Consider the following 288,358-nt stretch of genomic DNA (forward strand, 5'->3'; position numbering starts at 1 on the left):
CGCTGGATCATCATGACTGCAGTACCAAAGACTCGAAGTATTGTACTACAGAAAGTTTAGTACCGTCGTTACGGATGGAGCGCATTTTTTCCCGTTTCTTCCCATCTGGCTCCTGTGAACTGGGCAAAGAGGCACCTTTTAACGTGGTGATTCTCTTTTTTTAGCAGCAGGGGGAGAATAATCCACCCGAGCGCAGCATCCCTCCAGTGACTGTTGCTGGTGTCTATCTTATGTTTATTTTTGGGATGTGAGCCCTCTGGAAACAGGGAGCCATCTTATTTTTTTATTTAATATTGCTCTATGTAGACCGCTTGGACCCTTTTGTGTCCAAAACCTTTGGACACTTTTGTGTTCAAAACTTGTGTGTTTTCAACTTTTGTTGAAAAGTGGTATATAAATATTTGTTCTTGTATGACCTGCAGAAACTCAGTGCTAACATGGAGATGCAATGATGGGAAGTATTTTAAAAGTAAAGTGTGCCATTGAATCAGTGTTGACTCCACAGAGCCCTGAGGTTGTCTTTGGTAGAATACAGGAGGTGTTTACCATTGCCATCTCCTGTGCAGTATGAGATGATGCCTTGCAGCATCTTCCTATATCGCTGATGCCCAATATAGATGGGAAACACACCAGCAGGGATTCAAACCGGCAACCTCTGGCTTGCTAGTCAAATAATTTCCCTGCTGCACCATTAGGTGGAGTTTTACCCATTGAGGATTTATGTCTGTTATGCAACTTTTAAAACCACTGCTGTACCTCCAAGGGGAAGGAAAGGGCTGGCAACTCTAGTCATGACCTGTGGTGTAGTGCATTCGACTTCAGCTCATGGACAACACATGAATTGCACCCAACTAAGGTGGGTTTCATCAGTAATACCATCACTATATTGTTTTGCTCAGTTATGGTTTGTTTGTCTAAGACAGGCATCCCCAAACTGCGGCCCTCCAGATGTTGCTGAACTACAACTTCCAGCATACCCAGCCACAAAAAAATTGTGTCTAGGGATGCTGGGAGTTGTAGTTCAGCAACATCTGGAGGGCCACAGTTTGGGGATGCCTGGTCTAAGATAAGCAGATGGGGGAGGGACAAGGATTAAATCAGTGTGAGAAAGGTGACCAGATGCAAAACATCAGAGAGCTTCTTTACTTTTAATGGCTGTGGAGGCGGAGGAGAAATTCTACCAGGTGTAGTTTTTCTTTTTTCCCCCCACCTCCATCTGAAAAACTGTGCTTGCCAAAATTTCCTCTGCTCTTCAAGACCTCCGTCTGACTCTGCATCAGGTCATCCTACACAACAGTTCAACAATTATTGGATTTGGAAAGAGCAGGTTTGCAATGGCATCCAGGAACCGAATGGCAGAAATGAGGGATGTGTAAATTTCCCTTCACACACATTTTAACAATCCTTGGATTCCTGGGGGATTTCCAGTGGCAGTCAGGAACGCAACTATGTTTGCAGTGGTATTTACTAGTCTATATATAAAATCATTGGGGTCTTTCTGACCCAATAACTGGCTGCACATATACAACTGTTAAAAGTACTTCAACAACAGATAGAAATCTAACATTTTAATAGGCTAAAAAGAGTCCTGCAGCACTCCTCTGGTGTTCTGCCTGAGGAATGTAAGGATTGCCCACATTGGGTTGGAACTGGTGATATATTGAAATACATAGGGTTTGACCTTAATTTGTTGTGGTCCTGGGCAGGCCTTGACAAATCCCAAGCACCAGAAAGCCATGGCACCTAAAAATAATTATTTAAGGAAATATTTATTTGTGCCAGACAGCCATGTTTCTCTTCTGTTTCTTCTAAAAGGATATAAAGAGAAGCCCATTTATTTATTTATTTATTTTTACATTTTCTATCCCGCCCTTCCTCCAAGGAGCCCAGAGCGGTGTAATACATATTTAGGTTTCTCCTCACAACAACCCTGTGAAGTAGGTTAGGCTGAGAGAGAGGTGACTGGCCCAGAGTCACCCAGCAAGTGTCATGGCTGAATGGGGATTTGAACTCAGGTCTCCCCGGTCCTAGTCCAGCACTCTAACCACTAAACCATGCTGGCTACCTTCCCCCTCCACAATGTCCACCACCATCTAGTAATTTTGTAAAGTGTCCATTGTCTGACTTCTAAATTTTTGGACTGGCTCCTAGATCTAAATAAAATTTGTCAAGGCCTGGTCCTGGGAATGAGAAGAGGCAGAGAGAAACCTCCAGGATTAAATCCAGCTACCCCAGATGTGGAATTTGCTGTATGTTACCTGTTTGGGAGCTCTCAGGAGCACCCCTATACCTGGTTTGGGGCTACAGGCTTGCCAGTCTGTGAAGACAATGCTGAGCTAGATAGACCAATGGTCTGACTCAGTATATGGCTGATCATAGGATCCTATGATCCTAGTTCCCACATTTTGCTGTTCAGATCCAATGGGACCATGAAATTTCTAATAGGTTTGCATGCGCTAACATGGGGATGTTACTTGGGAAATGGTGGCTCTCAGGTCAAGTTTAATTGGGACTGCAGGAGAACCTCCCTGCACTTGCCCCCTTGATTGCTTTCTGTGGGGAAAGCCAGAGTAGATGTGAGTTAATCAAGCACTATTCTTTTCAAAAATTAGCCAAGTATTCTCCCACATCTGAGCAGGTCAAGTTATAATCTCATCAGTAAGGAGTGATAAGAGGTAACAGGTCATTTTATCTGCTAACAAATGTGTTAAAGGCTGGCTTAGGGCATGGGAAGCAAGCTTGTTAGCATTCCTAGTCACTCCCAAGGTATTCTAAAAGACAAGAGATAAGACATGATGCACCCATTACATTTCACTCTGCACAGGTCTTTCAGAGACCTGTACCTGAAAGGAAGTACCCTCAGCTAACTGGAATAGAACAAAGATGTGTCCTGTGCTTTGTCCCTTTTGTCCACCTTTTCAGAAAGGTGTGATCAGCATAATACCCCTGGGCAAGATTTTGACTATTAGTAGTTGAGAAACAATCCCTCAGTGTGCGTCTTCCTTGGATTCACCAGCTGCCTGTTGTAATATTTTGGCATTGGAACCTCCATCTTGCCTTGCCTAGACCTTTGATCCTGTCCTGCTTGTCACCTCCAGACCAGCCCTTTTCCCTAGCCCTGTCTGCGCAGCGCTCTTGGCTGCGAGATTCTGGTTTCCCGAGATCAGATCTCCTTTGGATTTTGCTTGCTTCCCAGACCCCTGCCTGGTCCCTGGGTTCCCACTCCTGCCTTTTGCCTTCTTGTGTGTCCTGGAGGAGAGAGGTCACTCAGTATCGACCGAGCTACAAGGGTCCAAACACCCCACCAGACAGACTTAGGTAGTATCTAACCTCTGCTCTCAAGCCTCTCTCCCCCCTCCTTTCTTGCTTCTTCTAAAATTCAAAGCTGTTCTCTCCAAAGACCATTTCTCTGGTCAGCCTTGAGTGAACTTAATTCAGAACTCAAGCCAAACTGCCTCTTAATGAGCCGTAACAGCCTTATTGATTTGTTAGTCTTGTTAAGTTTTGCTAGTTAATGTTGTGTTGCCTCTAAACCATTATTTCTTTTCCTGCACCCCTAAACCCTCAAATAAACCTCATTCATTCATTCAAACATATTTCTATACCGCCCAAAACATGCGTCTCTGGGCGGTTTACAATTAAAATCATTAACATTAAAATCATTTAAAACCCAACATTAAAAATATTAAAACTATAAATCTAATTAAAAGCCTGGGTGAATAAATGTGTCTTGAGCGCCTTTTTAAAAGTTGCAAGAAATGGGGAGGCTCTTATTTCAATAAGGAGCGTATTCCAAAGTCCAGGGGCAGCAATGGAGAAGGCTCATTCCCAAGTAGCTGCCAGACAAGTTGGCAGCACCCGCAGATGAACCTCTCCAGACAGGGGCGTAGCAAGGTTGGAATGGGCCCAGAGACAAGATTTTAAAATGGGCCCCCCGCTGATATACACACACAAACACGCTTCACATTATATAGTGCACTCACACTCACATCTCCATTATTAATACGGTGAATACTTAGTTCACATTGAATTTAGTTACTTTTACTCTCTCTCTGCTCCTGCCGATCTCCAAGAGACGCAACATAATTCATAGGGGGTGCAACACGGGTAGCTGGGGAGTCATGTGATGTGCCTCTGTGGGGCCCCTCGAGGCAGTGGGGCCCCAAGACGACTGCCTCCCCTTGCCTAATGGTAGTTACACCCCTGTCTCCAGATGATCTTAACAGGCGATGGGGCTCATGGTGAAGAAGATGCTCTCTGAAATACCCAGGGCCTAAGCTGTTTAGGGCTGTATAGGTAATAACCAGCACCTTGTATTTTGCCCGGAAACGTATTGGCAACCAGTGTAGTTCTTTCAACGCAGGAGTTTGAAGTTTTGAACTTCAAACCCTCTATCAGTTCTTTGCAAGACTGAAGTTTTGAACAAATTTATTCTGAGGTGGAGTGCTCCATTCCAGCTCGCTAGTTCCCCGCTCAAGCCATAGCCGATTCCCCAGGAGCAGTCTCTTCACAGATTGGAGTGTGGGATATAGTAGGCTAGAGCAAGGAAGCTTGGACAAGAGTTGGGATTCTTAGGTTTGGTTGGCATTGCAGTTGCAAGTGAAGCGTAGCATGTATATTGCAACAGATTCTGCATGATGAAGCATAAATACATTCCTTACTGCTACTGGAAATTCCCCTCCCCCATCCAAGGACTGCTAATGGGGAACTTATGTCCTATGTTCAGAATTGTTTTGTTGTTTTACTTTGTGAGCCACCCAATTTGCTACAGGGCAGCCAACAAATAAAGTTGTTGTTATTCGGAACTGTGTGTCCCTAGCTACCACGGCCAAAGAAGCCTCCCCCACTTTTAGGTGATTTCAAGGGAGGAATTCCCACAATCCAGTATTTGGTCCTTATTTCTGTCTCTGCTTTGACCTTGCTTTGTACTGCAGTGCTTGCCACTGTGATGCAGGAGCAAACCATGTCCCAGGTTTTCTGGGAGAGAAATAAACATGTCTGGTTTTCAGGTCTTTGAAAAAGTAGAATATGTTCAGCTCTGTCTGTATCTTAGATGTTTCTGTTGTTTTGACATAGCAGGGGCCGGGTCCCTGGCTAGCACAGAGTGAGACCCAAACTGTGCTTCTGCTCCTTCTGTGCCTCAAGGCCTGGCATAGCATTAGATATGTTGGCAAACACAATAGGGAGGAGAGAAAGGACAAAAAATGGACCCAAAGCCAAGTGTTTATATCTCCATCAGTTAAGCCAAGCCAGGGAAGGAAGCTATAAATAGAGTTTGCAAGCTAGCTAGTCAGATGTTACTGTTTGGCAGTCTTCAGGCAGAGAACTATGTGCTTTTGCTGTCAAAGGAACATTAGACCCCACAGCACTTCGGTGTTTCTCCAGCCTGATAAGTTTATACATCAGATATGCATACATTCCAGGAATTCAAGGTATGTATCAGTGGGAAGGGATTCAAACTCTTGGATCTTGGTGAACATCAGGAAACCCCTAAATCCTTGCATTCATTTGCACTTTTTGAGTTGTGTTGGTAGCACTGACAGCAGCCCTAAAGCTGTAGTGTGTAAATCATTGCTTTGTACCATTAGTGTGAGTAGCATTGGTCCTGCCATCCTGATACTGCTCTGCCTAGCCTGACCCCACCAGAAGTGTAGATGGCTGATGAGGAGGCAGTGCACCAGGAGCAAGGTGTGACTCTCTAATCACGTGGCCCTTCAGAACAGACATGGATTGGGGAATGAGGGTGGCAAAGCAAAAGTGGGGCCCAGAGGCAGCAGCAACCAAAGAAGCCTCTCCCTCGCTGGAGGAACAACGCTGAGGCAAGCCATGAGAGGAGAGCTGGTCTTGTGGTAGCAAGCATGACTTGTCCCCTTAGGTAAGCAGGGTCTGCCCTGGTTGCACATGAATGGGAGACTTGGTGTGTGAGCACTGCAAGATATTCCCCTCAGGGGATGAAACCACTCTGGGAAGAGCAGAAGGTTCCAAGTTCCCTCCCTGGCTTCTCCAAGACAGGACTGAGAGAGACTCCTGCCTGCAACCTTGGAGAAGCCGCTGCCAGTCTGTGTTTAGACAATACTGAGCTAGATAGACCAGTGGTCTGACTCCGTGTATGGCAGCTTTCTATGTTCCACCCACTTCTGCACACAGCAGCCATCTCTGGTGGCAGTGGTGCTCACAGAAGTGGTACCCACAATCATTGTACCTGCCAAACTGGTACCCACAACTAGGGATGTGCATGAACAGGTTTGGTGCTCCTTTTCTGGAGTGCTGAACCTGTTCAAACACCAGCATTTGAGCCGGTGGGGGGAGCACTCCTTACAGGTAAGACACTCCTTACTTGTTCCCCCCTCCCCGGCACTTTCCCCCCCACCGGCTCTCAATTTTGAAAGACGTACAAGGCTGCAATGTTCCTTCCTGCAGCCCTGATCAGAGTAGTCCGCATACCACGCACATGGCCGGCATGCCGGCACTCATCGGGGCTGCAGGAAGGAACAGCTCTGCATGTCTCTAAATACTGGCGAGGAGAAAATGGCATGGAGGGGCAGAACAGGTAAGGAGTGCCCTTACCTGTTTGCTTAAAGGCACACACACCCCGCGCTGCCCCACAAAGTACGTGAACTGTTTGTGCACATCTCTCCCCACAGTGGTGGTACTCATAGGAACATAGGAAACTGCCATATACTGAGTCAGACCATTGGTCTATCTAGCTCAGTATTGTCTTCACAGACTGGCAGTGGCTTCTCCAAGGTTGCAGGCAGGAATCTCTCTCTGTATGCTTTGGTAGTTTGTTGGTTCAATAAAAAAATCTTGTCCTATTTTTTTAAAAAAAAAATAAAATCTTGTCCTATCTTGGAGAAGCCAGGGAGGGAACTTGAAACCTTCTGCTCTTCCCAGAGCAGCTTCATCCCCTGAGGGGAATATCTTGCAGTGCTCACACATCAAGTCTCCCATTCATATGCAACCAGGGCAGACTCTGCTTAGCTATGGGGACAAGTCATGCTTGCTACCACAAGACCTGCTCTCCTCTCCACTCGCAAAAGTGGATTTTGCAACAGCAACAAAAAGTTGGACACTTACCCATTAAAGGCAGAAGAGGGCCATTGGCTCATATAATTGGAGTATATCTGCATGGGAACTCCCTGTGCTCCTAGTTCAGCATTTCAGTACTTGAACAGGGAGTGCAAGAAATTGCCCATTGCAGACTGTTCCCCTCTGCTTGCCCTTTCCACATCTCTCACATGCAGTAGAGGTGGGGTTGCCAAGTCTTTGGCGCCTCAAGGCCAAACTCGATGTCCTGCTCTTCCTCCAAGGTGTTCAGGGCCGATCTCTCTCTCCCTCTTACTCTACCCGCACAACCACCCTGTGAGGCAGATTAGGCTGAGAGAGAATGGCTGGCCCACAGTCAGTAGAGCACCATGCAGGGCAAGGATTTGAACTCAGGCCTTGTGCATCTAAGTTCAACGCTCTGCCTTTTTTAGCATATCTGGCTCTCAACGTTTTTCCATAGACTTGTGAAAAGGAAGTGAATATCCTAGCACTTTCAAGTCAAACCCTGGCAGCCCTAACTTACAGATGGGCTGTGGACATGCATGATCTGATAGAGTGTGTGATCCACAGAAAGACTGCCCACGCCTTTAGTCCACCAAGGCTTTGTTGCTTAGGCAGGGCTGTGCTTTAATATGGAAAACTCAAGGTGTCAGGATTCTGCTAAGTTAGAAATCATGCACTTTGAGCAGACATGTTGTTCCCTGATTAGATGCTTAGGGACTGGATGTGACAATGAAAGACAATCAAAATTAGAAGACTCAGAGCTTGCTTTTGAAAGACAATTCTGGGTCCTGACCCAAACTGGAACTAGATGCGTTACTGCTCTGTGGCAAAGCACATACATGGGGGGAGATGGCAGCTGTATTCTGTCCAGTAGAGTAAAAGAAGTGTCTACAAAGGTGCTAGATGGGAAATGTCTTTCTTTAACAGGACATTGCCATGCAAATATGCAATCAAGCCATGTATGTGTTTTGGGGCTGAGCCTCAGCATTGAGAAGAGCTTGTGGGGCTCAGCCCTGGTTCAAATTAAGCCTTACACGTGGCTGATTCTGGACACATTTTTGGCCGAGCAAAACTGAGGCCCTAACAGTGGTTTCACAGCATTCCTCTATTTCATATGTAACTCAATAACTTTTGGGAAATTACAAGTGATAAGTTCCAGAATCTACAGGAATATTCCTGGCACCAGCTGCTAAAGCTGTATACATTTGCATGACAATCAGAAAAACCAGAACCACCTGCTCTTATTTATAGCCTGCACTGGCTCATTACATAATTCAGAGGATCCCAGAATGGGGTGCCTGATTCCTAGGGGATGTGGGAAGCCCAAAGGGACAAGGAGCGAGAATGTTTAGAATAAAACTGCAGCTGCTTAGTATGACTGCAGCACCATAAATCTGCCTAGAGTTCGTATATTCTATCTGGAGGCAGAATCCAAGTGGCTTGAATAGCTGTTGCTTCTGTTGTGATACTGTAGAGCTGGGGGGAAGCTGCACCTGCCAAAATTCTCTCTGTCATCTGTGAAAGGCACCGAACAAGAAGTATCCCAAAGGAACATAAGAAAAGTCTTGCAGTATCAGAGCAATAGTCTATTTAGTCCAGCAACCTTTCTCCTCCTGTGGCCAGCCAACAAGCAACTGGAATTCAGAGCTGCAGTACCTGTGGAAATGGAATTTCCATCTACTTTCATGGTGTATAGTCAGTTATAGACCTCTGCCCCTCCCTGGATTTGTCTAATCCCCTTAAAAAGGCCAGTGGCCATCACCAAAATCTCATGGAGGCAAATTCCATCATACGATGAGGGAGGAAGCTTTACTAAGTTGTTTTCATCAGTCTGAGCTGAAATAAAAGACTGCAATAAACTGAACTGAACTGTATTACGTGAAGAAACTCTTTTGACAGCCCTGAATGTCCTTCCCTTCACTTTCTTGGAGTCCTTGTGAAAGAGGAAGAAGTGTGTCTGTGCCTCTGTTCTCCTTGCTATTCAACAACAACCTGTTTTTATTTTAGTTGCAGCTGTCCTGATTTCTAAGGGCCAGGTTTCCATCCTCAATGACCCAGGTCAAGTTCCTGATATGTAAGACTCTCAAGACACTTTGCAGCCTTTTAGACTAGCTGGGGCAGGGCAAGAACTGAAACCAAGCCATTTCTCTCCCTCTCTGCATATGCCCCATTGAAGTTCGTTATCATCTGACCATCTTTCCCCTCTTTATTTCTACAGCAGTCCCTGTGGGAAAGAAAGAGGGTGTTTTGTGGTTGGACAGAGAACTGAAAGTAGCATGCCCCAGTTCTTAGACTAAGTGAGCCCCAGGGCAGGGGCAGCCCTGCCAGTCTCAGAGAAAGCATGAGGGATGGTTTCTCCTCTGAAGGCAAAGAGGGGTCCAGGGAAGCTGGTGCCAGCTGGGCTGGCTGGATGACAAATTCCATTCCCAGTAATTGGCTGCTTCTGGTGGGGTCTACAATTCCAATATATATTTCCAGAGAGATTTTTGAAGAGTGCTTGGAGGTGGCATGTAATTAAAAAAACAACACCACCGTTTGAGGAGCAGATGCTTGTAGATTAAAACTTGATCGGCCATGTTTATTCCATTGACCTTGTTAGTACCTGTATTGACTCTTAGCGTTTTGACAACAGCAGGCGCCGGGACTTGAATCTGTGTGTTCCATTGCGTCACTTTGTATGTATGGGCAAATACAAGAAACCTATTGCTCGGTGGTGCCTGCCGCAAGAACACTCTGCGCACGTTCAGAGGCACTCGGTTCTTCCTGATTCATGCAGGCGCTGGGCCTTCGAGGCAGAGTGGGCTCCGAGTGCTGATGAATGAGTCTTCCTGCTGCTGCGGGGTTAACTGGATAAGTCTGAAAAGGGGCGCAACGTCCCAGAGAGGAGGGGTAGGGGCACGGCAGAGACTACAGCTGTAGGAACAGAGGAAAGGCGTGTGTTGTGTGTCTATCCGGAGGAGGTGATGCTCGAGATAGGGGGGGGCGTGTCTTGGAGGCTGTGCGAATGCGCTGAAGAAAGATTGGGGGTGGGTGGGGACCGGGAGACTTTCCCACCACCACGCCGGGGAAAGCAAACAGCAGCCGGCGAAGCGCTGCTGTTGATCTCCCCCTGGCTGGCATCCCCCCAGCCTTCCTCGGCGGAGGGAGCATTATGCAATCACACCCCCTCCCCTCCTTCCCGGCTTTGATGGGATGGAAAACAAGGAGCGAAGGAGACATAACATTTCTCTCCTCCTCCCCGCCCTCGTTCCCCCGCAGAAGTAGCCGCCGCCGCCGCCGCCGCAGCAGCAGGTCCTCCCGTCCCGGTTGCCTTGGGGGAAGAAAGGGGGAGGGCTCCTCTCGTGTGCTCTTTGGGCACCTCCGTGAGCTCTGCTGTCCCACGGCAAGAGAGGTTGGTTTCAGCAGGAAAAGGAAGGCGATCGAGCAGGGACCGGGCGGGGAAGGGGGGCCGCCCCGCGTGGGTCTGGATCCCATTAGCGATCCGTGACATCCTCCCGCGGAGAGGCAACGCCAGGCCAGCAGGGCGATGGTGAGCAAGATTACGGGGCCGGGCGGCTTCTTCCCGCGTGGCGCACGGTAGCGCAGCAGCGGCTAGCGAGCTGCTGGACAGAGACGCCTGTAGGGGGCGGAGCGGGAGTCGGACCCCGCCGGGAACCTTCAGGGGTGGCCGGCGCGGCGTGGATTCCGCTCCACGGGACGAGTGAGGTCTGCAGTCGGGCTTGAATAGGACGGGCGGCAGAGCTAATTCGGGTGCACCGCTGGGCGTAACGCCCTCTAACCTCCTTGTCGGGGTTTTAAAGGATGGCTTCCTTCCCACCTCTAGATCCATAGAATAGATCTGGAACTTGGGATCGCGGAGGTCTCCTATTTAAGTCCAGCCCCCAGCTGCTCTCTGCAGCAAACGGCGACAGCATCTGACAGCTGTCCGTCCAGCCTCTTCTCCCGTGCGTGTTGATTTCTAAAGTGTTGGGGGTTATTATAGTCCACATTGGTGCTAGTTAAATTTGAAACCAGAAGTGATTCGGGATTAGTTAATAGAGAGTTTCCAGGCACGATCGTGTGAATATGGTGCGGGTGGGTGGGAGATCGTTTCCAACTTGTGTCTGGCTAGGAGCAGCCACCAGTCTCCCTTGCAAATATGGGCCTATGTCTTTAACAGCTGTATGGCAGGAAGATATTCTGCAGGTACAGCCTTTCTGGCAAGGAGATACGGTGATGGAGGAAGGTTCACTAGGGAAAACTCAGCCTGGCATGAAGATGTTAAAGGCGTAGAGACTGCTTTAGGGGGGAAACAAATGGTACAACGTGCTGCCAAAGGGGTTTCTTATTTTTTCTAAATACATATAAAAGCTAAAACCAAACAAAGAAAGGTAGGAATTCCAGATAGCTCAGCCCGCAGCCAGTGCTTCATCTGGAAGAGTGGCATTTAGTGCTATGAAGCAGGGCCACAGAGAGGCAGTCTTGGGGCCATTCTCCTGCACAGTAGTGCAGATCACCCCTAAGCATTGGAAGAGTTCCCCCCTCATTTTACTGAACTCCGCAATGCCAACTCTAATAACTCATATCTTCACTCTACAACACATATTTGTCTCTTCCGCAAGTATCTTTCTCCTCCCACCCAAAGATTTAAGGGATGAGTTGCTCCTCCACCTTTTCCTCTGCTTGCTCCTGCCTGCACCCTGCAAATGCTGTCAATAGATAACAATAGCAAGTTGGTCCCCCACCCACATAAGAAGGCAAAGTCTCAGCAGGTTTTTGTCGTCTCCGGGGTCTATTTAAGTGTACACTGGAATGGACAATTCCTAATGGAGTTCTTAACTGACCCAAACATGTCTTGACAAGGGCAGAATCCTACTAACATTCTTGGAGAAAAAATGGCCTCTCCCGACAGGTTCTCACAAACTTGCTCTTTAAAGGGCCACAAGAATTACTCTACGTTGGCTTTTTCCTCCTTTTTCTTTTAATGGACTCACACAATTACCTACAATTTTCATGCATTTATTATATTTATATCTCACATATACTTCCATCATGGAACTCAAGCCAGTGTACATAGGGTTCCCAGGCCGTCTCCCATCCAAGTAGCAACCCAACCTTTGACCTGCTTAACTTCAGCAAGGTGACAGTATCATGTACCCTGAGACTTGGAACCAAAGCATTTCCATAGCCAGGAAGGGCAATACTCTTCTGCTGGGCCATTTGGGGATGGTCCAGAAGGATAGATATGCGCAGCCATCCTGCCTGGTCTAATGCATTCCAGTGTCCAACTGGAAATACAAAACCAAAGGGTCTTGTGGCACCTTAAAGACTAATGCATTGATTGAAGCATTAATATATATTTTTATTTTTAGGAAATCAGATAAAATATTAAAAGCAGATAAATGCTTCTCTGTATTTCTTCTATACAGATGAGGCATTATCTGCATAACTGAAACACAAATTTAGTGAAGCGATAAGATTCTTGGCTGTTTTTGTTGCAAGAGACCAACATGGCTCAGCTACTCCTCAGCAATGCAGTGTATTCCTGTGAAGATGCTGATGGAAGAACCAGTGCATTCCAAGGATGATTTGGTATCATTCTTTTTAGCTGGCATAATCAGTCTGGAGGAGAGTGGAGATCGTCAAGGACAAGTTGCTGCTTTCAGCAGCAACACTACTGAAACTCAGAATCCCTTATAGTGAACTAGAGGCTCCTGGGATGCATGCACTGGTCAGATCATGCACGTCTGCACTGGTGCTGTTGAAAATAGTCTGCCCATGTGACTGCTGGAAGGGTTGCTTGCTGTAGCTAACGCAGCAGACATGAAGGTATTGCTATGTACCCTCATTCAGTAAGCTGCCTTGCACCCACTTTGGCCTCACCATGCTCAGCTTCCCTGTCATTTGGATGGGGCTTGCACAGGAGTATTTGTCTCCCATGTTACTCAGTGGGCAGGTGTGCTGTTTAGGTTTTTCCACTTCCAGCACTGAAATGTTTTGGGCTGGCCCTGAATGGACCACACCAGGACGGGGTGGGGAGAAGCAGCAAAAGGATCCCAAGAGGAGAAGTTCAGGCCAGAGGGCTCCATCCATCTTCTGCTTCACTCCCTCTCCATAGACACAATGCCACTGCCCTCCTCTCCATTTTCCTGCTTTTCCTTTTTGCCTGAAGCACAGCCTAGTGAGGCTCTAAATATGTGCATTCTCTTCCTCCCAGGTATCAGCCAGGCCAATAAAGGTATCAGCTAATTATACTAATCAGCAACCCTTGAGCGGCCTGCACAGGCTTCTGACACCCTTCCACAGACAGAGAGCTCTGCACAAACATTTGCACACAGGCAGCCCTCTGTCCTGGGTTGTTGGGGTGGGGTTATTTTTATTTTATTTTTTTGTTTTTGCTGCACCACATGTTGCTTCCCCAATCTTTGCATCCAACAGTCCTCATTTGCTTAGTACCCCCTGGAAGAGAGACAAACATCCCCTTGTGCCTTTCAGCTCCCCCCTGCAATCAATGAGGCATTTCAATCCTTTTGAGAGGCTCTGTTTACATTTCCAGTGGAACTGGCTTGGGGTGGGGGGGGGGAGCTTCCTGCCAGGCCTTACCCAAGAAGCAGACAGGGGAAGCATTGAGAGAAAAGCACATGATGGTGGTTGTATAGAGCCCCCATTGATTAGCCCTGACCTCTGCCCCCAGCAGCCAAGCAGTGGCCATCTTCTACTACTACTACTCCTGCTGGTGAACATCCCTGATGGCTTCCTGCTTGAGAACCACGATGAAGAGGAGGATGACAATGAGGACGACCTGCCACTGGCAACGTCCCAGCCCAGGGGGGGCATTCCTGCCCAGAATGTGCCTGGCTGCCCAGCCAACTGCATCTGCCCAGCAGAGGAGACCGTGGATTGTGGAGGCCTTGACCTGCATGTTTTCCCCAGCAACGTCTCCAGGGTCATCCAGCATCTCTCACTGCAGGTGATGGCAGCCTGAGGCTGGGGCAGCAGGCGATAGGCCTGGCCCTCTTGGGTGGGGAAGCCAGGGTGGAGACGCTGCAGCAAGGCCAAAGGCCTCCAGGCAAGAGGCCGCGGGAGGCTCCCTTGGCTGCCCATCTTATCCTGTGTTGCTGGCTTTCCTTCCACAGAATAACCAGCTGCAGGAGCTGCCGTACAACGAGCTGTCTCGGCTGACTGACCTGAGGACCCTGAATCTCCACAACAACCACATCACCTCTGTGGGTGAGCAGAACCGAGGGAGCAGGGGACTCCCCTGGCATTCCAGGCAGAGGTGCTCTTCCCCCTGGATTCCTGGGCTGACGTCCAGCGCCGCCACGCCCCCCCCGGGGACCCCCAAATCCTCTTTAGTCTGTCCCTGGTGGTGTCTTCACATTAAAAATGTGTTTTAAAAACTGTAAGTGTGGGTGCGGGGGGCCTCCAAAACCCTTTAAGTCCAGGCTCCAAAATTACCTAGGTGCAACTCTGATTCCAGGGGATTCCTCCAAGGGTTATCACCAAGGGTTATCAATTGGTCCAGGATACCTTCACCTTTTTATACATAGATGGAAGGGAACACTTGGGGTGGAGCGGTTGGGGGTGGGATCCAAGGCAAAAGACAAGATTAACACACACACACACACACACACACACACACACACACTGCAGTTCAGTGATCTCTCCCAGGCAATGCTGCAGAGGCCGGAGTGGCAGCACACGGGCACTTTCAGACAATGTCACCAAGCCCAGCAGTGGCTACAGGCAGTGCTCCCTGTAACAGGGGTCCCAGATGGGGTTGACTGCAACTCCCAGCATCCCCAGCTGCAGTGGCCTTTGACTGGGGATGATAGGAGTTGTAGTCAACAACATCTGGGGATCCCTCTTAGAGGGAGCACTGCTGGGAGGATTCCTAGCTCAAATCGAGGGGGAATGAAGATATTTGCCCCAGTGGGTGAGGAGGAGCCAATGAACAGCATGCCCCAGTGGGTGAGAAGGGCAGGGGCAGTAGGGAGGGTTGTGGAGTGGTGCTTGCTGCCTCCTACACCTAAGGTGACTGCCTCGCCCTGCCTCATGGAAGGGCCACCCTTGGGACCAACCAGAATCTAACCTTCAGCCGTCCTGCCTTCTGAACATGGGCATTCAAAGGGGGTTCAGGAAGGGGCTGTTGCCCCCCCCCCCGGAGCCAGTTCCCATTGAATTCAGTGGGGCATATTCCCCAGGAGTGGGGTGTTGGATTGCTGGCTTTGCCCCCACACCCCGGAAAAGGTCCTCTGGATGCCCTTGCTTCTAAATAAAGAGGTTGGGATCCTCCGGCTTTAGTCTTTAGGCTGCCATTGCAATTTTGCTGGCAGAAGTGTGCTGCAAGCGAAGGGGCTGTTCATTCGCAACCCTGCTGCAGCCCAGAGGTGGTTGCATCTGCCTGTAAAAGACTGCAGACTAAAATTTGCCGCTGCTTGGTCATGAGACCTAGTGGGGAGAGGAAAAGAGTCGCGTCTTGCACTTTGCAGAAAGAGGGATGCTCATATGGGGCAAGCATGGTAGGTCAGCACAGCAGCTTAGCAAGAATCCCAAATCCATGCCTTTTTCTAGTGTGTCCCATTTTAAAGGTCTCCCAGATGAAGCCTTCGAATCCCTGCAGTTGCTTCAGTACATCTACCTGGCCAACAATAAGGTGAGTGCGTTTTGAGTTGGGGAAAGGAAGGAGGGCTGGCTTCTGACTGATATTCGCAGGCTTTGCAATGCAAACTGCTGATTTGCACAATATACCACTGCAGGATGTCAGGGATAGGATTCCGGAGGGGATGTTCTATCCACAATCACTGCTCCCTCCCCTTCACTTGTACAGACAGTGGGAGCTCATGCTTCAGGCAAGTTAGCTGGTTACCTCTTGGCGTCATGTAGTCACCCCGTTTATATCCACAATCCATAGGCTAAAAGCAGGGCAGCACATCTTCAGCCCACCAGCTCTTTTAGAACGGCAAGTACCATAATCCCTGAGCCATTTTTGGAAGGGCGGGATATAGATCAAGTATAAATAAAGAAATAATCCACAGCCTCAGTGGTCAGTAGTCAGGTATGATGGGAGCTGTAGGCCAACATCTGCCTGAGAGCCAGATGTTGTGCAGCCTTGGGTTTAAGAGGTAGATTTCTCCACCATTCCAATCCATCCTTAAAGGTGAAGTAAGGACTGCAATTCACATGAGTTATTTGTGGTACAGAACTAGGGGCTGTGTGCCACACTCATGTAATCAGCAGAGTAAAAACGATGTCTTTTAGGGTCTACACGCTAAGAGGTACAGGGGTATAACCAGAAGACAGGTGTCTTCTTCCCCAGAATAACTCCAGGCTCTCAGTGAGAAGCCAGCCATGTCCCCACAGCTGTGAGACTTACCCCTGACAAAATTAATGTGGTTCAGCAGTTTCCTGACACATTGTAGGTATTATGTAATTTACTGTATTCGGAAGATGTCATCACCAGTTGCTGCTTCTGCTGTAAATGGCTACTTGCTTTTTTTACATACATTTAAGTTTGACATGGAGTTGTTACGGACAAGTGTCGCCTTCTATATTTCCTGACTGTTTGGCCTCACTACTACTGTTGTTGTTCTATACCAGGCCTGCTCAACTTAGGCCCCCCAGCTGTTTTTGAACTACAACTCCCACAATTCCCAGCCACAGTGGCCAATAGCCAGGGATTATGGGAATTGTAGGCCAACATCTGCAGGAGGGCCGAAGTTGAACAGCCCTGTTCTATACCCATGTATAGGATACATGGTACCTATACCTGATGAAGTAAACTGTAGTCCACAAAAGCTTATGTTACATGGCTGCTCCAACAGACCAAATGTATGGATTTAGATATGGCTAACCCTGCAAAGGATGCAGCCGTCCATTGCATGGGGGTGGGCCAAGTTGCGTGGTCTGCTTTTCTTTTTGCTAAAATGCCTGTGGTCACCAATGGGTGTTAAATTTACAAAGCAAAAGGGCATGCTTAGGCCCTCAATGGTTAAGTGATGCGGAGATGCTTGGGATGCTTAGCTAGTTGTCCATCAGTGCACTGGGGTCTAGTTATCCCAATAAGCTTTCAAAGGGTGCTCTTACCTTTGGTGGACATGTAGATGAAATGCCCCAAAATATCTCTAGGGGGAGCCATGCTGTTGCCAGCAAGAAGGTTGGATGCTTGCGAGCTAGTATTCTGCTCACACCAGTGCACACTGAGCCCTAGGTGTGGCCTCCAATCTCAGTCAAGCCATAGAATGGAGACGATACCCCCACCCCCAGCAAATGTTATGTTCAACATTCATACAGTGTGTATACACTGTAAGCAGGTACAGTTGTTCATACGTTGTGCTGAACGCAGGCACAGCAGTACACTTCTTATCTGTAGCCTGTATTTCAGGGGGCCTGTGCCAATTTTTAAAATGAGTGCAGGTACTCACTCACAAAAACATGTATGTGTGCACAGTCTTCTAAATGCAGGTGCACTGTAACAGGGCACATGAATCCAGAGCCCCAATATGTTTTAAATCCTGTTTCTGACAACAATGCAAAAAGAAGAAGAAGAAGAAGAAAGGAAAAATAAATACAGATAACGTAAATAATTGTTTACATCATGAAGTCTCTTTTCAATAGATTGTGCTATGGAGAGTTTTAATTGTGTTACTATGGTTTGTTATGCTCTTTTGCCTGCAAGTAGTTAGCTATCTTGGAGGTCATATTACTGAAAGCTGATACACAAATAAAGTAATTAATAATTTTACCCATCACTTCTATAGCTTTAACACAAGCCTTCCTAGAGTTGTTACTCCTGCCAAATGTGTTATTGTGGAATCCAAATATTAACAACCCCTCTACATCAAGGATGGAACTCATATCTGCTTCCAAAATTTAGCAATCAAAAGCTTCAGCTTTGACCTCTGGGCCAGTGGCCCCTCCTACAGTTAAGATTATTAACTCGTCTAACACTCAGAATCATCCACTGATGCAGGAAACAATGTCTTGGAAAAATGGTCCAGGCAGGGGGGAGTGTGAACCCCCCTCCATGTGCCAAAATTTAAATCCAGATTAGGGCTTCTACAGCTGCTTTTTTGTGAGTGGGGCAGGGGAGACACACACACACACACACACACACACTCTGCCTATCTCTTCAAGACAGATTTATCAAATTGTGTGATTTTATTTTATTTATTTATTTATTTATTTATTTTTACATTTTTATACCGCCTTTCGTTAAAAGAAAACCCCAAGGCGGTTTACAAAAATTAAAAACATACAGTAAAAAGCAGTAAAAACATCAAGCTAAAAACAGGCATAAAAACAAGACAACAGATAAAAACACACAAGAACAGCAGTAAAAGACGATTATGTAAAAGCCTGGGTAAAAAGCCAAGTCTTTAAAAACTTTCTAAAAGCTGTGATGGAGTCTGAGGAACGAATGGCCACCGGGAGAGCATTCCAGAGTCTAGGGGCAGCAACAGAGAAGGCCCTGTCCCGAGTGCACAACAGCCGGGCCTCCCTCATTGTCGGCACCTGGAGCAGGGCCCCCCCCAGATGTCCTAGTCAAGCGGGCAGCAACCCTTGGGAGCAGGCGGTCCCTCAAAATACCCCGGGCCCAAACCGTTTAGGGCTTTAAAGGTCAAAACCAGCACCTTGAATTGGACCCGGAAACAAACCGGCAGCCAGTGCAGCTCTTTCAAAATGGGGGTGATATGTTCCCAACGGGCAGCTCCGGATAAAACCCTCACTGCCGCGTTTTGCACTAGCTGTAGTTTCCAGATATTCTTCAAGGGCAGCCCCACGTAGAGCGTGTTACAGTAATCCAGCCGCGACGTGACTAAGGCGTGGGTAACCGTGGCCAGATCTGCCTTCTCGAGAAAGGGACGCAACTGGCGCACCAGCTGAAGCCGTGCAAAGGCACCCCTGGGCACCGCCTCCACCTGAGTCTCCAAAAGCAGAGCCGGGTCCAGTAGTACCCCCAAGCTGCGTACTTGCTCCTTCAAGGGGAGTGCAACCCCATCCAGAACTGGTAAAATCTCCTCATCCCGATTGGCTCTCCTACTGACCAACAGTACCTCCGTCTTATCCGGATTCAATTTCAGTTTGTTAGCCCACATCCAACCCATCACGGCCTCCAGCCCCCGATTCAGGACATCCACCGCCTCCCTAGGATCAGATGACAAGGAGAGATAGAGCTGAGTGTCATCCGCATATTGCTGACAACTCAGTCCAAATCCCCGGATGACCTCTCCCAGCGGCTTCATGTAGATGTTAAACAGCATGGGGGACAAGACCGATCCCTGTGGGACCCCACAGGCCAACGGCCACGGGGCTGAGCAGTAGTCCCCCAGCACCACCTTCTGGACCCTCTCCTCAAGAAAGGACCAGAACCACTGCAACGCAGTGCCTCCGATTCCCATACTCAAGAGGCGGCCCAGAAGGATACCATGGTCGATGGTATCGAACGCCGCCGAGAGGTCCAGCAGAACCAACAGGGACGCACTCCCCCTGTCTAGTTCCCGCCGTAGGTCATCCACTAGAGCGACCAAGGCAGTCTCAGTCCCATACCCGGGGCGGAAGCCAGATTGAAAAGGGTCCAGATAATCCATATCATCCAAGACCCTCTGCAGCCGGGACGGCACCACACGCTCCATCACCTTGCCCAAGAAGGGAAGGTTTGACACAGGTCTATAATTGTCCAGGTTGGAGGGATCAAGGGAGGGCTTTTTAAATAGAGGTCTTACCACTGCCTCCTTAAGGCACGATGGCATCCTGCCCTCCCTTAACGAAGCATTAACGATCACCTCCAGCCATCTGCCTGTCCCCTCCCTGGCAGCTTTTATTAGCCATGAAGGGCAAGGGTCAAGAGCGCACGAAGTCGCCCGCACACTGCCCAGGATCTTGTCCACATCCTCAGGCCGCACCAACTGAAAAGAATCCAACACAACGGGACCAGATGGTACCAGAGGCACGTCTGCCGGAACTGCCAAAACTCTGGAGTCCAGGTCAGCACAAATGCAAGCGACTTTATCTGCAAAGCAACAGGCAAACCGATCACAAAGAGCCGTAGATGACTCCTCCCCCATTGTCCGGGGGGATGTGTGGAGCAATGTTTTCACCACACGAAACAGCTCTGTTTGCCTGCACTGAACAGACGCAATGGAGGCGGAGAAAAAACGTTTCTTCGCCGCCCCCACCGCCACGGCATAGTCCCTAAAATGGGCTCTAGCCCGTGTTCGATCGGATTCGTGACGACTCTTCCTCCAGCGTCGCTCCAGCCGTCGTCCGAGTTGCTTCATCGCCCTAAACTCCGAGGAAAACCAAGGAGCCGGGCTCCACCAAGCCGGAGAGGGCGCTTGGGGGCAACCGTGTCAACAGCCCGGGCCATCTCTCCATTCCAGAGATCAACCAAGGCCTCGACAGGGTCACCAGCTCTGGACACTGGAAACTCCCCGAGGGCCGTCTGAAATCCAAGCGGATCCATAAGCCTCCGGGGGCGGACCATCTTAATCGGCCCACCACCCCTGCAGAGGGCAGACGGAGCAGTCAAACTAAACCCCACCAGGTGATGATCTGTCCATGGCAAGGGAATGGTCTCAAATTCCCCCACCTCCAGATCATTTATTTCCCGGTCGGCAAAAACCAGATCCAGAGTGTGTCCCGCCACGTGGGTAGGGCCCGATACCAATTGAGACAGGCCCATGGTTGCCATGGAGGCCATGAAATCCTGAGCCGCACCCACTAGGGGGGCCTCGGCGTGGACATTGAAATCCCCCAAAACAATAAGCCTGGGGGAACCCAAAGCCACCTCCGAGACCACCCCTGCCAGCTCAGGTAGGGAGACTGAAGTGCAGCGGGGTGGTCGGTACACCAACAGAATCCCCAGCCTATCTCGGAGGCCCACCCTCAAGGACAAACACTCGAAATTCTGAGATTGCCTGACCGGGCACCTGACCCTAAGTCATTGAGGCCTGAGCATCTCTGCATCTATCCAGAGATACAACTAGCAAAATCCTCATCATTGTGGGGGCAGGGGTGGGAGGGTGGAATGGGTGTGAAGGCAAGGGCCCCGGAGAGGGGGATATTGCCTGATGCAATAGATTGTAGACTCTTCACCCTTCCTCACAGAATCCAACCCTGTTAGTGGAGTTCAGATCACCTGGTGTCAGAGGTAGGGAGCAAGTGTGCTGCTGTTACTGAAACAATGGCTGACATGTTGCACAATACAACACCATCAATTCTGAATTGCCCCCACTGCTGAGAGTGTCTCTAGCAGTGCCCATGGAGCTGCACAACAGGATTTGTCTGCTACCACTTAAAATTGTGCAATCTCACTTCCGTGGTGCTACAGCCACTGGAAATAATGGCTGTTGTGCCAAAGTGCAATTGTACAATTTTAAGTGGTAGCAGAAGAGCACTGTTCGGCAATGCCACAGACTCTGCTGTAGACTCCTGCAGCAGCATGGGCAGTTCAGTTTTGAACCAGCTGTGCTGCATATGTCAGCCAGTGTTTGTTTTCTCCCTAGGTTTGAATGGCACCACCATTCACTAGTATGGGATAATAGAAAGGGATGCTCTCAAGACCAGCACTGGGCAGGGAATAATATTGCTCCCCAGCCTCTGAAAAAGAAGCCTGCTTCTCTTGGTCACAGCAAAATGTGACACTCTCTAACATTTCACCTATGAAAATAGGAGTATGCCTGTGACTGTGTAGGGGGTGGGTGGGTGACCAACCAACCTGGGGGGTATAATGTACAATGTCTTGGGGGTGCAGCATATAGTTCTGACTAGAAGCATGCCACAAGTGCAAAGCAAGTAATAACGTGCATGCAGAGCACATGATTTCAGATCACCCAAGCAGATGAGCCATACCCTCCAATGTTCTTCAGAGGACAAGAGGGATCCTGTTACTGCTCAAGCTTCCCACCCACAATTACACATTGCTGAAGGTGGAATTCCACCCACACTAGGCTAAGCCACCAAATGGCGCAGTGGGGAAATGACTTGACTAGCAAGCCAGAGGTTGCTGTTTCGAATCCCCGCTGGTATGTTCCCCAGACTATGGGCAGCACCTATATGGGGCAGCAGCGAAACTGGAAGATGCTGAAAGGCATCATCTCACACTGCGCGGGAGGCGGCAATGGTAAACTCCTCCTGTATTCTACCAAAGACAACCACAGGGCTCTGTGGGCGCCAGGAGTCGACACCGACTCGTTGGCACAACTTTACCTTTACCTGGGTAGTGCCTTAGTGGGTATTGTATACTCACTGACATGCTGATGCACTAGAGACGTGATATATTCACACCCAGCTACTTGGAGATTTAATTTCTAGAGACTCTGGGGATGGAGCCTGAAGAATGACAACTTTAGCAAGTCATGTGAAAAAGACCGAGTAAGCAAGGCATCCCCAAGAATTATTTTTTTTTTAAAGGACAAAAGAGGGACAGTGAGTTACCAGGGACAGATTCCAGAAAACATGGATAAAGACCATTGATTGAAGCCTATGTACACTGCTTTCCATTTTATCTTTGTACGTATCTCAGTACAGACAAGCACATCTGGTTTCTCTACCACTGCCTTGAAATCGATGCAGCACGTGGTGGGCCTGAACCCAGTCTGGCAGTTTGTATGCTCTTATGTTTTTAGCTGCTTTGCCTTTCCACAGGCCAGAGGTGTGTGGGGTGCAGATGCTGAGAAGCTGCTGGGGCCAGTTTGACACTTTCTACCTGGCTTTCCTTTGCAGCTGTCAGTAGCACCGCACCTCCTGCCCAGCACGCTGCGCATTGTGGACCTTGCTGCCAACCGCCTGACACGCATCTACCCACTCACCTTTGGGCATAAACCTGGTCTCCGGTAAGGCTGGCAACACTCAAAAGATGGCCCAGGTGCAGGGGGGGGGGGAGATAACGGATGGACTTAAATAAAATCCCACACACTTCATTCCTGACCTCCTCCAGTTTTAGCCAAATAATTTTTATTTATTTATTTTACATTGTCTATCCCGCTCTTCCTCCAAGCAGCCCAGAGCGGTGTACTACATACTTGAGTTTCTCCTCACAACAACCCTGTGAAGTAGGTTAGGCTGAGAGAGAAGTGACTGGCCCAGAGTCACCCAGCAAGTGTCATGGCTGAATGGGGATTTGAACTCGGGTCTCCCCGGTCCTAGTCCAGCCACTATACCACGTTGGCTCTCAATAATGCCCTCATTGCCCTCTAAAAACAATAACTGAGTGGGCCCGCACAAAATGTAAGTAGGGGCAGGTCCTTTCTGCCCCCCTTATAATCTGAGCACTGAAGAGACTCAGCCCAGCTGGAGTCTGTACAAGGACAGCCCCAGAGGTGTTGACTGACTTCCTTCAATCACAAATTGTTTCAGTCAGAGGGAGTTTCATTTCTGAACCTCAGAGGTACCTGGAAATGACACCTGAGAGGTACACTCACATGCTTGAGGAGCACACCTTTAATCCGAGGTGCGCAGAGACTTGCTGAGGTTCCAAAAGGAATGACTTGGGCCCAGCCAGGGTCTTGAAGACACTGCCTTTTTCTTAATGAATCCAACCGCCTAATAAGATCATCGGGTGAGGTCCACCGCCTGTTTGCTTGTCGGTGACCCCAAACTGGGCTTTTTCTAGGCTTGGCCCAGGGCTCTGGAACACGCTCTCAAAAGAAACCAGAAACTCCCCATCTCCAGCTGTTTTTAAGCAACTCTTGAAAATGCACCTATTTTATCAGGCTTTTAGTTTATCATGTTTTTAAGTTTTATTGATGGTTATTTTAATTTGTTTTACATGATATAAAGTTTTTTAATTGTTGTGTTTAAATTTTTAAACCTCCTAAAGGTTTTATATGGGGTGGTATATACAGGTGAAACTCGGAAAATTAGAATATCGTGCAAAAGTCCATTAATTTCAGTAATGCAAATTAAAAGGTGAAACTGATATATGAGACAGACGCATTACATGCAAAGCGAGATAAGTCAAGCCTTAATTTGTTATAATTGTGATGATCATGGCGTACAGCTCATGAAAACCCCAAATCCACAATCTCAGAAAATTAGAATATTACATGGAACCAAGAAGACAAGGATTGAAGAATAGAACAATATCGGACCTCTGAAAAGTATAAGCATGCATATGTATTCAGCACTTGGTTTGGGCCCCTTTTGCAGCAATTACTGCCTCAATGCGGCGTGGCATGGATGCTATCAGCCTGTGGCACTGATGAGGTGTTATGGAAGACCAGGATGCTTCATTAGTGGCCTTCAGCTATTCTGCATTGTTTGGTCTCATGTCTCTCATCCTTCTCTTGGCAATGCCCCATAGATTCTCTATGGCAGGCATCCCCAAACTGCAGCCCTCCAGATGTTGCTGAACTACAACTCCCAGCATACCCAGCCACAAAAAATTGTGTCTAGGGATGCTGGGAGTTGTAGTTCAGCAACATCTGGAGGGCCGCAGTTTGGGGATGCCTGCTCTATGGGGTCAGGTCAGGTGAGTTTGCTGGCCAATCAAGCACAGTACACTGTATACTTTTCAGAGGTCCGATATTGTTCTATTCTTCAATCCTTGTCTTCTTGGTTCCATGTAATATTCTAATTTTCTGGGATTGTGGATTTGGGGTTTTCATGAGCTGTACGCCATGATCATCACAATTATAACAAATTAAGGCTTAACTTATCTCGCTTTGCATGTAATGCGTCTGTCTCATATATCAGTTTCACCTTTTAATTTGCATTACTGAAATTAATAGACTTTTGCACAATATTCTAATTTTCTGAGTTTCACCTGTAAATGAAATGTAATTAAGTAATTAAAGGGTGAAGAAAAGTATTCTGCATCTGCTCAGAGGCACCCTTTTCTGTCTCCCTTATTATCTGTTCATATCAGATTTTTTCACATCAGGTCTGTAGCCAAAATGTTGTGAGAGAAGTGGGGTGGACAGAGGGTAGATTAGACTGTGGGGCATTCTTGGTCAATGGGAAACAACAAACATCTAAAAACAAGTAGTGTGATATATTTATACGAACATTAATGAAATGAGTAAGGCTGCAATCCTGTGCACACCTTCGGGGATTAAGTCCTATTGAAAACAATGGAACTTCCTCCTCAGTAGCTTGTGCTGTAAGTTCCGCTGAGATCTAAGTAGATATGCACAGGATTGTGCCGTACAACACACACACACACACAGACATACATACATACATTTCTGGTACAGTTGCACTCATTGGTCAAAACAATGGAAGTCAGGGAGGCTGTTCTCACGAACAGCCAACCCAGGCTTGGCTACCCATGAGAACCACTGGGGTCCTAGTAATACTGCAGTGTCAAACCCAGTGCCAAAGCTCTGCTCGTTGCTGAGGTTAAGGGCACAAAGGAGCCCTTAACCCAGCTCTCAGGATAGGCCTAGATGAGCTCCCGTCCCCTGGGGGAATCCCCCAGTGTCTTACGTCTGGTGCACCGCACTCACTGTGGGATGCTCAGAGGCTGAGATAACAAGTCCCGGCCTCAGAGCGATCCGCCCTGCTCCACACTGCATGGAGCAGGGCTGGTCAGGTGGGAGCACACTCCACACTCCCTCCAAGGGCAGGTTGATTGTCTGCGTTGGGGGTGGGTAGGTGGGGGAGGCAAGGTTTGCAAAGAAATGTGCTAGTCTGTGTGTGTAGCAGAGGCCAGGACAATGAGGGTAAAGATTGTATGTGAACCTGGAGCTGCCCATTTGGGATCCCTGTTTTAAAAGAGAACTGGATGTTCAGAGAGGGTACCTGCTGCAATGTCTGAGGAGAGGGGGCAGTAGGGCCCTGCAAGCCATCCCTGTGACTATGGACCAGCTTCAAGAGCTGGCTCTCCACACAAGGAACCAAATCCCGGGCAAAGTCTGGGTTGAAATGAAATCCTGGATCCCAGTCATACAGAGATACAGAGAATTGAGTGGCTGAGCTTCCTCACTACCTTGAAAAGGGGGAAATATTATTTCCACCCCCCTCAAACATTACAAATACTGTACTCACCATACAGCATCGCAAACACTTTTGGCTCCCTAATGGATGCATGTGTGCACTACACAAGGGGTACACCGATCCATTTTTTGTTTTTCATGATATACTGCCTTGGGCTGCCTTTGGACAGGAAAGATGGGAATCATCCTGCTATGTAAACTACTTTAAGAATTTGTTTTTGATGAAAAGTTATGTGTACATTCACACCCACCCCCCCAAGTGTTTAAAAATAAATACATGTTTACCCTAGTTCTTTTTTCTCACATCAGATTTCCAAGCGCAATCTTAAAATATCTTAAAATCAAACTATATGTAGCATGTGATTCTAAGTGTCTCCCCCGCCCCACTTGATTTTTAAAATGCAAAGCACTGCAGTTGCAGGGGGCTTCTGTTGGGGGTGGGGTGTCTTTAACCCTTTTCTTGCCAGCCATTTGTCTGCCCAACTTGCTCCCCCTCCACCCCCACCCCACGCACAAGCTGTTTTCTCATTTAAGGAGGAAAAGTCACAGGGTTTCCACAGGGAGAAAGGCAACTGTGGGGTGGGTGCGGGGAGTGCATTGTGAGCAGACAAATCACTGGCAGGCAAGGGGCTCATGTGTCCGCCCAATCCTCCATTCAACCTCCACCCAAGTTCAACCTCCAACCAAACCAACCTCAAATTCGAGAGCCCCCCCAGTTCTTTTCTCCCCCTACAGGTCTGTTTATCTGCATAACAACCAGCTGAACAACACTGGCCTGCCCTTTAATGCTTTCAACGGCTCTGACTCAGTCAGCACCCTAATCCTCTCCAGCAACCGGCTCACCTACATGCCCCAGAACCTGCCCGCCGCCATCGTTCGCCTCCATTTACAGGTGAGCAACTGAGATCCCCCGTCTGGATGGTAGAGAAACAGAGGTGCTGCCAGCAGCCATGCTGCTCCCCAAATAGAGAAGAGCCCAGCAGTGAACCGAGGGGACCCAGAGCCCCTGTTTTTAAAAACCGGAATCCCTAAGAAAGCAGAGAGGAGCTGAAAACAAGGAAGCTAGAATTTGGGAGCTGTGTGCTAAAAGCCGTCTCCCAATTCTATCGCCCTCAGTCCCCACAGTAGTGCAACTGGAATCTAGGATGCCAATTTAGTCAGTTTGCAAACACACATGCAGCCCAATCCATATTGACTCAAATGTCAGTCCTACTTAAGTTCCGTTGAATTTATTCCCATGTAAATGCGAATAGGGTTCTAGTTGTAGTTTGCATGCTGTATTCTGCTGCATATTTGTTTTTTCTAATTTTGCAAAACCTAGAATCTTATAATCAACTGTTGGTGGGGTGGAGGGGTGTCAGGAAGCCTGACACAGAATGGAGGAGGATTGGGAAAACGAAGAAAATGAAAACGGTGGAGCAATAGATATAGAGGAGATATGAGAGAGCAGGGGGGCCATATTCTTCACAACCACCACTTTTCTCCAGTACTAAATGTTTGCCAGAAACCATGTCGTTTAGGATTATCTTTAGCACTTCTAAGAAAAAGCTACTGAAGGCTGGTTTATACACTCGGAGGAATCATGCTAAAGGCCTTTCTGGACTGCATCACTCCAAGCTGCAGTAGGTTTGACCACATCCTATGAGGGGGAAATTCCCTGCACACGTTAGTGTTTCTTAAACCACCAGCTTTTTTTCTGCATTAATTTCCCCATTGTGGGGAAATGTTCAAACTTGCAACCTCCCTGCTAACAGCCTGAAGCAGTCCAGTCCAGGAAAAGCATTACTGCTTGATTCTCCTATTCAGATTGGCCCTGAGAAGCTTAGACTCTCCTAAGGAAGCTGCCAGATTTGAGGGGAGATGCCACATTCTCCATCCTTCAACAGGATTACAGTCATGGGTATGCTGCCTGGTCAAATCCTGGAGAGCTGGTCTTGTGGTAGCAAGCATGACTTGTCCCCTTAGCTAAGCAGGGTCTGCCCTGGTTGCATATGAATGGGAGACTAGAAGTGTGAGCACTGGGAGATATTCCCCTTAGGGGATGGAGCCGCCACTCTGGGAAGAGCATCTAGGTTCCAAGTTCCCTCCCTGGCAGCATCTCCAAGATAGGGCCGAGAGAGATTCCTGCCTGCAGCCTTGGAGAAGCCGCTGCCAGTCTGTGAAGTCAGACCAATGGTCTGACTCAGTATATGGCAGCTTCCTATGTTCCTATGACCAATATTTCCCCTGCAATATATCTTTGTCTAGTGTTTGTTCCCTGCACCATAGCAGAGCCTGGGGGCAAGACTGAAGCCCCCTCCTTCGGGGACTTTCTCCTGGTGTAGACTGTGGGGGAGGGGCAGTGGAAGGGCTCCTCCTTGACCACAAGACTCCAATTTGCAGAATAACCACATCTCCAGCATCCCTAAAGGGGCCTTGAGCAACCAGTGGCGCCTCCGGGAGCTCTACCTGCAGAACAATAACCTGTCGAATGAGGGCCTTGACCCCTCCACATTCAGGTAACTGTGGTGGAAAATGGGGCTACCTTGTGGGTGTGACTGGTGGAAGCTGGGAGCCAGGGCTCCTGGATTCCCTATGGTCAGCTCTGGGCCTGAGGGAGCTAAAAGGCCCCAGAAGAGCAAGAAGGTAGAGGCTGGAGGCCACTGTGGGGGCCCTGATGTCCAGTTCTTGCCTCCCTACAGCAAGCTGAAGAGCCTGGAATACCTGGACCTTTCCAGCAACAGCTTGACTGAGGTGCCTGCTGGCCTCCCGGCAAACATGGTCATCCTGCACCTGGGCCGGAACCACTTGAGCACGCTGCCGCCTGGCCGCCTGAGCCGTGTGCGGGGCCTGCAGTACCTCCTGCTCCAGAGCAATGTCTTGACAGCATCGGGGGTGCACCCAGAGGCCTTCTCCCACCTGCGCTCCCTACACACGCTCCACATGTACAACAACCGGCTGGAATGCGTCCCGCCTGGACTCCCGCGGCGCGTCCGCTCCCTTATGCTCCTGCACAACCAGATCACGCACATTGGGCTGCACGACTTTGCCGCCACCTACACCTTGACTGAGCTCAACCTCAGCTACAACCGGCTTTACAGTGCTCGCATCCACCGCCTGGCTTTCCGCAAGCTGAGGCGCTTGGAGACCCTGGACATCTCAGGCAACCAGCTCACGCTTTTGCCAGCCGGGCTGCCCTCCAGCCTCCAGGTCCTCAATCTCCAAAAGAACCAGCTCAACTCCCTTTCTCCAGAGCTGCTAACCAACCTCACCGTGCTCAAGGAGCTACACCTGGCACACAACCGCCTGCAGATCAGCAGCATCTCCCCAGGCACTTGGCAGGAACTGCACGGGCTCAAGGTAAGGTGGTGAAATCATTTTCCTGAATTGGCATGATGGTAGCTGAGAAGCTGATGTTAGGACAGTCACGTGGCAGAGATCTCCCTGGTACGCTTTCGTTGTGTGGGTGGGGTTTCAGTTCAAAGAACAAGGTCCTATCTGAAGATAGGAAAATATACAATGGAAGCCAGGAATCATCTTAGGTAGAGCCAAATGTAGACAGACAAATTCAAGTCTGAGTTCTTCATAGGAAGACGGAAACGTTTCTCCCTCTCTCATCACATTTAGAATTTGAGGTTATTCTGTTAAATCAACATGCAGTAGGTTCACGGCAGAAAGAAGGAAGGATTTCTTCCCATAAATCATTGTGATAAACTTAAAAGGGAATTAGGCAGTAGCACAGGCATGAGAGGAGAAGTCTATCAGCTGCTATGAGTCATGATAACTACATGTACTTGTCATGTACCGAGACAGAATTTCTCTGAATGTCATCTGTTGGCAATCAAACCAGTGTGGGGAAGGTAATCCCCTTCATGCCTTACTTGTGAGCACCACTGGCTGGTGCCGGGCAGCTGGTGGTGGGAGAAACAGAAACAGAAAGAGAAAGCTGCCTTCTGTGGAGCCAACAAAGACATTCTTATGTTCATAGACAAGATTTGACAACCTTTTGCATACTAGTTTTCTGCTGTGAATTATGAGTTTTGCCGCCACCATGCACACATTTTATGAGAGACCTTGGGTTCCCTTGTGGTTTTTACTTGGTGAAACATGAGTTTTATAACCTCAGCTTGGGCCCTGGATTCTTGGCTGTTCCATCCTTGCTTGTGTTGTTAGGCCTTGGACCCCTGCTTGTTAATACTCAAAATTTAGAGTTCCACCCTCTCTCCTTCAGCTGCTCTTTTATTCCTGCTGCCACAGCACATGCAAGGCTGTGTGGCTCCAACAAGGATGATCCAAAACATGCTGGTGCTCGAAACACAAAGCCTAGCTAGTACCATTCATAGAGCTAACCCTGTGTTTTGATTAGGCACAATCCACTGAGACGTCTTCCTGCCTCAGCCTCATTTAGCTCTTGTGCAACCCCAGTTTGTATCAGTGGGTCTTGCAAAAGAGAACTTCCTGGTAGATTCTGGCAATACCTTTTATTCGGACCAACCGAAATGACACAAAACCTTAAGCAAGTTTTCAAGAAGTTTGCTTACGATTGTGTGCCATTGATGTTGGGTTTAATACAAGGTATGACCAAATTTTGGAGTTATTTTTAAATGGACCAACACAGCTATCTATGATTCCCCCCATCACCCCCAGCAGTAACTTGTGTCTCCCCTTCCAAGTCATATCTATCTGCCCCACTATCCTTAATGATGCTCAGAATTGGCCATTTGAGGCAGCTGCTTCGGAGTTCCCAACATTTCCCATTTTTCTTCCCAGCTCCTGGATCTGAGCTACAACGAACTGTCCTATGTCCCCCCTGACCTTCCAGAATCACTAGAATATCTATACCTGCAGCACAACAGGATTGCCATCCTTAGGCCTGAGGCCTTCCTCACAACACCCAACATCCGTGTCATCACTCTCAGGTAAAGCAAGTGACAATGGGCTGCTGTGACAATGGGCTTGGTAATTGCGTATGGAGATCACATGCATGCCCGTCATCAGGTATGAAGGGTAGGTTCATGTCTGGGCACGTGCCCTCCTTTAAAAGACACCTGAGCAAGTGATCAGATTGCTGCTTGTGTGAGTCTTAAAAGTGAGATGAAGTGGGGGGGGGACATCCCCAGACTCACCTGTGTTCTTTGTACTCAGAATGTGGGTCTGTGTGCTCTGCAGCATTTAAAGTAATTATACATCTGCACTTATCAGCAATGCAAATTCTGCACCAAGAAAGGCTAAGTTATACGATTATGCAAATTCAAGCAGCTTTACAGCTCTTTGAGGCTAAAACCCTAGGCCAAATTCTACACAGGGCACATTGGTCAGCCTGATGGATGATCTCCAGCCGGGAGGTGATAGAGGAAGTGTAACTCTCTTGGTCCTTTTGGACCTCTCGGCAGCTTTTGATACTATCGACCATAGTATCCTTCTGGAGCGTCTTTTCTATGGTGTCCCTCAGGGCTCAGTATTGTTTCCAACGTTGTTTTAACATCTACATGAAACTGCTGGGAGAGATCATCAGGAGAATTGGTGCAGGGTGCTATCAGTGTGCTGAGATACTACGGAGCGAACTTGGAACACATTCCCCCCACCTTAGGGGATGGGGCCAGTCTGGGTTGGGGCTGGGAAGAGCACCTGCACACTTGCATGCAGAAGTTTCCAAGTTCCCTCACTAGTATCTCCAAGACTCCTCCTTGCAAGCATGGAGAAGTCCCTGCCAGTTTGTGTAGCAGACAGTACTGAGTTAGATGGACCAATAGTCTGACTTGGAATAAGGCAGCTTCCGATGTTCCTAGATCCTTAAGGACCATCCTCCCTGCCCCTAGATGCATGTCTAATACAACACTCAGATTAGAGACTGTGATACCCAAAACAGAGATGAGGCCTTGGAGATATATATTCAGCTTTTGGCTCAAGGTTCAGTTTTCCCCAACAGGATTAAGTTTTGTTAGTCCTGTTACTTTCATATGGCCTTTCAATAGAGCTCCTTACTTCTCTAGGATACAATCAGGCCAAACAAGTATTTCTTCAGAAGCTGAATGAAATGGAATTTCAAAATGAAGTTAATAGTATATAGCAGAATACGAAAGTCTGGGCTGTAAATTTTGCCTGGGAACCTGCGAATTATTTACCACTGCTCACTTCTCCCAGGTTGCAAAAGGAGTTATTTAGGGCTAGACACAATGTTCTGCCTTCTGCACTTTTGCAGGGCAGATATTCTAAAGTGCTATTAACAGAACGAACTTGTCTGTGTGGGTCAGAGGAGATCAAAACGATACTGCATGTTTTGTTGTATGATCCCTTTTATAAAGGATCCCACATGAAGTATATCACCCCACTATTGTTGAAATATCTGGGTAGACTGGATGGGTTTTATATCACGTTACTTCTTTCTGGTACAAACCAGTTTATAACTTGCAAGGTAGCTAGGTTTTGTGTGGCAGCAGTGAAAACACAACAAATGACTCAGTTATGATCCAGTTGGTTTTGAAATTTTTTTGTTTGGTTAAACTTTTGTAGATCTTTGATCATAAATAAAGATTGTTGTTGACGACAATCAAAGTTAGGTGCCTGTCAGTATTCATGGATTTATCTCTGCATTTTGGACCATTCACATTATGTCAGTATTTACCACATTTTAGACATTCACTTTAAGATGAGATCAGGCACACAGACATACTATATGCAGAAACTGCGACTGGAAGTACAAGCAATTTTAAGAGTTCAAAGAGTCAGACTTTATAATCATATAACCACACTGATATATATTTGATACATCTGATTTTTTTGGTATGTCTATACACAGACAATATGGGGGGGAGCAGGAAACTGATAATATAGTAACTATTTTTATTTTAACAGCTTGTCAGAATTTAAGTTTACTATAGCAGGAAGGTCAAGTAATGTAAAACTGGCGGCGTTTCAAAATACTGTTTTGATAAGGCTGAAGATCAGCTTTAAGGCTGCAATTCTGTGCACACTTACTTCAACTCCTGTTGAACTCAGTGAGACTGACTTTCTAGTAAATAGGAGTAGAATTGTGATGTAAGAAAATCAAGTTCCCGACATTTTTCCACCATCTGGACTCATATAAAAGTTTCAGCAACTATAAAAATAGTAGTAAGTAAGCTTCTTTAACTCATCTGTCTGCAAATCAGAAGCTGCCCCATTTTATACACAAATCCTCTCTGTTTTCTAGATCCAATCGTTTGTTGGCAGCCAATGTGTCTGAAGAGGCATTTGCTGATCTGAAACTGCTGGAGGTAGTAGATACAACAGGAAACCCAGAGCCCATCACCATCTCTCTGTTGCAAACTGGACAATGGATCCAACCTCAGATGGGCACCTAGGAAAGTGACCCAGAGCAGGTTAGCCCTTGAATCCACTAAGGGGTAAACTTTGGGGAAGCTTGAATCACAAGTGAAATCACCCAGCTTTTGCTGGGATCATGGGCTTCCAGTGAAGTATCAGGGAGCCTACAAAACATTGTGTTTACATGAGTAATACCGGAGTGGTGCGCAACATGGGGCCTATTTTGAATTAAGCAAGGGCTGATAGGCCAGTTACATTGACTTGGTTCATGTGAAATGAAGCAGTGAGTAGAGACAGAGGCCTAACTCTCACCGAGGCAATAAACTTGTGTCTAGGCTTATTATTTATTAAGAAGAGGGGTTTCCAACCTTTTTAAACAAATGTACCCCTTCTGTTACAAACCTTCAGCTCCGATACCCCATAGAGATATTGAGTGAGTGAATGTGTGAGTGTGTGTGTGTGTGTGTTACTCTAAATATAATATAAATATATTTATAAGACAGGCTGTTCTAGTCACTGGCTTATGTCCAGACTAAATTTCTCATGAGTACTCCCACACTGAAATTAATGGGATTAGTAAAATTATTAACAAATGTACCCATTAATTCACCCATTAATTTCAGAGAGTGTACTCAGTGCTAATTTTTAAAAACCTGTCAGTCAGGCTGAGGGAAGGGATGTGCTGAGATTGAGCGTATAAGCCAGCCAATCGGAAGCAGAAGGGTCTTCACCCTCCTCCGCCCCCTTCTGCAGCAGGCACATTGCAGAGGACATGCTGGCTTCAAGCCAACGCCTCAGGTTGGGAACAAATAGCATGGCTGCAGTATAGGGAGGCTCTAAGTACCCCTTGGGCATCCTTCAAGTACCCCAGGGGTACTGGTACCCCCTTCGGAACCCCTGATTTAGAACATGTTCTCTCTCACTGTACTTTTAAAAACAAACACACCCTCAAAAGTGACCAACATTTGTGCAGGAAACGCAATAAAACCAGAAGCAACAAAAAGATAAAAGTGAAACAATAGCAAATGCAACGTATCAAAGAAGCAGATAATAAAACATATAATCAATTTAAGCAGAGATCTTAGGCCACAAGAGCCGCAGCTTTACCACTTCAGGGAAAACTGGGCCACAGACACCTCAATTCTATCACTACCAATCCCAATTCATAGTAGATGGCAACACTCAGCAAGATTAAGCAGCTATCTTAGATTTCCAGATGTTTGGAGGGCACAATCCATAACTGCCTACCTTCATCACTGCTTTCCCAGCACTCAACTGAGATTAGAGACTGAATGATGTTTCTCATCAGGGAGGGGCCCACTGCAGGTCTCTTGTTAGTGTTTCCCAAAATCTGGAGTCAGCTCTACCACCACTGACCCCCTTTCCTAAGCCTCAGGAGCTATCTAGCCACCTGCCTCCCACAACGCAGCCAAGTCCACCATTCTTGGACCTGTTATGCTTGGGGCCCACCAGTACACTGCCACCAATGTCTGCTCTTGTGGTCTTTATCATTGCCATGGGAAGGGGGTATATATTGGTGTGGCCCAACGGAACAAGCACACAAGGGCCCCACTGAAGCAAATAAGGGCTTGCCCACTGGGTCTCTCCACAGCTGTACTTCCCCCTGCCCCTTGCTAGCTGCAAGCACGACCAGGCTTCTGACTGATAGGCCCAGCTGACTCAATCTTTTTCTTCTACAGCTCACCACCCTAAGTTCCCTTTGCATCACACTGCTTCCTTAGGCCTCTCGGGCCAAGATCGTCTCAGCATCTTGTCCCCATCAGGGGCAAACTTCAAGAGGGATTTGCATTGCCAGTGCTTGCTCTTCTAGTCTCAGCCAGCTGCACAGAGACAAACCACTACAGTATGCTCTGTCGGCCTTCCCAGGGAACAGGGCTCAGCTACAGCCATCCAGTTCAAGAGACAAAGAGATGGAGAAAAAGAGGGAGGCTGCATGATACCAGAGCACTAACTACAGCTGCTAGTGGATCCTGATTTCCAATGGATTTGTGCTTACTCTAGGGTAGGCAACTGTACTCATGAAGAAGTTGAGAAGTCTCCACAGAACAGGGAAGAAGTGACAGGCAAGGCCAGCTGAAGGTACCTGTGTGCCCCTCTGCTCACCTATAGCTTGTTGGATGCAGAGCTGCGTAGGACTTAAAAGAGCACTTGCTGTCCATTCCTCCTCCTGCATCACTCCTTCAACAGATGAGCCCAAACAGTTTGGAAATGGAGTTTCTACCTAATCTAGATGACAAGGAAGTTAACTAGTAACTACTATCCCTTGGAACAAAACAAAAAAAAGCTGTTTCCTGTGTGTCACACTCAAGTGCGATCTCTCTTGGGGGAGATGGACTGAATGAAATCCATGTTGCTTAGCATCATACAGAACCACTGGGTAGCTTATGGACGTCCCATCTGGACAAAAGATTTCAGATAACAGTGGGTAGGAGAGGGGTGCCATCATTTAGGGATTAGGAGGTGACAAGCTCAGCTTCAGCACAAACCTCGGCTTTCCCTGCAGCTATCAGTTGAGATGATGAAAGTCACAGCTGGAACAAGGCAGAGCAAACAGAATATGTTGAAAGCAAGAGGAACCCAGGGTAAAAAACAAGTTTACTCAATAGCCAGCACCCACATTCCTCTTCCTGGCCACCCCATGCTCTCCTCCATACCACCTCATTCTGCTTAAGAAGAAGCTTAGTTTCGTAGTACCAGACTGAGTCCGTGCCTTTTGGCAGTTGGTACTTCATCTGCAATTACTGGAAAGATAAATATGTTTTAGTGAAAGACGATAAGGTAAGAAGGATTACGTGCAAGATTCCATCAGGATGAGGTCTTTGCTGCTGAACTGACCCATCAAAACACCACTGAAGAAAAGGAGGTTTCAACAAGGTTTTATTATTGGTGCAAGATTCCAGTTTGGGTATTACATACAGAGGGTTTTGTTTTTTTAATTCCTCCCCCTAAAAACTTTATATTTATGTCAACTCTAAGCATAAAATAAAGTCATAACTGATTCACGGCCTCTGCTTTTAACATTGGCTTTTAGGGCCTCTGGCTGAGAGGCAGGCACTTGTATAAAAATTAGATTTCCATAATACCCAAGCGGGGATTGTGTGAATGAGGTCAGGAAATCAAGGGAAGAAAGGCTGCATATAGAACATGTGTTTCCCTTTATCACCTCACTACCCAGAGACAAAAGGAGTGAAATTTTGGTTTTAAAAAGGAGTGTAGGTGGGGGCAGGGAAGATACAGTCCAGGACCTAATCTACAGTTTATCACCTAATCCATCCTGAGCAACGGTGCCAGCAACCCTGAGTAAATGTCCTACACTTTAAAATCCCTTTAACCTAATGCAGGAAGCAGAACACTTCCATGAAAGCTTATACCATGAAAGCTGCCAAAGGGGAAGCAGTGCCCACAAGGCCATGCCGATGTGCCCCAGTGCAAAAACCATGGCCCCACTCACATACCTCCCTCATCTTCAAAAGTGTGGGGAGTATTGGATGGGCCATGGGCTTCTCCATCTGACATGTCAAGAAATGGACAATTCTGAAACACCATCCCCCCATTAAACAGGACCTGTTTAGTGCAGGATGAGCACAAGCACTACTCCCACCTGATTCTATCCCACAAGTAATCTGGGCACCATAACTGAGCTGATGTTCAACCAATCTGGGTGTCAACAGCCATTAGCCATGGAGGGAAACCTGCTCTGTGCTCCTTAGTAGGGATGTGCACGGAACCGGTTTGACGGCAGGGGGTGTCTAACTTGAAGAGCGGGGGGAGGGTGCACTTACCCCTCCCGCCACTTTCCCCTCACCTGCGCCCGTTTTTGTCAAAGCCCATCGGGGCAGCATTGTAATTCCCTGTCGCCCCGTTGCCCAGATATGACCAGAAGTATCTGATGTGCACACACCCAACGTGAGTATATGTGGGCGAAATGTGCCCGTGCACGTGCATCAGATACTTCCGGTCATATCCGGACAACAGCGGCAATGGGGCGGCAGGGAAGTACAATGCTGCCCTGATGGGCTTTGACAAAAACGGATGCTGGTGGGGGAAAGCGGCGGGAGGAGTAAGTGCACCCTCCCCCCACTCTTAAAGCTGCACCCCACCCCGCTGCCTTCGAACCTCCCCCGCGTGGTTCCGTGCACATCCCTACTCCTCAGAAGTCAAAAGCAAAGCAAGACTCTCCCTTAGCAATCCTTCATGGGGGAGAGAGTCCAACATTTCTTCCTTTGGCAGCACCAAGGCAAGAGAGGCTGCCCCTGAAAGACAAGCTGAGCCATGAGCCTCCTTTATTGACCTTGTACATTCTGCTCCTCCAAATGGGCTGGGGAGCCAGGAGTCAGCACAGAAGGATGTGGCCCATGCAGGCCCTTCCCATCGCCCATCAGGATCTCTGAATGAGCTCGAGGCAGGTTAGCAAGCGGACAAGCAAGATTTCACACAGAGCCTCCAAGTGGGCTTCTTGGCCACCCAGAAGTGATCAGCTCAGTCGGGAGCAGTGAGCAAATTGCTTCTTTGGAGGCTGTGGAGTGCTGCTAATAAGGGTGAGGTGAGAACCTGCACAAAAAAAGGTGAACAAGCAGAGCACAGGGAGGAGTGTGCAAAGTGCCTAGTGCAAGGGAGAAGGTGCGGGGGGGGGGAGTACAAGGAGGAGAACTGTGGATTAAATGTAGACGACAGGGAGTAGGGATGTGCTAGGATAATTTTAGTGTTCAAAAGGTGCCAAATTCCTCCCTAAATTAGTCAACTCAGTACATGTTGTGTACCGTGGAGACTTCCCTTCCCTGGGACTGAGAAGGCAAGACCCAGTAGGTACATCTACACTAAATGTTTGAAATAGTTTCAAGCCTGTTTAAATGTCTCCTCTTTCTTGGGAACTTCCATTCTGTCAAGGGCCTCGGGAACTCTTGGCATCCTCACAAAATTATAATTCCCAGGATGCTTTGGGGGAAAACCACTGGAGAGAAAGCAGTTTCAAACTAGTAGTGGGATGTACCCTGCAGCTACAAGCTAGAACAGCTGAGATAACTTAGAGTGGAATCCTTTTCCTTCTCTGCCGGCTCAGCTGAGGAATGACTTGAGTGACTCACTAATATCCTGGGGAGACTGGGCTGAGCTATCAGTGCTCAGAGGGTAGTGCCAAAGTCATTGTCACACAGATTGTCTCTTCTCCTAGCAGTATGACATGACAGGGGGGAATTAGGGGAGTCTTTGCTTGCTCACTTAGTGAAAACTAGGAAGAGGCCCCTGCCAGAGCATGGTGAGCCACGATTCACCTTGCAGCATTACTGCTCCATCAGCAAACAGCTCCCCTTGCCCGCCCCGCCTCTCACCCCGCCCCCCAACAACAATGGGGAGAAGACCATGCGTGAGAATGCAGTTGCTTGGTGGGGCAAATTCAAGGCCTTTCACATTTCCGCCACTTCTTTCTTTCCTTCATCTGTGAAACTTCTGCAGCTGCAAGACAAACGTGCAGGCCGATCAGTGCCTCCATCACCACTGCCTCTCTCCAGGTGAAGGGAAAGCACAGGAGCAGTACTAGCCACAAGTGCCTTCCCTTCCCAACGAGACGGGCCGAGCAATCTCAATCTCAATTTTACTATTACAGCCTTAAGCCAACCAGGAAGAAAAACGATAGGAAGAACATACAGAGGTGCAATGAATATCAAAAAGAATATCAAAAATATAAAAACAAGCATACAAATAAAGCTAAAAATACAGTATAGAAAACCATGGCGGGATGTCTGTCTCATAGCCCCATAAATGAATTTAGCTACTATTTTGGTGACTTCATCATTAGAGTCAGCCAGGCAGTAGTTAAGATAAAAGGAGCCAGAGAACTGCTCTAGAATTGGAGATAATAATTTTCTCCTAGAATCACGATATAGGGGAAGAAGGGCCAAGCAACAATCAGTAGCTACACCTGTGGAAATATAGATGTAGATGCCATAGGGGGGAAAACAGAGCACCCCAGAACGCAACACGACAAGGACAACTTGGGAAGTGGTCAACATCGTGAGGCCAAGCAGCCATATGTAAACAGCTGAGAAGTTGCCATTTTTGTGCCACAGTCATTTAGTATACCACTTTAACGTCTGTCCAGAAACCTGCCAATCAGCCCCTAAAAGACTGAGCAGGGACCAAGTAACCTGGGCCAGGCTCCCTGGGTGGCCGTGCTGAGCTCCGTCACTCTGCCTTGACCGTGCCTGGGGTGGGGAGCAAGAGCAGCAGCCTGTCCTAGGGGAAGCACTCACCTCACTCTCCACTAGATTGCGCTTGTAAAGGGCATCCTTGGCTGCCTCCTGCCAAATCAAAGAGACAGCAGAGGCCAGTTAGTAGTCACCTAGGTCCCGATTGCACCGACCAAGGTGTAATTCTCCCCCCACCCCCACTTTAGGAAGCTATCACATTTGTGATCTCTTTCCCCTCTCTGCAAAGTAAGGGTGATCAGATGGGGGGAAATTGGTGGCACCATACCCGCTTGCCTTCATTGCCAAGGCGCCGGGCTGCCTCTGTGTATAACTGCTGGTACTGCTCCAACTGCACCAGGTATTCTGTGGGGTGAAGATCAGACATGGTTGGGTAACAGCCAGGGTATCATCTACACACCCCTCCAGCACATTAATCAGCAACTCCTGCTTGGGCAGTCTAGGTCTGGTCTACATATGCAGGAGAATGAGGTGGCAGAATGGGCCATACCATTTCAGACTGCAGGAGAGCCAGCGTGGTGTAGTGGTTAGAGTGCTGGACTAGGACCGGGGAGACCTGAGTTCAAATCCCCATTCAGCCATGAAACTAGCTGGGTGACTCTGGGCCAGTCACTTCTCTCTCAGCCTAACCTACTTCACAGGGTTGTTGTGAAAGAGAAACTCAAGTATGTAGTACATCGCTCTGGGCTCCTTGGAGGAAGAGCGGGTTATAAATGTAAAAAAGAAAGAAAAAAGAAGAAAGGTGGAAAAAACTAATCAGAATACCCTTCCACATAAAGAAAAAGAACCTCTCTGAAAATTAAACAAACACTAAGGATAGCAAAGAAGAAAGGCTCCAGGCCTTTGCTAGCTGCACTGTTTTTCTATTTGCAGGGAGTTTTGCACAGAAGTGCACATTCCAAAAGGTGACCCCGCAGCTGCAGCCTGAAGTGGTACAGTCCATTTGATCACCTCAGCATCTTGCCATATCATTTTGCTGTGTGCATAGGCCAGGTCCTCATATACATGAATGGAAGGAGAAAACAGTCAGTCCAGACACTGGGAATGGGGTCCTCCTGGAGTGGGGGCTTCATGGCTGGGATTTCTTGTCGACATACCTTTCCTGACTGCAGGGCCTCCATGCTGAAGCTGGGACTTTTGCCACTGGATCATCCGTAGGACTTCCTGGTGTTGCTCCACCAACTCATTGGGGATGCGTTGACCAGCTTGCTTGTACACTACCATCTGCCACCCAAAGTAGGAGGTTAATAGGTTCCCAAGGCAAGGAGAGGAAAGCATACAATCCCACAAGGGTCATAAACAGGCATTCTGGGGCCAACTTTGATCTGGCTTGCAAGCAAATGTCTATTTCCTTGGACCAGAACACTTGTAACCAATTCATCTGAACAGGGAGCTGAGAAAGACACTCTGACCACCTGAGCACTCTTGCATTAATTCAGAAGGAAGACATCCTTAATCCAGACCTGAAGACATGCACTTAGCTCTTTCCTTCCATTTTAGACTGGCATGGAGTCTGCAAGCCTCAAGAAGGGCAGGCAGGCTTCCACTACAGAATGAATCTAAGCCCAGAGAAACATTTCTCCTTATTAAAATATAGTTTATTACAGAGAATTGGACTTAGCTCAAAGAGCGAGTAGAAAATACAAGGTTTGACAGATTGCCTTTCTTCACTATTTGGCTGAGAACAGAATATCAAGACTTATATACAAGGAATGAGAGTCCTTTGTTTCATGTCGTTTCAAAATGGCCTCACCCACATGTTCCAAAGAAATAATTTGATCCAAAGTTTGGAGGTTTTACTTCTGTCATTGACTTAGCTGAGACTCAGTTCCTGGGTATTCAGCAGTATCTGCCCAAAACTGCTTGGGCTGCTGCTGCTCACCCAAGAAATTTGCCCTAAAGCCTTCAACTGACTAGTACATCACTAACAAACTTGCTTTAAACACTGTCTTTTCCAAGGAACTGTAGAACTATAGAGACTTCAGTTTGAAATTCCTGGCTCCTTCATGACCATTAACCTGGCTTCAGCATTATAACATGAAAAGCCGAGCATCCTTGCAGAGAACCATAGCTCTAAGCCAGTTTGTGTGCATGCACACTGAATCGGAGCCATGATTCATGGCTTGTTTGCTGTCTCACTCCTGAAGACACCATCATTACTCTGTTTTTTCTTTCTAAGGACAAGGAAAATAACTGCTCAAAACAAACACCCCAGAATTTTACCCAAAGCCCCCCTTGTCAGTCTTGCCTCTTCCATTTCCTTCCACCCTTCTGTTGCTTTCTGTACTATCAAGGTTTAGGTTACAAGCAAGCTCCTTGGGCCAGTGACCCATTTCTTTGGCTTAATGATAGATACACTGATGGTGCTGCAGCAACCACATCACCACCTGGATCTTCAACACTGACCTTCTTCTCCAGCCTCTCCTTATCAAAGGCAAGAACGTTGAAGCTGCGCAGAGTGTAGACAGGCTTGCTGCAGGGAGAGAAACATGCAGCATGATTAGCCTCATCAGAGGCCAGCAACAGGCATACAGTGCAAACGGTGAAACGGAGTCAGAAGGTAACCACCACCACTTCTGGAGAGACATGTGCTGACTCAAGAAAGGGCAAGCCGCCCAGGACAGCACCCTGGCCCATGGCATCCTTAAACATAAGGCTAGTGCTTTCCTGCTTCACACCCAAGCAACTAGCAGACCCAGCTCCTGCCAAAGCAGGGGGCAGGAGCCTAGGAGTGAGGCAAGGCTGGCCACATGGCAGTGAAGCAAAGACCAAGAAAACAAGCAGAGCGCAGAGTCCCCCTGCTATGTATTTCTAGCACACAGGTTGGATCAGTGCCCCAAATCCCCTCAGGTTCCAGACCCAGGACCCACTGTGTCTGGAAAAGGGGTACTCTGGGAACCCACTTGGAGGAAAGGGGCAAGCAGACACCCATGTGTCTGGACACGGAGTGAATGTGTGGCTTCTCCCATCGCTCTTGCTGAGTCCTGTTGGCATGCAACGGGTTGGTTAATTGCTCCCTAGCGTGCCACATCATAGGTTTGAATGAGCCACAACTAGGGTAAGTGGGTAGACCCAGGATGAACTAGCCAGAGGAGCGGCGCTCAGGAGCTGGCCATGGAGTTCTGTGCTCAGTTCTGCTGCTTGCGTGGCTCTGGAGGCTGGGACAGAGAAGTCTGCTGCCAACATGTCCCCTTTGCCCAGTTTGGTAAGGGGCCATATGGCAGATCTTGGGCAAGAGAGAGACGATGGAGTTGTTCAGGGGAACTCCTGAAGCGGAACGCCGAAGGGCAATTCACACAAGAGAACTTGCACAGGCCTCCCAAACAAGCATTCCATGCTGCACCCTAGTTCCTGCTCCCCATTTTCCTTCCAGAGTGCCTCCTATCGTGCACATGCTGGCTTCTTGTAGCCTCCTAATGGGCAGTCAGGGATCCAAATCAGCCCTTCCCTCTCAGCCTGCGACCCCCAACTTCTCTTACAGTTTTAGCCTTAGCCCTGGTAACAAGGACATTGCCCCTGTGAAAAGCCTACCCAGTACCCTATCCACAGCACTTGTTTCTCAGCCCGACAAGAAATGCTATGTTGTGGCAGACCAACAATCCATCCAGGTCAACTTCCTGCCTTTCTGGGTGAAGTCCTCCAGATTGCCTTGCAATTCACAAGCAAGGCATGATGGATGGCACTAGCAGTCCTCCTGGTAGTCCCCAGTATCTGGTAGTCCAAAGTCTCTCTCCCCACCACCCACCCTGCAATCACAAAGAGGCTTTGGTTCTGGCTCTCATAGCACCCTCTAATCCTGGCTTTCCTGGGGAACCAATAGCTAGCTAGGAGGAGGTCTTAGCAGGAAGAAAAGCTGCCCGAGTCAGCTGATTTTAGGCATCACTAATGGCAGCAGAGTGGGAGACCCTTTGGGTTTCCCCCCCACAAGCATAAGAATATCTTGGGCTGGCTCTGGGTTAATTAAGCACTTTGTGAAGTGCTATTTCCTCTCTTGGGACCTTAAGTCCTTTGCCTCCCTGCCATTCACCACTAAACCTTTGTTCCAACAGAGCCATCCAGAACTCCCTGCCCTCCCTGGATGCCCTACATTTTATCTCGTCCAGGGCCAGCAGGAGCAAAGCATTCTGTGCAAGAGTGTGTCCAGGGCCCCAAGAGAAGCGAGTCCAATCAGAGCTGGCTTGGCTACAGCAGTGAGCAGATGGACGGTCTGGAAGGAAATTAGAAGAGACTATCAACAGCTACTGCAGTGTATAAGGCGCTAGTCTGGACACCTGCCGACATGCATCCAACCCAACTTTCACCTTGCTCCTTTACAGGTGTCAAGAAGACAGACTTCTCCAGTCCCCAGGTGAAGCAGAGCCAACCAAAGGTGGCTAAAGTGTTGCTACTGAATCTGGGAGACTCCAGTTCAAATCCTGCCTGTGCCACTGGCTAATTCTGTAGCCATGGGCACATCTCTGTCTCTCAGTCTCCATTCCCAAAGCTGGAGAGAAATCATTCTGATGATTCAGAAGGGAGCCGAGGTTCAGATTTGTGAAAACACAAGGCTTTCCCCGACCCTGCAGGCCAACTCTAGAACCTTCACAAGATTTGCTTGCTACCCTTTGTAATCAGGCATCTCAATGGCATCCAAAGTGCCATTTACAAAACCTCTACAGGGACCTACATTGTCACCTCTGAGAGCAGTTCCCAACCTAAGATGTTTAAACCCTGTTTCATATCTGTGCACAGATACACAGCTTCAACAGGCAAGAATGTTGTGCTGCACTGTCTCTGAAGCTGGTCTGAATCTCAGCAGGCCTGCATGAGCAGCTAGGAGGTCACAAAATGGGAAACAGGCAGGTCTGACCCACAGGGCCCAATCCATGCAGGTCTTCTGCATAAGCCCCATGGAAACCAAGTCCTGGGCTCTTGCAAAGCTCCCTTCCTTGTCAGTGGAGCACATATTGGAGAGGTTTTTGGCAGACTGCACCCCCAAATCAGATCAACCTGTTAATCTCCCACTCTATTGCCCATATTAATGACACTCAAAAGCTACCACCTGGGACAGCCGCCCTCATGAAAAGGCCACCTCTGCCCTACTGCCCCCTTTGCAGAGCCTTCAGGCCTTGCATTCAGCTGCTTGTGCCAAGATGAGCAACAGAAGTGTGAGAGCAGAACAAATGCAGAGAATCTACAAGAATGCCAAGAAGAGGAAATAGGAAGTCTCCAGTTCCCCAAGTCTCCATTTCCCCACAGTTCTGCTGGATGTGCAGAACCCAAACCCAGAAAAGCTCATCAAGTCGCAAGGAGATACGTACCTACCGCCCATGTCCTTTACAGGAGCTATTGCTGGTCTGGGTTTGGGAAGTGCAACCTATGGGAGGAAAGCAGAGTTTCTGAAGTCCCTGCATATCTAGCATAGGATTGTTCACTTTCATTCACAAAGATGCAAAACAGCCCAAGGTCATCCATTTCTAGAAAGGAACAGAACTGATAGCAGAAAAGCTACTGAATGTGGGTGCTGCTCACAGAATTCAGCTTTCTAAGAAACTCAAGTTTCATTTTCAGAACTAAGCCCTCAAGTTTTCAGCTCTTGGGGTTGTAAACGGGTACCTGAAAATGTGAGGACATCAGCCTGGTGAAATCTCAGTGGTCAGAGGGCAAGGCTTTGGTGCTCTGTAGAGCTCTTTGCCCCACTCCACTGACAGCAAACTCAGGAAAAACATGCTAATTAGGAACAGTTGCAACCTAAATAATGTGAAGCAGATCGTGTCAATTTGCTCAGTTTGCATGATTTATACAGGCTGCACAATAAGGGTTATCTTAGTGCAGATTTTTTTTTAAGGTGAACAGCATACACAGACCTAAGCAAAGGAAACCAGCCTCATTTTGCTGGAGGCTTTGGAGGGACATAGAAGGAGGGATGCTTGTCCTCAGCCAAGCTTTCAGTCTACCTCCATTTCTGAAGAAACCAGCACAAATTTGATCCTTGGCTACACAGTGGGAATGTACTTGGGAGACAATGGAGCTAAAGCTATGTAGTGACTGAAGGGACCCAAGCAGACCGGATACCCTCTAGACAACCACTAAGCACAGATTTCACATGGTTGGCTTTCTTCCCAGCCCCAGCCACCCAAGGGCTCAGGGAGGGGCCAGCATTCTGCACAAAGTCAAACTCGGAAACATTGTAGGATGCTTAACTTTCTCCAGAACAGCTTTGCTCTCAGGAGAGAGCCCCTGATACACACAGAACTGCCTGGCTCTTACCGGTGGCATGGTTAGGGGATCTACGACCAGCCATTTCTCTGTTGTTGTCTCCAGCTGCTGAGAAGATAGCGGCTCTCTGAGGCGGATGATTACTTCTAACTTGCCTCCTGTGGGCCGCCGACCATCCAAGAGCTAGGGAGGGGGAAAGAGCAGCAAGAGGAAGGAGCAATGTATAAACATGAGAAACCCAGTGAGACACCCAATCAGAGTGAAACCACACAGCTCTAAGCTGAATCTCATCCCTTACATACTGACTCAGTCTCTCTGTTAACAGGCACAACAGACCAGACCCGTCTGCCCTCCCAGGATAGTCAAGGGTGAGCAGGGTAGATCCCTCATTTTATTACCCTATGGATGTCAAACTAAAGCCTGGATAATCTACTGTCTCAAGTCATATAGGGAGGATGACTGAGCAGGAAGCTGGAGCTAGGTTAAGTCCTAGCCTGGGCCCATTACTTTATTTACTTATTCATTTATAGGTCCACTTTTCCAATAAATTGAGGTGGTGTATAGAATTATAGAACTATCATCAACCGTGTTTGAGACCACAAAGACTCATTAAATATGGTAATCTTCTAAGGTCCCACAAAACTCTAAACCTCTGAAATTTGAACTCATGCAACTAAAACAAATATAAAGACAAAACAAGAGCGGCAGTGGAAAGCTGATAATCAGTTCAGCTTTTAAAAACCGTGGTTAACAAAAATATCTTGACCTACGGAAAGCAGCCAATGAAGGACTTGGTAGGCTTCACTGGGGAGACTGCTCCATAGGACAGGTGCCACAACCGAAAAGACCCTGTTTTGTGTCGTGGCAGATTTAATTTCACAAAGAGAAGGAAGCTAAAACAGAGCCTCTCCTGATGACTTGTTGTGACAGGGAAGCTCCAGTGGAAGTGAACTAAGATGTGCTGAGCCCAAGCTCTAAAATGCCTTAAAGGAGATAACTAATACTGCAGAGAGCTTCACAAAGCCACTCACTCAGCATAAAAGCAAACACAACTTACCCGCTTTCACCCTAACTTTTCAGGTACTTTCTTATCTTAGCTAGCTGGAGGAGGTGCCTGGAAATAAGGGAAAGGGTTAGGCTTACCTCCAAGATTTCCCGAAGCTCGCAAGCTGTCTCCAGGGCTTCCAGTTTCAGCTGTGCAGTTCCCACCACACGGTCAGTTTTGAACAGCCCCCTAGGAAGAAACGGCAGAAATGGCCACATTCCTCACTTTGCTCCTCACCAGTCCTACTTGTCCCTTTCAGTAAAGCTTCCACTTGGTCTTTTAAAATCAACCCCACCAAGGTTCCAACAGAGCCACACTGGCATCCCTGGAGAAAAACCACTCAGGGTTTGGGGGCCTCCTTCCTACCTCAGCTATGCTTCAGCCCAACACAGCACATGTGGATGGGTTACCAGTGGCTAGCAATTGCCATCACGTTGTTTCCATTAGAAGCACTCGCTAATCCGGCATCCAGTGTCCCACCAACTACTGTTTTTTCTGATTATCAAGGTTGACATGAACATTGCATCTTATGTTTCCTGACTCTTTCAGTAACACTTGAAAGTTTAATGCCTTCCTGATTGCTCAATCTCCCTCCATTTGGAAGATGTCGGTGCTCCTGCAACGGCCCTGAAAGAATCTGCAGTCTCATCACCTTCTCTCTCTCTCTCTCTCTCTCTCTCTCTCTCTCTCTCACACACACACACACACACACACACGGCAAGCTTCTAGTGAGTCATTCAGCAATGAATTTTTACACTGAAGTATGTGTCTGGCTCCCACAACAGAGGATCTCAGTCATAACTCAGCAGCCAAACATGTAGTTTCCACAATCTAGAATAAGGTTCATCACCAAGCATCCCTTGTGGCAACTGAGATTGTTGACATACAAGTCAGACAGGAAACATGCCATTCCTTGGTTACTCCTTACACTTCAAATGATATCTAAACAAGTCTGGCAGTGGCAAGGAAACTAAATAATTGTGAGATTGTGTAAGTGGGAAGACTCTGTTAACCACCTCTTAGCGGGAAATTAGGATGCCAGATCAAAGGGATTATCTGGTCTAGAACTCAAATTCCTGGAGAGGCCAGTAGCTAGACGCCCAGGGAAACTCATAAGCAGAACATGAATGTGGTAGCTATCTCCTGCTGTTCGCCTCCAGTACCTGGTTTTCAAAAGGTATATTTCCTCTGAACAGAGATTTAATTTTTAGCTACTTTAGCAAACACGAGATCACCCATCCTCTATACATTGTCTAATGCAGGCATCCCCAAACTGCGGCCCTCCAGATGTTGCTGAACTACAACTTCCAGCATACCCAGCCACAAAAAATTGTGTCTAGGAATGCTGGGAGTTGTAGTTCAGCAACATCTGGAGGGCCACAGTTTGGGGATGCGTGGTCTAATGGTTTATAAAAGCCATCTCTGCTGGTGCATCACAATATCTTGGGGTAGTATGTGCTGTAAGTTCATTGTATGTGGCATGAGTGAAAAAATGCCAAATCAATGTTATGGAATAACTCCACAGCCCAGTTTTTGAGAGAAAGCGCAAGTTTTATTTACCCCTTTCACACCATTTTGTAAACCTTTCTTGTGTCTCCATCTCAGTCTCTTTTCTGAACTAAAAATTCCCAACTCATGAAAAAAGGCTTAAGGAGAAAGATAACTCCTTCCCTACAACCATATTAGCTGTCCTTTTCAATACTTTCCCCAACTGTGATATCCTGTTTAGATGTGGTAATCAGAACTGAAACCACACCCTAAGGATGGCTGCACCGTGTAATGTCATGACGAGATTTGCTGGTTTATTTCCAAATTCCCATCCTCATCATTCTTAAAGAACTTGTTTTCTTTGCCGTTGCTACATACTGTTGGCATTTTCACTACATTTTCCACTGTGACCCAAACTTCTTTCCCAGAAAATCACCAGGAATAACTGTGTGAAGTCAGGAGTTCTTGTCCTCTGTGTATCACTTTGCCCTTACTTCTCTGGGCAGAAGCCATGCCGATTCTTCCTTCATAAGTTGAACAGTCCTAGCCTTCATAATGCTTTGCCCCCAACTCTCCTGGAAGAGGCTAGGCTGATATTTCTTGTTTCCTGGATTCCCCTACTTGGTTTTTGTTTTTTAATTTGATGTTAGATTAGCTACCTTCTGCTTCTCTGGTGAAAAAGGCTGGCTTCAATGATCAATTACATACAAGCCGGGAACTATGACAATTTTTAAGGGAGCCCAATTCCTTTTTTTGTGTCTGTTCCACTGGTGAAGGAACAGAGACCTTTTGCCACCAAAAAGATCCTTTTATGGGGAATGGTGAGTGGGAGGGCCCAAGAGCTCTTGGCGATGGCTTCCCCAGAGGTGTCCTACATGGCATCTCCTTTAATTGACAATGGAAAAGTGCTCAGTTCATGCCCTTGTGGATCCAGGGCTCGTGCCTGTAGCTTAATTTCCACTGCCAAGGATTTTCCTTGGTAGAGCAGTTTGGGAGAGAGAGGTGTGTGTGCGTGTGCATGTGTGTAGTTTATTTCAACTCTCAGATATTCTTCTGCAAGGGTAAGAGTAAATTAAACTAACTCTCTCCTCCCCAGGACTGGCAAACACCTTCTTTAAACATAGATATTACAGATTTAGCTAACCGTTCAAGCAATTTTACATTTGAGTTGAACACTCTCAGGTTAATGTGATCAGATTGCACCCAGTGACATGCTGCATCCCCTTTGAACTGCCAACCTCCAGTCAATAATAATGGAATCAACCATGACGGGAGATCAGAGGCAAGCGAGAGAGAAGGTCCCTGCCAGCAACATTTAAACCTGCCCCACCAGCTCCTGAAGCGCAGCTCACTCACCCTTTATGGACAACCTCAAACTTGATGCCTTTCGTCTGAATAGCCCTCTTGAGCCCACGGTGCCCCCGATTAATGAACAACTTGAACTGCTCTAGGAATTCTGCCAGAGGGAGAGAGCAAACCAGAAGGTGAGCTTGGGAGATGTGAGCCAAGAACAAGCCCCACTGACACATTCCTTGGGGGACCAGGATCAACGGCAGAAATTGTTTCAAGGCTTCTCCCTTCAGAAGTTTGGGAGGCTCGCAACCATCCCTAAATCTTTATGGTGTATCTTCCTGCAACACTGATGCAGTGCCATGTTTGACACTGTTGCACCGGGGCAGCTGTTGGTACTTCTCTCCCCTCCCAAATACCTAAGTGCTCATAAAAGCAATTATGGGCGGTGGGAGGAGGGGTGCTATAAGGTACATGATAGCCCTTTACAGCACACAGACACTTTAGGCTGCAGTGATTCATGAGCAGCAGGGCCAAACACAATATTCTGGACAACCTTCCGGCATTTGCTCCTTTGGGCCGGCAGCTGCACCTATACTGGGACAGCTGAGCATTGGGTACTTCTGATACTACCACTCCTCCTTGGGAACAAGGGCTAGATATCCCAATATGACAGCCAGCCGATTCTCAGGAAGACTAAGACAGAGTCCAGCAGCTATCCTTCTGCTTCATCCAGCTTCCCCCAAACCTTTCGTGCTCGCTGGTTTTTAGTCCCAGCTGTCGAGAAGGAAGGTCCTGTGGCACCTGTGCAGTCCCTTGCTAGTGATCATGCTCCCAGCGCACTGCCGGGATCACTGGGTTGCTGCTGTCTGGTCCAGCACCCTCCTTTGCCCATCACGGGTCCTTGAGAAGAAATAGCTTTCTTCTCTGTATTGCTCACAGCCTCCTGAGTTTTCATATGCAAGCTGCGAATTCTAGGGAAGCACTTTCCACATCAAGAAAAATAATAATTCTCCAGCTGAACACAGAGGAAGGAGCTAGTATTTCTTGAAGCCAGGAGTGGCTTGATGGGGCAAAAGCTCCAATCGTTTTCAAGAGTCTTGTCTGATGATGCAGCCGAGGCTGGCTACAAGAGGTGTCTCCCTGTCTTGCTTGCAGCTTCTGTGCTATCAATATTGTGTTCTTCAATAGCTAGTCTGCAGGTCATATCAGACCTACTAGGCTTCACCCATGCCCTTCTGCTACCCTCTCTCCTACAGAGCTTTCTTTGCAGTTCCTACTGATGTCACATCCCACTCCTGGCCATAATATTGTCTTCTGATTTAGCACAGCCAACTAAGTGCCTGGGACAGGTGATGGACACAAGACAGAGGGGTGGAGAAGGGGGAGTGCACATCCAGGCATATTACTACTCAGGATCTAGATGCTTCATATAAATATCAGAGATTTGACCTACAGCCCTCTATTCCAAGTGAGATTTTTCCTGCAGTTCTGACGAATTTTGGAATGGGGATCTCTATAGCAAACTCACACTCTGCTTCCTAGCATGACCTAAAGCTCACACCCAGAAATTTACCAGGAGAGTTGGAATTTTTGATCACGTTTGTCTTGTCTTTTTGGGCTTCCTCCTGCAGATACAGAATACAAAAGAAACAATGAGGACTAGATCTCCCCAAGAGCAGCTCAAGAATACCTCAAAATAGCCACCACAAAGCAGTTCACACATTATGCTTTTCCTATACATATTAACACAGGTGACAACTGTAAACAGCTCTGTTTCATTGCATATACCAGTGATCTTCACACTATTTTTGAAGTGGGAGCTGCAACCGCTGAGAGGACTTGTTCTGGTGAGGGGAGGGAACGAGAGCAAACAGAGGCAGTGGCTCTGGCCACAGGAGAGGGAGAGAGAGCATGCAACTGCAGTGGCTGTGACTGTGGCCGTGGGACTAGGAACACAGGAAGCTGCCATCTCCTGAGTCAGACCATTGGTCTATCTAACTCAGTATTGTCTTCACAGACTGGCAGCAGCTTCTCCAAGGCTGCAGGCAGGAGTCTCTCTCAGCCCTATCTTGGAAATGCTGCCAAGCAGGGAACTTGGAAGCTTCCAAGTTGAGAAAGAGACAGCACGTGTGGCGGGAGAAGAAGAAGAGGAAGAAAAGGAATGCGGTAGCTGTGGCAGCAGCGGTGGTGGCAGGAGGGAGAGAAAGTGCGTGAGCGAGCATGCAGTGGTGGGACGACGGGAGCAGCGCAGTGGACATGGCAACAGAGAGAGTGTGCATGTGCGGTGGCAGGAGGGGAGCAAGAGAGAGCATGAACGTGGTGGCCAAGAGGACTAGTGGTAGTGATGTGCACGGAACCGTGGAGGTGTGGTTTGATGCCGGGGATGGGTGGCTCTTGGGGGGGCGGGGAGGGTACACTTATCCCTCCCACTGCTTTTCCCCTGCCGGCGCTTCATTTTTGCCAAAAGCCATGGGGCGGCAGCGTACCGCCTTGCCGCCCCTTCCCCTGTTCTTGGCTGGAAGTATTGCCTGCGCGTGCACCCGTCACGCATATGTTGCGCGGGCACAGGCAATACTTGCAGCCAAGAACAGGGGAAGGGGCGGCAGGGAGGTACGCTGCCGCCTCATGGCTTTCAGTGAAAACGGAGCTCCGGTGGGGGGAAAGTGGCGGGAGGAGTAAGTGCAGTCTCCCCCACCCTTAAAGAAACCCCCCCCCTCGGTGTTGAACCTTTAAGCCGGCACCTCCTTCAAACCTGTTCAGAGGCCTTTAGAATGGCCTCCGGACCGGTCCGTGCACATCCTTAACTAGTGGTGGCAGGAGGAGGAGGAGGGGGAGAAGCAAGCCAGGGGCTGCCCCTGGGGTTTGTGCGGGTCATGCAGCGAAGAACAGTGGCATATACAAATGCCTGGAAAGTCCCATTAGTGGTTCTTCATAGAGAGAAACGAAATAGCTGTCCTGACTTACCGCATTGGGGTAGGGGAACTCAAAGCGTACAAAAGCATCCAGGTCATTGGGAGCTATGCCTGAAGAGGAAGAAGAAACCAAAGACTATTTCAGCCAAAAATTAGGTCTCCTTTTTGATTAAAGGCCTACAAGTTAAAAGTATAACCAGAAGCTGCTCTCACAAGCATCTCCAGCATGAGAGCTGCTGCTCACTGTTCGCTTTCAGGCAGATGCCAGAGCTTGTAAAAGCCACAAATCTTCAAGTCACAAATGCTACAGGATGGGACATTCGCATGAAGGGAGATGCCATGCACATGAATTTTCTCGATGGACTCCGTTTGCATGCCACTTTAAAAGTCACTTTAAAAGTCTCTTCCAGGGCCTGAAAAATGAGCTTTCTGCACTTAAACTGGTGTGCAGTGCTGGCCTTCATACATGATGATTTGTGGGACCTTGGAAATCAACATATGCATCAGATAGTGTCCTGGAGATTTGTGGAAAGAAACTGCAAGTGAAGGTATTTTATCTTATGTATGTATATCCCACTTGCATAATCGATTTATTGGATTTAATCCATCTGTTTTGCTCTGGTCTGATGACTAAATGCAAATAAAATCAGTACATAGTGATATATATATATTCCTCTTGTGGTCTGTCAAAGCAGCTAATAGCATATTTTTAAAAAAATTAGTAACACAATAAAACATATGATTAAACAGAGCACGGAAATCTCTTGGCAAACTATTTCCAAACTAGAGCTTGTTTACACTGTAGGAAGAGCAGCTTGTTTACACTGTAGGAAGAGCAAATGGAAGAAAAGTGCAATAACAGAATGGCAAGTGAAATCATACTGAAAACTTAAAATGTATCAATGATTATCTCTCAAACTCAGTCTATTTGTTTCTGAAAGCAAACCACACACAGTAGAGAAGTGTGGGAATTATTCAAAGTGGGTCAAAAGTAGGAGAAGGGATGATAGGAGGAGAGCTGGTCTTGTGGCAGCAAGCATTAATTATCTCCTTTGCTAAGCATGGAAGCCCTGGTTTGCATTTGAATGGGCAACTACATGTGTGAGCACTGTAAGATATTCCCCTTAGGGGATGGGGCCCACTCCGCGAAGAGGTCCTGCAAGCTTGCATGCAGACGGTTCCAAGTTTCCTCCCTGGCAGCATCTCCAAGATAGGGCTGAGAGAGATTCCTGCCTGCAACCTTGGAGAAGCCGCTGCCAGTCTGTGAAGACAATACTGAGCTAGATAGCTCTATGGTGTGACTCGGTATAAGGCAGCTTCCTATGACAGGAGAGAAGAGATGGGAAGGGAGCTTCTTGACACGCCTCCAGGGTGAATACCTATAATATTTTGGGGACTGGAAATGCCCAAGTAATACACCAAATCCCCTCCCCGACTGGCACCTTGAACTTCCAAACAGGATTGCAAAAGTGGTAGGAACTGTGTACTCTCTATAGACAGTCTCCCAGTATTGGCATAGAAGCATCCTAGGTGCATGTCATTTTCCTGGATGACGGTCATACTCCCTAACTCAGCCTGGATCTCATAGATTAACAGGATTACCAACCCTGTCAAGCTCCTTACAGCAGCAGCTGCTGTTCTTTCTATAGATCTTTCTCCTCTTCCCATCTTACAAGCCAGACAGCTTCTTTGCTACTGCAGTGACAGATCTCTCCCATTCATCTATTTCTATATTCCTTTCCAACTGCAAATACATAGTTCAAAGGTTTCTTTAAAAGTTCATCACTTCTCTGTTTGCTGTGGTGCATGCTTGTGAGGGATTTGCTCACACATAATTAACAACAGAGTGCTCTTTACGGCAGTATTTCTAAGAGCTGCTGCAATTCTCAACAGGATGGAAAGCTGAGCCAGCAGCCGCCAATCAATTTTTAGGAGTTTCCCCCCCTATAATTTTATTATTGCTTTGACACTGTTAGCTGGAGTTTCCATTAAGGCAGGTAGGCAGGAGCTGAACGAATAAATAAAAGAAACAATTCAAGTTAGCCACACTAAAGAGGGGTGGCCGGGATAAAACTTCCGTTCTGGCTGCTGCTCTGCCAACCTCCTGGGAACTGCCTCCTGCATGGATAGACCACTATAACAGCCCTTGAGAGCATGAGCTTAATTTCTTCCATTGCCTTGTGCTGTGGTGGTGGGGGTTTGGACATATCACCGCTCCAGAACAAGACAACCTGTTACAGCCGGGCAAGGTGGATGTGTTTGCTTCCAAGGATTGTTTCAGGTATTACACAGGAACAAACCTGGGCTTGCCGCAAAGGAAATGGACACTGACTGAACAGGGAGCGTCATCCATAGCTGTTGTCTCTGACAAGCATACCTGTATGATATACAGGTTTTCAAATGTCTGTGTTGCATTCATACTCCCAGTTTAGGTGTACAAAAGTATGAAAGGGCCTTTAAGTCAAAAAGATGGGCTAAATAGGGATGTGCACGGAACCGGTTCTGCCCGGGAGGCTTTAAGGCACGGGGGGGGAGGGTGTCCTTACCTCCCCCCGCCATGTTTCCCCCTCCGGCAGAGCTTCCAAAACCACTGTCACAGAGCAGCTGTATATCCCCTTGCTGCCCCAGTCAGCATAATATTGGAAGTGTCCAGTGCACATCACACACACAGAGACACGTACGTGTGCCAGCCCCTTCCGGTATTATGCTGACCAGGGCGGCAAGAGGGTATACAGTCACCGCATGACAGCAGTTTTGGAAGCAGCACCAGAAGGGGAAATGCGGTGGGGGAGGTAAAGACACCCTCCCCATGCCTTTGAATCAGCTCAAACACCGATCTTTCGAACTGGTTCAGTGGTCTGTGACTAGACCGCCAAATGGTTTGCGCACATCTCCTAAATCAGGTCATTGCCGCCTACGTCCAACACACAGATATGCGAACATAAACCTCTTTTTTTTGCTGTCTCCCCTGCCCCCCAGTATACCGAGGTCGGGTACCAATTACCTGACCACGGGTATGTGAAACCACAGATGTCGGGTCTGCGATTAATGAGGTTCTCCTGTATTATGCTGGAAATCACATGCAAATTTACTCCAGTGTATGCCACTTGAAACCAGTGGGTTTAGGGCAAAGTAACTCTCCATAATGTTGGACTGCAGGGCATGGTAGTATATCAGTTAGAAAAAGTCAGTTTTTTAACCGATTAACGATGACAATGTATATGAAATACTCTGAAAATTTGGACATGTGATTTATAAGAACTAAGTATTTTTATTCCTGTACTTTCACTGTAATACTAATCTGTGGCAAAATATCATAGTGGAGGCAGCAGGAAAAGAGCTGACATGTGGGAGAGAGGAGCAGAGTTAGGAGAGGAAGGAACTGCATGATGAGGTAGCAGAAATAGAACAGCACTGTATTTTCAACAGAAGTGTATTTTTGTAGGAGAAAAACTAAATTCTGTGACTCATTATTTTGGAAAAAGAAAGTGTGCACAGCACTTTCTGCAGAGATGTACCAGGGCTTAGGCCTGTGTAACAGTATGCCCAGCGTTTAAGGGTATATTCTTAATTGTTAAAGGGAATGTAGAAGGGAAGGATGTATAAGCTGAATTTGTTCAGTGATAAGGAACATGTACTTTCCACATACTGAGAGGGACTTCCCCTCATACTTGAAATTAAAATCACATACTAGGGTGCCCCCCTCCCCCATTTCTGAAGGTTTTGGGTTTTTTTAAGTTGAAAGTGGACACCCATCTATCAGGGATGCTTTAGCTGTGGATATCCTGTACTAAGCAGGGAGTTGGACTTAGATGATCTTCAGTCCCTTACAAACACAGCATTCTATGTGAATAATATCGATCGCTGGTTGGTTCCTTGTAACGTGTAATGCTAGATTAAGTTGCATAGAATCCAAGTGCATTTTCCAGAAAAGAGACAGATGTGGGCTTCACTGCCAGCCATCTATGTCCAAAGTAGCGATGAAAAAGGAATTAGCCACAGGACAGGATATTGTACCATGCAGCATGGAGGTAGAGGCTACTTAACCCATTACTTCTGTGTCATTTTCCTGACAAATTAAATTCCCTGCTATTTAACCTTCATTTGCTACAATAGCACTTTTGGGATTAAGCAGCTGCTTCAAGGGAGATGGAATATTTGGTGGGGAAATGGCATGGGCCAAGGTCCTATGCAGTTGCTACTTGAGAGTAAAGAGATGCCTCTGACTACATTATGACATATTTAATATCATGTGTCGTTTGGTCTGGGGAGTAGGGCGGGAAACAGATACCGTATTTACCCAAATCAAAAATGACTCTGAATTTTAGATGACCCACTTTAAAAAGCAGAGGTTAAGTGCAGGATATGCCTGCAATTACTTGAAAGGAACAGGACTGAATTTAAGACAACCTCCTGATTTTTAGTATCAAAATTTTGTGGGGGGAAACCTAGTCTTGGATTCAGGTAAACACAGTATTCTATCTACAGAATAATACATGGAAATAGGATGTTAGGAGGGACCAAATTTTGTAAGAAGGGCTGAGAGAAAAAGGAATGGAGTATTGTCTTATATATCAGCATTTTCCCATTTCATTGGGACAAATCTTAATTAATTTTGGATATTAGATTGTTTGAACTTCCTTGCTGCCCCTTGAGTCCAATGAGGGCCAGTCAAAAGTTGCCAAGAAACTTGTAAGCAGGGCATGAAGGCAAGGGCCTCTCTCTGTCCCCAGGATCTGGTTAATCAAAGGTATATTGCCTTGAATCGGAGCATTGGTTTCACTTACCGTGAAGTCTTCTTCTGGTTGGTGTTGCCAGGAACACCTCTGGGTTATCCTTCCCTACTAGCTCCTAGGCAGGACAGATTTGATTTGCCAATAAAAATCGGCTACGCCTCCTTGGGGCTAGGGAGATAACCCCGCCCAGTTCTTTCGTCCGAGAGACATATACACACAGTAGGAAGTAACAGGTAAGTCAGAACCATGAAAAAAACCAGATACTATAACAAGAACCCTGAACTAAGTGCTCGGAAGGTCTATGAATACTGGCCTGGGAGCACCAACAATAACTGGTTCGGAAGAGCTTGTGCATAGCTTTAGGGAGCCAGAGGACAAAACACCTCTATCAGGATGAGGCAAGGAGCGCCAAACTGGGTGGGTCGAGGTGTCCCTGGCAACACCAACCAGAAGAAGCCTTCACGGTAAGTGAAACCAATGATCCGTTCTCGGTTGTTCCCAGGGACACCTCTGGGACATACCACAGCTTGGCCAAACAGGGCGGGAGCGCTCCAGCCTATTCCTGAGGGAGAACCCGCTGAAGCACCCTCCTGCTGAACGTGGCCTGAAGGGTAGCGTAGGTCTCGATTTTATAATGCCTGGTGAACGTGGAGGGCGTGGACCAGGTGGCGGCCCTACAGATGCCCTGAGCTGGTGCATTAGAGGAAAAAGCGGCTGCGGTGGCTGCAGCTCTGGTTGAGTGTGCCGAGATGTCTGATGGTGCTCTGACCTGCTGTGCTTCGTACGCTAATACGATGCATGCCTGGATCCAGCGGGCGATTGTGGACGAAGTTACTGGGGAACCCAAGGACCTCGGGTGAAAGGAGACAAACATCTTGTCTGTGGTCCGAAACGATGATGTGCGCTAAATATATTTCTTTAGGCATCTACGGACACCTAGGTTGTGCCACAACTTCTCCCTCTCCTGCACTGGATGGGGGCAGAACGATGGGAGGAAAGCATCCTGAGACTGGTGAAAAACTGAGGCGACCTTTGGTCTTACAAAGGGGTCCGGAATCAGCCTAACAGCTTCCTTGGAGAAAATAGAGAATGATTTGTGAATGGACAGAGCCCTCAGTTCTGAGACCCTCCTTGCCGATGTTATCGCTACTAGAAAGGCCAATTTGAACGACAGCACCTTGAGCGGAATGTCAGCAATCGGTTCGAATGGCGACCCTTGAAGTGCCTTTAGGACAATATGCAGGTCCCATGACGGAAAACGGTGAACAGTTGGGGGGGGGGGCAACAGTGTTGCTCCTCGCAGAAAGTGTTTGAGGTGCAGGTACATTTGCCAAGTGTCCATCCTGTTCCCTGAGATCAAGCCTACTAGGGAGGCTGCTTGGCACTTTAAGGTGTTTGGTCGTAGACCCTTTTCCAGACCTTCTTGTAGAAACAGGAGGAGGTGTTGCAACTTGGCGCTGCCCCTAGGTACCGAGTGATGGACCGACCAACGAAGAAAAGCCCTCCACGTACAGTTAGTAGAGGGTCTACGAGATGCCAACATGGTAGTGATGACTTTGGCTGAGTAACCAAACTGCTTCAGAGTTCGCCGCTCAGTCTCCATGCGGCAAGCCTTAACCATCCCGGATCGGGATGTAGAACTGGACCCTGTGACAGCAGGTCGGGAAGGACTGGGAGTTCCCACGGAGCCTCCGTGGATAGATGAAGGAGCTCTGGGAACCAAGGCCGTCGTGGCCAGAATGGAGCTATGAGTATGGCTTGGGCTTGCAGTAACTGTACCTTCCTCAGGACCCTGGCTAGCAAGGGGGTTGGGGGGTAGGCGTACAGTAGGCCCTCCGGCCATTTGGTCGATAGAGCGTCCGTGGCCATGGCCCTCCTGCATGGGAACCTGGTCATGAACCGAGGCAGTTGGGCGTTCTGCGGAGAGGTGAATAGATCGACCACCGGGGTTCCCATTCTCCTTACGATTTCTCGGAAGATAGATGGGTGTAGTGACCACTCCCCTGGATGAACGTCCTCCCTGCTGAGCCAGTCTGCCAGCACGTTCAGATCTCCCTTTAAATGATGAGCCATCAGTGAATTGAGCTCTTTCTCTGCCCAATAGAGCAGGAGAATCGCTTCCTGATGTAATAATTTTGAGCGGGTCCCCCCTTGAAAGTTTATGTGTGCCTTTGCGGTGGTGTTGTCTGTTTTTATTAAGACATGGCGCTTGCGAACTGTCGACTTGAACGCTAGCAGCACGAGTCGAATGGCATGGAGCTCCCTCCAGTTGATGCTGTGCCGTTTTCCCCCCTCTGTCCACAGGCCCTGGGCCGTTAGGCTGAGGCAGTGGCCACCCCAGCCCCTGTCGCTGGCGTCCGGGGTTACTATGATCTTGGAAGGGTCCAGGAACTCCCTCCCTTGGAGCAGGTTCCCCAGGGACAACCACCAACGAAGTGATCCTCTGAGAGTGGGTGGTAGCCTCAACCTCACCTTCTTCCACCGTGCAACAGACTGCTGGTGAGGGAGCAGGAACCACTGGAGGGGCCTGTAGTGTAGATGGGCCCATAAGACAACCTCTATGGTGGAGACTATCAGACCTAGGAGCCTTCCTAGGGACAACAGCAAGGTCGACAGGGACAGCAGGATCTCTTCCCTGATGGTCTCGAAACAGTCTTGTGGAAGGAAAAGCTGATCTCTCTCTGGGTCGATAACAATGTCCAGGTGACGGAGCTGGTGACTCAGAATGAGTTGGCTCTTTTGCTGGTTGATCATGAAACCGTGGACTTCTAGCTCCGAGACTGTCACTGAGATATCTCGTTGGGCCTCTGAGTAGGTATGCGATTGGACGAGCAAGTCGTCAAGATATGCAAATAACCTGACCCCCTGCAGCTGAAGACGCGCCACCAGAGGGGCCAGGACTTTGGTGAATACTCTGGGAGCGGACGAGAGGCCAAACGGAAGAGCAGCATATTGGAAGTGAAGGCCTGCGTACTTGAAGCGTAACAGCCTTCTGCTCTCCTGGTGGATCGGAATATGCAAATATGCCTCCTTGAGGTCGATAGATACTAAGAGGTCCAGGTGATGCAGGGCCTCTGTGACCGACCTTAAGGTCTCCATGCGGAAGCGCTCCCGCTTTACCCATTTGTTCTCGTATTTTAAGTCCAGTACCGCTCATCTGGACCCATCCCTTTTGGGGACGGTAAACAAAATAGAAGAGACGCCGCCCCCCCTTCCTGGGCGGATGGGACTGGTTCTATTGCTCCAATTTCCAACAGGTGACGAATCGCCTGGGACATGTCTGCATGTTTTTGCAGACATGCAGAACAAGATCTTGAAGTTGGAAGAAACCTCTGGGGAGGGGGGGCATCCAGCTCTATTTTGTAACCGGTCCGAATGATCTGAAGGACCCAATTGTCTATTATGGAGGACTCCCAGACGGGGAGAAAGCCCCCCAGGTGGTCTCCCAGGAATCCTAAGTGAGAGTCAATGACTTGTCTTTTGCTTGGTTGCAGGGGGCTGTGGCTTGAAGTATGGCTGGCCCCTGTAAGAGGAACGTTGGCGTCCCCAGGAACCATGCTGTTGCCTAGTGTCTCTATCCCGGCCCCTGAAGGGCCGAGAGCCTCGAAAGGGCTGTGACTGAGAAAACACCTTCTTAAAAGAACGGTCGGGCTTGCGGCCAGCCGAAGGCATGGTCTTGCGCTTGTTGGAGGATTCCACTAGGACGTCCTTGAAGGTGGCCTCCCCAAAAAATTTGGTTGCGTCATAGGGCATGGCGGTGAGATTACTCTTTGACATATTGTCGACTGACCAGTTCTTCAGCCACAGGTGGCGACGCCCTAGCACTGATGCGGCAGCTACCCTTGAGGAAAACCTGACGGAGTCCAATGTAGCGTCCGCTATGAAGGCCTGTGCCTTCTGCACCTTGACCAGTTGCTGTCTCAGCTTGATTGGGTCAGAGGGCGTATCATTGAGGAGATCGTCTAGCCACAAAAGGGAAGCCCTTGCAGCCATAGAGGCTGCGGTGGCCGCCCGGGTGGACAATGAAGAATTATCATGTGCTCTCTTAAAGGCAAGCTCAGCCCTTTTATCGGCTGGGTCCTTTAACGTTACCTCACCGTCCCGTGGGACCAGGGAATTGGATACCAACTGGGCGATGAGAGCATCTGCGCAGGGCGTCTTGAGTAGGTCGGATGGCTCCTGCTGGTAACAGTAGAAGCGGTTAGTCACCGACATAGGTTTCCTATTGGCTGCTGGGAGCAGCCATTCCTGCTTAACTACCTCTGTGAATAGGCTAGGGAAGGGCAGTAAAATGTCCTTAGGCTTTGCCCTTGGGAAAACTATCTCCCCTTTGTCAGAAGCGGCGGAATCGATGGTTGCGTCCTGATGCAGGCCTATTATCTTAATAATCCAAGACATTAATGGATTGTAATCCTCGGCCACAAATAGCCTTTGCGAGACCAACATGGCCTCATTTCCTCCCCTCCAGACCACTCTCCTTCCTCCCTGTTGGGGGGTTCTGGATCTTGTGGCAAACCTCCTGGGTTGGAGGGACTATCCCCTGCATCAGAATCCGAGGCCTGGGGTGCCCTTGGTTTCGTGGGTCTGGGATTAGATGGGATAGGATCCCCGGAGTTATGCTCAGAGAGCTCAGAGGAGTGAGGGCAGGAGGGTGTGTGCTTTGTAGGCTTTAACACCTTTTTATTTTTAAGGTGTTTTTTCTTTTCTTTTGCCTTTTTAGGTGAGGGGCTCTCTTCCGTACTGGAGGAGGAGTTCTCAGAGGATGAGATGGTCCTTTTCCTTTTCTTATATTTTTTCTTCTCCTTTTTAGCAGGCCTGACCTGGTATACTGTCTCTATGATGGCGTTTTTGAACCACGCCTGCCATTCGGGTGGTACAGCCCTTGGGATGGCTATGGTAGGCTTAGAGACCAAAGGGGCACTAACCCCTGACATGCTAGCTTATCATGAATTTACATTCACAGAATCCCGAGACTCCCCTGGTACCTCCCTGAATGGTGGCTCCGAACATGAGGTCCCTGGTTGGGAGACTTCAAAATGGCCGCCGCTCCCTCCTTTCGCGCCATTTTTGCTCTCTCATGCGCCATTTCGCGCTCCTGTGTCAGCGAGATTTGTCTTATCTCCGCCAATGCAGGTGGCGGATTAGCACAAGAGTCTCAAAAAATGCAGGCAATTTTCTGGGTCTAAGGAGGGAGTTTGCGCCGCGCGTCTGGCTGCCGAAGTGCGCGTCTCACGGCCTGAAGGCAGGAGAGCGGGGGCAAACTGAGAGGCGAGCGGCGCGGGCGGCTCTGAGGCGGCCGTCGCAGGCACCAAGGCCGTCGAATTGGCCGATCTGGCTGAGGAGCCTGAGGGGTAGGCAAGAGACCCTCTCTAGGCAGGAGCAAGCCAAATGGCTTTGAAGTGCCGGGACCAAACGACTCTTGGCGGGGCCCACATGGCACTAAAACGAACCTTCCCCTATGCTCAAACTCCATACAAGATAGAGCGGGGCGGGAGGGTGGGGGGGAGGAGGGAAACGAATGAAGAAGGCCAATAACGTCTTCTTCTTTTTTAAAGGAGAGTGGACAAAGGTGGACGAAGGAGGACGGAACAACGAAAAAACTCACGACAGGATACTAAAATCTAGTGAATAATTGCGGAGCCGAAGAAAACTTCTGCCTGGAGCTGAGCGAGGACAGAAAGAACTGGGCGGGGTTATCTCCTTAGCCCCAAGGAGGCGTAGCCGATTTTTATTGGCAAATCAAATCTGTCCTGCCTAGGAGCTAGTAGGGAAGGATAACCCAGAGGTGTCCCTGGCAACAACAACCGAGAAGTGCAAGTTCTACTTGCATAATATGTTATATAACAACCAAAGCGGGGGGAAAGCACATTCTGGAAAGGATGAATATTGATAAGAAAGGCTGAAAGTAGTCAATGACTTAATTACTGTTCCTTGTTGTAACAGATAGTTAGCATTCCCCTCTCCTCCAATGCTATTCCCAGACCATCCTTTCCTGCTGGATTTATTTTGAGGTGATAGCAACAAAAGGCATGGCTCCTTCTCCCACATTCTCAGAAACAAGAACCATTTCCTGTTTTACCTGGAGGAGCTGGCAGGTTGATTCCTTTGACTATGGAAAGAACCATGTCATTGCTGTTCAGTTCTGGAAAGATCCTGAAAGAAAAGGAAGTTCTATCGAATATCTGCGGTGTTGTTGTTTTCCCACAGGCACCAACTACTGAATTGAGGGCCAGAGAAATTGGAAAGCTCAGTAACACATGTTGGTGTCATTGAAAAGTTACTGCCACTTCTACATATAGAACAACTTCTGGCCATTACACCAAATCACACAGAAGTTAAAGAAGTACTGGCTGCTTTTATCTACAAGGATATCAGGAATGGCCAACTTGTATATTTCTGAGGTGCTACTGTGTTCTCCAGACAGTGGTCTGGAAGACAGAAATGTTTTACCACACAAAGTTATCCCCCACCATTATTGTGTGTGCGTGCACACACACGATGGACTCATTTTTCAGATAAAAAATTGTCAGCAAAACATTTTAGAGCCTCCTGATTAAAGTCTGGTAAGGCTGGCAGACACCACATAAAACTAGATTCAGCCTATCAGTTGGCCATCCTTGGCATATATCCTGTTGGCAAACATGTCAAGCCAGGCAAGCCCCTTACCCACCAGATCAGTCAATATTGCTCAGCATTTTCACCGGCTATCCCACTGACAGTCTCCATCTCCACCCATCATTTTAGAAATAACACTCTTTTTAGAGTTCACAAGTCTAGAGAGTAGATCTGTCTTTGTATAAAAAGGTTGCGCTGAAGAAGAATTGAGGCTCAAAAGCATGTTGGGGTGCACTCAAAAATCTTGGTTTGCCCCATTTTGGATTTTGGTCTCCGCGATTCCAAGAAAAGCCATTCTGCACAGACAAAGACTTAAGTACCATCCTTCTGACTAACTATTAGGAAGGATGACTGAAAGGTGTTTGGTTTTCATATGTGCATCTTGCCCAATGGGACAAACAACAATTTGCTGTGTTGGGGGGCGTCCATTTCTATTTGGAATATGGCACATGGGGGAAAGGGTTAATCTGTCCCCAATCCCCACATTCCCAGAAACTGCTGTTTGCTGTGGAAAACACACACACACTCTCTCTCTCTCACTCACTCCAGTCACAGGTCTCCTGCTATTTTGTCTTGCTTTACCATAACAGGGCAAGCAAGAAAGACCACTGCAAGTAAGTGTTGGACATACTTGACAACACTGAATGTCCGCTGCTCATAATGATATTTTGGCAGTGGGAATCCCTTTGCGTGAGCTTGCTTTAGGATCTCCATGTTCTTTTTGCAGTCTTCAGCCATCTTCTCAAACCTGGAGTGGGAAAGACCAAAACAGATATCTAGTTTATAGGTTGTATTTACGGGCCTTGATCATTTACCCCAGTTATCCTGCACCGTGCTTGCTGAGTGCATTGCATAACAATTGGCTAGCAGATTAACGGCACTGTTTGTGCTAGGTGGGGTGTGGGTTACATCACATACAGTGATAGCTGGATTCAAGGCAAAGCAGTCATCCCATCACCTTTTGTTGAAATGGTCGAGGACAGACGGAACATTTACCCGGAGATAAAATTGCCAAGTGTCAAAAGACCCAAGTACTGATGGATGTGCAAACTGCATGAGGGCATATGAAACTGGGTGTATGGGAATCCCAGTCCCTCCTCTGCAGGAGGACTATGGGGCCATGTGCCCCAGTTGGATAGGTGCCTAACCTTCCCATTGCTGCTCCTCCTCTCCACTAGGACCTTCGCCCGCAGTACAAAAACTTCTGCTATTTTATCCATGAGGAGGTAGGCATGTGGTGGCAGCAGCCAGACAGGGAAGAGAGATTCGGCTTCATTGCCAGGTTGACAAGAGACCCTTGCAAGAGAGAGACGGATGTCTGCTGGAATTCCAGGGAGCTGCAGAGAGTATGTGCAACTTGCCAGGAGCCATTTAAGGATTATGGTGCAGCAGGCCAAGGAGCGTCCACCTTGGCTGTGCCAGTAATTGGGCCTGAACCCTCTTCCCTCCCTGCCCACAAGGACATACCCCCTCAAAGCATGAGGCCATGCCCCAACATACAATCTACACGTGGTGTGGGAAGAAACGTGCCTAAGAACTGCCTTGTGGAATCAGATCACAGTCTGTGTAGTCCAGAACAGTTTCTCACAGTGGCCAGTCAAATTCCTCTCAGAGCTCACAAACAGGGCAGAAAGGTGCTGGCCCTCCAGCCTGTTTATCCCCCAGTATCTGGCACTGAAAGGTATACTGTCTCTGTACATGGATGTTCTGTATAGCTATCATGGTGAATGGCTAAGTGAATTTGTCTAATCCCTTTTCAAAGCTGTCTAAGTGAGTGGCCAACATCACATCTCACGACAGCCAGTCCAACCTTAATCCTACATAATGTGAAAAAGTGCTTCCTTTGGTAGCTCTTGAAGCTACAGCAAATCAACCTCCAACTCTAGTACCCAGGGCCATCCCTAGGAGGGTATGGGGCTGGGGACAAGAGGCCCTCTCTCTCAGCCACACTCGTCCTTTGCCACGGATCCTTGTCCCCTGCTCTTCAGTAGCGCACACAGCACGAAGGAGTTCAATCACCTCCCTCCTCGTTCTAGCAAGGAGAGGGGCAACCCAACTTCCCAGCACCACGTGAGCTGGATACGAAATACTTAATCAGGGCACACGTGGGCCTCTCATTTAGTATCCATGTGGGGCTGAGACGTTCGACCACCTCTCTCTTTGCTCGAATGAGGAGGCAGGCAATGGAACACTTGAGAACTCGTGTTGGATACTGAGAAGGGGAGGCAAGGAGCAGAGGATGGCAGAGAGCGTGGGGGTGGCTGGGCCTGACCGTGGGGCCTGGGAGAGCGCAGGGTTGGGGCCCATCGCCCTGCCTAAGTGACAAGCCTGCCAGTACTAGGGTTTAAAAAAAAAATCCATTGATATGCTCTTAGTCATTATTTTATAAACCTCTAAATTGGCACACTGTAGATGGCTTTGAGTTATAACAGCAGGTTAGGGAGAACTCTGTCAGCTGAAAGAAGCAGCAGGAATAGGCAGGCTATGTTGGGAAGCTGCTGCCAGCGAGAATTTAGAATTTTCTACTTTCGTTCAAACTGGGCTTTTGGCTGAGCAACAACATGAAAACCTTCTGTATAAAAGAGTCAACTTGGACACCAGCAAACAGAAGCAGTATTATTAGAAAACAGCTAGAACTGGAAGATTCCCAGCCATAACAAACTGGCAGATCCTGGGACAGAGTGCAATCTCACACAGATGTCTGGGAACAAGCAAACTGTTTTGAGAACAGGGCTAGACAACAGAATGTTCCACATCAAATAGCAGCTAACAGGCTCTAGCTTAGCGATTGAGCAACAAAGGGAAGTGCAGGAGAAAAACAGCTGCCTGTCACCATCCTTTTAGGCCAAAGTCACTAGGCTTGACTTTAAATCACTGTCTAATTTGCGGCTTATGTTGAAGTAAAAATAGCAGCTGCACTGCCAGGAATCCAGATAGAAACCACGGCATAAATGTAGAGACTGTTTAACCCTTTAACTCTGCACTGTTTTCCCACTGAGAATCCACCCTGAAACTGTGGCTGTTGGCATGGGGGGGGCATAGCAGCATCTGGAGGGGAGGTTTTTGGCAGGAAAATGGTGTGGAATAAAAGGGTTAAACACACTCTTCCTTTGCACTGCTGCCCCTGTCCAAATCAGGCCCCCCCAATGCAACTACTGTTTTTATTTTAAGGAAAACTCCATCCTGGAGAAAGACAAACTAACTTCGTGTCTAGTTTGGAGCTAGGCGATCGGCGATCTTCACACGGATATACCCTCTCTCTAGTTCCCCTGCTTTGACCTTTTTGTACTGGTCATCTCCCACAAGAATGCAAGACTCAGGCCTGGTTCAGACTTAACTGAAGGTTCCAGTTCTTAACTCCAAATCGCACCGCAGACTTTCACCAAGCCACGGCAGGCAAAATGCCAGTTTCAGGAGAGGGTAGCCCTTCCCTGCTATTCCGCTTCCAAGGCCAATCCCAGCCAGCTCCACGGCCAGACTGTGTGGCCGAAGTATCACCACATGAGCAGGGCAGCTGCAATTGGCTACGATCTCCAAGGGGCTGCTGAGAGCTATCGTGCATTTTTCAGAGTGCTCCATCCGTCCCAGGCAGGGCAAGGGCACTGAAAGCCCTTTGAATGTCCTGCAATGCCAGCACTTCTTCTGCCGGTGAGGGCGCCCCCCTGCCCCTGTAGCCCTAATGGCAGGGGGCACAGTTTTGCACATCATATTAGTGATTGGGGTTGGCTGTTCCCTTGGATGGTTCTTCTCATGCATTGTGCAGGAGCGTCCCCAGGACTGAGCACTGTGCCCTGGAGAGGGTGGCTCGTTCCTCACAGCAGTCATACTCTCCCCTGATTTTGAAGACTTTTGAAATTTTTGAATTTTCTTATCAATGCTATTAATTGTGATGGTTTGTTAATCTGGTCTGTGACCGCAATAATCTTACTCCTCCTCCTCCTCTCCCCTGGTACTGGGGCTCTGGTGACTAGAACTGATTGTGAGTAAGCCCAGGGAGCAAGAACCCCAAAAGGAGAAGGGGCTGGGCCACTGGCAGCCCCTCAAACCCGGACAGAAGCACCCCCCCCTCCAATATTTGCTCCCCAGCAAGAGAGGGGATGCCCTGCTCGTGCTGGCTATCCTTGCCGTGAGAGGACCCTTTGCCAGGGCATACTCACTTGTGTGGACGGTGTAGACACAGGGGTGGGGCATGGACCTTTAAACCCATTCAAATCTCCCCGGCTCGGTCCAGCGCGGTGCCGTATGCAGGTCTCCCAGTGCAGGGACTCCCAGGAGAGGAGAACCCCAGTGTCCAGTGGCCCCAAGACAGTGGGCTACCCCTTTGGGGCTGCAGGCAGGGGCGCACATCCCCACATGGACATGCAGGCTTGCAGGTCACAAGATTTGACAGCAGCCTGACAGCAATCACCAAAACCAGGACAGCAGTCACCCACATACCCATCCCCACGACTTCCCTGCATAGAGCATCTTCCCTTGGTCCCCTTAGTCTGCCCCTCTCATGAGTGTGTGCTCCGTGGGAGAATGGGCTAAGCCTACCGCACGGAAAGGACCATTCCCGTACAACGCAAATACCACCTCATACGTGTGAAATGAGTGCCCAGAGATGGTTCTTCTCATGAGCAAGACAAACACTCCAAGGGGCAACATAATGTTGCCACGTGAGAGTGTTTGTGCTTAGGAGCGTACATGACTGTTGCTCTCTTTGGGGGGAGAGAAGAACTGGGTGCCTGTCCTACCACCCCATGCTCTCCCCCTACCGCTTGCCAGGTGAGGGGAGCAAGAGACAGAACAGGAATCGGGGCTGCACCCATGCGGCTGTGCAGCTTGACAGGCTGACAAGTCCGGGATGGGTTGGGGCATGGTGGCGTCCCTGTAGCCTGGCAACTCCATAGCTGCACAGTAGACAGGAGGGGCGGGGCTCATTTTCCGCGAGACTGCCAATGAGAAGTGCCGGAAGCACGGAGCAGCCATGTCCTTGGGCAGGTCTGCACTGCTGCCTTTATGACTGCTGTTTGAAAATCAGCACGAAACCGCAGCTATAGTTGCGCCAGCAGTCGGACTTAATGCTTTGGCGGCAAAACCTCAGTTGTCAGCGGTGAACCTTAGAGATAACCAAAGGTTCAAACTGCAGTTTGGTGAGGCAAACTGGAGATAGCTTTTGGCCCGTAACTGTGGTTTTGCATGTTTGGGCGTAACGGAGTTACAACCTTGGCCACGATTAACTGCTGTTAGTCATTATGTCTGAACGTCTTCAGAGGAGCTTTTCATTCTTCTCTTTGAATCCATTCATTTAGGAATATTTTATTCAGGAACATTTTATCCCCCTCTCCCCACCCCCGCCACTACACTCACACACGAATTGATTCAATAATCGCGTCCTGCCAAGCTGCAGACCAGCAAGCTATATGCAGAAGCGCCAAGGACCACCTGTCCTGAACAGGACTTCTCTGGACAATATGGCAATCACCGATCAGCATTATGACTAATACACAGAAAGAGTGTAGTCAGGAATGGAGGCATGGGCACACTTACTTGGTAGTTTCCGTGATGTTCCCTAAATGGGTGAACTGCTTGGAATAATTCATGCACATCTGGAACAAAGAAAGAAGCCACATGTCAAGCAGACCTGGCTCATTCCCATAGGTCACGTACCTCCCCAGTCAAACTCCTTCAGGCCAAGCTTGCATCCCTCCCCTTAATAAGCCAAACTGTTATATAAGCTTCAGCCCTTATATGGCCAGAGCATCCAGCCTCTTCTCATGGGACCCAGAAACGAACTGCATTTTTCTTGATACGACCCGCCATCTGCTAATCTTTTGACTTTGAGTAGCTGCAAGAACCACTGAGCTGGGTCACCCACGCACCACGTGGCCAGTCTAGTCACACCTGAACTGGACCCTCTAGCTAGGGGGGATTATCCTTCCCCTTTGCCCAGCATCTCCTGAGGCTAGCACACAAAGGAAGGTGGGATGGGATGAGACAGCCAGTGGAGATACCAGAAAAAAGTGGCACGCAAGAGGCAGAGTGCATTCCTCAGGGTGCAGGGAGACAAGATTTGTGGAAGGGAGCCTACTGTCAACAGAGGTTTGCTTGGCTGGCAGGTACCAGACAGGACCTTCTCAGGCAGCACTGCTGTGACTGGTGGGAGACGGATGGAAGAAGGCGGCGGGGGACGGGTGGGGGACAAGAAAACAGCAGCGGCCGGCAGGAGGGGGAAGAAAGCGGCAGCAGGCGGGCGGAACTAGAGGTGCAGGTGCTCTGCACCCAGCCCAGTTAGTTTAAATTTTAGAAGTGAGGGGGTGAATTTTCAAATCACTTTTTAATTTTATTTAAGATAGTGTGGTGATTGGCTGGTAAACACTGTCAATCAAGAGAAATTTAAACTTAAGGATTCTCTCCAAGGAGATTCCTAAGAGAGGGGCTTTGGAATGGAGTGATCAGGTGGCTATAAAATTCACTCGAGTGAACTGACAGATTCAGATCGGGCTGGAGAGAGCCAGAGATCGGGAGAGTTAGGGCTAGAGAGAGGATCTCTGGTTAAATAAATGTGTTTGTGACCCTTTTATTTCCTTTTATACCCTTTATTTATTTCTGCTGCCACCACCACATTTATTGGCTATTGTAACCTCTATACATTGTAAACACTACTCTCCCAGTCCCAACCTCAAGCGAGTCTCTGGCAGATGGATTTAGAGATTGGATGGGTCTTTCAGAGTACTGAAAAACAATTGGCGCACAGAGCAAAATACCTCAGTGTCTATGATACACATCTCAGTTCCTACCAGTTTCTTATATTTGCTACACATGACTTCTGTGTTGGAATGTTCTTGAAGCTGTGTAATGTGCAATACATGCAAGTGGTTCCCCCCTTGTGTATCTGTGCTCTAAGTAGTGGATGCAGTTGTGGCTCAGTGGATGGGCATCTGCCTTGCATGCAGAAAATCCCAGGTTCAAGCCCTGGCAGCATCTCCAGGTAGGGCTGGGAAAGACATCTGCCTGAAACATAGGAGAGCTGCTGCCAGTCAGTGTAGACAGTACTGAACTAGATGGTCCAATGGTTTGAATCTGTATAAGGCAGCTTCCTAAGTAAATACTAGCTGCTTCCAGATCTAGACTTCTTTCTCACTTCAGCCGTCACAGACAGGTAGAGCTGAGCCCATGAGAAACTGCTTTATTTATCACTAATAATAATGAAGACAAGGCACTTTTTTAACATACTCTGAAAGAAAGGTTCTCTCTTCAAGTAACTGCAGTCATCCAGCAATGGGGGACGGCAACAAGCAACCAGTCTGGAGGAGGCACATACCACCCACCCTGTTGCCACCTACAGAAACAGACTTCTTTCCTTCTTGCCATCTCAAACCTCTGCCAAGACCAAGCAACCTGAAGCAATCATCATCATACTATCAACAAGGAACAAAAAAAAAAATCAGGGCAGGAGACGTCAAGGACACCATGAGAAAGTGCAGGGCTTTCAGACTTCAGGATATAAAAGCAGCAAGGAACGGGAGGAGGTTCAGGGCTTGCTGCAACGTTATTCTGGAAAGGCTCAGAGTTGCACGGGAAACCTCCCTTCCTCAAATGTTACCCATGAGCAGGAAAAGTGACCTCAAACACCTCACAAGGAGATCTGAGAAGAGACAGCAAGTCCCAGCTTACTGTGGGAGACCCCAGAACCCACAGAGGTAAACTCCCAAAGTGCTGTAATGAACAGCATGTAGGCAGCCACTGTTGGGTTCAAGGAAGTGATAGTGGAGAGGAAAGCAGTGATGGGAGCAGGGCTCTTGTGTCACCTTTCTATTGACAGGTCTCTATCCAGAAATTCCACTGCCACAGTCAAAGTTCATTCAAGACAATTTAGGGTTAGATCAGTTGGTTCTCACCCACCCACCAGCTAACATCTTATCCATCCCTAGTGCAAGGGCTTAATCAGAGACAATGCTAGCCATGGGTTCATGGGGGCCCTTGACCAAGTGTCTTGCAGGACCCTTAGAGGCAGTGGTGAGGGAGGCAGCCGCCGCACAGGTAGTCCGCTCCCCCAGTCCACCACCCAAACACAACTTTCCCCCCTCAACGCTGGAAGCCAGCAGGGCTGGAAGAAAGTGTCAAGACACATGGGACAACTGTTCTGCCATCACATCTAGGGATTTCTGCAGTTTGGCACTAAGATCTCAGCTGAAACACACCAGCAATCTTAAGATACCTCTCACCACATCTGGCAGGTCTCCCAGGTAGAGATGAGAGAAACCATCTTATTTTAAAATAATAAATAAATATGCATGATATTTTTGTGATATGTATATTTGAAATAAGCTTTAAATACATTTTCCTCTCCCAGATTCCTAGGCAAGGAAGGCTCCCAACAGAAACAACATCTCCACAGCCTGTTCTCCACTACCTCATATTGCTGCCTCATCAGCTTCACAAGCTCCATGTACTGCTGTGCCGTCTCTGGGGAGATATTAATGCCACGACGCTGCACGAGTGCAAAATCCTCCTTATTCACAGGGGCTTGAGGTACCTGAAAGAAGAAAAGAAACATACCACCTTGAACTAATCCACAGAGTTCCTGTGCCATCTCCTCATCTCCTTGCACAAACAGGTAGCAGGAGGGAAGAGGATCCTCTCCACTTAAAAACATGGCGATAACATTCGCTTACCAAACTTCTTGAAAACATTCTCTGAAAACTTTGCTCTGGAGCACACTGGGGTTCCCCACAGAAGGCATAGGCTAACCTGAAGCTGTCATCTGCACGTATGAAGTGCCTCTGTTTGAAATCTTTTGCTGCTCCACAGCAGTTAAGTTCAAGAAGGGGCATGGCCCCAGGCTTTCTTCTGTCAGAGACTAGACAGGTAGCCAAAAGAACATAAGTGCTGAATTAGACCTAGCTAGTCTCGTTTCTAAGAATGCCCAGTCTGGTGCCTTTGGAAAGATCATAAGTAGGGCAGGAGGACAACAGCGGTCTTCCCAGTTCTCTCTGGCAGCTGGTACTCCAAGGTATGCTGCCCCTGAACCTAGAGGCTCCATTTAACTATCATGGCTAATATTTGTCTGCTACAGATCGGTCTAATCATGCTGTGTTCAGGACAGAGATTCAAAGCTTGAAGAGACCAGACAGATTACCAAGGCAACATTTTCTTATCAGCCCTCCACAGATGAACCCAAATTTTAAAAAGGTACCTCCAGACAGTGCTGTCTCAGATCTTAGTGACAGGGAAATTCATGCTTTAAAAATTATTATTAAAAGCAAAGTTTGCTAGCACAGCTCTTGACAGCATTTCAAGGCATTTATCAAACAAAGGGTTTCCTATATCTAGCCTGTCTCTTGCCTCTATAAATCCTAAGAGGGATTTTAACTGAAGTTCAAACTTGTTATCTGATTAGGTGGCAAAATCTACTGAGGAGAAGATCAGGATCAGGCCTGGTTTAAAGCACTTTGGTGCATGAGGCAAAAATCTCGAACAGTTCCCTTCCGCTAACTAGCACCAGTCAATTCAGACATAATGCCAAACCACAGTTTGAGATCAGCACCAAATGAGGATCGGAAACCACAGTTTGAACTTCAATTGCAAATAATGATTTGTGCCAACTATGGGTTGGTGTCATGGATGAATTGTAAGCCATAGTAACTGTGTTTTTCCACCTCTGGGAGCACCGTGGAGTGAATTTATGAAGCTGAGTGGACAGAAAATGAGAACAGATAAGCATTTATCTAAGCTACGGTTTGCTCAAGCTTCCATAGTTTGGCATGATGCATAAGGGTAAAACTAGGTGTGACATTAATCACACCCTAAATAGCATACGTAGGGGCAATTCGGATCAGGGGGACAGTAGGGGAAGGGTTTAAAGCCCCCTAAAATGATCCCAGCCTGGACAGGCTTTCTGGCATGTGCTACAGCAGCATATCCACGCATCAAAACAAGCATGCTAGGCTTTATTAATTTAATAATGATGTATTTAAGTCGCATCTTAGTCTGGCCCAAAGCAGTCTCAATCTGTTGCATAGCTCACATTTATTTTAGCAAGGTTTGTGCAGAGACCTTCCCAAGTGACTCAGGAGACGAGAAATCTTGTTTCACCCCACTCTTAATGATGCCCCCAAAGGGGCATCATGGTAAGGATCCTTCCAAGGACGGTGCTTTGTGAACCCAGATGGTTCTAAGCAACTGGGGCTCTGGTAACTTTCATATAACAAGCGGACCACCACTTGGAGAAAATACAACTCCCCTGTCCCCCCGGGGTACTGCTTGCCTTCGTTATGTCAACCGGGAGACCATTCTGTGACGCCTCAATCATGGGATCCAGACCATGGGCCTGACGCAAACATAGCTTGGCGCCCTCAATGTCATTCTGCTGCTTTGCCCGGAGAGCTGCCTGCATCAGTTGCTTCTTCCGGCTCTCTAGGAAGGTCAACTGCTGTTGAGCTGCAAAGAGAAAGAAAGGACAAGGAGAGGAGACTCATCTTGTTGTCTGTGTCGAAATCTCTCAGTAACAGAGAACAAAGAGATTCCAAACTGGTTCAGGAATGGGCAGCATGTATTTTGATACACCACTTCAATCATGTGTGCACACAGCACTGCTCACCTAAAAGTAGGATGCTAGCAGCTTGAGGGAGCACTTGCTCAGCAGAGATTGCATTTAGTGCTGAACAATCTTAGAACCATGGTAAATGCAAAACAGTCATCATTAGAGAGCCAGGCTGACATGTCACATGGCTTTGGATCGTGACTCCAAGAGTAGACATACTGAGTGTGCATGACAGCCATGAGGAAGCGGCCTCTCCTCTGTTAGGTCGGGTCACAGTTCCAGGGTTACTCTGAGCATCAGGCAATGGGAAAACCAACGAGTCGGGGGCAAAGTTACTTCAGGCTGGAGAACACCAACTGGGGATGGTTTCTGTTGGGGTTGTTGTCACACTGCTAGGGAGGAGAGCCCAAGGATCTTACCCAAAATCAGTTGCAGAGAAACAAAATCTACACCAAAGATTTACCAGGTGTCAGCTTCCCCCCACAACTGGCTTTATGCAGAAGTGTCCAGCCCGCGATGTATATGGCAAGGGAAGGAGGATAACTCAAAAAAGAGGTATTGATTAGGACAGTTTCCTTCATAATTGGCACTGGATGGATGTTTTGCCCCCTACATTGATCCTGCTACTGCACAGCCTGACTGAGCCCCTCTTGTGTGGACTGGACAATGCGGTGTCTGCCAAAGGCACGTAAAGCATTCCATCAATCAAGACCATGCTAAGCACCAAGAACCCCACACAGAGTCCAGGAATGTGCAAAATGGCTAGATGTGCCGTTAACGTATCTAGGTTTCACATGTCTAACATGTCACTATTTTATCCATAAAGCAGGGGGAGGGGAGAGGAGACCTGGTCTTGTGGCAGTGAGCAAGAATGGTCCCCTTTGCTAAGCAGGGTCCACCCTGGTTGTCATTTGGATGGGTGACTACATAGGAGCACTGTGCTATAAGAGATTTCCTTGAGAGGATGAGGCCATAGCTCAAAATATCTGCTTGCTTACAAAAGGTCCTCAGTTCTCTCCCTGGCATCTCTTGGTAGGGCTGGGAGAGACTCCTGCCCGAAACCTTGGAAGCCACTGCCAGTCAGTGGAAACGACGGAGCTAGATGGACTGATGGTCTGACTCCGTATCGAACAGCTTCCTAGATTCCCATTGGTCAGTACCTGTAGTGCTATTTTTCTCTCTATAAAGCGAATGGCATGGGCATACAACACAACAGATATCATGGAAATATTTCCCCACCAGCCCAGAGCCTGAGGCTCAGCCACAGAGTTGCACCACCTTGCAGCACCGCCGGGAGCCCAGAGGCAGCATCTGCAAAGCAGCTTCCCAAGCCCGGAAGTTAGAAGTGCAGCCCAGACTGGCCGCAGGATAAGTGGAGCTGAACCTCCAGCTGACCAATAGGGAACAAGCCAGGGATGCTCCCAGAGGCTGGGCGAACAGGAAGGGCCTCTCCTGGCTGGGACCAACCGCAATGTGGTCCCTCCCTTCCCAAGCCTGTCTCCAACGGTGGTCAATTCCACCTGGTCATTATGAAAGCAAGAAGTAACTTGATGTGAGAGCGGGGTAGCCGAATGTCCCTATTCCCCCCCTTCCCTCCCGATAGCCTTTCCCTTTTGTACCGAGCCCCTTAGAGTGCAAACCATTCTTCCATACTGGAAAACATCCCGAGTGTATTGGCAGATAGGGAGCGTCAGCCATGGGAGCGTCAGCCATGAACACAAACAAATAAAGGCAGGAGTACCTTTTGTGATGACCTTGGAGGCAGCTTTACCAGCCGTAGCTGCCTTCGGTACTGCAGGGGCAGCTCGTGAGCCTGGCTGGGCTGCTGGCTTAGGCTGCAGTGAGCTGGCTGGCTTGGATGGCGCAGGGCAGTCAGGCTGCAAACAGCAAGGAAAGGCATTCAGGAACCTATTCCCTAAGCCCTGCTAACTAGGCCAAAGAGGCACCTCTGAAAGTGACGGCTCTCGTATACTGAGCTGGGGGAGACAGTCACTGCCCCTCTTCAACCAAGCATAGCTGGGGCTCTGGAAATCCACTAATCTACTCGTCTGTGACGAGTGAAACTTGGTGCCCGACAAGTGAAAAAAGTCCTGCCCAGTAATGGACCCACATAGCCCGAGGAACCATGTGACGACTCAGTCAAATATCCATCCATCCACTTTATTACGGCCAACGGCCAAATAAACAGTCAAATATCTTGTCTGGCTGACGAACTGAGCCAGCATTTCTTGACCCCGGAGCATAGCATCCCCCACCCAGTGGCTGTTGCTGGTATCTCCCTTGTGTTTTTCTTTAGACTGGGAGCCCCTTTGGGACAGGGAACCATCTTCTCCCTCCTTTTGCTATGTAAACCAGTTCAAGGACTTGTTCGTTAAAAAGCACTAGACTCTGCAAATATCCTCCATATTGAGGATGAAATAACAAAAAACAGCCATGCATAGTGGATCTCACAGGATCATAAGCAGCAACAGAAGCCCAAGTCCTACTGAAACACAGGATTCAATCCTAAAGTCCTGATTGCAGCCAGCCAGTACAGGTGCTCAACATAAACTGAATAGTACAAGGGAAAACAGTTACGAGCGCTCTCTCTCTCTGCCCCTCCCTCTCCCCCCTCTCTCCCCCTCCCCCATATATAGACATGCAGGTGCATATGCAGCACTGTAGTTTAGAAAAGGTGGACATCTGCTTTGCTTCTGCTTGCCAGACTAGATTAGATCAACATGGCAAACAAACTTGCTCAGCATCCAGCAAGACATAAGAACAGCCCTGCTGGATCAGGCCCAAGGCCTATCTAGTCCAGCATCCCATTTCCCACAATGGCCCACCAAAAGCCTCTGAGAAGCCCACAACCAAGGGGTGAGGGCATTCCCTTTCTCCTGATGTTGCTGCCCTGCAACTGGTTTTTAGAGGCATCTTGCCTCTGAGGCTGGAGATGTCCTATAGACATCAGACTTGTGGCCACTGATAGAGAAGATGTGCCTCCCTCCATATGTTCCCTCTTGCATTTTAAAATCTGCAGATGATGAGGCCACACTCTGTGTGCCTACACTAGTAAACATGGAACAACAGCAATGAGATCCAGGGGCCTTTTCTGTTATGAAGACTCCCTGCCTCTGGAATGGCCTTTCTAGGGATGCCTACCTGTTTGACTCCTGTTCAGGAGTGTCAGCCTCAGAGGCTACCTCCAGCCTCAGAGGCAAGATGCTTCTAAATACCAGTTACAGGGCAGCAACAGCAATAGAGGGCATGCCCTTACCTCTTGCCTGTGGGCTTCTTAGAGGCTTCTGGTGAGCCATAATGGGAAACAGAATGCTGGACTAGTTAGTCCTTAGGCCTGATCCAGAAGGGCTCTTCATATTTTCTTATGTAGTGTCTGAGATCTCTGCAGGATGGCGGCTTTTATTGTACTGCATGTTTGGCTGGTTTTAGAGTTTCCAGTTTTAGGATTCTTTCACCAAGAGTTCCTAAAAACCCACTCACCAGCAGCAAGTGCCCCTCCTCCATTCCTATGCATCCAGGATACCTACTTCTTACTAGGCTTTTGCACAAGAGGGCAGCACAACAGCAGAGAGGTACAGCTGATGCTTCCTACAAAAGCCCAGCATTAGCAAGAGAAACCACCTTCAGAGGAGGAGTCAATGGAGACCACAGATTGTAGCTGGCTAGCCAAGCCCAAACTTTGGGGACTCCAGTGGTGATGCATGTGACAGTTAATTGCTGTAAGCCTGCTTCAGGAGCCTGGTCAGGTCAGTTGAGTGGGCTATACATTTTTAAATACAAATTAAAAATATTGTAAGCAGGCCAATTATCCTACTAAATCTTTCTCTCAGGAGGTGGTTGAAAACAACGCAAAAAGATTCAGTCTGTCTGAAGGAGGAATAGCAGTCCTCGGCTTCTCTTGTATGACATAAAATTCCGCCAAGTACTCTGCAATTCCCCTTCAAGGGAAGAGGGTAGGTTTAGGAGTTTCCATATTCTGACACATGGCCATTCCACACAAGGTTTCCCATAGATCCATTAGCATTTCGACTAGCACACACACACACACACACAACCTTTTTTGCCTCCTCTGAGTCTTCATCCTCCTCATTGGCTAGTTTCATGGCTGTTTCAAGGATCCCCACAAAGCTCTGCTCTCCAGATGATGATTCCATCCCTTGGATAGGAGGGAAACCTGCCAAAGACAATGGCAAATCTAAAGGTGGAACCATGACCATTTAAAGGTGGATAAGGCCATGACTTTTAAAAATCTATCTAAATCCACTGTTATCCAAGACTGGCTCCCAAAGTGCCCTAGAACAAAGTAAGCCCTGCTCAGGCAGGTAAACCCCCTTCACACATATTCCAAATGTCCACTTGAGGCAAAGCACACATAAGATTAACCAGCCTGACCCTAACCATCTCTACTCAGAAATACGTGCCACTGACTTCAATGGGATTTGAAATATGTATTCTTAAGATTGCAGCCCTGGAGAATTGCATGGCCCAGATGGGCCTTTTTAAGGTCACAACTTTTCCTATTTCAAGTGGAGATGGAGACCAAGTGTAACGAAAGTGTAAACTATTTTGATACCAGCTGTATGTCTAGAGAAGACCTAGCACCACTCTCAGAAAAGAATTATTTTGCGTTAACATCACATGGTACTGCCACAGGAGGTCAGCATTTCCCAGATACATCCTCAAATCAAAATAATTTTTATGTAGAGCAGTGTTCTAGGGTGATCCCTTCCCAACAATACATTTCTCTTCTTGTATCCTAGATTGGTGGTGTTCAGAACTCTGTTGTGAGGAACCTTGGGGTTTTCTCCATTACAGAGCAAAAAAGGGCAAAAAAGAAGCTTCCCTGAAGGGCAATTTGCCCATCACTACCAACCTTCGCTTGTAACATGCAGTTCTAGGCTGCACTCTCCATTTGTGTGGAGCAACAGTGAGGCCCAACAAGTCTGACCACAGCCCATGTGAACTGAAGCCTGGTCTACACATGAAACAGAATGAAATGGTTTAATGGGCTGTATCATTTCAGGCTGTACCTGAGGGAAGTCACATTACTATATTCTTGCTTACGTAAAAGAAAAAACCCTGAAAGTAAAACACTGGCACAGTAAGGAACAGGCTGAGCTACAAGCTCTTTCCTCAATGTGCTAGTGCTTCCACTTGCAGGAAGAGTGGGGGGGGGGGAGTTTTCTGCAGCGGCATTGCTCACCTGCCGCTTGAAGTGGTACAGGCCATTCTCCCTCCTCAGAATTCTACCACCACATCTGGCTGCATATGTATGCCAGGCCTGAGTGTATGCTACAGAATACTCAGAGAATCCTCTGTAATACACAGGGCTTCTTCTGTGGCAGAGAAGTCAATACAAAATGCTCCCTGAAGTAGAATGCTTGAAAGCCACCATATGAGACAAAAGGACAGGAGGAAGGGACACCAAACTGCTGTGGACAGGTGGCTTTGTCATGCTGAAGAAGTCAGACAAGCATGACACACACCCTTGCAGAACTTGAACATCTCTCTGTAAGATGTCAGTCTCTCTCTCGCTCACATCTGGCCTTTCCAACAAGAGGAAGAGTCAGCATCCATGGCACTTTTGTATCCAATTCTGTACATGTGTTTTAAGCCATGAGCATAGACAGGTTAGCCTATAACGAGATTCTCTCTCCCATTTCCACCACCATCCCTGTATCCGTGCCTTTTGGTGAGACTCCAGCTGCCAACATAACCTCTCCAACCTCTCTAAAGCAAACTCTCCATCTGCAAAAATAACATTGGGAATGAAATACCTGGGGGAACAGGAAGGTCCACAAACTGAACAGGTTTCCCTGCCTTGTGAGCTCTTATAGCCTCTTGGTATTGCTGGGGAAAGAAAAAGAGAAAAGAAGCTGAAAATCCTAGTTTGCTACTAATTGAAATTAGAGGCTTGTACAGGAAGGAAAGAAGAGAGCATGTGTGTTCCCAAAGCTTGGTGACACTGTGCAAAACAAAACAGCTTTAACCATGGTTCCTCATGTCATCTCAATTGGCCAAGGGTATTCTTATAGAAGTTTGCCTTTTCAGCAAATAAGACCTACTGGAGCATAGGAACATAGGAAGCTGCCATATACTGAGTCAGACCATTGGTCTACCTAGCTCAGTATTGTCTTCACAGACTGGCAGTGGCTTCTCCAAGGTTGCAGGCAAGAGTCTCTCTCAGCCCTATCTTGGAGAAGCCAGGGAGGGAACTTGGAACCTTCTGCTCTTCCCAGAGCAGCTCCATCCCCTCCCCTAAGGGGAGTATCTTACAGTGCTCACACATCAAGTCTCCCATTCATATGCAACCAGGGCAGACCCTGCTTAGCTAAGGGGGCAAGTCATGCTTGCTGCCACAAGCTCTCCTGGAGGTTTCCCTCCTTCCATAAAAAAACAAAAATAGTAGTGGGGGAAGAAAATGAAGCATGATCCATGTGATATGTTTGAAATCAATATTCAGTACTGATCTCAAACACTGAATATTAAGCAGGTAATAGTTGGAAAAATATCTGTTTCCACATAAACCAGCTTCTCTCTGGAAAAATTTGAACCATATAAGATTCCAGCATGTGAACAGTTAACTAATTTAACAATTCTGCCATATTTCCTCCCAAGGAGACAATCAGAACACCTCAGCTTCTGATCCAGTATATCACTTAATTAGAATGAACTCCATTACGGTGGGTCAAGAGAAAAAAACTAGGAGCAAAAAACTCACCCCAAACTTTACCCTGAGATCTGTGCTGTGCAGCATCTTAGCAGAAGAACCAGCAAGCAGCAACATGGATGAAGCAGGGACTTCATCCCCAGCTAACTTAGCAAAGAGGCACCTTTTAAAAGTGGTGGTTCTCTTTATTTAGCAGGGGAAGAGCAACTGGCCCTATCCATCCCCAGCATAGCATCCCTCCAGTGGCTGTTGCTGGTGTCTAGCTTATGTTTATTTTTTAGATTGCGAGCCCTCTGGGGACAGGGAGTACTCTATCCATCCATCCATCCATCCATCCATCCAAACCTCTTTGGGAGCTTTTGTTGAAAAACGGTATATAAATAGCCATCGTATTCATATACAATGCCCTGCTAACTTGGCAAAGAGGCACCTCTTAACGTGGCGATTGTCTTTTATTTAGCAGGGGGAGAATAACTGGCCCTATCCACCCCCAGCACAGGACCTCCAGTGACTGTTGCTGGCGTCTATCTTACGTTTCTTTTTAGATTGTGAGTCCTTTGGGGACAGGGAACCATCTTATTTATTTATTATTTCTCTGTGTAAACCGCCTTGAGCCATTTTTGGAAGGGCAGTATAGAAATTGAATGAATGAATGAATGAATGAATATTCTGGTTACAATAGGCAAGCAACTCACCTTCACAATCCTCTCGTGCATCCTGGCCTTCCTGTCATCTCCTTTGCTCTTGGCCTGTGCTGCTGCTGTCTTGTACCTGTCCATCCTCTGCTGTAGTGCTTCCATCATATCTCGAGGGGGTGGGGGGAGATCTGGGAACAAAGGATGTAAATCTGTGCAACTCGATCCTTGCTTTAAACAAGGCACCCCAAAGAGGACCTGGCAGGAGAGAGACTGGTTCCAGAGGGGACGTGTTAGGAGGTGGCTCCGAACCCACATCCAAGCAAGTGTTTTATCAAACCACTTGTCTCCTACCGTCAGACCAGGGACCACGTCCAGAGTCCTGGACCACACTGGAGGGCGACTCCAAGCAGAGAGAACAAGAGACCCTAAATGGGCCTGAAGACAAGACTAAGGAAGGGGACTCATGGGTTACCTCGCAGGAGCCTAATGCCATGAGACCCACAGCACAATACTCTGCATCTACAGCACTGAAGACAAATGCTTTGCCAAGGCCTTCTTGGCAGGCCTTGGCAAAGCCTTGGCAGTGGAATATCCCAAGCTGCTCGTTCCATCGTCTCACAAGCTAGATCTATCTTCTAGTCATTTAAAATTACTACTGTTCTCAGTTGATGAGGTTTAGAGTTCTTCTCCCCCTCATTATTTATGTTACTTGTCTGTAAATACAAGAAGTACCAACAAGCCAAACTCCTCTCCAATTCTGTCAGGTTTCCTGTAGATTAAAATGGATATGTCGGCGATACAATGTGCATATTAACACTTCAACTCTTTGCAAAAAGACCCTTTATTGTGCAAAAATTAAGTTGGTGTACATGAAAATAAAGCACTACAGCATACACACCATCAGTTAAACAAACAAGCACAGATAAGAGGCCTCTTTTAGTGTCATTAGTTAACAATTGTTAGTTATCTCCAGACTGTATGATAGGAGATGTGATGTACGACTGTGATATTTTTTTGATGGGGGAAGGAAATTATGGAAAGAAAGGTGCAATATATACAATTCAAGGTTTAGGTTGCACTTCATTCTGTTCTGGAGAATCTGGTAGACCACTGAAAGATAGATACAAAGAACATCTAGCAGATACGAGGCATTGTGCACGGAGAACAAAACCCTGGTCAATGCATACGAGGAAAAAGCATGAGGGCAAAGTAGCGCCCACTAAAATATCTATTTTGGGAATTGAAAGGAATTTACAAAAAAAACCTGAAAATAAAGGAAGCATTATTTATAGAGAAATTGAGACCAGACATCAATGCTTGGGAAGGCATTGGCTGATGCTATACGGTTCGTTAGCCTCTGAGAAAAATCAGGTGATTCCCCTTCTCTCTTCCCCCACCCTCCCTCATTATCTCATTTCTCCGACAGTCATGGAATGGGAGCGTTATCTGCTCTAAAGAATTTAAACAGCTGAAAAACAGAACGGAGCATTGGTGTCCACTTACCGTGAAGGCTCCTTCTTGTTCTTGATGCCAGGGACATCTCTGGGTTATCCTTCCCCACCAGCTCCAAGCAGGACAGATACTGTGAATAAACAAAACAGAAAGTGCCCGCCCACTTGGGGCTGCAGAGGATAACCCCGCCCCAGTTCTCTGTTCGAGCGAGGCAGAAGCAACAAATAAACCGGACACGTAACCCGTTAACACAAACAACATTAGGTAGAACTGTAACGAACAAGTACCTTTTAGTAAGGAAAAACATGGATACGAAAGGTTTCCCCTGTCTAACAGGAAGACACCTACCTTCCTTCCAACGGGACCAGGCGGAGTGCACCACTGGGTGGGTCGAGATGTCCCTGGCATCAAGAACAAGAAGGAGCCTTCACGGTAAGTGGACACCAATGCTCCGTTCTCAGTTCTTGATGCCAGGGACATCTCTGGGGACATACCCCAGCTTGGTCCACAGGGAGGGAACCGCTTCCGTCTAGTCCCGTGGGAGGACCTGCTGAAGGATTCTTCTGCCCACGGCTGCCTGGATAGTGGCGTGTGTCTCAATCTTATAGTGCTTTGTGAAGGTTGAGGGCGTAGACCATGTTGCCGCTCTGCAAATATCCTGAACCGGGGCGTGTGCTGAAAAGGCCGCTGAGGCCGCTGCTGATCTAGTGGAATGTGCCGTGATGCCGGGAGGCGGGCTCTTGCGCATAGACTGATAAGCCAGTACTATGCAATCTTTAATCCAGCGAGCGATGGTTTTTGCAGAAACGGCGGACCCCCTTCCCTTTACGCGAACTTCCACGAACATGGAGTTGGTGTTGCGTAGGTGAGCTGTACGTTTGATGTAGGTTTTTAAGCATCTACGCATGTCCAGCTTGTGCCAGAGCTTTTCTCATTCGTGCGCCGGACGGGGACAGAATGAAGGCAGAAAAACGTCCTGAGATTGGTGAAAGACGGAAGGCACCTTCGTGCGTACAAAAGGATCAGGTATCAGCCGTACCGCCTCCTTCTGGAACACACAGAATGTTTTATCAACCGAAAGAGACCTCAACTCTGAAATATGGCGTGCCGAAGTGATAGCCACCAGGAAGGCCAATTTCTTTGACAGCGTTTCCAGTGGAATGGATGATATTGGTTCAAATGGAGGGTGCTGTAAAGCGGAGAGGACCAGATGGAGGTCCCATGATGGGAACCTGTGTATTACTGGAGGCGATAGGAGGGTGGCTCCTCTCAGGAAACGTCGCAAATGCGGATATGAAGACAGAGACTCTTGGGGTCTGCCTGAGATAAGGCCCAGCAACGATGCAGCCTGGCGTTTTAGGGTGTTGGGCTTGAGGCCCTTGTCTAACCCATCTTGAAGGAATTGCAGGAGGTGTTTGATGGAAGCCGACCCCCGAGGGATGGAGTGCAGAGAGGACCATTTGAGGAACGCCCGCCAGGTTGTCTGGTATATCCGATTCGTGGAAGGCCTTCTAGATGCCAAAATCGTGTCCATGACCGCCGTGGAGTATCCGAACTCCTTTAGCAAACTCCGTTCAGTTTCCAGGCGGTCAGCCCTAACCACGCTGGGTCGGGGTGGTAAACTGGACCCTGGGAGAGCAGGTCTTCTCTCACAGGAAGTTGCCATGGATCCTCTTCTGCCATGCGGATGAGCTCCAAAAACCATGGTCTCCTGGGCCAGTAGGGGGCAACTAATATGACTCGGGCCCTCAAGAGGCAAATCCTCCTGATAACCCTGGTCAGTAAAGGAGTTGGGGGTAGGCGAACAGCAGCCCCTCGGGCCACGGGCTGGCAAGGGCGTCCACTGACGTCGCTCCCTGAGCGGGGAATCTGGACATGAACTGGCGCACTTTGGAGTTTATCGGAGACGCAAATAAGTCCATGCAGGGTACGCCCATGCGGAGGGTTAGAAGGTGGAAGACCTCTGGGTGAAGACTCCATTCCCCGGGATGGATGTCCTCCCTGCTTAGCCAATCGGCCTTTGTGTTTAGCTCCCCTTTGAGGTGATGAGCTATTAGGGAACAAACGTTGGCCTCCGCCCAGTTTAGTAGTAACATTGCCTCCAGGTGAAGGGAGTGTGATCGAGTGCCCCCCTGACGATTGACGTGTGCCTTTACTGTTGTGTTGTCCGTTTTTACTAGGACGTGGCGATCCCGAATTGACGTTTGGAAGGCAATGAGTGCTAACCGTATGGCTCTCAGTTCTCTCCAATTGATACTGTGTGCCTTTTCCGCGGAATCCCATCGACCCTGGGCCGAAAGGTGGAGACAGTGAGCCCCCCATCCCCTGTCGCTCGCATCCGTCGTGACCAAAACTCTTGGTGGATCAAGGAATTCCTTTCCTGCAAACAAGTTGAGCAGGCTCAACCACCACCTTAGAGCTTGGCGAACCTGTTTCGGGATCTGTAGGTACAGGAGCTTCTTTCTTTGCGATGGAGTGCTGGTGAGGTAGGAGGAACCATTGCAGCGGTCGAAGATGGAGTCTTGCCCACGGTACGACGTCCAAGGTTGCGACCATGAGACCCAATAGCCTGGAGAGGGACATCAGTCGACTTCTTGATGACATCAGAGCCGACTTGACCTCCCTTGTGATGATCTCGAACCGGTCCCAATGTAGGTACAGGCGGTCTTCCTCTGTTTTCATCACAACCCCGAGATGTTGTAAGTGGTGTGTTGGTTTCAGATGGCTTTTGTGGTAGTTGATAAGGAATCCGTGAGTCTCCAATTCTTGGAGAGTGACCTGCAAGTCCCGCTGAGCCTCCTGGAGGGTGGGGGCTTTTAGAAGCAAATCGTCCAAGTACGCAAACAGTCTGATACCCCTCATGCGCAGAAGGGCAACCACCGGTGCCAGAACCTTCGTAAAAATCCTGGGGGCTGCTGATAGGCCGAACAGTAAGGCCGCGTATTGGAAATGATTGCCTGCGTATTTGAAGCGCAGGAGGTGCCTGCTGTTGGGATGGATGGGCACATGTAGATATGCTTCTTTCAGGTCGATGGAGGCCAGAAATCCATGTGAAGCAGAGTTTCCGATATTGATCTCAACGTTTCCATCCTGAAGTGGTATTTTTTGACGGACTTGTTGAGAAATTTTAGGTCCAGAACTGCTCTTTTTGTTCCATCCTTTTTTGGGACGGTGAACAAGATAGAATAAACACCCCCCCCTCCTGACAGTGAGGGACGGGTTCTATTGCGCCAATCTCCAGAAGATGTTTGATGGCCAGCAACATGTCTGCGTGTTTGAGGGCGCAGCGAGATCGAGGAGTTGGAATGAACCTGGGGGGAAGAGGAGAGTTTAATTCTATCTTGTAGCCCTTTTGAATCACCGACATGACCCAGGAGTCTGTGACTGAAGACTCCCAAGCGTGGGAAAATTCTGCCAGACCCCCCAAAATGATGACTTTGCAGTCATTGTTGTGCTTTTTGCTTGGGCTGTGAGACTTGCTGTCTATACCCGCCCGCGCCCCTGAAAGGGAATCTCTGGCGACCCCAGGTTCCCCTTTGCTGTCTGAAATCTCTGAACTGGCCTCTGAAAGGCCGGGAGGCCCGAAAGGGCTGAAAACTCTGGAAGTGCTGGTAATTCTTTTTAAAAGGTTGGCGATCCGCCTTCCTAGTGGTTGCGGGCATCGTTTTGCGTTTGTCAACTGACTCCACTAAAATATCCTTGAGGGCCTCCTCCCCAAATAACTTAGTGGCATCATAGGGCACGGCGGTCAGGTTGGATCTAGAAGTATTGTCCACTGCCCAGTTTTTCAGCCAAAGATGGCACCTGCCGAGGACTGAGGCTGCAGCCACTCTAGCCGAGTATCTAACAGAACCTAGAGTGGCATCCGCCATAAAGGCTTGTGCCTTCTGAATTTTAACGAGCTGCTGTCTAAGTTTGATGTTATCAGCAGGGGGATTGTTTAAAAGGCCATCAATCCATAGTAGGGAAGCCCTAGTTGCCATGGACGCTGCGGCCGCTGCCCTTGTGACGTGCATTGAATTTTCATGAGTTCGTTTAAATGCTGATTCAGATTTTTTATCTTCTGGGTCCTTGAGGGTGACTTCTCCGTCCCTAGGGACCAAGGAGTTTGACACCAGCTGTACTATCGGGGCATCCGTAGTGGGGGTCTTGAGCAAGTCAGACACCTCAGCCCGAAAAGCATAAAAGCGGCTAGAAATCGCCAAAGGCTTTCTGTTTGCTGCCGGTAACTTCCATTCTTGTTTGACTACATCTGTGAAAAGAGAGGGAAATGGTAATAAAATTTCTTTAGGGGTGGCCCTGGGGAACACCCAATCCATCTTTTCATTAGACGGTTCCTGACTACTTGTCTGCTGAAGACCAATAGTTTTTAAGATCTTAGTCATTAGTGGGTTAAAATCATCAGCTACGAAGAGCCTTTGAGATACTGCAGATGTGTCATTATCATCTCCGCCTGACCACTCTGCCTCCTCTCCATCAGGATCCATGGGGACCTGGGATACAGGCTCTGTGTGATCAGCGTCTTCCCCCCCAGGGAGCGGGCTTTTAGGCCTGTTGCTGATGGGGGCTCTAATAGGCCTGGGATTCCGTGGGTTGGGGTCCCCTGATCCCTGGTCTGATAATTCAGAGGAGTGTGCATCACTGCTCTTGTCCATTGGTTTTTTAGGTTTAAGGTGCTTCGTTTTCTTTTTGGCCTTCCTGGGGGAAGAAGGAGATCCCTCACTCGAGGAGTCTGACTCTGTGGGGGAGGAATCCCGCTTCTTCCGTTTCTTGGATTTTCCCGCCTTACGGGGTGGCCTTATTTGATAAATGGTGTCAACAATCGCGTTCTTAAACCAGGCCTGCCATTCTGGGGGAACCTTTTTGGGAATGGAAATGGTCACGCTATGGCTGGGGCCCACTTCTCCCCCGCCCCCTGCCGATTCGCCCGGTACCTCAACATGTTCCTGTTGTTGCAAGGAGGGCCTTGGAAGGGAATGCTCCGGTGCATTCAAAATGGCCGCCGGCTTGTTTCGCGCCGTTTTTCCGAGCTCAGTCGCCATTTTAATCATCTCCCCACTGCTACTGAGGCGAACAGCCCACTGGCCTGATGCACCTTCCGAGGGGCCACGAGGTTCCAAATTGCAAATGGCACCCTCCGCTGCCCTCTGGGCCACTGAAGCACGAGTCTCGCGGCCCGAGGGCAGGAGACTCGCCGCGGACCCGGGAACGATCGGTGCGGGCAGCTCCAAGGCAGCCGTCACCGTCGTCGCAGCCAAATTAATTATACGGAGCTTCCGTGAGTGTTTGGCGCTTTCCCTTCGCTCCTCTGACCTGATTGTGGCATTAGTTGCTTTGCAGCTGGGGAGTGCAGAATTCTCCCGCCTGCAAGAGTGCCCCGGTTCCGGAGAGCAGAGTGGCAAGCTCGGTCGCGTCGGAGCTGGGGCGCTGAAAGCCCTTGAAAGACCCGGGCCAAAACGGTCCTGAATTTTGCCTCTGGGCACCAAAACAATTCTTGCCCTAAGCGGGCTTGCCCATGAAATGGAAAGAACTGAAGGGGCGGAGGGGGGAAGAGGTAAGGGAACAACTAACTAATGCTCTTTTTTTTTTTTTTAGGGAACACACACAAGGAAAAGGAGAAAAAACTGACAGAAAAACAGACAGTTAAGAAGGTAAAAAGGACAATAAAGGAGAAGAAGACCATGAGAGAAGAAAATCTGCTGCTGGAGCTGAAGCGAGGACAGAAAGAACTGGGGCGGGGTTATCCTCTGCAGCCCCAAGTGGGCGGGCACTTTCTGTTTTGTTTATTCGCAGTATCTGTCCTGCTTGGAGCTGGTGGGGAAGGATAACCCAGAGATGTCCCTGGCATCAAGAACTGAGAAGAGGCCTCTTATCTGCTCGTTTAACTGATGATGGTTTGTATGCTGAAACGTTTTATTTTTATGTATACAAACTTTAATTTGTGCAATAAAGGGTCTTTTTGAAGAGTGTAGATTAAAATATTAATGTTCAGCCTTTGCTTATATGGTTATTAAAATTTCCATGCTGGAGAAAACCAAAAGGTCTGTCTAGGCTTGTATTCAATGCATGGCAATATTTTTGTATCCTGAATTGACCTGATTAGCACTCCTCTGAATCCTCTTCAGTGGCTCAAACACATTCTTAAACTACCCCAAACAAAAGAGTTCTCCCACATTAAAAATCTGTAAGACTGGAAAAGCTGATCTTGGAAGGCTGTTATAAGACAGGGGCATGAAATCAGGCGAGGACAATAATCAGTAGACCTACATCAGAATGGAAGGAGGTTTCCAACAAGCTTTCCATAGGGATGGAATCAAGGAAGGAACCTCAGAAACCTACCTCCTGGACTTGAGAGTCCTGGGGCCGGAGGGGTCACAGCCTGAGCAAGAGGTGTTGCTGTTGCCACAGGTGACTGCTGTGCACCTGGGGTCAATATCTCCTTGGGCAGCTGATCTGTGGAAGACAGACACCTAGCTGAAGCACAACAAGTAGCAGCACTTCACCAGCCTTCTGTGTACTGTTAGCCCCTCCCAGCACTGAAAACAGATCTACTAATCCAATTCTTTCAGCAGGGGATCTTATGCACTACTAGACCTCTACCTTGCCCTTCTGTAGAGATGCTCTACCACGCTGAGCAAACAGATCATCTTTTTATAATGCCTCTGCCCCAGACATCTCTTTATTTTATGTATTTAAAATAGAAATTAAAAGCACCTCATTGCAAAATATATAGATGCGGAAGATAAATGGTAACATCATTCACAGAGCCAGGAGTCACGGTGTATTTGGGAAAGCCTTGAAAAACAGAAAGGTCTTCAACCTGTGCTTAAAGGCATGTGAGGTAAGGTGCCAGATGCCAAAAATGTAGAATGTCGAACAGTACAGATAAGAATAAGGAAGATCATCAGAGGACTTTTGCATTCCAAAAACTGTGGAGCAACCACTGACTGTGTCAACTTCCTCTGCAAACCTGAGAAGAACAGCTACCCAGATCAGGAACAACAGTCATTCAAAGCTCAATCCTTCATTTTGCTAACTGTGTATGTTTCAGCTTTCAAATAGGTAGGTCATAAAAGAAAGGACAAATGCTTTGGGTCAGAGACTTCCTTTGCATCAGGGAATCAATCAATACATTTCTACCTGCTTTTGCCTAGAAATTGGACTGGGGTACAGTGTCTCAACAAGAAGGTTGTGTAGTGAAATACTAAATAGGGACTGGACACTCACTGCCAAGTTTTGCCTTTCTGTGCAAGATTCCAACCTAACTGCCTGCCTTGTGGAACTAAGCAGATTCCCTCCACTTCATTTGCTAGCAAAGCTCATGCAAAAAGGCAAAACTTGGGCAAACTTTGCCAAATCCCCATTCTCACCTGGAGGTGGAGGCAGCCGGCTGAGGTCCACAGACTCTCCTTTAGCCAAGGATTCTAAAATAGGATCAAAGCTCTGAAAAATATTAACACCGAGATTAAGAGCTTGCTCTTCTAACCTTCCAGCTAAAAAGCTTAACATGACCACTTCGAACAACAAAGATCCACAATTTTTCTTCCGCAGGGAAGAAAAACAAGGCAAATAGTGATAAACCTCTCCAAGGACTTCACAAGGAGTTACCAGGGGAGCTGCAAAGAGATAGGATGATGTGACAATTTGCAGTGGAAAAACAGTGGTGGATGATTAATGTCTCCTTGTCCATTACCTTCCCCCACCCCACACCTCCTCCCTCCCGCCACTTTTGCCTATGATGTAGCAAGTGGACAACAGCTCCTGGCTTTCATCTCTGTTCCAAGTAGCGAGTCACTAACCCACTCAGCAATGTCCAACCGTTCTCGAGGGCTACATCAGAAATGGAAGACCCAAAAGCGACATCTTTTTTTTTTAAGAAGAAGATTTCCCACTGAGCTTTTTCTTCACCTCTTGCAAAAAGTACTGTCTCGCTGCAGCAGCACACTTACTTTTGCTATGCGGTAGTATTTGGTAGCCATTTCGATGCTGCCTTCCTGCTTCGCCCGAAGTGCTGCCAGCTTGTACTCTCGCTGCCTGGCTTGCAGGAGTGCTTGGGTACTGGCACTTTGGGGACCTGAAGACAGAAGGAGAAGCAGGTCATGCTGCTAACCATCCCTGTCAAAGAGATCTGACAAACTGGGATCCAGAGAACTACTCTGGCACGTTCAAGGACTTGTGCATGCCTGCAGGATCATCATCACCATCTTCCCCGCCCCCCGCCCCACCCCAAGATTTTTTAACTTTGAGCAGCAACGCTATCACAGCATGGCCTATTACAAACTGCTTTTGAAACTCCCCTCAGTCTTAAAAGCAGCTTGCCACATGGCATGAGGGGCAGTTCTTACAGAAATGCAAACCGAAAGCTGACATGATCTCTGCATGATATCTGGGACGCACAGCACCCAAGAAGGGATTCTATTTTTTTTTGCACATACTTTTTATTGAATTTTGACAACATCAAAAGACAAACACAAACAACACAAGCACTCACAAACACACACTATAAGGACTTCCATCTCATCCTTGGAACAAGTGTTGTTGTCAATAATCAAGATCTTGCCTAAACGTCACCCAAGAAGGGATTCTAGAATGGGGTTTCATATTGGCTTAAGTCATGCCCCTAATTCAAAGCCCTAGAACGGGTAACATCCTAAAATGATGGGTAATCATCCTTACGGGGGGCGGGGCAGTGTTAAGCCAAATTAATTGGGGATCCATACAAGCCACAACACAGTTAATCCAGACAAGAAAGCTCAACAACAACCCGTTTGTGGCAAAGATAGAAAGAAAAGAAAGACTTGTCAATTCAACAATTATCTCCTTTAAAAAAAAGAACTCTCTTCCCATTATAAGTCTTGTTCAATTAACAGGGGCTGTGCTATTGTACCTTGGGAACCATGACTACAACAGAAACAAGCTTAAGAACCCTATACGGAGAATTATCAGAGACAGACATATACTGTCTTGGCCTTTCCCTTAACTTCAGTGAGAGGAAATGGGCAGCTTATACAGAAATAAGTACAAAGTAGAAGCTGGAGTCAAAACCCAGGGATGAATCCTGACACGAAAGGACAGACAAGAGATCTTACTAGAATGGATAAGGCCTTGAATAAAAAGACAGTCTGTGATGTCATTTGATCTTGTGAAGGGAGAGGTCATACATAACTTCAACCAGTTGGCTGAAATATTTGCAAATCTCCCAAGAGGTTTCTAGAGCCAACAGAGTACAGTGGAAAGATCCCATTCTATTATCGTTACTACATATGTATCCCAGTCTCTTCAAAAAGGTTTTTCCTCTCCCCATTTTATCCTCACAACAACTCTGAGAAGTAGTCTGGAGAGTGAGCCCAAATTCACCCGGTTGCTTTCAGGGCTGAGTGGGGATTTGAATCTCCCTAGCTCTACACTGGCTATATGTCTAAAAACAGCCAGCAACCAAGTCAAAGCTAAATAGGGCTTTAACGTATGGTAGAAGAAAGGTGTATTCTCTGTAGCCCACCAAGTCCCCCTTCCTAACTCCCACCCCCAGCCTTTTTGAAATGGGCATTTGTATTCCATACTGACCTGAAAGAGGAGAAGGTGCCAAGGGGGCAGATCTTTCCTGCGATGCTTCTGGGGATTTAAGCTGCACAGTGGGCGCTGGAGAAATCTTTGGCTTTGGAAGTACGAGTGGTGGTAGCTTGGGAGGCAGATCAGACATAGGAAGCGCTTTAGAGGGCGGTTGCTCAGGGGAAGCAGAAACCGGCTCTGGAGGGAGGTGGTTAGATAAAGTGGTGCTGTCATCAGGCGTGGAGGCCTGGGAAGCTGAAGCTGGCACCGAGAGAGAAGCCTGCTGAGTACTCAGACTCTTTCCGGTAGCAACCGGTGGAGGAATTTCATCCTCATCTATCTTTTTGCCTTTCCTCACTGAGGTCAACAGATTTTCTAAAGTCTGGAAAAAGAAAGACAAAACATTGCTATAGCAACAACAGATTTCAGGATCATATACACAAGGTCCAGCCAGGTTCATCTCCAGAGGGATGGTGAGATGGAAAGGAACCATGTCCTTTGCCCAAAACATAAGATTCCTTCTTGTATAAATTCTTCTTATCGCAGGGAGCAGCTATATGTTCCATGCTAGTGTAATAATATGCTGCTTGCCCCTTGGCTTATTTCCCTTGTCTGTTACTGTGAGAGGCACGTCTCTCCATATCTCCTGCCAGCAGCCATCTTTCTTACTAGACTAGTATTTTTTAGCCCGTTAAGATAACGGGCGCTAGTAGGGTTGTGCAGACATGGGCTGATCCCGCCGCCGCCGTTCCTCCTATTCCCTCGCCCAGGCTGGCCCCTTCCCCTTCCCTCTTGCCCTCCCCCCTCCTGCATTTTTTTCCCCTTACGGCCCGCCGCTTCTCCTCCCGTCGGCAAGCAGTTCAGTTTGGAAGTGGCGGCAAAGCAGCAGCAGGAGGCGGCGGCGGTGACTGGGTCCGATGCTGGCCGCGGTGGGCCCGCCACGCCATGCGGCCTGCTGTGGCCGCTGCCGTCGGCCCGCTGCGGTTGCAACCGCTGCCATGGGCCCCACTCGCTGCCGTCATCGCTTCCCCGCCGCCGCCGCCGCCATCGGGCCCTGTCGCCCCACCGCAGCCGGCATTGGCCCCAGTCGCCGCTGCCTCTTGCTGCTGCATCGCCGCCACTTCCAGGTATAGAGGTCCGGACCGGGACCCAACATGGCCGCCCGCGCCTGGGCGGCCGTATCTTTTTCAGCCGTTCCATGCATGCCCAGAATGGCCGAAAAAGACATGGGCGGCACGGCCGCACACACAGGGGTTTTATTATAGAGGATTCCTCCACTGGCTCCTTGTTCTTCAGCAAAATCATAAATGCAAAGAAGCCTTCAAAGTCTCTCTCAAAGCTTTTGATTCCTTTTCCTGAGTTCAACACAAGGCCTCCTCATGCTCCACACTGCTGCCTCTTTCTTCTTCTGATTGATTGACTGATTAAGTGCTGTCAAGTCAGTGTCGACTCTTGGCGACCACACAGATAGATTCTCTCCAGGATTATCTGTCTTCAACTTGGCTTTTAAGGTCTCTCAGTGGTGCATTCATTGCTGTCATAATCAAGTCCATCCACCTTCTACAAAGCCTTAAATTGCTTCCTGGCACCCCAACACTAAGGAATGGTACAGATGCAATGGGTAACCATGGCTTAAAAGCTTAAGAGTGGGCCATGTGATTACTTCCACTTCTCTTACATGGAAATTGGCGAGCAGCCTGCTTCAGTCCCAACACCATGGTTAACTCATTACCTATGATCTACTGAAGCAAGCACACCAACTGCACTCAGCCTTGTCTCCGTTGCATTTTCTCCTACTGTCTTTCTCCCTTGTCTATGAGCCAGAACTCTGATGTGAACCTGGAGCAAAGTATCTTCTTTTTAAAAAGTAGGTCCACATAAGAGTGTCTAGAGTTGCAGAACTAAGGTTTCTTCAATGAGCCCTGTAAGATCAGACCTCTGTTTCTTATTTTATTTTATTAAGCCCTTTAAGCTTGTATAACCATCTTTTAGGAGCCATAACCACAGCAGATGTTAGCCAACATAGCAACCAACCTTTATTAGTGTTAACCAAGCTATGCAACACTATTCTACACCTTTAGTACCAGAACATTCTGCCCCACCCCCACCGCCCAACTCCAAGTCAGCACTCCTAGCAGAGTGGGCTACAAGGGTAATGAAGCATTTAAGTGGAAGAGGGACTAGGACCACATACAGAATTAAAAGGTAGATGTTGAGTGCCTGGCACTGTAACCTGCCCTTTTCAAAAGGAAGACATTTTTAAAGCTCTCCTCTTTCCCATTAATTGTTAATATTTTCCCTGGAAGGCACAATATCCACCAAGTTACAAAAGTATCTCTCAGTGAATAGTTAAGTGGCTTACCTTGAGGCCCCTTTCATAGCGGCGCACTTTTGAGCTTTCCCCGGCTTGCTTGGCATAAGCGATTGCAGCCTTGTACATCTCCAGCCTTTCAAGCAAAATGGGTTCAGTCCTACTGGCATCAGCTGGGATGTCATTGGTCTGGCAAAATCCAAAACAGATCCTTCATTTCAGGAGAGGAAACCAAAATACAATCCCCACCACAGTTGTTTATTATGAATCTTGTAAAGATTGTGTCGAGTCAGTGTCAACTCCTGAAATGCACAACTGAGCCAAATGAGTGATAGTCAGCTGGAATTAGCTCATTTTTAAAGGAAAAGAGAGTCACAGCTTTCATTATCTCCCAGTGTCAGAAGCAGAAGTGACTACCTCAGAGTTAAATCTGAATTCTTTTGCCATCATTAAAAATACTAAGTATTATTACTATTATTAGGGCCTGTCTTACAGGATTATAAGGCTTACAGAGGTAATGTGTGTGAAGCACATTGGAACACTCTATGGCATATAAAAATATAGCAAATTTATTAGTATATAAATACCAATAAATCAGCAGCAGCAGCAACAGCATTTATATCACGATTTAGTGGGCAAAGCATTTCATATACATTATTTTTAGAACAATTCTGTAACACAGGTTACCGTTGTTATCCCCATAGTACAGATGCATGGGGCTGAGGCAGAAAGATAGTGGTGTACCTAAAGCCAGCTACTGAAGAATTAAATCTGAACCGGGGGCTTCCAGAGCACATCTCCCACTCCTAGCCACTACATGGCACCAGCACCTAGCAATCTGGAGAGAGCTGTCTGCTTTATGGGCTGAGCAAGGGCTTGAAGTTCTACTTGCTACTGCTTGTATTTCCTAGGGAATGGACTCCAACAAAAATGGCTCTAGTGCCTTACGTCCGAGATCCTGCAGCACTGGCTGCTTGCTTGTGACATTATCAATCAATGCCGGTACCAAATTTGCAAAGAAAAGCTTGTTATTCTGCAATGTCACTATTCATTGAGTGGCCACCAAGCAAACAAGATAATAAAAACCAAAGCTAGAATGAAGGTTTGCACCTTTGCAGCAACAGGTACCATGACATCCTTGACTTGACTCTCTTCCTCAAGAACTTCATTGAGTTCGGCCTATACAGAAACACACACACACAAAAACATTTTTACATTTCAGAATCTAAATTTTGAAAAACTCCAGTACATAGCTATTATAATATATTATTGCCTAAGAATACATAAAGAATATAAATTCCTCTCCTTCCCCAAGGATGCAATTGACAAGGATGCTAAGTATCTATACTGCACTTAGCTTGTGGCAGAGAAGCCTCTGACACCAACTAGCTAAGCTATTGTGTTCATGTAGTGAAGCATTCAGCAGCAGAATACAGTCCAATGCCTGTGAGGAAAGGAGCAGTTGTCAGATCAGCTGCAACTAAAACTTCACACAGAACCTCAAGTCAGAAACAGCTGCACAGGGCAGGCGAAGGACTGGAGAGCTGTAGGTCCCAGGAGAAAGAGAATCTGATGGGCAAGGATGGAGGTGATCTGAAGCAGTGGCTGATGGTCAAGTGCAGAATGTGAGGCAACTGAAGCAAGAGTGAAGGGTAAGCACAATGAATGAAGAAGCCGATACCTGAGGGAAGGGGAAATAGAGGAGACAAATCTCACAAAGGGAAAAGACAAAAACGCTAGCCAGGCTGGTTGAGAGACAGAGCACTTAAAGGAAGATAGACAGAACAGGCAGTGGATGAAAAGCAGTCGAGGAAACACTGATAGAAGAGGGAGTGAAAGGAGGGCTAAGGAGCCAAACCTCACATAGGGCCTAGGGACAAGAGGGAACTGACTGGGTGCTATTGGCAGGAAGAAAGAGGATAGGCAAAGGAATTTCAGAAGCTCAGGGTGTCAAGATAACAGGGCTACAGGCTCAGACCCTGTGAGGGCTCTTGTACCTTACTTTAAGAAAGGGGTGGGATGAGGAAGGGCAAGAGAGCCAGCATAGCGTAATGGTTAGAGCGTTGGACTAGGACCAGGAAGACCCAAGTTCGAATCCCCATTCAACCATGAAACTCACTGGGTGACTCTGGGCCAGTCATTTATCTCTCAGCCTAACCTACCTCACAGGGTTGTTGTGGGGATAAGAATAAGCCTGTACACCGCTCTGAGCTCCTTGTAGGAAGAGCTAAATAAATATAAATCTAAACAATGAAATGAAAAATGAAATTCTACCAACTGTGGTTTCTACCATCCATTTAAGTATGGTGAGTGAACAAATCAAAGGGGGCAGCAAGGGTCAAGGAGAGTTGCCATCTTTCTACTGGTCCTGGTCCTCTATGCTTTAACAAGAGACACAGGAATTAAACTGGCAACATTTTTCACATTGCTTACCTGCCTGTGAAGAAGAAGAGGAAGGGTTTCACTTGCTAGATTTGCAGGTGTCAGGCTACTGTTAAAAGGGCCAGGGGAAAAGTGGGGAACAGAACGTCCTAAAGCCAAAAGATAGTTACGGGGGACAGAATGTCGTATTGGTTTGAACCAGCCACCAAATTGTTTGGCTGAAAACATTTAGTGCTATCTTTAATCCAACTGTGGCTATCTGGACAACCTCAGCCATCCAAATATTCAAACACTTCTTCCATATTATCTATTGCCCCATTTGTGGCTTTGTTACATCTTACTTCTTTGCCTTTAAGAGGAAAAGAAGTATAATAAACTATTATTATCCTGCCTTCATCCTTAGGGGCACCACTGATTCTTCAGCCTCTGTCACCACCCTTAACTTGATCACTCCCCCTCCACAGCTCACCATTCTGGCTCTATTCCTAAACTCCTCAACTAAACTCCTCAATTCCTAAACTTCAGCCCTTTGTCATCATCTCAGCTCTCTTAATCTCTCTCACTTGCATCCAATCCATTGCCAGGGTCAGCTTGCTGCCTTCTTTCCTCCTCTCCTCTACCCCAGCCATTTGTTGATTCTGCACTACCTTCTTCAATGGCAATCACTCCAAACTACAGCCTTGGCTAACTCCACCATCTGCTTTCTCCATTTCTGCTTTTGGAAGAAATCTAGAGACTAGATTTAGGTTTACTCCCTTCACTGCATTCTCTCCTACTTGGGAATCAGAACTACCACAACCGTTTACTGACTCCTTAACTCTAAAACAGAGATTCTTAACCTTTTTACACCTACAGACCCCCTCAGATCTTCAAGTATTAGCCATGCACCCCCAACTCATTCACAGATTTTCATAAGGCTCTAGTAAAGATGAGAGGAAAAAATAATTCATGATAGCCAATTCTATCTAGCTAATAATTCATGATAGCTAACTCTGTCTCTTGTCAACAGGGGAGGCAAAATTATAATTTGAGAAAAATAAAAGGACCGTATTTGATTATAAATCATGTGATTGAGGAGCTACTTTTAATTATCTATTTAATTTCCATGGACCACCTGGACCTTCCCCATGGACCTTTGGAGGGTCCATGGACCTCAGGTTAAAAACCCTTGCTCAAAACTAAAGCTATGTCTTTTCCACCTTATACAGTATTTGCTCCTCAACTTCTTCCCTTTCACTACCAGGGATCTTGCAATATTTCAGGAAAAACAAGATCTGGAATGAAGTTCTAAGGTAAAGTGTGCCGTCGAGTAGGTGTTGACTTCTGATGACCACAGAGCCCTATGGTTGTCTTTGGTAAAATACAGAAGGGGTTTACCAGTGCCATTTCAGCATCTTCCTATATCATTGCTGCCCAATGAAGGTGTTTCCCATAGTCTGGGAAACATACCAGTGGGGATTCAAGCTGGCAACCTCTGGCTTGCTAGTCAAGTCATTTCCCCACTGCACCATTAGGTGGCTACTAGTCATCCCAAAAGCTATTTTCCTGTCTATTCTGTACCACCCCCCGCCCGCTACTCTCTCAACAACCGCTTACACATCCAATTGGCCTTTTCATTTCCCTTCCAAGTCACAATCCCAACTAAAATGGTTCCTCCCGCTCCAACGAACCACTTTTGTCTCTTTCTTTCATTATTGTTTCCATGGCCTTCCATTATGCTGCTCCCACTACTTTCAGTTCATCAGCTTTCCGTCCTCTCAGACCCACTACTTTAAAGGAGCTTTTTATATCCTTCCTCATCCTTCCTTTTTATATCCTTCCTCCTATGCCAACACTGCTATTTGATATCCCTTTCTCTGCACCACCGCACCACTGTCAGTCTCTGACTTCTTCCCACTTCAGTCTAACATAGACAGTCTCTCCCTTGGGGCAGAGACTACATCACCTCTGTGTTCTGTACAGCACCGAAGCATATAATGGATGCTGAAGAAATAGTGCAACACAACCACCAGACATAACCAGACCCTAAGGCATTTTTACCATCAGTTCATCATCATCTTCCAGATCTTCCTCCCCACCACCATCTTCTTCATCAAGGTCTTTCATGCAGAGTGCAGCCATTCTCTCAATAGCTTCCATTGGCAAAGGAGCTACAGAGAAACATCACATAGCATACTATCACATGTCACAAAATCAACTCCAGGTTGTTCCAAAGAGATTCCAGGGTTGATTTTGGAATATATAAATATACTCAGCAGAGAAAATGAACACGTAAGTGTGTAAACAGAAACATTTTTAAAATCTTGAAAAGATGCTCAAGGCAGTTGTCATCGAAGGAAAGTTTTAAATCATCATCAATAAATATCAGAAAGCCATCAGGAGAGCAGGCTGCAAACTTAAGCCAGGAAAAAATGAGGACTCAAGACTGAAATATCCTATTCGTTTTAAACTTATAACGTTTAAACTGAGTAAGTAAAGCTTACGGACTGTAAGGCTTAAGTAAAGATGCAGGGCTGAGTCCATAAGAACATAAGAACAGCATTGCTGGATCAGACCCAAGAAGGCCCATCTAGTCCAGCATCCTGTTTTGCACAGTGGCTCACCAGATGCCTCTGGAAGCCACAGGCAGGAGATGAGGGCATGCCCTTCCTCCTGCTGTCACTCCCCTGCAACTGGTACTCAGAGGCATCCTGCCTTTGAGGCTGGAGGTGGCCCACAGCCCTCCGACTAGTAGCTGTTGATAGACCTCTCCTCTATGAAGTTATCCAAACCCGTCTTAAAGCCATCCAGGTTGTTGGCTGTCACCACATCTCGTGGCAGAGAATCCCACAAGTTGATTATGCGTTGTGTAAAAAAGTACTTCCGTTTGTTGGTCCTAGATTTACAGGCAATCAATTTCATGGGGTGACCCCTGGTTCTAGTGTTGTGTGAGAGGGAAAAGAATTTCTCTCTCTCCACTTTCTCCACACCATGCATGATTTTATAGATCTCTATCATGTCTACCCACAGTCTTTTTTCTAAACTAAAAAGCCCCAGGTGTTGTAGTCTTGCCTCATAAGAGGGGTGCTCTAGGCCCCTGATCATCTTGGTTGCCCTCTTCTGCACTTTTTCCAGTTCTACAATGTCCTTTTTTAGATGTGATGACCAGAATTGTACGCAGTACTCCAAGTGTTAACGCACCATAGTTTTGTATAAGGGCATTATAATATTAGCTGTTTTATTTTCAATCCTCTCCCTAATGATCCCTAGCATGGAATTGGCCTTTTTCACAGCTGCCGCACATTGAGTTGACACTTTCAACGAGCTGTCCACCATGACCCCAGGATCTCTCTCCTGGTCAGTCACCGACAGCTCAGATCCCATCAGCGTATACTTGTCAAGAGTCAAGAGGTGAATTACTGAGGGAGCAGTAGTAGGAAGTAGCAGATGGCCACTAACAGAGGCTATTCCCAGAGTCACTGGAAAGCAGGCTAAGGGAGCTTAGCCCACTTTCCAGTGATCGTTGGAACCAACGGGCTTGCCTGCGAGCCTGGTGCTTCCATGGCAGCTAGCCCGCCTAGGAACCACTGCCCTTAAATGAAGTTAATGGAGCACTTGCTCCATTAACCACATTTTTGCAGTCGTGAGATGCCGTGGCGCAGTCTTGCGCTGCGACCATTCTCGAGGAGACCCCTGTCAGGAGGCTCCAACAAGCCTCCCAGCCTTGGGGGTCTCTCCATGATGACCCGCACGGGACATCCTGGGATTTCCAGGGGCTGTGTGGCTCCCGATCCCTACCACCCCTGCTGGCTCCATGACAGAGCTAGCAATTGTGTGGGTGGCTCATCCAGCCACCCAGGGACAGCTCCTTGCCTGTGTGCAGGGAGAGCAGGCTAAGCCCACTCTCCCTGCACAAACCCTGACGGTGCTTCACAAGAATCGTGTGAAGTACCTCATAGTCTGCTTAGGAGCATAAAGGTGGGGTTGAACAGGAAATGGATGCAGTTTGAAGTGCTGCCCCAAAGAGTCAAAAGGAGGGAGACACTGAGCAAAAGAACCTTGGGAGATCCTCCAAGCCAGAGGAAGCACAGAGTAGAAGAGGAGGGCAAGCAATAGTCAACCCTGTTCCCTTCTTTTAAGGCCATCTCTTCTTTTGAGGTCAGGACAGAGAGTTGTAGGAACTCTATGGAGTGGGAGCATTGAAAGGCTCCCCTTACATTCACACACATCTCATGCATGCTCTCAAATCACAAGCAATAACACAAAGGACTAGAGTCCACTTACTTTTCCCATTTGATTTCTGTTTTGAATCTGGTTGGCCTCCAACAACAGCCAGGAGCTCAGCCTCAAGTTCTGCATCATCTTCCCCATCACTGGCCATCATGCTTTCAGGAGACAAATCAATCAGCAAACCCATCTACAGGGAGCAAGAAACAAAGTCACATCACAAATGCAACTCTTGCACTTATGGATGCTAGGATGATCCTGGAACTTGAGTGGTAGCTTCAGGAGAACAGATAAGTTCCTTTCCTGTGTCGTTCTTTTTAACCTCCTCATGAAATATCAAAGACTGCCACAACAGGATATGGCCTCTTGCAATGATCTTCACACCTTATATCCTGAAGGAACCCTTGCCTGGTTGATTTTTCTGCCAAGGAACCCCTAGGTATCTATGACAGAACCCTTATACATTGCAGATACACATTCTCAGGTCCCATGGAAGATCAGCAATAGCTGGGCAACATCATCACTCTGGGCATACTGAGAGTGCACCCTAGAACACACTCAACACATTCCCTTAGCTGCAAACTACAGGAAAGACCAGAAATGGTGGACAAGCTGCCTTTCAGAGAACATTGTTCACCTTTATTTATTTATTTGTTGTATTTCTATACTGCCTGATATCGACACCTCTAGGCGGTGTACAAATTAAAATATAACAATATAAAACGGTTAAAATTCATAAAACAGGTAAAATCTCAATAAATAACAACACATTAAAATTACCGATCCCCTCAAAGAACACCTGATAAGATTCCAAAGAACAGTTTGAAAGCACTGGCCAATTGAATGTGGAAATTTGGCGATGACAACTCTTGTACTTGGGGTTAAAACAAAACCTAGAACGCCGAGGTAGGGAGTGCACGAACCTGTTCGGCGTTCTATTCTTAGAATGCTGAACAGGTTCGGAACCCCTGCGTTTGAACTGGTTCAAACACAGGGGTGGCTTCAAGGATGGGGGAGAGTGCACTTACACACACACACACCCACGCTTCCCCCTCTGGCACTCTGTGTAGAAATAGTCCATGTGGCAGAAGCGTACCTCCTTGCTGCCCCATTGTTTCAGTGACCAGAAGTAACCAGAAATGCTGTGTGTGCGTGTGATGTGAGCTTCTGGTGACTTCTGAACACTGAAACAATGGGGCGGCAAGGAGGTACGCTGCCACCCTGCTGGACTATTTCTACACAGAGCACCAGAGGAGGAAGCGCAGTTGAGGGAGGAGGTTAGTGCACCCTCCCCTATCCTTAAAGCCACCCCACCCCACCATCGGCTCGAAGGGAGCCGGTTCTGTGCACATCCCTACTCTGAGGGTATTTACATAGTAAATCCTAATGGTAAGAAAAGAAATAGAAACATAATTCTGAAGTACAGCTGGAAAGGATGCCCTCTACCACCAATTTTTCCACTACTGAAGTAAAAAGCAAAACACTACTATTTGCTGAGTGACTAGAAAGAGAGCCAGCGTGGTGTAGTGCTTAGAGTGCTGGACTAGGACTGGGGAGACCCAAGTTCAACTCCCCATTCAGCCATGAAACTCACTGGGTGACTCTGGGCCAGTCACTTCTCTCTCAGCCTAGCCTACTTCACAGGGTGGTTGTCAGGAGAAACTCAAGTATGTAGTACACCGCTCTGGGCTCCTTGGAGGAAGAGCGGGATATAAATGTAAAATAAATAAAAAATAGAAGAGCATGCATTGTGTCTTCAACATGTGCAAAAAGCAAGTTATATGTTGTAAGCTTCTCACAGCAGCACTGTGCGATATATCATTGTGTGATATGGCTGAGACTCCCATTACAACTTTAACCAGATGTAAAGCAGATTTGAGCCTTACGTGGAAAGGGAAATGCTGGATGTTCAAGCTCGTTTCAGAAAAGGCCGAGGAACAAGAGACATCATTGCTGATGCACACTGGATAATTGAGAAAGCCAAAGAATACCAGAAAGAAGTCAATATGTGCTTTATTAACTACAGAAAAGCCTTTGATTGCATCGACCATGTCAAGTTGTGGAATATCCTTAGGAAAATAGGCATCCCAGAACATCTCATTATTCTCATGAGAAACCTAAACACAGGACAGGAAGCCACAGTCCAGATGGAACATGGTGAAAAAGACTGGTTCCTGATCAGCAGAGGAGTAAGACACAGCTGTGTACTTTCTCCTTCTTTATTCAATTTATATGCTGAACATGTACTGAGAGAAGCTGGATTGGAAGAAGATGAGCGTGGTTTTAAAGTTGGAGGAAGGAACATCGATAACCTTTGCTATGCTGATGACACCACTCTGATAGCTGAGAATGCAGATGCTCTAGTAGTGTAAGTCAAGGAGCACAGTAAAAAAATGGGACTACAACTAAATGTAAAGAAGACTAAACTAATGACAATGGGTACAGCAACCAGCCTCACAATTGACAATGAAATGGTGGATAGCTTCTGCCTTTTAGGATCGACCGACCGTCAACGCTAAACAATCCAGCAGTCAAGAACTATGCCACAGACTAGCACTTGGTAGGGTTGCAATGAAGGCCTTGGAAAGGATATTTAGATGCCGTGACATGTCTATACCTACAAAGATTAGAATTGTTCGCACAATGGTTTTTCCCGTGACAGTCTATGGATGCGAAAGCTGGACTTTGAAGAAGCAACATAGAAAAAGTACTGATGCTTTTGAACTTTGGTGCTGGAGAAGACTTTTGAGGATACCATGGACAGCCAGGAAAACAAACAAATGGATCATAGAACAAATCAATCCAGAATTTTCACTCGAGGCACAAATGACGAGGCTCAAACTATCATACTTTGGACAAAGGTGTTATTGGACTTCAACTTCCATAATCCCCAGCCCCAGTGGCCTTTGGTTGGGGAGTTGAAGTCCAACAACATTTGGGGACCCAAGGTTGAGAATCCCTGGACTAGATTACGAGAACAATGAATGCACCACGGAGAGACCTTAAAGGCCAAGTTGAAAACAGATCATCCTGAAGAGAATCTATGTGGTCACTAAGAGTAGACACCAACTTGACAACAATCAATCAATCAATCGTGTGCTGCAGAGGAGGAGGACAGGAAGATTTACCAGTTGCTACTGCAGTGCTGTCTGCATGGCTTAACACGGTGAGCATTGTCACAGCAGGGCATCAAAGACAATAGATGGAATCTGGATGAAAAACTGCCCCAATGAAGTTCCTAGAGTGTTACTGTAATGCAGGGCTGCACAACTTAAATGCCCTGGTGGGCCAGAACCACCCACAACTTGGCATGCAGGGGCTGAGGTCAAATTTTTAGCACATTACATTAAATATTATTAGTTACTTGTGCATCTATTCCCCCTGTCAATGGACCCATAGTTTTAACCAAGGAGAGTGGCCAGAGAATAGGTCCTGTCCCTGCTCAATCAGTAGGGTCCCTAGAGTGCATGCCAGCCCCAAACAAATGCCAAGTCCTATTCTCTCCCTAAATTGTTGTTTTCAGGCTGCAATCCTAGGCATGTTTACATGGGACTAAGCCTCACACCATGGAGTATATTTCTGAGACAGCATGCACAGGATGGCACTATGGTAGTTTCCAGCTCCTGTGTTGCTGCAGGATACCTGGGGGCCAGTAAAATAGTCCCTGCGGGCCGAATCCTGCCCCCGGGCCTTATGTTGTGCAGGCCTGCTGTAATGGAAGTCATATTCCTCCTCCTGCTCCCTTTGATACCTTTCCTTTGTTGCCACAGAAGCAACAGCACAGATATGTCTGAATAATATATATGTTACATTAGACTTGCTGAAGGACAATGCTGGAAGAAGGCTCACAGTCAGGAGTCTGGGGGATGCCTACACAATCCAGAGAGATGAGAAAAACAAAGTGCCAGATCCCGCCAAGATTCCGCTTCCAGAAAAGTTCATTGAAAATGTATTTGTTGGCAGATGGTTTAATTTCAGTGGCTGTACTGCTTGTTAATTCTATTCCTCAGCAGTTGAACTATTAAGACTACAGGAAACATTTCTGCAACATGCCATGCTTTTAACATTTTCTGTGTATTAGTACGAATAGCTTACATTCTGGGAGTGCCCTACTGTCCTGAGAGCAGGGCACACACAAGGGTTCCATGTGACTCCAAAGCCTGGCCATACTGCTAAGAGGAGGGGCTTCGTGGCTAGTAGTTGTGTCCTCACTAAAGTGACGCTTCTCCCATCGTCCCCAGTGTAGCAGCATCGCCACTACGATAACACAGTAGCCATGGAGTTCCTCCACCTTCACCAGCAGCATGGACAGGCTTTGGAGTCACAGGTAACCTGCCAGTGTTCCCTCTAAGGCATGTGCATGCACTTGTGCTCACAGAATTTTTGATGTCGACTCAGTTAATTTTAGATTCCGGTCAGGTTGAGAATCCTTCATCCAGACTGCTTGGGACCAGAGGTGTTCCAGATTTCGGAATATTTTCATAAATGAGATATCTTGGGCATGTAAGGTTACTGGGGTTTTTTTTTATTTAAAGTATATAATCTTCCCTCCTTCCCTTCTGTCTTCCCTCCTTCCCCTCTCACACGCTTCTCAATGGGATCACACTCCTTCCTGCCTTCCCCTCTCTCAGACCGGCTTGAGAGGTGGTAAACAAAAGACAGATAGCAAAGCCTGAGGGGAAGAACTAAAAGGGGAGCTAATGAACTGAAGAAGCAACAACAGCGAGTTTAGGGGCCATAAGTGATCACTCCTGCAAACTGTGCATCCCGCCCAATCCCGGCCCCAACGCTTCCCAACCGTTTACAGAGCCGCCGTAATGTTCTCTCTGTGAGTTGCGGGCTTTTTGCTGCTTTGTTATACAGTACTGTATATACTCTGTTAGCGGCTGAGTTGGGGCCGGGATTGGTTTGCGGGCTGAGGTTTGGGGGGGGGGGGTGAGGGTTTTTGTGTGTGTGAGAGAGGTTGAAGCTACAAGCATTTTCTCTCTCTCTCTCTCAGTGTGGTGTCCAGATTTTGGAGCTTTCCAGATTTTGGGAGTCCGGATAAAGGATTCCCGACCTGTAACAGGTTTTGTGTGTTTATATTGTACGCATTAAGTCTAAGAATTTCATCCGAAATTAAGATTTACTTAATTCAACAGTATCAATAATCTGAGGAGAAAAATAGAAAATATGGTTTCAAAATAAGGAAACATTTCTGGAACCAGCTATAGAAACCTATGCTGCTTTTACTGTCGCAGAGTCGACGCTAACATGCTGGCCACAGAGCACAGAATTACTTGCAGTTCTCCAGCACTTACTTTGTTCTAGAGTTGTACTTCATCTCTTAACTGAATTTTTAGTCTATTGAATTTTAACTTGCTAGGTGCTCTAGGCAAGTGTTCTGTTTTTTTTCAGGGCCACTTTGGTCAGCTCATAGTCATCCATTGAAAAATGACCTTGTCTTTGTATCTCCATCTGCTAGGGGACTCTACACAACGTCACTTGTGTGAAGAGTTTTCACAACTAACCTTGTGTGTCATACTCCACATATCATAATGAAATAAGTGGATTGAATCCTGGCATAGGTTTGCATTAGCATTCTGAGTGAGGAAGGAGGAGCAAGAAAACACTCCTGCTGAAATCACAGTCACACCTTCAATTAAAATGAAGCTGCCTCCATAACAAGGAAATACTTTGCAAGATTATTCTTCACACTGACTATGAAGTAACCTCACCTTTGCCACACCTGCCAACAGTTAACCCTTCCTCACTGCTTTATTATCAGGCACTCTCCTTGACCTCCAACTCTAACTCTAAGGCACTATGACCTGGACAACTTCCATGTAATTCTGTTATCCATGCAGTACAGATAAGGTTAGCACTACACAGAAACTGAATAGTAGACGACTTGACAAGACTTAGGAAAAGATACTCAATTCAAAGATATCCAGCTATCCAGGGCAAGAGAGCTGATCTTGTGGTAAGGTAGAGGTAAAGTGTGCCATGGTGCCCACAGAACCCTGTGGTTTTCTTTGGAAGAATACAGGAGAGAATTACCATTGCCTCCTCCTGCGCAGTATGAGATGATGCCTTTCAGCATCTTCCTATATCGCTGCTGCCCAATATAGTGGGGATTCGAACCAGCAACCTTCTGCTTGTTAGTGAAGAATTTTCCCGCTGCGTCACTTAATGTGGCACCGGTCTTGTGGTAACAAGTATGAATTGTCTCCTTTGATAAGCAGTGTCTGCCTTGACTTGCATTTGGATGGGAGACTACATGTGAGTGCTGTAAGGTATTCCACTCAGGGGATGGAGCCATAGTTCAGTGGAAGAGTATCTAGGTCCCAGGTCTACACCCTGGCATCTCTAGGAAGGGCTAGGAGAGATTCCTGCCTGTAATCTTGGAGAGCCGCTGCCAATCTGTGTAGATAAATACAGCTGTAAAGAAGCCTGAAGAGCAGATGCCTACTGGGAGAGCATTCTAAAGCCTGGGGGCGATGACCGAGAAGGCCCTATCCTGCATGCATGACAACCAAGCCTCCCTCATAATCAAGACACACAGCAGAGTCCCCTCCAACATTTAGAGGGCAGAAATGTTTGGGAGCAGGTGGTCCTTCATGTATCTAGAGCCCAAATTGTTAAGAGCTTTAAAGATCAATACCTGGAAACAAATTGGCAGCTAATGCAGCTTTTTCAGAATGGTTGTGATATGATCTTAGCAGGCAACTCTGGAGAAAACCTTAGCTGCAACATTTTGCACTAGCCACAGTTTCTGAATGTTCTTCAAGGGTAGCCCCACGCAGAGTGCATTACAGTAATCCAGCCATGATGTAACTAAGGTGTGGGTGACCATGGCCAAATCTGCCTTCTCAAGAAAGGAACACAGCTGATGCACTAGCCTAAACTTTGCAAAGTTACCCATGGCCACCACCTCAGCTCATCCAAAAGCAGAACCAGGTCCAAGAGTACCCCAATTGTGCATTTGCTTTCTCAAGGGCAGAGCAACCCTATCCAGAACCAGTCAAATCCTTCATCCCGATTAGCTCTCCTACTGAAAAACAGCACCTCTCTCTTGGCTGGATTCAATCTCAGCTTACGAGCCCACATCCAGTCCATCACTGCCTCCAGCCCCCAATTCAGGACATCCACTGGAACACAGGAAGCTGCTATATACTGAGTCAGACCATTGGTCTATCTAGCTCAGTATTGTCTACACAGACTGGCAGCGGCTTCTCCAAGGTTGCAGGCAAGAATCTCTCTCAGCCCTATCTTGGAGAAGCCAGGGAGGGAACTTGAAACCTTCTGCTCTTCCCAGAGCAGCTCCATCCTCTGAGGGGAATATCTTCCAGTGCTCACACTTCTAGTCTCCCTTTCAAATGCAACCAAGGTGGACCCTGCTTAGCTAAGGGGACAAGTCATGCTTGCTACCACAAGACCAGCTCTCCTCCTAGGATAGAGCTGAATGTAATTCCCCTACTGCTGACAGCTTAGTTCAGACTCCAAATGACCTCTTTCAGCAGTTTCATGTAGATGTTAAACAGCATGGGGGATAAAAATGAACTCTACAGAACCTCACAAACCAATGCAATATTGCTTCACAGTACTAATAGCTGGACTGGAGCAACCCGTCACTCCACTTATGGCAGTCTATCATCTTTAGCCATGGGTACCTACAACCCCTTGAATAAAAACATCTGAAAAGGAGAGTGTTTCAGGAGACAGGTCAAGAATACAGAAAAATTCTTTAGGGACTTACCTGTCTAGGGGCAGGAATGCCTTTGCCTCTTGATGGCGGTGGTGGCAGCAGCTTCCTGTTCCTGTTCATTTTTCTTTATTCTGCTCTCATTCAATGTAAGATAGCATCAGGCCAGATGGAGCTGAATGTTTTCAAAGGGATCAGTCAGACCTTATCCCTGTTTCCCTCCTTCCAGTAATCCACATTATCTCCCACTTCAACTGTCTCTGGCCCAGCCGCCACCTCTTTTCTGAAAAAGTCCACATACCAGGAGACTTTTTTTTAAAAACCCTGAAAACATTCCACCAAATCAAGGGTCACACACTTTTTAGCCTGCCTTTCTTTTCCTTTTTCTAGTGCCAAGCAGCCCAGTTCTAAGCCTGTTTACTGGGAAATACATCTCAAAGCATTCAAGGGGGCAGCATATTAGGTTATGTGTCTCATTGCATTCAATGCATCTGTAATCCTTGGGAATAAGCTACAGAGAGACTTACTTCCTACTAGTAACCAAGCACAGGGGACACTGAATGTCCATGCCTCTCTAATACCTAAAATGCTCTTCTCCCTTTCTAGTTCCCCATTCCTCTCAAACACCTACACTGCCTCGTTCATATGTTCCATCAACTCACAAATCACTCTGTAATCTTATCCAACCCCTTCGCGGCAACTCCCTTCTTCTCATCCATCAGAAACCCTAACCTCATAATTCTCCTTTGTTAGTCTTAATCACAATCCTTAAATCTTATGGAGTGCTGTGTAAAATATGCCACACAAATCATTTTGTCATCATCACGACACCCCTGCAAGGTAGAAAGGTCATGTGTCATAGAGGGGTTGGGGGCTAAGGGCTGCAGAAGGCCACCTAGTTTAGGCGAGATTTAGAAAAGGGTCCTGGTGCGTAGCTCAAGGCAGGCACACTGTCCTGAGAGTAAGCCCCACCATGGAACATAGGGGGACGCTATGCGTAGGACTGGGCTTTCAGTCCTTTAGCCACAACAGGACACGACACCAGCCTCAAAACCTCTGGCAGCTCCTCGGTGGTCTCTTGTCTCCCTTCTAGACCCTGTTCAATCAGACATTGCCCCTTCTCCCCCTCCCTCGCTCCAGCATCCCACGTGAGGTGGGGGGAGTCTCTTTCACCCCCCCTCCTGGCTTCCACCATAAATACTCACTTCCTGCTTTTCCTGGGTTAGCCGTCAACAACACTACACCTTGCTTTACGGTTCTCTCGTACTCGTCGCTGCGTTCGCGACACCTCCCTTGCTTTACGGCCTTTCTTATCCATAAGCCTGGCAGTTCTTTTGTCCGCAGAAGCGATTTCCAGGTTTTAAAAAAAGCTTTTCCACCGTTAGGGTGGTAAAAGTTACAGCAGCTCATAAGAGAAATGCAGGACTTCGTCGGTTTTTGCAGCAACACACCATGCCTCCCTCCTCCCCCTCGCAGACTCACGCTCTTTCAGACGCAGGGCTGCTTCTGTAGGGAAAGGGGGGATCTTTTGAGGGTTAAAAAACAAACATTAAAATATTGTGCTGCAAATACTTCCCCGGCTAGGAAGGGAGAAATAAACTATCCGATGTTATCCTCATTTTGGGACTGGAAGGGGAGGGTGTGAATTTGAGACAGAGGTTATGCCCACAGAACAGACTGAGCATCATTTAGATTTATTCTCCCTGTATTGCAGTGAAAGCTGAGAAAGGCTGAGTGGCTTGTAACAACCATCTAATGCAGTCCAGTGTTATTTATTCTTATTCCTATTTTGCAAGGTGGGAATTTAGGCTGAAAGAGAGTGGTTCATGACAGGCTTGTAATGTAATTCAAGGTTGTTCTCGTGAAATGACGACAACCCTCCCCCCAAAACGGCGTGCATTCAGAGCGGTTACCCTCTTGCCACTTAGTTTGAACAGAAATCCTGAACCATACCGGAAGCTGGGGGACTATGTTATGAACGCCCCTTTTCCAGCTCCACGTTCCTGTCAATCTCGTTTGGTATTAGGGAATATAGACTTGTAATTTATACTCGCACATATATCCTACTCCCGGGTCCCATCTGAAAGACCGATTTCGGTCTCCCCCGGGGCAGAAGGGAGGAATCAGCTTTCTATAGAACACTCACTATAGAGAACCCACCCTATGAGTTTAGCGTAGCTCTGATGGCGTAGCAGCATATCAAAGGGAAGCAAAAATATAGTTGCAAGACATAAATTCATGCTCTAATTCAGGTGCTATCCTATGTTAAAAACGTACCTTCAAAACAAATTAAAAACGTTTAAAAGCTCAGTGCATCAGCATGCAAGTCCAATAGAGCACGAGGCTTCTGCGCACTGAATTTGATTTGGGACAGATTCCAACAAAAATCACGAGACGATGTAGAAAGAGCAGAAAATCCTATCTATGTTGCTGCCTTTTGCTTTTGAATGAACAGGCTGCTGCCTAATTACAGTTACGCAGAATGTATCCTCCATTATATAGTCTAGGACTAGGTAGCAGTGCTCATTTCTGTCCTCGTGGAGAGAGAGAAATAAAGTGTGTACAGGAAGCCGGATTCTCTGTGGACGCGTCACTCTTGTCTTGTCCTATGTCTACGGAAAAGAAAGATCCCTCTTGGAGGGAGCGGCGAGGTTCTTGTGGGTGTGGCTGAAACGAAGGCGCCTTAGGTGGGCGGGAGGGCGCTCGAGCGGACGGGAATTGGCGGGAAAGGCTGCCGGGGAATTCCTGTGAGCTCGCTGGTTTCTCCCTTTAGGACTCCTCCAGAGGGCAGTCGTGTCCCCTCAAGTCTTCTCTGGACCCCCTTCAGAGCCGTTGTACACATTACACAGAAAGACGTGGTGCGAATTAGCTGGACTACTGGACTGCCTCGGATTACAGGTGGAAGGAGTTTTGAGTTGTTCCCAGAAATTAAAACTATGTATATATACAGAGAGAGAGTGGGGAGTATTTAACTGTTCCCCCCTCCCGTCTGCTTTGTTTTTCTGATCTACATAGCCTACCCACAAACAGCTATTATTAGCTGTGCTAGGGAGGAGTACAGGCAGAATACGTGTCTCTACTGTCTTCCCCTACTGTGGGGCTAAAAGCAGCTTTTGGGGGCAGATCTCCAACCCTCCCCCGACTATTTGTTCCAAGCAAAACCAGAGTGCCCTCGTGGAAAAGCAGGTTCCCCGTCTTAGAGAGAGAGCGCTTCACCATTGCATGTGTAAATTTCATGCAGATTATTAAAAATATGGAGGCGGAAAACAGGTACTAATATAAAAAGGGCTGAATATTTAGTCGGTTAGACAGAGTAGAATATTTTGATCGACTAAAAATGTGCTTCAGTTAGTAGGGCAGGAAACATTTAAACGTTCAAAAATGCTCTTGATGCAAGGGTTTGTAAAAAGCAGCAGATGGTAACTGCCTGCTTAGAAGTGGAATTCCCTGCTGCATAAGAAGCTGGTGTAGTGGTTGGAGTGCTGGACTAAGGAAACCTGAGTTCAAATCCCCATTCAGCCATGAAACTTGCTGGGTGACTCTGGGCCAGTCACTTCTCTCTCAGCCTAACCTACTTCACAGGGTTGTTGTGAGAAGGAACTTATGTAGTACACCGCTCTGGGCTCCTTGGAGGAAGAGCGGGATATAAAAGGTAATAATACATAAATAAAAATGAAGCCTGCTGAGACTATGTGAATCCTCAAAGGGCAAATAAAGCATGATGCACGTACATTTTGGGGCAAAAACCAATGGGGGGAGAGATTGCCCCAGAGGAGAAGAGTTGTTAATCCTTTCTGAATGCCACAGTCCTGAGCTGATCACTTCCACAGCTCTATTTAAAAGCTGACAAACTACAGGATACTGGCCCTATCCACCCCCAGCACTGTACTTCCAGTGACTGTTGCTGGTGTCTGTCATGTTTCTTTTTAGATTGTGAGCCTTTTTGGGACAGGGAGCCATCTTAATTATTTATTATTTCTCTATGTAAACGGCTTTAGAAACTTTTGTTGAAAAGCAGTATATAAATATTTGTTGATGTTATCTGAGTCACAGATTTCTAGTTGAGACCTCAGTCTCTCCCATGTACCTGATGAAGGAGGCAATTACCTACACACACTACATTGTCTTATTCCAATTACGAAGAAAAAATAAAATCCTTCTAGAAGGGTAGCATATTAGTCTGTTGCAAGAAAAACAACAAATAATCTTGTGACACTTTAAGGACTAACTATTTTAGCAAGAGATTTTGTGGACTGCAGCCTACTTCCTCAGATTCATGGGGCTAGAGAAGGAGGAGGAGGAAAAAACAATAATGAATAAATCCATCCAGAATTTTCACTCGAGGCACAAATGACCAGGCTCAAACTATCATACTTCGCACACATTATGTGAAGACCCAGCTCCCTTGAGAAGTCTATAATGCTGGGAAAAGTTGAAGGAAAGAGAAGAAGAGGACGACCAGCAGCAAGGTGGATGGACTCGATTACGACAGCATGCACCACTGAGAGCTTAAAGGCCAAGTTGAAGACAGATCACCCTGGAGATAATCTATCTATGTGCTCGCTAAGAATCAACACCGACTTGATGGCACTTAATCAATCAATCAAAAGGACTATGCAAGAAGTGCATCTCTAATTATGTAAGAGATAAGCACAGTGACAATCCACCACAGCAGTAACTGGTGATAACATCTTTATAGATTTGCTAATTTTTTTAGCAGAATAGGGGGATTTTGTCATTACCAATTACTGGTGCTGTGAATTGTCACTGTGCTTATCTTGCACTGATTTAAGCTTTACATTTTATTATCCCAGAATAAACCTCTTGCATTTTATGACCATTTGTCCCCATTGTTCATATTTTTTGTACTTTTCCATCTATATTATCTATGTATATGTGTAATTGTTAGTGTGTATTGCATCACATAGCTCATGCAGCTGAAGCAGCTGTAATCCACAAATGTTTAGGGTACAACAAATTTGTTAATCTTTAGATGGCACAAATCTCTTTGTTGTTTTTGCTGCAACAAACTAATATGGCTGTTCATCTTCTGGAGGTTGGGGGAGAAAGTTCCCCACACTCCAGAAGCAATAGATTTATCATAAATCACAGTGTTTATGGATAAAAAATGATGCATATGATTAACCTTCATGTTAATGATGCATATGATTATTCTTAGCTTTAATATCAGAACATAAATTGCATAACATCTATTACAGCAATATGTTTTAATTAAAGCAGAATAAATGTTCACCCAAACTTATTCTGAGTGTTATTCCTTTTTAGATTTATCAAGCCACTAAGATGAGTAAAAGGAAGAAGGTACAAATATCAGGTAATCTTATTACAGTGTAATATTTCTGCCTTCATATAGTAGGATCTTTAGTTCAGATTTCTCCAAGCCCTTTGTAGGTCATCTGTTACACACTATAATACCTGACTGGAATGTGTGAGCAAAACTCTTCCAGTTTTAAAAATCAGGGAAACCAGGATGCAAAAGGGTCAAAGTTCCTATTTCCTAGAAAAATAAGAAAATCGATACCTCGTTCTTGGCTCCTATTAATTTGAAACACCAGAGTCTTTTAGTATTTTGGTTTAGTTGACCTGACTTTAAAGATATTTCAAGATGTTTCTCAACAGGGGACTCTCAAAGAACAGGGGGGAGTTTCTTTTTTTGGAAGACCAATCCTTCCTTCCTCAGGAAAGTACAGTATTTTTTTAAATTACAGCATAGTCCAATTTGTGCTTCCTCAGACGTAAGTCTTGCTGGATTCAATGGGACGTACTACCCAGTAAGTGTGTATACGATTGCAGTTGTTCATGTATAGTCACACTCCATATCTTGATTGGATTTGTTCTTACTTACAATGTCAAACAGCCTGCCAGAAAGGTATGCTAGTACAATTTGCAGCAAAGGGCTAAATCTGATTAGATTTCTCATTGTGGTATGTAAATTGTAAGTCTTTTCACTACCAGGTATCAGTAAATTTAGTGAGTAGAAAAATATAAAAATAATTACAGTATGGCATTCTTGTCAAAATACACTCCAGAATTAGTAAAATGATTTTACTAAAATCTTCAAAATTTTGTAGGCTGTAAAATATTCATATGCTCCTTAAGGTCTTATTTCTTTCTACATGTTTGTTTACATTTTTTTAAACTTCATTACAACAAATATAAAACACTAAACAATATTGTTCCAAACACAAACAGCAAAACATTATACAACAAACCCTGATCCATCAATCTATGCACTCTATTATTGTCTGGGGTAGGAAAACAACCATAATTTCCCTGATTCGTGTAAAGAATAAAATCTGACCAAATTACATAAAAAGCATTATTTCTGGTCTGGTTTGATCAGGACCGAATAATATGGGTTAGTTTTTCTGAGATCACGATATGCCATAGGTTCTTGTACCAGATCTTCATCAACATAGTTTGATTTTTCAAGTGTTTGGATATAGCTAACCTGGTAGCCATTACCATATACACAATTAATTTTGTTGATGTCAAATTTGTATTGATGCCAGAAAATACATTTACTAATGCTGGTGACATAATACTATTTTCTGGTTTGTAATCCTGCTCATTTCTGTGAATACCCCTGTCCAATAGGATGAGACCCTAGGACAAGTCCACCAGAGGTAACAATAGATTCCCTTCATCCCGCAACCACTCCAGGAAAAAGGAGAGCAGTCTTTTTGGATGTATGCTATTTTTATGGGGTCATCTATGGAAAACACTGAGAAAGTTCTCCTTAATTTGGCCTGAAGAAGAAGTAACTGGCTTCCATTTCTGTCTGCATTTGCCACCGGCTCCTCTGGTGGCTACTCAGGGACGGGCCTTCTCCATTGCTGCCCCGAGGCTTTGGAATGCGCTCCCTGGTGAAATAAGAGCCTCCTCATCTCTGACATCTTTTTAAAAGTCTCTAAAGACGCATTTCTTCACCCAGACTTTTAACTGATATTGTTTTGATTGTTTTAATGTTGTTTTTAGAATATTGTTTTAAAATTTTAAATTGTGTTTACACAATTTCTTGCTTTTAAATTTTTTGTTTTTGTTTTTAATTAATGTTTTACTTTTAATCTTGTTGTTAACCGCCCAGAGACATAAGTTTGGGCGGTGTAAAAATATGATAGATAGATAGATAGATAGATAGATAAATAAATAAATATGTTCATCTACTCCTGATCTTTGATTTCCTGTTGGAAGTCATTTCCCCAAGACTCTTTAAGGCTAGGCAGGGGGTTAAATGTGTGGTTTATAATAAAATCATATGATTTTGAAACCACACTGAAAATCACACTTTTTAAATGTTCCAGACACACTTTTCTTCTGCTTGGATTCAACAAACAACCCTAACACAACAGGATGTACATCACTACCCAACAAGTCTCCTCTCCTCTACACACATCTTTAAAATGCTGTTATAAGAGTAAGATGTTGCCATGTTAAACGAATGTTAAGAGGGAGAAGCAGAATCACACCCAGTTGGCCCTGCCCTTTGCACATCAAGTAAAAGGCCTGCTAAGAGCTTATGTGGGTACAACTTATGCAAGCTGCAAATGCAAATGTTACAATGAATAATGTGAATACTGCAGCAGTGATAAAGTAGCCAAGTGTCTTAGTTGGTCTTACTTACAATAATTGTTTTGTATTCATGTGTTGATGCTACAGCAAGTATTTGTATATTGCATTTATGTTCACCATTCCAGATAGCTAGGGTGGGGGACCCCTAATAGCTAGAGTTCTTAACTCATTAACTTAGGGTGTGCCTAAAACAGCCCTTTTGCTGCCTTTCATCTTACATTTACCCCTCTAGGGTTTGACATATTTTCATTCATATGTGCTGCTCCATATGTGTTTCAGTACACTGGACAAAGTATGCTGCAGAAAAGCAGGAGGAACTTTGAGATCATGCAGTATCCACTTTAAGTTCAGCTAAAAGAAATAAACAGAATAAATTAGGAAGCGGTCTCCTACCATAAGCTGGTCTTGTGGTAAAATGGTAAAGTGTGCAGTCAAGTTGATTTTGACTCCTGGAGCCCACAGAGCCCATACAGGAGGGGTTTACCATTGCCTCCTCCCACGCAGTATGAGATGATGCCTTTCAGCATCTTCCTATATCGCTGCTGCCCAATATAGTACCAGTGGGGATTTTAACTGGCAACTTTCTGCTTGTTAGTCAAGCATTTCCCCGCTGCGCCACATAAGGTGGTTTTTGTGGTAGTGAGTATGAATTGTCTCCTTTGCTAATTCAGGTCTACCCTGGTTTGCATTTGAATGGGAGACTACATGTGTGAGCACTGTAAGATCTTCTCCTTAGGGGATGGGGCTGGTCTGAGAAGAGCACCTGCCTGCTTGCATGCAGAAGGTCCCAAGTTCCCTCCCTGGCATCTCTAAGATAGGGCTGAGAGAGACTCCTAACTGCAACCTTGGAGAAGACACTGCGAGTCTTTGTAGACAATACTGAGCTAGATGGGCCAATGGTCTGACTCAGTATTAGGTAGCTTCCCATGTTCCTATGAATGGGTGTGTGGTATCTTTAACTCATTAAAAATAAACTAAAAGACTCCAGTAATGAAGAAGATGAGGTGAGACAATGGTTGCTGAGGGACAGCTTGAAATTTTTGTGCAGACATTTGCAGAACTTTATGGAAAACTCGGTACATCTTTATGAGATGCAAGGTTTTATAATGAAAACCCCTATAGAAGAGGTGTGCTGAACAAAAACTATGGGAGTACATGAGATTGCAATGTGAACAGTGTTTCCTTGCATGGTTCTCATTAGGAGGTTATGCAACTCCGTATGGGCCACAGAGGCGTAACTACAGGGAGGGCAGGGGGGGCACATGCCCCGGGCGCCATCTTTTCTGGTCACGTGGGGGGCGCCGCCATGACCAAATTTTTAAAAAAAAATTTAAAAATTTTTGTTAATACAAATGTTTCCTGCTCAGTGCAGCAGTGCTGCAGCAGTCAAGGGAGCGCGTCGGTGCCCCCTTCCCCACGAGCGGTCCCTTCCGCGCCACCTGCAGCCCCCCCATTGCTTTGCTGGCGCCTGGCGGCCAGTCAGTGGCCTGGCTTGGCGGCAGCGGCAGGTGCTTGTGAGGAAAAACCTAAGGGGGGGCGCCATTTCAGTGCTTGCCCCGGGGGCCGTTTTCCCTAGTTACGCCTCTGATGGGCCAGCTTTAGCGCTGAGGGGGCCATTGGCAAGGTGACCTTTGTGCATCCCCTCATACTTGGTTGCGCCCTCCACCTCTTTCTGTGGCTGTTTCTTTCATTCTCAGTATGCCAGCAGCAATAACAGGCAGTTACCACCTGCCACATCCCTCCCCCCATAATGCCATATAATGTAAATCAGATACAGCACAATCCAGCTATGGTACAATCCAAGTACATTGAAGTCCTATTGATGTTAATAGGAGTGATTTCAACTTGTGCACACAGAGTGCTTCTATTGTAATAAATAGGATGTAAAAATACTCATTTTTAGCTGGTGAGTGTTCTTCTTTCATGATCAGTAATATTTGCTGTACTGCTTTTGCATGAACACTTTACCAGTTTGATTGTTTAATTTGGGTTTCCCCCCACTCTTAAAATAAGAAATCAAGGAACTGGACATTTCCAAGGCAAAAAGGAGCTTTAGAAAGAAGGCCCCGCTGACAGGAGAGAGTGATCTAGAAAAGCCAGTACAGACTCTTCCTCCCTCTAGTAATTCTCCCTCAAAAGTAACAATAGCTGGAGCAAGTCAAGAATGTCAAGGAAATAACCTGGAAAACACTGACACTGAAATCTCGGCAGCAGCCTTGGATACAAGGTAATCAAGTGTGTTTCAAAGAAAGACATGAAATATTGAAATGTGGTTTGGCTGAGAATGGCAGTTGACTGCAAGGAAAGGCAATTCATATTCCAGTTACTGTACTTCCAAGGAAGGGGGGTATTAAAGTACATTGTTATAAGACAGCTGCAGAGGAGTGCTTCTTCCAGAGTGGGTTTATTGGGAATCAGTAAATGATCTTCAATGATCCACAGTCTAGGAGGAGGACTGTGATAGTCTAAAACTGCAGATTTGACACTAGCAAGATAAATGCAGGTGGCACAAACCCAAATTGTTATTGTGATGCAAATATAATTGCTCCTTGGTATCTTTTCCCCACTTCCACTTTAGTGCCTCAATCCTAAGAAAGCTAGGGATGAAGTGGTGCCTGCAGGTCCTAAGCAAACAGTAGCTTACAGCCAATGAGAGCAAAAAGTAACGGTACAGTGAGAGACATTTGTCCATGTCATCCCGCTTTTTCTTCCGTAATAATTAAATATATCAGGAAAAAATTCTACAACACACTGAATCTTCTTTAAAATTTATATTAAACAGGTAGGGCTGTAGCTTTGAAGCTGGGGCCATAGCTCAATAGTATACCACCCACTTTAAAAAAAAATTACATTTTATATCTCGCTCTTCTTCCAAGGAGCCCAGAGTGGTGCACTACATACAGGTGAAACTCGGAAAATTAGAATATCGTGCAAAAGTCCATTAATTTCAGTAATGCAAATTAAAAGGTGAAACTGATATATGAGACAGACGCATTACATGCAAAGCGAGATAAGTCAAGCCTTAATTTGTTATAATTGTGATGATCGTGGCATACAGCTCATGAAAACCCCAAATCCACAATCTCAGAAAATTAGAATATTACATGGAACCAAGAAGACAAGGATTGAAGAATAGAACAATATCGGACCTCTGAAAAGTATAAGCATGCATATGTATTCAGTACTTGGTTTGGGCCCCTTTTGCAGCAATTACTGCCTCAATGCGGCGTGGCATGGATGCTATCAGCCTGTGGCACTGATGAGGTATTATGGAAGACCAGGATGCTTCATTAGCGGCCTTCAGCAATTCTGCATTGTTTGGTCTCATGTCTCTCATCCTTCTCTTGGCAATGCCCCATAGATTCTCTATGGGGTCAGGTCAGTCGAGTTTGCTGGCCAATCAAGCACAGTACACTGTATACTTTTCAGAGGTCCGATATTGTTCTGTTCTTCAATCCTTGTCTTCTTGGTTCCATGTAATATTCTAATTTTCTGAGATTGTGGATTTGGGGTTTTCATGAGCTGTACGCCATGATCATCACAATTATAACAAATTAAGGCTTGACTTATCTCGCTTTGCATGTAATGCGTCTGTCTCATATATCAGTTTCACCTTTTAATTTGCATTACTGAAATTAATGGACTTTTGCACGATATTCTAATTTTCCGAGTTTCACCTGTACATAAGTTTCTCCCCATAACAACCCTGTGAAAAAGGTTAGGCTGAGAGAGAAGTGACCGGCCCAGAGTCACCCAGCAAGTATCATGGCTGAATGGGGATTTGAACTCGGGTCTCCCCGGTCTTAGTCCAGTACTCTGACCACTACACCACGCTTTTCATGTGGAAGGTCCCAAGTTCACTCCCCAGCATCTCCAGTTGGGGCTGGGAGAGGCTCCTGCCCTGAAACCTTGAAGAATTATTGTATTGTCAGTCATTGAGTAGACAATGCTAAGTTAGATGGACCAAGGGTCTGACTGGTGGAAGGCAGCTTCCTGTGTTAGGGAACACTAATTGGGGGGGGGACACCCCACCACACACACTCACACAGGACTGCAAGAGACTCTAACTGGGAAATGCCCAATTAGTTTCCCAGGGGAAAAACAGGGTTTGTTTTTCTACAACCATAATGTGCATCTCATTGTTGCTGAGACAATGCTTTCTTCAAAATGCCCCCAGGCCACAAGTTTCATTTACTTGTTGATTTGACACAAAAGTGAGAACTGACTTTGTCTACAGTAGCTATCAACAACTCCTGAAAACAAACAAAGCCAAATGCAAGGGATCCTCGCATGACTATCAGAGGGAAATGTGCAAAACAATACTATCTTGAATGAAACAGAACCAATAAACATGGCAAAGAGATTTGCCACCTGTGTGAGCCATCTTAGATGGTCACCCTCTGACCTCTCAGCCATTGTCATAAACTGAGCATACCAATAGTCAACTCCTAGCTAGTCAAAAAAGTGCATATTTTACATTAGGGGGGAAAGGGTTTGAGGTTAGGCATTTTGTAATGGAGGTGACTAAAAAATTGTCAACTTTGCTTCTTGAGAACTAGTTAGGCATTTTGTACTTCTCCTATCCTCTTGATGGGCAATATTTTGTTTAATTCAAAAGCTTGAAAGTTGCCCAGAATGTGTAATTTTGCATATTTCGATATTTGTTTATGATATCTGCTTTATCCTAGAGCAGCAGTAGTGTAATAGCTTTTATTAGCACACAAAAAATGTGTCTAGCTATATTGGTCCTTTAGAAAAAATCCAAAAGTCACAGGCTGATATCCTGATTAAATTACTCAACAGAAGTTCAATTGAAATTAAGAGGACAAGTTGACTAACTTGGCCTATAAATTTCAGTTGGACTTCTGTCTAATAACTTAACTAGGAGGTCAGCCACAAAGGTCATTCACACAATCAAAAACTGTTTCTTACTCAGGTTTGGGAGCTGTGTGTGCACCAAATTTTCAGTTGTGTGGAAGCAAGGTAGGAGGAAAAGCCTCCTACCTTGCTTCCACTCAATCACTTCTACCCAGGTTTTCCTCCTACCTTGCTTCCACACAACTGAAAATTGAGAGAACACACAGCTCCCAAACCTGGGTAGGACACAGTTTTTGATTGTGTGAATAACCTCACAGTCTTTTACTTTGCTTCCTAGTGGTTAAATGCCTTTCAGCTACTAGATAATACTACCAATTGGGTTTCTGTTACCTAGTGGACCACCTACAATTAATCTTTCCGTTTGTTCATATAAAAATACTAGCTGACAGCCTGAGTACATTTACTAGATGAAGTTCTACTGGAATACAGTAGTCCTTTAGAGTTACTCCTGAATAATACTATTGGGAAAATCAGTCTGGATGTCAGGTACCATGTTTCTCTTTATTTCTGCTCTTTGCTTTACAAGAGGATCTGTGCTTTTATTACTGCTGGAGACAGAAGTGAGTAACTGCTAGATTTGGTATGTTCTAGAAATGGGGGGGGGGATCTCATATGCTCAAGGCACATCCTGAAACCAGTGTTGTTTATTTAATCAAATTTGCGGAATTTCAAGCCTGTATAACTCCTAATCCAATTCATCTTAATAGTGTTCAGTTTCATTTGGACTCCTACAGCATGCTCAGTGGCCCCCTCCCCCAATTTAATTAATTAATTAATGGATGGCTTTGCTTAACATCAAACATGATGAAGAGTTCTAGGGAACTTGAAAGTTCTCCACAAGTTGCTGCTCACAACTTCGTCCTTTTTGTAATTCCTAATAAGTGTATTAACAGATACGTTAATGCAGCTTTTCAACCTGTTATTAGGATGAGCTGAACTATCAAAAAAGTACTGAGCCAAACTTTCAAGTTTCCCAGAATTCAAGGCTAGATAAATTCGGGGGGAAGGGTGGAGGCAGGAGGCAGTTTGTAATCTTAAAATGGAGTTCAAGATTTAGGCTAGAATATACTGTACTAGGTATAATACAGATTTCAGGTTGCACCAAAGATTACTGAGACAGACAAAATGGCTATTCTCCCTTTGAAAATATAAAAACCAGATCTGTCTCTAGCACTGATTGGAACACACATGTTACTTACAAGGCAGAGAGCAGAAGTAAGGAAAAATGTAGTAATGCTTTTATTAGCAAAATGGAAGATTAATTTTAGATTGTACACTAGATGAAAAGTCAATAGAAGCCAAACTGAGTACAGTAGTATGACCTAGACAGCAGAGAGCATATAACTGCAAGAAGCAAAATTCTATCATAGGAGGCAGAAGGCCATTCAGTATCCCCATCCCCACACCCACACATGGAGTGAAAATGCTACATGCTACCTCCAGGCAGACCTGTCTGAATTTGGGGGGAGGGGCTGGAAGTGCAGCTATAGTTACAGGGGTCCCACACTGCATCGCAGTAACAGAGACTCTGGTGGGGCTGGAGCAATATTGATTCATTGTAGGGAACCCTCCCCACTGGACAGTATTCCCACCCTGGGGCCCCACAAAAGCTAGAGACATCCCTACATCCATGTTCAACAGTGGGAGAAGCGTATGCCTTCATTTCCTGCTTATGGGCTTCCCAGAGGCAACTGGTTGGCCACTGTGAGAAACAGGATGCTGGACTAGATAGGCCCTTAGTTTAATGCAGCATGGCTCTTCTTAGGTTCTTATGTGGGGATTTTTACACAACTTGAAATTCTCTAATATTATTTAAATTACTGATGTCTTGTTCCTAAACCACATTTGCTTTCCCTTAGCGAATCTACAGAAGAAGGTGGAAAGGCTTCCCCTCAGAGGAAAGAGCTAGGTCGTACTAAAGCTTTTCTGCCTCCATCTCAAGTAAGACTTTGATATGAAATGTTAAATAGTATATTTCATTGTTATTTGCTAATTATCTGGGCAGGTGGTATGGAACTCCATTCAAGCATGGCTACTTAGTTCAGCAAAATGTATCATCTTGCTTATTCTTTTTCATACTTGTAGGGCTTTTATCACAATGAAGTTTCAGATCATGACATCAGCTGCTTTAGTAAGATTGAGTGAAGTTACAATATTGTATATGTGAAGAGGGAGTAGTGAAGGATTTACACCTTATTCAGTTAAAATGGGGCCTGTATAGAAAACAGAATTGTCAGGATCCCTGCAAGATAAACTTTTACAGTTCTAGGAGACATAAAAGAGAAACCCACATCATCTCAATGGCGGGAAAATAACTGTTAGAGTAGTTGCTTTTGATGTTTTTATGATGACAAAAGCTTTGGTGTTAAAAATCTTTAGGCACAGACACATAATGAATTGGGATAATGTAATTTTATACATTATATTTTGCTGGGTTTTTTTGCGGAAAGCATTGGACTTTCGTTTCCACTTTAAATGGGGGGATGTAATCTTATAATAGTTTATATTATAACACTGATTGTAAATTACTGCTGTTTGTCAACTTTTGCTGAACATTTCTATTGTTCAAAATGACCTTTGGCCCACAATGGAATTTTTTTGAATTTGAATGGTTCTCTCTCTGGAGAAACCTATGAGCCACCACCAATAGTCATCCAGTCCTGAACAATGGCTCACATACTGCACAAGGCAACATGGATGATGGTAGGAGCCCTGCTGCCTGCACTGCTGCGGGCATATCGATAGCACTGGAAGGGTTGTGCCACAGGGCATCTCTGCTGCAGTGTAAAATTGCAGCAGTCCAGTTGCATTCTTTTCACAGGGACATTCTATGCAACTTAATGCTGCAGTGGAGCTGCCCACTGCAACTCTTCCGACACTATTTACTCGTGTGTAGCAGCGCCGCCGGGGCTCCTACCATCAGTATTGCCTGGCACAGTATTTGTGAGCCAATTAGTTTTTCAAAGCTACATTTGTCCAGTTTTATTTCTATGCAAATTGTTCAGCTATTTAGAACAAGTCTCTGCCAGAATTAATTTGCTTTGTGGAGGTTTAATTCATCCTCTTGATACCTTTCTGCTACTTGATTCTTATTGGTTGTAGGGAGGGAAGATAGTACCAGTGTTTACAAAGCCCAAAAAGCCATTGACTGAAAAACATGAAAGAGGTTGTGGAGAAGCTGCAACAGTTCGGATAGACCAGGTATGAGTTCAGTAATAGATAGCGGATAGCCTTACCTCCTTGTCCATAGGTCATATAGATATTTGTCATTTAGAGAAGTCTTTCCTTATGAGTGGACCAGGGATAACTACTTCATAGTATTCATTAAAATATTATGATAATTGAACATACATTTTATTTCATACAATGAAAACAAATATTTTCATTCCAATTCTGTGTTCAATCCTAAGCGATCTTTGTGGACTATAAACCCTACTGAACACAGTGGGACTATCCATGAGTAAACATGCATAGGATTGCTCTGTTAGATCATGAAACTCTGCAATCCCTTATCTGACACTCAGCACCCTCTGTTTTAGTTTTGAATGGTTCATTAACTTAGTAAACATGTTCTGACCTGGAAAATTGTATATTCTAGTTTATTTTGTCATAGCTGAAGAATCCACACGTTCCCAAGCACATTAAGAGTAATAGTTCCAAGCCTGAACTTTAGCACTGTGGCTGATTTGGTCACTCAAAGACCTGACTGTGATTATTGTTGTCCGCTTTCCCCCTGCCCTTCAATTCTCAGGATGACTTTGAAACGGTCCTATGCAGACACACACACGGAAAATTATGTTGGAATTTCTGGTGTGCCAGGAGTCCCAGGAATTTAAAGCACTATCCACTAGATTGTCCCTAGCAAAATTGTCTGGGCAAATGACCCTCTTAATCTCTTTTCCTGACAGAAGGCCATGTGTTTTTATCAGCTGCATGACAGGGAGAAATTGAACATATTATGCATCATGAACTTGCAGTAGCTGGAAAACCTATTTCTGTTGAACTTCTTCCTGTCTTTCAACTATTAGAAGCACAGAGATTTCTGGCCAAAATCCAAATAACCACAAAAATAGTGAATGCAAGGTGACTGTAGACTTATTTTTCTTGAACAGCAGCTCCTTCTCCTCCTCCTACACGCTGCACAGCAAGCTGGTTTTTAAACTGAGGAGAGTTTCAAAAACAATTTGTTATTACATGAACTCCTCCATTCTTCAAACGGAAGCACTTCACTGGGCTATCACAAGCCAACGTTATGTGAGAGCCTGAGTGTATGCTGTGAGAGCTGTGGATCCTGGTTTCTGTCACAAAAGGAGTTAGCAGCTCCAACAGTAGGGCCCTTCATTATTTTTTTTAAATTTAAATATCCTTGGTTGAAAGGAAAAGAGAATGATGGTATGTACAGGCACATATAATGCCAAATTGAAAGTCATACTTGGGAACACTTCTGATCTGGCACATGAAACATTTGCTCAAGATTACAAGGAAAGACCATTATAGTCTTTTGCTTTCTGATCTACGGTCATCTGGGAAGTAATGGTTGTCTGTACTTCCAAAAAGTGAGCTGGACATCGGGTGCCTGCACGCGACATGCACATGCGTACAAAGCGCGCAGTTGCAGCTACTACTTCTGGTTACATCTGGTAAACATCAGAACGGGACGGCAGAGAGGTAGGCTGCTGCCCTGGTGGGCTTTTAGGGAATTGCACGCTGGCCTGGCAGGGGAAATGCCATGGGGCGGTGGGGGGTGTAAGTGCATCCTCCATGGACTACTAGTTACATTTATTAGATAGATACAAGTGAAAACCTGGTCTGAATTTTGGTTTTTCAGGGACATGCTATCATGTGCTATGGACTGAACTTGATCCATCTGCACATTTCATACAAAAATATAAACTGAAGTAAAAATGTAACAGGAACTCTATGGAGTCCCTTCAATCATACTGAGATTTGTCTAAACAAATCCAGGATAGTTTGAGAATTCCACAATATGCATCCTGCATGTCAGGGTTTTGGCTGGGCCACAGGTAGATAAGAATTATCTGGTGGAACAGGGTAGCCTGGGCCATTTTTCTGTATTAAATGGGAGTGGGGAACCAGTCAGAAAATGTGCTATCCATCTATCTGTCTATTTATTTTTCACCTCAGGATATGCTAGAGTCCTCCAATGTACAATGTATGGTTAGAAATGTACTGGACACATCAGAGAGAACTGCCCAGAACACCTTTACTCCTCCAGAATCACTTGTACTGATGGATTTATTTGTAACAAAAGTGGAAGATGTTGGACATGAAATGATTCTTCCTTGTGAGGAACGGAGTGAAATGCCAGATCAGGACAGGATTAGAAGTGATGGTGCTTCCCATCAAGCAAACATATGTAAAAATGAAATGCCAGAGAAGCAGGTTTCCTTTGTTCTGAATACCTCAGATAATGAGGATGTGGAGGATCCTAAAAAGAGAGAGCTCTCTACTGAGTCACTCAGATGTCCACTTGTTAGGGAGATGAGTTTTATGCTGAGAGAAGACAGGATCAGTGACTCTCTCAAAAACAGTCAAAAGGAAGAAAAGCATCTAAGTAGTTTGGATATGGCTGTGGAACAAAATAAAGCCATCCAGGATATCATAAAGCCAAATGACGTCAAAGAAGCAGACTGGGCTAAAAATGGAAACAGAAAAGACACAGGTCCTGCGGAGTCCATGGCCAGCCAAACCCAAAAGGAGAACAGCAGGGCTCCACCCCCACTTATGACAGATGCATCAGTACTACTCACACTTGAGGAACAAAGCAGAAATCTGCCTTCAGGTAGTGTGGCTAGAGAGGGAAGTGGCAATGGCAAAGGATCAGATCAGAGCCCTCTGCACAGAAATGGGAAAGCAGAAGAACAAAATGGCATTTGCAGCAGTACTGAAATTTTAGAACTCCGAGATGCTCAGTGCAGCTCTACAATTAGTGGAGAACCTACAGATCAGCACAGACCATGGATGGGTGGCATACCCACAGAGCAAAGTGGAAGGGACAAACCTACAGAACAAAGTAGCCCATGCAGGAGTGAGACTATTGTTGAAGAGCAAATTGGTGAGGATGGCCAAGATATTTTGAGGGGAAATTGTCCAGATACTGCATGTATTGATTTGGACGAAGCAGGTATTTCTGGACTAAAATGTGAACAGGCTATTAAAACAAGCAATCTGGTTTCCCCACAGCCTGATGGGGAGAGCAGACAAACCTCAGTGCCAGCAGTTGCCTGCAGTCCAGAGGAAGGGAGAAGTGAAAAAGAGACTGGAATAAAAGCAGGACCAACTAAGAGCATTGCTCCTTCTCCTGATGTAGAAGTCCTAGCCCTGTTCCAGTCCCAACGGCAAACAGGGGCAAAGGGATATGAGAAAATGATGTCTAATATAAAACAAACAGAATGTGATGGATGTGGTTTGAAACCTAATGAAAGTAGTCAAACCTTCTCCAGTACAGAGATTTCTCTGCAAAATCTGACGACAACTCCTAAGGCAAAAACAAAACCAAGGACAGAAAACTCCCCCTCTTTCACTGATGACCACATGGTTGGAGAAGAAATGGCAACATGTGGGGAAAAGAAGTGTGGACCCATCCATGGGGAAAGTTCCTTCTCTTCTGACAAGATTCTTTCACAACTGGAGAAAGAGGTAGTGGTGGGTGATCCTAACAGAGCAGTGGATGCTGGTTCAGAAGCACTTCAGCCTCTTCTTGCTTCAGGTGCAGGTCCCAGCATCAGTGCTTCAAGTGGCCTTGACATGGTGACCCAAACATGCTTTCTAGGCAAAAATCATCTGGACCTAGAATTTCTGCCTGATAGTCAACTACAGGGTGTCTTGGAAAGTAACAGATTTGAATTCCTACCACACAAGGTAAACTGTCAGCTCATAACTAGGTTAATGATTTTACTTTTAACATATCCGATGATTACTATTACAAAAAAGTATGAATGGAAACAGGGCTTTAAAATCATGTTATTAATCATTTTAATGTTGCACTCCTATGCACAATTACCAGTACCTGTCATTAATTTGAGAGAGAATTGATTTTGAACAGCTACATACAGGACTGCAGCCTAAATGTGGTTTAAGAGTGGTATTATTATTATTAATAATAATAATAATTATTAACAAAAATTGCATTAATTGTGAGGTAATGGTGAATTTTCCAACAGTTTAAATAATTTTGAACAGTACTCAAGTGTTGGAGAGATGCTACATAATTTACACGTCTCTACTGACTTAATCAAATGCAAGTGCCATTTCATAGTTAGTTTGTTCAGGTAATAATTATTTGCAAACCAAGTAATTAGGGTTACCAACAGTCCCTTGTTAGCAGGAACATCCCTTATTTCAGGCCAAAATTGTCTGTCCCTTACCGGGTGCCATTTGTCCCTTATTTCCAGCTAAGGGGAAGAACCTATGGCTCAGATAAAACCAGTTATTTTCACCAATAACGAAATAATTAACTCCTTTCCCTTCCTCTTCCCTACCAGAGTACTCTGTTGTTCTGGTGAGCTACAGGCATAGTGCTGCCAACAGTCCCATATTGGAGACATTAACACAAATTTTAATAGCCATAATAAGTGATAGGCTAGTTTACCATTCTCCAGATATAGGGATCATTAAAATCATGCAAGCGATGACTGCTAGATAGTGCTCGCGTGTGAAACCTATCTTTACTGGCTAACAATGCTTCTCTTTCTAGAAAACAAAATTACATCACACCCACTTGGGCTAACCATGGTTATATCCATCAGCAGAGGAGAAGCCATTTAAGTTGTAACTAGTTTAAGCTGAAAGTGGTAAAAACACATTTAGCACTCAGGCTCTCAGTTACTCCTGCCTTTTGTCCCTTATTTGGGCAATGGAATGTTGGCAACCCTACAAGTATTATATAAAATGATGATAAATTCCAGATTCAAATAGTCTCTTTTAACTGGTACAGATTTTGTGGATCGGTTGAAACTGTAGCAGTGGAAGCAGCAACTCTCATCTTACGTCCTTACACACTAGTTTCTGGAACTCCTATGGAATAGAAATCCCCACTAACTGTTGTAGTTGAGTCTGGGAGAAAATACCTGTGCTTTGTAGATGCTGCTGCTGGGTAGGAAACCTTTGTGCTGAAGCTCTGAAAGAGTCTCCTCTTCTAGGGCCAGATTATTGTATTGTAGCACCAGCAAGAATTAATATCCACTGACCTTGCACCAGATCCAGTACCTTAAGCATGACAACAAGGCACTTGCCTCCAGACGTCTATGCACTTCCTCAGAAATGCATACTAAATCAGAAGTCTCTTTTAAATATATTTTTTAAAATAACAAATGTTAATTCTGCTGATTAGTTGTCCATTCTGTGTAACACACATACTTAATTACTCCAAATGTTTCAAGATTCAGGACTATTTCCTGTTAATCTAAGGGGATGGGGTGGGTGGGAAGCACAAAGAAACATACCTAGAGGCAAAATAACATCTTGCTTCCTTGTGGGAGGTGGGGGAGAAGTGTCTGTTACAAACCTAGCTGGAATGGTAAACCCATGTCTGATCTATGCCATTTAGATGACAGATAGGGGCTTGCATGATTGAATGCTTCTCCGTACATTAAAAATAATAAATAAAACCTGCAGATAGAAAACTAGCGTGCCGGGTAGAAGAGTAGGCTAAAATCCTTCTCCCTGACATCTGGTTTTCTTTACACAGGGATGATTTAGTAAGATGGAATATTCGGTCATGCAAGTCCCCCAGCCCACCTCTCTCTGCCACACAATTGGAAGAGGTAAAGCCCAGGCACAGATGTGTTACCTAACTGTGAGAACCAGGCCTAACTTTTGTGGTTGAACCAAACTATTAACTTGGGAAGAGGTGTGTGGGTGTATAAGTAATATTAAATGTGTCAGAAGGTAGATTGGGTGTACTGGTAGATCTTTGGGTAATTTGCTGTATATTGGCAAGAGTTTCTGACACCTAATTGTGTAAGGATAGCAACAATAAAAAGTCCCCCCAACAACTGGGCTGCTGAAAGGAAGAGAGCAAAGGGAACACTAGGAGTGCTTTTTGTGAACTCAATTCTGGTACTGAAAACACATTCCTGGGCTGAGCATGTGTTTAGAACAGGACTGTTCCACTTTGGCCCTCCAACTGTTTTTGGACTACAACTCCCATAACCCCCAGCCACAGTGGATTAGCCAAGGATTATGGGAGTTGTAGGCCAACATCTGCAGGAGGGCTGAAGTTGAGAGCCCTGGTTTAGAAGCACCCTGTTCCAGAACAAGTCCATCACTAACATAGTTTATATAGAGAACAACTCTGGACTTCTGGACTACATTTCTCTCTCTTCAGCTATTCTGATGACATGGGACTCTCCCTCACTTGTTCACAGCTCTGTTCTTTCCCTGCTGCTGAATGAAGACCCACTTTGCTCCAGAGGCAAACTGTGAATTAGCTAAGAGAGCTTTAAGACCTTGGAAAGGAGGCCCCCGCCCAGTTCTACTAGTCCTGCATCTGCTGCTCCAGAGACAGCCTTTTTTCCTTTCTCTCCAAAAGCCTTCACTTTATTCTTACCCAGCCTGTAAATCCTTACTTTAAATTGCTGTAATTTAAATTACTGTAAATTCTTTAAATCCTCCCACTTGGGCTGCCTGGGTCTACTGCATGAATTACCCTCTTGTTTTTAAAGGAGATGAATGGTTAATTTTTCCCTCCTCAGTCTGTTTTTTCCATAGTTACTGTTAGCTTGTCTGTTCTCTTGACTTGGCTATTCAGAACTGGGCGGGCTTCTCCTTCCGAGAGTCTTAAAGCTCTCTTAGTTTCTTTGCATAGTCCTGTAGGAAGGATAACCTACCAAATGTCCTCAAATCCAGCAGCAAGAAGCAGCATGGGTAAGTAACGGATGCTCCTTTCCCCTCTTACTACAAATTGGGGGAAGGGAAGAGAAAGAGAAAAGGAAGATAGCAGTGACTGGTGATGTTGTGAGTTAAGAGACTTGCCATCAAACTGCATTGAGAGTGCAGCATAGGGATGTGTCCCCTTGCCTCTTCAGAGTAGCTCAATCTAATAATGCTCTGAAGTCCTCTCTGACTACTACTGACTAAATTAGTTATTGTCATTATTGCTATAGACTAGGAAGAAGCAGGGTGGTGAAAAGGTTAGAGGGCTGGGCTAGGACCAGTGTTCCCTCTAAGGCGTGCACATGTACATGCACTCACAAGTTTTTTGATGTCCGCTCAGTTAATTTTAGATCCTGCTCAGGTTGAATGAAGAAGACCTCATTCTGAATGCACATGCGCACTCACTGCCTTGATCTTGCCGCTCATAACAAAACTCATTCCACACACAGATGAAAAAAAATTAGAGAGAACACTGACTAGGACTGGGTTCAAATCATCGCTTGGCCATGAACCTCACTGGGTGAACTTTGGCCAGTCAGTCTCTCTCCACCTAATGTGAGGATACAGTGGGATGAGGTGAGGAAAGAACCGTGTGTGCTTCCCTGACCTCGAGGGAAAGGTGGGATACTGTAATATATAAGAACAGCACAACTGAACAAGTCCATTACTGGTATGATTTATAGAGAGAGCATTCCTGGACCTCTGTACTGCATTTCTCTCTCTCTTCAGCCATTCTCTCTGGATAATCAACATTTCAAGGGTAGGAGTGATCAAAGTGCTGCAGAAGAACAAAGTGGAACTGAGACATCAGCCCCAGTTGTTCTTATAGGGCCAGGTCATCCAAATAATGCCAAGTAGGTGTCTTTTCTAGTGTGAGCTTTCTTCTTAAGAAATAGCCTTCCTTATTTTGCATTCTGGACAATCTGATTAGGCCTAGATCCATGCAAGAAAAGAGTACTGTGTTAGTTTGTTTGAGGGACATTTTAAATTCCATCTTTATCCTGTCCACACACACCCACACTAGAACACACACTTCCTAAGGACTTGGGGCAGGTAGCAGCAATTTATGAAAAAGAATGCAGTAAGAATATCCCATTAAAATTTGTATTCTGGAGAAATATTGCTTATATCCCATGTAAGAGACACTGTTTTAGAGCTTGGATTAATATGGATATAAGGCATTTGCAGGCAAACTGTAGATTCATCTAGCCCAGTATCGTCTTTTTATTTTATTTTTTTAGTTTCTTCTCTCAAATGGATTTTATTTTATTTTTAAAAGGTCTTATTTAGGTATAAAAGTAAGAAAGAGAAACAGCAACCAGTGTTGTCTGTTCTTAATAGCAGTAAACTCTCTAAGGTCATTGACAGAGAGTATAAACTCTATTACCTGAAATCTTTTAACTGGCAATGTTAGGAATTGAAACTGGAACCTTATCCATGCAAAAAATGTGCTTACCACCACTGAGCAAAGACCCACTGGGTTTTGTTTCTTCTGTGAATGGCGAAATGCGGCTCATTTTGCACCTGTCCTGATAGGCAGAGTGGCAGAAGAGGAAAGAGAGATCTTTTTCCTCATTGAATTGATGTGTGAGTTCATATTATATTTGGGAGGGAGTTAGTTCCTCTTGCTATACTCATTGGCAAGTCTACTGCACAGAGCTAGTTGTGAATATTTGGATAGAAGTGGAGAGTATCTTCTGTGCTGATCACAAGCAAGACAAGATACAGGAAAGAGGTGAATCTCCTATCTCTGGGGCTTTGCCTGTCATGAGAACTGAAGTGAACATTTTCATTGAACTTCAACACCACCATATTTAATAAGGTTGTACTACTGGTCCAACCTGTCGCAGACATTTGTGTGTTGGAGTTTGCATTTAAATTTGTACTAATGAAAACGTATTGAGTATAAAATAGGTTCATTTGATTTTTTTTACCATTTTCACTTCACTTGAGTTATTTAAAAAGTCATGACACAGAAATGCACAGATGTGCCATTTTGAGGCCTGTGAGGAACAGTTGAAGAAATTGGGTATGTTTAGTTTGGAAAAGACTTGTGGTGGGGGGCGGGGTATATCACTCTCTTCAAATATCTGAAGGCCTGCCACATAGAAGAAGGAGCAGCTGTGTTCTCTGTTGCTCCTGAGGGCAGGACTAGAACCAATGGGTTGAGATTACAAGAAAGCAGATTTAGCCTAGACATTAGTGTGAATGGGTTCTGGCAGGGGCTGTAGTGGCTGGCCCACGTTTGGCCTCAGAGGTTTGGCCCAAGCAAAGGGGCAGTCCTTTTGGCCCTTCAGGCACCATATTTTGCCTTCACAGACTGGGCCTTTCCTGAGCTGGCCCACCAGCCTCTCCAAAGAGTCATTGGGCTCCTGCCTCGCTCAGCCCTCCTCCTCCTCTACTGCCCCCCATCCTTGGCCAGGCCAGCTTTATATAGCCCCTGACATGTGGGGCAAGCCTCGCGAGACCCACCACATCTCGCGAGACTTTGGTCCATTATCTCACGAGAGTTACCCCAAATCTCGCGGGACATTGTCATTGGGGTCCGATGCAGTCTTGCAGTGAACAGGGGGCTAGACACAGACTTCCCCAGCTTCAGGGAGGGGAGTATCACCTTCCGCTGGGCCCAGGAGAAGTGGTGCCACCCAGTCAGGGCAAGATCTTCGCCGTCCCCCACTGTGCTCAGTGGGTTGGTGGCGAACCCCCTGACAATTAGGATGAATTTCCTACCTGGAATTGCTGTTTGGCAGTGACGAGGAATACTTATATACCAGTTTTCAACAAAAGTTCCCAAGTAGTTTACATAGATATAAATAAATAAATAAATAAATAAATAAATAAATAAATAACTTTATAGTGAAACAGGTGGTTCCCATTACCATTTTGCCTGGGGCTGGTGAGGGTTGCGGGGAAGGCAGGATCGTTCTTACCTTTTCTCTCGCATGACCATCGGCTCCTGCCCCGCTTGCCACACCAAGCTCACACACGATCGCTGCTCAGTGGTGGATTTAAGGAGAGGCACGGTAGGCACTTAACTACAGTGGCAAATCTGGGGGGTGGCAAACTTTGCTGCTCCTCAGATTTTGCTGCTCCTCTCTGGGGGTGGGGGTGGCTGCAGCAAGTGGTGGGGGGGTGGAAAGCCCCCTCCCCATTTGCCTTTAAAATGCTCCTGCCTGCGTGGCGCGGGCAGAGTGGGGTGGCAGCAACTGCAGCAGGGAGGGTGGGTGGTGGGGTGAGGGGAAGTTCCCCCTTTTAGCAATGCCCGCTGCTGCATGGAGGGATGGGTGGCCCCGAAAGGCCTATAACAGACTGCAGCCCCCGGGGCGTGCAGTCATTTCAGAGGGAGGAGGGGGACTGGAAGGAGCTCTCCCTCACCGCCCTCGTTGCCCCATCCCTCCACACAGCATCCCTCTAAGAGGGGGAACTTTCCCCTCACTCCACCATGACCCCCACCCTCCCCGCTGCAGCCGCTGCCTCCCCATCCTGCCGGCACTGCGCAGGCAGCAACATTTTAAAGGTAAATGGGGGGGACTTCCCCCTCACACACCCCCACACTTACAGTTGCTGTTGCTGCAGCCTTCACTGCCCCCGTCCTGCTGCACAGCAATGGTTTTCAGAAAGAAAAAGGGGGAACTTTCCCCTTGCACCCCATTCCACCCTCGCTGTGGGCCGGCAGCCGCCCAGAAAGGGGTAGCAAATCCTTGGCTGCCTATGGGGGGCAAAAGGCTTGATCCACCCCTGTCGTCGCCACTGCAGCAAGAGAGAGGCGGTGGGGAGGCCGCCTGGCCTCCAGGAATCCCACAATGCACCATGCAAGGAGTGGGGTGCATTGTAGAATTCCCAGAGATCGGGTGGCTCCTTCCCCAGGCCTCTATGGTAGCAATGGCTGCTGGCGGCCTGTGCTCCCACACAACCAAGCAGTGGGGTATCTCTCTCTTAGCCTGGGTGGAAAACCCAGGCTACCTGGCAGAGAGGCACCAGAATTGGGACCAATATCACGATCAGGTCTACCTGGGTAGGGCTGTGCTAGCCCAGACAGACCTGGTTGTGTGAACGACCTCTGTCTGTATTCTGCCATGGTGGGCTCTCCCTTGCTGGAGATCTCCAGATACAAGCTGGACAGACATCTCTCAGAGATGATGCAGCCCCATCTTCCTGCACTGGACAAGAAGGTCTCCAAGGAACCTTTCAGCTCCAAAAATTCTATTGTCCTGTGATTATGTGTTACAGATCTGATGTTCTGGTTCTTTCATTTTTTAAAATCAGGGTTGAGATGATGGAGAGGATTTGTGATTCATTCAAACAAGAAGATGCAACAGATGTTGTTTGTGGACTGATTAAAGAGCTCTCCAATCTCAAGTAAGAACATATTTTAGTGTTTCATGTGCTGCATATAATATGAATTTTTAAATTAAAGGCTGAAAAAGCAATCATGTGTGACAATTGCTTCTAGAGAATCCCAACGTAATTTCACAACTCTCCCACCAATCAAACCACCCCTATAGGACAACAGTCCTAACAAGCACTGATACAGAATACCATCATGCAGCAGTGTCATGGCTATGCTTGTTGTGTGAGGTATTTCATTTTGTTAAATTGCTGCTGAGCGAGCATGGGATGCTGAGTAGCTTACAGCAGGGATGGTGGGCCATACTTGGCCTAACGAGGCAACGGCTGGAGCCAAGAGCTCAGTAAAAGAGCCAGAGGCGTATCTAGGGAAAATAGCGCCTAGGGCAAGCACTGAAATTGCACCCCTGTCCATACAGCATATATATGGACAGGATGCATGCATTTTAAACACCAAGTCTGGTATTGTATTCTGAACCTTGCCTGAACTTAGATGTAGAATGTATCTGTCTAGCTCAAGGTAGACAAGTGTGTGTGACAGCATGGTCCTCTAAATATGATCTAATTTGGACAGAGAGAGAAATGGTCATTGTACCCTGGACGAAAGGATGCTTGTGGCTTCAAGTGGGTCATGAAAGCAAAAAACCAGCCTCTGTCCTGCTTTTCAAATAGTCAGCATCGCACATGAAAAGAAGCAGCTGTCCAGGGGCGTAGCACACAACTTAACATACTCCCATCCCACATATTTCCCCTCCCCCACTTCCGGCTCTAAAGGATCCAATATTTAAGCAATTGAATTTTTAAAGATGTACAAGACTCTCTGTGCAGATATACATCAAAATAATTAACCCATTTTACAGCACTGCCATACACACACATATACATATGGGTTATACACAGCATCTGAGGTATTATATTACCTATTATTTAATATATGTGGACCCCAGAAACTGCAGGCAAGTGAGTGGAACTTTGGGAGAGCTACATTTCGTCCCCACCTCTCCTCTTCTTCAGCCACCTCCTCTGTTTATGTTTATGCTTTAGCAAGGGAATCCAAAAATCACAAGCATCTTCTACATAGTCACTTGGAGTTCTATGGCATGGCAGCAGATGTTGGCCACACAACTTCTTGGCTGATATATAGATTTAATTCCTCTCTAGGCATTCCTCAATATAGAAATCACATCAACATCTTTTTAATCAAAGAAAGCTTTAAGGAAGATCTTGCATATCAGCAGCAAAATTAAACATCTACACAGGAGAAATTCTACTGTTGCTCATTAACATGTATTTCACAACAACCACACGCGCAATGCTATGCGGAGCACAGACATGATCTAGTTCCCACCCAAAAGTCTTGCAGTTCTATCTGCAACCCCTCAAAGGCGTAAAGGCATGAAAGAATTGCAGTGTTGCACACCTGAATGCCTGGTTTGGCTTCTCTCTGCCATCCCATGTTTCTAGCATGCAACAGCAAAAGATGGCAGGGGACGCAAAAGGGAAGGCGCTGATTCTGAATGCATCTGCGCACACAGTGCCTTGATACTGCCGCCCAGAACAAAACTTATTCCACACAAAGATGAAAAAACTAGAGAGGCCACTTCCCCCCAGCCTCCCCCAACTCGTTTCAGTACTGCCACCACCCCATTCCTGAATGTTAACGGAGAGGGAAATGATGATCTTTCAACTAGAACATGAGGACTTCTTTCCCCAAGGTATCGCACATGGATCGGGTTGCAGCAGAGTAAGATCCCAAACAAAACAGGAAACCATGGGGCATGTCTGGCTCTAATTTTTCCCCACCCTTGAGATAACTCATATTCTCTTGTCTAGCATTCAGGAATGGGGTCAGGGTGCTTAAAGAAACTGGTTCAGCAGGGATGCAGCAGCAGAATTCCTGCCTCTTTTGCTTGCAATCAGATGCATTTTTAATAGAGCTGAGGAGGTTCCAACTTCACACACATTTACCTGGGAATTAGCCCTACAGACCATAGTTGGATTTTCTTCTGAGTAAACACACACACACAGAGGAGTCAAGTTCAAGTCCCCTTGAAGTGAATGGGACCTACCTACGTCAGAGTAAATATGCTGCAGCTTCAACTGCAAGAAAAAGAAGCAAATCTCCCACCCAGATCCACCCCTGCCCTTCCTCTTGCACAACTTTGTTTAAGTTTTTCTTTATTACAATCCCCTTTCTTCCTCCCCCCACCCCATTGCCACCCCCACCCTTCTCACTACAAACATCCAACCTATGTTAGGACATGAAAACATTCCAAAGATATGAAAGTTACTGGAAAGTTAACCATGCCCTCCCTCTCTGCCTGTGTGGCTTCTCAGCTGTTGCTCCAACATTCTAGGGATGGAATCTTGAGTACCACAAAGTTCTAACCGCTGCTGCCAATGCAAAAAAAGAGAGGGGGCTTTATCCTCTGAACTGCGGTAGTTTTTAGTTCCGATTCCTCATTTCCCTCCCCCAAAAGGGGTTGTTTCTGTTTGTTCTGTATTTTACACTCAAGGAAAGATTGTTTTATTTTTGTTTTACTAAGCAATGAATGGGTCACCACTGTGAAGCAAAAGGAGTCAAAGGAAAGATTGTTTTATTTTTGTTTTACTAAGCAATGAATGAGTCACCACTGTGAAGCAAAAGGAGTCAAAGGACGTCCTCCCTCTCACTCCTGGTGAGTGGTGACACAATATTATAGTGGAGGTGGGGAGGACATCCTTTTGCTTCAGTGGTGACTCATTCATCACTTAGTAAAACAAATTAAAACAATCTTTCCTTGAGTCAGTGTAAAATACAGAAGCAACCCCCTTTGGGTCTTTAAGTGAGCAGAGATCCATTGCAGAAGAAGGAAAAGGACAGAGACAACTTCCAGCTTACACTCCCCCACATTACCTGTGCAGCGAAAATGCTCTCTCTGGCAGTAATTCCCGCTCTTTATGTAGAGCTTTTGCTTCAACTACAAATAAGAAGCAACCCATGAAACCGGAAGCCCCAGACTTCGAATAAACCAGATCTTCTTACCAAAGAGAGCAGTGGGCTTCGTGGGGATTTCTGTCATAAGGTACTCCCAGATTTCTGGCTGGTTTTGCTGCAGTCAGCAGTGGGCAAACATGACACTTTACTGGAATTAGTTTCTTGAGGCACTGGGCAGTGGAAACGCCAGAGCAGAACAAAACCGAAACAAGCCATTCAAAAGTCTGTGCTGAGCTAAGGTGCCTGGCTTAGCAATTTGGGAATATTCCTGTGCCCACACACACACCTAACCTTCCATTAATGTTTAAATTTTCAAAGAAAACATGCAACCCCCAAATCTTTGAACACGGGTGAAAGGAAGGGCAGCAGAGCATGTCTACTTTGTTTTGTGTTCATACGGGCAACAGCACAGCAGCACTCGGAACGGCCAGCATTTGCTGCTAGTCCCACATGGTCATGTAGGCATGCGTTCTTTGCACAGCAGTGCGGGGGTGGGCGGGCGCTTTTTCTGCCAGCCAGTGGGAGCCCCACCCGCCGCCCCGCCACTCTCCGCCACCTGGAATGGGGGGGGTGGAATTGGGGGAAAAAATTTTGGTGGTGGGGCTTTTGTTGGGCATTGCGCTGCGCCCCCTCCCAGAGTTGCGCCTAGGGCATGTGCCCTGCCTGCCCCACCCTAGTTCCGCCTCTGAAAAGAGCTGTTGAATCAGTGAGGGCTGGCTCCAAATGGAACAGTTGGGTTGTGTAGGAGTCAGTAGCCTCATCCCTTTCTGGAGCTCAGATTGGCCCTAATCTAAAGCACAGGAGGCCCATTGGGAGGGAAACCCCAAGCAGCTATGAGCCAGGCGAGCTGGAGTTCAGCCCTGGCATGCATAGAACAAGATCCTTGTTACCTTTGCTCCTGGGGGGGACAATGAAACGGGGCGGGGTGGGTGGGTTCTAGAGACAGGATAGGAACCCGTTGGGAGGTACCAGGTCCTCATAGCTCCAAGTGGGCAGCTGCAGGAGGATCACGCTCTGTCTGTCCCAGATCTGTGGGGCTTTTGTTGGGGCATGCTCCTTCTCCTCTGGAAGGGTATCCTCTGGGTTGGAGTGGAGTCCAGATGGGTCCTGACATCTTGGACCACAACTTTCCCTGCAGTGGCTTTGCCTAGCAGTCTGGCTCGCCTCATATTAAATATATGTATTTGATTTTCTTCTCTATGTTAGCATTTTATATCTGTTCTTCTTGTTGAATTGTATTGCTTGTTCCTCTTCAGCTTTCCAGGTTATAGGGATTTTAAATGTTCAACCTTTTTATCTCTATGGTGCTTGCAATCCCCCATGTTTTATATCCATGGTGTTTAATCACCACATTGTCTACTCCTTCAACCAAGTTGATTGGTAATGAAAATATTGAGCTTGGCTTGTGAAAGGTGTCTTTGCCTGTTTTCCCAGCAATTGCCCCTTTCCACCCCATTCTCCAACCCTCAAGAACTTTTTGATAGGAAGAGGTGGGAACGTTCTTCATGAGCTTCTTCTTGCTCATGCAAGGTCTGACTCATGGACAAATTCATGGAGGATAGGTTTATCTGTGGCTGTAAGCTATGATAAAGAAGTGGTATTTCCAGCAGCAGCAGCAGCCACATATTTCTGCAAAATACATAAAAATCATAGGCATGTTGTTGGTCTATTAGGGGGGAAAAACCCCCAAGCCACAACCTGGTAACACCTTATTAGGGCCCACCAAAATGACACAACATTTTGAGCAAGCGTTTGAGTTCTCAAGAACTCCTCTTCAGATTAGATGTTAAGAAAAGCAGGGCAGGGAGATTAGAACTGGGCAATATGTCATATGAAATATAAAGCCCAGTAGTTGTGTGTTTCATTTAGCAGAGGGATGGAATTTTATTTTACTGCCAGCCAGAACAAAACTCATTCTGCATTTAAGATTAGAGGGAACAATGGCAGGGACTTCTAACCTTTGCTCTCCCTGTTCTTCCACCAGCAGGGCATCATGGGTGTAGAATGCATGCAGACTAGAGAAATATATGTTATGTATTAGCCTTTAGGAATACTATGTACAATTGTTGTGTAGTTTAGCTACAAGCATGTGTGGTTGTCTAGAGTTTTAGTCTATATACCATTGAATTACCTAGGAACACCTAGTTATGTAAACCGGAGCTTCCTGTTAGCGAGAGCTTCCTCTCTGCATATTTTATATCATTAGGAATCTTAAGTGTGTCAATAGTGTCATTTTCCAATATCTGTTCTAAGCAGACTTATCAACTTAGTTTTGTAAGTCTAGTAGCTCAGTCACTCTTGAGACAAACACCTCTCAACTTTCATTATTTTCTTGTACCTTTTAATTCAAATTCCTTACATTTATTTTGGAGCAAAAATATCTGCCAGAATCTGTCTGCTGGGGGTGGCTGTCTAGTTTTATCTCTTGCCATCATAGAACCCACTGTGGGATGTTTTTGTCTGTTTGATTTTAATTTCTAGTCGGCTGATCATGAGTAAACACAGAGATCTGGACTCCTACAAGAGACTGAAGTTCCGAAGAAACAGACAATCAGGGAAGATTCTGCTTCACAACATGAACAATATGACAAGTGCAGTGAAAAAGAGGAAAGAGATGTAGCTTGTGAAAACCCTGTTGCTTGCTTTTAACATTTGTAAGAGTTTGCTCTCTCTTGGTGTGGTTTTATTCAGCCACATCAACCAGTCTGGTCATTAATATGCCTATTGATGTGAAAGCAGATCTTTTAATCTTCTCATGTAGAACAGAGATAATGAATAAGGAGTATAATTCATGCTCTAACAGCCCTTTAACTACCACAACAATTGAAAGGAGCCCTATAATTATCAGGATCAATTTATTGACACATAACTCGGATTGGCAGCTATAGCCAATAAAACTCTGTATATCCCTATCCCTAACAGGTGCCTATACCTATCCTCTTTCTGCTCATATTCTGGGTGAGCCCTGGACTACAATTGTGATTATCCTGGCAGAAGCAAAGAGTTATTGTAATGTGTATGCAACTATATGCAGCTTTCCATTATTAGGTCAAAACCTAACCTTAGAATAGAAACTAAGTAGCCAATTTCACTCCATAAGTTATGGCAAAACCTGCAAAATGGTGCCTTCTTGTTGTTGTTTATAGAGGTTTGGCTTAACTGTTTTGTTTGGAAAATTAACTAGGTTTGGGGTAAAGCAGCATTCCCTGTTTAGGTACAAGAAACCCAAAACTGATCAAATTAAAAATCTGGCTAATTCCAAGCAAGAATTAAATATATGCTTAAATATCTTCCATCAAAACCAATAGGACTTGGAATTGTTCAACTTTGCTGCATTTTGCTCTTTATTGTTTGTTCTTGCCATGCGTATCTGTGTTTCATTCAGTCTCAGTCTGCACTACATTTCTTGTCCAATAAAAATTCCTTATCAAGGATTCAGTTGTGAAATGTTTGGAAGAATGAAAGTGACATTTTTTGCTTAGATTGAAAATAAACATTCTGTAATATTTGCATGACAAAAACGCCATCAACCATATAAATTAACAACAAAAAACTTGACCAAAAAAACCAAGCATAAATAAATAACTTATAAACATGGGTAACAAAAATAACTTATAAACACAGGCAACAAAAATTGCTTTTAAAACAAGCATACATAACTTATAAACGTGGAAGACAAAAATCACTTCAAGAAGTGTACATACAGAAATTGTAAACAGAGATAGGCTTGGGATTGGTAATTTGGGATACTGTCTGTCTCTTGGGGGAGACCTTTACTGTAAACGTTGAGGGAAGCACCCTTAGCTAAACATCAGTGCAAAATTGTCCAAGCAGGAAGAGCATCTGGGTGAAAAAAAACATGTTGTAGACTTAATTGTGTTATTTGTTGGGAGAATTCATTGCCATACATCATTTTATATGCTGCCTGTAAAATCTGTCATCCAGGCCTTTCTCTTTCTCCCACCCCTTCTCATGTTTTCTCTGGATTGCTTCTGAATATTTAGATTGGTTCCTGCATTTCATTCGGTTAAATCATTAAAACTACAGTCTTCCCAAACTTCAGGAAATGTGCGTACTCTGGCACATTTGTGGCAGAGATGTTAAGGTGCCTGGAAGAAACAAAAAGGAAATGGCAACTTTAATTTCAGTTATTTTTTCCTCCCTGCAATATATGCATCACATTTCTAGTTTGCTTACACAGTTAACCTTGGTTCTCACAAACAACAGATTAAGTGGTAAGCCCTTTTCTTGACTCTGTCATTTTATATTGCAGGTAAGGGCCCATAGGACAGAATGCAATATGTATACATATATATGGAGAGGGAGAATTCTCTTCTCTCTCTCTCTGCACCTAGAAAACTGACATGCTAGGGAGAAGGCTGGGATAAAACTCTTCTCTCTCAAATCTATATTTTTTTTAGGTGCGGGTTCCCTCCCACCCCCCATGGAGGAACAATCAAGCATGTGAACTCCCATGTGCAGTCTGCAGTAGAACTGTTCAGACACAGGTTTACCACCTGTGGTAGCCTGGTCCTAAGAGCAGAGTCTTAGACAAAACTTGGGAGATGTGCTTGAACAAAACAAGTATCTGAGGCTGGGGCTATAGCTCCGTGGAACAGCAGCTGCTTTATATGCAGAAGGTCCCAGGTTCACTATCGCCAGACATAGAGCTTGGAAAGACCTGTTTGAAACCTTGAAGTGCTGCTGTCAGTCATTGTAACATGGAACCAGATAGACTGATGGTCTGCTTCAGTTTAAGTCGGGTTCCTATGTTCTTCTGATTAGAATAGTATTACAAATCACAAGTGGTCTCTGGATCACACAGAACTAACCATTCATGGGCAAGTTGTCATTCATACTGAATCCTTGGCCAAAGAGCTGTCACATTACAGTAACAAAACAGGACTCCAGAATAGATTACTTCCCTCTTATTCTTGGCTAAGCTCTTGTGAAAATTAGACACTGACTAAAATGTGATCCAGTGGCCTTCAGTTTTGGTATAGCAGAGATCCCATTTCACTTCGTCTGCCAATGAACCCTTGTGTGCTACTTTTATTTTCTTTCAGAATAAATGATGACCTACTTAGGAATAAGTAGGAGAGTAAGAATTGCTTCAGCTCAATATTATGCTGCCATTCTAATGGCGAATAACATAAACAATGTCCCAAGTCAGATGGGGGGAAAACGCCTCCTTGTGTGACTTTGGTCAATTCAGTTGAACTTGTATTGTGCAAGAATCTCCCCTAGTCTCTATAGCCACCTGAAACAGCGGCAGGGCCTGCAGATGGAATTTGGTCTCCCACTCTGAATATCCCTGCCCTCTTCCCAGCATTTACAGCCTTGCTTGGTGGTGAAGTGGAGCAGGCATGTACTCTGAAGCATTCAATGCCCCAATGCTTTTATCTTGGGTTACCACTTTGACGCTGCTGCATTTCCCTCTAGTGGTGGCTAGCAGTCGTTCCCTGTGTAGGCAGAAAACTTTTCTCCTTGTAAATACTAGAACTTGGGATCACCCAGTAACATTGATAAGCAGTACTAGGATCTGGACAGACAAATGAAAGTCACACAGAAGAAGTGAAGAATGATGCCAGTGGCCACTAGCTTTGACTTTTTTCTTTAAGACTTGAATAAATTCATTGAGGGTATGCCTAGTTTGTATAGGTAAATGGATCTTCTACATACCAAATGTGTCAGATGAAAAACACAGGAAGGCCACTGGCCACCCTATCTTTGTACTCAATTTATGAGCATCCAAAGGGTGGTTACTGTTGGAAACAGAACACAAGTCTAGTCAGAAGACTATTCCAGCAGCATCGTTGTTGGATGCTGTGGATGTGCTGTTGGATGTGCAGCACCAGACAAGAATCTGCCAGGCCCAGATCAACTTTAGTGTGCATAGAAGAGTATTACGTGTTCAATTGGATTCTTTTCTAGCTCACTTTAAAACGTGTCTTCTCTCTTGCATTTCTATCTTGATGTACTATTTGGCTGGTTTTGTTTCCCCACCCTTCCTTCCTAATTTAATCTTTAACCTTAGCTCTCTCTCAGCTTGTGCAAAGTTTCTCCAGGTCCCCTCTCCTTTTGTCGCATTTTAAAAGATTATAAGCCTGTGGGCAGGGACTCTAGTTTTTTTAAATTATTTGTTTCTTTCTGTCTGTCTGTCTAGCCCCTAACACACATTAGGTGCTTTTAGACATTATTTCTAATTTGTTTGTTTCAGAAGGGGATTATACACAAGAACTTCTGAATGGATTGTGCCCCTAAGAGTTTAGAGTAACATACATAACAGGTAAGCAAGAGAAGGCAAAGAATATCCGATTTCTCACCCAGCATACAGTTTACAGTCCTCCATCTTCTACTGAACATGATATGTTGATTGAATTTGTGTCTGTTCTTAAGAATTTAAATAATACTCGTCGTGGATTTTAAATTTATTTTTTTCTATTTCTAGCAACTTGGTAGATAGAAATCAAATATTGTTTGCCTTCTCTTGCTTGCTTCTACATATGTTACTTTAAACACTACAGGCAGAGTCTGTCCAGAAGTTCTTGTGTTCAGCCCCCTTTGAAAGGAGTGGGCAACTCCCACACCATGGCATGCTATTCTGGATTGTGTCCAAAAATCTACCCAGCTGCCAGGGCCTTTGGAGTGGGCCTTACCCTGCACACAACTTCAAAAGAACAAATGGGGAAATAATTTAGTTGTGTTTCTGAAGAAATTTATATATCTTCAGAACTGCCTCACCACAAGGAAAAAGTAAGTTTTATTAATGTTAAAGTCCTGAGCTTCACATGTTTCAGTTACACTGTTACATTATTTTAAACAGAAGAAAATAAATATTCCATTACACTCTATTTTCAGGCTTATACTGTACTCTCAACCTGATCCTATGAGACATACAACCTGATCCTATGCACAACTCCTGATTTCAGCAAGGCTTACTCTCGAATAGGTGGCCACCTTATTTTAGCCCTAAATAACAGCAACGCAGCCTATGTGATATAGTCCAGGAATCTTTCTCCACCACTCCCTAGGGTGATGCAAAGGCAGACAGGGCTCCTGTACCTTTAATATTTGTATATAAAAGGGAATTATTCTAGAAAGAAAAGTTGCACTTGGGGACACTTCTACAACTCAGCTACTGCAACTGAAGTGTTCTCTGCATAAAGGCACTTACTTCCCAGAAAGACTTTACCTATTGATGCTCTGCACAAGTGCCACAGATCAACCCCATTTCATAACCGTTGGGTTCCATTGCTTGCACTTTTATTCTCTTCTGAGATGAGATAACCCCTTATGCTCTTCCTTCCCATCCCAGGCCCAAGGAAGCATACTGTTCAAATTAGTATGCCTGTGTTAGATGTAAACTTTTCATGAATACATTTCAACGTGTATCATATTTAATATAACGAAAATGTCACTATTTTCTATCCAAGCCACTTTGACCACTTTTTTGTTGTTGCTGCTGAAAAGAGGTCTGTCAATATTATGAATCATCATAATCGTGGTCCTACAAAAGTGGTCACTCTTCAGTGGGCCGCGTTAAGTACCTCTTGTAATAAATCCCAGGGATATTTTACTTACGATTAGGTCAGAATCACGGCAGTTATACATTCTTGTTGCCATTAAACCTGGGGAAAGGAAACAAAAACATGTTTAAATGTTGGGTGTGTTGATTTTTTTCAAGTTTTGTTTCTTTAGGAAAGGGTGACGGGCGGGCCGGGGGCTTGTTTTGTGCTTTTTGCTTGTTTATTCAAGTTCCTTGCCTTTCTCTCCTTTTGCCAGCAGAGTTCCTGGAGCAGCTGGTGTAGACGGAGGTGTAGCCTTTTTTGGTTAAGGGGCAGAATCGCTTCGTGTGGGCCAGATCCTTCGAAGCTCCGCACTGAGGACAGACGTAATTTCTTAAAATGGGACACTGCACCCTCCCGGCGGCGTCCTTGAGCTTGTGCGAGGTGTAGATGTTTCTCGATTCCCCGTTGTGCTTGCAAAACGAGCAGACGGCGCCTTCTTCCTCGGCCGCCCCCTCCTCTCCCCGGGAAGGCCCCTCCGGCAGCTCCTGCGCTGGGGCGGGGGCGGCAGATGCTGGCTGAGCAGGAGCGAAGCAGAGCTCCGGCGCCTCCTCGCTTCTTCGCTCGTCTTCGCCCCTCCGGATCTCTTCCACCACTTTTGCCAGCTGCAAATAGTCCTTCCATACCTGGAAAGCAGTCATCGTCAGTCTGCAGGCGCTGGCCTCGCCGGCCACCTAAGTAAGGCCATGTGCGTTTGTTGTCCCCCCGCCCCAGCCAGCCAATCGCATCCTTGGAAGCCTGCAAGCGCAGCCAGCCGCCTCCCCCATCGCCTGGAGCCAAAAAGTCTGGTCTGCCTCTTTTGCTACCTCGCCTTTAATCCTCGCCTCGAAGCCAAAGTGCGGTTTGCAAAGTTCAGTCACCCTCCTGGGAAAGGTGGGGCTCCAAGTACCGCACCCATCCCACCCAGAGGGCTCTCGGGAGCACTGCACTGGTGTTGAAGATTGACTCCAGACTGACTCTGGTTCTACCTAAAGGTTCCATTTCGAGCCTCTCCCTTCCCCACTAATATTTATTTATTTATCAACCAATCAATCGTATTTATAAGAAGAACCAGAGGAGTCCAGACACACCGCTTGCAGAGTCCACATCCACTGCCTTTGCCTTGGGTTCTGAAAACCTTTTTGTGTTTTTTCCTCTCCCACCAACATCCGGGGAGGCTGTCCCGCAGACATTCCCTACAAAGGGTCTCTCACCTGGAGGTGGGAAGAAGGAAAAAGAAGGAAGCTGCAGTCTTCTGCAGGGGCGAGGGGAAGAAGACAGAGCTGTGAGCAAATTGCATCTCATTCAGGGGCTAAACAACGCTGGTGGACAAGGAGGGGTCACAAACTGTCAAGATGAAATGGGAACATACATGCTGAACCGGTTACCGGAGTTCATGAAGAGGAGAGCTGGTCTAGGAGAGGCGAGCTGGTCTGGTGGTAGCAAGCATGACTTGTCCCCATAGCTAAGCCGGGTCTGCCCTGCTTGCATATGAATGGGAGACTTGATGAGTGAGCACTACAAGATATTCCCCTCAGGGGATGGAGCCGCTCTGGGAAGCACATCTAAGTTCCCAGTTCCCTCCCTGGCTTCTCCAAGATAGGGCTGAGAGAGATGCCTGCCTGCAACCTTGGAGAAGCCGCTGCCAGTCTGTGAAGACTGAGTTAGGTAGACTCGGTATATGGCAGCTTCCTATGTCCCTATGGGGTTCCTGCTGGTGTCCAATGGATGCCTGATTCGTTGGATTCCAGGAACCCACCTCAGCAGTGTGTGTGTGTGGCAGGTGTAGCCTGCAGGCTGGAACTTGGCGAATAGCAAGCGGGGAGGAGGAAAGGAATCTGATCAACTGAGTCTACTACCATCATTTTATGCAGCAGTACGATCAGGGTCCTTCACAGAGTTTAAGGAGCGGGCGCAGAGAGAGCCAGAACCCTTCCTCCAACGCCGTTATAATCTAATCTGGTCAGGAAGAAACAGATCGGGGAGAGAAACCCGGAGGCAGCCAGGCCGGCGGGGGAGGGGGGGCAAATCCACGTGAAATCCGGTCCCAAATGCTTATACTCGGTTACAGTAACAAAGGCCGTGCGAGGGTTTATTACAAATGTAAACATGTAACCAGTCAGTGGCGCGGCGGGGCAATGCGACTTTCCATTTAAAATCGTTACGAGAAGACTAACGTTGGGAAATCTTTCACAGCCCAAGTTACACACTTCTAAGTCCGATTTCGTTAAGCACATGAAGAAGAAACGAGAGCTGTGGTCTGATCCGAAGCATGTTTGCTTGGAAGCAAGCCCCACGGGACTAAAGGGAACGTCCGCTCCAGGAAGTGTGCAGGCGAAGGCAACCTGGAAATGGCGTACCTTTGTCTGGATTGTGCCCCAGAAAACGGATTGTCTGGATTTCTGTCCAAACCTCGATCGTGAACTCAAAACAAAAACATCTCACTTCTGTCATGTTAAGGTTTTTAATTCTAAAAACAAGTTAAATCTGCAAGAGTTAACACAGAGTTAAATTGCCTTGCTAAAATGCTATGAAAAGAGAGTAGGAATATGTGGATATGCTAGCAATCACTTTTGGAAGTCCCTGCCATTTGATTTGCTTGTGCAATGCCCTTCCCACTGGAATCCTTTCAATAACTTTGAGTAACTCTACTAAATAATAATAGACAACACCAGGAAGAAACGGCACTATTTCTCGTCATTTCACATGCAGATAGTGTGGGGCTTCTCACCCACACTTAACAATTCATTCACACCTATACGTTGGCTGATTGCATGTAGGTGAAAATTTGTATTTAGGCAAACTGCATTTGCCTAAATTAATCTGCATTAATCTGCATTAATCTGCATTTAGGCAAACACATTTATCACCAAGCCTTAGAGCAGCTAATAGAAGAAGCTTTGTGTATAAAGGGTCAGTATCGGAAATGTATTATTTGCTTATGGAAACTATAGGAGAGTGCCTATAAATCTAAGTGGGCACCAGATGTCATGTTCCAGTAATGGAAGATGATTGGTCAGTGGTTTCTTGTTCTTTTACATGATTCTCTGTCACTTAATGACAGAAGCAGAATAAAATAATCCACACTCTGACTGTATTAGGGCCAACCAAAAGGACACAAAATCTTAAGAGAAACTTTCAGGTTCTTACCAACTGTTCATCAGACTGGACAATAAAGCAACAAACAAACAAACAAAACCGGGGAGCGATTGTACAGTTGTCATATCTCACTATTCTGAAGAATTTGAAAGTTTGCTTAAGAATTTGTTTTTAACAACATTTTTACATGATATTGTGTGTCATATTGGCTGGGTCCAAATGTATCCATTTTGCACGTGTCCATGGGGACTTTCAAGGCAAGGCTAGGAAAGAGCTGGGCTTGCAGTAATGAGCATGAATTGTCTCCTTTGCTAAGCAGGGTTCATCCTGGTTTATATTTGGATGGGTGATGGCATGTGAGTGCCGGCTGCTGTCATATATTCCTCTTGGGGGATGGGGTTGTAGCCAGGGGCAGAGCCACCGAGCCACGGAAGGGCCAAGCGAGCCTTCCAGAGTCCATTCCCAGCCAGCGCTGGCAGAGTGCATGTATTTCCCTTTCTCTCCCGCTGGGAACCCCCTCTGAACATTCCGGTCCAGTCCTCGCGGGAGGGAGAGAAAGGGAGATCAGTGCATTCAGCCAGCAAACACTGGCTGGGAATGAGCTCTGGAGGGCTCCCGTGGAGCCAGGCCTCCATTCCCTGGCTCCGCCACAGGCTGTAGCTCAGTGATGGAGCATTTACATTTGCATGCAGGAGTCCCAGGTTCAGTCCTTGACAGCGCCTAGTAGAGACTCCTGCCTGAAGCCTTAGAGAGCTGCGATGGGAAGAGAGCCGGTCTTGTGTAGCAAGCAGGAATGGCCCCCTTTGCTAAGCAGAGTCTGCCCTGGTTTGCATGTGAATGGGAGACTACATGTGAGCCCTGTAAGGTATTCCCCTCAGGGGATGAGGCCGCTTTGGGAAGAGCAACTGCAAGTCTGCATGCAAAAGGTTTCAAGTTCCCTCCCTGGCATCTCCAAGATAGGGCTGGGAGAGATTCCTGCCTACAACCTTGGAGAAGCTGCTGCCAGTCATTCAAGACAATACTGAGCTAGATAGACCAATGGTCTGACTCAGTATATGGCAGCTTCCTGTGTTCCTAAAGCAAACAAGATCAGATTCAGTATGGCACAACACCCCCACTCCACCATCTGAAGCGCACTCTCTCTCTCTCTCCCTCTCTCTCTCTCTCCACATTCACTTTAGACAAAAGACTGGTACAATTTAAAACACAAGATATTTTTTCTTTGTAATAGCCTTATAATGTAATTCTAACAAACTAATCAATAAACAACCAAATACAAGTACATATTATAGTTTATGTAAACATACAATCTATTTAGATGTTAGTACTGTATTTCATATCAGGCAGCAGCGATATAGGAAGATGCTGAAAGGCATCATCTCATACTGTGCAGGGAATGGCAATGGTAAACCCCTCCTGTATTCTACCAAAGACAACCACAGGGCTCTGTGGGCGCCAGGAGTCGACACCAACTCAAAGGCACAACTTTATCCCTTTACTATATAAACACAAGTCTTTTCCCTTCTCCTTTTATCTAAAGTTTTTGATATACTGAGGGGAGAAAATAATGCAATGATGTCTGTTAGGAGATGGGAATCACCCTTTGTTGGCCTTAGTAAAGGTATTACAATGACGCGTCAGCTGGTAACCTCCAGGCTCGACTACTGCAATGCGCTCTACATGGGGCTGCCTTTGAATGTAGTTTGGAAACTTCAGTTAGTTCTAAATGCGGCAGCCAGATTGGTCTCTGGAGTAACCCGGAGAGACCATATTACACCTGTCTTAAAACCGTTGCACTGGCTGCCGATGTGTTTCTGGGCAAAATACAAAGTGCTGGTTACTGCCTTTAAAGCCCTGAACAGCTTGGATCCGGGCTACCTTAGAGAGTGCCATCTTCGGAATGATCCCCATCCCTTTTTGAGGTCATCTGGAGAGGTCCGTCTCCAGTTACCACCACTGCATCTGGTGGCAACTCAGAACCAGGCCATCTCTGTAGCTCAGGGCTGAACAACTCAAATGACCCAGTGGGCTGGAATGAACCACGACTCGGTGTGTGGGGGCCGAGGTCAATTTTCAGCACATCAACTATTGGATTAAAATTAATTATTAAGAATATTAAAGCAAGGAGCAGAGGGTTGGAGTAAGGCAGGCAGGTGAGGGGAAAGAGGGAAGAAGGATGGTATCAGTAGGTGTGGGACCAGCAAGGCAGGTGGGGGGCACCTGGTCTCAAGCAGCCAATTGTGGTGAGCCACTGCTGCCTGCCCAAAGCTCGTCATGGTTCTTGCTGTCATCGCAAAACATTCCTTCTTGTGGGCCAACACAGTCGTCCTCAGGGGTCTGATCTGCCCGCCCCCCCCCCCCCCGGGCCTTATGTTGTGCAGGCCTGCTGTAGCTGCTCCTGGCCTATGGAATACATTCCCGGCAGATATCCAGTTTAGGCTCGCTGTCAGCCTTTAAGAGAGCCCTAAAAACTTACTCGTTTGGCCTAGCCTTCCAAGGTTTTTAAATTGTTTTTTAGTATTTTAATTGGTTTAAAAGGGTTTTGACTTATTTTAAAATTGTTTTTGTTGTCTTGGACACTGTGTTTTATATGTTGAGTATTTTTATGTCTTTTAAACTTGTATACTGCCCAGAGCCTTTGGATGGGGCAGTTTAAATAAACAAACAAATGTGGCTTTTAGATCTTTTCCTTTTTTTTTTTTTTGCATTTATATTTTATTGGTTTCCTATCTTTTAGATCTTTTCCTAATGGGCCAATGTGGCTGTCTAAAATTAAGGTACCAACAAAGACTTAGTCGGATTGACAATACAACTCAGTTTTAATGTTGGGAATGCTGGGGCCCTCACACACATGTTGTGATATTGCCTTTTGCTATAAAGATTTGTGGCAACACCTTTTAAATATTTTTGCAATGTTTGGGATCAGACTGGATAACAAACTTTTTGCGATTTTACTGAACGTTGCAAAAACAAACAAAAAAACCCATCCATAAAAAAACTCACCCATAAAAAACCCCACCCATAAAAAACCCACCCATACTTTGGAGCATTCAAAGCCCTCACATACAAACCGAGGCTGTAGAGCATCTGCTTTGCATACTGAAAGCTCCCAGGTTCCTTCAATCCCTAGCAGTATAAACGTGGACCTGTTCTATACCTAGTATTTGATTGGAGTGTTAGAGAACTGGGCAGACCTGGGTTCAACCCCCCCTGCTCAGCTATGAAGTTCATTGGGTGACCTTGGAACAGTCAATCACTCTCAACCTAACATACTGTACAGGGTTGTTGCGAGGATAATGGTGGGAGGGCGACCATGTGTGTTGCCCTGAGCTCCTTGTGGGAAGAATAAAGAGAAGCTGGGTAAAGAATTAAGAAGTCCCGATAGTTCAAATCTAATCTCTGCCAGTAAGTAAGCTTGTCATGTTTATTTACGGTCATAGACCAAAATTTAAAGCATACATAATAATACACATGTGATATAATAGTACTATATACAGAGATACAATATTATCTCATCCTAATCAGCAGTTTCCAGTTTACATAATCTGGTTTACCATCTGTTGTCTAGCATTCTTAGCTGCCTCACAAAACTTAGCAACTTTGTTACTTCCTCTCTCTGCCAGTAGGTGGCCAGCCCAGTCTCTTTTGCACGCATTCCCATAAGGATCAGAGGGGGCAGCATCAGGCCCCTGAACACCGACAGGCAACTGACCCCTTTTCCTCACTTGCAGGCTTCTGGCTGGCCACTGCATGAAGCAGGATGCTGGACTAGACGGGTCTTTGGCCTGATCCAGCAGGGCTTTTCTTACGTTCTTAAGGATGCCGCAAGTCAATGTTGAAGTATGAGGCCGTTCTTTTGTCCCTCCCATCACTGCCACAGAATAGGCTTGATAATGAGCTCTAACCTGCATTCACTCAGACTCACCCTGAGCTTTCCTCCACTTGCATTCCAGCCATCTCCCAGCTTGCTTCATTGCCCTCGGCTCAGGTGCATAGCAAGGGTTAAAAGTTAAGGATCGTTCGCTAAGGAGGCAAAGGCTTTCTGCACATGCTTCAAGGCAATTGTATCTTTGGGCACAGCCACCATGGTGCAGATCATATGGGTCTAAAGAACCTGGCTGCCACACCCTCCGGTGGAGCTGCCCCATTCTGCATCGGGCATCCAACACAGGGGGCGTGGCCATATGTGGAAACGGGGCTGCATGGCCCTGTTTGCAAGGCCCTTCAGCCAGCACTGGAGGAAGAGTCCGTTGCTCAGTGGTAGAGTCTTCACTTTGCTTGCAGAAGGTCTTGGGTTCAATCCCTGGCAACTCCAGGTAAGGCTGGGAAAAGCCCTTGCCTGAAGCTCTTCAGGGCTGCTGCCAGTCAGTGCAGACAATACTAAACTAGACAGTATAGAACAGGCCCATGCATATTCAAGATGGCCCCATCTGTGAGAAGCTTCAGCCAGCGCTGGGTTCCCAGCCCGGCTGGGAAGGCACCTCTCCGCCTTTCGGGGCAGGGAAAGGTGCTCCTAGCCAGGCTGGAAACCCATTTATAGAACAGCCTCCCCAGTGAGGCTTGCCCGGCACCATTATTTTGTTCTTTTAGACACCTTTCTGTTCGCTCAGGCTTTTAAAAACTGATTTTAAAAAACATTTTTAAATAGTTTTGTATTGTGTGGAGTTTTTTGGGTGTGTGTGTGTGTGTTGTGATTTGATGTATTTTTATGGGGTGTTTTAATGTTGTGTTGTGAGCCGCCCAGAAAACAATTTGTTATGGGGTGGATAACAAATAAAGTTAGTTAGTTAGTTAATTAATTAATTATTAACCCAGGGTCAGCAACCACTTGCCTCGGGCAAAGGGATCAGGACTTTGAGGCAGGCCCAAACACCAGCACCTCTCATTTTGGGATTTTAACACTGCTTAGAAGTGTGAGCAGGACACTAACAAAAAAACAAAACAAAACACCCCCTTGTTTCTTCATAAACATTTTAGATCCTTCCTCAGCTTTGCTGTTCTTTTTAAATCCCCTCCAGTGCATTGCCCCCAAAACAGACTCACCACCACAATGCATGCATGGTATTTATTTTTATTTTTTTAGTACATATTTTTTTGTTTTTTCCTGCAAACATTGCAGGTGGAGGATCAACACTTCAAGCCCTGTCATCTAGAAGGGGCCCTGCATTTGTCAGAGAGAATTCCCTGATACAGCCATCAAGTGGGGGAAAGCAAATTTTAAAATCCTCATTGTTATGACTGGGATTGGAAAGAGTGCTTGACAGCAGTGTTCCCTCTAAGGCATGCGCATGCGCTCACACAGTTTTTGATGTCCCCTCAGTTAATTTTAGATCCCGCTCAGGTTGAATCAGGAAGGTCCTATTCTGAATGCAGGTGCGCATACACTGCCTTGATACTGCTGCCCAGAACCAAATTCATTCTGCACTGAGATGAAAAAAATTAGAACACTGCTTGACAGTGGAGCTTGGCGACTATTTTGCACATTTTCCACCATAGCGTTCTTTGCATGGGAGAGGGTTAGAGGCATTTCACCTCAATAAACCACATTAAATATGCAAAATAAATATATTGACAGCAATATAAATGCAGGTTTCAAATAAAAACCCTGTATCATGCAGGCAATCAAAGAAGGGGGACTCCAACAATGCCCCTAGAGAAAAGGGGGCTCTCTCACTTGCTCTCCCTCACTCTCTGTCCATATACTTCACAGGTAAATCCGGAGGCCCGCTACCACCCTCCCTAACTCTAGACATGATCTGGGGGGGGGGGTTATGGAGTCATATATAGAGCCAGTCTAGCCAATTGGCAGCACGGGTGCTAGAGAAAGGGTAAGAATGTGGGGCTTCTGAGCATTGACACTGTGGTGTAACTCCAACGCCCAGAGAGAAGCAAGACTGGTAAGTGGAAGCAATCTCCCCACTCCAATTCCTGGACAGTTTGTATCCGGGATGATACTTCTCCTATATCTAGGACAAGCCACATGTAGCAACCCTGGGCCTGCCACAAAGGGCCAGGCTAGATGCGATACCTAAGCAGACCCCACTTCTTTTTACTGAAATGCAGCTTTCAGGGGAGCAGCGTATATTTGACTGGAATCGTCGTGATGAGAGAGGGATGCTTAACCTTCCCCTCCCACAGTTTTTCTGATCAAATTGCCTTTCTCAAGTTGCTTTTCTTCCAGCATAGAATAAGTATGGACACCTTTTACCTGTCCCCTCCTGGGCAAAAGAGCAGCTGTCCCCCTATCCGAAAACAGCTGGGGGGGGGGCTTTGATCAGAAAAATGGTCCATGGGGTAAGGCCCCACTTCCCTCCTGTTTCGGTCAATCAAATCCACAGCCTTCTGTGACTGTACTGTGGGGTTGGCGGGTGGGGGGAGTAATAATGATCACATCTAGGGCCCCCTGTGAGATGTCCACAGCTCTCTTGTCTTTAGGTTGAATTAACTAGAGAATGACGGGGGGTGGGGGAGCAGCTGCTGCCTCCTAGACTAGGGGAGGTCTTTTTATAGGTTTTACAGGAAAGACACAAACTATGTATTGGGAGATCTATATGCTGGGAGATCAAAGAGGGTGAAGAGAGGAGGGGGCTAGATCCTGCCAGCTCCCTGACCTCTCCTGACGAACAACAGCCGTCTCACCCTGCCTGTGCATTCCTGTCTCGACCGAGGAGGTTTGTTTTTGCAGCCCCAGAGCTTCTGAAGGACCTGCTTGGGATTGCTGCCCTCTTCCACCTGTGCCTTCTCTCTAAGTGCTTGACTTGTTCCACCTGTCCCCAAGGACCAGAGAACTCTCGTGAGAGGAGAGATTTCTGGAGTCCTTGGCAGCATATATTGGAGGGAGGCACGCCAGAGGCGTAGCCGGTGGACCACCTGTAGGCGGCCGCCAAAGGGGGCCGGCCTTTGGTGTGGGACTGAGGTCTGGCGGGGTGGGGGGAGTTATAAGGTGGGGTTGGAGGTCTGGGTTGTCTGTTGTTAGTTCTCCCTTTTATTGGGTTGTGCCAGGCCTGTTGTCATGTGTTTGGGTTCTCTTGGGCAGAATGATGCCGGGTGTGTGTCCAATGGCTCTGGAGCAGCTATTACTGCTGTGGTGGGGAATAGAAGAATTGGTGTCAGCAGAGCCATTACAGGGGAAGGGAAACCAGTAATTTAGTAACTGTTCCCACTTCCGGCTGCCCTGTCAGCTCTCTGGCCTCGGGGAGCAGTTCCAACTTCCCACAGAACCTAGCCTTGCTCCTTTGCAATGCCAGGTCAGCTTAGAATAAGACCGAAAACATCCATTATTTGATCATGGATGTGGGAGCCAACCTGGCTTGTATAACCAAGACCTGGATGGGGGAAGTTAGTGGCCCAGTTTGGGCCCAGCTTCTTCCACTAGGCTACGCTGTTGTGGAGCAGGCTAGGGGATGTGGGTGGTGGTGGTGGAGTGGCTGTGGTCCATAAGGATACCATTTCCCTTACCAGGGCCCCTGTGCAACAGTTGACTTACACTGAGTGTGTCTTGCTAAGGCTGCCAACTATGGATAGATTGGGGATTCTGTTGGTGTACCGTCCACCCCGCTGCCCAACCAACTCCCTAACTGAGCTGAAGGAGCTGGTCTCGGAGTTGGTGTTGGAGTCACCCAGACTTTCAGTTCTGGGTGACTTCAATATCCATTTTGAGGCTGACTTGTCTGGTGCGGCTCAGGAGGCCATAGCAGCCATGACAACTATGGGCCTATCCCAACTAGTTTCAGGACCAACTCATGTTGCCCACCACACACTTGATTTGGTCTTTTGTTCGGATCAGGGGGGTGTTCCGTGGGTGTGGGATCCTGTGATTTCCCCATTGTCATGGATGGACCACCACCTGGTTAAGGTTGGTTTCACAGCCACAACCCAGCCCTGCAGGGGTGGAGGACCTATTAAGATGGTCCGCCCGAGAAAGCTGTTGGATCCAGTAGGATTCCAAAAAGCCTTGGAGGGTTTTGACGTTGGTCCTGCCAGCGACTCTGTTGATGCCCTGGTGGGAACCTGGATTAGGGAACTAACCAGGGCAGTAGACACGATTGCTCCTAAGCGTCCCTTCCAATCTGCTTTAAAAGTGGCCCCTTGGTATACAGAGGAGTTACAGGGTCTGAAGCAGCAAGGTAGGCAACTGGAGCACAATTGGAAGAGAATTCGGCTTGAATGTGACAGGACACAGCATAGAGCCCATTTGAAGGTTTATGCGAAGGCGGTGCATGTGGCAAAAAAACAATTCTGGTCTGCGCGCATTGCTTCTGCGGGTTTGCGTCCGGCAGAGCTGTCCCGGGTTGTGAGAAGTTTGATTCAGGTTCCTTCCATTTCAAACCAATCCCCGGGGATTTTGTTCTGCTGTGATGCTTTTAATGGGTTCTTTGTGGACAAAATCTCCTGTATTCGGGCAGACTTGGACTCCACTGTTTCTGCAGAGTCTATTAAGGTGGTGTCCATCAATCCCTCTTGCAGTATTAGGTTGGATCAGTTTCAACCTATGATTCCTGAGGATGTGGACAAGCTGCTTGGGGCGGTGCGGCCTACCACTTGTTCTCTGGATCCTTGCCCGACCTGGCTGCTTTTATCTAGCAGGGAGATTGTTGGGGATGGCTTAGTTAATATCATTAACTCATCGCTGAGGGAGGGTAGGATGCCTCCTTGTTTGAAGGAGGCAATTATTAGACCACTTCTTAAGAAGCCTTCCCTAGATCCCTCAGTGATGGACAGTTATAGGCTGGTCTCCAATCTGCCATGGTTGGGTAAGGTGATTGAGAGAGTGGTGGCTAACCAGCTTCAGGCGGTTTGGGAGGAAAGCGATTATCTAGACCCATTTCAAACTGGCTTCAGAGTGGGCCATGGGGTTGAGTCTGCCTTGGTCGGCCTGATGGATGACCTTTACCGGAGAATCAACAGAGGGAGTGTGACTCTGTTGGTTCTTTTGAATCTCTCGGAGGCATTTGATACCATCCACCATGGCATCCTTCTGGATCGCCTGGGGGAATTGGGGATAGGAGACCCTGCTTTGCAGTGGTTCCACTTCTATCTCTCAGGCAGATTCCAGATGGTGGAGCTTGGTGACAGTTCCTCTTTAAAATGAGAGCTATTATATGGAGCCCCTCAGAGCTCCATTTTGTCACCAATGCTTTTTAATATTTACATGAAACCGCTGGGTGAGGTTATCAGGAGATTTGGTGCAGGGTTTTATCAGTATGCTGATGACACCCAAATCTATTTCTCCTTATCATCATCATCTTAATCATCAGGAAATGGCATTCACTCCCTAAATGCCTGCCTACAGGCAGTAATGGGCTGGATGAGGGATAACAAATTGAAGCTGAATCCAAGCAAGATGGAGGTGCTCGTTGTGGGGGATCAGAATGTAAGGGATGAGTTAGATCTTCTTGTGCTGGATGGGGTTACACTCCTCCAGAAGGAACAGGTACGCAGCTTGGGAGTGCTCTTGGATCCAGACCTCACCATAGTATCTCAGGTGGAGGCTATGGCCAGGAGCGCTTTTATCAGCTTTGGCTGATTCAACAGCTGCATCCATTCCTTGAAGAGAGCGATCTCAAAACAGTGGTGCATCAGCTGGTAACCTCCAGGCTCGACTACTGCAATGTGCTCTATGCGGGGCTGCCTTTGTACGTAGTTCGGAAACTTCAGTTAGTTCAAAATGCAGCAGCCAGATTGGTCTCTGGAGTAATCCGGAGAGACCATATTATGCCTGTCTTAAAACAGCTGCACTGGCTGACAATATGTTTCCGGGTGAAATACAAAGTGCTGGTTATTACCTTTAAAGCTCTGAACGGCTTGGGTTACCTTAGTGAGCGCCTTCTTCGGTATGATCCCCATCGCTTTTTGAGGTTATCTGGAGAGGTCCGTCTCCAGTTACCACCGGTATGTCTGGTAGCGACTCAGAACCGGGCCTTTTCTGTAGCTGCTCCTGGTCTATGGAATGCACTCCTGGCAGATATCCGCCGTTTAGGCTCGCAGTCAGCCTTTAAGAGAGCCTTAAAAACCTATTTATTTGGCCTGGCCTTCCAAGGCTTGTAAAGTGTTGTTGTTTTTTAAAGTATTTTAATTGGTTTTAAATAGTTTTAACCATTTTTGAATTGTTTTTATATTGTTTTTAGCATTGTGTTTGAATTTTGGGTCTTATGCCTTTTTAAAAAGTTGTTGTACACCGCCCAGAGCCTCTGGATGGGGCGGTTTATTACTGTAATAAATAAGTAAGTAAGTAAAATAATAAATATGTATTATTTACTCAACATATTAATATGCCAGCTTTTAAAATAACATTTCCCCGAAAAGTGGTGTTAAAATAATCCCTTAAAAACAAAACAAGGAACTACAGAAGATAAAACAACAACTAACATGACATTCAAACCAGGAAAAAAATCCATCTATAGATAACATTCAAACCAGGATAAAATCCATCTATGTGGCACCTGGATAAAAACAGTTTATGAAAAGCAATGCAAACTAAGAATGTTTTAACAGCTCACTTTAAAGCAGCAAGATGTGGGGGCCTGGTTGGACTCCCTGGGGAGGACATTCGAAATTGTGGTGCCACCATAGAAAAGGCCCCATTTCTGCCACCCACCAAGTGAATCTCGATAAGTGGTGGATGACCAAGCAGAGCATGAGATGTGAAGATGTGTCCGCACAGGGTCATATGGATGCAGGCGATGCTTAACTGGTCCTGACTACATGTGACAACGAGCCTACTTAACAAGATGCCCTTTGAGTGAAGGCATTTCCTTTATTTCGTACACGAACTATGACAAGTTAATGGGAGAAACATCTGTGAGCATTTCAGTTCCCAGGAATGTCTTGAGCAAGTGTCCTTTCCAGCCACAGTTGCATTCACTGATCAGTGAGCTTCTCCTCCAGCATCACAACCCACCGACAGAATGAATGTTGATTGTGACTTTGTAGGTTTCTGAGAATCTGCCCAAAGAGAGGAGATGTTCTGGCAACAGGATTCCATAAGGCGTTTTAGAACCAGGAGGGAGCCTCATATGTGTCTCAGTGTTTGCGGAATTAGCATTGTTTTTAGGCAGGGGGTAGCTGAGACCCAGGGATGCACAGAGACACAGCTGCCAGGAGCTGAGAGCCTGTGTGCTCCCTCCTCTATCCCCTTCAACTTCAGCTCAGAACTGTCAAGCAACAATCCTGGATTGTTAAACCAGGGCTTTGTGTGTTGTCTCGGCCTAGGAACCAAGCATTCACTATAGTTTACAATCCAGGATATGATATGGGGATCTAATTTATTTATTTACTCATTTATTCAATTTCTATACCGCCCTTCCCAAAATGGCTCAAGGTGGTTTACACAGAGAAATAACAAACAAACAAGATGGCTCCCTGTCCCCAAAGGGCTCACAATCTAAAAAGAAACATAAGACAGACACCAGCAACAGCCACTGGAGATACTGTGCTGGGGGTGGACAGGGCCAGTTACTCTCCTGCTAAATAAAAAGAATCACCATGTCAAAAGGTGCCTCTTTGCCAAGTTAGCAGGGGTTAATCCCTGCTAACGAATCCCATTAGTTAAAGAGTTCCCAGCCTTGAGATCTTAATCCAGAGCCGGTGTCACAGCTTCCAGGTTCAGACAACACGCAGTGCTGTGGTTTAACAAGCAAGGATTTCCAGGCACATGAGGAAAAGAGGAAATGGGGGGAGGAGAGAGGGCAGGAGGTTGCACCTTATTTGGATCTCATTCACACCATGGTGCAGGCCCAACATGGCTGCTCTTCTAAGAGTAGCAAACAGCATAATGGAATTGGCACCAGACTAAGGATGGGGGTATTTAAACTTATATTGGACTAGACTGCGAGGCTCTTTGCAAAGGGGCTTCGCTTCCCCGAGGCCTCATTTACAGCAGGAGCTGCAACACCAGGGCACCCTGATGCTCATTCCTGCTTCCTGCATGTTCAGGCCCATAAGCATGAGGCACTTATAGCATGTCGTTCTGATTGGGGGGGGGTGGATCATGAAAGAAGATATCTGTCGGCCCCTTGAAGGTGAGAGGGCAAGGCACCCTGAGCAGTTGGCTTTGTTCCAGTTCCCTGCTTCCAAGTGGGAGATGTCGGAGGAAACCCCCGCCCCACATCCCCTCCGTTGTCCCCGTTTGCAGTTGGAAGCTAAAGACATCAGAGATGGCTGGTGGGGGGCAGGTAAGGAGGTCTGTACAAGGGAGCTGGTCACTCCTTCGACATTTTGCAGCCTATCTTACTGAGCAAGAAATGGGCTCCCAAGGATCAATGCCATTGCGAAGAAGACAATAAGGCGCTCTTTCCTCTCTGCCCGACCCTTGAAGGAAAGGTGCAGAGATTTGCCAAATTGCCCTTTTTGTGCATCTAAGCGAATGTCTGACTGGCCTTAATGCAGAAGATGGAGCAGAATAAATGACTTTTGCAATGCTAACGAATGGACAGTGTGGATGCCACCTTGCATTACAAAGTGCATTAGGAAGCAAGAACTGCTTCCAACCCCCTGTTGCAAATACAAGCGTTTCCTTAAAGATCTGCTTTCCATTAATCAGAACAAACTATCAGGCCCACATAATCCCCTCCTCTATAATCCTGGCCTGAGCACCTACTGTTCAGGTGAGCCATTGACTTGCCCTCTCAGCTTGTCCAGCATGGTAGCCCTTGAGCCTCCTTGGCTTCCAGTTGCTGCTCAGGTCGCAGGGTACACTCAACAGTCGATGGTTTGATCGCACGACAAAACTCACCGACAGCGTTGAATGTTCCATGAGACCTTTTGGTCTTTCACGGACACGTGTGGAGAGAAGTTAGAAGAGGCCGCTGTGACGCCAACTGGACAGGATCCTGCGATGTCCCTCAGTCTCCATTTTCCCACCTGTAACACCAAAATTAAACAACCTACATCCCAGAGTTTTTGTCTGTTACAAAGATCAATAAGGGAACAGCTGTAGCACCGATAGATATGCAAGTATTCTATCCTGTTGTCTTGATTGCTTCAGAACTCTCTGTGCTTTTAACAGCTATGTGATGATGGGCAAAAAGTGAATCAAAGCAGGTAGTTTTGGCATAGAAATCCAGTAACGGTAAAAGCTTTTCCTACTGAACTTCTGCCTGCCACATGGCTGTTAAAGGTGGTGAAGTCCTGCAAGAAACAAATGATGGAAGGTTCAAACTCCAATCTAGGCTGGGGAGTCAGTTTCTAAGATCTCCCCTCCCTCAAGTTTCCCTTTGCACCAGGGGTTCTCAACCCCAGATGCCAAAGGCCACTGGATGATGGGAGTTGTAGTCCAACAACATTTGAGGACCCAGAGTTGAGAACCCCTGCTCTACACAGCCCTTGTGCTGTCAAGTGCTTTTAAAAAAACCTGTCTTTATTAGCATATCTGCTTTCAACAAAGCACAATGAATTTAACGCGTCTAATGTGATCTTTCACGTTTCTTTTTAAAAATCAAGTTCACTGCATTTAAGAGACAGTTGATGGTTTCTACTGGGGGCAGCCAATGAAATGAAAGCTCCCTCTCAAATGTTAGTACTCGTGTATACTTCTGGATTACAGCTGTTGAACATGTGCATGCCACAGCAGGGGCGTCCAATTATGAATGTGCTTATTGGGTTGTGACATAGTTCCATTGTGAACATGGAATAGGGGTGTGCGCAGGAACCACGGTTCGAGCACTGGTTCAGCCCTGGGAGGGGAGCAGGAGCTTGAAGAAAAAGGAGAGCAGGTCCTTCCAGCTGGAGCAGTGCTTGGCCCAAATACTCCCATGCAGCGCCACATGGAGTCCGTGCATGCGCAGGTGACATTTGCGTGGTCAGCAACACCAAGCTGACCACATAAATGGCGACTGTGCATGCGCAGTCACCATGTGTGTGCTGGTGCCACGTGGGGGTACTTGGGCTGAGCAGGAAGCTTCATGGGGCAGTGGAGAGCAGCTAAGGACCCGCTCTGCTCTTTCTTGAAGGTCCCGCTTGCCTCCCAGCACCAAACCACGGTTCGTGCACACTCCCAACATTACTTTGGCTTTTACCAGGGTAAACAGGCACAGGTGTATGCGCCGCCCCCCACCCCCGGGTCCCTGGTCATGTAGCAGACACAGAGCTGCATGCCTAGAGCGCCTAGCTGAGGGAGAATCCCTCAATGCACCACACTCCTCGCGTGGGCTGAGTTCTCCCAGTATCCAGATGGCTGTGCGGCTACCAGGAGAGGCTACCTGTGTGGTCGTGGGAGCTGCATTGCCAGAAGAGGACCGGAGGTGGGGGTGCTATCCTGCCTCCCCTGCACCGCCTTGAAGGTTGTGTGAACAACCTCAACGTCAGGTCTGCTCATGTGAACACTAGAGACTGCCTCAGACAGAATCAAACTCTTGATCCATCAGTACTGCTGACCCTGACTGGAAGTAGCGCTCTGGGGTTCCAGTCAGGGGTCTTTCCCCAGCCCGATCTGGAGTTGTTGAAAAAGCTTGAACCTGGGACCTGACACATGCACACCAGATGCTCTAGTCCAGGGGTCCCCAACCAGTGGCCCTCCAGATGTTGCCGAACTACAACTCCCATCAGCCCCAGCCACAACAAGTTGTAGCTGGGGCTGATGGGAGTTGTAGTTTGGCAACATCTGGAGGGCCACTGGTTGGGGACCCCTGGACTAGTCTAATTCACTGAGCTATGGCCTCTTCCTCTCCCATCAAGAGTGTACATGGCTGAGTTATGGCCCCATCCCCTGCCAAAAAACTCCCTCTCTCTCAGCCTAATCTACCTCCCAGGGTTGTTGTGAGGGGAAACCCCATGGAAACCACGTTGCACGGGTAAAAAAATGGGGCACGCCTGTATTTCATGGACGAAGGGGTGGGATACAATAATTAACCCTCAACAAATCTAGCATGGCCAGGAAGTACAACCTAAGATGGGGTGATGTAGAGCAGTAGGAGGTTTGGAGGCTGTTCTCACGCGCACACTAACCTGGGTAGGGATGCCCGGGCTGGTTAGGCCTTGTGTGAGAATGGCCAGGATTGGGCCTGATCCCGATGGGCCTGCGCAGCCTAGCCTGGCTTTTAAGCCTGGCTATTAGCCAAGGTTAAGGGAACCAGCATTCCCTAAAGGCAGGGTTTCTAAACCTTGGGCCCCCAGATGTTGTTGGACTACAACTCCCATCATCCTTATCCACAAAGGCCATGTCTGGGGATGATGGGAGTTGTAGTCCAACATCATTTGGGGGCCCAAGGTTAAGCAACCCTGCCTGAAGGGCTACCTACTGGTGTGCGAGTATAGGCTGCTTCCAGCCCAGCCACACACAGAGACGGGTGCCTAGAGCGGCTGTGCCTTGAGGGAATCCCTCCATGTAGCGCACATGTCGCTCTTCCTCCAAGAAGCCCAGAGAGCAGTGTACTACATGCTTGAGTTTCTCTTTCATAACAACCCTGTGAAGTAGGCTAGGCTGAGAGAGAAGTGACTGGCCCAGAGTCACCCAGCTAGTATCATGGCTGAATGGGAATTTGAACTCGGGTCTCCCCGGTCCTAGTCCAGCACTCTAACCACTACACCACGCGGGCTCTCTGTATGAGTGGCTACCCTACCAAATCTCCAGAGAAGATACAGTAGTGGTGTGCACAGAACCAGCGCCTGCCAGTTTGAAAGTGTGTGTGTGTGGGGGTCTCTTCAAGGATGGGGGAGGGTGCTCTTACCCCCCCCCGCGACATTTCCCCCGCTGGCTCTGCCTTTTAAAACTGTCTGGCGGGGCAGCAGCGTACCTCCTTGCCACCCCAAGGCAGCGCCGATGAGGGGAACATGCAGTGGGAGGGGTAAGAGCATTCTCCCCCATCCTTAAAGAGATCCCCCCCACCTTCTAACGGGCTGAACCGCCGGTCTTTCAAGCCCATTTGTAGGCCCATAAAGGGCCTCTCGGCCGGTTCTGTGCACATCCCTACCTGCCACCAGTCCCTCCCAATGAAAAAGCCCCCTCCCCTGTCCTTGACCTAACAACAGGCATTTTACAGGTAATAGAGAGAGAGGGCAGGTGTGAACTTCAGACAGCTGAGCAAGCCCACACAGGCAGATCTGCCCTTCCTTTATTGTAGCAGGAGAATCTCTGTCTTGAGCAGCTGGTCCATAATTAAGCAGGCCTCTCCTTCTCTTTCCCCTCCCTGCCTCCTCTTAGAGGAGAACTAGGATACACTCCAGCAGACAAGTAGCTGGAGGAGGCCTGGGCAGCTTGTTGCAGCCCATGAATTAGCTGCTGCCCAGTCCCCGTCTCCTCTCCGGGCTTGGCTTATCTTGCAAGGGAGGAAGGCCCTCCTGCCAGCCACGACAGGGCTGCCCTGTAAACCAAACAATCAATAAGGCAACTTGGCATGCCCGTAGCATTCAGGGAGGGGCACCACCTAGTTGCACAGCGGGGCAATGACTTGACTAGCAAGCCCGAGTTTGCCGGTTCACTTCCCCTCTGGTATGTTTCCCAGACTATGGGAAACACCTATACTGGGCAGCAGCGATACAGGGAGATGCTGAAAGGCATCGTCTCATGCTGCGCAGGAGGAGGCAATGGTCAACCCCTCCTGTATTCTGCCAAAGACAACCACAGGGCTCTGTGGGCGCCAGGAGTCAACACCGACTCAACAGCACACTTTACCTTTAGCTTTAGGGGAGGGTTGCAGTTCCATGACAGAGCAGCTGCTATGCATACAGAAGGCCCCAGACGGCTGCATCTCTGGCAACTCCAGGGCGCTTCCCAGACTAGATCCTGCAATGGGGTCAGGATCATATCAGGGAAGTGTGCTTCCGCACTTCCTGCATCGTGACACCGGAGTCCCAATGCGGACAGCAGGGTGCCGTTCACATTTCCAATGCCTTGTTGCGGATTTAATCGCTGCGATATAGAGCAAGGACGTCGTCTATCTGGCCTAAAATGGTGGCTGGTTCTTTTGGGTTGTTCGTTGCTGCGAGACTGCTCCCCCGGCTGTTTACGTCCCGAATGCAACTTGCCCGAACGGAGGCATTTTGCTGCTGATGAGCAGCTAGTCTGGAAAGCACCCAGGAAAGGCTGGGGAAAGACTCCTGCCTGAAACCCCCGGAGAGTGGCGGCGGCGGCTGCCAGTCAGTGCAGACCATACTGAGCTAAAGGGACTGAGGACCTGGCTTAGTCTAAAGGCAGCTTCCTCTAGGAAGCCCTTTAAAGGATTCTAAACAGAAAGGAATCCTTTCTGCAACCTTGCTGGGCCACTCAGCATTGCAGATTTAGCTGGGGTGGGGGTGGGGGGCGAGGGCTGAGACGGAAAGATAGTTACTTGCCTAAGGTCACATGGTGGTTCCTGGCAAAGGTGGAACTTGGATCTGGGACTTCCAGGTTCTCGGGTTGTTGGCTAGCAAAAAAAAACCACTGGGCATGCTGGTGGCGCAGTGGTAAAAGCCCCTGGTGGCGCAGTGGTAAAACTGCCGCCCTGTAACCAGAAGGTTGCAAGTTCGATCCTGACCAAGGGGCTCAAGGTTGACTCAGCCTTCCATCCTTCCGAGGTCAGTAAAATGAGTACCCAGAATGTTGGGGGGCAATATGCTAAATCATTGTAAACCGCTTAGAGAGCTTCCAGCTATAGAGCGGTATATAAATGTAAGTGCTATTGCTATTGCTGTCTTTTTGGCCACAGGCTCCCAACTGTGGGTCCACAGAAGTTGTTGAACTGCAACTCCCATCATCTCCAGCCACAATGACCCTCAACCATTGTGGCTGCTGGGGGTGATGGGAATTACACGCCAACGAAATCTGAGGCCCAAGGCTGAGAACCTCCGTTTTAGGGATTAAAGCAACGGTAAAGTGTGCCATCGAGTTGGTGCCGACTCCTGGTGCCCACAGAGCCCTGTGGTTGTCTTTGGTAGAATACAGGAGGGGTTGACCATTGCCTATTCCCACGCAGTATGAAATTATTCCTTTCAGCAGCTTCCGCTATCGCTGCTGCCCGATATAGGAGTTTCCCATAGTCTGGGAAACCTACCAGCAGGGATTTGAACTGGCAACCTCTTGTTCCCTGGGCAAGTTACTTCTCCACTGCACCATTAGGTGGCTGTAGCCAAGTGGAATCTGACCTGGGGCTGATCAGAGGGAAGGTGATGACCTTGGGGATGTGCAATGGGGGGGCAGGCCGGGGGGCTGGAACAGACCCTGGTGGTGGGAAATAAACAGTAAGGCAGCGAATGCCTGAGAGAGGGTGTGAATGGCGGTAGGTAGGGGTTATGCATAAAAACAGAAGGGTGTGCCAAAGACTGGCCCGGATGGGCTCTTGATGTCTCACAAGTTTTACACACCCCAACCACAAATCTAACAGGAGCTGCCTCACTTCCACACACAGTGCAATGCTCATGTTTCTTCTGACGGGGCTCCTGGGACATGAGTCACCCTGTTTCACCAAGGGGCCAAATACTAAGTGAACCACCTTTCCCATCCCTCCCTTTGCAAGATGGGAGAAGCTGCTGCCTGCCTGCCTGGCACATAGATGTTAAAAGCCGCAGGCACCTGGCCAGAACGAAAAGGAGGCCATATTGAATTTGGCTGCAGGCTGGTCTGTTGGATCATGACAAGCCAGGAAGGAGCAGTGAGGGAAGCCTCTGCATTTACCAAGTATGTGAGGGGATGGGGGAGGAGGAGGAGGAAATGGGATGGGAAGGACACGGAGGCAGCCTGGTTGCATCACCCTCGCTTGTTCACAATCCATGGATTGTTGGGATGTCTGAATCAGGCTGTCGTCAATTAATCAGTCAGAGTAATCAACTAAACACATTGTGATCATCTTAAAAAGATTTTTGGCCCAGCCTGTATTGTGCTTGTAGCCAACTGAAGCCCTGGTCCTGTAGGTTGACTGGTCACATTTCAGCACAGCAATCCCACAGATATGGAGAAAGTAAACCAATAGCAGACTGACGCTATTGGTGGTTACCGTGCAGTGCCGTGTGGCTTCCTTCCTTCCTTCCTTCCTTGGGAATACCAGCCATGCTCTGGCGTCAGACTCCTCATGCCAGCTCCTCAGCTGATAACTTTCCCAGGCAGAGACAACTGGTCAGAAATGTTAAGAATGGAGACAGAAGAAGCCTCTGCAAGGAAAAAGAAAATGAAAGTTTAACCATCAGGGATATTCATCTTTTCTAGCACCCATAACCAGAACACTTTGCTTTTATACAACTCCCTCTAAAGCAGGTGTGGACATTCTCCAGGCTTGTGGGATTGACTTTATTTTACTTCACAAAACTGAGCCAGATACAAAATGGTTGCTTGGGGGTGGAGCCAGTTACCTGCTACCTACACCCCCTGACCCATTCCCAAGCATAAGTCTACAGCTGAGTTACTATAGACCAGGCTCCAGAGGGGTAGTTCTCTTTTGCTGCAACAGACCAAGAGGCTATCCACATGTGCAGCCTACCCTAACAGCCCCTGTGCCTAGCCCCACTTTTGAACCCAGCGTTTAGCCAAGGTTAGGCAAACCTGTGGTTCATAGGAACATAGGAAGCTGCCACATACTGAGTCAGACCATTGGTCTATCTAGATCAGAACTGTCTTCACAGACTGGCAGGGGCTTTTCCAAGGTTGCAGGCAGGAATCTCTCTCAGCCCTCTCTTGGAGAAGCCAGGGAGGGAACTTGAAACCTTCTGCTTTTCCCAGAGCGGCTTCATCCCCTGAGGGGGAATATCTGACAGTGCTCACACATCAAGTCTCCCATTCATATGTAAGCAGAGCAGACCCTGCTTAGCTAAGGGGACAAGTCCTGCTTGCTCCCACAAGACCAGCTCTCCTCTTGGCGATCATGACCACTGCCAGGTTCAATCACTTCCCCCTGGCCCGCCTCCACTTCCAGCAGTGAATCGGATGCGGGGGGAGGGGGGAAGGAGCGGCTGCACTAAGCGCAGCGGCTGCTCGATTGTGAGCAGCTGCTGTGCTCGTAGCAGCATGGGACACCCTGGGATGTGGGAGGGGGAAGTCCTCCTGCTCCCAGATATTGCCTTTGCTGCACTGCTGCTCATGTGGGTGCACAGTGCGGTGAAGGCCTGAATCCTGCCTCCCTCCCAGCCCATGAAAGCAGTGGCCAGAGGTCATGTGCACGACCTTCAAGCCTTGTGGCATCTTATAAGATGAATACATGTATTTCCGCTTAAGCTCCCATGAACCCGAGTCCACAGAGGCATCCTGGTGGGCAGGAGAGCAGGACTTCATGCACCTGATGAAGTGGGCTCCAGTCCACAAAGCTTATGGTAAAAATAAATGTTTGTTTTCAGGGGCGTAGCAAGGTTGGAGTGGGCCCAGAGACAAGATTTTAAAATGGCGCCCCCCTCACTGAAGCTCTGCTCATGAAGTAAAGAAATCTTAAATGAGGCTGAATAGTGGTAACAAAAAGCACAAATATATACACATACACACACACACATACACACACACACACACATACATACACACACACACATATCCTATGTGCCACAACAGAACATCATCCTAAATTTTTTTTTTTAAGGTTTTGTAAATTGTGGATGATGCAAGTCATTTAATGGTACTAGAGAAAGACATGCTGTTCTGGTAGCTCCAGGTCTTAACACTCACATCATCAATTTCGGAGGATGAATACAACTGAAGGAAGCCCGGGCTGGTGCGCAGCTGGGGGAGTCAGTCATGTGACCTGCCTCTGGGCCCCCCCCCAAGGCAGTGGGCCCCCAGGCAAGTGTCTCCCCTTGCCCTATTATAGTTACGCCCGTTTGTTTTATCCCAAGGCTTTCCATTTTATAGATCCACAAGACAAACATATGAAAGTTTTATAGAGCTGCTCAGAGCAAATACCGCAAAGATTGACAGAGCTCCACAACCACCAAAACATGACGCATTCTGCGCAAGGCGTCTGGACTCCACTGAGCAGGATCAGCGGCTGGTAGCCACTGAGCGAGAAAACCGGCCCACAGGAGGGAGGCCACCTGCTACCCCCCCTGTTGTCAGCCCAGAGGCAAAAGGGGAGATGTGGACACCATGACCTTTGGGGAAAGCAGGTGGGAGGCCTCTCACCCTTTTCCAAGTGGCCACCCAGGAAAAGGAGCTGCCAACCAAGGTCATAAAAACTGTAGGAGGTTCAGTAGCCATTGCTAGGAGTGGTGCCAGCCCCTATCTCAGGGGTGACCAACCAGAGGCACTCCAGCTGCTGCAGCTGGAATGATGGCGCTGCAGTCCAACAGGAGCCAGAGAGGCTCAGGCAGGCTGCCCCGGTCAGGTTCGCCAAACACAAGACACACACACTCACTTACACACACACTCTCTCTCTCTCTCTCTCTCTCTCTCACCGTGTCACTGCCTGCACTGTTCAAAAGCTAAACTCATTTTTTAATCTCTTAGCTTCATTCTCAAAGCATCCAGTCAAAAAGCATATCCTGTCAGTTTTAATTATTAATTATATTATCTTCTTTCTATTTATTTCTCTAAGATGTACCCATGGCTAATCCCATGTGTGGCAGCTCTCGCGAGAGCTGAAGGCAGGGGTGGGGGTGGGGAGGAGAATGGACTGGGGCTGAAGGGTGGGGGGCAATGATGATGAGGAGAGACAGGGAGAACTATTTAATTTAATTTAATTTAATTTAATTTTACATTTTCTATGCCGCTCTTCCTCCAAGGAGCCCAGAGTGGTGTATTACATATTTGAGTTTCTCCTCACAACAACCCTGTGAAGTAGGTTAGGCTGAGAGAGAAGTGACTGGCCCAGAGTCACCCAGCTAGTGTCATGGCTGAATGGGGATTTGAACTCGGGTCTCCCCGGTCCTAGTTCAGCACTCTAACCACTATACCACGCTGGCTCTCCAGAACTAGGGGCGCAGATGCTCTGTGCCGGATCAGCTAGTTATTATTATTATTATTATCTTTATTACGGTCATAGACCAGCATAAAAGTATAAGGGTGGTTACATGTTAAAAGTGAGAGTAGATAAAAAGTAATTACATATAAAATGGTACATATTAATACTGAAAAGACTAAACATACTAAAAGTAGTAGATGATACATCAGAAGCATGAGCGGATGTCCGCGTGTTCTCAGCTGTCAGCTAGTGGAAAATATTCACTATATTTCAATACTTTAAAAGGAAAATAAGTTCTGGCAGCTTAGAAAACGATTTGCTTACCTTGTTTAAGGAATGGGTGGAGAAGGACATTCTTATTACATTGTTGAAAAGAGCAACACTTGTTCGAATAAGAAATTATATGCTGGCCTTGGGCCGAAATAAACCAATACATACATACAAATAAGAAATTAAGAAGGGATCCACCAGGGAAAAGGGGAAAGAGAGGAGCATAGACGATACAGGGCAAACAAGCCATTCACAAGCTTGATAATGAACTTCACAGAACGGTAACATTATTTCCTTTATCCTAAGAGGAATAGGCTGAATTTTCCTCCAGGTTATAATTGGCCAATAGCTCTGGAGTGTTCTTTCCTCATATTTATACCGCCTTCTCCAGTATTGTCTGTACTAGGCCTTAGCTGCTCTTGGGGAGGCTCAAGGAATATTTCAGGGGGTTCCCTAAAACAACATTTGTCCTGCCCTGGCCTAGAGCACCAGATGGCTCATTTCTCCATAGAATATAGACACTGCGGCATGACCAAAGCACAGCCATCCTTGTTCCACATCTGCACAGAGAAAGGGTACCCTTCTTGACTCCAAAGAGCCACAGTCTGCGGAAGTACATGGGGAAGCTCTCAGCAAAGGGATCTCTGTGGGTCCCCTCAGGTTCATGGTGGAGTTGGCCTTGACATCCTTGGGGAGGCGAATGGTTCTTCCTCCTGCTGCCAAAGCTCCTCCTGCCAGTGGGGGTGGGGGGTGGCTGGGCTAAAAAACTTCCTTCTCCCATCCCATCCATCCATGGGAGATGGTCTCCAGAGGCCTCTGCATCATTGCAGCAGGCAGGCACTGCAGAGTTTGGCCTTGGGCCCACCCCGACACTGGGCCCGAACACATCATGCCCCTCCTTATTCTAGAGGATCATCAGTGGAACAGAACTGTACTGGCCTCAATTTCCTCCTTTAGGAGGAGGTAAAAACAAAGGCTGGTGTTTTCATTTCTATGAAATGCATTTTTCAAATAAAAGGAAGCAAAAGGGTATTCTTCAGAGGGGAGCTCTGTGCTATTTACTTTTTTAGTGTTGCTTCTCATCAGAAGGAGGAAAAAACAACAGCACATGTGTAGCCCAATACGTCAGTTTTTGACAGCTATCAATTATTTGCTTTCAGTTTGCATGCCAAGAAGGAAACAAAGAAATCCCCACGTGTGTAAATGAATAGGCTGAGCATGAGCCAGGAGTGTGATGCAACTGCTAAAAGAGCTAATGCAATCTTAGGCAGCATTAACAAAGGCAAAAGTGTCCAGACCACTGTAATTAATTCCACTCTGTTCTGCACCGGTCGGACCTCATTTGGAATACTCTGTTCTGTTCTGGGCACTGCATCCAAAGAAGAGCATCAGAGAAGGCTAAAGGGTGATACAACAGCCATCTTCATATATTTGAACAGCTGCCACATATAAGATGGACTAGACTTGTTCTTAGTTGCTTCTGAAGACAGGGCAGGAACTAATGGGTTGAAATTCAGATTCAGAGTGACTACGCTTTAAGAGCAATTGCTCAAATATAAGAGAGTAGTCTGAAAGTGGAACAGTCTGTCTTGAACAGTGGTGGGCTCTCCTCCAAAACAGGTTTTCAGACAAAGACTGGATGACTGTCTGTCAAGGATGCTGTCGCAGACTGTTGCACTGAGCAGTGGGGTTGGACTAGAAAACCTCCAAGGTCTCATCCAATTCTAAAATTCGGTGAGTGTTGGAAAGGCAGGCAGAATTCGCCTGGCATTTCCTTGCCAGCTGACAGAGTCTGCACATTGCACAGTTTGGCCAGCAGGTGGCAGTGACCAGCCTCAGTAGCCGAGCAAAGCTGTCAGCATGCTGCTTCTTAAAGCACAGAACTGGTCAAAGAAAGTTTAAGGGCACTTCTGAGAGAGGAAGGATTTTTCAGGACACATCACAACTCACAAACCATATGGTTACTGTCACAGTCCAAGAGCAGCATTATCATGCAGAACCACAAGCAACTTTGGTTTGGAGCAGCCAGCTTTTTGTTCTGGCAGGACTCCAGTGCCTTTAACATCTGTACGATAACCAGAAATTCAACAGCTAAACTTTCCCCTCATCAAACAGATGCAGCCATCTTTTTCTTATCATCCAATTTCTACCTTCTACTGAATCTCTGGACATTTCCATCTTGGCATAGTCTATCATCAAATGAAGCTGCCATATGCCAAATTAAACCATCGGTCCATTTAGGCTAGTGCTGTCTACACTGACTGTCAGCAGTCCCCCAGTTTCCCAGGAGAGGACTTTCCCAGTCCTGCAGCCTGGAGATGCTGAAGACTGAACTTCACAGACCGTGTATGCTCTACCGCTGAGCCATGGTCTTGGTTACTCTTTGTGCAGGTATTAAGAGGCACAAAAGCAGTACCAGAAAAGAAACACACACAAAACCTGGCAACTCTACTTTGGCACTGTTTTGTTGCAGATAACACTTCCTAGTTGGTTAGTTCTGCAGAAATGAACCTAGCCTGGAACCTGGAAGGTAAGTTGCACTGAAATTCAAGTTGCTCAGGAATTGAGTCTGCCATCTGAGTGAGTCAACAGAAGCGAGGAGCTAAACCGGGGGGGGGGGGAGGCTGGGGGCCCAGTCGCCATCTGTAGCAGCCACCCAAGAACAGATTCTCAGCTTCAGCAACGTTAAAAGGCAGAGTGAAAGAAAGCTGTTTTATATTTCAAACTTCCAGCCCATCTGCTCTGCACCTGTGAGAAACGAGAGCTGAGCAAATCAAAAGACTGCCAGAAGACGGACTGCTCAGTATTCCTGCCCGCTTACTTGCAATCACCTGACAGCTATGGCCCCTCAGAGACTGAAGACAGTATCCACAAAGGCAACATAGTGTGTGTATCTGTTAGTCTGTGTCTGTCTGTCTGTGTGTGAGTCTCTGTCTGTCTGTCTGTCTGTCTCTCTCTCTCTCTCTCTCTCTCACACACACACACACACACACACTCTCTCTCTCCCCCAATTTTATGTAAGCTGTCTAGAGAGGTTTTATTAGGTGGTTTATACATCTAATAAATAAACAATAAAGCATCTCAAGCAAAGGGATGTCCACATTTCCTTTTGGAGCTTTGCAAGCTGGGGAAGTTCTCCCATGCAAGCCTCCTGGAAACAAATGGGGACTGTTCAGTTTCCCCACTGGGTTTCCTGTGCCCCGAGAAAACCTCCCTGAGCAGTTTGTCTACCACCAAGATGCTCTTAAATCTATCTTCCTAAAATTTAACATGTATCACCGTGTCTCCTGTTCCCAATGAGTGAAGCAAAATTTATTTATTTATAGTTCCACTTCTATACCACCTTTCATAAATCTCATCCCAAGGTGATTTACAAGGGGACAGACTCCCTCCACTCCAAATGCTGGCAGCCTTGTAAATACCTGGAAACTGTTGACCCACTTCTAGTCTAGTTCATTCATTCATTCAATTTCTATACCGAATGGCTCAGGGCGGTTTACACAGATAAATAACAAATCAATCAGATGGACCCCTGTCCCCAAAAGGCTCACAATCTAAAAAGGAACATAAGACAGACACCAGCAACAGTCACTGGAGGCACTGTGCTGGGGGTGGATAGGGCCAGTTACTCTCCCCCTGCTAAATAAAGAGAATCACCACATCAAAAGGTGCCTCTTTGCCAAGTTAGCAGAGGTTGTTGCCCAGCATAACAATCCTCCAACAGCTAGGTATAACTTGTTTAATAAATGAATTTGGAAGTGAGAGCAAGTGGCTCTCAACTATCTAACCACAGCACAGCACCCCTCCAGGGGCTGTTGAAGGTGTCTACCTTGTGTTTCCTTTTAGATTGTGAGCCCTTTGGGGACACGGGACCATCTTATTAATTTACCTTATTATTCCATATAAACTGCTTTGAGAACTTCTGTTGAAGAGCAGCATACAAGCAGTAGTAACAGTAGCCGTTTCCTGACAGGTGCCTGCCTCAGAAGCACAGAGGTCTGGAGCCATCAGTAGTAGCCAAAACACCCCAAAAGAGCCTATGGACGAGAGTAGCTTGACAGAAAGCTCCTAGAGAAGCTTCGTGTCTCATCAAACCAGGAATGCCATTTTAGGTGAGAAGTGGGGGAAGAGGAGGAGTCAATCTTTAGCAAGGCCTAAGGTAATTTTTTCTGTCTCATACATGGTTTTCTTCACTACATCTAGCTGCACAGCTGTCTCTAGATCAGTCCTTCATATTTTAATTCTTCTTTCTCCAAAAGATAGTTTGGGTGCCACTGATGCATTGCCACGCAACACATCCTTCGGGAAGAAAAAAAGAAATAAAATGGAAAAGAAAGGGACAGAGAAAAACAGATATAGTAAAGAAAGCCATACCTAATGAGATACATAAATCTATCTCAAACCTTGCAAAATTTACCCTAGGCTTAGCTTAGATGAAATCTTGATCCATTTATAGGTCATGGCCCAACAATAGATGATTTAAAGAGTCCACAGCTGAACTGAGTCTTTTATCATCTATATAAAAATTGCACCTTCCCTTCCCAGTGAAGCTCAAGGCAAATATACATATCTATAAAGTGTGCCGTCGAGTCGGTGTCAACTTCTGGAGCCCACAGAGCCCTGTGGTTGTCTTTGGTAGAATACAGGAGGGGCTTACCATTGCCATTTCCCTTGCAGTGTGAGATGATGCCTTTCAGCATCTTCCTATATCACTGCTGCCCAATATAGGTGTTAACATACCAGCAGGGATTTGAACCGGCAACCTCTGGCTTGCTAGTCAAGTCATTTCTCCACTGTGCCATTAGGTGGCTATACTTATCTATAAATCTCTTCAGTTCACACATCTACTAAAGCACAATAAAGCTTCATATCTGGAAAAAGCAGAAGGTAGCAGAAAGTGGTCAAGATTTTTGCCCACTAGAATCTTATTTAAGTAAATATGTTGTTTGTGTGAGAAACATTATAATATTGATGGGATGGGATGGAGTGAAGTCTAAGTTACCTTACAGGGTTATTGTAAGGGTAATATGAAAGGGAACCATACACTGTTCCTAGTTTCTTTGGGGAAAAGATGCAAGTATCAAATAAACAATGTTAATAATGTTAACCGCTGCTAACTTGGCAAAGAGGCAACCTTTTAATGTGGTGATTCTCTTTATTGAGCAAGGGGAGAGCAACTGGCCCAATCCACCCCCAGCACAGCACCTCCAGTGACTGTTGCTGGTGTCCATCTTATATTTCTTTTAGACTGTGAGCCCTTTGGGGACAGGGATCCATCTCATTTATTTATTAGTTCTCTATGTAAACCGCTTTGAACACTTTTGTTAAAAAGCGGTATATAAATATTTGTTGTTGTTATATAGTTTACTTCTAGAACACACTCCTAGAAGATTTCATACTAAAAGCGCTGTGTATTTCGCAAAAGGATGAGCAACTTCCTCCTAAAAGGGGGAGGCCCGCCCCACATCTGGAGAGGAGATACTGTGCTAGATGGGGTCACGGAGCTGGCCAAGGTGTAGCCAGGGCATTTTATGTACCTGCTTAAAAGGGGGTTGGAAAGAAAGCAGGATTTGGAGGGGAAGGGAAGAACGTCAAAGAAAAATCAAAAGGAAGAGGAAAGGGATGCCAGTGGCCTTTCAATCCCCACAGGCCAGCTGTGTGTTCACTTTGTAACCAGACGTCCCATCAGAAATGAATGAGAAGGGATAAAGTGCTGTGGGGAAAGGAGGAGGGCTGTCTAGACACAGCCAGGCTGCTGCAGTGAAACCCTGCATTTAAAAAAGAGGCTGCAATGTTCTCACCTTACTTTGTGAAGCATGTAGCAAATAGACAAGATTATTATCGTGCAGAAGCTAACACGCCGCTCAGTGTTAAAAAACAGTGGCAATCGTTGCCAGGCTTGCTGACGAAATAGCAGCTATTCTGCACGTCCCTTTTTAAAGGGACCGGCCCAAGGGGGCGATGGGAGAACAAGCCCACTTCTCTTGACCCTCGCAGGCTTTGGCTACAGGATAGTCGAAGCCCAGGCCCCAGGCTGAATGGGTCTTTTGGCTCACTCTCAGGTTGCAGGGGGAAGGGGAAAGGTAGGGGAAAGGGTACATAAAGCAGCTAACTGATCACTCGTCCACATTGCTTCATTCCCCAAAAGGCACTTCAGTCCAGCCCCTCCAACATACAAGGTGTCTGGGAGGAGGCATCTCCCTGTCCCATTTCCTTTCATCTGGACGGGACCATTTCAGATCCATAATGTGCAGCTTTAACCCTTCCTCCTCTGTCAGGCCTCCCCAGAGGTGACTTGCCTAACCCAAACAACTCCCCCGCATCTTTCTCCCTGATCGGCAACATCCTTTCTTGCGCCTGACTTTCTGAGCTGTGCCTTTGAAGCTGCACGCAACTCTCTCCTGCCATTCCTTCTAACGTGTCAGCAATGGATTGGTGTGCACATGTGCGCACACACACACAGAGCATGAGTTCTGGAAGCAGTCGGGTGTCGATGGGTGGGGTGCTGGCGGAGAGCTCTGCCTAGCAATGCTTGCACTGAAGCAGCGGTTCAGGAGACCTGCCCCGGATTAAGCAGCAGGCGCGGCTTCCCCGGCTGCCTGGGGCTTCTGACAGGCATCCCTGTTAATGTATTCAGCTCCAGCACAGCAAATTGGAAACAGAGTAAGGAGCTTAGAGAAGCACTGCGTCTCTGTGCCCCAGTTACAAGGAGGCCCCCTAATCCCAGGGAGCGCTGAAAGGGGGAGGTTCCCATCGGGCTGCAACCTAGCACCGTTCTTAATCAATGCTGCTGTGCTGGTTAAGACTTCACTGGGGCCAACCGGCCCTCTTCCACTCATTCACACAAGGCACAACCCGCACATTCTCCCTGACACCACCTTGGGCGGGAAAGAGAGGGGAGGTTTTTTTGTCCAGAGAGTTGAAGGCCGTTTGAAAAGAGATCCTTGCTCATACACACTCACCTCACTTCAGCTTTCGTATTATTGCAAAACACTGTTTGGCCAGAGGTGGCAGCAAAAGGAAGGTGTGTGAAACACCAGAGGAAGCACCAGCTGTATGGTGCAGTGGTTGGAATATCAGACCAGAATGACTGAGCGGGGCCCCACTCAGCCATTCACAGCTTACTGGGCAAACATTGGACCAGTTGCCTAGTCTCGGCCCGACCTACCTCAGTGTTGTTGCAAGGATAAAATGGCAGGAGGAGAACAAGCGATGCTACCTTGAGTGCCTTGGAGGAACAGAGCAATCAAAGCATAAAGAACCATGCAATGCAACCACTTTCAGCTCTCTTCGTGGTATGCAGCATTTATAGAGCACTTCTGAGCATTCAAGGCGATTTACATACAAATACTCTGTAGCAACTCTAAAAACAAATGGGTTCGTGGTTATGCACAACCCTCTCCAGGTCTGAAGTACATATATGTTTTTTTAAATCCCCTTAAAGAGAGGAAAATGGCGAACAGGCAATCCCACCACAGCACAGCTATACTTCAGCGCTGTCTATCTTTAGTACCAACAGATATTTCTGGAGGGAGGGAGGGTTGTCATCTGGATGAGTAGTTCAGTAATGTAACAAGCTGCCTAGGGAGGTTGTCAAATCTTATACGCTCTCAACAAACATTTGGTAAGACGTTTTGTCAGGGATGTCTTACCCCACTGGGTTCGTTCCAACTGGGTGGTTTCTCCACTGAGAAAACTAGTATTCCAAAAAGGGAACATTCCACAAAGGTGTGTGCATGCACGTTTCCGATTGTGCTCAAACTGCAAGAGACCTGATGAAGGTTTCCAAACACAGAAGTTCTAGCATTCTCAGGCCATTTCACAGATCCCGCAGAAAGATGCACGCACTCCACAATGTGTGCATATAGTCAATCCCAGTACCTTGACTGTGTGAAGCCAAAGACTTTGCATCACCCCTCCGGTACCATATGGGGGCAAACGCTGGAGATCTTTGCACTACACCTCAGATACCACAGAGAGGCAAAGTCTTTGGCCAAAGCTTCACACAGGCCTATTGACTAGTGTGCCGGCATCGCTGGGCAGCTGCTAAGGGCCCAGGGCCCTCAGAAGAGCCTTCTATTGAGTCTAGAGACTCTGTGGTCAAAGTCTAAGTGTGGTGGTGGTGGTGGTGGTGGTGGGAACAGGAGAGTAGGAGTAGGAGACAAAAGTAGGAGGGCTGCTTCACACACTTGTATGAAACAAGGGTTTCAAGCACATCACCATCACATTAACATTTTACTTTATTTAAAATATGCATGTGTGTGTTCACAAACATATATTAGAGACCTCACAGGATGGGGGGGGGAAAGTGACCGATTTGGAGAAAGAGCAATGAGGGGAGGATTAAGCACCCATCCTTCACCTCACCCACCAGGTCTCAACTCTAAGGTGCTTCCTTCCAAAGTGGCATGTTTCTTTAAACAAAACAAAACAACCACACACACACTCAGCAGGGTCAGGGTGACATTTTATTCAGGCTCTGAGGCTGCCCACATTTTTTCCATATTCTCTGGTACTGGGAAGCTGGCTTGAAGAGGCACAAGGCAGTAAGGGGTAACATTTACATGACAGTGTCACTTTTGCTGGAGAATATCTATTCAGTGGGGGCCAACTTGGCCAAGAATTGTTCCCCTCCAGCGGGGTCTGTGGGGCTGGGATGTTTCAATAATACAGGCTGTCCTGCTCCTCAAAGAAAGAAATGTTGCCTACACCACCTGTGCCTGCATTGCTCACATTCTGCATCTACTTCCTTCCTTTCCCCAATCATGGCCCAGAACTGGTGAAAAGAGCAGGGGGGCAGGAAGAGAGAGTGAGAGAGCACGAAGGAAGGCATCACTAAGACACTCCCCTTGGTACAACACAGAGAAAGATCTGGGCAGTCTTGAGAATTCATACCTCTGAAATGCCTATTTTGATTAGATTTTAAACTGCGCTAAGAAAAGGTATATTAAAAGTACTCTGAATTGAATGATGTTTTTCCTGCTCTACTTGGTATTTTTGCATTTTGTAGGAAATGTAAGAAATACTAGAAAAACCTTCTTGAGGTTGAAAACAAGTCATAGTGGAGTGGAGTTTTCAGTTTTCTAGCAGAATTTTAGGCCTCCTGGTCATAGTGTGCTAAGTTTGGTAAGCAAACCCTCTTGCACACCACAGTAAGAGCCCAACTGAATAGTGAATATCATGCAGGGATAAACCAGTTGATGGAAAAAAATGTCTCTACACTATCCTATAAAGGTAAAGTGTGCTGTCAAGCCAATTTCGACTCCTGGTGCCCACAGAGCCCTGTGGTTGTCTTTGGTAGAATACAGGAGGGGTTTACCATTGCCATCTCCCATGCCGTATGAGATGATGATGCCTTTCAGTATCTTTCTATATCGCTGCTGCCCGATACAGTCAAGGAAACATACCAGCGGGGATTCGAACCAGCAACCTCTGGCTTGCTAGTCAAGTCATTTCCCTGCTGCGCCATTAGGTGGCTTAGGACCCTCCTCTTCACTGTGTGATCTACTGATCAGTTCTTTGCATTCATCCTTTTACCTAAACCCTGGCGATTTCATGGACAAAAATCAGGAGTCTTCAGTAAGCTAGCACCATCTACTGCATGTTAGAGGAAGCCGCGGAATGGTGCTTCTGGGACAAGGGTTTGGGCAAAGTCGTCCCATAGGGCAGCAAGATTCCTCCCATGCCACAAAAGGGAGATAAATATTCCAGGACTCAGCTGGGAGTTCTGGAGATGGTAAAGCATCATTACCTGGAGGAAAAGCACTGGAGAGCTCCATGAAAGGAGCACTGAAGAAGCCTTCTCACACGGTTCCCAGGGCTAAAAAAGAACTAGGCGGCGGTGAGACCACTCAAGAGACATCTCTCTCTCTGTGACCATTTTTCTAACCCTCATATTGCTGTGACTTCTAATACTAGCACTACTGTGATGCAATCCCAAGGATTTTGTGGGCATGTTCCCTTGTTCTGTTAATTCCCCCTTGCAAAGGAAATATTGGCCTAAAATAGAACTCCCGTGTCTTTGAAGCTCCAGCCGCCATTACTTTAAGCCATGCCTTTCCTGAAGGTTATTAAATATTTCAGGGACCAAATATTGGTTTATCTTTATTGTTTCTGTTTCATCACTCCTCAATTTGTAATAATAAGAACTAATCGGCACAAGATTAGTTAATTCAGTATGTATTATTTATTACATTGCACAGCATGCAGGATGATATACAGAACTTCACTCAGATGTCCCACTGAGTTCAATTGGGATTAATCCCTAAACCGTGTGTATGTATTGCAGTCTAAATTAGAACAATAAATATGCCTTATTTGTATTAATTTTAAGTCCTTGTAAAACTTAAACCTGAGTAAAGTTTAAAGTTACATGTATTATACAAGCGAGCAATCCCAGCATAAACAAGACATTCCTGAATGGGCATGCATATAATTTTATTTTGGAAATACATTAGGAATTTATGCCAAAGGGGAAAAAATGTGTTTGAAATGTTCTGGAGTATTTATTGCAAATTGGAAATATGGTTTAATGCATTTTTAAATCGAATTCCCCACCCCGCAAAACGTGTACTTTGCTCAACTATGCAAACAGAACTGAGCAGAAGCAAGGATATCTGCAAAGCAAAGCTGACATCTTGAGGAACACCCAGGCGAGATCTAAAAATAGGCCACAACAAGTCCAGCCATTGCTCTCGGGAGCTGGAGTTGCGGTGCTGAGTGCTCTGGTGGCAGACCAAGTCTTGAGTGGGGAAGAACAGCCATCTCTCCCTCTCTCTCTGGGAAGGGAGCCTTCTTCCTGAGGCCATACGTTAGAATCACAGCCCCATCTGCACAGCCGGAGGCATCTCCTATCTACATCGAAAAAGCCCACTCCTCTCTCGGTGCACTCAGCCCTGGCTACAGATGGACCCACAGAAGCATCCATGCAGGCAGGCAGGCAGCCAGGAGCCTCCAGCACAAAGATGCCAGCATGGATCTGTTCTGACAGGCGGGAGCTGCTGAGGTCATTGCTCTTGCTGCGCAGCAGGACCGAGCTCTGCTTTTTGTCCTTCCCCTTGTGTCACCCACCCTGCAGGAGCCTGGCTGCCATCCCCAGCAGACTCCCAGAAGGGGAAGCAGCTGCAGCTTCTCTGGCTTCTGAGCCAGACAGCAGGCCCCACTTCCTTCCTCCCACTTCCTTCCATCCAGCCTGTGCCGGAGCCAAGTCTCTTCCCTGCAGCCCTTTGGAGGGAAGGGGCATCTCCAGCACAGCCCCCACCACAGCAGTTCCAGGTCACTCCATTTACTTCCCTTCAGGGGCGTAGCTAGGGGAGAGGGGGGGCCCCTGTTCATCACTCTCTCTGGCGCCCCCCCCACCAGAGTGAGGGAGATAATGAAGAAAATGCGGAGGGGTGGAGCTGGAGGGCCCTCAGGAGCTGGGGGCCCGTGTTCTTTGAACCCTTTCGCTCAGTTATAGCAAATAATTCCTGCCTCCTTTCACTGTCATTTGCTCTTGTGTTTGCACATAAGTACCACAAGTGTGCAAAGGGTTGTAGAGGGACTAAAGAGTCAGCAAAGGATGTATCAAAAATAGGAGGCACAGATGCCTGAGTAAATTTACTTGCAGATGGAAGAATGTTGCTGAAAATCCCAGGCTAGGGCACTTCTTCATAGGGAAGATTAGTTGTGCGGCTAAGGACAAGTATAGAGAATAACATTCTTCCGTATGTTATTAGGGCCTGGTGGGGAAGTTCGTACTTTAACGAAGTACCCCAGGAGTGGTGTTTTAAATAGGGACACCATCAGCAACGTGCAGACCTGTGTCGAGGATCAAAGAGCTCCAAAAAGTACTATTATAATTCAGTCTGCTCTTCTCATTCTAGGAATCATCTCTTGCTTGTTACTGGATCAGCCACTTGCTTGTGTCAGTCTAAGACGATGTGCTTTCACCTAAAATCCAGCCTCAATTTGGCACATCAGTGAAGAAGAATCCTGCTCAACCAAGAGTGTCAAGCCCACATCTAGAACAAGCCATTTTGTTGCCAGAGAGGTGGGAAATCAAAATGGCATCCCACTTACCCCTCATAATTAACAGAGGACACAACCCACACAGAAATTATCCCAAGCAAGCTCATTTGAAATAAACAAGGGTACCACTGGAGGCCAGCACAGCAGAACATCTCAGTGGATCATACCCCAAATTTGTCTCTGAGTATCACTCTTAATAGTGCCCATAACTCGCCATATGACAAAACGGCACCCACTTCACCATGATAATTTTGTTTGGCAAGGTCAGAGGTGCTGACCCCCGCTAAGCACTTGAGAACCACCCCCTCATTTTATTGAACTATTCTCCACCAAACCTAATAACCCACAAGCCCCTCCCCAAAAGTGTCCCCCACCCACAATTGAGGAGCTGTTCAATTTTCACTGTGTGTGCACCCCTGGGTGAGATGTTAGTGCAAAAAACCCAATCAAAAGAGAACGATGTAGTCCACTATATATGTTAAGACGACAGCAACACGGTGATAAGCTGTTTAGAACTACTTTATCAAGCGTCCATGTATGAGTTTGTATCTTCTCCCATGAACATCAACCACATCTTTATTGGAACTTCAGAGTCTGGGCTTTCTCCCATCTTCACATCTGGATGAATGCCTCTTTCCTGTCCTAAGATGACTTCGCAGAACCACTACATCTGCACAACGCTGCAGCTGCTCTGCTCCCACCTGGTTGTTCTGTGATGAGATCCCTGCCTTTGTATTTTAAGCAACAGGCTTCGGAGGAAAGACACCCTCACTGCCCACACACACGCAGAAAGTTCTCCGAAGGCGGATAATAGGCGCTTTGCCTGTCAGCAGCAGGCACACTTGGCCTCAGGTGGCACTGCCACCTCCTCACAGCAATGCAAAGCTGGGAGTAACACAAACGCAAAGACACCAAACATTAGGGCTGCTGGCTCCTGTTCATTTTAATGAGATTTATTTGGAAGAACCTCCTGGTGGATTATGCCCCATAGGTCAGATCTATCCGCCTCTCCACCACCCTTAATTGCACCCACGGCATCCACTGCCCAAGGTGGCTGCCTCGTTGTAGGGCACCAGCTCGGTATAGTCCAGCCTAGCGCCAGAAATCCCGGCTTTCCCATTGTTTTCCATGATCCTCAAAGGAGGAGGCAGCATCTTTAAGGCAGCCATGCATGCTGGGTAATCTGGTGGAAACAAGAAGCCTCAGCCAAGCCTGGCAGGCTCCAATCACTGAAGGGCACTTCATGTGTACTACCAGAAGTCTACAGCCCATTTCTGAAATCCTTTCGCATTTTAATTGGGGACCAACACAAACGTCATTCCGAGCTAGGTCTGCCCAAAGCGTGTTCTAGCAGGGCTTGCAATTCACGATGTGGAACAACTGTGCTGAGCCTTGCCAGTGAATATGGGGAAGAGGTGTGTGTGTGTGTGTGTGTGGAGGGGAGGGTATTGGCACATGTAGTACAGTACAATCAAACCCCCCTCCCCACCCGCGACATGGTACTGCTTCTGTTTAGAGCTAGAATGCTGAACAAGGAAAACAAGGATGCAAAGCCATGCCCTTGCTTACCTTTGCTTTGATGCGTCACAAACAAAATATTTTTCAAAGTCTGATTTTTCATTTCAACTCATTTGGTTCACTAGGTTGTTACTGAAATCAAGCTAGAATGCGTCAAATGCAGCACATCTGAGGAGGTGCAGCTCCTTCTATTTCCACTGGCCAAGAGAACAAAGCGAATGAACAAAAGGGCCATTCCAGATGTGTGCCACTGAGCAAAGAATGCAGAAGCCGTTCATTGTAGAGGGGGGTCCAAACATGTTTCCCGCAGCTAGCACTTCACAAGCACATTCTGGTTCAATCTTATTTTGTGGCTTGGAAAATATTATTCCCCTTCTGTCCCCCAGAAAGTACACATATCGCTCAAAAAATGGGTGAACGGCAGAGGGCTGACACGGGCTCCTATTGGACAGCGCCTGTAACGTCACAAGTGATGAGCAACATGCATCCCTTCCCAAAATAAATTTTTTTCATTCATTTTTCATGTGATGGGCCGAGAAGCCCCACTGTGGTGCTACAGCAGCAGCACTCATGGTTGCCTATGTTAACATGGCTCCTTTCCCTGTCTCTGCCCAACCCCATGCCGCATTACGCTTTTAAAAACCAAAACACAGCCAGACCAAACTAAGCAGCAAAGTTCCCCGCAGCATTTAGTGAGGCTCCCCTAACACGCATGTGTCTTTTCAAGAGGAGAGAGAGAGAGAGAGAGAGAGAGAGAGAGAGAGAGAGAGAGAGAGAGAGCAGGGACCAGGTGATCCCCCTGCAGCAAGAATACTTCTCTCCCTTCCCCCATGGCGCTGCAACGCTGGTGATTGTTCTTTGTTTTCTAACAAAATAACAACAATAAACATGGGATGTGCACTGCACTTCGCCAGCACTGGCAGGTAGATACCCTGCTTTAGTTCTATAGGCAACTCCTCCCTATGCCCCAGCCCTGCAGCTATCTATCCCTCCCTGCAACAAGATTAACCTCCCCCCCCCCCCACACACACAATCCAGGTTGCTCCAACATCACTTCAGCAATGTAGCTGATTGTGGTGCTTTCATCCTCTGGAAGAGCGCAAACATATTTCACAGTCTTATTGCAGCTTATGACACCCTGGGTGAAAACAGCCACCCAATCACCAATGACAGAAACCTCAGTTTAGCACATAGTGAAACAGGAAATGCTAATGAATTATGTACTAAGCCCTGAACAATGGCCAAGTCACAGAGTTCTAGACAGGAAGCCTGCTACTCCCACATAAGAGGCAGAAGATACAGGAAGAAATCTCAGATGGGTACAGATTTATTTGAAGCTAGTGCTTAGGAATAGGGCATTCTCTCCCCCCGCCCCATCTCTGTGCAAAAGTGGCTCTGAAAAATGATTCCCTTTTAAAATCCTTTATGGATTTTGCTTCACAAACCCTGTGAAGCAGGTTCCCTATTTTTTTTTATTTTTAAAACAGATGGAGACCTGAGGCTGAGATGTAATGACACTCAAGGGCATCCAGGGAACTGAGAGCCAAGCTGCAACTTGAACCCAAATCACCCACAAGCAGAGAGCATATAAAGTACAAAGGGGAGACAGAGTGGATCTGTTCTGTCTGGGAAGCCACGGCAGGCCTGTACATGTTTGGAGATGTAGGGCTCCCTTTCACTTTGCACACTCCCAGCAGGGCATACCGGTATGACTGCTGCCCTAATGCACGGGTTGCCCTCATGCGCATGACTGCTGCCGCTGCCCTAATGCAGGAGTTGGCCCAAATAGTCCACTTACAGACCACGCACTTTCCATTTCTGGGTATAAGCACCGCAAGCATGTTCACGCCCTTCTGAAAAATGAGCATTAAGGGAGTCTTGAAATTAGCACTAGCGCAAGCGCTCCCACTCCCTAAAAAGGGGATCCATAAAGGTGCTTTTAGCGTGGTTCAATTATTTAAGTTGTTAGCACAAATAGCCCCCAAGAGCAGCTCTTTGGAACACCAAGTGCTGGGAAACAGGGCCTGTCTGGATGGCGCTTTCCTTTCACTGCTGATTTTAGAGTTAGAAAATGTTTGCACATACACAGACATACACAGAGCCCATCCCCAAGCAATGACTAGTTCAGGGCCAGCCTTGCAGGAGGTTTCCTTTGAAGGAGAGAGCACGGGATGTCTTTATTTACAAGAGTACCAGCTGAAAAAGAATTCTATGAGTCAAACAGGCTGGCCTGCCCTTCATAGCCTGTAACTCTCTGTCTCAGATAGGAGAGCATTCCTTCCCCTTGACTGTCCTTCTTTCCAACCACGCCTCTTGTCATAATAATGGCCTTCTTGTTGCAGTAATGGCCATTTTGCATGCAGCTGTGTGTGTAGCTATGAAAGAATTCTCCACTCTTATTTACCCAGAATGCCAGACTCTCCTGAAATCTTGCCACAGGGCAGAACCCTAGAACTGTCACGTGCCGATGACAAGAAGGTTCCTATATCCGAAGAGTTGCACAAACAGAGAAATTCCACCTAGTGCAGCAGCGTCTCACATCACAAAAGCTGGACCTGACAACGTTTTCCATTTCTTTCCCCCAAGCCTCTTTCTAGCAAGATACTGAAATATGAAAGTAGAATGGGGCGGAGATGCATGCTGACAATGGCATTGTTTTAAAGGGGAAAAAAAATACACATCAGTCCTATACAAAGTTTAAAATAATTTGAGTTCTGGCTTCTGAGAACATCAGCAGGCTTTTGAGCTTTCCTGCTAGAAGTATACTTTAAGGAAGATTCTGACCTGTAGGCAGGGCCTGTCTTTCTAATATTTTTGTGCAGTGCTTACTTGTAGGTGTTATATAAATATTATTATTAAAACAAAACCATGCGTATATATTTTAGGGATTTTTTTAGAACATTATTTTTAAAAAGACATAGGCAACTAAACCAGTTTAGCTGTCAACTTTAGGAACATAGGAAGCTGCTATATGCTGAGTCAGACCCTTGGTCCATCTAGCTCAGTATTGTCTTCACAGACTGGCAGGAGCTTCTCTGAGGTTGCAGGCTGGAGTCTCTCTCAGCCCTATCTTGGAGATGCTGCCAGGGAGGGAACTTGGAACCTTCTGCTCTCATGCACTATTATCACGATTACTGCTGTCTAACTAATGAGTGGGCACACATGGGCAGTGTGTGCGCACGTGTGCAGATTCTCCGTGGGAGCTGGCTAGCTGTGTTTGGCAGATTGACTTGGTGTGTATGCCAAGAGAGGGTGGAGGCAGCATCCTAAATAGGCTGGCTTTGTAACATGAAAATAAAGTCCATCCCTTTAAGTAACTCCACAGGCTTCCAACCAGGGGCCTATTTTCCCTTTTTATAGCAAATTTGGTGGGTGTGTTCCTCTAAGTAAACCTCCTGGAACTATAAATAAAACTCCGCAGAGCAATAATGATAGCTCTAGAAGTCCAGCCCAGCTCCCTGTACGAAGTCACACTCACCACAGTGCCCCCCCATCTTCCTAAAAATAAATCCCACTTCTTTGTCGGGGAGCGAGAGGAAGACACTAGGAAGAGCCACCTCTCCTGGTTTCTGCTGCTAATAACCCCAGATATCCAGGCCCAGCTCAGATTGTGAAGAATGCTGGAAGCAGGCAGAAAGCAGGCAGGAATTGGGAGCTAAAAGTGGTGCACGTAAAGAACAAAAGAGAACCTCAATTAGTTCTCCCCTTGATTCAGAGTGAGTGAACAAACTCTGCGTGTGGGGAGGCAGGTTGTTCTGGAGGTACCAGCCTCAAGCTCAGATGTTTTCAACCTTTTCAGGTCCAAGATCTACCTTAACTCCAACCTGCAACATAGAACCCACTTTGATTTTGATTTTTAAAAATATGCATATCCTTGCTCTCTCTTTCATGGCACAGCTATGCAGCAGACTGACTGGTTTAGCAGTGATTCCTTCCCAGGTCCCAGCTTGCCATGGTGCCTAGACGTTTAAGAATGGTACCTGAGTCAGGCGATGGACCAGCATGGCCAAGCGGAAAGAGTGAACCAAGCAAGGGCAGGCTGCTCCTCCTTGTCACTTCAATGACCCATCGCTGGCCTGAGCCGGACTGACAGGACCAAGAGCAGGACTGCAAGCAATGCAGGGATTCGCTCCCTGCATCAGAGTGGAGGGCATTGCTGTGGGCAGGTGGAAAGTCTGCTCCTTTCCACCAAGGAGTGGAACAGTCTTGCTCCTAAATTTTCGGTCTGGCTCGTAGAGCAAAAGAAAATTTGTCAAGGCCCTAGGGGACCTGGGAACTGTAGTCCTGGGCAGGGGCCCTAGGGCACCTGGGAATTGTAGTTCTGGGCAGGGGTGGAAGATTAAGAAGTCTAACAGAATTCTTAGCACCACACTGAACTAGCATTGGGGCAGGCTGGGCAGGGGTGAGAGAGCCACAAACGGTTAAACTGGTATAAATTAGCAGACATACCTTCTTTCTCCTCTTCTGCATCCCCTCTCCTCTTCCTCCTCTTTCTACTTCAGACATATAACAAATATTGTGGTGCCAACAGCGGACCATGTTAAACCAGGTCACAGTCCACTTGTTAGTGGGCCTAGCCCGCTAACCGAAGATCAAGACTCAAGATGTCATTGGGATTCAGGGTTGGTGAGAGGGAGGCTGGGTGCGGTTTTACAGGGCACAACAATCTTTCCATTGTGGAGAAGCTAGACTGGACCGTCAGTCTAGGAAGATGGCAGATACCCATACAGTGATGCTATAGCCCAGGGCTTGACAAAGCCGAAGCACCAGGAAGCTATGGCTCCTGGGCAATTTAACCATGGCGCCTAGAGTAGGCTATTCAGACATCCTTAATAAAATCCCAGGCAGCCCTGTTTCTGTTCCAAATGTCTTACTTGTAAAGGGGATCAAGAGAAGCCCACCCCACCCCCGCCAACAATGTTACTATGTCCCATAATTTTGTCAAGTGTTGATTGTCTGGCTCCTAAATGTCTGGGCTGGCTCTCCAATCCAAAGAAAATTTGTCAAGGCTTTCAATATGGAGGAGAGGTCTATCATCAGCTACTAGTTGGAGGGCTACAGGCCACCTCCAGCCTCAAAGGCAGGATGCCTCTGAGTACCTGTTGCAGGACATGCACATACCTCTCGCCTGTGGGCTCCCCAGAGGCATCTGGTGGGCCACTGTGCGAAACAGTATGCTGGACTAGATGGGCCGCTTTGGGCCTGATCCAGCAGGGCTGGTCTTATGTTCTTATTAACTTCATGGAGGCCCTCTCAGATATATTTCAGGCCCTTCCCTGGGTTTTCTTCCCTGTGTTTTCTTCCCTAGGTTTTCATTAAAAGCAAAAACTCTCTACTCCACAGCTAGGTTGCATGCCATCAGAAGGGCTGAAGTCTCAAACTAAGCCATCATTTGGCTACACTCACCACAGTCAGAGCACGGAGCCCCCTCCATGCAACACTGACTGCCCCATTTTTGCCAGTATATAGGCTGTGATGCCATCCCTAGGGTGGGTGTAACAACACACTAGGACTCCCTGGCACACTATAGCTAAAAGGGCCCAAGGGAACCCCTAAAGTAACTCCGTTGCCTATAAAGCACTCAATCCTTTCAGCCCTGACCATATATGTAGAGGAGAGGAGGGTGAGAAACTGGGAGGCCATATTCCTTATACAAAACTATTGCACAGCCACATCTGGAGTACTGTGTACAATTCTGGTCACCACATCTAAAAAAGGACATTGTAGAAGTGGAAAAGGTGCAGAAGAGGGCAACCAAGATGATCAGGGGCCTAGAGCACCTTCCTTATGAGGCAAGACTACAACACCTGGGGCTATTTAGTTTAGAAAAAAAATGACTGCAGGGAGACATGATAGAGGTCTATAAAATCATGCATGGTGCGGAGAAAGTGGATAGAGAGAAATTCTTCTCTCTCTCACATAACACTACGGTAGAACCAGGGGTTATCCCATGAAATGGATTGCCAGGAAATCTAGGACCAACAAACAGAAGTACTTTTTCACACAACGCATAATCCACTTGTGGAATTCTCTGCCACGAGACGTGGTGACAGCCAACAACCTGGATGGCTTTAAGAGGGGTTTAGATAACTTCATGGGGGAGAGGGCTATCAATGGCTACTAGTTGGAGGGCTACAGGCCACCTCCAGCCTCAGAGGCAGGATGCCTGAGTACCAGTTGCAGGGGAGTAACAGTAGGAGAGAGGGCATGCCCTCAGCTCTTGCCTGTCAGCTTCCAGTGGCATCTGGTAGACCACTGTGTGAAACAGGATGCTGGACTAGATGGGCCTTGGGTTGTTCTCAATTGCACATATTGCAAGAAGGATGCTTGCCCATTGTTCTGGAAGCTGATCAAGCAATAAATAACAATATCTATATCTTTTGCAATGCAAGAGTGAAATTTGCCTCTGGTTTTAATCATGATAATCCTACCCCCAAAAAAGCACCCTGCGCAGCAGGTAGCCATAGAGCAGTGTGGGGAACACTGCACTTAATCCTTAGAGGTAAAGGAAAACACGTAAGTAGTATTCCACACAATTGCCTAGAGAAAAGTAAATTTACTCTCCCTTTCCAGTTTTCTGGCCAGTGAGTACAAAGATACTTGGATGGATAACAAGCACCTAGGTAAAGGTAAAGTGTGCCATCGAGTCGGTGTCAACTCCTGGCAACCCCAGAGCCCTGTGGTTGTCTTTGGTAGAATACAGGAGGGGTTTATACCATTGCCCCCTCCCGCGCAGTCTGAGATGATGCCTTTCAGCATCTTCCTATATCGCTGCTGCCCGATAGAGGTAGCTGATGCTTATCCTCCCCCACTGAAATAAAAATGCATTAAAGGAAATTCATCTGAACATATTAGGCTATCTGTATTGAGATGTTTGCTATTTCACAACAGTGGCTCTCCACTGTGGGAGGCAAAGTCACATCCTGATAACCTAGTTATGAGGCGGTGGCTTTTACAGCCCCATGATGTGAGTCCATATCATACTTCACCACCACGCTGCCTCTGTTGACGTGGGTTGACTACTAACGCCTGGAAGAAGACAGGCCGCAAAAAAAACCCAGCCAAATCTCTAAGATGCCACCCAGGCCCCTTTACACCCGAGCCTGATGGGCATAGATGAGAATGATGGTGGGTGAGAGAGGGGGAAGAAAGGCAGTGGGGAGCTGGCTTAGGCGAGGAGAAGCCCAGGAGATGAGCACTCTGAAGGGGGGAAGTGAGAGAGAAGGACGAGAGGAATTTCCTGGGGACTGGAAACCAGTAGAGAAAGCTATGAAGAGGGCCATAGTGGCCTAGTGGCTGAGTATGTGCTTTGCGGGGATAAAGTTCCAGATTCAGTCCCCTGACGTCTTCTTGAAGGAGGGGGTAGGTAGCAGCCCTTGGGGAAACCCTCTGCCCAAGACCCTGGAGTGTCCTTATACACTGGTGCGAGTAGATCAGTTTGCCAGATTGATCCAAACTCAAATGAAAGTGTTCCTCCTTGCTCCTCCTCCCTTGACCATTTTTCTTTCGATCTAGGAACCCGACTGAAAAGGCAGGAGTCCGACAGTCAGTGATAGGAACATAGGAAACTGCCATATACTGAGTCAGACCATTGGTCTATCTACCTCAGTATTGTCTTCACAGACTGGCAAGAGCTTCTCCAAGGTTGCAGGCAGGAATCTCTCTCAGCCCTATCTTGGAAGAAGCCAGGGAGGGAACTTTGAAACCTTCTGCTCTTCCCAGAGCAGCTCCATCCCCTGAGGGGAATATCTTGCAGTGCTCACACATCAAGCCCCCCATTCAGATGCAACCAGGACGGACCCTGCTTAGATAAGGGGACAAGTCATGCTTGCTACCACCAGACCAGCTCTCCTCTCCAAACAAACATGCCCTCTCTGATGTCCTTGCCGATTCCGAAGTGCAGCCGCTCTCCATGACAGCCCCCATGGCCCTGCCCGCCACAACAGCCAGAGAAGCCAAGAAGTGCCCGAGCTCCATCCCTGTGTGTCCCCCCTCCACCAACACATCCCTGCACGACAGTGGACGATGCTTGGCAAGATCACCAGATTTAGCGATGGGGGGGAGGCGGAGGGCAAAAGGGGGCTTCTCTTTATTCCCTTTACAAGTAACAGACTTGGAACAGAGCTACCGGGGACAAATAAAGATTTTATTAAATAACTCTGCCTCCAGTCTAGGTGCCACAGTTAAATTTCTAGGCACCACTGCTTCCTGGCACCTGGGATGTGTCAAGCCCTGCCTTGTGCCTTATGACACCTGCGGGCCCAATTGTTCCCCATCATCCCACAGCGAACATCCTTCACATCTTGTCTGACTCCCTCCAAAACACAAAAGTAGGTCTGAGATTAGAATACCCCTCAAGGTGTCCCTGGGTGGTGGGACTTCCACAAAGCAAATCATCACCTAGTGGCCCCAGGCAACGACAGTGTACAAGGACGCTGCAGGGGAGCCCTGTGCACCACACTGCATTTCCCACACATTGTAATCAGTGTGCACAAAAGTCAAAAACACCGGAATGCTGAAAAGATCTCCATCATCCTGAGCAACGACTGGAGAGAGCCCAAAGGGCACATCTCTTACATAACTGTTGCTGCCACATCATCACACATTATAGCAATCACGGCAGAAGAGTTAATTTGGGAGCTAAATATCAGAGGGCAGGGTAGAAACAAAACCTGTCCTGCTAGATCATACCAAGAGTCTCTCTAATCTAGCATTATGTTGCCAACTTTGTTCTTCCTATCTTTAACAATCACATGATTACTCTTGGGAAAGTCACCTAGGCCTGCAGGATAGACATATTTTAATAAATAAATAAATAAATAAATGGACAACCACAGAGTCAGCAGGCAGAGATTTTCCCACCACTGTACCTCCATTCTGAGAAAAACAGTAGCTGTTGAACTGTGCTTGTCACATTCTTTAAAAGGCACAGGAACCCTGCTAGAAAGAAGCTGGCAACCCCTTTCTGCACTACAAATTGAAACTCTAGTTTAACTGTCACGGTTCCCCCACAAATATCTAGGAATTGTAATTTTGAAAAGGCACTGAACATTCATTGAGCACTGAAGTTCTTAAGAGTCCAAACAGACACAATGTGGGAGAGTCATGAATCATGATCAGATCTGGCACATGTGTGTGTGTGTGTGTGTGTGTGTGTGTGTGTGTGTGTGCTTGTTTGTGTGTTTTTCCACCAGCAGGGCTAACAGCAGTTAGGGGAGGGGTGATTTAGATCAAGAAAATGCTACAGCGAAAAGTTTGTCTTCTCTAATGCTGAATTCTAGTCAAAATCTGAGCCCCCTCCCTGCACCTGCTTCTTAAGTTTTAAAAAGAGTTGGGAGATCAGATCACATCTCCCACATTACATCTGTCTTGACCTTCAAAAAAATGCAGTTCAAGGTACTTCAGTAAGGAGTCGTTCACAATGGCCAAAAAGGCATGAAACTAGCTTAGTTACATTTGTAATATAAAGAGAACTTCAGCTATAGTTGGAAGAAGCAATGCTGGTAAAGAAAGCTGTTTGATGAAATGGTTTGGAAACGCCTTTGCAGGTATCAAAGAAATGCAGTCCTCTCTCTTCCAATATTGTAAAACCAAACCTTTTCTCCATAACATTAGCTTCTATCCTCCCTCTGGGAATCCCTCTCTGAAAACATGAGATCAATGGTATTCAGAGGGACTTGGCATTGGCTATCCCTTTCACAGTCACTTGGACAGAGCAGGAATCCTCGGAATGAGGGCTGGTCTTCCTCCAAGAATAATCAAACCCTCTGGGAATCAAAATACTTATGCCCTTGCCAAGGATGACATCATCAGGTTTGTGTGGAGCTGGTAAAATTGAGAGACTTGGAAGAAAAGTGACTCAGCAAAGGACAAAAACAAAGTTAGTGGCATTAGGAGGAGATTATTCTGCATTTCTAGGATTTCACTCCTTTTCTGGGATTGAACCAAACCCCAGGAGATGTTGGGCATGCAATTCAGTGAAAGCAGCCCCTCCTGCTGTGTAATCCCAGTATGTGCATCCCAAGTTGCTTTACAGATGCAGCACTCAGGAGCACTACCAATGGTCCCTAAAGGCATACCATGCAGATGTTAGCTTTGAGTCAGGTCATCTGACCCGAGTGGCTGCTGCCCATTCATAACTTAAGCTGTGATCAGCCTTGGCCCAGGCAATCTGCACAGCTAAAACAGCTTAAAAAACTAGACCTAGTGCAGCACAGACTGAGGCATGAATGAGGGGTTCCCTGATTCAAATCCATACAAGCTGCGAACATACCAGCCTGCCTTGAGCGGGTCACCATTAATGTAATGTAATGTAATTTATTCATTCAACTTCTATGCTACTTTTCCACAGAAGTGCCCACAGTGGTGTAAAATTAACAAAAACCCTTATCTAAAAATACAATTAGTAATAGAAGAAGCAGACCATAACAGCAAACTAGAAGAGAAGGTTAGTAGCAGTCAACACATCAAAACTCCCAACCTCAGATAACAAATGCTAGCCTAAATAAGAAAGCCTTTAGTCATGTGGTAGGAAACTGAGGGGGCCTGCCAAATCTCTAGTGGGAAGGAGTTCCACAGTCTAGGTGCTACCACCAAAAGTTCCACCAACAAAGCAAACCTCAGAAAGATGAGACAACTAGTCAATACCCAGCTGAAGATCTCAGTGCTCAGACAGGTTCCTCTCTCATCCTCATTGTTATCCTGGGGATAATAAAGTCTCTCCTACCTTAACAGGGAGATTGTAAAGTTATGGATATCATGTACATGACACACTTTGCACACCAACAGTCTGCTTTGTTGTATGCTTATTCAGAAGCAGGACCAGTTGTTGCTATACAGTATGATAATACTGTAGACACACAGACCTCAAGATCTTTGGATTCAACTTTGGATTAGCACACAAACACTGAGCAGAGAACAAGAGAAGCTACCATCTGGACGCATCCTACATCAGCATCTTGTGGGGGGGGGAAACCCCACAATCGCTGTTGCTGCCGCCGCCACCACTACCATCAATATACTGCATTCCATGATGACCAGGAGCAGTCCATAGGGTGGACCTGGAAAGAGCACAGTCTTCAGGGCAGGCTTCATTTCTGGGGTTCCCAACCTCAGGTCTCCAGATATCATTGGACTACAGCTCCCATCATCCCCAGCCACAACAGCCTTAGGACACTGTGGTTGGGAATGGTGAGAAGTGTAATTCAACAACAGCTGGGAAGGGCAGTTTATAAAATCAAACGAACAAATAAATCTGTGTACTCAGGGTTGAAAACCCCTGATTTCTGTGAAAGCACCCAAACTATATCCTGTATCACTAAATAAATCTTTACTAGTGGGCCCGGGCGCAGAGCATCTGCGCCTCTAGTTGGGCCCAGCCATCCCTCCAGCATGCTGTGGGCCAGGCTGTGCCGCCGCCACCTCCCTCTGCCTCGCCGTCCTCCTCCTTGGGGTGGGGGCAGGGCTTTGCCCGCCGCCCCTCCTCCTCCCTCCACCCGTCTTCTTCTCGCCTGCCACCCCAACCGCCTCCTGGCACATGCTCTTCCTTCCTGCCCTTGCACGTGTCACCCCCTCTGGGCCCGCCATTGGTCGTGGCTGCAGCGGGGGCGGAGCTTGCCACATCCCCACGCATCTCCTCTACAGGAATTAATTATATAGATAATAATTTTAAAAGAGAGACATAAGATTGGAGCTTGCATTCTTGGACCAATATCAGCCTGATTCTTCTTGGCCATTGAGTTCAGTCAGACTGACTTGCAATCACAACATCCCCCCCACCCTCTTCTGTTCTTAACATTCTCTCATTTCTGGAAAGCAGGCCACAAATGCCTCTTTGTACGTCTCCAGCGTATCTCAAGACACAGGAATGGCAAATGCATTGCCTAGAACTCTGTCAGACTTTCATCTCAGATGCCCAGCTATTCACACATGGCAAACATGAATTACTACACAGCCACATCTTTGCACACATCTTAGGAATTTTGAGTTGGAAAATGCAGTGTGGCAAGAAGCTCTCAGATCAAAGTCGTCACATGTAGGGCTCCCTCCAATTTCTTGGCCTTTCTTTCCAGTCGGAGGAGTCTCTAGAGATTGTTTGAAAGGGAAATATGTTTTTCACTGGGAATTGGCAGAAGTTTGAAACAGCATCATAACGAGGTCATTCCTAATGCGCAGGCTTCTAATTCAACACAAGCCCATCCCCCTTCAGAACTGGAATGAGGGTTTGTTAAGAACGGTTGTGGGCCCACAGAAGCTGCTGGGTTTAAAAAGCACCCCATTGGCAGCGGCTGTTCAGTGCCACAACCACAAGTCTCTAAGCATGTTTACTCGGAGGTAAGTTTACTTCTGTGCTAAGCCAGGGGCCCAGGGGGAACTGCAACAGCGCCATCCTGCCTGGCCTCTTGCCCCAAAACGTGGCTTTTCATCTCTGAAAACATGCCAGCAGTTACACAGATCTACCTTGAAGCACTGTCAGGACATTGCACATTCGTTGATATGCCCGTTTTGCAACCTGCCCAGCTTGCACAAGAGGCAGGTGCTCCAGTCAGTCATCCTCTCCTACTGACACGCCTAGCTTGGGAACAAAGATTTCCTCCCATCTTTAGTCTGAATCCATCAGTGCAGTGAGCGGACACCCGCTGGGCTTTTCTCTGCTCTCTCCTTCTTGTGTTGGCCAGCCCCTGCACAAGTCACTGGGCAAAGTTAAGGCAGATGCCCATGCAGTTCATGCTACTGAATACTAGCTGGGGGGACCAGACTCCACTGCTTCTAGCCCAGGGAGGGCAACTTGCATTGGCTGGCAATACTACACTGGTTGTTATGGCAAGAGAGCAATTCCTGCCAGCCAGAATAAGGTCTCTCCCTCCCACCTCAGAGGGAAGGAGGTGTGAGATGGCTGGCCTCTTTCTATAGGCACTTTGCCAGATCTCCTCCCAAATCCAAGAGAGAATGTTAGCACTCAGCCAGAGTCGCTGGACAAACCACCTACAGACCCCTTGCCCTTGATTTGGACGGTGGTGTAAACAGAAACAAAGAGAAATACAACACACAGAGCTATTTATCTTAAATAAAGCACACTATTGCGAGTATTGGTGGTCTTTTGTCTTGTGGCCCCCACCTCTCCTCTTTGGACCACATCCAATCAGCAATGCCCTACAGAAATGAAGTCATATTAGAGGGTGCAAATATGCACACAGAGTGCCCCTGTGCACAGTACTGAGCACCTTCAGTCCAACTTCAAATGCTTAAGGGCGGGGCTGCTCCCCCAGTGCTAATGACAGAGTCCCGCACAGACCTGAGCCCTGGAGCCTGTCTTTTTAGAAATTAAATGCCCCCAAACACCTTTAATAGCATCAGGTAACAATCCAGATTGTATATGGAAATGTTGAGAATGTATCGCTTATGGGAATACTCCTATGCCAATACTCAGCCCCGGATCATACCCACCACTCATCTAACCACTGCATATGAAAATTAATCAAACTCAATGTGCAAAACAAAAGAACATAGCAGCAAAAGTCATTTAGGTCCAGCCCCAGGTATGCACCAACCTGTCCAAATTCTCCCAAGGTGGCAACTGTACAGGAAGAGTCGAGCCAAGACATTTTGCTAGCCCGCCCCCAAGCTGCATCATATGCTCCTAGAGATACACAAACAGGACCCACCTCCGTAACAGTCATAAAGAGGCATTTTTTAAAAGTGGTAACGTTCTTTATTTAGCAGGGGGAGAGCAATCGGCCCTATCCATCCCCAGCACAGCATCCCTCCAGTGGCTGCTGCTGATGTTTCTTTTGTTTCTGTAAACTGCTTTGGGAACTTTTTGAAAAGCAGTATATCAGTACTGGTTGTATAAAAAATGCTGAGGTAGAAGTCTCAGAGCAAGCATATACTTGATAGTATTGCACTGGGTCTCTTGGAGCATGCATTTCAGATGACCTGATGCTTCCTGGGCCTTCCAAGAAGTACTTGGGGTTGCTTGCATGATCCAGCCAGTCCTGAGAACAGGGCGGCATACTCAGGGCCCTGATCAACAACTAATTTTCTTGGAGGCAGCTTTGAAGGAGAAAGAAAAAGATGGCGGGTCATTGTCTCTGCCCTCAAGCAGTTTGCCAGCAGGGCCTGCTACCAGAGGTACCACTTTCTGCACACTTTTTTTACATCTAGCTTAGCAACAGAAGGAGCCGGGCCCACCCCTTCTGGCAACTGGTTTTGGCACAGGGCAGTAAGCACTCCATGGACTGTTGACTTCTAATCTACAGACGGATGCACTTGATCAGCAAGTGCACGGGCCAGGGAGGAACACACATATTGGGGCGGGGAGGGGGAACACTTTCCATGCCTGGGACAAAACTGTGTTCCAGAACTATCAGAAAGCCCAAGGAGGCAGGTTGCTGTGTGAACTTCTTTGGGAGTCAATATAAATAAATAAATACGGCACGGGCCCCACGTCCATTGCCTTGCTCTCCCTTCCCCACAAACATCTTCACACACATGCCAGTTTGCACTGCGCAGCCAGGCCCAGTATCCGCCCCAAATTGTTCAGAGCCCAATTGTTCAGGGCAGGGCCACGCGGCTCTAATTACAGCAGGGGGCTCACCTGCTTTTATCAGGCCCAAGGGCTGACTCCACCCCTCAGCACACTTCTAGGCTTTTATTTTTGCTCCGAGACCAACTTAGCCTAGGAGTCTAATGGGCACTTCTTTCGTACTTCTGAATCTTTCACTTCCCTAAGTGGCAAAACATTTCTTACCTGGAAAACAGAAGTCTTAAAATTAGTCATATATAATAATAATGATAATAATATATAAATAAATATTTTTTAAATGCACGACAAGAAAAAGTTTTTGAAAAAACGACGGAAACTTACAAGCACATGAACTGACGGCAGTAACCGTAAGCTACGCCTGCACGCCGGCCCTCCCCGTCTGCTCCCATCGGCTCAGGCAGGGAGGCCAGGGGGCTCTCTTTGCCCTCCCTTCCCGCCGTCTAGGGCCGATCATGACCAGGAGACGTTTAAGACCCGAGTGCGCCGCCGTCACGCCGCTTTGCCTTCCCACTTGATCCTGACCGCAGACAGGACGGAAAGGGGCCGGCGGGCGGCGACCTTCCCTCCCAGGCGTGTCTGCGCCGCCTGGATGAGTGCAAGGGATGTGGGGAGGGGGGAGACCTCCTCGCCCTCCCCCCTCCAGACAGAGGCGCTCCGAGATGCCTCCAGGGGACATGATTCCAGGACCCTCCAAAGAGCGTCTTACTCACGGCTCCTCCTTTGATCTCTCTCGCCTGGGCGGGCCGCGGCGAGGGCTCTGCGCGCAAGGAAGACGCTTCTCTCGCTTTCCCTTTGTGTGCCTTTTCCTCCCGGGTCGCAGCCAGCGTCACCTGGGGGGAGGCGGGTTGTCTCCTTTATTCCCCCCTTGCATTCCACCCCGCGCCAGGCGCTATGCCGCTCCGAGAAGAACAGGGAAGACCCTCCACCTCCTTTTCACGTTCGCGAAGAGGCTTGATGCAAGCAAAGGAGAAAGTTGGGGAGGCTCACTGGGAAAAGCGGCCGCCTCTTCTTCCAAAGAAGGCTGCCTTTCTTTCGAGGGGTGGGGTGGGGAGCACAGCACAGGGCGGCTGCCAGTGCCGAGCCGGCTCGCCTACCGTCGGCGATCGCTTTGCTATCGCTCCTTCTCCTGGGTGTGACGGGGCGAGCGCCGTTGGGTGGCAGCACGTCCCGCCGTCCCGCGTGGTACTGGACGGAGCGGGAAGCTGTGACATTGTTGCGCGGGTGGGGGGAAGCGAAGTTGCTCCTTCATCTTCAGACCTTGCCCGTGTGAACAGTTGCAGGGAGGTGACTCCGGGGCAAGGCGCCAGCAGCGCCCACCCATCGTCCATCCCCGCTTTCACCAATCTGGTGCCGGCTCCCGGTCCCTGTTCAAATCTACGTCGAGGTCCGAGCCGTCTCTATATAGAAAAATGTATAGACGTTTTACATATACATCCCATATGTGGGCAGTTTTCAAGAAAGCGGTGGGGTGGGTCAGATCAGCGCGGATGGTGCCAGCCGATTGGCTGTTCGGCAAGCCCAGGACTCCTCTTATTGGCCGCGGGCCGTCAAGATTGATTTTCTTTTTTAAAAGAACGGTCTTGGATATCAGAGGGAGGATTTTGTAGACGAGCTCGCCAAGTAGCAGACATTAACCCCCAGCACGCCGGACCTACACACAAGGGGGGTGGAGGGCGGAGAAGGCGCGTCTCGGCAGCCTGCGGTTTCCAAGGTGAATGATAAATGGATGCGCATCCACACCCAAGCAAACACGCCACCGCTAGGCTTCGAGGTTTCCACCTTTTGTTTTTGGTGGGGTCCCCCCCCCCAGTAACCTGGCCTTGCTTCTATGCCATTAACAGCAACCTGACACACAGAAATTAAACAGGTGAAGCTTCTTGGCGTGGAGATTTGGCGATCGAAAAAGCTTCGTGTTAAATGTCTATAACGAAGAAGTGGTCGGTTACCTTCTAGGGTCACCCAGAGATGCAAAGGAAAAATAGTGTTCGTGGGCCCTTCTGCAACTGCAGAAGAGGGGGGCTGTGCAGCTGGGCCTGCAGGGTGAAGAAACTCAGCACAAGCTAGCATCCCCCCCCCGCCCCTCTACCTGACTCTTACAAGACCTCTCCTGCCTTCCTTTGCACCCTCCCGTGCACATCCCACCACCCAATCCACGTCTGCCTGACTTCATCTACCAAGGTGCACATCTGGCTCCCAGGACATTTTTGGTGGACAATGCAAATTCCCGACCCCTCCTTTACACCTGCCAAGAGGTTCTCTTGTTCAGTCCCCTCCCCACTGAGAGGCACATCAGCTGAGCAAGTGCACCTCCACCTTGTGGGCCTTGTGCAGGAGAACTTCCCTGTGGACTGTGCCCCCTGAGTCAGATCTGTCCGTTTCAGCTGCCATGCCCGGTGTCCAGCAGGATCCACAGCCTGCCTGACCATGCCTCAGGGAGGGTCAGTCTGCCCCTGCTGTTTGTTGACTGCAGGTGGCAGCGATTGATGGTGGAGGCAGGGAGCACAAGGCTGGCCCATCTGTTTGGAAAGGAAATGTTCTGAGTCTCTGACTTTCTGGAAGGCGTCCACACCTCTGGTGTGGCGCACAAATCGCCAGAAGCTGCAACATGGGACTATCATGCCTGCCCGATGACTCTCCCCTGTCGAAAGCCAGCCTTTATGCACCCGGCGTGTCCTGTCTAGTCCAAGGGCTGCTGCGTCCCACAGTTGCTAGCCTGCAGCCAATTGAGCACCATTAGTACTATGCAGCTGACTAGAGTGTACAGAGCAGGGAACCGGAGAGTCCTGGGTTTCAATCCCTTTAGGGCAGAGGGAGGATCCCAACCAGTGTTCCCTCTAACAAGGATTCCCAGATGTTGCTGACTAGAACTCCCATAATCCCCCAAGCAAAAGCCATTGCAGCAGGGGATTCTAGGAGTTGTAGTCAGCAACATCTGGGAATCTCTGTTCGAGGGCACGCTGATTCCCAACCTGGGGTCCCCAGCAGTGTTCCCTCTAACAGGGATTCGCAGATGTTGCTGACTACAAATCCCAGCATCCCCAGCTGCAATGGCCTTTGGCTGGGGATGCTGGGATTTGTAGTCAGCAACATCTGGGAATCCCTGTTAGAGGGAACACTGGTCCACAGCTAACATTCTGTGACTCTGTGACCACAACCCCCAGCATCCATAGCCACTATTGGCCATTGTGGCTGGGGAAGATGGAGTTGTAGTCCAACAACATCTGGAGGCCCAAGGTTGGGAAGTCCTACTTTAGCAGAAGGTTTGTCGCTCTGTAGGAGAGCACCAGGGGCAGAGCTACCGTTGGGCGAATGGGTTCAAAGAACCCGGGCCGTGCCCAATCAGGGGCCACGCCTCGCAGCCCCGACACCCCCCCCCCACGTCTGACGTCAGACGTGGGGGTGCTGGTTTAGCTTCCGAGCGGGGGCCACGCAGCCCCCGTTCGGGAGTTAAATGGCATTTGCGGTACGGCCAGGAGTGGCTCTTCCCTGCAGGCTGCAGGTTGGGAAACTCTGTTCTAGAATGTGGCACAAGAGCAAGAAGTGGGCTGGAGTGCCCAGAGCCCAGCGTTTAGGCCAGGGGTCAGCAACAATGTGGCTGGGGATTATGGGAGTTGTAGTTCAACAATGGCTGGAGTGCCAAGGTTGCCCATCCCTTCTCCAGGCTTTGGTCAGTCTGCTATAAACAACTACAACTTCACCTGCATTTAGTGACAAGAGAGTGCTGCTAAGATCTGTACACAAGGTTGCCCATTATTTGCCTGAAAGGGCACCTGGGCCTTTCACAGCTGTATGGTAGAGTGGAACGTAGCCAAGGAAGCTTTCCCCATCATGTCTTTGGCTATGTTTTTGCCTATTATTTATAGAACATGTTTATCCTGCTTTTCTCACGAAGGCTCAGAGTGACTTACCATCAATAATGCATCGCTGCGCAAATAGAATGTTCATGCTCTGAATGAATCTTCAGAAGCTCTTTGTCAGTGCTTCTCTCCCAGTGCTGCTTGGTGGACCTTCCTTGTATATTTCTTGTCTCTGTGCTTCTGCTGCCAGCTGCGTTTGGTGCTGCTCTGAGCGGCTGCCGCCCACCGGGGCCCGGCAGCTAACGTGGATGTTTGGTAGATGAGGAAGCAGAGGGCAGGTGCAGAGCTGAGTCAAGACAAAGCCTGCTTCAGGTTTTGGTGTGCCCTCAGTCAGGCACTTGATTTCCCAGGTTCGCTTTTCCTCTGCTCAGCTAGTATCTTTGGTGGCAGTAGCTGCTCCTTTACCGACTCCGTTGCTGTCAACGGTTATGAGTCCCCTGCTAACTTGGCAAAGAGGCACCTTTTAACGTGGTGATTCTCTTTATTTAGCAGGGGGAGAGTAACTGGCCCTCTCCACCCCCAGCACAGTACCTCCAGTTACTGTTGCTGGGGTCTATCTGATGTTGCTTTTTAGATTGTGAGCCCTTTGGGGATAGGGATACTTTTTTTTTAATTTATTATTTCTCTGTGTAAACCGCCCTGAGCCATTAAGGGAAGGGCAGTATAGAAATCAAATTAACAACAACAACAACAACAATAATAATTAGTTATTAAATAAATAATTATTATTATTATTTATTAAATAAATAATAAAAATTGGACTGCTCCAGGCGACGATGAACTGCATGGCTTTTGGCTTAAACACCTAACAAGCCTTCATAAACAACTATCAAAACAGTTCAATCACATTTTGCAAGGAGGTAATATTGAACAATGGCTAACAACTGGGGAAACTCATCTCATGAAAGACCCAGCAAAAGGTGCAGTTCCAAGTAATTATAGACCAATAACCTGCCTGCCAACCATGTTCAAATTATTAACTGGAATAATAGCAGATGAAGTGATGCAACACTTATTAACTGACAAACAGCTTCCAGTTGAACAGAAAGGTAACTGCCCGAACACCAGAGGCACAAAAGACCAGCTGCTGATTGACAAAATGATTTTAGAAAATTGCAAGAGAAGAAAAACAAATCTAAGTGTTGCATGGATTGACTACAAGAAAGCCTTCGATTCATTGCCACACATGGATACTAAAATGTTTAGAAACAACTGGTGTCAGCAAAAACATTCAGATATTTATAAAAAAAAGCAATGAGCATGTGGAGTACACAGTTAACAATCAGTGGCGAGACACTTGGACAGGTTAGCATTAGAAGAGGCATTTTCCAAGGGGACTCACTATCCCCTCTGCTGTTTGTAATCGCCATGACCTCACTTTCACAAATACTAAACAAAACAGGCCTCGGATACCAAACATCTAAAACATCAAGTAAAATCAACCATCTGCTGTACATGGACGATCTGAAGTTATATGGAAAGTCTCAGTCAGAAATCGAATCACTGCTAAACACTGTCCGTATATTCAGTAGCGATATAGCAATGGAGTTTGGATTAGACAAGTGTGCTGCATTAATAATGAACAGAAGAAAAATAAGAAAAACAGAAGGTATAGAACTGCCCAATGGAAGCAACATCAAGAACCTGGAAGAGAAAGAACATTACAAATACTGTACATGGGCATTCTCCAGGCTGATAACATTGCACACACTGAAGTTAAAAGAAAAATGGGAAGTGAATACATCAGGAGAGTTCGAAAAATCCTAAAGTCCAAACTCAATGGCAGGAACACCATATAAGCCATAAACACCTGGGCTATACCTGTTATCAGATACACTGCAGGAATAATAGACTGGACCCAGGCACAGCTAGAGACGCTAGATTGCAAGACCAGGAAAACAATGACTATCAAACATGCTTGCACCCCCGCAGTGATGTAGACAGGCTATACCTCCCTCACAGCTCAGGTGGAAGAGGAATGCTGCAAGTCCATCAAACAGTAGAGGAGGAGAAAAGAGGCCTTGAAGAATATATCAAGGACAGTGAAGAAGATGCACTTCAAATGGTCAATAACGAGAAACTATTCAACACCAATGAAAGAAAGCAGGCCTACAAGAAAGAACAAGTCAAGAACCGAGCAGAAAAATGGAAAAATAAGCCCCTGCATGGTCAATATTTGCACAATATAAGTGGAAAAATCAGACATCAGCAAGACCTGGCAATGGCTTAAGAATGGCAACTTGAAGAAAGAAATAGAGGGTTTAATACTGGCTGCACAAGAACAGGCACTAAGAACAAATGCAATAAGAGCAAAAGTCAAAAAGTCAACAACAAACAGCAAGTGCCGCCTTTGTAAAGAAGCAGATGAAACCGTGGACCACCTCATCAGCTGTTGTAAAAAGATCGCACAGACTGACTACAAACAAAGGCATGACAAGGTAGCAGGGATGATACACTGGAACATCTGCAAAAAATACAAGCTACCTGTAGCCAAAAATTGGTGGGACCATAAAAGTGAAAAAGTTGTAGAAAATGAAGATGCAAAAATATTATGGGACTTCCGACTACAAACAGACAAACATCTGCCACACAATACACCAGATATAACTGTAGTTGAGAAGAAAGAAAAACAAGTCAAAATAATCGACATAGCAATACCAGGGGATAGCAGAATAGAAGAAAAAGAAATAGAAAAAATCACCAAATACAAAGATCTACAAATTGAAATTGAAAGGCTGTTGCAGAAGAAGACCAAAATAATCCCAGTGGTAATTGGCGCCCTGGGTGCAGTTCCAAAAGACCTTGAAGAGCACCTCAACACCACAGGGGCCCCAGAAATCACCATCAGCCAGTTACAAAAAGCAGCTTTACTGGGAACAGCCTATATTCTGCGACGATATCTATAACAACAGCAACAACATTGACAATAAAATTCTGGCATCCCAGGTCCTTGGGAAGGACTCGATGTCTGGATAAAACAAACCAGTCAATAACACCTGTCTGACTGTGTAAATAAATAATAATAAATAATAATACTAATAATAATATGAGGGTATGTGTTTAGCAGCCCCTCCTCCTAGCCATTGCCAGAGTGGGCAGAAACATGGGCAGGTAGGTGGGTGAACTGTCCTCCTTAGGAATATAGGAAGCTGCCTTATATTGAATCACACCAATACCTAGCTCAGTATTGTTTTCACAGACTGGTAGTGGCTTCTCCAAGGTTGCAGGCAGGAAACTCACTCAGCCCTATCTTGGAGAAGCCAGGGAGGGAACTTGGAACCTTCTGCATGTAGTCTCCCATTCATATGCAACCAGGGAGGACTCTGCTTAGCTAAGGGGACAAGTCATGCTTGCTACCACAAGGCCAGCTCTCCCCCTTGTCCACCACTGCCGCCACCACCATCACCAGAGAGAGGAAGAGGATGCCAAGACAGCTGCTGCAGGGTTAGGCCAACTTAGAGCTTTGTTTGGAACTACCTTCAGAAATGCTGTGGCTCCCATCACACCACACCCTCCTGTGCCTTACTGTCTGAGGCACAACCTCTTGTAATCTTCCACACATATCTGAGCGCACACACACACACTCAGCTCAAAGAGCCAGCAATGGGTGATGGCCCTGTTTTTTCAGGACCCTCAATCCGAAGTGAGCCCCCAGTGGTCCATGGGGTCTCAGCAGGTGTATATAGCTATTTCGCTGTATCATTTATTTTATTTATTTATTTTGCATTTATATAACACTTTTCAGGCGAACTTCCCAAAACGGTTCACGAAAAAATTAAATAAAGAACAATATATTAAGCCACATGTTTACATCTTTACAGGGGCCTTAGACTCTCACTTCTTTCTTCTCTCCTCCCGTCAGAGCAAGATGGTAACCCTGGTCGCTCTGTGGTGGCAGTTGGGGGAGGGAGGGGCCACTTAAAATGAAAAGGGGGAGGAGGAAGAGAGAAAATCTGCCATTAAAGCCCCCGCCCCCCGACAGGAACTGACAAAATGAACAAGCTGTTCATCAGGAATCCTGATATTGTGCTCAACAGAAAGCAATAAGAGGTCAGAACCTGCAAGGAGGAAGCTTTTAATTAACTTTGGAGGGACATTTTCTGAATGGAACTTATTTTGGACTAAACATTGCAGAAGCATCTTGGCCAAGGTGAATATGGCACCATATTAAGTGCTCTTCAGCATTTCTGTTTGAATTCTGCTGCCTGCTGACTGTGGGGAAGCAGAGCCTAAGCAACACTAAAGAGTCTAGTGCAGGAGTAAGCTTACTCCAAGGGTCTCCAACCTGGGTTCCCAGGTGATGTGGCACTACAATTCTCATAATCCCATTCAGAAAAAGTGGCAGGAGATGATGACAGTTGTAGTGCAACATTATCTGGTGACCTAAGTTAGAGAACCCTTGCCTCACACACACACACACACACACGGTCTTGTGGTGGCAAGCATGACCTGCCCCCTTAGCTAAGCAGGGTCTGCCTTGGTTGCATATGAATGGAGGACTTGATGTGTGAGCACTGAAAGATATTCCCCTTGGGATGGAGCCACTCTGGGAAGAGCAGAAGGTTTCAGGTTCCCTCCCTGGCTTCTCCAAGATAGGACAAGATTTTTATTTTATTTTTATAGGACAAGATTTTTTAATTGAACCAACAAACTAGGGCTGAGAGAGATTCCTGCCTGCAACCTTGGAGAAGCCGCTGCCAGTCTGTGAAGACAATACTGAGCTTGATGGACCAAGGGTCTGACTTGGAATAAGGCAGCTTCCTAATATGTATTAAGAGCCAATGTAGTGTAGTTTAGTGAATGTTGAATAACAGGTATTGAGAGCCAGCATAGTGTAGTGGTTAAAATGCTGGACTAGGACCGGGGGGGAGACCCGAGCTCAAATCTCCATTCAGCCATTTAGCCCTTTCTCATGAGCAGTGAGAAAGGGCTACCAGGTTTGCAGGGTGGAAGCCCTAAAGAACTTAACTCCCTGCAGACTATCATTCCGCCATCTCTGGGCAGGCGGATCACCCGCCCACACAAGCACTGGCTGCTGCCGGTAGCTCCAAAGGTCAGAGTTACTGCCCCCCGGAGCTCCAATAATGTACCACGCAAGTGTGCGGTGCATTATGGGAATTCCTCCCTCCCCTCCCCGATCGCTCCCCGCTTGCAGCCATGGCTGACACACGATCAAAGAAATGGAGTTAGGAGAGCGTGTGTGTTCCTATGTTCCTAAATGTGCATAGGGTTGCAGCCTAATCAGAGGAGGTTGATCTATATGGGCAGGGTGGATGTTTCCCACCCTGTTCTCCCAGCCCCCTGTTCCATCCCTTCATGTTTACACAGACAGTGAAATTTCTTCTGTCTGGACACCTTTAAGTTTATTTTTCCCATTCAAGTCTTTAATTATTTGCTTCTTAAAGATTCCTCTCAAGTGCCAGCAACATGAGGATAAATAACAATTATACCTTTTTCTAGGCTCTTTTCCCAAATGGCCCCTGCTTTGATGTAGGTTTCCTGTGATAAAGAGCCCCAGCTGGGCCATATGGTTATAAAATTATAAAGTTATGTTTGGTGTGCAGAAAGAGTGGAGAGAGAGAATGTTTTTTCTCGTTTGTCTCGCATAGTACTAGCAATCAGGTTCATCCAGTTAAATTCATTAGCACTCTATTCAGGACGGATTTCTTCTGTCCCGTTCTGAGACATTTCTTCACACAATGCATCAGGGAATTCAGTACCCAAGATGGGGTGATGTTCACTAACTTTGGTGGATTTAGATGAGGATTAGATAATTTCATGGTGATAAGGTCTCATAATGGGTATTGGCATGACGGCTAAATGTTCAGTGGTAGTATGTGTTCAAGGGTGTGGGTATAAAAGTGGTTCAGCACATGTTGATGGTGATTAATACAAATGGGAGTGGGAAAATAGGGACATGTTGGCAGGTATGCTGATTTGCTAGACAGCAGAGGCATCATTAGGGGGTGGTGCATGGGGCACACAGGCCCCAATGAATGGCTCAGAGAGCTCTGAATCTTATCAGCTATCTCCCTCCTCTGTGGCCTCTTCCAGAAAGAGAGTGTGGCAGTGGAGGCACCTGCAAAGAGCAGGGGAGAGCGCTCCTATCTTCACCTAGCTCTCTGCTGCTTCTACCTTCGTAGGTGCTCTTTTGTAATATTGATTGATTAAGTGCCGTCAAGTCAGTGCTGACTCTTAGCGACCACATAGATAGATTCTCTCCAGGATGATCTGTCTTCAACTTGGCCTTTAAGGTCTCTCAGTGGTGCATTCATTGCTGTAGTAATTGAGTCCATCCACCTTGCTTCTGGTCGTCCTCTTCTTCTCTTTCCTCCAACTTTTCCCAGCATTATGAACTTCTCAAGGGAGCTGGTTATTTGCATAACGTCTCCTAAATATGATAGTTTGAGCCTGGTCATTTATGCCTCAAGGGAAAATTCTGGATTGGTTTGTTCTATGATCCATTTGTTTGTTTTCCTGGCTGTCCATGGTATTCTCCAGCACCAAAGTTCAAAAGCGTCAGTGCTTTTTCTATCTTGCTTCTTCAAAGTCCAGCTTTCGCATCCATAGAGTGTCACGGGAAAAACCATGGTCCGGATGATTCTAATCTTTGTAGGTGTAGACACGTCACAGCATCTAAATATCCTTTCCAAGGCCTTCATTGCAACCCTACCAAGTGCTAGTCTGTGGTGTATTTGCTGACTGCTGGATCCTTTACTGTTGATGGTTGATCCTAAAAGGCAGAGGCTATCCATCACTTCATTGTCTTCATTGTCAATTGTGAGGCTGGTTGCTGTACCTGTTGTCATTAGTTTAGTCTTCTTTACATTTAGTTGTAGTCCCATTTTTTCACTGTGCTCCTTGACCTTCATTACTAGAGCTTGCAGATCATCCGCATTCTCAGCTATCAGAGTGGTGTCATCAGCATAGCGCAGGTTGTTGATGTTCCTTCCTCCAACTTTAAAACCACACTCGTACACAGCCTTGTCTTACTCCTTTGCCAATCTGGAACCAGTCTGTTTCACCATGTTCCGTCGGGACTGTGGCTTCCTGTCCTATGTATAGGTTTCTCATGAGAACAATGAGGTGTTCTGGGACACGCATTTTCCTAAGGATATTCCACAAATTGACATGGTCAACACAATCAAAGGCTTTTCTGTAGTCAATAAAGCACATATTGACTTCTTTCTGGTATTCTTTGGCTTTCTCAAGTATCCATTGTGCATCAGCAATGATGTCTCTTGTTCATTGGCCTTTTCTGAAACCAGCCTGAACATCCGGCATTTCCCTTTCAACGTAGGGCTCTAATCTGCATTGGATGATCCTGAGCATTATTTTGCTAGGATGAGAAATTAAGGATATTGTGCGATGGTTTGTGCAATCTGTTAAGTCTCCTTTCTTTGGTATGGGTATGTAGACTGACCTCTTCCAATCTGTTGGCCACTGTGTCCACTGTGAGATTTTAAAAACAACACACCATGTAATTCTTCTTTGCAGGGGCACAATTGAGTTTAATCATCAAAAGAAGGGCTGTTCGTCCGGGCCAGTGTTCCCTGTAACAGGGATTCCCAGGTGTTGTTGACTACAATTCCCAGCTTGCTCAGCTGCAATGGCCTTTGGCTGGGGATGCTGGGAGTTAGAGTCAACAATGTCTGGGATTCCCTGTTACAGGGAACACTGGTCCAAGCCCCAGATCTTTGAAGTACCTAACAATGGCTCTGCTACACAGCGACGATGCTGCCATTTGAGAGCTATGGCAAGTGCTGAAATTGTAGCTCAACCTGTGTTGTGCTTTTGTGCTGATGGCTGCACAGATGCTGTATTCATGTGAAGCCCACTGTCTGGTTCTGTATCATGTCCGTGAATGCATTGTGCCACTGTTGTCCATAGGCACTCCAAGACTGTGGGCTAGAGAATGTCTGCTTTGCTCTTGCTGTTCCTATCAGTATTACACTCTGTGATCAGGGTGTTATTGCTGTTCCAGAATCTGCTGGGAAACCACCATTATGGGAGAGGTTATTAACTGTTATGCCAAGTACACAGGATTCTTTATCTCAGATTCTGAACTCTGTAATGACTCTGAAATAACTAATGAGGTCAAATCCCTCTTCCTTTGCCTGAGGCTTGTAGTGAGTGGAGTGTGTGGTCTCATGATGAAACTGTGGCTTTTACTGACATTTGAAGGGCTGACAACGTGCTACATGTTCTCGGCCAGCAGTCCTGTAATATAAAGTTACCCCCCTCAGATGCTGAAGAGACTTTGCTGAAGGAGTTATAGAGATGTTGAGCAATGCCATTCTAGAATGATGCATGAGGGGATATGGCAGGAAAACAAGCCCACAGAAACAAAATGAATGATGTGACTTTTGAGGGGGCATGTTCTTTGAGACCCACCCTTATTTATTTATTTATTTATTTATTTATTTATTTATTTATTATCATATTTATATAATGCCTGATATGTGTGTCACTAAGCAGTGTACATAATTTAAAATTCAACAAATATATAAAAAAAGAATAAAAATAAGTTTACAGAATAAAAACAGTAAAAAAAATTCAAAATTAATTTTACTACTACTACTAATACCTCTCTTCAACCAAAGTTCTCAAAGTGGTTTACATAGAAAAATAAATAATACATAAATAAGATGGTCCCCTGTCCCCAAAGGGCTCACAGTCCAAAAAGAAACATAAGGTAGATACCAGCAACAGCCACTGGAGGCATGCTGTGCTGGGGATGGATAGGGCCCAATATAAGAGAAAATATAAGAGAATCACCACTTTAACGGGTGTCTCTTTGCTCAGTTAGCAGGGGTATTTTAACCAAAAGCCTGAGAAAACAGGTTCATCTTCAGGGTACTTTTGAAAAGCAATCAGAGATGGAGAAGCTCTTATTTCGACAGCGAGTGTATTCCAACGCCCCAGGGCACTCACAGAGAAGGCCCAGTCCCGAGTCAACCGTAACTGGACTTCCCCAGATGATCTTAATAGGTGGCAGGGTTCATGACAAAGGAGACGCTCTCTTAAATACCATGAATCAATACCCTATAGTTGTATAGCTAGGCTAAAGTGGAGACAGAAATCTAATTCAGAGTGTGACACAGTAAGAAATAGCTATATAGCTGTACTCTGAATACCGCTTGCATCCACCCTTCATTTGTGAGCTTCTCAGAGGCATCTGGTTCGCCACTGCTGGATTCAGAACACTGAATTTATTTATTGCCCTTAGATCCTGCTTTTTGTGGGTGCTGGAATTCAAGGCAGTGTACAAGGTCGTCTCCCATCCTGGCACTGGCCAGCCCCAAGCTTTAGCAAGGCTGCTGCCTCAGGTTAGGGATGTGCACAAGCGGCTCATGCAGATGCAGGTGGGGAGGGGAGCAGCTCCCGTCACCTTAAGAAGCAGGTACGCAGGTCTTTCCCTGCTCTGCTGCCACCCGGCTGCTTTTCTGGGGCCCCCAGCGGTTGCTCTAGCAAAGGCCGCGCACGGCTGTGACACTGTTGCCTGTAGCCTCTGTGTGTGGTGTCAGCACGCACATGGCTACTTCACATGTGAGTGCCCATGCCGCATGTGCAGGCTGCAGGGAACAATGGCACATCCGCAGGTGGTCTTTGCTAGTTTTATAGAGCTGCACCTGGAAAAGGGGCGGGGCGGCAGTGGAGCAGGTAAGGACCTGCTCACCTGCTTCTTAAGGGAATCGATTCCTGCCCCACCGAACCGGTTCGGTTGTGAGCACCCGAGCCAGTTTGGCACTTCCCAAAGAAGGCGCAAAACAGTTCATGCTCATCCCTACCTCAGGTGCCGTCAGACACTGGGACAGACAAACCCTTGTTCTCATCCACTAGGGCTCTTTTGTTTCTCCGTCTCCCTCTTGGGAATACTGCACTGAAAGGATCAACAGTGAGAGTTGCTGCTGAGCCCATGTCTTTGAGTAGCAAGCAGTGCATGACTGTGAGTTACACACGGCACTGGGTGATAAAGGCCTGGTGCACATATCACATTCCTGATCTCCTAAGCATGGTTAGGAATTTATAAGCACAGAGCAACTGGTGAGCACATAGAACTGGTGTAAGCACTTGACTGGTGAGTTGACTAGAACTGCCGACTCTTTGACTGGTCTCTACTGCTGGGCTTTTAACAGCAGCTTGATCTGAAGACATCAGCAGGTGATAATGCATTATCCTTTGATAATGGTCAAAGGATGGAAGAATTTTTATTTGATTTGTCATAGGAACATAGGAAGCTGCCATATACTGAGTCAGACCATTAGTCCAGCTTGCTCAGCATTGTCTCCACAGACTGGCAGCGGCTTCTCCAAGGTTGCAGGCAGGAATCTCTCTCAGCCTTATCTTGGAGATGCTGCCAGGGAGAGAACTTGAAACCTTCTGCCCTTCCCAGAGTGGCTCCATCCCCTGAGGGGAATATCTTACAGTGCTCACACTTCCAGTCTCCCATTCATATGCAACCAGGATGGACCCTGCTTAGCTAAGGGGACAAGTCATGCTTGCTACCACAAGGCCAGCTCTCCTCTCATTTGCCTTTTCACAGTTTCATTGGTTAATTCATGAAATATAAGACAATGCTCCTCCATTCATGGGAGGGCAACTAAGAGCCCTATTAATAGATGAATAAATATCCCCATGTTATTTTCAACACTAGTTCAATCCGTGCACAGTGTTCACAAGTCAGATCTGTATACAGATAGAGTTAGTCACATATTATGCTGAACGCAAGTACGTCAGTGCACTTCCGGTCTTTACCTGCATTTGAAAGGGTTTGTGCCCTGGTTCGCTTTTAAAATGAACACAGGTACAATCATTTACATAAAGACATGTCCATGTGTACAGGCATTTGAATGCATGCACAATGTCATGTCTGAATAAGGCTGAGGACAGTTAGTTCTCGGGCCTTTTCTCTTGCAGCCTCTCTTTTTGGACTCCTTCTCAAGGGACGTGCAACTGGTCAACTCCCTTATAACTGACAGCTTTAATTTTTCAGAAAACGGTTGGAAACAGGATGAGAGTGCATGTCTGTAATTTTAAAGTGTTTTCTTTCTTTTTTGTTTCATTTGCTGTTTTCTTATTTTAAAATGAAATGTTTAATCAAATGCTTGATGGATCAGTTAATACATTATTTATAAACACACATATAAGTGTGCACATTACCAAAGCTTCAATATAAACATTCTCTGTTCTAGGAAAATATGGGAACCAAAACAACTTCGGGGGGAAAGTAGGCGTGCTTTTAATTCTCAGCCTCACTGATTAAAAATAGGCCTCACTATTTTTAGTCAGCACACACAGATTAATCAACAATGCTTTAGTTGATTAATCTACTGATTTAAGCTTACAGCCTTAATAGCAATGGGATTTGTGCTGTTAATGTTGCTGGTGTTGATGATTGTTTGGTGCTTTTAACTCTCCCACCACTATAACCGCCTCCCCCTCCACACACACTTCCCATTGGACGCCCCTGTGATAATAAGCCTGGAATACCTCCCCCCACCCCACCCCATTGCTGTCCTTCAGTGAGTTTTTTTGTACCCACTTTCCCCTGGGGCATTGAGCTGCCCAGGGACACGTAGCTGGCAATCAACCCAGCCAGGAATCTGGAGCAGCCTTATTCCATAGGCCTTTATGTCCCATCTAATGAACCTATTGCATTGCAGCCCAACCAAATTCTCTGCTTTTCTCCCAAAATAACTGGAGTTTTTTCTTTTTTCTTTTTGCCTTCAGTCTTCATGATCCCATTCAATATTTCCCTTTGCCTCCTGATTTATTATGAAACAGCTGGACAAAAGGACCCCTGCAACACTTTCCCACAGGAACCACATCCATTCGCTGGCCCAGCAGAACCAAGCATTTGGCCCATAGTAGCCCCATGACTGGGGGCAGCCTGTCAGACTCTGGCCAGAGTCATGTAATGCTCAGTCCACCCAAGGCAGACAGTGTGTCTGTGTCATTGCCGCAAACCCAACTGAGACATGCACACAGCAGAAATCAAAATCATAGCAGCCAACGACATTGGTGTCCAGCTCTTCTATTTTCCTTCAGAAGAAACAGACAGAGGGTCTTAGATGCCCCATGGCAAGGTCGGCCACAAGGAGTGACAGCAGTCCCAATGGCAAGGCTCCCATTTAGACTTCTTCTGCCTTTCATTCCTATTCCTTCCCATTCAGATCCCGACCCAAAGCATTTTGGAGCCAAACTAGACGTAACTTTGATCACATTACTGGCTCCAGGGCCACCAAGAGGGCACTACAAGAGAAGCTTTTGTGCCAGGCTCCAGAGCTAGCAGAGTAGGCTTGGAACCAACCAAGGACGTTGATTTCTGCTGTGAGGTTGCTGGAAAGTTTTTTTTTTCTTTTTCTTTTCTTTAGGAAAAATATATATAAAAAATGCAAAAAAAAAAAAAAAAGCAACAGCAGAGTCAGATACAAACTCACTTACAGCCTAGGAGAATCTCTGTTCCAAATCCAGGTTTGGACGAAGGGAAAAATGGCTACAGAACTAACTGAGACATTATTAGGCATGAAACAACTGTTAGAAACTAACACGACCACACTTCAACAAGTTAGCCAAGATATGCAACAAGTTAGGCAAGATATGCAAATATTAAATGACAGAACATCAAATATTGAGCAAACAGTTAAGAAATTGGCACAAGACAATAAAGAATTTAAAACAAGAGTTGATACCCTGGAGCATGATGTGGGGTCTTTAAGAGATGACAGAGAAAAATTATTAGATCAAATGGCACTGTTGGAATTGAGACAAAAAGAGCGATTTTTAAGATTTAGAGGAATTCCAGAGAAAGCTGGTCAAGATATTTTAAAAGTCCTGGGGGAGGAGCTTGCATCACTTCTGGGAATTTCAGGTGAAGAGATGGATGTGCAGATTGATGCAGCTTTTCGTCTAAACTCAGAATTTGCCACAAGAAATAAATTACACAGGGATTGCCTGGCTCAATTCAATTCAAAATCAATTACTGAGCAGATTTTTCAAGCTCATTTTGCCAAAGCCCTCACTATTGAAACTCAGCAGGTAAAAATTTTGAAAGAAATACCATCTAGGATTTTAAGGAAACGTAAGGATTACAAATTTTTGACAGATGCTTTGCATGCTAATGGAATACGTTTTAGATGGGAAATACCTGAAGGGGTCTCCTTTTTTTACAAGGGCAAGAAGAATAGGTTCACAGAACTCCTTAAAGCGCAAGAATTTTGGCGAAAATACCAAAAAAAAAAAAAAAAAAATCTTCTGAGCAGCCAGCCCCCTCAACACATAATTCTAATTAGACCAAATGGATTACAAGATAGCTTCATGGAACATTAATGGGTTAAATACCAAAATAAAAAGAAATAAAGTTTTTCATTTTCTTAAGAAACAAAATTTGGACATTGTATGTTTACAGGAGACACATATTAGAAAACAAGATAGAAAATTTTTGGTTAATAAGGCTTTATGACAAGAATTTGTTTCTTCTGATAAGAAAAAAAAGAGGGGTAGTATTTTATGTTAAACAACAATTTGAACCCAAGTTGATTTTTAAAGATGAAGAAGGCAGGCTGCTAGCCTTGGAAATTTTAATTTCTGGAATTAAAACGGTGATAATTGGAATTTACGCACCTAATGAAAAGAAAGTTGAATTTTATAATCACTTAGAACAGAAGATGGCTGAGTTATCGAATGTTAATTTGATTATTTTGGGAGATTTTAATGGTGTTGTCTCTACATCTTTGGACAGAAAATCCGACATACTGGAAAGGAACCTACAAGGCAAGCTTCCTAAAGCATTTTTTGATTTAGCAGAACATATGGATCTTTATGATTTGTGGAGAATTAAAAATTCAAATGTAAAAGAATACACTTACTTCTCTGAAAGATATCAATCTCATTCATGGATAGATATGGTCTGGACATCAAAATCTATTACGCCATGTATAAAAAGAATGGATATTTTGCCCAGAACTTTTTCAGATCATAACCCAATTTGTTTTACATGGAAGAAGAAAGGAACGGTTTCTTTTAGCTGGAGATTGAATGAGTACCTGCTGAAAAATTCAGATGTTGTGGAGAAAGCTAAAAAGAAGCTAAAGGACTATTTTGAGCTGAATTTAAATCAAGGAATGGACAACAAAATAGTCTGGGATGCAGGAAAAGCGGTTATGAGAGGTTTCTTTATACAGCAAAATGCATACTTTAAAAAGCAAAGAGGATTGGAAAAAGAGACATTATTGATGCAGATTTCTAAAAAAGAAAGAGAATTACTATGGGCCAAGGATAAGAAGACGATTACTCAAGCTGTCAAAATGCTTCAACAACAACTTTCTGTGCTAGTAGTAAATGAAGTTGAACGGAACTTAAAATATGTCAAGCAAAGGTCATTTGAATTCGCAAATAAACCAGGCAAGTTGCTGGCTTGGAAAATTAGAACTGGGAAAAAAACACCCCACTATATATCCAAAATACTTACAAAAAATGGGCTTTCTTATGACGGTAAGGAAGTAAGAGGAGAATTTTTTAGATACTATTCAGAATTATATAAGGGAAATATAGTAGAGGATATAAAAATTGAACAATTTCTTAAAAACAAAAATATCCCAAAACTTTCTAGGGAACATATAGAAATTATGAATGCTCCGATAACAATAATGGAAGTAACAGAAGCAATAAATCAGAGTAAGGCCAATAAGGTGCCAGGACCTGATGGCCTATCAGCTTTGTACTATAAATCATTTAAAGATCAAATTCTACAGCCTTTGCAATGGACTATGAATGACATTTTGCAAAGAGGGATTATGCCGGAGTCTTGGAAGTATGCCAATATTGCAGTAATCCCAAAACCGGATCAAGATTTAATGCAAGTCAAAAACTACAGGCCAATCTCACTTTTGAATAATGATTATAAACTCTTCGCTGCCATTTTGGCAAGAAGAATGAAGACTATACTAAGACTTTTTATTCATGAAGATCAAGCTGGCTTTTTGCCAAAGAGACAACTAAGAGATAATGTGAGAACAGTTTTGAATGTATTGGAGTATTATGAAAACACAATGATAAACAGATGGCTATGATCTTTCTGGATGCAGAGAAAGCCTTTGATAACCTTTCCTGGCAGTTCATGTGGAGGTTATTAGATGCAATGGGCGTTGGTAATAATTTTACTAGGGCTATCAAGGCAATTTATTCGGAGCAATATGCTAAGATTATTGTAAATGGGGAATTATCAGACAAATGTAAAATACAAAAAGGAACTAGACAAGGATGTCCACTTTCCCCATTACTTTTTATATTAGTACTGGAAGTGCTCTGTAGAAATATTAGAGAAGATGATCAATTACAAGGCCCGAAAATTGGGAAACAAGAGTATAAACTAAGAGCCTTTGCGGATGATGTTGTGTTTTTTAAAGAAAATCCATTAGACAAGATCGGAAGACTTTTGGAAAAAATACAACAATTTGGCCAATTGGCGGGGTTTTATATAAACAAGATTAAAACGAAGGTGTTGACTAAAAATATGGATCAGAAATCTAAGGACAGATTCTTGGAAATAAGTGAACTGAAAGTGGAGAAGAAAATTAAATATCTGGGTGTTTGGCTGACAAATAATAACTCTTTGTTGTTCTCAAATAATTATATTAAAACATGGAATACAGTAAAAACTGATTTACATAGATGGTCTGATATGAACTTATCTTTAATGGGCAGAATTTCAGTGGTGAAAATGAATGTCTTACCCAAAATGTTGTTTCTCTTCCAGACTATTCCTATAATTAATACTTTGACTTGTTTTAAGCAATGGCAGAAGGACATAACTAAATTTGTTTGGCAAGGGAAAAGACCAAGAATTAATTTTAAAAACTTAACAGATGCATAAGAAAGAGGTGGTCTTACCCTACCAGACTTAAGGTTGTATTTTGATGCTGTTTGTTTGACATGGTTAAAAGAATGGATAACATTAAGAAATTCTAGAATACTTGATCTGGAGGGATTTGACAGAAGGTTTGGATGGCACTCCTATTTGTGGTATGACAAAAGTAAAGTACATAAAGATTTTCTTAACCACTATATAAGAAGGAGTTTAATGAGAGTTTGGGTAAAATATAAAAAATGGTTGGAACCTAAAACTCCGCTATGGTTATCCCCAATTGAAGCTTTAGTACGTAAAGAGGTAAATATGCAATCGCAATGGGGTACTTATAGGGATTTGTTATGTTTTCAAGAAAAGGACTGTTAAGTTAAAAAGTTTAATTGAAGTACAAAATTGGGTCAGTAATTGGTTTCAATACCATCAGTTAAATGAAGTTTATAGGAAAGATCTTAACGTTGGATTTGAGGATCAGATGTCGAGATTTGAGAAAGAGCTGTGTGAAAATGACGAAAAATTAGTTTCCAAAATGTATAAGCTCTTGCTTATGGAGGAGACAAGAGATGAAGTGGTTAAAATGACTATGGTAAAATGGGCTCAAGATGTGGGCTACAATATAGAAATGTCAGCCTGGGAAAAATTATGGAAAACTGATTTAAAGTTCACTGCATGTTATGTTTTAAAAGAAAATTATTATAAAATGATGTATAGGTGGTATTTGATGCCTAAAAAATTGGCATTAATGTATAAAAATGTTTCAAACAAATGCTGGAAATGTGGACACTCTGAAGGAACCTTTTTTCATATGTGGTGGTCTTGTAGGAAGGCTAAGGCCTTTTGGGACATGATATATAATGAGTTAAAGAAAATTTTTAAAATGACATTTCCTAAGAAGCCAGAATCCTTCCTGCTGGGAATAACGCAAGGAGTGGTTTCTGCAACCAATTTAACATTCTTTATGTACGCTACTACGGCGGCCAGAATAATATATGCGCAGAAATGGAAGAGTAATGAACTGCCTTCAAAAGAAGACTGGCTGATAAAAATTTTGGAATATGCGGAGATGGCAAAACTCACAGCACTGATAAGAGATCAAAATGTGGAATGTTTTAAAGAAGATTGGAAACCATTTTTATTATACTTAAAGAACTATTTCCCTAATATTGATTTTACAACAGGGTTTGAAATTTAGTAATAATAGCAGGTTGGGTAGATCAAAATCGAGTTTGTAAGGTTTAAGATATATGTTTTGAATTACTATTATAGCAAGGGCTAATTCTATAGTTGGTGATTCACGAGGAGGTGTGAGCGGGAAGTCAATATTTGTTTAATGTGATGTGAATGTTTAGATATTGTTAAAATCAATAAAAATTTAAACAGGAAGAAGCGGTGTGAGAGGGAAAGACTGCAGCTCTATGCACCTTACAGGGGAGGCATCCCATTGGAATGAATTGGATGTACTGTTGTGCACACACACTTTTTCTGATGTGAATTACATGCATGGAGGGTGACTGAATCAGGACTGTGATATTGGGAGGTAGTGGGGCTTTATATGAACCCACACCATGGCCCAATCTGGATCGCCCACCCCCATGTATGTCGTTTACCACAGGAAGAAAAGCTTCCCTTGGATCCAGAGATCACTGCTTGCCTTCTGCTTGCTGAAATCCACAAGAGCCACACCACCTCCTTTCCATGCACAACCAAGAGCCATTCTAAAAAGCCCTGTTCCCCCCACACACTGCATCTGAAATATAACCCAGCCTTCCCTCTCCCCTCCCCCCACTACTCTAACCACTAGCCGCAAATGCCCCCCCCTTTCAGATTCATCATGTCATAAACACATTTCTGCTGAAAGCAGAATTTTATGCACCACTGAACAACTGGGGCATGAACACTCAGATCCAGGGAGCCTGGCATTAAAGAACCAGCACTCTCTTCCTCCCCGCCCTACTCTCTGCCCCAGGGATGGAGGCAGAGCAGCAGCCCAATTTTGCTCGCGCGGTTTTGAAAAGAAAAAAGAAAAACAGTGCTGTGCCGCTACTGCTGCGGGTCCTGCCATATCAAGCATGAGATGCCCACTGCAGAAACTGGCCACCAAGAGTAGATGTGGCCAGGTTCTCTGTTGTTGAGGTTTGCTCTCATCTCCATAAGAGTCATCTGAGAGCTAAAAACCTGTTCTCCCAAACCACCAAATCCTTTCCAGAGTGGTCAGGCATCAGGCTGAATAAGAAAACGGGCACCATTTAGTAGTAAGGGATGCAAACAGAGCTGCAAGTTTTAATTGCTTTAGTTAATTAATCAAGTGTGTGGGGGAAGCTCTGAGTTCAAGACACACACACACGGTTCATTTTTGAGACAATTTTTGCTCTGCTGTAACAAAGGAAAAATTAAGGATGGCCTTTTAATGAAAAGGTGTAGCCTTTGGTGTTATCTGAGATTTCCATCAATATCTCCAACAAGATACCTACTGTATAATATATTGATCTTACTTATACTTGTAGGATATTAACCAACTTATACCCTAAGGATATTCAGATATTCTCTCACGTGCGCGTGCGCTAATAATAATAATAATAATAATAGGCAGAGCTAGAGACGCTAGATCGTAAGACCAGGAAAATAATGACCATCAATCATGCTCTGCACCCCCGCAGTGATGTAGATAGGCTATACCTCCCTCGCAGCTCAGGTGGAAGAGGAATGCTGCAAGTCCATCAAACAGTAGAGGAGGAGAAAAGAGGCCTTGAAGAATATATCAAGGACAGTGAAGAAGATGCACTTCAAATGGTCAATAACGAGAAGCTATTCAACACCAATGAAACAAAGCAGGCCTACAAGAAAGAACAAGTCAAGAATCGAGCAGAAAAATGGAAAAATAAGCCCCTGCATGGTCAATATTTGCACAATATAAGTGGAAAAATCAGACATCAGCAAGACCTGGCAATGGCTTAAGAATGGCAACTTGAAGAAAGAAACAGAGGGTTTAATACTGGCTGCACAAGAACAGGCACTAAGAACAAATGCAATAAGAGCAAAAGTCAAAAAGTCAACAACAAACAGCAAGTGCCGCCTTTGTAAAGAAGCAGATGAAACCGTGGACCACCTCATCAGCTGTTGTAAAAAGATCGCACAGACTGACTACAAACAAAGGCATGACAAGGTAGCAGGGATGATACACTGGAACATCTGCAAAAAATACAAGCTACCTGTAGCCAAAAATTGGTGGGACCATAAAAGTGAAAAAGTTGAAGAAAATGAAGATGTAAAAATATTATGGGACTTCCGACTACAAACAGACAAACATCTGCCACACAATACACCAGATATAACTGTAGTCGAGAAGAAAGAAAAACAAGTCAAAATAATCGACATAGCAATACCAGGGGATAGCAGAAAGGAAGAAAAAGAAATAGAAAAAATCACCAAATACAAAGATCTACAAATTGAAATTGAAAGGCTGTGGCAGAAGACCAAAATAATCCCAGTGGTAATTGGCGCCCTAGGTGCAAAACAACTTGAAGAGCACCTCAACACCACAGGGGCCACAGAAATCACCATCAGCCAATTACAAAAAGCAACTTTACTGGGAACAGCCTATATTCTGCGACAATATCTATAATAACAGCAACAACATTGACAATAAAATTCTGGCATCCCAGGTCCTTGGGAAGGACTCGATGTCTGGATAAACAAACCAGTCAATAACACCTGTCTGACTGTGTAAATAAATAATAATAATAATTATTATTATTATTAATGAAAAGGGCCCAATAATTAAAGTACCTAATCCAGTCAATTTCATTTGGTAGACTGTGTGTAAATGGCATCATCATCATCATCATCATCATCATCATCATCATCATCGATGTCTGGATAAAACAAATCTGTCAATAACACCTTTCTGACGGTGTAAACAACAACAACATAATAAAAAAATACAAACAAAAGATACCTATGCTACATTGACCTCACGTATGACATAAGCCTTAAGGTACCTTTGATGTAGTATCGGTTGTGAACCTGGCAACCTGATGGCTCCTCGGCCCCTGGGCTCACAGCATGTCAGCTTTCCTTGCCTGTCCTTCCTTTTCTATGATCAGCTCCTAACCCAGTTGTGGGCGAACTTGACCTTCCAGGTGTTTTTGGACTACAACTTCCAGCATCCCCAGCCAAAATTTATGGTGTCTGGGGAATACAGGAGTTGTAGTTCAACAACAGCTAGAGCTTTCCCAGACAGCAGGCTTTTCCGCAGGTTTTCTGTGAGGCTTTCATGTGAGTTCGAAGTTGCCCCCAAAAGCCGACACAATAAGTGGATTTTTTAACCCCAGATATGGATTAGGCCACACTCTAATGTAGCCACCTAATAGCGCAGTGGGAAATGGCTTGACTAGCAAGCCAGAGGTTGCTGGTTCAAATCCCCGCTGGTATTTTTCTCAGACTATGGGAAACACCTATATCTGGCAGCAGCGATATACGATGCAGTGGAGAAGGCAATGTTAACATCTCCTGTATTCTACCAAAGACAGCCACAGGGCACTGTGGTCTCCAGGAGTCAAAACCGACTCGGCGGCACACTTTACCTTTACACTCTAATGTGTGATGAAAAATCCAAAGATAGCTCACAGGGACTTGGGGGTAAATTCCAATATGTGAACGCACACCTCCATTCTGGAGGAGATGCAAACTAAAAGTGGGGTGAAGTGAAAAACTTCCTGGAGGGCCGTTTGCTCACCCCTGTACTAGTCCCTATTGTGAGCTGTGGCCTAGCCCCACAACTTCTCCCTGGCCTCTGCCTTCTTCACCTCCATGCCTCTACCACTCACTGTTTCCCCAGGTGTCAGATTTTCAAAGTATGTTGCTATGGCCATCTTCTCATGACCAGAATGATTGCAATTAAAGAATTCTGCACAATTAGCACAACAGGATCTGAAACTAAGAATTTAAATCACAGCCCAACAGATCCAATGATACAGTAAATGCAAAGAATGTATAAGAAATATGTGTCGAATGCATCTTTTGTGGTTAAAAGTTAACAGCAATCGTCCAGCCCCACACATTCCCATGGGGTGTATCTTGAAAACCCGGAATTTCCAGGCAATCCTGGCTAAATTGTTACAGTTAACTAGCATTTAACCAGGATCACTACCCTGGATCAGATCCTGGTTAGTGATCCTGGTTAAATGCAGTGATTCAACTGGGATTGCCTGGAAATTCTGGGTTCTCAAAACAAACTCCATGGGAATGTGCAGGGCTGAAAAAATCACTGTTAGCTCTTTAACCGTGATCATTCTGGTTGTGAGAATGTGGTCTACCTCTGCCTGTATTGAGCCAGCCTTCCTGCTCCATTTCTCAGTTTCTGTCCCAACTTCCTGTTTTCACTCTGTGATCTTCTTGGTTTCCTCTTCCCATTAGTTCTTCCTTTTCTCAGCTCTCCTTTCTTCTCTGCTGTCCCTTCCCCAGACCACTGCTTTATGCACCTGCCCTCCCTCAGGGTTGCTATTCCTCCCCCCACCTCCACATTGCTTGATGTGATCCGTCCCTCCTTCAACCAGCCCCCCACCTCTTAGCTTTCCTGCCCAGGGTCGTAGCTAGGGGACAGGGGGCCCGTGTTCACTTGTCTCTCCAGCAGCCCCTCGGAGTGAGGGAGATAATGAAGAAAATAGAGAGGGTTGGAGCTGAGGGGCCCTCAGGAGCTTGGAGGCCCAAGTTCTTTGAACCCATCCGCTCAGTTATAGCTACACACCTGTTCCTGCCTGCTGAGGCCTCCACCCCCTGAACTTCTCAGTTGTGTCTACCTCCATTCCTTGCCCACAAAACTCTCAATGCCTCTAAGCCAATGTGAGAAAGGTTTTCCCCTCATCTTTTACTTCAACATACAAAATGTATAATGTTGCAAGCGTTCCAAGGATCAAAGGCAAAGAACACAACATAGGTTTTGGTTTCCTTTCTAGGAGACATTTCTATTTCCTGTTGAAATTGCCAGTTTTGGGACCACTGAAAATCTGGCAAATATTATATGTAGGCTCACAAAGATCCACTAATTCTACATTCCGAAAAGAAGACAGGATTTTTCTTATTCCAGGGTGATGGCAATCCCAGCAAATGCCTGCCCTTTCCAGAAAAGCCTATGCAGGAAATCCCCTCAGTGTGCATCGGTTTTGTACAGAGTTCTGCTCTGAACTTCAGCCTGTGAGGTGGGTGGTGTCGTGCCTAATTGCACTCATCTTCTGCTTCTGCAGTGAACCCTCCAGCCCCCCTCCTCAGCGTGCACGTGGCTTCCTCGCATGGCCAGAGAGCAACTGTAGCTGCATATCCGTGTATTCAAAGAGAGGCCCCGTGTCCCAGATACTGCACACTGGAGGAGGCAGGAAACCGTTAGCCTGTGGTCTGGGGCCAGGGGAGCCAAACAGAAACTGGCGGAGGAAAGAGAGTGTGGTGGGCATTGTCGGTTTTCAGCAACACGCTGCAATGCGCAGACAGGCACTGGCCCAAAGCAGAACTCTTCAACCACCTCTTCTCCAGCTGTTGGGGGATGAAGCCACTGCAGGAACTGGGGCTATTTTTGACCCTGATAGGAGGTGCCAGGAAGATTAACAGTCACAGAAGTGATGGTTAATTAACATTCTTGACATCCTGGGCAGAGGGAACATATAGCCACCCACAGAAGTGGTTTGAAGATGAAGGACCCTGACTTCAGAACCACGTTAATAGCATAAGACCACATTTGTTGCACTGCACATCAAATGGCGGGGAGGGGGGAACCTAAAAAACCCCAAACCCTGGCAACTGCTCATGCCATCCCAGATGCTATTTAATAAAATGGTGCTCTCAGAAAGAGATTATGGAAGGAGCACTGAGGACGTTTGAAGGCCAGAAGAATGGCACACAAGCGAGCCCATTCATGCACATACATACCATATATTTTTATTTATTTACTTACTTACTTACTTATTTATCACATTTGTACACCACCCCAAACTTTCATCTCTGGGTGGTTAACAATAGCATAAAACAAGTTTAAAACATATACAAAAAACTTAAAACAATTTAACAATTTAAAAATAAACCAGAGATTAAAACCTAAGAAAATGTAGGAAGCTGAGAAAGCTTGGGCGAAAAGATGGGTTTTCAGATGTTTTTTGAAAATTGCCAGAGATGGGGAGGATCGTATCTCAGCAGGGAACGCATTCCACAATCTTGGGACAGCGACCGAGAAGGCTTGTCTCTGTGTAGCCACCAAACGAGTTGGCAGTAACTGGAGATGGACCTCCTCAGATTACCTCAATGGATGGTGGGGCTTGTAATGAAGAAGAAGCTCTCTTCTAAACGGCCTAAGCCGTTTAGGGCTTTATAAGTTATAACAAGCACTTTGTATTTTGTCCGGAAACCTATTGGCAGCCAGTGTAACTCCATCAGTAAAGGAGTAACATGGTCTCTCCTAGATGACCCAGAGACCAACCTGGCTGCCGCGTTCTGAACCAACTGAGGTTTCTGGACTACGTACAAAGGCAGCCCCACATAGAGCGCATTACAAAAATCAAGTCTGGAGGCCACCAACAGATGTACCACTGTTTTGAGGTAACTGATCTCCAGAAACGGGTGCAGCTGGCGTATTAGCCGGAGCTGATAGAAAGCACCCCTGGCCACCGCCTCAACCTGAGACACCAGGGAGAGGTGTGAATCCAGAAGTACTCCCAGACTGCGAACGTGTTCCTTTTGGGGAAGTGTGACCCTATCTAGAACAGGCAGATCAAAATAGTCTCTAGGGTTCTGACCCCGCACAATAAGTACCTCTGTCTTATCTGGATTCCGCTTCAGTTTATTCTCCCTCATCCAGCCCATTACTGCTTCCAGACAGGCATTTAGGGAGGATATGCCAGCTCCTGAAGAAGTTGACATGGAGAAGTAAATCTGGGTGTCATCAGCATACTGGTAACAGCCATATACACATGTGTACGTATGCACACATGCACAACACATATAATTAAGACTTTAGATCATTTCAGACATGTTAAATCATAAGCATGAGTGCTGCTTGTGAGGGGAGAGCAGGGAGAAAGTTCCACCCCACCCCACCCCACCCACTGTCACTCACATCCCTCACCCCCTGCACCCAATGACTACGCTTACGGTGCTGCTTGAATGGGGTGGTGTCGTAAGCATGAGATTGTGAGCCCTTTGGGAACAGGGATCCATCTTGTTTATTTATTATTTCTCTCTGTAAAACGCTTTGGAACATTTTGTTGAAAAGCGGTATATAAATATATTTTTAAAATGCCATATTTCTGCCAATGAGCTATGGGCACTTTGCATGCTTCCTGGTTACTTTAGTCACCCAGTGTTGCTTTTACATCATATTTATTCTGTGGAATGCAATTCTTCTCATTACATTAATTATTCTGAAATTGATAAAGTATATGCAGCCATAGTGCTTGGTGTTCTCACAGCTCTTATGATTATGAAACTTGAAATTTGTTCCAACTGCTCATGTCTGTGGTTTTCAATAACCCTATTCAGTCATTATGTTGTACGTGTGGTCAGATGTCTGTACACTCATACATATTTTTGTGTGAATGACTGTACCTGTGTTAATTTTTTAAATGAACCTGGGCAATCAGTCCCTCAAATGCACTGTACATATAGGAAATGTATTGCTGCACCTGCATTCCACATAACATCTATTTATTACATTTATACTGTATTTTTAGTTTTATTTGCATGCTTGTTTTTACATTTTTGATGTTCTTTTTGATATTTATTGCACCTCTCTATGTTGTTTTTCTTCCTTGTTGGCTTAAGGCTGTAATAATAAAATTGATTGATTATTACATTTATATCCCACTTTTCCTCCAAGGAGCCCAGAGCAGTGTACAAGGTTACAGTATATTTATCCTCATAACAACCTTGTGAAGTGGGTTAGGCAGAGAGAATGAGGCTATTCACACAAGCGTGCAAAACCTGGCTAAGGGAGCCCAGCCCGGTTTTGCACGTATGTGTGAACCACTGGAATTGGGCCCAATCCCAGTGGCACCACGAAGGCAAACCCGCCTACGTAGCCACCCTTGAAAATGAGGTTAGGAGAGCGAGCACTCTCCTAACTCCGTCTCTTTGATCGTGTGTCAGTCATGGCTGCATATGGGGAGTGATCAGGGAGGGGAGGGGGGAATCCTCATAATGTAACACATACTTGCGTGGTGCATTATTGGAGCTCCAGGGGGCGGTAACTCTGACCTTTGGAACTACCAGCATCAGCCAGTGCTCATGTGGGTGGGTGATCCGCCTGCCCAGAGATGGCAGAATAACAGACCCGGTAGCCCTTTCTCACTGCTTTTCACAGCTGCCGCGCACTGAGATGACACTTTCAATGAGCTGTCCACCACGACCCCAACATCTCTCTCCTAGTCACCGACAGCTCAGATCCCATCAGCGTATATGTGAAACTGGGTTTTTTTGCCCCAATGTGCATCACTTTACACTTGCTTACATTGAACCGCATTTGCCATTTTGTCACCCACTCCCCCAGTTTGGAGAGATCTTTTTGGAGCTCCTCACAATCTGTTGTGGATTTCACTACCCTAAATAATTTAGTGCCATCTGCAAATTTGCCCATTTCACTGGTCACCCCAACTTCTAGATCATTTATGAACAAGTTAAAGAGCACTGGTCCCCGTACCGATCCCTGGGGGACCCCACTTCCTACCTACCTCCATTGTGAAAACTGTCCATTTATTCCTACTCTCTGTTTCCTGTCCTTCAACCAGTTACCGAACCATACATGAACCTGTCCCCTTATTCTATAACTACTAAGTTTACTCAAAAGCCTTTGTTGTGGAACTTTATCAAAAGCTTTTTGGAAGTCCAAGATACTATGTCAACCGGATCACCTTTATCCACATGCCTGTTGACACTCTCAAAGAACTCCAAAAGGTTAGCGAGGCAAGACTTTCCCCTTGCTGAATCTATGCTGGTTCTCCTTCAACAAGGCCTTTTCTTCTATATGCTTAACAATTTTGTCCTTAAGTATGCTTTCCATCAATTTACCCGACACCGAAGTTAAGCTGACTGGCCTGTAATTTCCCGGATCCTCCCTGGATCCCTTTTTGAAAATTGGAGTCATATTGGCTCCGTTGCAGCCCTCTTGAGCTCACACATGTCTCCCATTCAAATGCAAATTCAACTTGTGAATAACTTGCTTGTGTACAGATCTGTACCTGTGTAAACTGTATACAGATTGGATGAGTGCTGAACATAACATGTGAATAGAACTATTGTCTTATGTCTATCTTAATAGGACAGTGGATGTTCCATTTCATGGGCTCAGCCTCCAGCACATTTGAAAGGACAAAGAAATCTCTGAGCAAATGCTAGTATTAGAGTGAAAGGCACACAGGGCAGAGGGTATGATGGCTTGAGCTGTGGCACCTCTTGTTTTATCTCCACATCAATTCAAGGCACAGATAGCCACAAGGGCCACTTTCTCCTCAAATATATCAGAAATCTTCCCTCTCCATAGACTGTTACTGATGGAGCAATCTTAGTTTTCCCCAAGTACACATTGCCCCCCTGTGGCAAACCTGGTTATATGAATCTTGCATCAAAGTTCCAGGCCTTAAAATCCCACAGTATTTTCACAATGCAAGGTCAACCTGTGCTTAAATTACCAAGATGTAAAACTATCTGTCCAGTTAAGACATCTATTGGGGTGGATGCAATACATTTGTGACTGTAAAAGCTTTAGATAAGAGCTAAGTGGAATGCAACAACTGGGGAAAGTGTGAGTGGGATGAATGGAGAAACACATGCTGCCCCATATCTTGTGATTCTCTTTCTGTATTTCTCTTTCTTCTTCTGATTATATCCTAAGTGTACATTGAATATATGTTGAACTGGTGATAAATGTAATCATCTCTGCAGGAACTGAAATATTCTGCAGATGGAGAGATTTTGAAATGCCGTAGATGATTTACTGATCAACAGGAGTATCAAAAATGAAGGAAATGAAGAAGTTAATGTACTTTATAAGAGTGATGGAAGTCAATGACAGCCAAATAGTTTTCCTGATAAATGGGTGCTATTTGGGAGGTTTTAAAATACTAATGCTCAGCATGCATTTGCTAATGATATTTTAACATTGTGCATTCCAAGCTTTAACACTGGCACTGAGTCATTGCTCATGATTATACTGAAGCCATTATGTGTGTGATACAGATGTATTCATATTAATCTAACCAACTGAATAATAAAACAAGCAAGCAAGTGAAAGAGGGAAAGAGAAAGAAAGACCTCATAAGAAATTAGTGTTCAGGGATCTGTAAGGGTGATTCTAGAGACAGAGGCTATTTCAAGTGTTACCAGATGTGTTGATTCAGAGCACTTGCCACCTGTGCTATACAGGCAGGGGAGTCATTAGGGGGTGGCCCCCCGTGAATTGCTCAGAGCCCCAAATCTCTTCAGCCACCTCCCTTTTCCATGACCTCTTCCAGAAAGGGAGCCCTTTCTCACAAGCCAAGAGACGGGCTTGGCAGGCAGATGGGGAGGAAGGTTCACTAACCTTATCTTCCCTGCAGACGATCCATCGAAGGATCTGGGTGCATGGATCGCGCACCCAGATGATCCTCCACTGCCCCAGGCAGCGAAGCGGGTCGAGAGCCAGGATGTGTTGTCTTGGCCCCCAGAAATCCCACTATTTATTGATTGATTGGATTGGATTGGATTTATAATATACTGCCCTTCCAAAAATGGTTCAGAGGAATTTACATCAAAACAAAAACAATTAAAATCAAGTAACAATTAAAATAAAAACTAAATTAAACAATTAAAATAATTTAAACATTAAAATCATTAACATTAAAATCATTTAAAACTAACACAAAAAATTAAAAACCATAAATCTAATTGAAAGCCTGGGTGAATAAATACCGCACAAGTGCACAGTGCATTCTGGGTATCCCCCACCCCCCGGCGATACAGGCAGCCAGTGCTGGCAGATGATCGAAACAAGTTGTTCTAGTAAGAACTAATCAGCCTACTTTCCTTTCACTGTCTCTACAACTGGACTAGATTTGGTTCAAATCGAGGTTCACAAGTTAGATCTCTTGTACCTCAAATGTTCATGCATCCACCATCTTGGATCAGTGTGGATGACATTATTACAAACTATACCACTGAGGTGTCGCTGTGTGTCATTCACTACAACTGTATCAAATGTGGTTCAAACGGGTTAGACAGTCCAAGTTAGTGCACTTGCGCCTCAAAAGTTTACATGTCCACCATCTTGACTTGGGTTGGATAACATTGTCACAATCTATGCCACTGAGGTGTCCCTATGTGTCCTTACAGCTGAAGCAAATTTGGTTCAAATTGGATAAGTGGTTCACAAGTTAGCCCACTTGCGCCTCCAGTGTTTACATGTCTGCCATCTTGAATTGGGTAGGATGACATTGTCACAACCTATGCTGTTGAGGTGTTCTTTTGTGTCACTACAGCTGTAGCAAATTTGATTCAAATAGGTTCAGGGGTTCACAAGTTAGGCCACTTGCACCTCCAATGTGTATGCATCCGCCATCTTGGATCATGGTGGATGGCATCGTCACAAACTATGCTGTTGAGGTGTTCCTGTGTGTCACTCACTGCAACTGTACGTAATTTGGTTAGACAGTCCACAAATTTGTACACTTGAGCCTTGGATGTTCACATGGCCACCATCTTAAATTGGAGTGGATGACATCATCACACACCATGCCATTTAGGCATCCCTATGTGCCTCTACAGCTGTAGCAAATTTGGTTCAAATTGGTTAAGTGGTTCACAAGTTAGCCCACTTGCACCTCGAAACTTTACGCATTTGCCATCTTGGATTAGGGTGTATGACATCATCACAAACTATGCCGTTGAGGTGTCCCTGTGAGTCACTGCAACTGTACCTAATTTGGTTTAAATCGGTTAGACAGTCCACAAATTAGCCTGCTTGCACCTCAGATGTTCACACGGCTGCCATCTTGAATTGGAGTGGAGGACATCATCACACACCCTGCCATTTGGACATTCCTATGTGTCCCTACAGCTTTAGCAAATTTGGTTCAAATTGGATAAGTTGTTCACAAGTTAGCCCACTTGCACCTCCAAAGTTTACACATTCACCATCTTGGATTGGGGTGGATGACATCATCACAAACTACGCTGTTGAGGTGTCCCTGTGTGTCACTCACTGCAACTGTATGCAATTTGGTTTAAATCGGTTAGAAAGTCCACAAATTATTCCACTTGTGCCTTGGAAGTTCACGCAGCCACCATCTTGGATCGGGGTGGAAGATACCATCACAAACTATGCCGTTGAGGTGTCCCTATGTGTCCCTGCAACTGTACCCCATTTGGTTCATATTGGTCTAGGCGCTGCGAAGTTGATAGTGGGGGACACACAGACACATGGACACACACACACACAGAATGCTAGGTGATTTCATAAGCCTACTGGAAAGTAGGCTAAAAATGGGGCTAAACCCCGTTTCAGGGGCTGGCCTCTTTGGCGGGCTTGCTTTCGAAGCATCGCTGGGATCGGGCGCAATCCCAGAGGTTCTTACACTCAGCCCAGACCAGGCTGCCTTGGTTTCCTTAGCCCAGTTTTGGCTGATTGTAAGAACAGCCTCAGGGAGTGCAGCAGTGGAGGAACCCGCACACTCAGAGCATGGGAGCGCATGGGAGAGCGTTCCCCTCCACTCAGAGCATGGAAGAGCGTTCTTAGCCTCACCTCGCTCTCTGCTGCTTCCATCTGCATGGGTGCTGGATTATCATATGAGAGTCTTTCGAAACACACCGTCACACAATTGTTCTTGGAGGGGATATGATTGTGTTTCATTTTCAAAAGTGTGGCTGTGGACCCAGAGCCCAGCTCTTTCCAGTACCTAGCCACACAGGGCCTGGGCTTCTTGATGCTAGTGCCAAGAGTGGGAAGGACGATGCCCAAGTGCTTAAGAATGACTCTTGCACAGAACCCTCACACCACTTCATACCTAGCATTGCTGTCTCATCTACTGTCACTTGAGTAGGACTCCACTAAACTAATAGCAGGAGAAGCTGCCATTTGTACGCCCTCTAAGAGTTGGACACAACCTGTTACAGGCAAACACATGCAGCAAAACTCTTGACTGCTTTTTCTGCAGAATAGCGGGTGGGATGATGGTAGTCAGAGAGGCTGGATCCTTCCCCTTCTTAGCTGCTCCTTTGCTGCTAGAACTCCTCCCTGCAGCAGCTCCTGCAAGGAAATGACAAATGCCCCAGAATGTGTCATATTTCTGTCTGTGGCTTGGTAGCCCCTCTGCAGTATAACCTGAGATCTAACCTGAGATCTGAGATCTAACCTGAGATCTGCCTGCTCCTCCACTTGGGCTTCGGAAATGGTTTTTGTCGGGTTTCGCCTTGGTTTGATCTGACTGGGGTTGGGTCTGTGGCTCACTGTCTCAGTCCCTATGCCGTGAGCTATCAGTGACCCCCCCCCCACTCCCCACCTGCATGCAGTCAGGGCTCCCCTTGTTGCTTGTCCCAGGTTTTTTTTTTTTGTCCCCTGCCCCCCCCCCAAAAGTGCTGTCCTGCAGATGAATGTTGCTCCTAGAGGGGGACTTGGGTTCCATCCACCCCACCAGCTTTCTGTGTGTTCGTTGCTCATGTCTCCCCTTCCCAAGAGAGCTGTCTGCCTTCCCTTTGTGTAGCATTCTCAAAAAGGTGGCTATTAGCAAGATATGTTTCTGGGATAAGGGGATTCAAACCCCCTTCTGGGGTTGTTGCTGAGAGGGAGGCTCTGCTAATTCTCTGTCTCCAGCTTCTTGCTGCCTGCTCATTCAACAGAGCCCTCCAGCGGTTGTTGGCCTACAACTCCCATCATCCCCAGTCACCATGGCCAGTAGCCAGGGATGATGGGAGCTGTAGGCCAAGAATAGCGAGAGGGCCACAGCTTCAGCCCTGCAGTAGAGGGCACGGTGGCATCCTTGTGACAGGTGGGTCGTGTGCTTGATGTGTGTGGCCAGGTGTGTGGATGTCGGTGGTGTCCCCTTTGCTGGGCGTGGGTTGGCTCCTTCTCTGCTTGGCTCACATGGGGATGTCGTTGACACGCTGCCCAGTGATGGATTGATACATCTGGGCAGTGTTGCCCTCGTCACTGGGAGGAGCAGCTGGTTCCTCCTCCCTCCTCCTCCTCCTCCTCTCGTTTTCTCCTCCTGTTTTATGCTGGACTGGGCTAGCATCCCCACTTGTATCTAGGGTAGGGCTATAGCTCCGTGACAAAGCATCTGCTTTGCACACAGAAGGCCCCAGGTTCAGTCTCTGGCACCTCCAGGCAGGGCTGGGAGAAACTCGTGCCTGCAACCTTGGAGAAGCCACTTCCAGTCAGTGCAGACAGTCCTGAGCGAGATGAGCCAATGGTCTGATTCAGTCTAAGGCCATTTCCTAGGTTCCTTCCTAGGTTCCAACTAGGTGTGAGGCCCGTGTTAAGCTGGCCTACGTGGGATAGGAGTCTAGGATTAACAGGAGTCTAGGATTGCCTGCCTAAGACTCCTGCCTTAACAGGAGTCTAGGATTGCCTGGTTCATGAGCGGCCAATGATCCAACGCTATCTGGAGGAGGCAGGGAAGGAAGGGTTGCATTGCCGAGTGTTGTTTGGCAAAGAACAGGATAGACATTGGCAGGAAAACGACAACAAAACTGCTCTTCATGTCATCTGGGCCGTGTGGTGCAGCAGGCAGAATGCTGGATGTGGCCGGGCTCCAGCCTCCCGCTCAGAGATGCCTCTTTCCTCCAAAATGCCTTCAGCAAGTCACCATTGTGTCTCACTCTTGGCTCTCCATCAGCAAGAAGCAAAAGAATGCCCAGAGTAGAGTGATGGGAATGGATGAGACATGGCTAGAGGGGTGGGGTGGGGTGGGATGACAGAAATAATAAAGAATGGTACATGAATTCCATGCATGGTGAAAATAAAGATCGTGGGCCAAAAGACTGAGTGGAAATGTTTGTGGTACCAGAAGGATGGACCTTTTGCTATTTAGCTCAGTCCCCCTGTTTAGCAGGCTCCATGCCATCAGGCATGGCCAGGGTTGACCCCCGACCTCTTGGGGGCCATTGCCCACTGTCACAAGGCCCCAGTAAGTCCCAGTGTCTGAGCCAGAGGGCGGTTCAAGACATAGGAACATAGTAAGCTGCCATATACTGAGTCAGACCATTGGTCCATCTAGCTCAGTATTGTCTTCACAGACTGGCAGCGGCTTCTCCAAGGTTGCAGGCAGGAATCTCTCTCAGCCCTATCTTGGAGAAGCCAGGGAGGGAACTTGGAACCTTCTGCTCTTCCCAGAGCGGCTTCATCCCCTGAGGGGAATATCTCCCAGTGCTCACACTTCTAGTCTCCCTTTCATATGCAACCAGGGCAGACCCTGCTTAGCTAAGGGGAAAAATCATGCTTGCTACCACAAGACCTCTCCTCCCTGTTGCTGCCTGAGGCAAATATTATCCCTCCATCCCCTCTGGCATGTGCAGGTAAGTGCTTAGCATTCATGGGCCATGCTGCTAAGACATGTGCCATGTGTGCTCTTGGAGACTTTGCTACCCCAAGCCCAGCAGGCTTGGCAGGGGCATTCTTCCTCTGCATTCGGGGGCGGGGGGCAGCATGCTTCAGTGGGGTGTGGAAGGACAGGGGCAGCAGGTAGCAAGGAGACCCTTGGAGTGTTGTCCATGGTAGCAGGGGTCTGAGCTTGGAGCCCCTTGAGCCTCTGCTTACACCTGTGCCTGAGGTGTCTGCCTCACCCTGCCTGCCATATGGACTGGCTGCCCCTGGTCTGAGCTTCAGGAGACCTGCCAACCCTAGTGCTGGCAAAACAAGGCAGTTTAACTAAATATTTACCATATTTACCTGAATACAAGATTAGGTTTCCCCCCAAGTTCTTTGATGTTAAACATCAGTGGGTCATCTTAAATTCAGAGTCCTGTTCCTTTGGGGCAAATACAGGTATAACTTGTATTTAATCTCTATTTTTAAGGGGCTCGTCTTAAATTCAGAGTCATCTTCTATTCGGGTAAATATGGTAAATCTATAGTTTAGCATTCTGACTGACTCTATGGATTAGGACTTTCCTTTCTCAAATGTACTTCACCAATAAACTAACTTAGTTTAGACTCTACAGTGATCTCCATGCATGTTCCTTCAATAGCTGCAACAACTAAACTCTGCACTCTGTAACTGGAGTGGTGGTAGCTTCCTTGGCGCTTTGCTAAATCATCACAAACCCCCCAACATATTTCCCCTCTGTTTGCAACAGTGGAGCCCTTGCTCTCTGCTCCGAAGGCCGCAGAGCGTGTCAGGCATTGTAGGTATGATTGTTCATCTTTTAAAAGTTAGCTTATATATATGCACTGGGGTTTTTGTGTGGTTTAAAAAAATAAATTGTTGCTGAAAGCCCCTCAGGCATTACTGTGGATTACTTTTGCTACTTTTCTGTCCAGAAACACCCCAACCGGACATGGGTGCAAGAGCTCCTGAGTGAAAGCAAAAGCAAGAGCAACAAGTTCTAAGTGGGTACAAGACAACGTGACTTGTGTGTTCCGAGCGAAGCTCTTCATTAAGACATCAGGATCTATATGATCGTTCTCATGCAATGGGTGGAGAATTTATCGGCAACAGATCTTGATTCAGTCAATGATTCAGCTGGCGCAGTAGGAGCTATGGGAAAATAAACACAGCTTGGCACAATCAAAGGGCGGTATGTGAATCAGTCCAGAGCCTGGATGCAAAGAAGAAACCGCATCAGTTTGGGCTTGACATGAAGTACCGAAGAGGGATTGTGGGGCCAGTCCGACATAGCACTTACACTAGCAATAGCACTTACATTTATATACCGCTCTATAGCTGGAAGCTCTCTAAGCGGTTTACAATGATTTTAGCATATTGCCCCCCAACATTCTGGGTACTCATTTTACCGACCTCGGAAGGATGGAAGGCTGAGTCAACCTTCATGGCCCCAACCATCATGGCCCCCCAAATATATCCCTATGTGCCGCAAAAGAACATTATCCAAAATTATTTATTTTTTTAAGTTTTGTAAATTGTGGACTTTGCAAGTCATTTAATGGTACTAGAGAAAGACATGCTGTTCTGGTAGCTCCAGGTCTTAACACTCACATCAAATTTGGAGGATGAATACAACTGAAAGAGGCCCGGGTGGGTCTGCGGCTGGGGGAGTCAGTCAGTCATGTGACTTGCCTCTGGGCCCCCCCAAGGCAGTGGGCCCCCCAGACAACTGTCTCCCCTTGCCCTATTATAGTTATGCCCCTGGACGGCCATTTTTAGGGGTGCCCATGAGATTAGAGAGACAAGCAGCAGGTTTCTTTGGAACGTCACAAAATATGCTGGTGCATTTGTGGTTTGTTACATTTCTGTTCTGCCCAGACCAAAATGGCTCTAGGCAGTTTACAAGCTAAAACACGACCTGCGACTTCTACCCCAGCACCCTCAGCACCTGTGTTTGAGCAGCTCACGGTGGTTTTTTGGTGGTGGGAATGTGGTGCCATTTTGTGGCTATAGCACCAGTCTCCAGACCTCGTCTAATGGTGACAAGCTTGCACAGATAGAATTCCCCTCTTGCTCCTCCTCTCCAGTCTGGAACTCTCTCTTGCTTTTTCTGAAGGAGAGTTCCTGAAGGCCTAGCTACACGATAGACTTATAGGGGGTTAACAGTCATTTCCCCACCCTGGGAATTCTAGGGAACTTTCATTCTGTGAGGGGCGCTAAGGAACTCCATTGGATAATTTTCAGCTCTGTCACCACACTATGATTCCCAGGGTTCTTTGGGAGAAGCCAGGACAGTTAAATTGCTATAAAGCCAAAGGCCACCATCCTAACTAAACAAAGTAGCAGTCCTCTGTGAGGAGCCCTGGGCTGGTGCTCAGACTTGCAGTGCTCTGCAGGTCATATGGCGGGGCATAGTTATCGCCAGTCGACTGAACCCCTGGAAGTATTCCTTGCAAGCTGGAAGTGGGTCCCTGACGGCCGTGCAACCCTCAGGAATCCACTTCAGGAAGTGGGGGTCATCGATGGACCCCCCCCCCACCGAGAGAGACAGGATCTCGGCCAATAACTGTTTGTAGGGTAGATATGCCCTCAGATCTTGCTGCACCACAAAATGTCAGGCTGAGGTTATCCCGAGGATGAAATGTGCTAGCAGAGACCACCATCTGCTGAGAGGGGGCAGCCTTCGCTAGGAGAATCTGCTCCGGTTGATCAAGGTTATATTTGTGCATGCCGGGCATTATTGAATGCAGTGGCATTTGCTGAATACCTGCCCAGGATTCTTGGTTTGGTGCATAATTATATCCTGAGAACACTAACCAAATGTCACTGGGCTAGCTTTAGATCTGGCTTGTTAGCCCCACTTCACAGTTGGTAAACTGAGGCATGAGCTCAAGTAGAGGGTGTTAGTTCAGGGATACTTGGCGAACAAAGGCCAAAGGAAAAAGAGACAGCAAGATGGGCGTCTGTGTGGTGCGCTTCCCGACTGGACTCCTGCTTTCTCCCCCTTTGCTCTGCTGCTGCGGAAGCCCCCCTCCCTGTCTTCGCGAACTGAAAAGCTCTCCTGTGGGATGGTTTGAATTAAGCATCTGCAGAGGGGACATCTAATCCAATATTGCGGTGATTCATAGCAGCTTGTATTCCTTGGGCTGGTCTTCAGCGGAAGCCACAGATCTGTGCAAACAAGGAGGGCAGGGAGTGGCCCAGCAGCACAGCAAAGTGGCCAGTCATGGACTTTCCGGAAGCCTTTGCAGCTTGGACCCAGATCTGATGATGTGTTATATGAAGGAGAGTGTGTGTTTCAATCATCACAAGCAGGCTGCAATGTAAAGGGACGGGTCCTGTCTGGTACCAAATACCCAGTGGGAGGAAGTCCCACTGCAAGTCATCGGCTTGGAAAATTTTCAAGCACTGTGTTCTCAGCCTGGAAGTGCTTAATTTCTAAAAAGAGAGGTGGCTCAGGCCTGAAAGGGAGCCCTCCTGTTTTATTCTAAAGGCTATAGGAACATAGGAAACTGCCATATACTGAGTCAGACCATTGGCCTATCTAGCTCAGTATTGTCTACCCAGACCAGCAGCGGCTTCTCCAAGGCTGCAGGCAGGAGTCTCTCTCAGCCCTGTCTTGGAGAAGCCAGGGAGGGAACTTGGAACCTTCTGCTTTCCCAGAGCGGCTCCATCCCCTGAGGGGAATATCTTGCAGTGCTCACACATCAAGTCTCCCATTCATATGCAACCAGGGTGGACCCTGCTTAGCTATGAGGAAAAGTCATGCTTGCTACCACAAGACCAGCTCTCCTCTCCTAATGCTGCACATTATATTAATACTGTGCTTGACATGCCTGATTTTTCTTCCTTACATAGCAGCCCCAGAGGCCGAATCCAGATTGGGACCATTCCAGTGAGAGGGGAGGAGGACTTAATTGATTGATTGATTGATTGATTGATTACTAAATGTATATCCCGCTCATCTTGCGAGGAGCCCAGAGAGGTGTGCAAGGTTATGTTTGTTCCCACAACAACCTTGTGAGGTAGGTTAGGCTAAGTAGGGATGTGCACAAAGCGAGGTTTGTGCACTGGTTCAGTGCCATGGAGAGAAGGGACTTTAAAAAAGAGGAGAGCAACTCTGCTGTCTGCCGCCACATGCGGCTTTCTGCTGCAGTGGTGCTGCTCGTCCCACGAACCCATGCATGGCGCTGGCACGCACATGGCATCTGTGCATGCCCAGGCACCATTTGCGTGGTCAGCAATACCATGCAGTGGCGGAAAGCAGGTAAGGACCTCTCTCCTCTTTTTTAAAGCTCCCTCTCCTCGCAGCGCTGAACCAGTTCGGAGCTCAGTTCATGCACATGCCTGGCTAAGAGATTAATGACTGGCCCTGAGTCACCCTGTGAGTTTCATGGCTAAATAGAGATTTGAACTTGGGTCCCCCCAGTCCAAGTCCAGCATTTTAATCACTACACTATGCTGGCTCTCAATACCTGTTATTCCACATACATTAGATGACACGACACTGGCTCTTAATATTCGCCATGTCAATAACTCCCCCTCTGATCAGATCTGTACCTGTGTAAACAGTACACAGATGGTATGAGTGCTGGACATAATGTGAATAGAGCTATTGTCTTGTGTTTATCTTCATAGGACAATTTATGTCACATTTCACGGGCTCAGCCCCCAGGAGTTTCCCCAGACAGCAGGCTTTACTATGGGTTTTCTGCGAGGCTTTACTGCGAGTTTAAAGTTGCCCCCCAAAACCGACACAAAAAGTGGATTTTTTTACCCCAGATATAAATCGGGCTGCACTCTAATGCACAATGAAAAACCTGAATTGTGTGCTCTCTGATAGCTCGCAGGGACTTCAGGGTAAATTTAGTTAATACGTGAACGTATCACACCTGCGAACTAAAAGCTGGGTGTGAAAAACTTCCAGCACATTTGAAACAACAAAGAAATCACTGAGTTCAACAGGGATTTGAACTCAGGTCTCTCTAGTCCTAGTCTAACACTCTAACCACTACACCATGCTGGCTCCTAGCCAGGGTAAACTGGCTTTAACCTTCCTGCTCTAGATGGCGCCCCTCCCTCCATGGCTGGTATATTTGCCCCGGAAAGGGAACTGTCATTGGCACACTGAGGCCCAGTGTGTGGGGACAGGCTGCAGTTGATCAGCACTAAGGGAGATGCTCAGAGGCACTTCTCTGTTGCTTCACATCTGTGTATTTAAAGGAGGGATACAATCACAAATGTGTATGGTCGAGGTAGGGCCACAAGGCCAGCCATTCTATCTGCAAGAGATTCTGCCTCCGCCCCCCTCCGCTGCTTGTGTCACTCACTGGGCAGGACATCAGCAAATGCAGACACCCACAAACGGAGCAGGGCATAAAATACAGGAAGGCCGAGAGCACCAGCCAAGTCTGCTCCTCTCACCAGAAATTTTGGTTTGGGTTGGTGTTTTTTTAAAGGGGTGGGGAATGGAAACTGGAAGCCACAACCACACATCCCCTAAGGAAAGCCTTGCTTCCCCAGCACAGCACAGCCAAACTGCACAGGGACACAGAGGACATTAGGAGGAGATGGAGCACTATTCAGACGAGCTCCTGCGTCTGCATACCCAGCACAGAATCCCTGAGGCTGCCTCGGGGTACTTTGTATGGAGGCTACTTGCCAGTTCACACCTGGAACCATTTCCATGCCTAGACTTGCAGGATGTGGTATTGCAGCCCAAAATACTTTTTTTTTTTTAACCAATTCCATCAAGAGAGAACATTGTGACCTTTTCGTTCTAAGCTGGATCTACCATCCATTATTAACGCCTTTGAAACGTGCAGGACCCAAGAACCAAACAGCACATGACGTTAACATGCATACATTTCCATCTTTAAATAGTAGCTGCAGTGGAGGGAATCCCACTTGGGTGGGGACCACAGGGGTGTGTTCATCCTTTTCCTGTGTCACCAACAATAGCTTCCCTAGTCCTGGGTCAAATAACAGCTTTGTGAGAGTTGACAGGAAAATGGGATGAGAAAAGGTTACCCCCAAGCGTTACAAACTTGATCCAGATGGCGCCGTCCACTGCTGGTATTCAAGGAAGGGAGAACGAAAGATGGAAATGTAAGCACACATTTAATATCGCAGACTGTTTGACAATGGATGCTCTGATGACTTTGAAGGAATTCCTGGCCTAACCCACAGAAAAGACAATAAACTGAAGCCAATAGCCAGAACTCTGGAATCGGCACTGTCAGAAGGATACCCTTCTTTTTTGAGTGCTAGTTGTGACCTCTTGAAGTCCAGAATGGCTTAGGGCACATTCACACCAGCTCATTTCCTGGGATATATATCCCGTTCATATGAAGTAACTGATCAGTGTCCCCTTTCCAGGTTGGATGCCAGGAAATATAAACGCTCACAAAATGTTGCCGACAGGCTTGCATTCCAGTTGTTATGACTGCCACAGGTTTTATCAAATAATTCCCCCATGACATTATGTCACCACAAATAATAACCAACAATGCAGTTGCACTTCGTGTATGTGTGTGGAATCATATTTTCTCAGCAATGAAATGTTGCTGTTTGAGTGCTAGACGAATGTGATATAGGGCTCTTTCAGGCACTGATATCAGCTCAAATCATTGTGAAAAATGAAATGGGGAATCCACAGCAGTAAGGAACAGGTTGTGTGATATCCTTAGTGCCATCTGCGGCAATCTGTAACAACCAAGAAACAACTGTTCTTTTGCAAGTTAGAATAAAAGGAGTATGAAAAAAGATGGTTTTTTCACTGATTGCTGCAGATTGTCAGCAGATGGAGCTAAGAATATAACACATCCTTCTCTTTCCTAGTGTGGATCCTGTAGGGGAAGAATGGCAGTTCAGTCCTCAAATAGCAAAGCAAAACCAGTTTGGTGAGAAAGCAGCAAAGCAAGAAGTTTTGAGATAGTTCTTTCGTATGGAAGAACTACAAGGATTTATTTAAAGAAAAGGTTACAATAGGATGTGAAAAAGCCTGCAGCTTAATTTCAGCTGTAGCTGATGGCTGAAAAGAGAGACGAAACACAAACAGCCATCTCTAGAGAGACAAAATGGGGACTAACACTGGAAGGACAAAGAGGGGAAGAGTCCATCACTTTTATCCATGACCCTAAACCCCCCCAGTGGTCACTATGAGACATTGCAGCCAAGAGTGGATGCTGCCAGGGTCCTAGCTCCAACAGATCCCCCATTTTATTTTTTTGTAGTAATTTGAGTTGGTTTTGAAATATCTCAACATCTGGAAAAGTCAACAGAAATACAATCTTGTGTAAAGAAGTGAGTGACAACTGTGCATTTATTATGCTATAAATACATAGGTTGGATAGGCTCAGTGATATCGAAAAGAATTGCATTTGAAGTGACATGGGGTAATATGATATGCTAGTTGCTTTGTTAGATCTGCAGTGGCATGTTCCCAAATGCAACATGCATCTTGGAATTGAAGTCATCAAGTTATAAAGCTGCATGTATGAAACAGCCCTTAAGCAACTACTTGAAAGTTTGCAGTGCCTTCCAGTTGTTCCTTATAGATGCACCTGTGGGTATGGAGGAAAAATATATAAGGGGGCCAACTCTGCCCACCCCCACAGCTGCCCCAATGTAGCTCAATGGAATGGAATGTTCATGGACTCACAGAGCATTTAACAGACAACCAGGTGAGGGGAGCTAATGGAACTCAGTGGTGATGATGGGGGGAGGAGAACCTGAATAAAAAGATGTTTCTCAGCTTGAAGATTACTCTTTCAGAGTCACAACAGGATGAAAAAGAGCTGGGACTGAGCACCTACACATACAAAAAACCCCAGAAAACAGAAAAATTAAAATTAGCATATGAAGTCACACCCAAGTTACATCAGGGACTGCTGTTGTTGCTAACTCCCCCACCCACCCACATGCTCAACCACAGGCCAAAGTAAGACATGTACACCAGGGATATACAGCAACCTTTTGCTATGGGTGGGACTGGGTCCATACTTGTTCACTTTATAAATCTCTAATGGAGTTTTCTATCTCTCCCTTCTCTGTCACACATTCCCACCTTTCAGCTCTTGCTTCTTCAATCTGAGCAAACTTCTGAATATATATATATATATATTATTTACAACCCACGGTCAGCTTACAAATAAACTAGAAATAGTAGAATAAAAGGAATCCTACAAAAAGTTAACAGTTGCTAGAAAACAATTAAACATCAATCACATACAATACCAATCAGAGACTTAACTAGCAATTGCTAACAATAAAATATAAATATAAACTAAACATTCAGGAAGAACATACGCATGAAATTAAAAACTGACATAACCACATAGCATTAGAGTAAAACTTTGCCCCCTTATATGTAATAGATGAAGATCGATCTGCCAGAAGATAAGAGACACAAAAATTTTCTGAGCATCCCAGAAAGGGTGCCAGACAGGAAGATCTCAGGGAGCATCTTAACTCTCTGTAAAATAGACAACGGAGCAATACATGTTGGATGGTTTCAATCTCCCTCTAACCACAAGGGCAGATTCTATCTTCCCTAGGTATACTCTTTATTCTCCCCGCCTGCACAGCCGACGGGAGCAGGTCATACCTTGCTCTAAAGGAAGCCCTCCGATAGCGCGGGTTCTCTAGGGTGTACAGGTAAGTAGTGGGACCCCTGACAGCAGTGCATAAACCCAGCCTCCTTCTCGAACATTCTGGGATCATGGAAAGCTCGTGTTGCTTTTCATTATCCAGGATTCTCTGCTTCAGAGCCTGTAGAGCTTGATTATGGCTCAACAAAACCAGATAATCCATGGAGAATCTCAATGAAAGAATTTTAGCATGGATTGCCTGGGCCCAAGAAGATTGAAAATTATCAGCCAAAATGGCCAAAATCCATCCTTGAGGAAAGATGTTTATCCTAAGCCAAAATGCTAGGATCAACATCCAAGCTCTAGCCTAAATTCTCAGAACACCCAGATCAAATCTCTTCCAATTAGGTGCCGAAGAATGAATACCTGATCGTGGGTAGAGCGCCCAGATCTAAATCCAGCCTGCTCTTCCCCTAAAATAGCATGCTCGTCTAACCAGGCTTGCAGTTGAATAGAAACATAGGAATATAAGAAGCTGCCTTATACCAAGTCAAACCATTGGTCCATCTAGAGATGCCAATTAATTCTATTGTGTCAACCACATTACATATGCAAGAACGGTGAGAGCAGAGGCGTAACTATAGGGGGGGGCATGTGCCCCGGGCGCCATCTTTTCTGGTCACATGGGGGGGCGCCACCATGACCAATTTTTAAAAAAAAATAATTAATTTTTTGTTAATACAAATGTTTCCTGCTCAGTGCAGCAGCGCTGCAGCAGTCAAGGGAGCACATCAGTGCCCCCTTCCCCATGAGCGGTCCCTTCCGTGCCGCCTGCGCCCCCCCCCCATTGCTTTGCTGGCACCTGGAGGCCAATCAGTGGCCTGGCTTGGCGGCGGCGGCGGGCGCTTGTGAGGAAAAACCTAAGTATAATGTAGTATGTTGTGGGGGGGCATGGTGGGGGGGGCGCCATTTCAGTGCTTGCCCCGGGCACCGTTTTCCCTAGTTACACCTCTGGGTGAGAGGAAGAAAGGGAAGCAAAAAAGACACTTTATTCCTCCCCCAACCCTATGCCTGCAATTAATTAGTCACGAGGAGGAAAGGAAGCATAATCATCTATTACTACTACTACTACTACTACTACTACTACTTATATACCGTTCTTCAACCAAAGTTCTCAAAATGGTTTACATAGAAACAGACGCAGAACCAGCGAATGGCGGCCTGGGTCTGGCCCTGCTTGGCGGCCCCCTCCAGATACACCTGTGCGCGTGATGTCACATGCCTGAGGGCGTGGCTCGGGCTCTGGAGGAGCCCAGAATGAACTTCCCCCTCCCACCCCGGCTACCGAGAACCTGAGCGAACTCTCTCTTTGGCAGCACCGGCTGCACGGTAGGACATTTCTCCCTTTCTCTCCCTCCAGGAGCACTGCCTGAAATAAACAACAGAGAGTTTGCCCGGGCTCTTGGCAGCACACGCGTGGGAGGGGCGAGTTCACGCTGGGCTCCTCTGAAGCCATGGGGCTTCAGTGGCTGTTTTCATTGGCGGCCCGGGTTCTTTGAACCCATTGGCACAATAATGGTGGCTATGCTCCTGCATAGAAAGAAAGAAAAAAAATTTATTTATTTATTTCTGTTGTGTGACAGAGATAAATTTTCCTCCCTCTCACACAACACTAGAACCAGGGATCAACTCATGGAACTGAAGGCTAAAGGGAAATTCAGGACCCACAAAAGGAAGTACTTTTTCACACAGCGCATAATTAATCTATGGAATTCTCGGCTAAGGATGTGGTGATGGCCACTAATTTGGATGGCTTTAAAGGGAGCTTAGACAAATTCATGGAGGACAGGGCTATCAGTGGCTACTTGTCTGGTGGCTGTAGGCCACCTCCAGCCTCAGAGGCAAGATGCCTCTGAATACCAGTTGCAGGGGAGCAGAGGCAGGAAAGAAGGCCTGCTCTCAGCTCTTGCCTGTGGGCTCCCCAGAGGCATCTGGTGGGCCACTGTGTGAGACAGGATGCTGGACTAGATCGGCCTTGGGACTGATCCAGCAGGGATATTCTTAAGATTGTCCCCAAAGGGCTCACAATCTAAAAAGAAACTTAAGATAGACACCAGCAAAACCACTGGAGGAATGCTGTGCTGAGGTTGGCATCTGAACCCCATCTCCCTGCAATCAATCCTGAGTTTGTTTCCCTGCCCTCATGGGTGAGGGCTAGCACCTACACACTTCGGCTAGTGGTTCTAAGCACCAGAGAAGCACCACTTGAGGGAATCAGCAGGTACAGCTCTCTTTCGTAGAATTTTTGGGTTGAAGGGGACAGCAGTCAACTGACTGTGATTTCTCTGCAAGATACAAGGTTGATTCAGATGTGCATAGAGGAGGTATCCGGACACATGCACATCTTTTTGTGTGAACGATGGTACACATGTTTGCATTAAAAGTGAACCTGGGCACCGGACCTTCAAATGCATAGCATAGATAGGAAGTATGCTGCTATACGTGTGTTCAACATAATGTGTGAGAAATAACTGTACATGCATACACTGTACACAATTATACATGTACTGAACATGTGTGTGGACAGATCTACACACACTCTCCTATCTTGCTGCCTCTCCAGTTTGGAACCCAATGAGTTCACATGGAGACTTCTGGTTTGTAGACAGGCAGACAGACATCCTGAACTGGTGAAGGAGAAACAGCAGCCAAAAGAAACACTTCTGCTTTGTTCAGGACAGCCCTGCATCATCGGTGTTTATTGATAAACAGTTTCGCTGAAACATAAAGCTGGACAGGTTATGGGACAGGTTATGTCCAATTGTGGATATTTTTCTCAAGTCGGGAGTGGAATTAATAATGAACATTTTAAAAAGGAGATATGTGTTTAAAAGACATCTTTGCATGAGAACACCTGCCCGGGAGAACTCTGCACCCCAGGGCAGGCTGTCTTGTAGGAACAAGCCCTCCACAAAGCCCTCATGTTTGAAACCAGTTCTTGCACACCAGCCTGGTTCTCATACCTAAGGTGACCTCCTCCAGGGCAGGGAGGGTCTTGAGAACCTGGACTGGGTGGAAATGTGTTTTCAATGAATGAATGAAGCCAATTTTTAAAGACTGTTGTGTTTCAAGGAACACACTAACTCTGTTGTAGTCCTATTCGCATTTTTTGTTCGGGGCACATACAATCTGTGTATAGTGTATACACATGCTGATAAAGCTGAACAGAGGAGAGGAGAGCTGGTCTTGTGGTAGCAAGCATGACTTGTCCCCTTAGCTAAGCAGGGTCTGCCCTGGTTACATATGAATGGGAGACTTGGTGTGTGAGCACTGCAAGATATTCCCCTCAGGGGATGGAGCCGCTCTGGGAAGAGCAGAAGGTTTCAAGTTCGCTCCCTGGCTTCTCCAAGAGAGGCGAGAGAGAGATTTCTGCCTGCAACCTTGGAGAAGTCGCTGCCAGTCTGTGAAGACAATACTGAGCTAGATAGACCAATGGTCTGACTCAGTATATGGCAGCTTCCTATGTTCCTATGTATGCATGTACAGTTATTATTCACATGTTATGTTCAATACATCTACAAGTCATATATTTCCTATCTGCACCCAGCATTTGAGGGGGACTGCACTCAGGCACCTTTAAAGTGAGAGCAGCTCTTTCATTGTCATGCATACAAACACATGTACACATGTACAGATGTCTGTATACATGTACAGCATAAACTGTGTTCATACATGCAAAAGAAAAAAGGGGGAGGGAAGAAAACAGGATGCAGTACTTGTATGCAGTGCCCAGAGCATACCCAGAAATCCTGTCTATGGCAGTGCCATGCTGGGAAGCCTCACCCACCCTCCCTGTGCTCTACACCAGGGATCCTCAACGTTGGGCCCCCAGATGTTCTTGGACTTCAACTCCCATAATCCCCAGCCAAAGGCCACTGGGCTTGGGGATTATGGGTGTTGAAGTCCAAGAACATCTGGGGGCCCAACGTTGAAGATCCCTGCTCTACACAGTTTCTGTGTTTGTCTGAAGAAGAGCCAAACACCATGTGGATAGACTAGAGCTATCCAAGCAGCAGTCCATTCATTCCAGAATGTCCTCTGCCTCTGGTCTCTAAGTAGATGCATGTTCTGTACTGCGAGAGGCATGCAGTACCAAAGCTTTTATAATATGTGCCTAGTATTCTACCAAAAGAAAACCATAAGGCTCTGTGGGCGCCAGGAGTCGAAATCAACTTGACGGCACACTTTACCTTTAATATATAAGGCTCTATTTAATTGCAAACTGATGTTTTAATTATTATAGTAACCAATTAACATATGAATTCCCGAATGGGAATCTTGATTTAAAATCAGAGATGCAAATCTGTCTTTCTTTCTTGGTGAATTAATGCACTTTATGAACTAAATTGCCTTAGTCTCTCCTCCCTGGTTCACTGATTGAGATCAGTTAACAAAGTTATTTTGTTGTTATCGAATAATGTAGTTGCCATGTGGATACAGAGATCTAGTGTGGGTGTGTTGTCTGTTGCACCTTGATGGCTGATTCAGACTCCACACGCAGGTGCTGGTAATATAACCGGTTTATTATACAGGAATTTGCACATCTTCCTGGCAGGGATCTAAACGTAGGTCTGTAACACCATTTCTTCCAGTCCAAGGGGAGAGAGCAGAATGAGTATTTGGAGGTTGTAAAGACTTAATTTACAGTAATACCACACACAAGACTTGTTCACACAACCTGAAACAGAGTTGGAAGAATGGCCAGTCAGGGTAGGAGAACTGTGCATACTCCTGATCCATGGTTATGCAAACTCAAAAAAGCAAGGAAGGAGGAGAGGAGAATGATCACATGGGAGGCAGGGCATACCCTACCTACATTCTGTCCCCAGCATTTTACTGAGGGCAGAAGAAAAGCTGTCCTACCCATCTCCTGGCTTCTACACGATCAATCTTCCCTCCGCCTACCTTGCTTTTTGAGTTCACATGACAGTGGATTGGGAGCCTGCACAGCTTTCCTACCCTGGCTGCCTGCTCCTCCAACCTTGTTTCCGGTCAGTTCCTTCTGGCGCCTAAAGATGGCCATCAGTCATATTCTGATCAGGAGCAAAACCTATCCCCAAGGAACTAAAACTGGGTGTGCATCTGAGCACACCACTGAACATCTCGACTGGGGCAGTTCCTGAGGTCAGCTACCATAGGCTGAGCTTGCTGCCTCAAAGAACACACAGTGCAGTCTTCCAAGGACTGGAGAAGTCCCAGAGGGTCCTTGTTTGAGGTATCCAGAGGATTCTGCTGTGGTGTGAGCTTGAAGACATCTTCAGGCTGTGGCAAGCCCTGATGCTTTTATCTCACTTAGCATCTGACATGGAATGATTCTACACCCTATCAGTAGATTCCACCATTTACTCCGGAGCTTTGGGTAGACCAGAGCACACTTGTTCCGAGATCTGTTAAACTTTTACAGAGTACAACTGGCAATTCCTCCCTTGTTTCCATCCCTAGTTTCACTTGATGAATGTCTAGTCGGTACATACTTTTCTGTTGTGGTTTTGGGACAGGCATGGTTCTACCAAGATTTATCTATTGCTAGACGACATACTTGTAAAAATCTGGTCCCAACTCCCAGAGAATGCTTTCAAATTTTTCTATCTTGTGGTGTGTATTCATAGTGGTTATAGTTACTGGTCCCCAACAGCCTCTTATCCAAGCCACTGTTGTTTTAAGCCAAAATCAGTGGCATTAAAAAGGTGTGGTCTTGGGGTTCATTCACATCTGTTCAAATGCCAGTCAGGGGCACAAAAGGAGGCTGGGAGCTACCCATAGGTGCTAGCAGGGGGATGTGAAAAGACGATAAGACAATCTCTAAGAATGCTCAGACATCATGTTTGATGAAATCAATCAAGGAAAAAAGTACCGTCTGTACTACAGATAACGGTTAAAGCAGACGGTGTGACAGCAGTCAACATTACTGAGCAATAGGAATCTCTGATTACTTCATAATTATGAGAAGTCAGGGTGTACGGAAGGGACCGGAAATGGCCTCATAGCAAAAGAAACATTTAAAAAAAAAAAAAAAAACACCCCACATCCCTCTTTTTTTTTTTAACCATGAGGATGTGGCTGGTCTGGAGCAATACAAATTAGCATGGATTACCAGCATGAACTGGAACGCTGGCTGAGAAAGCACCATGACAGTCCTCTCCTAATGGGTTGGGAACGGACAGAAGAACACATTGAGTGAAATGTGAGATGCTCTGAAAATGACCGTTCTCAGATGTCTCTGCTAACGAGATGCCTTGAATAGGGTGCTGCTTACAAAATTCCAGCTTTCTGCCTGGTGTGAAAATACCTTAATCATTTTGGACTACACGTCCAAGACCCTTGTATGAAGGAAGAATGCTCAGTTGTCATGCTTTTCTAGAAATCAGGATGTCAGGGATCACATCTGTAGCAACTCAGCTGTTTAGCTGGCGCAGAAGTACTTTAATCATATTGTTATCCCCGAGAGAGAGTGAGTGAGTCAAAATAAATCTGCAATTCTATGAACACTTACACAGGAGTAAATGTGAGATTTTCAACCAAGGAAACATGCTTAGGGTTGTCCAGCAAATCTGTTATCACTTGCTCCAAGCCTTTGGAAAGAAGCACATTTTAGAATTAAATAGAAAGTTATGATCTAAATACATTGTTCTCCCTATAGTCCTGTTATTACTGCATGAAGACCCTTACATGGAATGATTGACTTAGACTCTTAGAAGCTCTTCATTTGAAGGATGCACATGACAGAGAAGTCAGCATGGTCTGTGAATAAATTGTTCCAATGGTTAGTTCCTCTCCCGGCATTGCGAGTGTTTTAAAAAATGAGTCAGATTCCCAAAAAAGCTCAGAAGGTTGGCTTCAAAATTGTGATTTCCCCCATCAGTTTGAGGTTGTTTCTGTAAGAGCTTTTCGTTGAACCACAAGGACTTGAAATTTGCATGCAAAGGCTTTGAGCTTGAGAAGAGCTCAGAAGATTCTGGTCACAGTCACACAAACACACACACTCTCTTTACAATGTGGTCATTCACACAACCAAAAACTGGGTAGGACAAGGGTCCTACTCAAGTTGGGGAGCTGTGTGTGCTCCCAATTTTCGATCATGTGGGAGCAAACAAGCAGGTAGGAGAAGGGAGAAGTGACTGTGTGGAATCAAGGTCAGAGGAAAAGCTGGGTAGGACAGTCTTTTCCTACCCAGCTCTCATACCCAGCATTTGACCAAGGGAGGAGGAAAAAATGCCCTACTCAGCTTTTTCTTTTAGCTTGATTCCACACAATCTCTTCTTGCTCCTTCAACTTTGTTGTTTGCTCCCACACAACCGAATGTTGGGAGCACACACAGATCCCAAACCAGCTTTTGGTATGGTGCAGTGGGGAAATGACTTGATTATCAAGTCAGAGGTTGCCAGTTCAAATCCCCACTGGTATGTTTCCCAGACTATGGGAAACACCTGTATCGGGCAGCAGCGATATAGGAAGATGCTGAAAGGCATCATCTCATACTGTGCGGGAGGAGGCAATGGTAAACCCCTCCTGTATTCTACCAAAGACAACCACAGGGCTCTGGGGTCGCCAGGAGTCGACACCAACCCGACAGCACACTAAATAACCTCTGTGACTTCTATGGCCACTTTGCAGGAGGCTGAGCACAGTGTCTCCAGAGTCAAGGTGATTTCCAAGTGCCACCAAAGTCAATGTGATTGTTAGGGAAAGACTTGACCCTTCTCTAGGCTGAAGAGAAGGGCAAGAATTCACCCATTACTGCTTTCTCACCAGATTAAAAAATGCACACTCCACTGGTGGGCTGTTGAATATATATGTGGACTCTTGCTCACAGGTCTGTGTTCTTATGTCTGGTGACTATAGGCCACCTCCAGCCTAAAAAGCAAAATGCCTCTAAATACCAGTCGCAGGGGAGCAAAAGCAAGAGAGAGGGTATGCCCTCAGTTCTTGCCTGTGGGCTTCTCAGAGGCATCTGGTGGGCCACTGTGTGAAACAGGATGCTGGACTAGATAGGCCTGGTCTAGCAGGGCTTAGATGCCCATCTTACATGTCCATTTATCACCTATGCATTCATTCATTCATTTATTAATAATGTGTTTTTTAGAAGAGTGTTTTTTAAAATAGGGCCAAAACTGCTATGTGCATTATGGGAAGAAGGGTTCCTGGTGACATCATGGATGACATCATGAGTGCCCTCCAATCAGTGCTGTGTACAGCCAGCTTTTGCTGCTGCCCCACTACTTCTTTAGAACTCAATTCTGTGGAGGAAAAGTATGTTTGGATGGAATTGGCCTCAACTGACCACAGTGAGGGGGCTTCCAAATCAGCTTCAATGTAAAAATGTGGAAGACATTTCCATAGAGTGGAAGACAGGTCACTCCTAGGCAGAGTCTGTGAGGAAGTTCTTCTACACATGACCCATTGAAATATAGGAGAGCTACACAGTGGCTGCATGCTGTTGCTTTTGGGAAACGGATATGTTTTTAAAACTAGCATTGTTTGTCTGAATACTTGTCTGCTTCCCCTTGCTCAACTTATATATATGTATGTACATAAAGAGATACTGCCTATATACTACATATCCTACATATAAGATACTACATATGCCACCAGAATTCTCTCCTCACAAGGAAGCAAACCCTATAAAAAGATTGCCCTGCAACATCCATATGCTGAGGAAGCGGGGAATGCAAATGAAATACAATGCTTCAGCAACGAGGCCTTTTCCACTGAGAGAGAGAGAGAGAGAGAGAGAGAGAGAGAGCCTTCCTTTGGCTATCCCACAGGTCCGTCTTTGCTAGTGCGGCACATATGTCTATCCTTATCTGATTAAAAGGGGGTGGGGCCAGCTTTGCTGACAGAAAAATAGCCTTACATCAGTTGGATGTAGTTAAGTTTTGATTTATATTTTTAACATGGCAGGCGAGCATAAATTCTTGGAAGAAAATAAGAATTTCCCCCTTCCTCTCGCGGAAACAACTTTCCCAGCCTTTCAGGCTTTGAAAATGGTGCCGTGTAAGCAGGGGAAGGGCTTGTGACTCCACACCCACCAATGTCACAGGCAACAGTGGCCAACCTCATCACACCAGCACAGTCAACTTCCTCACCACAAAGAATGGAGCTCCCTGGTGCGGCCGACCAGCAGTCCCAGCTGGGAGCATGATTCCCTCCCGCCACCGTATCTGGAGGGCAGGGTGAGAGGCATGAAGGAATGGCGGGGATGCCGAAGGGAAGTGAGTGAGCCTTAAAACCACACAGAAACAGACAGGATATTTATTTGTTTGTTTGTTTGTTTGTTTGTTTGATTGATTTATATACTGCCCCTCCCAAAATGGCTCAGGGCGGTTATGGTGGCATGGTGCAAGCACAGCAGGAAGGGAAGGGTAGGACTGAAGTACATAAGAACTACCAGTACTGGATCAAGCCCGGCATCCACCAGTGGCCAGCCAGATGTTTCTGGGAAGCCCACAAGCAGAGCACAAGGGCAAAAGCCACCCCAGCATTGTTTATCCTCCGGCAATTGGTATTCAAAGGCACATTGTTTCTGAATATGGAGGTTCCACTTAGGTATCATGGCTAATCGCACTGACAGACCTTTGCTTCTTCTTGCATTTGTCGAATTGCTTCTTAGAGCCTTCAAAATCAGTGGTCATCACTATGCCTGGCAACAGATTCCATGAATTAATTGTGAGTTGTGTGAAGAAATAAAAAAGTTGGGTGAGGATTAGGAAGTCAGAGGGAAACCCTATAAAAGAGGAACAGAGAGACAGCAGGATGGGTGAGCAGAGTGGCCAAAGCTGAGTTCCTTCGTGTGGAGCAGTGTTAATGGGCGATTCTCCCAGACTTGCTGGCCTGGATCCAACTGACTGTGGTCTGGAAGCTGGCAACAGGATTGCATTGAGATGGAGTCCATATACCTTGATTCTGGTTAGGGCCGTATCACAATCAGGGCCCAGAAAAGGGCTTGCTTTGCCTCTGTCTGGGGAGGCAAAGCAAGGAAGAAAGGTCTGATTGAGAAATATTGGCTTGCCAGGCTCCAGGATATCCCCAAGCCTAGGACTGGCTTGGCCTAGCAACAGTGATGTAGGGTTCCCAGGCAATCAGAAGGCTGGAGCAGGGAGCAGGCTCCCACCAGATCCTGCAGTGACAACAGAAACAGATAGTGAGGGGTTCTCAAACTTAGGTCCTCAGGTGGTTTTGGACTACAACTCCCATCATCCTCAGCAGCAATGGCTGCAGGCTGGGGATGGTGGGAGTTGTAGACCAACATCATCTATGGACACAAATCTGAGAACCCCTGTTCTCCTTGCAAGCCTTCATTCCTTGCCGAATGTTTGAAATTTCAGCAGCCATTTGGGTGCTTGTGGTGTATAATCCAAATGTCGGCCTTCTTCCCATTAATTAAGAAAGGAGCAAAATCCACTGAGAATAAATTCTCTTGTGTAAGACTTACAGAAATGAGCAGACGTTCCAGGAGAGCTGCCCGCCTGCCTGCCTCACTCTGCTTCACTCAGTAGAAGCCAAAATCTGCCACATGAGGCTGTTGTGACAGGCCTCATGCTGGGGCTGCCTCTAGACCTCTGCCTCCAGACTGTCCAGCACTGCCTGGCAGCACCCTATGTACTTCCAATGTGCTCTTGGATGGCATTGTGAAGAATGATCCTGCACAACGTCTGGTTGCCGTTCACAAGACTGTCATGGAACCAATTTAATTTAAGAACTGTTTACACAATCATGACCACATCGTGGAAAATTGCACAGACATTAAATGTCCACCTCATTCAGAAACATCCCATGATGGGAATTGACCATAGTGGGATGATTGTTGGTGTAGCAAATCTGACCATCCGTTTCTGCATCTCCAATCGATGTTGCAATCCCTGTCAGGAAGAGCAGATGATGACCCAGTTTAATTTGTAGCCATGGGAAAATATCCCAGTCCTGGTCAATGTGACACAAAGACTGACAAGGGGAAAAAATTGCAACTGATGAGTGGAGGAGAGCTGGTCTTGTGGTAGCAAGCATGACTTGTCCCCTTAGCTAAGCAGGGTCCGCCCTGGTTGCATATGAAAGGGAGACTAGAAGTGTGAGCACTATAAGATATTCCCTTCAGGGGATAGAGCCACTCTGGGAAGAGCAGAAGTTTCCAAGTTCCCTTCCTGGCTTTTCCAAGATAGGGCTGAAAGAGATTCCCGCTTGCAACCTTGGAGAAGCCGCTGCCAGTCTGTGAAGACAATATTGAGCTAGATAGACCAATGGTCTGACTCAGTATATGGCAGCTTCCTATGTTCCTATGAGAGTGAATTAACTATGCATTGTCCCCTTAAGAACAGCCCATCCGTCAAACTTCCTCATCCCTTACACTGAGAAACTCTGTGAAGCCCTGTGATAGAAATAATAATTTATTATTTATTAACACTGGCTAACAAGGTAACAGTCACTTCTGTAAGCAGGGGAGAGAGCAAAACCAACTGAACCGATAAAACAACCAATCAACAGAATTGAAGACTGACTCCATCCCAAGGACCCAACACAGACACATCCATACAGAGAAGTATGCATTAGGCAAGAAGAGAGACAATGCTTAGTTACACAGTACAAGTCCAACACATGGAACAGTACATTTCCTATTTGTACCCTGAATCTGAGGGGGCCTGTACCCAGGTTTACTTTTAAAATGAAGGCACTTAGGGTGCCAATAGGAAATGTACTATTCTATGTGCATGGAACATAATGTGTGAATAGCTATATGTGCATATGAATCTGTACACAGTGTACAGTGCATACACAAGTATACCAACACCTGTATACATGTACAGCATAATGGGCTGGTTCTCACGAGTGAAAAGTGGGTCAGAGAAGCATCCTATCCAGCTTCAGGAGTTGTGAGTGCTCTCAATTTCCGCTTGTATGCTTGCAAAAACCTAGGTAGGAGGAGGGGGAAGAGATCGTGTGGGAAGCAGGAGCTGGGTTGGATGGTGTTTCCTTCACCCTCGATAATACGCTGTGTACAAGTGCTGGGTGGGTAGGATAGTGCTGTCCGCCTCAGCTCCCCCCTCCCACCTGATCAGTTCCTTCTCCTCATACAGGTAGGCACACAACTGAAAATCAGCATGAACTGGGTAGGATGCTTATCTGATCCGCTTTTCACTTGTGAGAACTGGCTAAATGTCTACATAGTTCTAGAGTGAGCCCTATTGAGGCATTATCCTCTGTATTCATTGAATGCATGGAGCAGGGGAATGGGAGTACACCAGCCAGGTACACTTTCTGCACAGACTAGCTACATCCTCTGCACAACCAGCCTGTGGCCACAACCTCAAGCGTTCAGCACTTGTCTGCAAAGGACAATGCTGAATACATGGAGAATTCCCTGGCCAACCAAGGTTCTAAATAACTCAGAGGACCAACCTCCCCATGTTTGGTGCTATCATTTACAGATAAGTGCTGAACACCTGGATGCTTGAGGATGTGTGGCCAGCAGGTATATTGGTGTGTGTGTGTGGTGGGGGTATAACCAGTTTGTACAGTTCTGATCCTTCCTCCATGCATTAATTTAATGCAGGAGTAAGTTGATACGTCAGCGATGCAATGCGCATATTAACTCCCAACTCCCAACAAAACAGGGGCATAACTATAACAGGGCAAGGGGAGACAGTTGTCTGGGGGCCGACTGCCTTGGGGGACCCCCCAGAGGCAAGTCACATGACTGATCCCCCAGCCACGTACCTGCCCAGGCTCCCTTCAGTTGTATTAATCCTCCGAAATTGATGTTAGTGTTAAGACCTGGAGCCACCAGAACAGCATGTCTTTCTCTAGTGCCATTAAATGACTTGCATCGGCCACCATTTACAAAATCTTTTTAAAAAAAATTAGGATGATGTTCTACTGTGGCACATAGGATACACACACACACACACACACACACACACACACACACATTTTACTATGCTTTTTGTTACCACTATTCAGCCTCATCTTGTTTCTGGGCCCACTCCAACCTTGCTACACACCTGCAACAAAAAGACCTTTTATAGCGCAAAGAAAAACTAAAAGTTGGTAAATATAAAATTGGAAGACATTTTGGTATGACACACCATCCTCAGTTGAGTGAAAACAAATGAGCACAGATGAAAACCTCGGTTCCCCAGCTGCTACATTCCTCAGACATGATAACACACAATTCCCTGACCGGCGGGGAGATAATGAGTGAGCGGGGAGGTGTGGGGATAGAAGAGGGAATACCTGATTCTTCTCAGAGGCTAATAAACTTCATGGCATCACCCAGCGCCTGGCGAGCATTCATGCAGGAGGCGAAATGCCTGAATATGGGTAGACAGATGTTCTAGAGTATGGTGGAAGCTGTTTGAGCACACGTTAGCCTCACTCCAAGGCATTTATTTCTGGGGTAGAGAATGTGTATTCAGACCCACTTTAGAATGTGTGTCCACCAAACTTTAGAACGTCTGTCTGTCTGTCTGTCTATGCCCATAGACATCTTTGTGAAGTGAAGAGCCTCTGCTCTGACTTGGAGGGTGGTTGCTGTTTTCATGACACAGGGAGATGGAAGCTAGAAGCCGGGAAGTGATGCTCTCTCTGGAATCTGTTGCCTGAAGGACCTACTTCACATTGCTTCAAGGCAAGGCCAGCCCCTATGTGGGGTTTTAGCAGCAGGCAGAGCAAGCCTTAAGCCAGACTGTTCTGTCCTCTGAAAGCAAACAGCCCACATGAGTGCAGGGAACCTAAGGTGAGCCCTAGGCTCAGCAGACAGCTGGAACTGTCCTGCTCCCAGAGAGAGGAAGAGCAGGCAGGATGCGCCAGGAAAGCCCAGAGGAGGAAAAGCCGTGGAATTGTTTGTGCTTGTTTTACTAATGAGTCATTCATTGTGAGCTGAGCGGGAGAAATGAGTTTTGAGGAAGGATTTACATTGGGCTTAAAGTACATCACACAGGCTAAGATGTTGCTGTAAGCCACCGCCCTGCACTGTGGGAGCAGGGAGGTGTACATTGCAAAGGGAGATGGCGGCAGGCAGGCTGCAGTTGTTGGGGTGAAGGGAAGCACTGAGCTTGCTTCTCTGATCACCCACATTGCAGTACTGGAGCTCCTTGAGTTGAGGACTATAGGTCTGAGAGGACACTGCAAAAAATTCACAATGGAAAGAAGCCCCTGGAAGTTCCAACTTCCCAGAGCAGAGCTAATATGCAAAGGTATGGCGTTTGGAGTCATCTGGGAATCCAGCCCCATTCACTTTAGGAGTGCACCTACCATTTATCTGCATGGAATCATTACACTGTTTGTTTGTTTGTAACCCTACAAGTTATCCATAGCAGAAAAGTGGCACTTTCTAGAATAACATCCCATCTCTCTGTGTATTTGTCTGTCTGCCTTCTCCTCTTGAACTGCTTTGCCTGCATAGACAAGGGGGAGGTATCATTGATGTCATAATGGAATAAGGTTGCTTTCCCTTGCTTTAGGAAGGAATCAGATCCTTTGATAATTCAGCAATTGTTAGTCCCCATCTTCATTTCAAACCTATCTGCACATCTAGCAACCACCACACCTCATGCTAAAAACAGCAGCAAAGATCTCAGTGCTTAAAAGGACTCGAAGCAAAGAGTCAAGGATGAAGGTGGGTATTCAGTAAAGGAAAAGGAAAGGTTATGTCGTCAAGTCGGTGTCAACTCCTGGCACCCACAGAGCCCTGTGGTGGTCTTTGGTAGAATACAGGAGGGGTTTACCATGGCCATCTCCCACGCAATCTGAGATGATGTCTTTCAGCATCTTCCTTTATCGCTGCTGCCCGACATAGGATTTTCCCATGTTCTGGGAAACACACCAGCAGGGATTCGACCCAACAGCCTCCTGCTCTCTAGGCAGGTTGCTTCCCCACTGCACCATTAGGTGGAAGGTGTACAGTGTGGAGGAAATATCAGCACAGACAGATAACAGAGTCAGAGTGCATCCTGGTACTGGTGGGAAGAGTAAGGAACTGGGAACAGGCAGGTTAATAATGTGGCTAGTGAACAATAATGGATAAGAAGATAAGATACAAGATGAGATGAGATGAAATAGGATACGAATGGGATCTGGCTAAGATAAGATGAGCTAAGATGGGATGGATGAGGAGATAAGACAGGATGATATTTATTTATTTTACACTGATATCCCGCTCTTCCTCCAAGGAGCCCAGAGCGGTGTACCACATACTTGAGTTTCTCCTCACAACAACCCTGCAAGGTAGGTTATGCTGAGAGATACATGACTGGCCCAGAATCACCCAGCTAGTTTCATGGCTGAATGGGGATTTGAACTCGGGTCTCTCCGGTCCTAGTCCAGCACAATAACCACTACACCACGCTGGCTCTCTGATATAAACTAAGCTAAGCTAAGCTAAGCTAAGACAAGACAAGACAAGACAAACACAATTAATATGGAGAACCACCTGAACTTAGCCCACTTTGCAGCCCACTTTTCATACCACTTGGTGAGTACTTCACTAGTATCAAATAATGGCCTTATGGATAGTTTTAATAAGCACAATACATTAGCAATTGTTACCATTTGCCATGTAAAGAAATTCTTTTCACAGGTGACTTGTCTGTTTGCAGGGGGGTTAGCATTTTCCAGCACTGGAAAATTTAGTCTCATTTTGTGCCTGAGAAAATGTGCTTCTTCTCCTGCTTATTGCGACTGCGGTTTGGAATGTGGCTGTGTGTCACAGACGCCTATTGTCCAGTGTCCATGCTGTCTTTAGTGAGGAGTGCACAACTCCCATTCTGTCTGCTCTATTCCCCCAACTCACTTTTTAAAAAGTCCTTAGTAGTGGTGCACTCCCCACAGTGCCGGAGTGCCTGCTTTTTTTCTTTTTTTAAAAGTTCCCAAAGCAGCGAGGCCACTCCCTCTTGGTTTCCCTACTTTGCTATTTCAGAAGCCTGGAAGCTTTTCCATTTTTTGGGTTTTGTTTTAAATGTAGTTACTGGCTTTGCAGAACTGCTGTGCAAAGCCAGTACTGGAATACTCATCAGTTTTCAAGAATAGAGACAAACATGGCAACTCCCTCTTCCAGAATAAGACTACCGCATGCTCCGACTCCTGGCGTCTCCTTCAGGCTGCTGATACTGGTGGAAGCCATGAGTTGGTCCTGACTTGCAGCCCTGGCCTTATATTGTCTGGGACTCATAGAGCCCTTCCTCACGAGCAGTGAGAAAGGGTAAGAGGGCTACTGGGGAGGAAGCCTTAAAAAGCTTACCTCCCCACAGATATCCGAGGGTTCCTTCTTCAGCGGGCAAATTGCCCACCCAGAGGATTACCGGCTTCTGCTGGTAGCTCAGAGGGTTGGGGTTTCATTGCTTGGTCCCCCTCCCGAGCTCCCATAATGCACTGCGTGAGGGTGTGGTGCATTATGGGGATCCTGCCTCCCCTCCCTGAAGCTGGCGAGGATTCCCACAGTCTGCCAGCTGTGGCCGGCAGACGATCACAGAAATGTGGTTAGGAGAGCGCTCACTCTCCTAACCTCATTTTAAAGGGTGGCTATGGAGGCAGGTTTGCTGCCGCTGCTGTGCTACCAGGATCGGGTCTGATCCCAGAGGTACACACATGCAGGCAAAACCAGGCTGGGCTTCCTTAGCCCGGTTCTGCCAGCATGTGTGAATAGCTGCATAGTGATGAAGCCTTGCCATGAACACTCATGCATCAGCCTGACCGGAGGAGGGAGAGTCACAAATGGGTGGGGACTCTAGCCCTATGCAGACCATGAGGCTCTTCTCACGATCCGTGAGAAGAGCCTCTAGGGCAGGGCTGCTCAACTTCGGCCCTCCTGCAGATGTTGGCCTACAACTCCCATAATTCCTGGCTACTGTCCACTGTGACTGGGGATTATGGGAGTTGTAGTCCAAAAACAGCTGGGGGGCCTAAGTTGAGCAGGCCTGCTCTAGGGGGTTAGCGGGAAGCGCGGGCTTAGCCCACTCTCTCCACACATGAGCAGTCGTCTGCTCTGGGTGGCCGCAGTGGCCGCCCACATGACTGCCGGCTCCGTCACGGAGCCAGCGGGGGCTGGGAAATTGGGGGAGCCGTGTGACCCCCGGAAGCTCCAGCATGCCCTGAGCAAGCTTGCAGGGCATGCTGGAGAGACCCTCGAGCCAGGAGGCTGTTTTTGAGCCTCCCGGTCAGGGGTCTACTTGTGAGTTGCTGCGGCACGGATGCGCGCCGCGGCAACTCATGATCAGAAAGCCTGGGTTACTGGAGCGCTCACTCTGCTAACCCGGGCTTAGGGGAGGGCTACTTAAGCGGGTGACCCGCTTTGACTGAACCAGACTCAGCTGCAAGCCTGGTGAGTCTGACGAACGGTGGGGAGCGGGCTGAGCATGGTATGAGTGTTGAAGATCCCGTGAGAACAGGGCTCTCTGAATAGGGCTACCAACAAAGGAGAACGCTAGTTCTCATTGAGGTGGTCAATTTGTATCTGGGTTAAGTGCAGGTGGGCAGGTGTTTGATATGAAGGAGCATTAAAGCACATGAATGCCCACCTGCACTGAGCCCAGGTACAAGTTTACCACCTCAGTGAGAACTAAGGTTCTCCTTTGTTGGTAGGCCCTATTCAGAGAACCCTGTTCTCATGTGATCCTCAACACGCACACAATGCGTGTACAGTGTACACAGGAACAGATCTGTACACAGGTACAGTTATTCACACATACTGAACGCAGGCACAGCGGTGCACCTCCCATCTGTACCCTGCATTTGAGAGGTCTGTACCCAGGTTCACTTTAAAACTGCATGCAAGTCAAGTACTTCACACATGACCATGTACGAGTGCACAGACATCTGAACACTGATACAACATAATGAAGCTATTCTGACGATCAGTGGAAAGCGGGCTAAGGATGCTTAGCCCGCTCCCCACCGATCGTCAGACTCACCATGGCCCCTGCTAACTTGGCAAAGAGGCACCTTTTAACGTGGTGATTCTCTTTATTTAGCAGGGGGAGAGTAACTGGCCCTCTCCATCCCCAGCACAGGTCCTCCAGTGACTGTTGCTGGTGTCTATCTTAAGTTTCTTTTTAGATTGTGAGCCCTTTGGGGACAGGGAGCCATCTTATTATTTATTATTTATTTCTCTGTGTAAACCACCCTGCGCCATTTTTGGAAGGGCAGTATAGAAATCAAATCAAACAAACAAATAAATAAAACAAAAGCAAATAGTCTCTGCACAGAAAACTACCACATCAGGGGGAAAGGCAGGGTAGAATGCTTCTTGGTGACATACTAGCCTGCTACATGATGGGAAGTGTTGAGTACAGAGAAGCTGTTTTCTGCTATCTGCAATGGTATAGTCCAGACACATATTTGTCACCTCAGTGAGAATTTGGCTTTGGTTACAGCCCAGTCCCTGTGTATGTTTATTTTATGAATATGTGGAGATCAAAGTGGGGACAATGGGTGCAATTCTGTTCCTCCTCCATTAGTTCAGCCCACTTGGGGTTTTTTTACCATGATGTACCCTGCACATTTTCTGGTTTTTCTTTTCAACAATAAGGGCTAGAAACCTTTTGGTTTAAAATGGATATTTAGAATTAAATGATATTGGTCTATTTCACACAATCATTTGAATCTAGGTTTAAAGTTAATAACCAACATTAGCATGATTGAGTGGACCTATGCCAAGGCAGGAATCTCAGGTTCAACTCAGGACCCAAACCAACATCAGCAGTCTTGGTGTAAGTTCACACAACCATACTCATGTTATTTGTTTGTTTGTTTATTAGATTTATATACTGCCCTTCCAAAATGGCTCAGGGCTGTTTACAACATGGTAAAAACAATTAAAACAAGTAAACAGTTAAAATCAAACTATAAAAACAGAATAAAACTAAACAATTCAAACAGCTAAAAAAACCTGGAAAATCAGGGCAGCAATTTAAAACAATTTAAAATAGTTTGTCAATTATTTAAAAACCCTGGAACGCCAGGCCAAAGGTTTCAAGGTACTGACTTGAAACCTAAATTCAAATCACTGTGTGAACCAGGTCACTATGAACTTTTTGTGTACAAGGTAGAGAGCTAGAATTTGAGTTATATCTATTATCTATATTTCTAGATGATCTGGCTATTCTTATACTCCCCTTACAGTCCTCCAGATAGATGATGCGTATGTGTATGAACACTACCATGTCATAAAACTTCTTCTCTATAGATGCTAGACACAGACTGAAAAGTTCTCTTTAAAAGACGATGGGTGGCAGACCTGTTTGCTGGGCTCAGTGCTCAAATAAATGGATTTCGCATCTCATTGTTTTAGGACTGTCCATTGCCTTGAGTATTTTTATATAAATCTGATGAACTAAACTGAGTTGCAGGATCTCCTAAGGAGCAACACTTTCGAGATGACGGGTGGAAAAGAGGTTACACCTAGTGTCTGTTCCCTTGAACTTTATTCTGGCCATGGTGATCAGCTGTAAAAGTCATCATGACTTGTACTACGTTGTCTACTTTAAAAAACACACTTGTTCTCCCCGCAAGGTGGCTGCTTCGCAATCCAGCACACGGCACAATGGAGGCCTTTGATGGCCAAATGACTTTGTTACTCAAATGTGTTGGGGTTTTCCACTCCTTGGTGCCAAGAAGGACTTAATTTAACACAGAATGCCCAGATGGGCCACAAAAAACATTGCAGCGGTCTAGGTTATATATAACTTCATCTCCTCCTAGCCCAGCCGTAACCCAGGCTTACCCCTCCTCCTCTTACCTCCACCCAGCTTTGCCCTTTTTGTGTGTAGCAGAGCACCATTAATCAGCTTCCAAAATGGAACATAGGAAGCTGCCATATACTGAGTCAGACCATTGGTCCATTTGGCTCAGTATTGTCTTCACAGACTGGCAGCGGTTTCTCCAAGGTTGCAGGCAGGAATCTCTCTCAGCCCTATCTTGGAGAAGCCAGGGAGGGAACTTGAAACCTTCTGCTCTTCCCAGAATGGCTCCATCCCCTGAGGGGAAGATCCTGCAGTGCTCACACATCAAGTCTCCCATTCATATGCAACCAGGGCAGACCCTGCTTAGCTAAGGGGACAAGTCATGCTTGCTACCACAAGACCAGCTCTCCTCTAGATGCATACTTAGGAACATAGGAAGTTGTCTTATCCAAAATCAGACCACTGGTCCATCTAGCTCAGATTGTCTACAGTTATAGGCAGTAAGATCAGCCCTGCTGGTTCAGACCCAAGGCCTATCTAGCCCAACATCCTGTTTCCCACAATGGCCCACCAGATGCCTCTGAGAAACCCACAGACAAGAGGTCGGTGCATGCCCTGTCTTTTGCTGTTGCTCTCCAGCAACTGGTATAAGTTGGTTTCAGGCAGGAGTATCTCCCAGCCTTACCTGGAGATGCCAGGGAGTGAACCTGTGACCTTCTGTGTGCAAGCATGCAGGTGCTCTTCCACTAAGCTATGCTCCCATCCCCTCAGGGGAATAGCTTGCAGCAGTCAGTGCTCAAATGTAGTCACCCATCTAAAAGTGAACTGGGCTGCAGGCCCCTGAAATGCAGAGCATGGATAGGGAGTGTATTGCTGTTTGAGCATTCAGCATAACTATGAATAGTTTTATATGCATACAGATTTGTACATGTGTGCACTGTACATAGTTTGTATATATGTTGAATATAATGTGAATAGAGCTACCACTTTCTCCTTAATGAACACCAACCAGAATATTAGGTTAAGCACAGCATTAGCACTGCTGGGCTTAACTTTAGTTGTTGCAGGGGACCAGATCCGGGTCAGGACTGCAGCAGGGGGAGGAGGCTTTAACTCTTTGCATCCTGATCTGGAAGAAGTATGGCTATTTGATTGTAAACTGCCCTGAGCCATTTTGGAAGGGCGGTATATAAATCAAATAAATCAAATAATAATAATAATAATATTTGTCCTCATGGCTATTTGTCAAGGAACAAGTTGGTCTTGTAAGAACTAATCTGCCTATTTTCCTTTCACCATCCCTACAACTGCACTAAATTTGATCCAAATCGGTTAGCCAGTTCACGTTAGACCACTTGCACCTCAGAAGTTCTTGAATGGGGTTGGATGACATCATCACAAACAATGTGTTTAAGGTGTCCCTATGTGTCCCTACAACAGTACCAAATTTGGTTCAAATCGGTTCCCACTTACACCACAAACATCCACGTGTGCACAAGTGAATTTGGTTCAAATTTGTTGCCACTTGCACCTCAAACATTCATGGTTCACAAGTTAGACCAATTGCATCTCAATTGATCACGTGTCTGCCATTTTGAACTGGGGTGGATGAGATCATCACAAACCACAGGTGTCTCTGGGTGTCACTCACTACAACTGTACCAAATTTGGTTGAAATCAGTTAAGCAGTCCACAAATTAGCCCACTTGCGCCCCAAATACTCACACATCTGCCACCTTGAATCAGGGTGGATGACATCATTACAAACCATGCCCTATGTGTCACTATACTTGTAGCAAATTTGGTTCAAATTGGCTAGGCGGTTCACAAGTTAGCCCACTTGTGCCTCAAATGTTTATGCATCTGCCATCTTTAACTGGGGTGGATGACATCATCACAGACTATGCCATTGAGTTGTCTCTATGTGTCCCTACAGCTGTACCTGATTTGGTTCATATTGGTCCAGGCAATTCCAAGTTGATGGCAGCGGGGCACACATACACGGATACAAGGACGGACACACATGCCGAATGCCTATTGAAAAGTAGGTTAAAAAAGCTCCCATTGCTGCCAGTGGGAGATTTTATTTCCCTTTGTCAAATAGCAGCTGTAGGGACTGCCCCCACCCCCATCTTGATTGGGATCCTGGCACAGGCCGCAGGTTAAACTACCCCCCTCCTATGTTCTTGAACTGGGATGTGTTCCCTCTGCTGGCTGCTATTTTTGAAAGACAAGTTAAACCCAGCATCGGTGCTAATGCTGAACATAAAGTTTTGTCTGCCACTCACATGGCCACCACAGGGATGGACCACATCTGAACAAGATGAGTGGGACAAGAATGTGGCAGATATCTAAGCGCAAGTGTGTTTATAGACAAGAGGAAGGAGATAGAGGCCCTTTGGTAAGGGCTCGGATGAGGGTAGCAGGCAGGTAGCAGTCTCAGGTAGAGGGAGAGGCAGGAAAGAGGGCCCAAGGGAAAACGCCGAGAAAAAGCCAGCTGGGAGGAGAACTTGGTGCTGCTTCTCTCCATAGCCCATCTTTATGACTACATATCCATATACACTCCCACCATTTGGTGGGTGTTTAGTTTAATTGCTTCACAAACATACCTACAGTAGGACCTGAATAAATATGTTTACGAGTTTTTGTTTGGGACTGAAAGCATGCTTATGATCAGTGAGTGAGAGGCAGGGACAGTGTGAAGCACTCCTTCGTTTTCTTTGCTTCTTATGTCTATGTGTCTATGTCTATGTCTATTCCTTATGGGAACACCTCTCAGTCTTGGCCACAGCCAGCATGTGGAGAAGGAGCTTTTTCAACAACAAGACTGAATAACATGAAGTGGGGGGCGGAGGGAGGGAATCGATTGGAAGGACACATTTCCTGAAACCAAAATATCACAATTTTGTCTTGGGGAAAAGTCTCCACCTCGTCTCTGCAGAGGAAGAAAGAAAGAAGCAGGGTGGGGTCGGGGGGGGGAGAAAGCAAGCAGAGGGGAGCAAGAAAACGAGTGCCAAAGGTTCTTGGCTGCTTTGCTGGAACATTCCTGAGGCATTTGACACCTGCCTTTCACTCAGGCCTCCTAACACTTTTCTACTTCCTGTCACAAGCAAAAGACAAGCACACACTTCCTTGCTGTGTCTGGATTGTATAGCGTGCTACGACCTTTTAGAGAAACAACTTGAATCAAGAGTTACAAGCCTGGCCCTGTAAGTGGTGGTGTGGCAACTACTATAGATATAGATATAGATATAGATATAGATATAGATATAGATATAGATAATTTTATTATTATTATTTCTCCTAGGTGTACCCATCGCTAATCCCATGTGTGGCAGCTCTCGCGAGAGTTCGCAAGCAGCTGCCGGATAGGATTAGCAATGGGGATAGGAGGGGAAATAGGGATGGCGGCTGTGCCGGCTGTCGGGAACAGGAGGTGGTGGCAGCGGGTAGCCCGGCCGCCAGGGGGAGAAGGCAGGCAAGCCCAACCCGGCCAGCAGGAGCAGGAGGCGATGGCGGGCCGGGCTGGGCGCTGGGAGAAGAAGACGGCGGCAGGCCGACCTGGCCTGGCTGGCAGGAGTTGGCTGCCCTACCAGGAGTGGGTGGGTGGGTGGGCGGGTGGAAGATGGCAGGCTGGCTTTCCAACTGGCCCACCAGCCAGAAACTGTGGGGTGGGGGCGAGAAGTGGGTGGGGGGAGAGGAAGCAGGCCGACCGGCCGGCCCAACAGAAAGCGTGGAGGGGTGGGGGCGAGAAGTGGCCGGCTGGCCTGCCAGAAAGTCGGGCGTGCTGGTGGGGGGAGGAAAAAGTGGCGGTGGGTGGGCCAGCTGGAGATGCAGAAGCTCTGCGCCTGGCCCAGCTAGGATAGTTAGATAGATAGATAGATAGATAGATAGATAGATAGATAGATAGATAGATAGAGTGTGCTGTAAAAATTAATATTTATTTATATATATGTTTTATATAAAAACTTATAATTATAATATATAATTAAAATTATATATTATTATATATAATTTTTTAAAAAGTTTAATGTGTTGTTAATGTGTTTTTATCTATTATGATTTTATCTATTAATTTTAAATGTGTTATGTTTTATGTTTTTTATTCTGTACACCGCCTAGAGATTTTTATACTAGGCGGTATATAAATTATATTATTAATAACAACAACAACAACAACAACAATAATGATACAATAGTACAATAATATAAATAATTTCTCCCTGTTATATGAAGTCTCTATTTAGGTTTGACCTGGTCATTGATAGGGTCCTAATATTGTCATTTAGGGTACTCTTTATTCAAAGTTTTCTTGCAATGTACCACAGACCAAAGCTGCTTCCACACTAAAGCCCTTTAATGCTGCTGGGGCATTTCCTGTTGTTAGCTAGAAGTGGAATTAAAAGGCAGGGTCCACACAGCATTTAATTTGTCTCTGTATTACCCAGAAATGCATACCTGCCAACATGTCCCTATTTTTCCATTCAGATGAATGGGAAAATAGGGACATCTGATCAAATGTCTTTTCCAATGGACAAAATCTTTCATATATATATTTACATTATAATGTTTGTTCACAAGCAAATCCCATGTAGCAAAGGTCTTTTCCAGTGTTAATTAAAAATTCCCTCTTTGCAGTTCCTGCCTGTTTTATTATTTCCTGTTGATTGCGGCTGGGAGATTAATGATGGAAGAGCTCCCTAATTGCCCCTTGAATAGCCTATCTTAACTGAGCCAATGTTAATTTCTGTTCCAGCACAGGGCAGAGAGCTTTAACTACTAGCTTTCTTGCAGTATTGTTTTTTCTTCTTCCATATTTTATAGTAGAATAGCAATGTTTACCACCTGCAGCCCTCACTTTGGTACAAATGAGCAAGATCATGTTGCAACCCCTTCAGAGCAGCACAAGGGAGCTCTTCTGGCCCTGCAAGCATGGATGGGGGACTCATGCAAATGTGATCAGCTTATGAGGTCTTTGCTGCTCACAGTCTCTCTGTCAAAAGAGGGTGAGTCCAAATCTCAGTTCCTGCTCCCAGCTGGTGCTTGCCATAGTCTGTAGCGCTTTATAGCCCAATGGCATTTGCACCAGACCCCCACACATTGCAAGTGGGTGGCGGTTCTCATGATTGTTAACAAAGGGAAGTTGACTATTTTTTTGACTTTTCTCTTGGATTTCATTCTCCCAGAGACAATTATGAGAAGGCAGTCAACAAACAGAAGAATGCAAAAACTGGTGTCATACCGGGTGAAACCAATTGTCCATCTAGCTCAGGGCCCTCTAAGGCAATATAGGCCGGGATACGGAAGAGCTTTATTGCCTTGGCTCAGGCAAGTTTTCAAGGAGGCCAGAATGGCAATAGACACATGCAAAGAAACCAGGTTGTTACTGTCTGGCAGCTGGTAGTCAGAATTTAATGTAATCTCTATGAAAATGGCCGCTGTGCTTTTTTGCTACGTAGGTACTTATGAGATAGAACATGTTTCACCTGCTTTTTTCATGAACACTCAGAGAGACTTACACTCAATAATGCATCGCAGTGTAAATAGAATGCTCCTGCTCTGCATGAATACCCAGAAACTCTTCACAAATGTTTCTCCTGATGCCCGGTGGACCTTCCTCGTTTGTTTCAGTGCTTCTGCTGCCAGCATTGTTTGCTGCTGCTTTGAGTGCCTTCACAGAGGCCTCTGTAGGCAGCTGCCCACTGGGCCCTGGCAGCAGCAGGGGCACCATTCCCATGAGGCAGGGTGAGGTGGTCACCTCAGGCATCGGTGCAGGAAGGAAGGGGCACAGAGGGTGGCAAGTGCTCACCACCTCATGGTCCACTGCCACCCACATGCCTCACCCACTGGGATAGACTGTTCATTTTCTCTTCACCCTCCACTTGGAGGAACTTGGAGCTAGGAATACCCCCTGCCACCATGACCTAACTTAGTAGCATAGTATGAGGATGCTCATGTAGTGCCACTGCTGCCTTGGCAGCTTGGCCTGAGAATGCTGAGCATGTGTGTGTGTATTATCCTTTAGGGATGTGCACAGAACCCTTTATGGGCCTCCGAACTGGTTTGAACAGCAGGTGGTTCCGCTGATTCGAAGACGGGGGTGCCGCTTTAAGTGCGGGGGAGGGTGAACCCGGATATACCTGGAAGTATCGGGCGTGCCTGTGTGTGTCATGCCTGACACGAGCCTGCTGCATGCACATGCACAGCACTCACGTCCCTGCGCAGGCACGCCCGATACCTCCAGGATTTTCCGGTAAACAGGGCAGCAGGGAGGTATGTTGCCGCCCCATGGACTTACCAAAAAAGGAGCGCTTGCGAAGGAAGAGCGGCGGGAGGGTTAAGTTCACCCTCCCCCCTACTTAAAGCGGCACCCCACCAGCACCACCTTCGAACCTCCCCCACCTGGTTCCATGCACCTCCCTATTATCCTTTGCCTCAGGCAGCAAAATGCCCCTGCCTGCCCGCTAAAGTGGATGTTTGGATGGATGGGCACTGGGTCAGTGAAGAAACTCCTGTCATTATTCGTAGTCACTGATTGAGCCGTCCTTTCAGACAGACCTTTTCTTAATAGCTGTTCATGCTAATAGCCAAGACAAAATCCCGTAGCCATGACCCCTGTAGACTAGGTGTGAAAAAGTACTTCCTTTTGTCTTGAACCTGCTGCTTATCAATTTCAGAGGATAACTACACTTTTTAAAAAAAATTTGACTAAGGATGCTGATGAGATCCAGAATCACCCAGATTTTGATTGAGAATTCTAACATCCACAACGTTTCCAGATCTTATGAGGGGAGGGGGTCCCCTCTTTCGCCTCATAAACTGGTGAACTCCCAGCATTCTGGTTAATAAGTAATCCAGGTTTATCAGATGGTTTTGCCAGATATCCAGAAATAATCCAGTCGGTTTGCATTGATCTGCATCAATGTGCCAGAGGTGGGGGAGAGGGAGGGCTTCCACTAGTGCTAAGGGTTGGAGGTGGCCCTAGAGGCGCTCTTACCCTCCACACCCCCTGGGGCCTCCCGAATCATTTTTAGTCTGTCCTGGGTGATGTGGTTTGTGCCCTCAAGAACCTATGTGTTAAAAAAAATGATGCTTAACTTGCAGTGGGGGCCCCTCCAAAAACCTTTAGGTCCAGGCTCCAAAATTACCTAGGTGCACCTCTGGGTAGCCCTGGAGCATGATTTAAGGATAGGCTTCTCAAGCTATCTGGCTGCCCACTTGCATCTCGCTGCTGCCTGGCTGCCTTCACGGCTGCTGCACCTACCGTACTGACGCAGCCTGGTGGCATCACAAAGGGGGCATGCAGACTTGGTGGGGCTGGGCTGCACAAATGCCAGTGAGCACAGGCTTGCCTAAAAGGGCTGCCTGCTCCCGCTGGGATTGCAGCAGCTCCGCTGCCTCAGAACCATTGCAGTGGGGTGTGCCTCGATAGCATCGGAAAGCAGTCCGTGGAGCACCTGGTTCAGGGGAAGTAGCTGGCAGCCCCTGGAGACCTGTGGCCCCACTCTGTGGATTCACACACAGAGACCCTGATCAGTTGTAGCTACTGCTCAAAGCCAAATGGCATGTTTAATATAACATGTAGGTGGGCTTGATGACATAAGAACATAAGACCAGCCCTGCGGGATCAGGCCCAAGGCCTATCTAGTCCAGCATCCTGTTACACACAGTGGCCCACCAGATGCCCCTGGGAAGCCCACAGGCAAGCACTGAGGCAGGCCCTCTCTCCTGCTGTTGCTCCTCTGCAACTGGTATTGAGAGGCATCTTGCCTTTTAGGCTAGAGGTGGCCCATAGCCCTCAGACTAGCAGCCACTGATAGACTGGTCCTCCATGAATTTATCTAAGCCCTTCTTAAAGCCATCCAAGCTGGTGGCTGTCAGCACATCTTGTGGCAGAGAATTCCATAGGTTAATTATGCATTGCGTGAAAAAGTACTTCCTTTTGTTGGTTCTAAATTTCTTGGCAACCAGTTTCATTGGATGACCCCTGGTTTTAGTGTTATGCGAAAGGGAGGAAATTTCCACACTCTCCACACCATGCATAATTTTATAGATCTCTATCATGTCACCCTTCAGTTGTCATTTTTCTAAACTAAAAAGACCCATTATTATGTTTTCCACTCTAATCTCAAATATTTCAAAAGCAGGCCTTTGACCCTTGCTATGAAATTTGACTTTCCTATAGATATCTGAAATGGCATCCATGAGTCCCATAGCAATCTCAAGCCACTGGTCTCAGCCCTTGAAGGGGGCCCACTGAGGGTGTTGCTTTAGTGTTGGGGAAATGTCCTTTTGCGGTGCAAGCAATGCTTTAAAACATACAAAAGTTGGAGGGATCACCTGAAGCATGGGAGAAAGAATGAGGACCAAAACAGCCTTGGAGGCACTGATATGTGGATTTGGCTGAAGTCTCAAGAAATCAGCATCAGTCTCCAAGCAGCTATTGGTTTTAATCATTTGATACTGTAAAACATCTAGGGAAATTTTGGGTGTGTGTGTGTGTGTTGGGTGGCGAATCTCCAGGAATCACATCAGTCAGAGCTGGTAGTCCCATCTGTCAGATAACTCTGCAAACGTTACATCTGCCTCTGTGGTCTCATTAACTGTGGGCATTCAGATTGTAAGCCCCTCGGGGATGGAATCAATAATGATGATAACAATAACAGTGCTCAGCTCTGCCTCCTTGCCTCACAGAGAACGGCCACAGCAGACTGTTGACCTCTCCATGAGCACCTGTTGAGGACAGAAGGTCACCTCTAGGGAATCCTGGAACTGCAAAAGGCCAGTCTGGGGTCTATGCATTCTGAGGTCCCTTCTGTCTCTGCCTCGGTCTCGCCTAGTTCCTTCATGCCATCTGCAAGGTTAAGTTCATCTGACATGATGCCTCCCTTCTGACTCACCCATGATGGGAGTTTCCTGCCCATCTCCTTCTCTAGCCCTTGCAGCTAAGGCAGGGCCCTTTCCCAGCTAAAGGAATTTAATTACACCGGGGAAGCCAGGCGCCAAGAAGGCAGCAGAGTGACGCCAGTGCCAAGGAAAGGCTGCACCATCAGGCATGTGGAAGGGGTGCAGGAGGCATAGCTGAGAAGCTAAACGCTAACAAAGATCATCAAGAGGCCAGGAGAGAAAGTCTCTTCATCTCTCACCATGTGCCAATCTCACAATATCTCACATTCCTTAAAGACTCATTTGCTTGCTTTACAAAATATACCTTGTTTCTATCCAGTATCTTCCTTCTGCCAGGGGGTTGTCTACACAGGGACAGCCCAAAGGTTATCTTGCAGCCCCATTACACAACCCAGAATCTCTTACAGCATCCCAGCAGACACTGAGGTGCAACTCTCAGGGCCAAACTACAAGTTACACGCAAATGTTAAAAAGCCCTCAAGGTTTCTCCCCTCCATCCCACAACCACTCCCCACTTCTGCAGGGTTCCTTGATCTGCGTATTTGCAATGGTAAACACAGACCTGCAAACCTGCTGGGCAGAAAGATGCAGTGGGAAAGCAATGGATGGGAGAAGAATCAAGCAATTCCCATCTACACCATTCTCCAACTTCCAACCCCACCCCCTTTGATGCTGCATTTTCCTGGAAGCAGCAGCCACTTAACTTGTAATACTATTACTACTACTACTACTACTACTACTACTGCTACTACTTATATACCACTTTTCAACAAAAGCTCCCAAAGCAGTTTATATAGAGAAATAAAGAATTAATAAATAAGATGGCCTCCCTGTCCCCAAAGGGCTCACAACCTAAACAAGCATCATAAGCTAGGACACCAGCCACAGCCACTGGAGGGATGCTGTGCTGGGGTTGGATAGGGCCAGTTGCTCTCCCCCTGCTAAATGAAGAGAACCACCCCTTTAAAAAGCTGCCTCTTTGCTCCATTAGAAGGGTCTAACCTACATGGTTGCATGCTTAGTGCATGCAACCACCCTCAGTTGGCCTCAGATTATGCACAGCTGGGGGAACACCTTCTGGATCCTGTGCTGTTTGTGCAGTCAGTCCCACCCCTAGATTCACAGGTGAGAAATGTTATGATTGCTGCAAGGCAGTAGGCTAATTCAGGGCATGCTGACACTGCAAACTGATTTAATTGTTACTCTCTTGCCCCAGGGACCCTTGGGAACCTTAGTTCTGTGTGGGTGGGGGCTAGAGATTTATAACAGGGAACGGTGTAGCAGGTGTTCAGACAGCCATGTGATTTAGCTAACAAGTTCTCTGCACTTTGGGCGTGGGGGTGATGGTGGGAAGAGCTGTGGCAGTGAAAAAAATGTTCTTAGTATTGTTGGAGATGAACTTCCAGTGCATCGACCTTTTGCACCAACTGTCCTAATGACCACTAGGGGCATTGGGAGTGGAGACCCTGAGTCAGGGTCTCCCTATCTGTCCCTACTCTATGACCCCTGAACTGACTCTGCAGCACTTCCTGGGCTGAGTCACAATCCTTCCTTTCCTCCTAGAGAGCAGATGGAAACATCTCTCTCTCCCTCTCCTTACCTATCCACTATGTAGTCCTTTAGATTAGAGATAGGTCTTTCCTATCTAAGTGTATTTAACCAATAAATGTTTAGTGTTTAGTCACACAAGGATCTCCATGTGTTTTCTCTAAATAGCTGCAATATCCAAACCATCCTCTGCTACCTACTCTGTAACTGGAGTGTGTGCTCATTCCTTAGTGCTCTGCTGTTTTACCTATTGTGGGTGAAAATCAACAACCTCTAACAAGTATAAATGTGTCCTTAGGTGAGGAGGCTGAGAAAGTGTATACGATGCTCTCTCCATTGGCAGTGCAGGAGCAAACCCAGAACTACTGTTTCAAACTACAGTTTGAAAGCTGAGTCTCCAGTCTTGCAATACATGCCTAAAGACCTAATTCTTCTGATCAGCCGTTATTGCTCTGAGGTGATTTCACAGTGAAGCACAAAAGCTTTAAAAAGCACCACCTAGACGATCATGTGATAATTACAACCAGTCACATGACTGTGTGAATCCATCTACTGAGAGACCATGGAAATGCTATTTGTGCATGGGTGGGGTGGGGTGGGGTGGTGTGTGTGTGTGTGTGTGTGTGTGTGTGTGTGTGTGTGTGAAGAGATGGGGCTCTTTCTGCTCAATTGTCTTTTCTATTGAGATCCAACAGGGGGAGCATCAGAGGCAGAGAAGCAACAGTCAGCTATGACGGCTGCTGCGGCATCAGGATTCTGAACCACAGGGCAGTATGTCTCATTAATGGTGAATCTCAGGTCTTGACCTGCCTCCAAGGCAGGCTGTAGCTAGAGGGGGGTCTGATTGCTGAGCAGGCAGGCAACAAACAAAGAGGTCAGAAGCAGCAGGCGAGGAACAAGTACCCGGCCAAGTACAGAAGCGCCAAAAAATACAGTCAGGCTGGGCTGGGCTGAGCTGGGCTGGGCTGGGATCAAGTATTCTGTGAGACAAGCAGGGGAAGGGTGCTCAGACAGAGGAACAACTATGCCTGGAACTGCAGGTTGCTTACCTGTAACTGGAGTTCTTCTGGTGGCCATCTGTCCAGTCACACAGATGGGCTTCACGCCTGCGTGAAGAAAACCTTCGGAATACTCACAAGCTAATCTTTTTCTGGCCCTCTAATAGGTAGATAGGCCCCTCCCCCTTGTACCTTGGTCTTGTGCTCTGCATGCCCCTCCTCAGTTCTAGAGTCTGCCAACAGAAGCTCTGCAGCGGTCCAGGATGGGTGTGTGTGTGTGTGTGACTGGACAGATGACCACCAGAAGAATTCCAGTTACAGGTAAGCAACCTGCCATTCTAAGTGGCCTCTGTCCATCACACCAATGGGCACATAGCAAGCTCCAGAACTACAGAGGGGGGAGCAGAGCCCCACATCCAGGAAAAGATTTCAGAATTTGAACCCCGAACATCAAGGAATAGGCAGGATAGCTAAACAGAACGCATATTTATTGAACTCAATAGCAAGTGCATGGTGTAAACAGAGGAATAATGAATAAACCTGGCAGAAAGAACAATACTTCACTGAAACAATGCCTGTAGAACTGATCTCCTAAAAGTTGCATCATGGCTGGCCCTGAGGTCCAGTGCATAATGCTTTATAAAGCATGATGGAGAAGCCCACATAGCAGCCTGGCAGATGGACTCCAGAGAGAGTCCCCTATCAAAAGCCGTTGAAGTGGCTACTGCCCTGGTGGAGTGAGCTTTCAGAGAAACAGGGGGTACCAATCCGGTTACCTGGTATGCCAGTTTGATGCATTGAACATTCCAAGCAGAGATGGAGTGGGACGGAGCCCTCTGGCCCTTCCAGGGCGGATTGTAGGTGACAAACACGTGGCATACCTGAAGGGTGCTGTGAGGTGGACATAAAAGGTTAGTGCCATCTATGTGTGCCATCTATGCTCTAGATCCGTAGATGGGTCTGGGAAGAAAACTGGTAAGGAGATAGGTTGAGACCTATGGAATGTAGAGACTACTTTGCGGAGGAACAAAACATCAGCTCTAAGAACTGCTTTATCCTTTTGAAAACACAGGAAGGGGGAATCACAACCTAAAGCCCTCAACTCATCCACCCTCCTGGCTGACGTGATGGCAACCAGAAAAACAGTTTTAAGGGTCAGCAAACACAGGTTACACATCGCCATAGGCTCAAACAGTTTACCCATGAGAGCATGAAGGACACATGGTAAGTCCCATGGAGGGGCTACCGAAAGTGTGTCTGGGGATAGATGGGTCAAACCTTTTAGAAACTGTATAACCTCCCTCAAGGCAAACAAGGAGCTACCCAGTCTTGGGGTGGTTCAGTAGGCCGAAATGGCAGCTGGGTGAACCCTGACTGAGAACATGGAGAGTTCTGACTTTTTTAGACCAAGCAAGTAAGACAATATCAGAGGCAGTGGCGCAGTAGTGGGATCAGTCCCCCCTTGTGAGTTAACAAATTGCACAAAACATTTCCATTTTGCCTTGTATGAAGTCATCATGGAGGGTTTCCTGCAAGCTGCAAAAACATTCTCTAACTCTGGAGGCCAGGTGTCTGGAGTCGCCAGGCTGTCAGGCATAGCTTCTGGACATCTGGATGAAGGAGCTGTCCTTTGTTCAGGGACAGCAGCGAAGGTAAGAGGGGAAGTCGGAAGAACTGCCCGCAAGAGAGGTGAAGAAGACGGGGGAACCAAGGCCAGCACGGCCACCAAAGTGTCACTAGGTTGCAATTTGCCTCCTCGAGCTCCAATTTCTTAAGGGCCCTCGGGAGGAGAGGGACTGGAGGGAACAGATACAGAAACTTCTCTGGCCAGGATGTTGTGAAGGCGTCGCCCGAATAATTCTCCCCTAGCCCTACCCTGGAGTAGTACATGGGGCACTGATGGTTGAATTCGCTCGCAAAAAGATCTATCTTCGGTGCCCCCCATTGTCGAAAAATATCCTGTAATATTCCAGGGTTGAGTTTCCATTCGTGGGACACCACCTTCGACCAACTCAGCGTGTCCACCAGGGTATTGTTGAGGTCTTTGATATGCACTGCTGAAAGATGAATGCAATGGTTCAAGGCCCAGTGCCAGAGGTCTAGGGTTAGAGAGAGAAGGGTGCGGGAACTGGCCCCTCCCTGACGGTTAATATATGCCTTTGTTGTAGTATTGTCTGTCATGATTTGAATGTGACGGCCTTGAACTTCTGGGAGGAAGCCTCTCAATGCCTTGAAAACAGCCAAGAGTTCCAGGTAGTTTATATGGCGGTGGGCCTCTTCCTCGGTCCAGTGGCCATTTATATGTAGGTCTTGTAGGAGAGCTCCCTAGCCATCTTCAGATGCATCAGTTGTTACCTGCACCTGCGGAGAAGACTTTCTGAAAGGAGCCGACTCTAGGAGATTTCCAGGTTCTGTCCACTAAGTGAGGGTTCTGCGCACCCGATCTGGGATACATAGCACCTTGGAGTTGTGATCCCAGAGTGGTTGGAAAACATCAAGGAACCACCATTGTAGTGGGCGCACGTGAAGTCTGGCTGTAGGCAGGATTGCTGTCGTGGAGGCCATAAGGCCTAACATGCGTTGTATGTCCCTTGCAGTGTGAAGAGCCTTTTTGCACAGTTGCCAAGCTGAGTCCTGTATTTGTGTGACTCGGTCATCTGGAAGGCTCACTGCGGCCACTGTGGAGTTGAACATGATCCCCAGAAAACGTATATTGCGAGTTGCTGTCAATTATGATTTTCTGAAACTGATACTGAGGCCTAAGTCTTGTGATAGTGATGTACAGGTGAAACTCGGAAAATTAGAATATCGTGCAAAAGTCCATTAATTTCAGTAATGCAAATTAAAAGGTGAAACTGATATATGAGACAGACGCATTACACGCAAAGCGAGATGTCAAGCCTTAATTTGTTATAATTGTGATGATCATGGCGTACAGCTCATGAAAACCCCAAATCCACAATTCCAGAAAATTAGAATATTACATGGAACCAAGAAGACAAGGATTGAAGAATAGAACAATATCGGACTTCTGAAAAGTATAAGCATGCATATGTATTCAGTACTTGGTTTGGGCCCCTTTTGCAGCAATTACTGCCTCAATGCGGCGTGGCATGGATGCTATCAGCCTGTGGCACTGATGAGGTGTTATGGAAGACCAGGATGCTTCATTAGCGGCCTTCAGCAATTCTGCATTGTTTGGTCTCATGTCTCTCATCCTTCTCTTGGCAATGCCCCATAGATTCTCTATGGGGTCAGGTCAGGCGAGTTTGCTGGCCAGTCAAGCACAGTACACTGTATACTTTTCAGAGGTCCGATATTGTTCTATTCTACAATCCTTGTCTTCTTGGTTCCATGTAATATTCTAATTTTCTGGAATTGTGGATTTGGGGTTTTCATGAGCTGTACGCCATGATCATCACAATTATAACAAATTAAGGCTTGACTTATCTCGCTTTGCATGTAATGCGTCTGTCTCATATATCAGTTTCACCTTTTAATTTGCATTACTGAAATTAATGGACTTTTGCACGATATTCTAATTTTCCGAGTTTCACCTGTAGTCATTTGGAGATCCTTTAGGAGATGCCCTGGAGACCTTGCGGATAGCAACCAGTTGTCGAGATGGGGGAAAATCTGAACACTCCTCTCTTGTAAGTGACCAATCACTACCACCATGCACTTTGTGAAAACCCTTAGTGCCGAGGAGAGTCCAAAAGGCATGGCCCTGAATTGTATGCATTTTCGCCTACTTGAAAACAGAGGAACTTCCAGTGTTGTGGACATATTGATATGTGGTGGTAAGCATACTCTAGATCTATGGAGGCAAACCACATCCCCCCTGAGAGAAGTGCCATAATGTCCATGATGGCAAGCATCCTGCTGAAGTGTTTGTACGCTACATCAGAACTGAGAAGTCGTAGATCTAGGATGGGCCTTAGGCCACCATTCCTTTTCAGAATGGTGAAGCAGAGGGAGAACCAGCCATTCCCTAGGTGGGAGGGTACACGCTTTATATCTCCTTTTTTGGAGAAGTCCCGATCTCCTCCTGAAGGATGGCAGTCGTATGAGTGATTTTTCTGTCCGAATCTGGTGGTTGTTCTGTGAATTCTGTGGCGTAGCCTAGGCCAACAATGGTAAGGACCAAGGCATCTGTTGTGATATGTTCCCATTGGTTCAGGTAAGGCCTCAAACGCGACCCCACCCAAGGGTAGTCATGACCTCTTTTGGAAGGTAGCAGACTTAGACTTTGGTTGGCCGGGTTTCGTGGCTTGGAACTGTCACTTTCTATACTCCGTATTGAAGTGGAGTTGATGAAAGGCATGGTCATACGACTGGGATCCAGACGAGCAGGATTGGGAGGGCTTTTGCAAACAAAAAAGGCCTTGTAAATATGGAGGAGGAGGATGAGAAGCTCATAGACCTGGCAGGTTTCCTCATCTTTTGTACCCGCTCCATCGTTTCATCTGTCTGTGTCTCAAATAAGGTGAGGCCATCAAAGGGGAGGTCTTCGATTCATGTCCAAGCCTCCGGGTTCAACCCTGACAACCGGAGCCACACATGTCTGTGTAAAGAAATAGTCCCCACTACAGATCTAGTGGCGCAGTCAGTGGAATGCCGAGATGTGTGCAATAGTTGTTTGCTTAGTCTGCCTCCCTCCTTTTGCAAGGAAAGAATGGCTTCCTTCTGTGGGGACGAGAGAGGTTCCAGTTGATCTGACAGCCTTTCCCATAACAGGTGGTTGTATCTGGACATGAAGGCTTGATAATTAGCAATCTTAATTAGCATGGTTGAACTGGAATAAAGGTGTTTGCCCATGGAGTCTAACCTACGGCCCTCCCTGTTAACAGGGGTGGACAACATCTTGTTCTTAGACTTGGCCTGAGCCGCTTCCACCACTACTGAATTCGGAATAGGGTGGTTTTGTAAAAACAAGGAGCCCTCTGTCTGAACCCTATACAGATTCTCCACCGTTCTGGAAGTAGGGGGAACTGAGGACGGTTTCCCCCAGAAGCTCTGGGCAATGTCCAATAGAGCTTGATTCATTGGAATTGCCACCACCTTAGATGAATCTCCTTCTAGAACATTGAATAGGGGGTTAGAGGAGGGTGTGGTCTCCTCATGCTGCTGGATTCCGAGAGACTTGGCCATTTTAGACAGATGAAAAGGATTTCAGATCCTCGAAGGGGATGAAGGAACCATGTTGACTCCTTTCCCCCAATGCTTCTGGTTGGGGGTGTCATGGCTAGCAGAGGAAGCACTAGACCCTGGTTCTGAATCGGAAGACGAATCCGAGGACTCTAAAATCGTCTCCGGTGGCTCCGGGTGAATAACCTCTAGGTTCAACACTGGCATAAAGCTGACTGTCTGAGCCAGGGCAACGGCAGGTTTAGGGTTCTCTACACGAAGCATTGGAGTAGGGGCTGGCACTGGTTGGGCAAACGTAAGTGATTGAGACGTTTGGGGGGCAGTGCCCTGATAGGGTGCATTAGCCTTATTTTGGTGTTGTAAACACTCCCTTGTGGGGGGGGGTAGTAGGATCAACTATGTCATATAGGCGGTGGAGACGATGCACTGGTGGAGAGGACCTCTCCCTGGGTTGGACCGCTGACCTTGAGTGTTGTCTATAAGGGGAGCGGGACCTTGATCGGTAGCGACTACAGTATAACCTGGGGTGCTTACGGTAACTGTCCCTTCTGTAAAACTGGTCATACTCCTGGTGACATGTGCTTCTCACATAATGACCATAAGGGTAGCCAGCGTAATCGCTTCCCTCGGGGTCACTAATATCAGTGAAAATCTCCTCATCCTCATAATCATAGGAGGGATAATATTTAATGGAGTGGCAAGGAGAGGAGTCAGCCCATCTGGACACATATAACTGGGAGCAGTCATCCTCCCTGGAATCCTCGGACGGCCAGGGGTCCGTGTCAGACTCATACTTGAGTCCGATCGAAAAAATTAGCCCTGCCAAAAGGCTGTCCGTGGGCTGGTCCTGAAAGCTGTGTGTGGTGAGCTCGGTGAGCTGGGCTAGAATGACCTGTAGAGGCTTGGTTCAGGGACTGAGCATGCTCCGCTCTCAGTCCCGACCTGCTTCCTGGCTCCACTTGCCATGTCTGCTGGACTGGCGCCCAGTGCTTAGATTTAGCTGCCAACTTCGCCGGCTTCAGGAGCTGCTCTGACTGTGTCAGTGCCTCCGGAGCCCTCTGCGCATGGGCCAAATCACCCGGCGTCCGGCTTTCAGTAGCCGGTACGCTTGGGCTTCAGAGCCGACGCATCAGGGGCTCCGGCTTTCCATTTTTTGTGCTTTTTATGCCTTTGACCAGAGAGCTCGAGCTCATTCAAAGGAGTGTGGCTGGCGGTAGCGGGAACCACAGAAGGCAGCGTTAATGTAGCGCCTGGCCATTCAAAGGCTGGCTGTGGCAGTAGCAGCAGCGCTGATGGCACAAGAGGAACTGTGGAGTCCCCAGAGGAGTCCCAGGCCCTCTTGTTGATGGAAGCGCCACCTCCAACAATGTCACTCCTTCCATGGAGGCTGTTCCTGTAGTGTTGTTGGCTTGCTCCACAGCAGATGGGGCTGACAGGGCATGTTCCCACAAGTAAAGGTGCAGGTGGGAGGCCCTGTTACATCTCGCTTGCTTGGAGAACTTGAGGCAGTGAAAGCAGGAGGCTGACAAATGGGATTCCCCTAAGCAGAAAAGGCAGATGGCCATCAGATGAGGGAAAGGCTGACCAGCACTGAGAACAAAGTTTGAAAGTTGTCTTGCCGGCCATACACCACAGAAAAATAAGGTGAGGGGGTTTTGGGGTGTGTGTGTGTGTGTGTGTGTGTGTGTGTGTGTGTGTGTGTGTGTTGTTTTAGGGGGGGTATTAGAAAACTAACCCGAGAGAAATAAAAGAACACAAAATGAGACAGATAGCAGTGTGTGTGTGTGTGTGTGTGTGTGTGTGTGTGTGTGTGTGTAGTGGTGTTGGCTTGGTATATATATATGTAAAGAATAGAGACCAGAATGAATAAATATGAATTAAAAAGATAACAACTCCTGTAGTTTGTTGACAGAAAGCTTGTAAGGATGACCTGAGGTGTTTCCTCTTTGGTGGACAAAAAGAACTGAGGAGGAGCATGCAGAGCACATGACCAAGGTACAAGGGGGAGGGGCCTATCTACCTATTAGAGGGCCAGAAAAAGATTAGCTTGTGAGTGCTCTGAAGGTTTTCTACATGCAGGTGTGAAGCCCATCTGTGTGACTGGACAGAGACCACTTAGAACAGGCATCCCCAAACTGCGGCCCTCCAGATGTTGCTGAACTACAACTTCCAGCATACCTAGCCACAAAAAATTGTGTCTAGGGATGCTGGGAGTTGTAGTTCAGCAACATCTGGAGGGCCGCAGTTTGGGGATGCCTGGCTTAGAAGAACAATTGTTATATGGGTCCAGCGAGGCCTCTATTCATTTCTTAGGTCACTGGAGCTGAAGAGCTGCAATACTGTTTCTGGCCTTCATATGGGTGGTGCTGCAGTCAGAGGCGTATCTAGGGAAAATAGCGCCTAGGGCAAGCACTGAAATTGCGCCCCTGTCCGAACATCTGACACCCATCTTTCAGATAACTTTACCATAATATCAGCTCAAAAATGCAAGTCAAGCTCATTAATCTTTTAATATTTCAAAAACTATTTAGCAGTGGACGTAGCCAGACCAAAAAATGCTGGAAAACTACAAATTTCAGTAAGCTGGGGCTCATGAAATACCCAAATACTATGTGGAGGTGTACTTGGAAAACTAAACAGAAGTGCCTGTCTAATTCTCTACTATGCATTGTAGCATCACTATTACATAAGTTTTAAAAATCAATGGAGAATTTGACTTTTCCCAGATACTCTGAAAATAATTAAAGGATATGCAGAGTAAACTGTGTCACTGCTTGGAATATCTTCTAGTATTTCAGAAAGACAGTTAAAATGAGAGAAAGAGAGCAAGAAACTCCCAGTGGGGCTTAATACTGAGGATTTCACACTGATTCAAAGACAAACTCACCATTAATAGCCATATTATTAAGACATCACATTTAACTCACTTATCACAAGAAGCAAAGTAAGAGCAAATGAATACAATCCTAGCTCATAAGCTTCAGCTCAGTATTCACAAGCCCTGATTCTCTGTACATATGTAATCTGAATATGTGTACAGTGACTTATATTTTATATATATATATATATATATATATATATATATATATATATATATATATATAAAAATACCTGTAGCACCTTTGGGGGGGCATCCTAAAGGCCGTGAGGGGGTCTGCAAAGGTTCCCCCTCCCCCCACTGGCCTCTAGGGCCTCACAGGGACCATTTGAGCATGTGCTGTGGCAATTTTTAAAAATATATTTTTTTAAAATGGCCACTGAAAACAAAATGGCCACTGCACATGCTCAAATGGCCTCACAGAGGCCATTTGAGCATGCACGGTGGCTATTTTGTTTTTGATGGCAATTTTTTTTAATTTTTAAAAATGGCACCCCCCTTCAAGTGGCACCCGGGGCACATGCCCTGCCTGCCCTACCCTAGATACGCCCTTGGCTGCAGTGAATCAGAGAGGCTGATAATTCCCTCTGACTGGTGCAGTGAGAAAAGTGGCTGAGAACAGCCAGAGTAGCGATTTAAAGTTTACTGCATGTTATACTTTACAAGAAAATTATTATAAGATGATGTATAGGTGGTATGTGACATTGAAAAAATTAGCATTAATGTATAAAAATGTTTCAAACAAATGTTGGAAATGTGGACAATGTGAAGGAACTTTTTTCCATATGTGGTGGTCATGCGGGAAGGCAAAGGCTTTTTGGGATATGCTATACAATTAATTGAAGAAAATCTTTAAAGTGACATTTCTTAAGAGGCCAGAATCTTTCCTGCTGGGAATAACTGAAGGAGAGTTCTCCAGAAGAAATTTAACATTTTTAATGTATGCAACCATGGCGGCCAGGACAGTATATGTGCAGAAATGGAAAGACACTGAAATGCCCTCAAAAGAAGACTGGTTGATAAAATTTTTGGAATATGCTGAGATGGCAAAGCTTACAGCACTTATAAGAGACGAAAATTTGGAATGTTTTAAAGAAGATTTGGAACCATTTTTGCTTTACTTAAAGAACTATTTTTCTAATACCGACTTTTCAGCAGTGTTTGAAATATAGTAATAACAGCAGGTTAGGTTGGGTAAAATGGAGTAGTATTGTGGAGTATGTATGTTTTGAATTATTATAGCAATGCTTTATATGTATAGTTATTGTAAACCACGCAGATAGGCAAGCGGGAAGTCAATATTTACTTATGTGTAGAATTAGATAAATGAATGTAATTTGAATGTAAAAGCTATTGTAAAATCTAATAAAATTTTAAAATGCAAAAAAGAGAACAGCCAGTGTACCCAGCTTGAAATTCCTGGCTCCACCTCTTATAGCACCACCATTCACCTCCACTTGCAGCTCTCATATGCTGAACTGTCCCTTACATCTGGGGCCAGACCACAATAGGCCAATTCATGTTGGTGCCTGAGGGCAGAACATCCAAATGGCACGTCCCCTCTCCCACGAATTAGCATGGGGCACAATTTCACAGCAGAAACTTTCCTGCCCTGAACCGCCTGTTCATTGAAATGAACATAAAGGGTGTAGTAGCATAGTAGCACTTGTGTGCAGTTCACAATCATTACAATGAGGCTTGCCCAGAAGATTATCCTAGTGTGGGATTCTCACATTGGGTCTCTAGGTGTTGTTGGACTACATGTCCCATCACCCCTTCAGCCAAAGGCCACTGTGGCTGAAGATGATGGGAGTTGTAATCCAACTTCATCTAGAGACCAAATTTGAAAATTTCTGCAATATGGAAACCCTTACCTACCCAAGTTCATCCTACCTCAGCTTAACTCTCCCTAGCATCTCCAAGATAGGGCTGAGAAAGACTCCTGCCTGCAGCCTTGCAGAAGCCACTGTGTAGACAATACTGAGCTAGATGGACCAACAATCTGGCTCTGTATAAGGCAGCTTCCTGTGTTTCTAATCCATGATTGCCCTTTACAGGAATCCAGATCTATTAACATAAAATGTCCTGCACCCTTAATTTTGTCTCACATTTCAGCTCCTTTTGCCCCCGACTAATTTTTTTAGAATCCTTTTAATGTAGAATCTGGATTTATTTTAATTGTCTATCCTTTCCCTTTAGATGCCAGGTGTACAGTGGTCCCTCAACTTACGAACTACTCAACATAAGTATTTTTCAAGTTACAAACGGCAGTTTTAGATCCGGTTTTAGATGCGGTTTTTTCGACTTACAAATTTTTAGATGGGGTTTCCTCGACTTACGAATTTTACATGCGGTTTCCTTGACTTGCCTGCCTGTTTACTGCCTGTTTATTCTTGAAAAGAAATGTTCCTGTGCAGTTTGCAAGCCTTACTGGGGGTCTGGGTCTTTTTTCTAGGCTCCGAAACGCATTAATCCGTTCCCAATGCATTCCTATGGGAAACCGCTTTTCGACTTACGAACTTTTCGACTTACAAATGTGCATTCGGAACGGATTAATTTCGTAAGTAGAGGGACCACTCTATACAGTCAAGATCACTTACATGCATTAGTACACTTCACTCCTACCTATTAGTTGAACATATTAATCATCACCTTTATTACGGTCACTGACCAGAGAAGTCATCATTATTGAATATATTCAGTATAAAGAGAGCATTTGAGACCCATAAATCAGGGTTCTTTTGCACATTAAATGACTGCATGCCTTGGTTTGCAATAAGAGCTCTACTGTCAAATCCATATAAAGCAGGGATGGTGGGGAGACTGAAAGAACTGCATTAATCTCCCTAGTTTGAGGATTCACCATAACTCGTAGGATTGTAGAGTTGGAGGGCATCGTGTAGGCCATCATCTGGTCCAACCCCTCCCCCACTCCACACAGGAAAACCAAAACAAAACCATCCTCAACAAATGGCTGTCCAGCCTCTGCTTGAAGACCTCCAGCAAGGGAGAGTCCGTCTTGCCTCCCAGGTAATATGTTAAGAGGTAATTATTGCTGGTGAGATTTTGAGAGGAAGGGAAGTGAGCTGGACAACCAACCTCGCTGAGCTGATAGAGGGAAACATTTGCCCCACTGGAGAAATTGAGAGTCTTGGGGTCGACATTCCTACATTTCCCCACTAGAGACATTCCTACTATTACCACCACAAAGTGGCGGGGGGCAGAATCTAGCACCCCAATCTGATCCAGACGCACACACAGAACTGACTTTAAGGGGGAGCCACATATCTGAATTGTAGAGCGTCCTATCTTGTGGTGGAATCGAGCAGCCAAAGGGGTGAAATTAAACAGAAATTAAGTACAGAAATTATAACAACAACAGTAAAACAAATCTTTAATCCTTCACAGATGTACAGAATGAATACAGTGACCCTCACAGCAGGATGGCAGCATTGCATCTTAAGCACAGCTGGCAAGCTTTGTTTGGTCCAAATATTTGGGGTGGGGCTAGAACTCCCTGATGCTTTGCAGAGAAACATCACTCAGCCATTGCTGGAGAAGAGACATGCTATGGAACTCTGATCAGGATCATTCAGTCCTACCCTTGCAAGGGAAAGCTGCACTTTCAAACATTAAGGTCTTATCTCTGGCTAAACAACAACAACAACATACTCTTTAGAACCCATTGGACCCCGCCCCCCAGCTGTCTTTCAAATATTGGGAATCGCTAATGACAATAGATGCTGGAGGTGCACAGAGTCAGGAGCCGACTGTACGCATCTTCTGTGTGTGTGCATTGGAACACCTTACTTCTGGTGGGATGTACTGACAGGAATCAATCTGGTCCTCCATAAAGGTAACAGTATGCCCTTGAGTCAGTGTTGTCTCCTGGAGACCACAGAGCCATGTGGTTTTCTTTGGAGGGGTTTACCATGGCCTCCTCCCGTGCAGTATGAGCTAATGCCTTTCAGCACCTTCCTATATCACTGCTACCCAATATAGGTGTTTCCCATAGTCTAGGAAACATACCAGCAGGGATTCGAACTGGCAACCTCTTGCTTGCTAGGCAAGTTGTTTCCCCACTGTGCCATTAGGTGAGTTTCTGGTCCTCCGTACTCCCTCCACCTTTAGCCCTATGCCTCCTATTCTTGAATACATCTCGGTGCTGTGGGATATGACCATTGGAACAGAACTTGGGTTATTTGGACAACATTAATAGCAAAGCATTTGGTGCTGCTGTGCTGGAAATCTAAAATGCCTCCTGACACAGAACAGTGGATATTTGACCCGATTGATCAGCTGGCCAATGGGGGGGGGGGAATTACATACCCAAATGTTGACACCCTGATGAAGTTTCAGGAAATACGGTGGGGGTTCTTTCTTGAGATGTTCAGAATATGACTGAGATGCTCTCCTTAAGGACTAAAGCAGTAAAGTGGAATCCTTCCCCCACTTCTTATCTTTCCTTCATTTTTTACTCCTAATTTTGTTGTTGTTTTCAATTTGGAAGGGGATGTGGAGGGACAGGGTATCACTTTGTTGAAATGAGGAACCAAAGATACATAGTGGTGCTCTTTGGACCTCTTTTGGTCCAAGGTCTGATCCTTGCAGGCCTGGGGGGCCTCCAAATGGGGGATCTG

The 288,358-nt window shown here is 46.5% G+C and overlaps 4 protein-coding genes across 20 annotated transcripts; 2 read left to right on the forward strand and 2 right to left on the reverse strand.

Annotated features, from left to right (window-relative positions):
• The first annotated feature begins 5,334 nt into the window (after positions 1 to 5,334).
• Positions 5,335 to 36,271, forward strand: PODNL1 (podocan like 1). 5 transcript variants are annotated; one of them, XM_053296470.1, is made up of 11 exons: positions 5,335 to 5,432; positions 13,724 to 13,999; positions 14,166 to 14,259; positions 15,621 to 15,685; positions 22,756 to 22,865; positions 26,703 to 26,859; positions 28,350 to 28,465; positions 28,649 to 29,306; positions 30,717 to 30,865; positions 33,139 to 33,307; positions 34,952 to 36,271. In XM_053296470.1, the coding sequence occupies exons 1-10, from the start codon at positions 5,409 to 5,411 to the stop codon at positions 33,287 to 33,289; spliced, it is 1,800 nt and encodes a 599-aa protein (XP_053152445.1). In that variant the 5' UTR covers positions 5,335 to 5,408; the 3' UTR covers positions 33,290 to 33,307; positions 34,952 to 36,271. The 5 variants fall into 5 exon arrangements, with proteins under 5 accessions (XP_053152445.1, XP_053152446.1, XP_053152447.1 ...); XM_053296471.1 differs by lacking the exon at positions 5,335 to 5,432 and adding an exon at positions 10,120 to 10,579; XM_053296472.1 differs by lacking the exon at positions 5,335 to 5,432 and adding an exon at positions 10,120 to 10,579 and having other exon boundaries at positions 13,727 to 13,999.
• Positions 36,133 to 111,080, reverse strand: CC2D1A (coiled-coil and C2 domain containing 1A). Of its 5 annotated transcripts, none has more exons than XM_053296458.1 (30): positions 110,388 to 111,080; positions 109,237 to 109,357; positions 101,556 to 101,688; positions 99,333 to 99,442; positions 96,021 to 96,089; positions 94,962 to 95,099; positions 92,615 to 92,981; positions 91,000 to 91,124; positions 90,421 to 90,493; positions 89,390 to 89,503; positions 81,656 to 81,786; positions 80,068 to 80,140; positions 78,346 to 78,464; positions 76,032 to 76,167; positions 74,015 to 74,187; positions 72,161 to 72,283; positions 69,295 to 69,353; positions 64,394 to 64,510; positions 63,227 to 63,300; positions 52,464 to 52,522; positions 51,073 to 51,124; positions 49,563 to 49,662; positions 46,817 to 46,907; positions 45,725 to 45,856; positions 44,776 to 44,831; positions 41,882 to 41,948; positions 40,573 to 40,699; positions 39,744 to 39,820; positions 39,521 to 39,568; positions 36,133 to 38,723 (listed from the first exon to the last, which is right to left on the reverse strand). In XM_053296458.1, exons 2-30 carry the CDS (start codon positions 109,303 to 109,305, stop codon positions 38,703 to 38,705), a joined length of 3,033 nt encoding a protein of 1,010 aa, XP_053152433.1. In that variant the 5' UTR covers positions 109,306 to 109,357; positions 110,388 to 111,080; the 3' UTR covers positions 36,133 to 38,702. The 5 variants fall into 5 exon arrangements, with proteins under 5 accessions (XP_053152433.1, XP_053152434.1, XP_053152435.1 ...); XM_053296459.1 differs by having other exon boundaries at positions 109,237 to 109,465; XM_053296460.1 differs by lacking the exon at positions 110,388 to 111,080 and having other exon boundaries at positions 36,133 to 38,717; positions 109,237 to 110,351.
• Positions 111,081 to 111,855: 775 nt separating this feature from the next.
• On the forward strand, positions 111,856 to 142,308 carry BRME1 (break repair meiotic recombinase recruitment factor 1). 7 transcript variants are annotated; one of them, XR_008316258.1, is made up of 11 exons: positions 111,856 to 112,080; positions 114,469 to 114,517; positions 116,508 to 116,620; positions 118,789 to 119,002; positions 123,513 to 123,594; positions 124,756 to 124,854; positions 126,799 to 128,535; positions 131,043 to 131,541; positions 132,280 to 132,404; positions 135,817 to 135,909; positions 141,356 to 142,308. XR_008316258.1 is itself a non-coding variant. In XM_053296467.1 (10 exons), exons 7-10 carry the CDS (start codon positions 126,802 to 126,804, stop codon positions 141,492 to 141,494), a joined length of 2,091 nt encoding a protein of 696 aa, XP_053152442.1. In that variant the 5' UTR covers positions 111,861 to 112,080; positions 114,469 to 114,517; positions 116,508 to 116,724; positions 118,789 to 119,002; positions 123,513 to 123,594; positions 124,756 to 124,854; positions 126,799 to 126,801; the 3' UTR covers positions 141,495 to 142,308. The 7 variants fall into 7 exon arrangements, 5 of the variants coding, with proteins under 5 accessions (XP_053152442.1, XP_053152438.1, XP_053152441.1 ...); XM_053296467.1 differs by lacking the exon at positions 131,043 to 131,541 and having other exon boundaries at positions 111,861 to 112,080; positions 116,508 to 116,724; XM_053296463.1 differs by lacking the exon at positions 131,043 to 131,541 and having other exon boundaries at positions 111,861 to 112,080.
• NANOS3 (nanos C2HC-type zinc finger 3) lies at positions 142,277 to 200,154 on the reverse strand. 3 transcript variants are annotated; one of them, XM_053296476.1, is made up of 6 exons: positions 199,969 to 200,154; positions 168,426 to 168,579; positions 147,513 to 147,635; positions 146,641 to 147,068; positions 146,459 to 146,505; positions 142,277 to 142,983 (listed from the first exon to the last, which is right to left on the reverse strand). In XM_053296476.1, the coding sequence occupies exons 3-5, from the start codon at positions 147,612 to 147,614 to the stop codon at positions 146,481 to 146,483; spliced, it is 555 nt and encodes a 184-aa protein (XP_053152451.1). In that variant the 5' UTR covers positions 147,615 to 147,635; positions 168,426 to 168,579; positions 199,969 to 200,154; the 3' UTR covers positions 142,277 to 142,983; positions 146,459 to 146,480. The 3 variants fall into 3 exon arrangements, with proteins under 3 accessions (XP_053152451.1, XP_053152452.1, XP_053152453.1); XM_053296477.1 differs by lacking the exons at positions 168,426 to 168,579; positions 199,969 to 200,154 and adding an exon at positions 162,119 to 162,130; XM_053296478.1 differs by lacking the exons at positions 147,513 to 147,635; positions 168,426 to 168,579; positions 199,969 to 200,154 and having other exon boundaries at positions 146,641 to 147,249.
• Between the last annotated feature and the right edge of the window lie 88,204 nt (positions 200,155 to 288,358).

This window comes from Hemicordylus capensis, chromosome 2, assembly GCF_027244095.1.
Source record: "Hemicordylus capensis ecotype Gifberg chromosome 2, rHemCap1.1.pri, whole genome shotgun sequence".
NCBI classification, from domain to species: domain Eukaryota; kingdom Metazoa; phylum Chordata; class Lepidosauria; order Squamata; family Cordylidae; genus Hemicordylus; species Hemicordylus capensis.

Bases quoted from the DNA above. Each gene is read 5' to 3' on its own strand.
- PODNL1 (XM_053296468.1), top strand. From the start codon at position 10,202: ATGCAATCACACCCCCTCCCCTCCTTCCCGGCTTTGATGGGATGGAAA. The intron at 14,260-15,620 runs GTGAGCAGAACC...CCCATTTTAAAG, and splicing joins CAACCACATCACCTCTGTGG to GTCTCCCAGATGAAGCCTTC. The intron at 26,860-28,349 runs GTGAGCAACTGA...TCCAATTTGCAG, and splicing joins TCGTTCGCCTCCATTTACAG to AATAACCACATCTCCAGCAT.
- CC2D1A (XM_053296458.1), bottom strand. From the start codon at position 109,305: ATGAACAGGAACAGGAAGCTGCTGCCACCACCGCCATCAAGAGGCAAA. The intron at 74,188-76,031 runs GTACTCCTGCCT...TTCTCTTTGCAG, and splicing joins CTCCAAGGTCATCACAAAAG to CTCAACAGCAGTTGACCTTC. The intron at 38,724-39,520 runs GTGAGTGCTTCC...TTTGTCTTGCAG, and splicing joins GCAATCTAGTGGAGAGTGAG to CTGCAGAAGTTTCACAGATG.
- BRME1 (XM_053296463.1), top strand. From the start codon at position 116,557: ATGTACATCACTACCCAACAAGTCTCCTCTCCTCTACACACATCTTTA. The intron at 124,855-126,798 runs GTATGAGTTCAG...TTTTCACCTCAG, and splicing joins CAACAGTTCGGATAGACCAG to GATATGCTAGAGTCCTCCAA. The intron at 135,910-141,355 runs GTAAGAACATAT...TTTAATTTCTAG, and splicing joins AAAGAGCTCTCCAATCTCAA to TCGGCTGATCATGAGTAAAC.
- NANOS3 (XM_053296476.1), bottom strand. From the start codon at position 147,614: ATGTCTGCGGGACAGCCTCCCCGGATGTTGGTGGGAGAGGAAAAAACA. The intron at 147,069-147,512 runs GTGTGTCTGGAC...ACTGCTTTCCAG, and splicing joins GGATGTGGACTCTGCAAGCG to GTATGGAAGGACTATTTGCA. The intron at 146,506-146,640 runs GCAAGGAACTTG...TCCTTTCCCCAG, and splicing joins GCTGGCAAAAGGAGAGAAAG to GTTTAATGGCAACAAGAATG.